Raw genomic sequence first — 288358 nt, forward strand, 5'->3', positions numbered from 1 at the left:
TGAGGAGGTTTGCAAGAATGATACCAGGAATGAAAGAGTTATATGAGCAGCGATTGAAGGCTCAAGCTCCAATTTAGAACGATAGGAGTCTAAGTGAAATTACAGAATGTTGAAAGGCCTAGATAGAGGGGATGTGAAAAGGATGTTTTCTTTGGTGGGGGGTCTCAGATCAAAGGACACAACTTGTAAATAGAAGGACATCCATTTAGAACAGTGCTGAGGAGGGTGGTGAATCTTGTGGAGTTCATTCCCACAGGCGTCTGTGGACAACAGGTCACTGGGTGCATTTAAGGCAGAGGTTGAGAGGGAAATGGATCAGCCAGATTGAAATACAGGAGCAGAGTTGATGGGATGAAATGGTTTAATTCTGATGTGATGTCTTATGGTCAAGCAGTTGGCTTACACAAGATGTGAACAGCAAATTCATTAAAATGGATTTGGACACTGGCTTAACTGTTTCAGTCATTCCACAAAATAAGTTGCATTTCAAAGATACTAGACTGAAGCCTGCAGTTATCCAACTATGAATGTATACTGAAGAAAAGGTAACTCCTGTGGGCATGACATTTGTAACAGAGTGAAATACAACAACTAACAAGCCACATTGGGCTTGTATGTGGTGAAAACAGGAGGGCCGGAATTGTGGGGGCATGATTGGCTGAGACAACCACAACTTGATTTGAGATCCATCCACTATTTGCATGCCACATCCCCTGTAATAGAGTCAACTGAAGGTGAATTAAGAAAGGTACTGGATGATGCTAAAGCTATCCCCATGCTGTACACCATGAGCCATGGCCCAACAGAGGACAAGCAGGTGCTGGTGCCAGTGTCTGCTGCCTCTGGTTGGAAAGCATATTGGACCGTGCTGCTCGGAGGAATCATGAAAGTGCTGAAAGTAGTGATCCAACTATAACAGCTCTGAGAAAACCTCTGACATGTTAATCAGGCAGTTGCTTCGGAGTTCATATTCCTTTTATTATTAAAGTACAAGCAACATTGAGAAATCGTGAAATGTGGATTGGTTTTGAACTGGAAAAGAGTACAAGGAGCTCCAGGAAAGTCGCAAGCATTCAGCTTTTGTGAGTATTCGTTCATTATGTGCTATGTTATATGACGTGGGCGATCAGGATCTTTCCATGACCATGATTGCTCGTGGCAAATTTTTCTACATTAGAGGTTTGTCATTGCCTTCTTCTGGCTTGTGAGTATAAAGAACCAAAATTTATTCTGCGTGCATAAGGTTATTGCATGAACTTCATGTGGGAAGCAAAGAGCTGCTTCTGAAAGTAGGTACAAGGACTAAAGCCCAGCTGGATGAAGGGAAGGCTAAAAAGAAAAGAGTCAATGACAATGTGAAAATAGAAGATTCATCAGATGTTGTTGTGGAAACCAAGAGGATGATATGTTGCCTCCCAGGTGCCAGGGTCTCAGACATCTCAGATCGAGCCCTCAGCATTCTTAAGTGGGAGGATGAACAAACTCGTGGTCCATGTAGACACCAACGCCAGGCACGAAGTGTGATGAGGTTCTGCAAAGTAAGTTCAGGGAGTTAGGTGCTAAGTTAAAGGGCAGGACCTCCAAAAATGTGATCTCAGGATTGCTACCTGGGCCTTGTGCTAGTGAGGGCAGAAATAAGAAGATTATACAGTTCAACACATGGCTAAGGAGTTGGTGTAGGAAGGAGGGCATAAGATTTTTGGATCATTGGACTCTCTTCTAGGGAAGGTACAGAAGAGGTGGCTTACACCTGAACTGGAGGGAGACTCCTAGCGGGAAGGTTTGTTAATGCTACACGGTGGAGTTTAAACTAGAGTTGCAGGGGGATGGGAACGAGAGTGCCAGAACAGTTAGTGGAGAGGTTGTAGAGACAGGTGTTGGTAAGACCTCAGACAAAGTCCAGGAAGCAAAAGGTTGAGCGTGTTACCACTAATATCCTGAACCATGTTGATTTCAATGCAAGAAGTATCGTGGGGAAGGTGGATGAGCTCCGACCATGGATTAACACCTGGAATTATGATATTGTAGCCATTGGTTGCAGGAGGGGCAGGACTGGCAGACTAATACTCTGAGGTTCCACTGTTTCAGATGTGACAGAGTGGCAGGGATTAGAGGAGGACGGGTGGCTTTAATAGTCAGGGAAATGTCACACCAGTGCTCAGTCAGGACAGACTGGAGAACTCATCTATGGGTGGACTTGAGAAATAAGAAAGGTATGAGCATATTAATGGGGCGATATTAAAGGCCACCGAACAATCCGCAGGACTTAGAGGAACACATTTGTAGAGAGATTGCAGACTGTTGAAAGAAACATATGGTTGTTATAGTAGGTGAATTTAACTTTCCACATATTGACTGGGTCTCCCAAACTGTAAAAGGACTAGATGGGAAAGAGCTTGTCAGATATGTCAGGAAAGTTTCCTTAATCAGTGCGTAGAAGTCCCAACGAGAGAGTGTGTGATACTTGATCTCCTATTAGGGAATGAGACAAGGCAGGTGAGAGAAGTTTGTGTAGGGGAACGTTTTGCATCTAGTGATCACAATGACATTAGTTTCAAAGTAAATATGGAAAAAGATAGGTCTGGTCTGTGGGTTGAGATTCTAAATTGGTGAAAGGCCAATTTTAATGTTATCAGAAAGGATCTGGCAAGTGTGGATTGGGACAGGTTGTTTTCTATCAAAGGTGCCCGTGCTAAGTGGGAGGCCTTCAAAAGTGAAACTTTGGGAATGCAAAGCTTGTATGTGCCAGTCAGAATAAAAGGTAACAATAACAAGTATAGGGACCTTTGGTTTTCAAGAGATAGTGAGGCCCTGGTTAAGAAAAAAAGGAGGTGCATAGCAGGTATATGTAGGTAGGAACAAATGAGGTGATTATAGAGTATTAAGAATTGCAAGAGAAAACTTAAGAAAGAAATCAGGAGGGCTAAAAGAAGGCATGAGGTTGCCCTAGCAGAGAAGGTGAAGGAGAATCCTAAGGGATTCTACAGATGTTTAGAGCAAAAGGATTGCAAGGTACAGAATTGGTCCTCCAGACGATCAGAATGGTAATCCATGTGGGAGCCAAAAGACAGGAAGAAGATCTTACATTTTCTTTTGCATCTGTATTTACTCGAGATGGACACAGAGTCTGTAGAAGTGAGGCACAACAGCATCGGTAAAGATGTGAGTTGAGTTAAGAATCTAAGATATTGAATCCTTGTGAGTTGAGTTAAGAAACTGCAAGGGTAAAAGGACCCTGCTGGCAGTTATATACGGGGCTCCCAGCAGTAGCTGGGATGTGGACAATGGGAAATAGAAAAGGTGTATCAAAAGGGCAATCTTATGATAGTCATGGGAGATCTCAACATGCAGGTCAGTTGTGAAAATCAGGTTGGTAATGGATCTCAAGAGAGTGAGTTCATTTGATGCCTACTAGGTGGCTTTTTAGAGTAGTTTGTCATTGAGCCTCCTAGGGCATGGGCCCCCAAATCCTCAAGATCTTCTACAGGTGTACCATTAAGAGCATACTGACTGGGTGTATCACTGCCTGGTACGGGAACTGTACCAGTCTTGATCACTGGGCACTGCAGAGTGGTACAGACAGCCCAGCACACCTGTGGATGTGAACTTCCCTCTATTGAGGATATTTATAGCAGCAGGTGCAGAAAGAAAGCCTGAAAGATCATCAGCGACACAAGTCACCCCGACCATAAACTGTTTTAGCTGTTTCCACCTGGCAAACGGTACCACAGCATTAAAGCCACGACCAACAGGGTACGGGACAGTTTCTTTCTATGAGCCGTTAGATTTTTAAATTAACATGTTTGTATGTTGCAATGAAGTCATAACACAAAGATTTTTACTCCCTCACATTGTGGGATGGATGTAACATTTAAATAAATTCTAAATTCTGGGGGATCAGCTATACTGGATTGGGTATTATGTAATGAACCAGAGGTGATTAGGGCATTTAAGGTAAAAGAAGCCTTAGGAGGCAGTGATCACAATATGATTGAGTTCAACTTGAAACTTGAAATTCTACTATGTCTAATGGACTTCATTAGACCCTGTGCCAATTTCACAGGAGGAGGTGTTTGCTCTCCTGAGGCAAATTAGGGTGGACAAATCCCCATGGCCTGACAAGGTGTTCCCTTGGACCCTGTGGAAGACAACTGCAGAAATTACAGGGACCCTATCAGATATTTAAATTAACCTTAGTAGCAGTCGAGGTACCAGAGAACTGGAGAATAGCCAATGTTGTTCCGCTATTTAAGAAAGGCTCTAAACATAAACCAGGAAGTTATGGACCAGTGAGTCTGACATCAGAAGGGGAAAGTTATTGGATGGTATTCTAAGGGACCAGATACATAAGTATTGGATAGGCATGGACTATTAAGGATAGTCAACATGGCTCTGTGTGTGGTAGGTCATGTCTAACCAATCCTGTAGTGTTTTTTGAGGAAGTTACCAGGAAAGTGGATGAAGGCAAGGTAGTGGATGTTGTCTACATGGACTTTGGTAAGTTATTTGACAAAGTCCTGCATGGGATGTTGGTTAAGAAAATTCACTCGCTTGGCGTTCAGAATGAAGTAGTAAATTGGATTAGACATTGGCTTTGTGGGAGAAGCCAGGGAGTGGTAGTAGATGGTTGCCTCACTGACTGGAGACCTGTGACTAGTGGAGTGCCACAGGGATCGGTGCTGGGTCCATTGTGTTTGTCATCTATATCAACAATCTGGATGATAATGTGATTAACTAGATCAGAAAATTTGCAGAAGACACCAAGGTTGGGTGTGTAGTGGACAGCGAGGAAGGCTATCGTGGCAGTTAATTCTTAAACAGCAAAGACAAGTTTTTCTTTCATTTAAACAACTTTACTTTCACCGTCACTGATCAATGCATGAGGGCTGCCATATTAATACACACAATCCCCCTTCCACTCCTCGTGCACATGCCCATAACAGGGAAAGTGTGCATGCCAACTAAATGCTTACAGAGCCGAAATGGACAGAATTCAACAATCTCCCATACTTTTTATGTATATGTGAAAATTTTTTAAAAAAAACGTCTATTAGGATATGGGAATTAGTTCTAACCCCTTGATGTTGATACAGTTCTTAAGGTACCAGATGCTTTGACTAAGTGCTTTTAGCAGCACACAAGCTGGCATTCCCTTCTTTGTGTGACATTCAGCTAGTTGGCCTTTGTAGTTGACCATAGCTTGTTAAGAATTTTCTGTGCTTAGGAGAGTTCCTTAATGCTGCTTCTCTCTAGGCAAAGCCTCTTCTCTGTAACTGACTTGGTGGATTTGATGGTATCAACCAGAGAGTAGTTGTCTGTGACAAAAGCTAGTTGTAGTCTGTTCCTCTTTGGGTCACCATGGACTAGCTCAGAATAGAGTGTGGTCAGATAAACAGTGTTGTCAATACCTTCAGACACAGCAGGGGTTTCTCCTTCCAGTATATTGTTTACAACTCTTGGGGTCCTTTTTGATTGCCAGTAGACAGGTGAACATCCTCCCTGTTCTCCCATCAGTGCAATAAAATGTCCTCCCTTTGTCCCTCCATCAGGAAGATTTCAAATAAGGTGTCACTGAGCCTTTGTGAGCCAACCTGAAAGGCTGACTTTAGCTGAGGGATGATTGTTGTGGCAAAATGTTGTGAGCCTCCCATACAAAGTCATCTACATGACTGGCAAGTACTCCAATCACATGACATTCTGAATCCTGCCAGTAAAAACAGCTGGATCCACTTGTGACACCTTTCCGTCTGTTTTCAACATTATTTCCTTGACCTTTTTATACCAGTGATGCATATGCTAGACCATACACACACTTTTTGAGTTTCCACAGTGTTCCCAGGCCAGGGAAAGCCCCCAGACTTCAGGGGGCTAAATGTAAATGTCACATGACAGCTCCATCGCCTGCAGGAATGCAGCTTTTTATGTCTATGGAATGGAATTGCCAATATTTTCACATATCACCGACAGACGTAAACGGAGAGACTCTGATGCACACGTTGGTGAGTCCTTTTGGAGTTCCCCTATGTTCAGTTCCTCAAAACCTCTAGCCACCAGGCGTGCTTTTGGTATAATTCCCGTTGGGGATTCTTTCAGGGTGCACACCCATCTTGTAGACACTGTCTTTTGGCTAATATCTCTGACCTCCTCAAACACTCCAGCTACAGATCTCATCCTGTTTTGCAGATTCAAGTGACACCTCTTTAGTTACTAGGACATCTTCATCTTGACATTTCTCAGATGGTTCTGCCAGATCTACACTTGGTTCAATATGCAGTCTATCTGCATGTGACATGTCAACTAACCCTGCAGTGCCAGCGACCGTGACTGGTTCTAGGTAATCCAAGTTGTACAAACATTTGTTTCTCCCACTAGATTTACCTGCTCCTCCTAAGACTTCAGCCTTGTAAGAGATACCAATGTCTTGGTCTACAAATCTTACAGTTTGTCCTGTCTTTGCACGTGTGATGTTTTCTGTTCAAGCAGGTTTGTTGAGTCCCCAGTCCTACTGTTGAGCAACTCTGTGTGGTCCTCAGCTACCCTCTCCTCAGCACTGTCTGTGCTATGTGACACCTAATCAGATAAGTGCTTTTCATTCTTTGTCTCATTCTCCATGGAGTTCTGGTTGTCTTCTGTTTGTGCTTTACATAGTCTGGAATAATGCACTCTCACATATGTACCTCAAATACTACAACTCCATCCCGACCAAAGACAACACCAGGACCTTTCCATTCTGTGCAGTCTGCTCTTCTGTAATACACATTGTTCCCGCTCTCATATTTCTCATCTGTAGGGCGGAGTTGTGCCCCCAGTGCTCTTCGAACTTTCTCTGAACACTCGGCTTCGGTGAAAGCCTTCCTTGATGCACGCAGTGCCGAAATATGTTTCCCAACCCAGTACTCCTTGTGGTGCCCTCAAGTGCAGGTGGCTTATCAATCAGTACAGTACGGATTCTGGCCGAACACAAGTCGATGCGGGCTATAGCATGGTATTCTTCCCCATAAAGGCCCAGTCCAGGGCTATGCTCCAGTCACGGCCATTGCTTTTCTTTACCTTCAGCATGATTTCAGTAAGCAGTTGTTTGTAGTGCTCTGGAAGAGTTTACTCCTGCTTCTGTTTGTCACTGTTTCTGTGTGAAAAGGTATGAGTGTGAGCAGGTATAAGTGTAAGCAGGAATGAGTGTGAGCAGGTATTAGTGTGAACAGGAATGAGTGTGAGCAGGTATTAGTGTGAGCAGGTATGAGTGAGCAGGAATGAGTGTGAGCAGGAATGAGTGTGAGCAGGTATTAGTGTAAGCAGGTATGAGTGTGAACAGGTACGAGTGTGAGCAGGGTATGAGTGTCAGCAGCATTGCAAATGGGAGGTGGGCTTAAGGAAGAGGAGTGGGTCGTTCTGAGGGGCGATGTTTTTGGAGAACCTGAGTGGCCAGAAGTAGCTAAAACGTCTTCAAAATAAAAGCCTTCTCCCCGCCTGGAGGGTTCTCACAGTCGAGTGCGTGACAAGAGGCTACTCACAGATCCGTGAATGAGATTTGAAAAGGAGCATTCACAGGCTTTCGACATCTTTCCATTAGCCCATGCGAATCGGGGACAGGAGAGGAGGCAGCTTACAGATCCGTGAGTACGTTCACGGGTTTTCGGCATTTTCTGCTGGCCCAATCACATTGCGTTTCATTAGCAAGGGCAAATAAAAGTAAGGCAGAGACAAGCAGAGCAGCCATTACGTGAGTGGGGTGGCTTCGGTCCACTGGGCCGGTGAGAACAGGCTCAGGCAAGGTATGTATCTGGGAAGATCCCTCTGCATTCTTCCTCTTTAGTGCACAGTCAGAGCAGTGAGGATGGCACCAGGGGCTGTATTGTGCTTTTGTGTGAGATGTGGGAATTCTGGGAGACCTCCAGCCTCCCAGATGACCATATCTGCACCAGCTACACCGTGCATCTCTTCAGAAAACTTCTGAAGGCACTGGAGCTGCAGCTCGATGACCTTCGGTTCATAGGGGCAGCTGAGGAAGTGATAGATACAGGGAGTTGGTCATACCTAAGCTGCAGGAGACAGATGCCTGGGTGACTGTCAGGAGAAGGAAGGGGGATAGACAGCAGGAGCAGAGTACCCCTGAGCCTGTTCCCTTCGATAATAAGTACACCAGGTTGGATACTCCTGTGGCGGATGACCTAATGGGGAAAGCCTCAGTGTTGAGGTCACTGGTGCTCAGAAGGGTGGGGGGGGAGTTGAAGAGGACTACAGTCGTGATAGGGGATACACCAGTTAGAGGAGTAGAACATGAGATTGTTTAGATGCACCCTGATGGCATGTTGCCTCCCAGGTGCCAGGGTCAGGAAGGTCTTCGATCAGATCCACAACGTTCTAAAGGGGGAGGGTGAGCAGCCAGAAGACTTGGTACATATTGGCACCAATGATGTAGGTGGAAAAAAGGGATAAGGCTCTGAGGACAGAATTTAGTGAGCTAGGTAGAAAGCTGAACTGCAGGACCTCCAGGATAGTAATTACCAGTGAGGGTCAGAGTAGGATGATTTGGCAGATCACTGATGTAGAGGGCAGGATTTAGATTTTTGGATCATTGGGATCTCTTCTGAGGATCTGTACAAAAGGTACGGGTTACACCTGAACTCGAGGGAGACCAATATCTTTGTGGGCAGGTTTGTTAGAACTATTAGGCAGGGTTTAAACTAATTTGGCAGGGGGATACAAAACTGGATGATAGGACTGAGGATGGGGCAGTTGGTATACAAGCTGGGGCAGTGTTTAATGAGACTGTCATGAAGGACAGGCAAATGATAGAGCAAGATTGCAGTCAGTGGAATGAGTTGCAATGTAACAGGAGGATAAAATCGAACAGAGTAACAAATACAGGACTGATGGTGTTATATTTGAATGCTTGCAGTGTATGGAATAAGGTAGATACATTTGTAACACAGTTAGAGATTAGCAGGTATGATGTTGTGCACATCACTGAGTCGTGGCTGAAAGAAGATTATAGTTGGGAGCAAACATCCAAGGATACGCATTGTGTCGATAGGACTGGCAGGTAGGCAGAGGGTGTGACATGGCTCTGTTGGTAAAAAGAATGAAATCAACTCCTTAGAAAGAGGTAACATAGGGCTGGAAGATATAGAGTCCTTGAGAGTAGAGTTAAGGAATTACAAGGATCAAAGACTCTGATGAGTGTTGTATAGAGGCCTTTGAACAGTAGCCAGGATGTGGGCTACAAATTACAATGGGAGATAAAAAATGCATGTCAAAAGAGCAATGTTATGATAGTCATGGGTGATTTCAATATATGTGCACATTGGAACCACATTGTGCACCACAGGTTGGTGCTAGATCCCAAGAGAGAATTTGTAGATTGCCTATGAACTGGCTTTTTAGAGTAGCTTGTGGTTGAGCCCACTAAGGGATCTGCTATTCTGGATTGGGTGTTGTGCAATGAACCAGATTTGATTAGGGAGCTTAAGGTAAAGAAACCCTTAGACAATGATCATAATATGATTGAGTTCACCCTGCAAAATCTTGCCTGACAAATCTGTTTGAATTCTTTGAAGAAGTAACAAGCAGGAGAGACAAAGGAGAATCAGTAGAGGTGTGTGCTTGGATTTGCAAAAGGCCTTTGACAAGGTTACTCGTATGAGGCTGCTTAGCAAGGTAAGAGCCCATGGAATTATAGTGAAGATACTAGCATGAATAGAGCTTTGGCTGATTGGCAGGAGGCAAAGTGTGAATAAAGGGAGCCCTTTCTGATTGGCTGCTGGTGATGAATGGTGTTCCATAGAGGTTGCTATTGGGACCACTTCTCTTTATGTCGTATGCCAATGAATTGGGTGATGAAATTGATGGCTATGTCAAGTTTGCAGACATTACGAAGATAGGTGGAAAGATAAGTAGTTCTGAGGAAGCAAGGAGGCTGCAGAAGGACTTAGATAGTTTAGGGGAATGGACAAAAGTGTGGCAGATGGAATTCAGTGTCAGGAAGTGTATGGTCATGCAATTTGGCAGAAGGAATAAAAGTTTTGCCTATTTTCTAAACAGGGATAAAATTTAAAAATCTGAGGTGCAAAGGGACTTGGGTCCTTGTGCAGGATTCCCTAAAGGTTAGTTTGCAGGTGGTGAGAAAGGCAAATGCAATGTTAGCATTCATTTTGAGAACACAAAAATATAAAAACAAGGAAGTAACGTTGAGGCTTTATAAGGCAGAAGTGAGGCCTCACTTGGAGTATGGTGAGCAGTTTTGGGCCCCTTATCTAAGTAAGGATGCACTGAAATTGGACAGGGTTCAAAGGATTTTCAGTTCTGATCACCGAATTATAGGAAAGATGTCAACAAAATAGGAGAGTACAGAGGAGATTTACTAGAATGTTACCTGGGTTTCAGCACCTAAGTTACAGAGAAAGGCTGAACAAGTTAGGTCTTTATTCTTTGGAATGTAGAAGGTTGAGGGGGGACTTGATAGAGGTATTTAAAATTATGACAGGGGATAGATAGAGTTGACGTTGATAGGCTTTTTCCATTGAGAGTAGGGGAGATTCAAACAAGAGGACATGAGTTGAGAGTTAGGGGGCAAAAGTTTAAGGGTAACACAAGGGGGAATTTCTTTACTCAGAGAGTGGTAGCTGTGTGGAATGAGCTTTCAGTAGAAGTGGTAGAGGCAGGTTCAATATTGTCATTTAAAGTAAAATTGGATAGGTGTATGGACAGGAAAGGAATGGAGGGTTATGGGCTGAGTGCAGATTGGTGGGACTAGGTGAGAGTAAGCATTTGGCATGGACTAGAAGGGCCGAGATGGCCTGTTTCCATGCTGTAATTGTTATATGGTTATATGGATATTCATGATTTTCGGTTTGAAAGGCTTATCATCTGAGGAGCATTTGATGGCTCTAGGCGTTTACTCACTGGAATTTAGAAGAATGAGGGGGATCTCATTGAAACCTATTGAATGTTGAAAGGCCTAGATAGAGTGGATATGGAAAGGATGTTTTGTATAATGGGGAGTCTAGGACCACAGGGCACAATGTCAGAATAGAGGGCATTCATTTAGAAAGGAAATGAAGAGGAATTTCTTTAGCCAGAAGTTGGTGTATCTGTGGAATTCATTGCCACAGCCAGTAAGTCATTCTGTGTACTTAAGAATCAGAATCAGGTTTATTATTGCTGGTATGTGTTGTGCAATTTGTTAACCTAGCAGCAGCAGTACAATTCAATAAATGATAATATAGAAAGAAAAAGATAAGTAAATCGATTACTGTAAGTATATGTATGTATATTAAATAATTGGATTAAAAATAGTGCAAAATAGAAATGATATTAATAAAGTGAGGTAGTGTTCACAGGTTCAATATCCATTAACGAATTGTATGGCAGAGGGGAAGAAGCTGTTCCTGAATCTCTGAGTGTGTGCCTTCAGGCTTCTGTATCTCCTACCTGATGGTAACAGTGAGGAAAGGGCATGTCCTTGGTGATGGGGGATCTTAATAATGAACACCGCCTTTCTGAGGCACCACTCCTTGAAGATGTCTTGGATACTATGGAGGCTAGTACCCAAGATGGAGCTGACTAATTTTACAACTTTCTGTAGCTTCTTTCAGTCCTGTGCAGTAGCCTCCTCCCTGCCCGTACAAACAGTAATATAGCCTGTCAGAATGCTCTTCACAGTACATCTGTAGTAGTTTTCAAGTGCTTTAGGTGACAAACCAAATCTTTTCAAACTCCTAATGAAATGTAGCCACCGCCTTACCTTCTTTATAGCTGTATCGATATGTTGGGACTAGGTTAGGTCCTCAGAGATATTGACATCAAGAATTCGAAGCTGTTCACTCTCTCCACTTCTGATTCTTGTATGAGGATTGGTTTGTGTTCACTCATCATGCCCTTCCTGAAGTCCACAATCAGCTCTTTGGTCTTACTGACATTGAGTGCCAGGTTGTTGCTGCGGCATCACTCCACTAGTTGGCATATCTCCCTCCTGTACGCCCTCTAATCTCCATCTGAGATTCTACCAACAATGGTTGTATCATCAGCAAATTTATAGATGGTACTTGAGCTATGCCTAGCCACACAGTCATGTGTATACAGAGAGTAGAGCAGTGGGCTAAGTACACACCCCTGAAATGCACTAGTGTTGATCGTCAGCGAGGAGGAGATATTATCACCAATCCGCACAGCTATGAAGTCAAGGATCCAATTGCAAAGGGAGGTACAGGGCCCAGGCTCTATAACTTCTCAATCAGGACTGTGGGAATGATGGTGTTAAATTCTAAGCTATAGTCAACAAACAGCATCCTGACATAGATGTTTGTGTTGTCCAGATGATCTAAAGCCGTGTGAAGTACCATTGAGATTGCATTTACCATAGACCTATTGCGGCAGTGGGTCCAGTTCCTTGCTGAGACAGGAGTTGATTCTAGCCATGAACAACCTCTCAAAGCATTTCATCACCATAGATGTGTGTGCTACTGGACAATAGTCATTTAGGCAGCACATGCTATTCTTCTTGGGCACTGTTGCCTTTTTGAAGCAGGTGGGAACTTCCGACCGTTGTAGTGAGAGTTTGAAAATGTCCTTGAATATCCCCGCCTGTTGGCTGGCACAAGTTTTCAGAGCCTGCCAGGGCCTGCTGCCTTGCGAGGTTCACGCTCCTGAAAGACAGTCTGACATCAACCTGTAATACAGAGATCACAGGGTCACCAGTTGCAGCAGGGATCTTCACAGCTGTAGTAATATTCTTTCTTTCAAAGCAGGCTTAGAAGGTGTTGAGCTCATCTGGTAGTGGAGTCTTGCTGCCATTCATGATGTTGGGCTTCATTTTGTAGGAAGTAATATCCTGCAAACCCTGCCAGAGTTGACATGCATCTGGTGTCGCGTCCAATCTCACTCAGAATTGTTTCTTCACGCTTAAAATAACCCTCCTAAGTCATATCTGGTATTCTTGTACAGACCTGGATCACCAGATTTAAAGGCAGAGATTGATATATTCTTGATTAGTCAGGGCATGAAAGGTTACGGGGAGAAGACAGGAGATTGGGGTTGAGAGGGAATTGCGTCGGCCTTGATCAACTTGGAGGGCACACTCAATGGGCCAAATGGCCTAATTCTGCTCCAACGTCTGATAGCTATATGGTCAAATGTTGTGAGGGTGCCCAACATTTCTTAAATGCTACAATGTCAGAAGAATCAATTTCAAACAAATGGGGCACAACTGCAGTTCCCTACAGCTACATTCAGAAGCTAGAGCCTAATTTAAACAATGATAGCATTGTAATTCATCTGTTGCAGTTGTGATATATTGGTTTGTTGGTTTTTTATGGGTGGGGTGAGTCCTGCCTATTGTATGACAATGATTCTGGGAGTCAGATAAATTCCAGTGCTTGGTTTCCTTGGGATGGGCACCCTCTCACCTCCAGACAAGGAGTGGAATCAGAATCGGCTAGTTTGCAACTGAAATGTGTCGTTCAAGAAAAATCACAGAGGATGACTTGAGCCCATGGGACAAATCTACAACAAAACTGAGTCCATTCACCAGAGCAGAGAACTGTCAATTGAAAATGTTTACACTATTATTATTTGATCATATATAATTGGAGCTGTTCAGACCAGCTGAACTGTATTTGACCTTGGGCTGCTCCACTACTGGGCAAGCTATTCTTTTAGTCGATTTAAACCAACCTGAAGTGACCAAAATGGAAAATGAGTCATAATTGCATTTTAATGCTGTGGAATGAAGTCTTGCATGTTTTTCTGTCTGGAATATGATCAATTAAACACAACCACCTGGACTGGAGCTCTGGAAATCCCTGAACAGAAAGCAAAATTGTAGATGGACACATGAGTCTATCGCAGCCAGTCCGAGTGGCATTACACACAGTGTTACCGTGTCCTCCCTCCTTTCAGCAGCATTCCAAGTGTCACATAATGTTCAGCACTTGCGACTGACATTAGGGAATACCACAGAGATTAATGTTGGACCCTAGCTATTCATTATTATTAATTTTAAAAAAACAGAATGTAGTGTACTCAAATTTTATGGCGATGCAAAGTGATCTGAAATTGAACTGTAAGGAAGTTGTAGAGAGTCTCCAAAACATTATGTACAGATTATGTGGGTGGGAAATAAGGTTACAGGTGGATGATAATGGGGGGAAATATGAGGTTTCATAACTTGATAAATGCTTAAAAAACTATTTATTGTACTGGTGGGGAGATGTGATTGGTGTACAAAGGATCTTGTTGTGTTGGTTCATGACACAGAACATAAACATTCAGATACAGCAAGGAATTAAGCAGGCCTTAATTTTTGGCCTTTATTTTAAGCAGAAAAGGAAGGAAATCTTGCTGAGATTATGAAGGCTTTGGTGAGACTTCATGAGAGACAGTCTGTGACTTTGGCTCTGCACTTAAAAGAGGATATCCTCTTTGGCATGGGACGGATTGAATAGGTTGATCCCTGGGATGGAGGTGTGAAGAGGGTGACGTTTGAGGCTTACCAGTGCTCTCAGGAATGTAGAAGAATATGAGATAATCGCATTCATGCATACAAAATTCTGTGAGGTATTGAGAGGCCAGACAACAAGGGTCTTCTCAAGTAGAAGAATGCAAACACAAGGGCTCAGTCTTCTTATGAGATACATATAGGAATGAGATAGAAAAGGTTTTTCTTTTATGGAGTCTATTCCTTTTGATTTCTCTACCTAGTTATCAGTACACTCAAGACTGAACTTGATAGATTTCACAATCAGAACCAGAATCAAGTTTATTATCACTGACATATATAGTGAAATTTGTTGTTTTGCAGCAGTAGTACAGTGCAAGGGATAAAAATTACTATGTTACAAACACAAACAAATAGTGCAAATAACGAATAACGAAGGGGTGTTCATGGCAAAGAGTGGGAATTAAGGTTGACTGCCGGTGACCAGTGGGGTTTTGCAGAGGTTGCTGTTGGATCGCTTCATTAACATTATATCTTAATGATTTGGATGACGGAATTGATGGCCTTGTGGTCAAGTTTGCAGATGATGCAAAGATTGGTGGAGGGGCAGGTAGTGTTGAGAAAGCAGAGAGTCTGCAGAAGGACTTAGACAGATTAGGAGAATGGGCAAAGAAGTGGCAGATGGAACATGGTGTTGGGAAGTGTATGGTCATGCACTTTTGTAGAAAGAAATCAATGCGTAAACTATTTTCTAAATACCTGAGATGCAAAGGGAGCCCTCATGCAGGAAACCCTAAAGGTTAACTCGCAGTTTGAGTTGGTTGTGAAGAAGGCAAATGCAAAGTTAATATTGGTTTCAAGAGGACTAGATTATAAAAGCAAGAAAGTAATGCTGAGGCTTTATAAGGCACTGGTAAGGCCTCACTTGGATTATTGTGAGCAGTTTTGGATCCCTTATCTACAAAAGGATGTGCTGACATTGGAGAGGGTTCAGACAAGGTTCATGAGAATAATTCAGGGAATGAAAGGGCTACCATATGAGAACCAATTGATGGCTCTGGGCCTGTATTCACTGAAATTCAGAAGAATGAGGGGGCATCTCATTGAAACAGATGACAAGCAGCAACAGTTGGAGTTACTGGGAGCAATTCAAAAGGCACAGGAAAGATACTTCCCAAAAAATTATTCTAAAGGCAGGATGATGCAACTGTGGCTGAGAAGAGAAGTCAAGCCAAAATAAAAGCAAAAGAGAGAGCAAAAATTAGTAAGAAGTTAGAGGATTGGGATTTTATTTAAAAAGCAACAGAAGGCAACTAAAAAAACCATAAAGGGGGAAAGATGAAATATAAAGGTAAGGTAGCTGATAATATCAAGAATGATATCAAAAGATTTTTTCAGATATATAAAGAGTAAAAGAGAAGTGAGTGTAGATATTGGAACAAAGAAACTGATGCTGTAGAGGTAGTAATGGGGGACAAAGAATTAGTGGATGAGCTGAATAAGTATTTTGCATCCTCTTTCACTGTGGAAATTGCCGGAAGTTCAAGACTGTCAAGGGGCAGAAGTGAGTGCAGTTGCTTTAACTAGGGAGATGATGCTTGGGAAACTGAAAAGGCTGAAGGTAGATAAGTCACCTGGACCTGATGGGCTACACCCCAGGATCCTAAAAGAGGTAGCTGAAGAGATTGTGGAGGCATTCGTAATGATTTTTCAAGAATCACTAGCGCCTGGAATGGTTCCAGAAGACTGGAAAATTGTCAATATCAATCCACTCTTCAAGAAGAGAGGGAGGGAGAGGAAAAGAAATTATAGACCAGTTAGCCTGATTTCAATGGTTGGGAAGATGTTGGAGTTGATTGTTAAAAATATGGTCTCAGGGTACTTGGAGGCAATGATAAAATAGGCTGTAATCAGCATGGTTTCCTCAAAGGAAAATCTTGTCTGACAAATCTGCTGTAATTCTTTGAAGAAATAACAAGCAGAATAGACAATTGGTTGATGTTGTGTACTTGGATTTTCAGAAGGCCTTTGACAAGGTGCCACACATGAGGCGGCTTACGAGCCCATGGTATTACAGCAAAGGTACTAGCGTGGATAAAGCAGTGGCTGATTGGTAGGAGGCAAAGAATGGGAATAAAGAGACCTTTTCCTGGTTGGAGTGTTAATTATCAATCAAAAACTGCCATCCTGTCCATGCAGTAGATCATGAAGTCCCAGGGTGGAGTGCTGTGCCCAAAGAGCTGGAGTTGAGCCATGTCTCAGTGAAGCAGAGCACAACAGTCCCTGATATCTCTCTGGTACTGTAGTACTGTTCTGTGGTCTTCAATTTTATTTCCCAGAAACAGTATTGCAGCCAGGAAGGTAGTAGTGTGGAGACCATAGGCCATGGTGTTTCAGTTTTACTTGCATATTTCACCAGCAGCCAGATTCCTTGAAACCATAGAGAGGGCCCCTGAGCTTCCAGCTGCTGTGTGGTTTGCAGCCCCAAAGCTACAGGTTTTGAAGATGGCTAATTCTTTTAAATGGCTTAAAACAATGTTAGTTAATGCAGAGTCTGGACCTGCAAATTATATGGGAAGGTGGACACTGTGAAAACAGAATTACTCACTCAGAAGGGTAGGAAACTGGAAAGGATGGCAGCAGTAATAGGGGACTCTATAGTTAGGGGGACAGATAGGAACGTGCATGGTGGTTTACCTCCCAAGTGCCAGGGTCCACGATGTTTCTGAACGCATCCGCAATATCCTGAAAAGGGAGGGTGAGCAGCCAGAAGTCGTGGTACCTATTGGTACCAATGACATTGGTAGAAAAAGGGAGGAGGTCCTGAAAACAAAATACAGGGAGTTAGGAAGGAAACTGAGAAGCAGGACCGCAAAGGTAGTAATCTCAGGACTGCTGCCTGTGCCACGTGACAGTGAGGATAGGAATACAATGAGGTGGCAGATAAATGTGTGGCTGAAGAACTGGTGCGGGGGCAGGGATTCAGATTTCTGGATAATTAGAACCTCTTCTGGGGCAGGTTTGACCTGTACAAAAGGGACAGGTTGCACTTGAATCCAAAGAGGACCAATATTCTTGCAGGTAGGTTTACTAGAGCCATTGGGGGTGGCAGGGGGATGGGAATCAGGATGATAGAGCTGAGGATGAGCCAGCAGGTTTACAAGTAGATAATGTAAGATGTAACATGAATGTAAGGAAGGACAAGCCAATGATTAGGTACAAATGCAGACAGAGCAAAGAGTTAAATTGTACCACAGAGGCAAAGTTCAAAAGGGCGAGGAATGCAGGACTGAAGGTGCTGTATTTAAATGCGCATAGCATTCGGAATAAGGTGGGCAAACACGTGGCGCAGTTAGAATTTTTGCATTCTGCAGTTTGAGGGAGTGAAGCACAGATCACACATATCAATTTCACAATGGAACAAGGGGGATTACAGAGGCACGAGAGAGGAGCTTGCCCAGGTAGTTTGGAGGACTTAGGAGTTCTCATTTAAGACTCCCAAGAGGTTAATTTACAGGTTGAGTCTGTGGTAGAGAAGGCAAATGCAATGTTGGCATTTATTTCAAGGAGAATAGAATATAAACTCAAGGAGATAATGTTAAGACTTTATAATACTCTGGTCAGGCCGCACTTGGAGTATTATTAACAGTTTTGGGCCCCATATCTCAGAAAAGATGTGTTGTCATTGGAGAGAGTCCAGAGGAGGTTCACGAGGATGAAGGGGTTGACATATGAGGAACATTTGGCAAATTTGGGCCTGTACTCACTGGAATTTAGAAGAATGCGTGTGTGTGTGTGGGGGGGGGGGGGGGTAATCTCATTGAAACCAACAGAATGTTGACAGGACTAGATAGGATGGATGTGGAGGTGATGGTTCCTATAGTGGGGGCATTCAGAACCAGAGGGCACAGCCTCAAAACTGAGGGGCGACCTTTTAGAACTGAGGAAAGGAGGGTTTTTTTTTAGCCAGAGTAGTGAATCTGTGGAATGCTTTGTCACAGACTGCGCTGGAGGCCAAGTCCATGGGTATACATCGTTTCCTGATCGGTTAGAACATCAAAGGATATGGCGAGAAGGCGGGTGTATGGAATTGAGTGGATCTGAGTTCAGCTATGATGGAATGGCAGAGCAGACTCGATGGGCTGAATGGCCCAATTCTGCTCCTATGCCTTATGATCTTGTGATATTGAATGGTGAACCTGGCTTGAGGGTTGTATGGCCGTCTGCCACCTTTCCTTTACATATTTAAAGAGGATGGATATTGCTTGTTGTTCTAGCTTGTCTCCAGAATTCAAAGAACGACATTACATATTTTGGATTACCATCTTCCTGGAGTAACACCTCAACAACTAACTTGACATAAAACTTGCCACATACTGTAGGACTATTATTAGTAGTTATATTTATTTGGCACCTGACTGGATACCATGAACTCAGTAAAACTGTCTACACTTCAGTTGCTTCCTCAAGCTCCTCTATTTTTCTGCCTCTGCTGTGGTCTCACATTGACCTTTTCACCATTTTTTGCATGAGTAACATTTCAAGGATGATTTAATCCAGTGATGATTAAAACAGCAGAAATTACATAACCATTGGATCATTACTAGCTTTTTTAAAGTGTTTTTAAAAATTTCCATCCACTTTTTCTAGTCAGACTCCTGAAAATTTCCACTTCAAATACAAATACTTTTTAGAGGATACTATCAGTCTGTTTTCTTACTGATTATTGGAGGGTACATTCTGAATCCTTACCACTTACGTAAAACAAAAGGAATCTTCATGTTTTCTGTGGTTCTTTTGTAAAGCATCTTGAACATGGACTTGCTGGCGATAATTTGGTTAGGAACATGGAGTCTTTATTTACACTAACAAAATACTCTATTGCTTAAAAGACTCTTAGCCTTCCTCCTCTTCAGGGATTGAATCTAACTTCTCCAGTTTGTCCTTTCCATTTGGCATTTGCCCATCCCAAGACCATTCTAGTGAATCTCTTTCATATTTTTTCCAATCTCTTCATTATAGCCAAAAATATGGTGCCCAATATCCCAGCTAAGGAAATCTGTGTCGTATACAATCTGAAGTACAACTCTGTAACTTTTGTACACTATTTGGACAATATGCAGATCTAATGGACCTGGGGGTTATTCTTCAAAATGAGGAGATTAGCACAAAGGAACATCTGACGGAGTAATCCATTGTAAGCAAATCAGAGTGCAGTACTGAGAGATTTTTGAGGTCTACTCTCCAGCTAACACCCTATTTTAATCTTACACATCTGAATACATATTCAGTACAGTAAATACTTTTGTTAATCCAGCATGCACAAATCTTGCCAAACTGGTAGATTATCCAGACTATAGAATGTTGTTCATATTAATACTCCTGCAAGTAATTTAAAATATAACTTTAAAAAAAAAATTCACAGATGCAACTTGACATGCTGACATTCCATTAATTTTATTGACTGGAGTATTAGCACTTATATTTCATGTTTCAAATGTTACACAGTAATACATTTCTGATTTGTTGAATGGGGCTGTATGAGTTGGGAACCAAATATGTTAAGTAAGGATTTTCCAAATAACAGGATAGCCGATTATTGGAGTTTTGTGTACAAGGAAGCATTGCTGACCAATGGAATTTAAAGTAGGTGGCATTTTGTGGTTGTGATTTGAATACAATGTGTTTGGAACTGTTTATCTAAAATGTTGCAGAAGTGTAAAGGGAATAATATTAGTGTTGCTACAAGATTTTTCTTCATTACAAAACTTCTGCACAATCTGGTTGTTCCAGCTACAACTACCTAATAGGACTTCCCTTTTGGAATATGCATTTCTGAAAAAATAAGCAGAGACACTTATTTATTTGAAGACTCCACCCAGTACCAGGCCTTTCTGGCAAAGCAAACAAGAACACTCAACAGAAAGTTGCACTACAAGTTCCTTAGCGAGGAATAAAGACTGCACTTCAATTTAGACATCCTCGTTGAAAATGTGTCACCCACGCTATCCACATTTCCCACCCGAGACGGGGCAAGGGCCCATATTTCTCCTTGATGGGTATTTTTGCCATTTCGCTCACACTCAACCAATCTACTGTGATCAAGAACAGCTTCTCTTTACCCAGCCTTCCTTACTTCTCTCACTGTCGCCCTCTGTCCATGCATCAGTCATGTTTACTTTTAATCCAACTGTCCATTCCAGCAGATTTTCTCTTTTTCTCTCTACTCAATTTTAACTAGCTCAGTATTTGTTTAAAATATGTTGTTCATATTAATACTCCTGCAAGTAACTTAAAATATAACTTTATAAAAAAAATTTCACAGATGCAACGATTTTATGAAAAACACGAAATGCTGGCAGAACTGAACAGGCCAGACAGCATCTATGGGAGGAGGTAATAACGACGTTTCGGCCCGAAACCCTTCTGTTATTACCTCCTCCCATAGATGCTGTCTGGCCTGCTCAGTTCTGCCAGCATTTCGTGTTTTTTGTTTATTTCCAGCATCTGCAGATTCACTCGTGTTGCCTTTGGTTTTGTGATTTCTTTTCTTGATGCATGTTCATCTTGAAATACTAGATTTTGTTTCCAGATACAACCTGGCATATTGATTCTCCATTAAAATTTATAGTATATTTTAAATTTCACACATGTTTGCTTTAGCTCTGCCTGTTGTTTAATGAAGAGAACGTTTACATTATTGGTCTACAGAACCTTGAAAAATATTTTGAAAGCAGAGATTGGGGTGGGGGGGGGAGTTTACTGAAGATATCAGGAAATTTGTCAGAGAAGCTATGAAGAATATCTTCCTTAGTATTTACAGCCACTGTTGAGGGCTCAACAAGTAGATCAACTGAAGCCCTTCACTTTTGAAGATGGGTTCAGTGAAGCAGAATTGTATCAATAAAATTTGTTCTATGAATTAAGCGCTATTGAAAAGAATATTGATTAAAATAATCCAGAATAATGGAAGATGCCATTTTTGCGAGATCTGGAACTCAATGTCTATAATATAATTTAGAAACTGTCATGTGACATCACCTACGGCTGACTTTTGTCCTGTAGTTGCACTACTCTATATTCAGTGTTGAGTTGAAATAACTATTTATAGGTGCCTTTAGATCGCACACAAAATAAACACCCAGAATTGCACTTTCTTTTCTGTATTACTAAATATTTCTTCAAAGTGTACTTCCTTAATCCATCATACAAGTTAAAAACATTAAATCTTATTTTATGGAGTTGTACTGCTAGCATAAAACTACTCAGTAAAAGGATGAGTATATTGTGCAAACACGAGGAAATCTGCAGATGCTGGAAATTCAAACAACACACACAAAATGCTTCAAAGGGTCTTGGCCTGAAACGTCAACAGTGCTTCTCCCTATAGATGCTGCCTGGTCTGCTGTGTTCTACCAGCATTTTGTGTGTGTTGTTTGAGTATATTGTGCTTAGTTTTAGAGACAAACATGTAACTGGAGAATTAAAAGTCAGAGGAAGTTTATCCTCAGTTTCCTAAATGCCTTTCTATTTTCACAAAGTCAGCCCCAACATAACAATTAAATATGTTTAGAGATTACAAGGTGGAACTGTTGTCAATTAACCACTGGGTTACTTCTCATTCAGAGCAGTAATGATGTGGTTCCCTCACTGATACAGTTCATACACTTGTGAACTGTTTGTAAACTGTGAGGAGTTTAATTTATTTCAGAATCAGGTTTATTATCACTGAACATGTGTCGTGAAATTTGTATTTGATCTACAGGCATCCTTGAATCAGCAGTCTAAGCTGACATAGATTCCCAAAGAGTGGTGATGATTGATTTATTTTAAGGCAAATCTTCTGGATTCAAATCATCAAAGCTTGATTTGATGTATGTTGTTTTCGATCAGAACAAATATCAGTTATCTGCAGCTACCACACAGCCCAAGTAACTTTTTAGATATTTGTAGATTAGCAAACTGCATGACAATACAGCCTTGCCACAATCTTTGAAGACCAAATTATATTTGAACTGCATTCTTGAGGCAAGGGCAGGAAAAAAACACAATATAATTGTCCCTAAAGATATTCTTGTTGACAATTCTTTACAGCTACAAGTTTATCAGTGTTTCATCAATGGGAAATTGAATAAACTGATCCATCAAGTTTATTGTTTGGGGGTCAATACGCCTGATGGGTTAAACAGCCTCTATCTACACCGTAATGGTTCTATAATTCTACTTCCATCCAAAGTCCCAACCCTTTTGTCTCCTTTATATTTCAATATTCTGAGCAACACATTAACTCACCAAACATTGCTTGCTATTCTGTCTATCCGTAATACAGTCTACATTAATGCTTTGATAATTTTACTGCTTGTTAGCCCTGATGATCCACCCACTTAATTCCTGAGCGTCATTTCCTGTTTTTAAGGAATCCATTATATGCTTATCACAGAGGAGAATGTACGCCTCAGATGATGCATCATCTTCACCAGCTGGCTCACACTTGCAGGGCGGGAGAAACCACAACTGCTTAACATAAAGAGAGGGGCAATGTTCTCATGTATAATAAATAATTAGTCATCAAGAATTTATGCAATGGTCTGGAGAGTTCAATATTTCGGAGCACTGGACAGATTGTACAACATGCAATCATGTTAATGAGTTTTGACACCAGAGGCAGAGCATAGCCATGTTGCCATCAACCTTCAAAGTGAGAGGGGCTTCACTGTGACAATGACGGCTTCACATTGCTTCTGCTTCTCTTGTCAACTGGAAAAGAGTTCAAGTTGCTGCTTAAGTAGTGGAATCACTATTTCACCAAGTCATCATAAACCACAGTCAAATTTTAGTTCATGTCGGTAAGGGAAAAAGGGAATAATTAATTTCAAACATCTACACATTTAATTGAGATCTAGAAATATGAAAGAAATATGATATTGGAATTGGAGAAAGGTCACTGTGCTTACTGCTCATTTGGTTGAACAAGATCTGCAATATTTGAAAACTGGCTGAAAAGGCTTGTGCCCATGTTTGTTAATGTATGGGGGTTAATTGAAATCCAAGCAGAATCAGGTTTAATATCTCTGGTGTATATCGTGAAATTTGCTAATTTAGTGGCAGCAGTACAATGCGATACATGCTAAATATAGAAAATAAATCAAAGTATATATGTATATTAAATAGTTAGATTAAAAATAATGCAAAAACAGAAAATAAGTGAGTAGTGTTCATTGGTTCAATGTCCATTCAGAAATCAGATGGCAGAGGGGAAGAAGCTGTTCCTGAATTGCTGAATGTGCGCCTTCAGACTCCTGTACCTCCTTTCTGTTGGTAACAATGAGAAGAGGGCATGTCCTGGGTGATGAGGGTCCTTAATGATAGATGCCATGACAGAGCAGGCTAATTTTACAACTCTCTGCACCAGTCCTCCCCCGGCCCCCACACCAGACGGTGATGCAGCCTGTCAGATTGCTCTCCACGGTACATCTGTAGAGGTTTTGAGTGTTTTAGGTGACAAATCAAATCTCCTCAAACTCCTAATGAAATATAGCCACTGTCCAATAGATTTTGCCAAGATGAACGACAAATGACTGTCATCTCAGTTAAATGACTTTAAGTCTTTAAGTGCAATAAATTAATTGAATAACTTGTGTAAAGTAATTTAGAGATAAGGTTACTTTGTATTTAACATCTATTCTAGATCAATGGTTCTCAGCCTTTTTCAGCTCATGGCCCACTTGTGATTTTCATTTCCCACAGTGCTCCACACCCTCCATAGTCTCTGTTAAAGTTATTTTTGTTCAACTGTAGTGAATATTCTAATATGCTACTACTACTACTATGTCGACTCAGGCCTAGTGGGCCAGCATCGGGCGCAATGATGGAGTCTCCACTCCTCTCTCTCCCTCATCAGTGTGTTCAGTTCAGTGAATATTGTAAAATGCAGTTAATATTTATGTCTTATATACATGGGATGTATGAAGCATCCAGGGAGGTGTAGCTCTTCTGCTGAAGGGGCTTGTCATGTTCCACTCACCTTGGGTTCCCACCAGACACTCAGCCCTCACCTGTAGCTGTTAGCATGTGACAGTGGTCACACCCTGGTACATCCACTTCAACAGGCGGGCTAAACCAGGTGAGTGTAGCCGGTGGCCTTATAACACCATGAGATAGCGACAAGCTTCTCCAAGCTTGCAAAGTCAGCTCCGGTGCACTGGGTGGATGAGGTCTACAGTGAGATCCAGCGGCTAGGGAGGCAGAGCTGCAACGCTCTGTGGAGAGCGAAGGACATGACAAGGCACAGAAGATGTCATGGTCATCCGTCACAACCAAGGAAGACATATATGGACCAGCCAGTGGTGTCATGGCAGCGCAGGACTTTGAGGTGGAAGATCTCAAGTTTGAATCTGGCCAGGTCCCAACCTGGGTAGCTGCAGTATGTATGCAGAAGGAAGGCTAGGATAAAGGAGGATGGGGACTTGGAAGTGTCCTGGAAGAAGTGTGAAACATCCAGCAGGCAGGAGATATGGAAGTGGGTGAAGCAGAGCCAGAGGACCAGAGGCCATGGCTGGACAAGCCACTGCACAGGATGTCCCATCGCCAGATATCAGAGGTGGCTGACATAAGGAAGCCCTGCCAATGGCTGGAAATGGCAGGGCTGAGGGACAGCACAGAGGCACTGCTCATGGCTGCACACAAACAGGCACTTGAGCACAACAGCAATAGAAGCAGGCAGGAGGTCTATCACACCAGACAAGACCCAACCTGCAGACTGCACAAGGAATCGGCTGAAACCATCCATCAAGTGGCAGGGAGCATGATGCAGGCAGGCACAGCACTGAACACTGCAGCCAAGTTGCAGGAATTGTGTACAGGAACATCTGTGCTGAGTATGGATTGGACACTCCCAAATCTAAATGGGAAACACTCGAAAAGGTAGTGGAGACTGACAGAGCCAAGATCCTGTGGGACTTCCAAATACAGACTGAAAAGCAGATACTGTACTGGCCAACCAACCAGACACAGTAATATTGGACAAGGAACAGAAGAAAGCAATAGTGATAGATGTGGCAATCCTGAATGACAGTAACATCAGGAAGAAAAAATATGAGAAGTTGGAGAAATACCAGAACATGAAAGAGCAGATAAGAAGGATGTGGAAGGTTGAAGCCAGAGTAATTCAGTGGTGATAGGAACACTTGGAGCTGTGACACCTGGACTGGGAGAATAGCTCTAACAAATTCTGGGAACAACATCTGAGATCTCGGTCCAGAAGGCACACTGCTAGGAACAGCAAGGATACTGTGCTGAACCCTCAAGCTCCCAGGCCCCAAGATTGATGGGAAAATGCACATACACACCACCCATAAGGCTTTCTCCCAGAGCTGTGGAAACTTATTTTGATCATCACCAATTATTCAGAAATTTTGCTTGAGCTGTTACATCTCTCTGCAGCTCAATAAGGCATGCCTGTGATGTGGTGTCACCATTTACATTCGCCGCAAAGGATCCACCACCCAGTCTGGAATGTGCAAACCCAGCAGGTCAATGAACTGAAATTCCGTATCCGTGTGCAGTGGCTTCAAGTGATCAAGACACACAATCAGATCATCATCTTGCAATTCTATTTTAAGAGGGGCCAGTGAAGGAAATTGCATAAACTCTCGAGGTCCAATATTGCTGCTGGAAAGTTTGAGTTCTCCAAGGAAAACAGTAATAACCTCTTTACATGTTATGAGATTGTAGCTTTTCTTCCCCTTTTGTATTATTAGTTTAATAAATTAAATGTTCGAATATATCCAGGTAAAATATGAAAGACAAGAACAACAATTTGTTCTTCAAGCTGCTTATCACTGAGAAATGCCACAATGTTATCCCCAACTGCAACAAAGTGACCAAGCCACCCTGTTGATAACCACTAGATGCATTAGTAGCCATTGAAAATCTTCTCGATTTTCCTCACGAAATTGTCCAAAACGACGATCTTGAAGTGCCTTTAATTTGATGAAGCTGACAACCATTATTGGAGCAGCAAGGGTGTCATACAAACGTCCTCCAATTATGCTGACAGTGCATAATACATTGTATGCAAAAACAAACTCAGCGCAGCATTTTTTAAATGAGCAATAAATCCTCCGTACCTACCATCGGGCGAAAAGCATTTCCTCACGGGCCTGAACATCATTCAAAAACTTAACATATGTCATCATTTTTTAAATTGCTATTTTGTATGCAAATTCTATGTGACAATAAAGAGTATGTACTCTTAAAGAAAAGCGAATTGGACTTCATTTCAGACAATGATAAGGATAATGGAATGGTAGATGGTGGTGCAGTGCTCGGTACACTTCACGCGTTCTCGTTTCTCTCAGATGACCGCCGCAGCCTTCAAGCCTCGTTGAGCACATGTACCGGGCATCTGAACGCAGACAGAACCAGCCTCCTCGCTGACTGGCCTTGCTGCAGACAGCCCCGCCCAGTCTTCAGTTTGTTCGTGATATTCATAACCGTTTTAATTAGATTACTACAACACGGGCCATGCCAGGCTTTCTATAGTAATCCCCTTTTATAAGGGCTTTGAAATGGAAAACCTGGCCACCTCTGACAATCTTTCAGTTGGAATTAGATGCGAATGTTTCCCTATTAAGGTGTAATTATCTATAACAAAGTAATCACAATCGCTAGCCGGCGGAGCACGTTGTAGGCTGCCTGCTCACTGCACGCTCAGTGATTTGGGGGTGGATGGAAGGCGGCGCTCAGCGGGACCGCCCTGCAGGGTGAGAGCGGTCACTCGTGCGTGGTGAAGCGAGAGCCGAGAAAATGATTGATACACACACACACACAAATAAACACACACACACACAAATAAACACACACAAACAAACACACACAAATAAACACACACACAAACAAACACACACACACACACACAAATAAACACACACACAAACGCGCGCTAAGCTGATCTGCTGCCTCATTTGCATCGTCTAGCATATTTTCCCATTTATTTCATTCAGGGCTCCAATTAAATTAGATATATTCATTTTTTATTTATATGTTTTAGTAATATTTCATTAAAACAGTAAACTTATCGTGGCCCATTCAGAAACTCCTGAGGGGTGGTAAGTGTTACAGAGTGGATAGTTGATATCTGGAACATATTATTAGAAAAGGTTATCAAGCCAGATACAGTCACTGTAATTAAGACCATAATATATAGGAGCAGAATGAGGCCATTTGGCCCATCGAGTTGGCTCTACCATTTCAACATGGCTGATCCATTTTCCCTCTCAGCTCCAGTTTCCTGCCTTCACCTGTATCTCTTCATGCCCTGACCAATCAAGAATATATCAACTTCTGCCTTACATATACATAAAGACTTGGCCACCACAGCTGCCTGTGGCAAAGAATTCCACAGATTCAGCACTCCCTGACTAAAGAAATATTTCCTCATCTCCATTTTAAAAGGATGCTCCTCTATTCTGAGGCTGTGTCCTCTGGTCTTAGACACTACCACCATAGGAAACGTCCTCTCCACATCAAGGCCTTTCATCTTTCAATGGGTTTCAATAAGATCACCCCTCATTCTTCCGAATTCTGGTGAATACAGGCCCAGAGCTATCAAATGACAGGCCATTTAATCCTGGAATCATTTTTGTGAACCTACTTTGAGAGAACCACTCCAGTTTCAGCACATCCTTTCTAAGATAAAGGGCCCCAATCTGCTCACAATACACCAAGTGAGGCCTCACCAGTGCTTTATAAAGTCTCAACATTACATCTTTGGTTTTATATTCTAGTCGTATTGTAATAAATGCTAACATCACATTTGCCTACCTCATCAAAGACTCAACCAGCAAATTAATGCTTTAGGGCATCCTGAGCTAGGACTCCCAAGTCACTTTGTGCCTCAGATTTTTGTATTTTCTCTCCATTTAGAAAATAGTCAACCCTTTCATTTCTTCTATCAAAGTGCATGACCATACACTTCCCAACACTGCTGTCCGTCTGCCACTTCTTTGACTATTGTCCTAATCAGTCTAAGTCCTTCTGTAGCCTCCCTATTTCCTCAAAACTACCTGCCCCTCCACCTATCTTTGTATCATCTGCAAACTTTGCAATAAAGCCATCAACTCCTTCATCCAAATCATTGGCATACAATGTGAAAAGAATCAGTCCTAACACAGACCCCTGAGGAACACAACTAGTCACTAGCAGCCCGACAGAAAAGGCTCCTTTTATTCCCAATCTTTGCCTCCTGCTAATCAGCCACTGCTTTATCCATGCTAGAATCTTTCCTGTAATACCATGGGCTCACAGCTTGTTAAGCAGCCTCATGTGTGGCACCTTGTCAAAAGACACTTAAATAGGCAAGGCATAAAGGGATATGTACGGTAGGTGTAATGCTGGAAACTAATTACTGTAGGATGGGTAACAAGGTCAGAATAGACATGGTGGCCATAACAGCTTGTTCTGTACTGGGCAACTCTGTCATTCCATGACTACATGGACATCGTGGCCTGAAACGTTGTTCCGGTTCCACCCTGGACAACTTTGTAACTCCATGACCATATGGACATTGTGACCGGAAAGGCCTGTTTCCGTACTGAACAATCACCATATGGGGTCTGTGACCCAAAGGGGCCTGTTTTCATACCAACAACTGTATCATTCCATCACTATATGGACATTGTGACCGGAAAGACCTGTGTCAGTACCGGACAACTCTCAAACTCCATCACTATATGGACATTGTGAACCAAAGGGCCTGTCTGAGTAATGGACAGCTCTATCATTCCAAGGCCATATGGGTATGCTGACTGGACAGGCATGTTTCAGTGCTGGACAACTCTGTAACTCCATCACTATACACATTTTGTATCTGTCACTTCTTTATGGCAACGATTATGAAATGAGCAACACCTTGAGAAGGTGGAGAGAGAGAAGTCAAATGATCATTGTTGTCACGTGAACTAGAGAAAGGATATTGAAATGTCAGAAACACTTGTATGGGCCAGAGCTAACTTTGGATGGGGTATGAAACTGCTTGCTCACTGACCATAAAAGGTGAGAAACTGAACTGAAATATCAAACAGACTAAGGTTTTGAGGTGTAGGTTCAACTGAGAGCTAATCACAACCGGTGAGGTATTTGTGGTTTCTTCCGGGTACTCTGACTTCTACGTCACGCTGGGTGCTCAGACATCTATCTTTCCCCAAGGATGTACTGATTGGTAACTTAGTTGTATATTCTCCCTGAAGTAAATGGGTGGTAGGAAAGTCAATTGGTAGAGGAGAGAAGGGGCAATAGTGAAATGAATGTTCGAAATGCATTTTTCATCAAGTATGTATACCATTTTCAGCCTTGAGATTCGTCCCCTTACAGGAAGGCACAATACAAAGAAACCCAATAGAACCCATAAAAAAACGTCAAATACCCAATGTGAGAGAGAAAAAAAAATTGTGTAAACGATAAAAGTAGGTAAAAGCATTCAGAACTGAAGTTCATGAAAGTGAGTCCACACCCATAAAGTCAGTCATCACTACAGCCAATCCAGGAGGCTGTTATTGGCAGGCCACAACCTCAGTTCAGTGCAGAGACGAGTAAACCTCACAGAGCAGCGAGCTGAACCGGCCAACCCTTGCCTCTGGCCTCGACACCCTTGACCTTCTCAGTCTGGCCTGGTGCTTGTATCAGCCAGACCTTGCTCTCGAACCCAGGCTCTGTCGCTTCAATAAGCTCTCCACACCAAGGCCCGTACCCAACCTTTCCAATTTGGACCGGTGTTTAAATCGATCAAACCTCTTCCCTCAGTCCCAGGCACGGGATCCACCTCGTCTCCACCTCACCTCAGTTTCAGAAGTGTGAGTTAGAGTGAAAAACTTTGTTTTGCCTGCCGTCCATACAGAACATTTCATCAGATCAGCACCTTGAGGTAGCACAAGGGTAAATGGTAACAGAATGCAGAATGAGGTGTTACAACTTGTCAAAATTAGAATTATTGAGCAATACAGCACGAGCTGGCCCTTCAGCCCAAATGCTGTATACTGAGAACAGCATCCTCCCTGCAAGTCCCAATCGCTTACCTTGGCCCAGACACTTCCAAGCCCCTCCCCTCAATGTAGCTATACAAATTCCTCTTAAATTTAATTGAACCTGTCTGGATTGCTTCCTCTGCCAACCCATTCCAGGTCTTCACTACCCTTTGTGCAATGAAGATACATTTCAGGGCTCTTTTAAATCTCTCCCCTGTAATGTTATATCTGTGCCCTCTAATTTTGGACTCCCCAACCCTTTGGAAAAGTCTACAACCATTCAGCTTATCCATCCCCATCATGAACTTCTATGAGGACACCCCTCATTCTCCTGTTCTCCAGGGAATAAAGATCCAGTGTGGTTGACCTCTCCCTATAATTCAGGCCCTCAAGTCCAGGCAGTGTCCTTGTAAATCTATTCTGCCTCCTCTCCCATCATGGCTAATCTCTGTGCTTCAGGACTGTTTCAAATGGACTAGCTGGCAGAGTTTCAAAGGAGACTGCTGCATACGGGGAAGACACAGACCTGGAGGAATATGCAAATGTTGCTGGCTCCATCTGTAAGTGTGTAGGTGATGTTGGTACTTCAAGGCCAGTCATCTCACTGCCCAACCAGAAGCTCTGGCTGAACATGGAGCTGCACCCCCTAATAAAATCCAGGGCACTGCCTTTCACTCTGGAGACAGAACAGCTCTCAGGGCAGCTAGGGCAACATTTTATCTTAGGCATCAAAATGGCAAAGATCATCTATACACACAAATTTCAAGAACACCGCCGTTTTGGATACTGTTAGTGGGGATGACCTACCTGGGACAAGTTGCAGTGGTCGTGTCTCTGGCACCGAGACTGGACCCTCAGCTCAGAAGGGAAGGAGGGAAAAGAGGAGAGCAGTAGTGATAGGGGATTTGATAGTTAGGGGGACAGATAGGAGGTTCTGTGGAAGAGATCAAGAATCCCGGATGGTCTGTTGCCTCCCTGGTGCCAGGGTCTGCGATATCTCAGATTGAGTTCTCAGTATTCTCAAGAGGGAGGGTGAGCAGCCGGATGTCGTGGTCCATGTAGGGACCAATGACGTGGGTAGGAAGAGTGAGGAGGTCCTGAAAGGTGAGTTTAGGGAGCTAGGTGCCAAGTTAAAGGGCAGAACCTCCAGGATAGCAATCTCAGGATTGCTACCAGTGCCACGAGCAGGTGGGTTTAGAAATAGTAAGATAGTGCAGATCAACACGTGGCTGAAGACATGGTGCAGGAGGGAGGGCTTCAGATTTATAAATAATTGGGCAGTTTTCCAAGGAAGGTGGGACCTGTTCCAGTGGGACAGTTTACATCTGAAATGGAGGGTGACAAATATTCTTACAGGTAGGTTTGCTAGAGAGGCTCCAGTGGATTTAAACTAGATACGAGGGGGGAGGGGAATAGGAATGTAGGAACAGATGTATGGGAGAAAGAAGAAAAAGAAGACAGTAAAGTTCTTTGTACTGTTAGAGATAAACAGAGAGGAAGAGATGGAGAATTTCTTAAATGCATTTATTTTAATGCTAGGAGCATTGTAAGAAAGGTGGATGAGTTTAGAGCATGGATTGATACCTGGAAATATGATGTTGTAGCTATTAGTGAAACATGGTTGCAGGAGGGGTGTGATTGGCAACTAAATATTTCTGGATTTTGTTGCTTCAGGTGTGATAGAATCGGAGGGGCAAGAGGGGGAGGTGTTGCATTGCTTGTCAGAGAAATTATTACAGCGGTGCTCTAGCAGGATAGATTAGAGGGTTTTGTCTAGGGAGGCTATTTGGGTGGAATTGAGGAATGGGAAAGGTGTAGTAACACTTATAGGGGTGTATTATAGACCACCTAATGGGGAGTAAGAATTGGAGGAGCAAACTTGCAAGGAGATAGCAGATATTTGTAGTAATCACAGGGTTGTGATTGTGGGAGATTTTAATTTTCCACACATAGACTGGGAAGCCCATACTGTAAAAGTGATGGATGGTTTGGAGTTTGTGAAATGTGTGCAGGATAGTTTTTTGCAGCAATACATAGAGGTACCAACTAGAGAAGGGGCAGTGTTGGATCTCATGTTAGGGAATGAAATAGGTCAGGTGGCAGAGGTATGTGTTGGGGAGCACTTTGGGTCCAGTGATCACAATGCCATTAGTTTCAATATAATTATGGAGAAAGATATTATGGAGAACTGGACCCAGGGTTGAGATTTTTGATTGGAGAAAGGTTAACTTTGAGGAGATGCAAAAGAATTTAGAAGGAGTGGATTGGGACAATTTGTTTTATGGGAAGGATGTAATAGAGAAATGGAGGTCATTTAAAGGTGAAATTTTGAGGGTACAGAATCTTTATGTTCCTGTTAGATTGAAAGGAAAGGTTAAAAGTTATAGAGAGCCATGGCTTTCAAGAGATATTGAAAACTTGGTTAGGAAAAAGAGAGATAACTACAATAAATATAGGCAGCATGGAGTAAATGAGGTGCTCAAGAAATATAAAGAATGTAAGAAGAATCTTAAGAAAGAAATTAGAAAAGCTAAAAGAAGATACGAGGTTGCTTTGGCAAGTAAGGTGAAAATAAATCTGAAGGGTTTCTACAGTTATATTAATAGCAAAAGGATAGTGAGGGATAAAATTGGTCCCTTAGAGAATCAGAGTGGACAGCTATGTGTGGTGCTGAAAGAGATTGGGGAGATTTTGAGCAATTTCTTTTCTTCGGTATTCACTAAGGAGAAGGATATTGAATTGTGAAAGGTAAGGGAAACAAGTAGGGAAGTTATGGAAACTATGATGATTAAAGAGGAGGAAGTACTGGTGCTTTTAAGGAATATAAAAGTGGATAAATCTCCGGATCCTGACGGGATATTCCTTAGTACCTTGAGGGAAGTAAGTGTGGAAATAGCAGGGGCTCTGACAGAAATATTTCAAATGTCATTAGAAACGGGGATGGTGCTGGAGGATTGGCATATTGCTCATGTGGTTCCATTGTTTAAAAAGGGTTCTAAGAGTAAACCTAGCAATTATAGGCCTGTCAGTTTGACGTCAGTGGTGGGTAAGTTAATGGAAAGTATTCTTAGAGATGGTATATATAATTATCTGGATAGACAGGGTCTGATTAGAAACAGTCAACATGGATTTGTGCATGGAAGGTCATGTTTGACAAATCTTATTGAATTTTTTGAAGAGATTACTAGGAAAGTTGACGAGAGTAAAGCAGTGGATGTTGCCTATATGGACTTCAGTAAGGCCTTTGACAAGGTTCCGAACAGAAGGTTAGTTAGGAAGGTACAATCGTTAGGTATTAATATTGAAGTAGTAAAATGGATTCAACAGTGGCTGGATGGGAGATGCTAGAGTTATGGTGGATAACTGTTTGTCAGATTGGAGGCCGGTGACTAGTGGTGTGCCTCAGGGATCTGTACTGGGTCCCATGTTGTTTGTCATATACATTAATGATCTAGATGATGAGGTGGTAAATTGGATTAATAAGTATGCAGATGATACTAAGGTAGGTGGCGTTGTAGATAATGAAGTAGATTTTCAAAGCTTGCAGAGAGATTTAGGCCAGTTAGAAGAGTGGGCTGAAAGATGGCAGATGGAGATTAATGCTGATAAGTGTGAGGTGCTACATTTTGGTAGGAATAATCCAAATAGGACGTACATGGTAAATGGTAGGGCATTGAAGAATGCAGTAGAACAGAGTGATCTAGGAATAATGGTGCATAGTTCCCTGATGGTGGAATCTCATGTGGATAGGGTGGTGAAGAAAGCTTTTTGTATGTTGGCCTTTATAAATCGAAGCATTGAGTATAGGAGTTGGGATGTAATGTTAAAATTGTACAAGGCATTGGTAAGGCCGAATTTGGAGTATTGTATACAGTTTTGGTCACCGAATTACAGGAAAGATGTCAACAAAATAGAGAGAGTACAGAGAAGATTTACTAGAATGTTACCTGGGTTTCAGCACCTAAGTTACAGGGAAAGGTTGAACAAGTTAGTTCTTTATTCTTTGGAGCGTAGAAGGTTGAGGGGGGACTTGATAGAGGTATTTAAAATTATGAGGGGGATATATAGAGTTGACGTGGATAGGCTTTTTCCATTGAGAGTAGGGGAGATTCAAACAAGAGGACATGAGTTGAGAGTTAGGGGGCAAAAGTTTAGGGGTAACATGAGGGGGAATTTCTTTACTCAGAGAGTGGTAGCTGTGTGGAACAAGCTTCCAGTAGAAGTGGTAGAGGCAGGTTCGGTATTGTCATTTAAAGTAAAATTGGATAGGTATATGGACAGGAAAGGAATGGAGGGTTCTGGGCTGAGTGTGGGCCAGTGGGACTAGGTGAGTAAGTATTCGGCATGGACTAGAAGGGCCGAGATGGCCTGTTTCCATGCTGTAATTGTTATATGGTTATATATGGTTATAACTATCCCCAGCATGTGTGGCTGGAGTCTCACACAAGGAAAAACAGCAGTGCCCTTTCTCATTGACTTTCTAAACAGTTGTAATACTACTTTGAGGCATGGAAAACAGGCTAGCCACGAAAGCTACTCCTGCACCCCCCCCCCCCCCTCCCCGGGTGAGTAGCCACTGTCTGTAACAGCAGCAGCTGTGAGTAGGACTCTGCAGAGTCAACTAGGTCAGACAACATCCCAGACTGAGTACTCAGGGAGTGTGCAGGTCAGCTCACGGACATCATCAGCACATCACTGATCCAGGCTGCTGTCCCCACATGCAGCCGCCATCATTTGTGCCAAAGAACTTTACATTACTGTGTATCTGGGTATTGGACTTCCTCGCCAACAGACATCAGATTGTCAGGATTTACAAAACCACTCCTCCCTCGGATATCCCCCGGGGCCGTGTGCTAAACTCATTACTGCACACTTTGTTCACATTTGTCTGCATTACCAAACCCCCCCAAGCAATCACATCGTCACATTTTCTGACAATGCGGGGCTCATCGCCAACAACAATGAGACAGCCTACAGAGAGGGGCCGGGTGCCAGGCAAATAACCTCTTCCTTAATATCAACAAGACAAAGGTTATTATCAACTTCAGGAGAGCTCGCACCACTCTTTGCATTGGCAGCACAGCAGTGCAACAGCGTTCAATACTGACAACCTCTACAGCAGAGTGTATTTTAGCCCACTGCAATACTGCATGGTACAAAAACCGCACTGCAGCAGACAGGAAGGATCTACAATAGGTATGCAAAACTGCCCAACGCACCACTGGCACCAGCCTACCCGCCATATATACAGAAAGGTGTTGGTGAAAGGCCAGCAATATCATCAACCTAGCCTGCCTGTGGACTGTTTGTCTCACTCCCATCAGGGAGGAGGCTACGTAGCATCCACGCCAGTTTCAAAAACAGTTACAGTACTTTCCACAAGCAATAAGGCTGATTAACACCTCCACCCACTAACCCACCCCATCACAACCCCCACCACCACTACTTTATCATTTCCTATCAGAGTCACCTTATATATAAACACTCCTGTGCCAGGTATTACTTATGACCATACAATCAATTTACGCATATTAGCTTTCTTGCGTATTTATATGTATTCTGCTTTTTATTATTACACTATTTATCTTATTGTGGTTTTTCATGCTGTATCAGATCAGGAGTAACAATTATTTCATTCTCCTTTACACTTGTGTACTCAAAATGACGTTAAATAATCTAGCATCTTGAACCCAGCTTGACAATATCTTTCCTATAAAAGGGTGGCTAAAACTCTACACAACACTCCAAGTGTAGCCTTGCCAACAATTTACATGCTTGTAGCATAAGGTTCGTATTACTGAATTTGATGCCCTGACTGCTGCCAAGTGGCCTTTTCATCGTCCTTTCTACTTGGGTGGTCATTTTCAACAAATTGTGCACTTCTCCCAGGTTCCTCTGTTCCACAACACTTGTGAATGCCTTGCCATTCACTGTAATAATGCTACCCTGGATTAACTGTGGAAAATACATTGCCTAAGTACTTAAGTTGAATTCCATTTGCCATTTCTAAGCACATCTCCCTAAATGATCATGACCTCTTTGCAGTTCATTGTAACCTGCTTCACTGTCAACAAGACCCCAGCAACTTTCTTAATCATGCCATATACATTCAAATCTAAACCATTTCATAAATAATGAACAACAGAGGTCCCAACACTGATCCCTGGGGCACCCCACTAATCACAGGCCTCCAGACGGCGAAATATTACGCACTGCTTCCTTTCATCAGCCAATTCTGAATCTCTCCCTGATTTCCATGCGATGGAAACTTCCAGATCAGCATGCCACAAGGAATGAGGGACCTTGTCAATGATCCTATTAAAGTCCATTTAGATAACATCTACTGCCCTATCTTCAGCTATCCCCTTAATTACAACTTTAAAAAAACTCCCAAAGCTTCACTGGATATGGCATCCCACATACAAAACTATGCTGCCCATAACTGATCAGGCCTTAACTATTCAAGTGCAATGGTAGATCTTGTCCCTCAGAAATCTGGTAACTTTCCTCAACTGAAGTCAGACTCACAGGCTTGTAATTCTCTTAACCTATACTTGCTACCCTTCTTGAACAATGGAATAATATTAACTACTTTTTAGTTTTATGGAATTTTGTCACTGACTAATGATGTAGGAAATATCTCTACAAGGGCCTCCACAATTTATTTCCTGGCATCCCATAAGGTTCTGGGTGCTCTTCATCGGGCCCTAGATATTTGCTCGCCTTATTGTGCTTTAAGGCTGCAAATACTGTTTGTCTTTCCTTGTACGATTCAAGTCTTTACCACCCTAATTTCTTTGGCATCCATGAGATTCTCCTTGGTGAACTCCCAGGAGAAATAGACCTTACATCTCTCAGTCATGGTCTGTGGTTTCACAGGTAGGAGGCCCTGATGGCCTTTGAGAGGGCATAGTCACACTTCTGCTGTTAATATAACTGAATAACCTCATGGGATTATCTTTTATTTTGCCTGCTATATTCATCTCATACCCTCTTTTTTGCACACCTGATTTCCCTCTTAAGGTTAGTCCTATACTTTTTATACTCATCAAGGGGTTCATTCATACTGAGCTCTCTAAACACAATGTATCCTTCCTTCTTTGTCCTTACCTTGATATTCTCATCAGCCACGATACCCTGAATTTGGTATGTCTACCCTTCACACTGCCTCTCTCCTCTTACATTGACCCTTTTAAAAGACACCCACTTCCCAGTTGTCCCTTTGCCCTTAAATAGACCCTTGCTAGATCCTACCTAATGCCTTCAAAGTTGGCCTTGCTCCAGTTCAGAACTTTAACCCATGGGCCCATTTTGTCTTTTTTCATACCTATTTTAAAACTAATAGAATTGTGATCACTGGACCAAAAGTGCTCCCCAACTTTTGGTTACTTGCTCCATCTTGTTCCTTAAGAGGAGGTCCAGTATTGCTCCTTCCTGAGTAGGTTCTAGAGCATGCATGAGAAAACTGTCCAGGATGCACTGCACAAATTCTGCTCCATCAAGGCCTTGTGCACTCTAGTTGGGCCAGTCAATACTAGGACATTGAAATCTCCCACTAACATTACCCTATTAAAATCACAACAATGTCTAATCTGCTCCAAGTTCCTGCTGATTATTGGGTGTCGATAATATAGTGCTACCAAAGCGTCTATTCCTTTCTTATTTGTAAGTTCTGTCCAAAATGGCCTTGTTAGATGATCTCTCAGAACTGTGCCCTCTAAACTCTGTTTCCCTTATTAATCACTGAACTTTAATGACCTTTCCTAATCTATAAAACAGAATGCTTCAATATTTTCAACATCACCAATTTATCACACATCCCTTTCTTTCAAATGATTTTTAAACCAATGTAGGCGAGATTCAAATTACCTAGCATTGAGGGCAGACTTACTTACATGAAAGAAATGGAACTATGATATACCACACATCATATACTCAAAGGGTGGAAGAGGAAAGCTATGTGGCAACTTTGAGTATAGGGGAGCAGAGTCTGAGATGAGACTTGATTGTGTGTTCTGTGCTCATTCCAAGTAGGACCACACACTAAGAGCTCTATGCAACTTATATAGTAACATTGTGATGTAGATCCTTGCTGGCATATGATTGGTTCTGCCTCTTTGTGATATCACCTGGATACTAAATTAAACTAGTTACCCACAAATGTAAATCATACAATCACGTGGTGTTTCCTGCAGAACCGTTCTATTGTCTACCAATTACTGATCTAGTGTTAGCATTATTCACAGATTTATTAAAATACTGAAGTGACCATTATTTATAGAGTCATTATCACATAGGCTGTGTGTGGAGAATGAGAACCTGATTCCCTTACCAGGGAATTCCTTGCTTCAGAGTTCTCTTGTCTGGGGAATTCCAAAGATTCCCTATACGAGGAATTAAGAGAATTTATTTCTTGCTGAAACCTTTGGTTTCAAATGCTTCATTCTGGCATCCTTTCAGGGGTTTAAGCATATAATATCTACACTGTTATCTACTCAGTAGTTATCTTAAAGTTTGAACAGACCTATAAAACATGTTATTTTCCTCTCATAAACCATGTTTTCTGATTGCTCTGCAAAGACTTCATTGACAGTAGATCACAACATTTTCCCCATCACTTAAGTCTAACCGGTCTGTAATTGCTGTATTCCCTCTCCTTCATTTCTTAAAAATGACAGTGTTTTATTTGCCACTTTCTAATATGTGGAAATAGTTCAAGAATCTGTGGAATTTTGGGAGTCAACAATCGCTGCATCCAAGACTCCATCATCAAAGCCTCAGAATGCAGTCATCTGATCTTTAGAGATTTGTTGGCTTTCAGCTGATTAAATTCTGCATTATATTATTTGCACAGATGCTAATTCTTTTAGTTGATTATTTACTGTTGTTCTTAACCAATAATTGGATATTTTTCAGTGCCGTCTTCTATAAAGACCAAAAAAAAGCATTTGTTTAAATTATAAACAAGAGAAAATCTGCAGATGCTGGAAATCCAAGCAACACACACACAATGCTGGAGGAACTCAGCAGGCCAGGCAGCATCTATGGAAAAAAAGTACAGTTGATGTTTCGGGCTGAGACCCTTCTGCGGGACTAGAGAAAAAAAAGATGAGGAGTAGATTTAAAAGTGGGGGGGGGGGCAGAGAGAAACACAAGGTGATAGGTGAGATTGGGAAGGGGAGGGATGAAGTAAAGAGCTCGGAAGTTGGTGAAAAAGATACGTGGCTGGAGAAGGGGGAATCTAATAGGAGAAGACAGAAGGCCATGGAAAAAAGAAAGTGGGGGAGGAGCACCGGGGGGGGGGGGGGCAATAGGCTGGGAAGGAGATAAGGTGAGAGAGGGGAAAAAAGGATGGGGAATGGTGAAAGGGGCGTGGCATAACCGGAAATTCGAGGACATTCAATGTTCATGCCATCACGTTGGAGGCTCCCCCGAGGGAATATAAGGTGTTGTTCCTCCAACCTGAGTGTGGCCTCATCACAACAGTAGAGGAGGCCTTGGATAGACATATCTAAATGGGAATGGGAAGTGGAATTAAAATGGGTGGTCACTGGGAGATCTTGCTCCCTCAGAGCAAATGGTGCAGCCAAGGGCACTCAAATGAGTCCCAACTATGCCTGCCCCTTTGTCGGCAACATGGAACAGTCTGTGTTCCAAGCCTGCACTGGTGGCCGGCCCCCACTTTTACTATGCTACATCAACAACTGTATTGGTGCTGCTTCCTGCTTCTTTCCCCTTTCTTGGTCTTTCTTTGTCTCTGTCTAGAGACAGGTTACCTTCTGATGTCTATTATAAACCCATGAGCTACCTGGACTATACCTCTTCCCACCCTGTTACTTGTAAAAATGCCCTCCTCTCAATTCCTCCGTCTATGCTGCATCTGCTCTCAGAATGAGGCTTTTCATTCCAGAACAAAAGAAATGTCCCACTTTTTCAAAGCTTCTCTTCCTCCACCATCAACACTGCCCTCAACTGCATCTCTTCCACTTCACGTGCATCTGCTCTCACCCCAACCTCCTGCCACACAACCAGGGATGAGGTTCCTCTCGCCCTCACATACCACCCCACCAGCCACCGTGTCCAGCACATAATTCTCCTCAACTTCCGCCACCTCCAACAGGATCCCACCATCCTGTCCACCCCCCCCCCCCCCGATTTCTGCTTTCTGCATGGATTGCTCCCTATGCAACTATCATGTCTATTCGTCCCTCCCCACTGATCTCCCTAGTGGCACTTATCCTTGCAGGCAGAACAAGTGCTACACCTGCCCCTACACCTCTGCTCTCACCACCATTCACGGCCCCAAACAGTCCTTCCAGGTGAGGCAACACTTCACCTGTGAGTCTGCTGGGGTCATTTACTGTGTCCGGTGCTCCTGGTGTAGCCTCCTGTATATCAGTGAGACCCGACGTAAATTGGGAAACCGCTTCGACGAGCACCTATGCTCTGTCTGCCAGAAAAAGCAGGATCTCCCAGTGGCCTCCCATTTCAATTCCACTTCCCATTCTCACATGACTATCCATGATCATGTCCACAGTCATGATGAGGCCACACTCAGGTTGGAGGAACAACACCTTATATTCTGTCTGGGTAGCCTCCAATCCGACGGCATGAACATCAGTTTCTCTAACTTTCGGTAATGCCCCACCCTTTTCACCATTCCGCATCCCCTTTTCCCACTTTCACCTTATCTCCTTGCCTGCCCATTGCCTCCCTCTGGTGCTCCTCCCCCAATTTCTTTCTTCCATGGCCTTCTGTCCTCTCCTATTGGACTCCCCCTTCTCCAGCCCTGTATCTCATTCACCAATCTACTTCCCAGCTCTTCATCTCTCCCCCTTCCTGGTTTCACCTATCACTTTGTTTTTTTTTTCTCCCCTCCCCCACCTTTAAAATCTACACCTTGTCTTTTCTTCTTCAGTCCTGCTGAAAGGTCTCGGCCTAAAATATCCTGGGCTCCCGGGCTCCCATTTTTCCCCCCCTTCAGTTAGCTTTATGTTTTAGAGTTACAACTATAACACATACCAGGGAAGGTGATGAAGGAAAGGCAGTGGAAATTGTCTGTGTGGACTTTAGCAAGGCCTTTGACAAAGTCTCACATGGGAGGCTGGTCCAGAAGGTTCAGTCACTTGACATTCATGATGAAGTAGTAAATTGGATTGAACATTGGCTTAGTGGGAGAAGCCAGAGAGTGGTAGAAGATAGTTGCCTCTCTAAGTGGAGGCTTGAGATTAGTACTGTGCCAGAGGGATTGGTGTTGGGTCTGTTGTTCTTTGTCATCTGTATCAATGATCTGAATGATATTGTGGAAAACTGAATCAGCAGATTTGCAGATGACACCAAGATTGGTGACACAGTGGACAGCGACAAAGGTGATCAAAGTTTGCAGTGGGATATAAAACAGCAGGAAATATGGGCTCTAAAATGACAGATGGATTTTAATGCAGACAAGTGTGAGTTGTTGCATTTTGGGAGGACAAACTGGGGTAGGACTTACACAGTGAATGGTAGGCCACTGTGAAGTGTGGCAGAGCGAGGGGATCTGGAAATACAGATCCATAATTCCTTGGAGGTGGCGTCACAGGTAGACAGGGTCGTAAAGAGAGCTTTTATATCTTCTCATCCTTTTTTCTCCAGTCTTGCTGAAGGGTTTCAGCCCGAAACATCGACTGTACTCCTTTCCATAGATGCTGCCTGCTGAGTTCCTCCAGCATTTTGTGTGTGTTGCTTTGTTTAATTTACGTGTAGTTTTTTAAATTTCCAATATATTTGTTCCTTTTTTGAACTGTAAGGGACCCATATTAACTTCTGCTCATCAGTTCATTTTCATTTCCGATTTACCCATATCTACAGAACCGTTTTACTCTTCTACTTTCCCCTAATGATTTTCTTTTGCGGAATTCTTTAAGGTTATAACCTTTTTCATTTAACAAAGTCTTTAATTTCACTCATTAGCCACTGTCGGCCCAATCACCCTGTTGGGGTTTTGTGGCTTGAAGGGATATGTTTGTTGTAAACTACGGATTAATCCATTAAATGTTGGCCTGTTTACTGTCATACTCTTTAATGCACTGTCCTAATATACTCTAGCAAACCCATAGGATGAGAATATCACAGAAATAAAACAGCATTTATTGATAATCCCAGTCAGGTAAAAGCCAGTAACATTAATGGATCTGGAGCGCAATGAAGCCAGACAAACGCATTGGGCTTCCTTATCTGAAAGGTATTAGCGAACCAAATAGGTTTTTGTAGTCTTGCATGAAAGTATTTATGGAGGCTAATTTTTCTTTTAAAAAAAAGATTTGCTGAATTAATTGAACTCAAATTCTCAAAGTTGTGTTATTGAATCGATGTTCCAGAAACCTAGCTGTACGCTTTAGTAAACCTCATTTGAAAATGGAAGGCTAGACTTGATCTTGTTGCAGATGGGGGTGTTTGTGTGGGTGCTGCACATTTCTCACATATGGAGTTTTGTAGGCACTGCTGTTTTGGGGGGGGGGGTAGTCATTTTCTCCTGCCTCCTTTTGAATTACTATTTTATCTTTTATCTCATGGACTCCTGAAATTTGTTTGGAGTAGCAACTTGGCTGATGGGAGAGGAAAGTAATGAATAAGAAACTGTAATCCGGAAAGGAGTGATTAAAGGAGCAGAGGGAGTTGATCCTAAACAAGATGTGTGTGTTGCGGGGTGGGGGGAGGATTCTGAAATAGGTAGAGTAACCAAACTGGAAAATAAAAGAGGTGAAGCAACTGTAAGTAGATGAAGGTGAGCACAATTACAGAAATGCCAAAATGAACGATGAGTGGTGGAAGATTTGTGACAGGAAACAGACAGGACAAGAAAAGCCGGAAGTTAAAAACTTCGAGAAATGGGAATGTACTGGTGAGGAAAAGGTGACTTGGACATGAGAAGATTGACAAATTTTTATAACAACCAGAAAGTTCAAATAAAGTGATCAGTATTATGCAAGATATGAACTGTGAATGAGAGAAAAAATAAAAATGGAGGAAGCTGAGAAATTGTTTAATAAAATCATACCAAAGCTGTTTGTACAGTGATATAAAATACTGAAGATAAATTAGTCCTCTTAGCTAATGGAACATAATTTTTTTGAATGGAAATACAGTTGGGAGACATGTTCACTATGAGTGCTGTTTTCAGTAGAGGTAATGTCATGTGATTCAATAGTATTTCATGGCTTATTAGCATAAAGGAGTTGTGAACTCAATATTGCCCTCATGCTCAGATCTTCCCCTCGAGATGAAGAAGCTTCATTGATGACAGAAAACAAGAGCCATTCCATAGGTTGTGGGACCATTTCAATGATGCGGCAAGTAAAGTTGAGTAAACTTATTCCCTTTGGTTCAAGAGCCTGATGGTTGAGGGGTAGCAACTGTTTTCAAACCCGGTGCTGTGAGACCCTGATGATAAATGCTGCTTTCCTATGACAATGCTTCGTGTAGATGTGCTCAGTGATGGGGAAGGCTTTACCCGTTTTAGGACTGGCCATATCCACTACTATTTGTAGGATTCAACAGGAGATCAACAGGAAGATTAAAATAGTAACATGTACAAGCTAGAGGAACTCAGCAGGTTGGGCAGCATCTGTGGAAACGAGCAGTCAACGTTTTGGGCCGAGACCCTTCGCCCTCCAGCTTGTTTTATGTGTTGCTTTGACCACAGCATCTGCAGTGTACTTTGAGATTAAAATAGTGCCTTTTGAAAAGATGTGTCCAGTCCAGGAACTCAAAATTTGTAAACAAATTACTGTAGATGCTGGAAATACTGAATAAGAACAGAAATAGTTAATGTTTCATGTTGATAAAGGATTTCTGTTTTCACAAATGCCGAGCATTTCCAGCCTTTTTTAAAATTAAAGGTAAGCAAACATTACCAAGTAGTTAATATTGACAAAGTTTGCTTATCTTTAAGTAAACATGAACTCATGATAAATTTTTATCATGACTCATAATAAATTTTAAACACTGTACAGGTTATAAGTACCTGAATTATATACAGCGTATATATATATATCTGAGTGAGAGGTTGGGAGACCAGCGAGATGGATTTGCTGGCTGCTACAGGTTTGCAGGCATCTTCTGATTTGAAAGAACTCAGTTGACAGCCACATTTCTGACTTGAGAATTGTTCGTGTTACGAACATTTCACAGGAACAGTATCTGCCATAACCATACCTGGGGAGAACTTGTACTGAGCAATAAATATACATACTAGCACAATATTTTAGAAGGTTTAAGAATATTTTACTGATTTTTTTTTTGCTGTTCTGTTTTCACTGAACACTACTTCATTTCATTTACAATTGGAAGTTGGGCATTCTGAATAACTGAGTCAGCAATGGCCTTGGCGAAGTCCACAACTGTATCTGGTGCTTGACTGCGACACATTACAATTATCACCTGATGGCTTTTTATTTATCCTTTTTGACTAATTGTTTAGCTGTCCTTATCTTGCAGGATTTTTGAGAGCCCTGTACAGAAAATTATCTCTTAAATGTGAAATAACTTTCACATTGCAAGGCAACTATCAAGCCTGTATATATAAGGGACACTACTGTATTATCACAATACAAGTGGTAAAGGACTTTGATTAGTTATTTCAATGACATTCAGAAAACATCAGGAATTACATCAAGCTGAGAGGGGGAAGGTAAAGGTTGAATGTAAATTTTGAGGTCTACACATTAAAATATATACTTAGTGCTATTTCATGGACACATCTCAGGGGGAAAATTATTTTAAAATTGATTTTCCAATTTTTTTCCCCACAAAGCTTTTTGGTACTAGGGAAAATATGGAAGTTGAACACAAGAGATTTTTGCAAATGCTGTAAATCCAGAGCAACACACACAAGAATCTGGAGGAACTCAGCAGGCCAAGCCACATCTAAGGAGAGGAATAAACAATGTTTTGGGCCGAGACCCTTTATTAGGACTGGGGAAATGGAATGACTTAGTTACTCACCTAGTAAAGCTTGGCAGCGAGGCCACTTGAAGGGTTTCCTATCTAAATTTTAACTTTTTCAAATCCATTTGTCCAAATACCAATGAATTGAAATTACATTCTTTCAATAATACCCATTATGTTAATATTGGATTTGCAATGAAGGTGGTGTGATATGACAGTTAAGGCAGGACCATTGGTTTATGAACAGCACCATAAAGCTCCAATGTGTAACACGACAGTAAATACCAGAACGTAGATTTTAACAGTGTCATTAGTATAGCAACAAGTGCGGAACAGAAAGTAACACCATCAGCATGATGGATGGGGAAGCAATTGCTAACAGTCAATGAGACTACAGATCGTGGTTTAACAGTAGACGGAAAGTCAGTAACCGTATCAGTGAAAAGTACATAGGAGCATAATAGGATATGTAGGATATAGAATATGTAGAATTAGCTTGTAGTTTTGCAGTCTCCTGAACATTAAATGTATCAAAGATCTTTAAGTTGCTACTCCACATATTAGTTGCACTTCAAGTCAATTAATCTTCAATTGCTAATGGACTAATGACTAACATTAAGTTCTTCAGTGCAAACTGGATTAAGTGCTTCAGAGAAGATTTTGCAGATTGCAGTGTTTAATTGGAAAATAACCTCGGTTTTATGAACAGAGGTGAGATGACCCATATCAGGCACCATCTTGGGGACTAAGCTTCCATTTGCTTTATGAGCATATTCTGTAGAAACATTCTGATAAGGTGCAAAAGATTGGCAGGGTAAAGAAATGTAGATGCTATTATGGCAGTAGAGGAAGGAAGCAGGATTAAATAAACCATAAAATGGAACTGCTGAAAGCAATTTGACTGCTTTCCAAAACAATTAATAATCAATCAAACTACTGAAAACCCTTTACAATTTAAATAATTGATAAAACATTTAAAATGTCAATAAACATTTATTTTACCCCCTTGTAGCTGTTCTCTAGTGGATTCAATGGAGAATTCCCTATGCCAGGTATACCAAGATGCAGGCTCTCCAAGCAGGTCCTTGGTGAGGTATTGGCTGTGACTTTGCACTCTTCTACTAAGAAATGTATGTGAACAATGAGAAGTCTGGAACTTCAGTCTTTGTGCAGTTAGGTGCAACAAACCTGGACTTTCTGGCACTTGCAGAGAGAAATATAGGGAATGGGGAATCAGCTTACTACTTCACTGTCCTTGCAACTCCCTGTCACTCATCCTCTCATTTCTGTTTCATGCTGCCTCTTACTGACATATTTTTTTAGGTTTCACATGTACTCTAAACAGCACTACCCTTGACTATTTTAGAGTACATTATCACAGGCCTTTGTGCTCCCTTTGGAGGTGCTGCCTCTCAAGACAATGTTTTAAACTAAAGTCCTATTTTACCAAGTAGAATGACTGGACATTGTCACATTTTATCAGTGCACAAGGTGCCATTTCCTTTGTTACATTCGGGATCACACTCCCAAAAGCACATAATTGAGTTAAAATTAATGGAACATTTCAAGTCTTTTTTATTTCTAATTCCCTTTGGAATGATCAAAAATGTTCTGCTTCAAAGTGCAGTGAAGGTCAGTTACTGTCTTCAGTGCCTGCTACATTATTTTTTATTCTCTGACTCATTCCATTCCAAATGTCCCCATAAGGCTGGTACAGATCATTCCTAATTAATGCTGTTGAGCTTCCTATCCAATATACTATCATCAAGACTGCCTAGTTCTTGATTGATTCAACAGTGGCTGGATGGGAGATGCCAGAGAGTAGTGGTGGATAACTGTTTGTCAGGTTGGGGGCCGGTGACTAGTGGTGTGCCTCAGGGATCTGTACTGGGTCCAATGTTGTTTGTCATATATATTAATGATCTGGATGATGGGGTGGTAAATTGGATTAGTAAGTATGCAGATGATACTAAGGTAGGTGGCGTTGTGGATAATGAAGTAGGTTTTCAAAGTTTGCAGAGAGATTTAGGCCAGTTAGAAGAGTGGGCTGAACGATGGCAGATGGAGTTTAATGCTGATAAGTGTGAGGTGCTACATTTTGGTAGGAATAATCCAAATAGGACATACATGGTAAATGGTAGGGCATTGAAGAATGCAGTATAACAGAGTGATCTAGGAATAATGGTGCATAGTTCCCTAAGGTGGGATCTCATGTGGATAGGGTGGTGAAGAAAGCTTTTGGTATGCTGGCCTTTATAAATCAGAGTATTGAGTATAGGAGTTGGGATGTAATGTTAAAATTGTACAAGGCATTGGTGAGGCCGAATTTGGAGTATTGTGTACAGTTCTGGTCACCAAATTATAAGACCATAAGACAGAGGAGCAGACGTCGGCCATTCAGCCCATCAAGTCTGTTCCGCCATTTCATCATGAGCTGATCCAATCTCCCCTTTAGTCCCATTACCCCGCCTTCTCACCATAACCTTTGATGCCCTGAATACTCAGATACCTATTAATCTCTGCCTTAAATACACCCAATGACCCGGCCTCCACTGCCACCCGTGGCAACAAATTCCATAGATTCACCACCCTCTGGCTAAAAATTTTTTTTCACATCTCTGTTCTGAATGGGCACCCTGCAATCCGCAAGTCATGTCCTCTCGTACTAGACTCCCCCACCATGGGAAACAACTTTGCCACGTCCACTCTGTCCATGCCTTACAACATTCGAAATGTTTCTATGAGGTCCCCCCTCATTCTTCTAAACTCCAAGGAGTACAGTCCATGAGCAGTCAAATGTTCCTCATATGGTAACCCTCTCATTCCCTGAATCATTCTAGTGAATCTTCTCTGAACCCTCTCCAACATCAGCACATCCTTTCTTAAATAAGGAGCACAAAACTGCACACAGTATTCCAAGTGAGGTCTTACCAGTGCCTTATAGAGCCTCAATATCACATCCCTGCTCCTATACTCTATTCCTCTAAAAATGAATGCCAACATTGCATTCGCCCTCTTCACCACCGACTCAACCTGGAGGTTAACCTTAAGGGTATCCTGCACGAGGACTCCCAAGACCCATTGCGTCTCAGAACTTTGAATTCTCTCCCCATTTAAATAATAGTCTTCTCATTTATTTTTTCTACCAAAGTGCATGACCGTACACTTTCCAACATTGTAATTCATTTGCCGCGTCTTTGCCCATTCCCCCAATCTATCCAAGTCTCTCTGCAGACTCTCTGTTTCCTCAGCACTACCGACCCCTCCACCTATCTTTGTATCATCAGCAAACCTAGCCACAAAGCCATCGATTCCATAATCCAAATCATTGATATACAACGTAAAAAGAAGCGTTGACATGGACCCCTGTGGAACACCACTAGTAACCGACAGCCAACCAGAATGGGATTCCTTTATTCCCACTGTTTCCTGCCAATCAACCAATGCTCTATCCATGTATGTAACTTTCCCATAATTCCATGGGCTCGTATCTTGTTTAGCAGCCTCATGTGCGGCACCTTGTCAAAGGCCTTTTGAAAATCCAAATACACAACATCCACTGCATCTCCCTTGTCTAGCCTACTTGTAATTTCCTCAAAAAATTGCACTAGGTTTGTCAGGCAGGATTTTCCTTTAAGGAAACCATGCTGAATTCTGCCTATCTTGTCATATGCCTCCAGGTACTCTGTAACCTCATCCTTGACAATCGACTCCAACAACTTCCCAACCACAGATGTCAAGCTAACAGGTCTATAATTTCCCTTTTGCTTCCTTGCCCCCTTCTTAAATAGTGGAGTGACATTTACAATCTTCCAGACCTCCGGAACAAAACCAGAATCCATCGACTTTTGAAAGATCATTGCTAATGCCTCCACAATCTCCACTGCTACTTCCTTCAGAACATGAGAGTGCATTCCAACTGGTCCAGGAGATTTATCTACCCTTAGACTATTCAGCTTCCTGAGTACTTTCTCTGTCGTAATTGTGACTGCACATATTTCTCTTCCGACACCCTTGACTATCCAGTATATTGCTGAGGTCTTCCTCAGTGAAGACTGATGCAAAATACTCGTTCAGTTCCTCTGCCATCTCCTTATCTCCCATTACAATTTCTCCAGCATCATTTTCTATCGGTCCTATATCTACTCTCACCTGTCTTTTACTCTTTATATACTTGAAAAAGCTTTTAGTATCCTCTTTGATATTATTTGCTAGCTTCCTTTCATAATTCATCTTTTCCCTCTTAATGACCTTCTTAGTTTACTTTTGTATGTTTTTAAAAACTTCCCAATCCTTCCCACTAATTTTTGCTTCCTTGTATGCCCTCTGCTTTGCTTTTACTTTGGCTTTGACTTCTCATCAGCCACAGTTGCATCCTTTTTCCATTCAAAAATGTCTTCTTCTTTGGAATAGGAAAGATGTCAACAAAATAGAGAGAAGATTTACTAGAATGTTACCTGGGATTCAGCACCTAAGTTACAGGGAAAGGTTGAACAAGTTAGGTCTTTATTCTTTGGAGCATAGAAGGCTGAGGGGGGACTTGATAAGAGGTATTTTAAATTATGAGAGGGATGGAGTTGACATGGATAGGCTTTTTTCATTGAGAGTAGGGGATTCAAACAAGAGGACATGAGTTGAGAGTTAGGGGGCAGAAGTTTAAGGGTAACACGAGGGGGAATTTCTTTACTCAGAGAGTGGTAGCTGTGTGGAATGAACTTCCAGTAGAAGTGGTAGAGGCAGGTTCGGTATTGTCATTTAAAGTAAAATTGGATAGGTATATGGACAGGAAAGGAATGGAGGGGTTATGGGCTGAGTGCAGGTCAGTGGGACTAGGTGAGAGTAAGCGTTCGGCACAGACTAGAAAGGCCAAAATGGCCTGTTTCTGTGCTGTAATTGTTATATGATTATATGGTTTATACGGTTATAGTTCCACGTGTCTTCACTCTTGCCTCAGTTACTCTGGGTTTTTCCTATACTTAGGAAGAAGCCTTTCTGACCACACACTCTCAACCAAAACATTGTTGTCTTACCTTCACTGACATCATGTTCCATTTATATATCACCCCTGGTTCCTGGTCCAGGAATGCCTGATTATAAATTTCAACTTGCTCTGTGATGTCTCTTGGTTTTTTCAGGATCCCCCTTCACTAATATCTCCAAATTGGACCTTTTGCTTTCAGCATTTGGAGGCCCATGCCATCTGCTGCTTCCAAGCTCTGAAATCATCTCGACTTTATCCTCCTCTTACTTCTCTTTTAAAACTTACCTTCATGACCAAATTCCTATTTGCCTATTTTAATTTGTCCTTAGTCAAACTTTGTCTGATAACGTTCTGGTGAAACACTTTGAAGTTTGTGAAGAGGTGCATAAAAACAAACATGCAAGAGATTCTGCAGATGCTGGAAATCTAGAGCAACACACACAAAATGCTCGAGGAGCTCAGCAGGTCAGGCAACATCTGATAAAAACAAGCAGTTGATTTGCATTTCTCTGCAAATAATAAAATAGCTTGTGGCTCCTGAGAAGCAAATGTGGTTTGTTTTACTTTGAAAAGATTTGAAATTTCATTGAGAACCACATATCATACAATGCTAGTATACAGCTGGTGTGAACATGCACAATATATTCCTGAATTTTGTTGTTAAAGCTGCTAAAGCTTCACTAAGATAGTTCATGGCATTACTTGCCTGTTGCAGGGTGGGAGCTTCAGATTCACAATTTACATTTGATTTTTAAAATATTTTCCTTCTATTACTTCTTTCTCTGTGTTTTACAGGGAACACAATAAATAACAAGATGCCTTCAAAATGCAAAAATGATGCTTATTGATACATCTGTCAGATCTTGAAAGTAATTAAGTTTTTTGATGACTTTTGAATAGACCTGCAATGTGTAGGATGACAATGACAATGGAGGTAAATGTTCCTCTGATCACTGGGTTTAGCATTGCATGAATCCCTTCATGGCTTCTGGAAAAAATGGAGCAAAAGAGAGGAAATAAATGCAGCAAAAGTTTTTCAGATTAGAAAATAAATTCTGATGTAAATTGATAATCACAATGATCTTTAAACATTTATTTTGCTTTGCCTTAAGTGTACATCAGAAGTTGTAACAGAAAGAATTTATCTATACAAGCGCAACAAAGCAAATAATAGATCAAGGCGGATAAAATACCACACACATTAACGTCTTATATTAAGAACAATTCCAAAAATGATAATGAAAATGCAAAAGATAAAAAAATGTAAGAGTGGAGTGAAGAAAAGTCAAGTGCAAGAGTAAAAGATTACAAGATTTTAAAAGCACAATGATTGTAAGGACACTTTATTTGAATGCCTGTAGTATTCGAAACAAGTCAGTGAACTTGTGGAAAAAAATCAGTACAAAGGGGTATGATTTAGTGGCCATTACGGAGTCGTGGTTGTAGGGTGGAGACGATTGGGAATTAAATATCTAAGGATATCAGGTAAATCGGAAGGATAGGCAGGAAGATAAGGGAGGTGGGGTAGCGCTCTTAATTAAAGATGAGTTCAGGGCAATAGTGAGAGATGATATAAGATCTAAGGAGCAGAATGCTGAATCCATCTGGGTAGAGATTAGGAATATTAAAGGGAAAAAAATCACTGGTAGGAATTGTCTATTGGCCACCGAATAATAACATTACACTGATACAGGCAATAAACAGAGAAATATCTGAAGCACGTAAGAATGGAACAGCAGTTATGGGGGACTTTAACTTGCACATACATAGGGTGAATCAAGTTGGTCGAGGCAGTCTTGAAGAGGACTTCATAGAATGCATTTGTGATGGCCTACAAGGGAATGTGTATCTTAGATCTGGTCCTGTGCAATGAGACAGGAAAAATTAGTGATCTTGTGTAGTTAGGGATCCTCTCGGAAAGAGTAATCACAGTAGGATTGAATTTCTCATACAAATGGAGGATGTAATAATTCGATCTAAAATCAGTGTATTATGCCTAAAAATGGAGACTACAATGGGATGAGGCAGGATTTGGTTTGTGTAGACTGGGAACACAGGGTATATGGTGGGACGGTTGAGGAACTGTGGGAAACTTTCAAAGAGATTTATTATGGTGCTCAACAAAAGTATATCCCAGTTAAAAGTAAGGACAATAAGGGTGGGGAGAGCCAGCCGTGGATAACTAAGGAAATAAAAGAAGGCATCAAGCCAAAAGCTCATGCATACAAAGTCACCAAGAGTAGTGGGAAAATGGAAGATTGGGAAACTTTAAAAAGCAACAAAGAACCACTAAGCCAGCAATACAGAAAGGGAAGCTAGATATTGAAAATAAACTAGCACAAAATATAAAAATGGATAGTAAAAGTTTTTGTAATTATATTAAGTGGAAAACGGTGCCTAAAGTGAACATGGGTCCCTTGAAAGATGAGAAGGGAGAATTGATAATGGGTAATGAGAAAATGACAGAGGCTTTGAATGACTATTTTGTGTTGGATATGTCTAATATGCAAAAGTGAGATGTTATGGATGTGATGGAAGGAGAGGACTTCGATGCAATAGCTATTGCTAAAGAGGTAGTGCTAAGTAAACTTGTGGGCCTGAAGATAGATAAGTCTTCTGGACCTGATGGAATGCATTTCAGGGTACTGAAAGAAATGGCAGAAGTTATATAGTAGAGGATTTAGTGATAATTTAACAAAATTATCTGGACTTTTTATTACAAAATTATCTGGACTTTGGGCAGGTCCCAGTGGACTGGAAGACGATGACTATCATGCCACTGTTCAAAACAGGATGTAGACAAAAGGCAGGTAATTATAGGCCAATTAGTTAAAATCTGTAGTTGGGAAAATGCTTAAAGCTACCATTAAGGAAAAAATAGCGAGGCACCTGGAAAGAAATGGATCCATTAGGCAGATGCAACATGGATTCAGCGAAGGTAGATCCTGTTTGACAAACTTACTAGAGTTCTTTTGAGGATATAACGAGGGCAGTGGATAGAGGGGAACAGATGGATGTTATTTAGTTGGATTTCTAGAAGGCGTTCAATAAGGTGCCGCATAAAAGACTTATCTATAAGGTTGCATAGAGTTGGGATTAATGGGTGTTACTCTGGTTGGCAATCAGTGATGAGTGGTGCGCCGCAGAGGCTGGTTCTGGGCCTGCAACTGTTCATGATATACATTAACGATCTGGAAGAGGGGACCGAGTCTACTGCATCTGAGTTTGCTGATGATAATAAATTGAGTGGAAAAGCAAATTGTGCAGAAGATGTGGAGAGTCTCCAGAGAGATATAGAAAGGTTAAATGAGTGGGCAAGGGCCTGGCAGATGGAGTACAATGTTGGTAAATGCGAGGTCATCCACTTTGGAAGGAAAAAGTAAAGAGCAGATTATTATTTAAATGGTAAATAATTGCAGCATGATACTGTGCAGAGGGACTTGGGAGTGCTTATGTATGAATCACAAAAGGTTGGTTTGCAGGTGCAGCAGGCTATCAAGAAGGCAAATGGAATGTTGGCCTTCATCACTAGAGGGATTGAATTTAAGAGCAGGTAGGTTATGCTGCAACTATACAGGGTACTGGTGAGGCCGCAGCTGGAGAACTGTGTGCAGTTCTTGTCTCCTTATTTGAGGAAGGATATACTGGCTTTGGAGGCGGTGCAGTGGAGGTTCACCAGGTTGATTCCAGAGATGGGGGTTAGACTATGAGGAGAAATTAAGTCGCCTGGGACTGTACTAGCTGGAATTCAGAAGAATGAGAGGAGATCTTATAGAAACATATAAAATTATAAAAGGGATAGTTAAGATAGAGGCAGGAAAGCTGTTTCCACTGGTAGCTGACACTAGAACTAAGGGACATAGCCTCAACATTTGGGGGAGTAGATTTAGGACAGAGATGAGGAAGAACTGCTTTTCCCAGAGAGTGGTGAATCTGTGGAATTCTCTGCCTAATGAAGCAGTGGAGGCTGTGTCAGTAAATATATTTAAGACAAGGTTGGATAGATTTTTGCATAGTGTGGGACTTAAGGGTTTTGGGGAAAAGGCAGGTAGGTGGAGATGAGTCCATGGTCAGACCAGCCATGATCTTATTGAATGGTGGAGCAGGCTTGACAGGTCAAATGGCCGACTCCTGCTCCTACTCTAATTTCTGGTCCCTACCTATAAAACCAATGGCATTACGTTGGAAAGAGTGTAGGAAATATTGTCAAGAATTTTGCTCGGACTAGTGGGATTGAGTCATGAAGGGACTAGATAGGTAGAGACAGTAAACACAATAGATTCTGAAGATGCTGGAAATCCAGAGTAACACATACAAAATGCTGGATGAGCTCAGCAGGCCAGGCACAATCTGTGGAAAGGCATGGTACATCGGCTGCTTATTCCTTTCTACAGATGCTGCCTGACCTACTGAGTTCTTGATTCTATATCCTTCTTAAATATATATAAATGTAGTTTTTCTCTTTGATTATTACTGCTGGACTTGCTTCCACCACCTTCTCAGGTAACAGTCTAGATCCTCTCAGCTCGCTGAGTTAAAATCCTCATCTCCATTTCAAATTAACACCAAAATTATGCTCGACAATACTAAAGGAAACTTGAGATTTGAAGGTAAAAATTCTATGTTTCTTGGTGTCGCTGAACACAGCCTATGGATTCACTTTCAAGGACTCAACAACTCATGTTTTCAGTATTTATTGATTGACTGATTGATTAATTGCAGTTGCACAGTTTGTTTTCTTTTGCACAGTGGTTGCTTGCCAGTCACGTTTGAGTGGATTTTCATTGATTATATCGCATTTCTTTCTTCTTCTGTGAATGCCTGCAAGAAAATGAACCTCAAAGTAGTATTTGGTGAAATATACATACTTTGATAAAATTTACTTTATATTTTCATGAGAGATTGTGACCAGGGAATTGAAAGTTATCAAAGATATATATTGATGACATTGTACGTATTCCTTAGCTGTAATTTAAAACAAAAAAATACATCATTAAATGTGTTTAGTAATTACTAAACAAAAACTAGAAGCAACTTATGATAGCTGTTGGAAGTTAACAAAATCTGGAGACATAACAAACTAGCATTTTGTGTGTAGATCCTCACACAAGCTTTACTTTAGCTGGTTGCATTTTACATTACTGCCGCTCTCTGCCACATCACATTAATTATTTCACAATTTACTTTTTTAGCTTAATATTGTGATATCCTTCCTCTAGGGGATCTGTTTCTTTTCTATTTATTGCACTTGTATTTCACGTGTTTCCAGCTTTCAAAGACCAGCATACAGATTCACTTGCAAATTTACTTCACAACAATTTCCTCCAAATATCTGACATCCCATGAGGTCTAGTGCTCACTCTCACTGGCACTTGTGTCTGCAGATATCCGTGGTGCACCAATGCCCTGGGAGATGGGCAAACATTGAAAGACTGCATCATGCTAGAGACAAATAGCCCAGTCCAGGGTGCAGATGATCAGCAATCATGTTAGCAGGCTGTTAATTATCCAATCTCAGATTTATGTTGGATCCAGTTTGGTGTTTAGCCTTTTTTTGCAGTCCAGTTCTAATACTTTTTATTCAGGATGTTGCTTTTACAATCAATTGATATAGGACAAATGGACTGTTACTAAGCAGATTCCACCAATAGTAGGTGAAATTGATCCATAACAGTGGAAAACAATGGGAGTAAGTGACTGATACCATTTCAACAGGTTAGAAAATTGATGGTCTCTTTCTTATCATCCTCAACTTAATGTAAAGCAGTCAACTTTTCTAACCTGCTGACTGATAACAAAACTCTGTGGTGTGGGTCAGGAAACGATAAGTTGGAACATGTTTTATAACACAACAAAAGGACAAACAGATAAGGGGAAGTGATTTTAGAACTTTTTTTAAATTCAGAGTTTCTGTTTAATAATGCAGTCCCTAAAGGAGGTCACAACAGCAGTAACTCCTAAAATCCAGATCAAGTCATTAATGTGAACAGTTTGTAGTGTGAATTTGAAAGGACTGATGGTTTACTTATTATTGTAATTTAGAATGGGCTGAGAAAGAAACTGCTGTCACACTCAACTAACTTGCATTTCATGTACAATAACCAAATCAGTTATCAAGAGCATATCTGAAAATTACTGGTAAAATAGGCTTTGGCAGTAATTGACAAATAGAAAATTTGGCCTTGCCATTAAGATGGTGTCACAAAACCACCTGCTGTCATTTAGTATTGTTGTGCAATATATCTGTGTACCCTTACCTTGGTGAGCAATACCCAATGCGGACTAAAGGGTCTTATCATACTCTCACCATTACCAATCTATATTGAAGTATTGTATCCAAAAGGTATTGGACAAAGTTTGACGTTAAAGCAAATTAGCTACACTCAAAACTTTTTTTAAATCTTCAATTCTCAGTGTTTTGCTGGAAAAATTCTGTTTGCTCCCAGGTCAGCCCCAACTAGGAAACACAGTGCCTTGAAAGTATCCAGTCACCCACCACAATTTTCACATTTTACTGTTTCATTTTCTAAATTTAAAATATATTGAAGTAGGATTTTTAAAATCTTATCTACAATACACATCATGTCAAATCAAAGAAAAATTCTAAAGCCTGTCAACAATTTACTAAGAATTAAAAACCAAAATTGTGAGGCTGAAAAGGTATTCATCCCCTTTGCAATTACTACACTGTCTTTCCTCAGATGCAATACTGTATATTACCGTAGCAACTCCCCCAATTTGTTGATGTAGAAAATTGGAAGATCACCAAATTTCAATGAATTCATAAGAGAAATTAAACGCCTCTCTGCAAGGTCCAAAAGTATGGTAGATATTCATAATGAAGACAAAAGAGCATTCAAGACAAGTCAGAGAAATGATAATGAAGAAGCACAAATCTGGGTAAGGGTACCAGACCATCTCAAAGGCACTTAACATACCTTGGAGCTCAGTGCAGTCCATCGTGAAAAAGTGGAAAAAATATGAAACTACTGCTACACTGCTTAGGTCATGTAGACTTGTAAACTTAGCTGGAGAAGAGTGGCACTTGTAAGAGAAGTTACTGTGACATCAATAGTCACTCTGAGTGAGCTGCAGATGTCAGTGGCTTTGAGTGGAGATGAAGTTCATGGCTCCACAATCTTGGAGGCCTTGCACAAAAAGGGTATTAATGGAATAGTGACAAGGAAGAACCCCTGACTGACAAAAAGGCATATCCTTGCTCATAAAGATTTTGCAAAGTGTCACTTAGAAGATGGTGTAAAGATGCAGAGGGTTTCATGGTCAGATGAGACTTAAGTGGAACTCTTTGGGCTCAACACCGAGCGGTACATGCGGTGTAAATCTAATACTGCACATCAGCCAGGTAACACCATCCCCACTGTACAATATGATGGAAGTAGCATCATGCTAAGGGAGTGCTTTTCAACAGGACAGATAGGAAATTTGGTCAGGATTGATGGGAAGATGAATGCTGCTAAGAAGAGAGATCTTGGATAAAAACTGATAGCCTCTGCCAAAAAGCTTAAACTGTGAGGAAGCTTGTCTTTCAGCAGGACAACAACGCAAAGCACACTGCCAGAGCAACCACGGAATGGCTTCAAATTAAGAAAATTGATGTCCTTGAGTGGCCCAGCTGAGTCTTGACCTTAAACTGATTGAACATCTCTGGCAAGACCTCAAGACTGCTGTTCATTGCCACTTCCAAATTTGCCAGAAAGAATGGGTAAATCTTGTTCCATCACATTGTGTTTAGCTAACAGAGACTTGTCCAAAAAGACTACTAGCTGTAACAGCTGTGAGAGGTAGTTCAATTAAGTTCTGTACGAAGGCAAATGGAGACTTTTGAACAGCTGACATATCAGTTTTTGAAGTTTTAGTTATTCAGGCTTTACAATTTTCCTTGTTTTTTTTGGCACAACTGTGAAAAAAGGAGCATATGGTTCACAAGTAAAAATTCTCAGTAAAATTTATGAAAATCCCTGACTCTAATAATTTATGAGAACAAAGATTTGGGGGCTAAGTAGTCTTTTGAGACACTGTAATTAGAGTACATATGAAACTGCACCATGTTGACTCCACTCTGACTCTTTTTCCCCTCAAAAAGGTTATTAACTTCATCAATCCTCGTTAAAAATTGATTCTACTTCATGCATATTTGCTAACCTTCTGTCCAATTGCAGTGACAATATTGCAACAGTTACAATCCATCTATTAACAGCTGAACTCTAGTCCTGATGTCCAGATATTTTATTAATGTAACATCAAGCAGGAAGATTGGAGTGAAATATATCATCAGGGTTACCAACTATTCTTGACTTTCTTCGGTCACCGGAGTTTCAATACTTTGGCAGCATAACTGAAGCTTCTTGAGCAGCCTAGAAATCAAAGATGATGCTCATGAAAACACATTCTTTGAACTGAATGATAGCACAATTGTCTAATGTCGTAACTGCAATCAGAGGGAACATTGAACTTTACTGGGAACAGATATGTACATTATTGCATCTTCCTACATAATTGATTAGGATGTGTATCATGTGGTTAATCCTACCCTGTTAAATTTCTGTGTTGGTGGTAACTGAAAATTACACTAGTCCTTTGTATCCTGGAAAAGACCACAGTGTTATCACGAAACTTGCCAATGGTTTTTGGACCACTGTCAGGTGAGAGTAAAATTATATTGATAAAATTAAAGCTGTATTATGGAAGATCAGTCACGAGTTAGTGAAAACTGAAAGGGCTATTTTCCTCATTCTGCCTCTATTTATTATGTCCTTCTATTCTAACAGATCAAAAGCAGATTCTGGGTCACTTTAACATTATAAATCAGGGCAGATGAGTGAATATAATTGCTTAGGTTCTGAGGCTGAGAAGAGCATGCAGTTCTGTATTTTAAATTGCTCATTTTAACAAGCAACACCAAGAACTCCTCAAAGTTGATGGGCTGATTGCAGAAACCCAACTGCAGTTTTTATGAGAAGGTCTAGCAGGAAATAGCAGTGAGCAGTCAGAGGTCAGAAGTTCAAGTAAGTTTTTAAAATAAGATGATGAAAAACTATTCCTTCATGCACAGCTGATTATTAAAAAAGTTCAGTTCCTTTTTTATGTAGGCAAAATAGTAGAAGATATTATAGACAAATACTATAAAATCTGGTCAATGGAGAAAGATGTATCAGCCATTTATCTTTTTTTAAATTTATAGTGCTGGTAGCTAGTCTTGTCACATTGTGTCACAGTATCATTAGTATTAGACAACAAAGATTTTGTTTAAAAAGTTTCTGATGGATAATACCTTTGACAATGGAGCATTTGTTCATTTCTGCGCTAGGGTGTCCTCCTTGCAATAGGGAATGTCAAATGAAAACTATTGGAGGTGTTCAATATGGTGAGAAGGTAAGATAGTATGGACATAAAATAATTCCCTCTGGTGAGGGGGTTTACATTTGATATCACTGGAAAGTATCTTGGAGGGACAAGGGGAAACTGAAGAAAATTATTTTCACTGCACCACTGCAATTTGAAATACTCAACTGAAAAAAGCTGGTGGAACCGGAATCTCTATACAGTTTTAAGAGGGAGTCAGATGGTACATGAGAATGAGGAACTTTACAGATTTACAGACAAAAAGATATGGAAGTGTCTTCCTTCTCTTTTAAAGCAGAGAGATGAAGGACCTGACATTTTCCAAGTGTGCTGTGAGTTTCCATGGCTCAATTCTGTAGTATCATGATCCTTTGGCACTTCATGGCTCCTCTCATCTGAGAGTCTTGATGGATGCATGTGGAGATGAATTAAATAATGCAGAGGCTATCATTATTTGTGTAGATAAGTGATAACAAAAAGATTCAAATGAGAATTGGTCTGAAAATCTGTTCAGTTTTTTTCATCAATATTTTACTTGGGATAGAAACCTGTCCTTTAGACTGTTTGCTCGAAATACATGGTGATGATAAATTAGAAAAAAAATATTATTGCATTTGTGAGACTTGGAAAATATTTTGGAAACAATGTATAATGATACTAAGATAGGTGGTGTTGTGGATAATGAAGTAGGTTTTCAAAGCTTGCAGAGAGATTTAGGCCAGTTAGAAGAGTGGGCTGAAAGATGGCAGATGGGGTTTAATGCTGATAAGTGTGAGGTGCTACATTTTGGTAGGACTAATCAAAATAGGACATACATGGTAAATAGTAGGGCATTGAGGAATGCAGTAGAACAGAGTGATCTAGGAATAATGGTGCATAGTTCCCTGAAGGTGGAATCTCATGTGGATAGAGTGGTGAAGAAAGCTTTCGGTATGCTGGCCTTTATAAATCAGAGCATTGAGTATAGGAGTTGGGATGTAATGTTAAAATTGTAAAGGCATTGATGAGGCCAAATTTGGAGTATTGTGTACAGTTCTGGACACCGAATTATAGGAAAGATGTCAACAAGATAGAGAGAGTACAGAGGAGATTTACTAGAATGTTACCTGGGCTTCAGCACCTAAGTTACAGAGAAAGGTTGAACAAGTTAGGTCTTTATTCTATGGAGCATAGAAGGTTGAGGGGGGACGATAGAGGTATTTAAAATTATGGGGGGATCGATAGAGTTGACGTGGATAGGCTTTTTCCACTGAGAATAGGGGAGATTCAAACAAGAGGATATGAGTTGAGAGTTAAGGGGCAAAAGTTTAGGGGTAACACGAGGGGGAACCTCTTTACTCAGAGAGTGGTAGCTTTGTGGAACGAGCTTCCAGTAGATGTGGTAGATCCAGGTTCGATATTGTCATTTAAAAAAAAATTGGATAGGTATAAGGACAGGAAAGGAATGGAGGGATTATGGGCTGATTGCAGGTGGGTGGGACTAGGTGAGAGTAAGCATTTGGCACGGACTAGAAGGGCCGAGATGGCCTGTTTCCGTGCTGTAATTGTTATATGGTTATATAACAGTAATTACTTAAGTAGTGGATGGGTATATTGAGCTGTGGTCCAGTTAGGACATTTTAATAGATATGATGTAACATTAATCGTACATGAAGTCTTTGGAGAAGAGGTCTATTGTGATAATCTGTACTGTGAATAAATACTGTAGAATTCAAAACACTATAAAGTTTATATTATGGAGTAGTAGTTGACTGAAATATCAATAGATTCATTTGGCTAAATTTCTAGTTAATATCTAAGTCTTTATAAAATAACTAACTATAATTTTACATGTTTGCTGAATATACTGGTGGGAAAGTTGAGTAGTATATGAGTGTGCATATATATCTTTAAAAAACTGATTACCCAATGTGGTATGACTCTTCCATATGCTAGCTTCTGCTATTGGTTGGGTGTTAACTATCTTAAATAGAGATTATAATAAAAACCCTTTATTTTGGCATTTGCCTCACCAAAAAGCATTACACAACACTCTACACAGGAATTGCAGTTTTTCAATCTTTTAAAATCAACAACGGACAATTAACCAATTGCCACCCACTGAAGAAAACCCAGTTACATTGACATTTTATATGCTCTGTGTGCAGTGTAGGTAGGCGCTTACTAATGGACTTCCCCTAACTTAAATGTTTGTGTCAATAAATGGCTCTGTTCTAAAGATTTCCTGCTACTTTCAAACAGGGAAATTCCAAATTTTGCAAAGACTTCTCAACCGGGACAGCCTTAAGCTTTGCTCTGGTTTTGGTCTAAAGATGTGAATAAAGAAGATTAGAAAATAAAAGGCTGATTAAAAATGCACAGGAAAAAAAATCAGCTTTGAATGTTTGATAAGGAGCCTCACCAAACCAGTTTACTGAGGGTGGAGGATTTTGGGGGTTGCGAATTTTGTTTCTTTTTCATGCCGGGTGGGGGGGGGGGGGTAGTTGATGTCTTTTCTTCCAACAACTCCCACGGTCTTTCTGTATTTTATGACTATCTAGAGAAGACAAATATCAGAGTTGTATTGGACATGTATACTTTGACAATAAAATTAACCTGTGAACCTCTGAATTAAATGGCTCATGATTTTTAATACAATGGTTAAATAATTGTGGCTGGTGTGCTGAATTTCATTTGAATCACAAAACTTAAAAATACTCTTTTCTGACATAGAACAAAGAGGTTACCAGTTGAGAAATATCGATAGAGTTAATGCCACCTCCTGGAAGCTTTACTCATTCTTCTGTAGAAATTGTATTGATTTCTCTCTCCATTCAAACTAGATTTCAGAGGTGGCGTACAATCAGCAGCCATTATTATATACAGTACTGCGCAAAAGGCTTAAAAAATTACAATAAAGAGCAATGAACAGTAAAAAACTAAATCAAATTAATATTTGCTTTAAAACTGCATTAATTCTCTTAGGTACATTGTTGTGCAGTTTTATATAAGAAAATCAGCTGGTAGGTTGTTTCCAGCATCTTGAAGAACTTGCCACAGTTCTGCAAAAGTTGCTGTCTCGCTTGCTCCTGTCTCTCCAGGTAATCCCAGACAGGCTCAATAATGTTGAGATCAGGGCTCTGTGGATGCTATACCATCTGAAACCATATAAAAATCTATGGTGCTTAGACTTTTGCACAGTATTGTATGTACAGTTGCAAGTAAAAGCTTGTGAACTCTCTGCAATTACTTGGTTTTCTGCATTAATTACTCATAAAATGTGGTCTGATCTTCATCTAAGTCACAATAATAGGCAAACACAATCTGCCTAAACTAATAATACACAAACAATTGCACTTTTCATGCATGTCTTTATTGAAAACATTGTTTAATCATTCACAGGCCAGGCTGGAATTAGTATGTTAACCCTTGTATTTAATAAATAGTAGAGCCTCCTTTAGCAGCAATAACCTCCACCAAACGATTCCTGTAACTACTGATAAGACTTACACAATAGCGAGGAGGAATATTAGACCATCCCTCCATACAAAACTGTTTCAGTTCATCAATATTTCGGGGATACCTTGCATGAACAGGCCTCTTCAGGTTATGCCTCAGATGTAGACAATTTCTCTGTGGACTGACAGATAATCAGGACTTTAGAAATGCTTCTGTAGCCTTTTCCAGCTTCATGCATCTCTACAATTCTTCTCCTAGGTTCCTCTGAAAGTTGTTTTGATCGAGGCACAGTCAAATATACAGATCTTTCTGGAGAAGATCAGGTTCTGTCAGTAACCTGACTTTGTCTTTTTTATAGGCCAGGGCACCTCTACAACCCACACCTCCAATCTCATCCCTTTGATTGGATCACCTGACTCCAAATAGCTTTTAGAAGGCATTACCCTAGAGGTTCACATACTTTCTTGAACCTAGACTGTGATTGTTTAAAACGTGTACTCAGTATTGACGAGAAGTACAAATGTTTGTGTTTTATTAGTTTAGGTAGATTGTGTTTGTCTATTATTGTGACTTAGATGAAGATCAGACCATACTTTATGAGTAATTAATGCAGAAAACCAGGTAACTGCAAAGGGTTCACAAACTTTTTCTTGCAACTGTATATACTTTTAATGCAAACAATGAAGGACGAATTTCTACCATGCTTCAGACAATGTCAGGTGAAGGCACTTGGTTAACAATTGAGAATTTGTATTAGCACACAGCACAATACATCAAACCAAAGGTGTTTTGGTTGAGGTTCTTCCAAAATGCTGTTATGTTTTATTTTCAAACTTACTTTCAAATTCTTGATGCTTTCACACCAATCCATGGATGCAATTTGTTGAACTGCAGCAAGAATTATTGTCAATGCTTTGTTTGCATTCTCCTTCATTGTTTTGAGAACCTTTTCAACAGATACCTGGAAAGTTAAAGAAAACACTTTATTAATATATTCATCCTTTGTGTAAACAGAACAGTGACAACACTGAAAACCTGTACTTGATAAAATGCACTTTAAGACTTTACATAAAATTGTTCTCACTTTCACAGTCCTTCTTTCCCTCATATTCAAACATGTCCTACAGTAAAACACAAATTGCTCAAAGACTGAGATATAGATATTTCTGTCAACAAACAACATCATGACGTGTAACACTGTGAAAAATGAAAGATCCATGAGATTACACGATGATCATATGATGTCAATGTCAAACATTTACAATAGACTTTAGGGATTAGTTTGGTTTAATTAAAATTCCTTCGGCTATAAGTCAGAAATGCTTATTCAAGCTACATTTAAGGACTTGAGCACACAGTCAGATACATTGGTGTCATGCCTACAAAGTGTACATTGCTTGGCATATTATTTCTTTCAAATTAGATGCCAATGCAAGGACCAATCTTCTCCTGTAGTTCAGGACGAATCAGGCAACCCCATACACTTGAAGGCAGGAGGATGATCCAAATTACATAATTTGTCTCCATGCCACTTCACCAATTACCTCTTTAAATTACCGATCCTCCCTTCAAAACCTCCCAAAGGCCAAACAACACTAACTCTGGCAGGATTCATACCTTTTCCTACTATACCACTGTACCATGAACCACAGTCTTGCAACCTCCAGTGGATGTGGTACTTAATTTTCACAATCCTCAAATCCTTCCTTAGCTCTTATTCCACTAAATTCTTTATCTGGCTAATTACCTGTCTCATAATTGTTGGCTGTAATAAGCATATCTTCTGTTTCCATAGGCAGAAAAGGCTCAACTTTCCTTTGATACTCCTTCAAATAAAAAATGTGAAATAACTCGAGGGATTGTATTGACATATTTAGTCAAGAAAAAAGTTGAATTCATTTTTAACAGGATCCAGGTAACAGTTAAGAAAAAAACCCACCCCAGATTGGCATGTAAGTACTGTTGCAGTTCTATGTAAAACATTTTGATTACTATGAAATAAAATACACTCAGTGGCTACTTTATCAGGCACTTGTACACCAGCTCATTAATGCAAATATCTATTCAGCCAATCATGTGGCAGGAACTCAATGCATAAGAGCCTGCAGACGTGGTCAGGAGGTTCAGTTGTTGTTCAGAACAAACATTAGAATGGGGAAGAAATAATAGTTGTTGGTGCCAATTGGGTAGTTTGAATATCTCAGAACCTTGATATCCTGAGATATTCACGCACATCAGTCTCTAGAGTTTAAGGAGAAGGGTGCAATAAACAAAAAAAAAATCCAGTGATCTGCAGTTCTGTGGGAGAAAATACCTTGTTAATGAGAGAGGTTAGAGAAGGCTGGCCAGACTGATTCAAGTTGACAGGAAGTAGACAGTAACTCAAATAGTCAAAAGCTCCAAAGTTCCCTTCCCTAACCTTTCTACTTTACTTTCCTCTTTTAGGATGCTGTTTTGAACAAGGACTTCAGCAATTGCTTCATTAGTTGTTTGTCCGAAGTGCTTTTCATGCTGTAAAAACACGAGTATGCAGGCAGAATGAACCCTTTGACAGCGGTGATCATGGAGAGACCTGTCCAATACGATGCAGAGTAAACTAGTTAAAGAGAACTATTAATGTGGAGGTATCTGCATCAGATCAGATACAATGGAGTGGGTGAAACTGGGAGAATGTTATAGCATCCTTACAGAGGTATGATGGGAGGACATATACTTAAGGTAGCTACTGGTGTCTATGGGATTGTAGTGGATTTGGGTCGCTAACAGATTCCCTGAGATGGAAACAGAGGTCAGAGAATGGAAGAGCCAGACATAGACAATATGAAAATGAGCATTGTGGAAACTGGCAGCAATGGTGATGAAACTTCCATGTTGTGAATGACATCAGAAAGTAATGCCAATGTGATAGACAAAGAGAAGGGGACAGGGCTCTCAGTAAAACTAAAACAAGAATAATATCCCATATCTTACAGAAAGGCGGGTACAACGTGGATCCATGCAAGGATCTGGAGTGAGTGGGGTTAAATGGAAATTAGTTCAAGGTGAATGCACATCAACCAAGCGAAGGTTTTGGTGGGTGATTGGTTGCTCCTCTGTTAAAAGGAGTGAGGGGTTATCTGGCATTCTGTAGTGGGACAGAGAAACCAGATACGCATGATGAAAATGAGTTGTTTGGGATCAAGAATATAGAAACAGTTTGAGTGGGAGACAGCATCATGGATCTAAATGGAAGAGACTGGACAGGGGAACAAGAATAGCACAGGATAGTAAAATGTCATTACTATGGGTAAAGAAGAGGCTTAAACAATAAGTCTAACACAACAAACATGAGGAAATCTGCAGATGCTGGAAATCCAAGCAACATGCATAAAATGCTGGAGTAACTGAGCAGGCCAGGCAGCATCTATGAAGGCTCTTGGTCCAAAACGTCGACTGTTTACTTTTTTCCATAGATGCTGCCTGGCATACTGAGTTCTTCCAGCATTTTGAGTCTAACATGAATTTTCATTTGTGTTCTTAAATGCCATCTTTGCAATGGAAGGGACGGTTCCATAAACAATTTGATTTTTTTTCCACATTTTCCTTTGAATAAGGTATAGTGGCAATCCAAAAATAGCAGACAGTACTGGTGGTCTCCAGCGAACATACAAAATGCATGAGAAAGTCAGCAGGTCAGGCAGCATCTATGGAGGGAAATGAATAATTAAGCATTCAGGCCAAGACCCCTCATCTTCTAGAAAGGTATGGGCCAGCAGCTGGAATAAAAAGACGGGATGGAGAGGAGCTCAATTTAGCAGACAATGGGTGAGTCCAGGTGAAAGGGAAGTTAGGTGGGTAGTGAAAAGGGGGATGAAAGGGAATGATGTGAGAAGCTAGTAGATGACAGGTTGAAGAGCGAAGGGATGAATCTGATAGAAGAGGACAGTAGACCATGGGACAGAGGGAAGGAGGTGGGGAACCAGAAGGAGGTAATGAATAAGGGTGAAGGAGGGGAAGAGAAGTGATGAGAGGGCCACTAGAACGAGGGGTGGGGGAAGAGGATAAAGAGAGTGGAGTGGTTACTAGAAGTTAAAGAATTGATATTCAAGCTGTCATGTTGGAGACTAAGAAGATGAAATATGAGATGTTGCTTTTCCATCCTGTGCTTGGCCTCATCGTGACCGTAGAGAAGGCTGTGGACATGCATGTTGGTGTGGGAATGAGAAATTGAACTAATATGGGAGGCCACCGGAGATCCTGGCTATTGCAGTATACTGAGGGGAAGTACACAACAAAGTAGTTCAATCTGTATCAGATCTTACCAATGTAGGGACTGTACCGGGAGCACCAGGTACAACAAATTCTACCTACAAACTTGCAGGTGAAGTGCCACCTCACCTGGATGGACTGATCAGGGCTAAACTGATGGTCTTCAAATCTAATTGCCACAGGACTTTATCAAACCAGGGGCATCTCTGATTGCAGAGACTAGCTGGAGTTAAAGGTGAATGGAGTGAATAGACACAAACACACAGGCACAACACAGCACATCAAGTACTGTGCACACACTCAGCAAGGCACATATATCTCACACACACACACTCTGATAATATACATTGTACATGCTCAACACAGCACACACAGTCAGTATATACTCTCAGCACAGTGCTTGACCACATATGCACTTGCATACTCAGTAGAAAAGGGGAGTTTGAGCAGTCTTTTTTTCAGATGTCTCTTTCAGCAGTTTCTTGCTCTAAGCAGCCTTCCCCATGTCCATGACACTGCTCCGATCCTTGCCACAGAGAATGGAATGGCACATCCCTGCAGGTTTTTACAATGGAATATACAAAAAGGCAGGTGTGATTTTATTGCACAAGGCAGGGGTGAATTCAGGTGATTGAGTTGCTATTAAACTATCCCCAAATATATAATTCTGCAACTTGATGCTGCTTACATTTCTGTAATGGACAGTGAAAGGATGGGTATCAGTAAAGCATATAAGAGGTAGAGGGAAGTTTTGGTGGCACTTGGAGCCAAAACCAAAAGTTATATCTCCATAAAGAGCCTCAAAAAGCAGGATGAACAACCATTTCTCTGTAATCAAGAAACTTAAATACTATTTAATGGATATTTAAATTGTCTGATTTTCACTTGAAGTACAGAACTACAGATATCTGTTCTGCACTTCACAGGAATGATTCACAAAATAAAATTGGGAAATAATTGCTCAGCTGTGCCACAACACTCTGCAGTTTTTTTGCGGCCATGAACAGCACAGCTGGATAAACAAGCTATGACATCTGCATGCTCAGTAAACTTTGGACCCCTGAAGCGAGAAATTCAAATGACACTGGGCTTATTGAAAATGTTAGTGATGAACAATCCAAGACTTTCTGCTGTTGCAGAAATGCAGTTTAGGAACAAGTACTGTCAGATAAGAAACACCACAGGTGTTAAAGGCAAATGTACTTCTAATTGGGCCTATCAGTGCTGCAGCCAGTTTAGAAAGTCCTTGTTACTCCAACTGCTTTCATAGTTTCATGAAGTTGTGCCCAATTGTCTTTGTGTTGTGTAGTTACAATTAATAACTGAAGTTCCCAAGACACAAATTCTGACTGAGTGATTCTGCTACAAGTCCCTCAGGTAACTCTTGTGCAAACATAATGTGCTCATACTATGGACTGCACATCCAAATATTGATTGAATAATTTTTCTGTAGTACCAAGAAGACGATGGGAGCAAAAACTGTTCACGATAAAAACATCATTTCATTTTAATGTGTTTATGTTTTTCTTATGTCTAACTATGGCCGATGTTCCAGTCTGCTGGGATCAGAGCACCAGACTATGATCACTTGGCTATGTCTCCTGGCCTCATTTTGGCCAACAGGAACCACAAAAACTAGCTTCATGTATAGAACAAAGGTGCTAAAACACACTCATCATTTCCCTTCTCCTATACCCCTGTAAGGTTTCTTGGTCCTTGATAAATAATCAAAAAAGTTCAAGTTTCTTAGAATATTTGCCTGTGGAAAATGCCACAATTAGAAAAAATGTGACCTTCCTTTAAAAAAAAGGAACTGGACTTTTCAGTGGAAAGTCAACTTCCAATTAAGCTGACAGCTGAACAGACTCCACAACCTTTTGATTCACTTTCAGGACTCTACAACTCTATTAACTATTTACTTTTTAAAAGATATTTGCATGAGTTGTTTTCTTTTGCATATTGGTTGTTTGTCAGTCTTTGTTATCACAGTTTTTCATTAATTCTAGTGTATTTCTTTATTCCTGTATATGCTTGCAAGAAGTCAAATCTCAAGGTAGCATATGGTGACATACAAGTACATTTACTGTAGTGTAGACAGAGTCTGAGGGGGGTACACCAGTTTCTGTGGGGTGCTGAGCTGTGCCACAATTCAATGTAGTTTCTTGCAGTCATTACCAGACAGGGCAGCTGGATAAAAAATCTAAAACATCTGCATTCAGTAAGTTTTGCACTCTTGAAGTGAGAAATTCAAGTGACATTGGACTATTAAAATTGTTAGTGATGAACAATCCCAGACTTCTCGCTATTGCAGGTAATGAAGTTTAGGATTAGGTACTATCAGATAAGAAACACCACAGGTGTTAAAGGCAAATGAACTTTTATTTGTGAAATTTATTTGATAATAAATTTACTTTGGACTTTGAATTATTATTAATCTGGCTGGTCTTGCTTCATCAAGGGTACAGATGCACACTTTTATGTGTTGCAATCAAGTTTAGTCTATTGGTCAAAAGCTGGCTTGTGAAGCGTTTGCTTAAACCCCTTACTGGGGGTGAATTTCACTGATGCGTGCCTGCTCTGACATTAGGCTGTTACCTTGCCTTGGGCCACCCAATTTGTAGATCATGGGTCTATCACTAGGAAATTGAACAGAAACATGCTCGTGCACTTCTGAACAGAACTTGCAAAAGGCGAGGTCTTTCATCTGCACTCCCTGGTAAACACAAAGGAACTGAGTTATAATTGCGACTAGATCCAGGGTCACTAGGACAGGCTGGTGAGGAAACAAGGTCAGGGTATAGCCATGAAAAAACAAGGCCAGATTTTCGAGAGGTTGCCAGGGACTAACAGAAAGGGGAAGGAATTCAAATAGAGGACTTCAGTGGGTGAATGGACAAGGAGTTCTGTCAGGGTAGTATGATCCTCTTTTGGGTGGAAGTTCAGGTTTTGGATGGATGAATTCTGGCCAGAATAAGGTTCACACCTTGGTTTGGTGTGAGAAGTGGGTAAGCAAATTTATCAAGGGGATTTTTTGGAGTAGGGTTCCAATGCCAGCCTGCATCTACACAAGAAGACCCCCCCCCCCCCCCTTTAAGTTCTTTTTAAGATTTACTCATATTTTGGGATTTGGACATCACAAGCAATGACATGTGAAACCTAACCAGCCTTAAAATAGGTGAGAGAGTGCTATCATCTTAAAACACTCTTTTCCTTCGAATGAAGCTTGGTGCATAATGCTGTTAGGTACGCAGCTTCAGGATTTACTCAGCAGTAATGAAAGAATAGTGACAAATGTCCAAGATGAGAAGGTGCTTGACTGAGAGACCTGAAGATGGTAGTGTCCATTTGCATTCACATATTTCCTAACTGGAGGGGTCACTGCTATGGGCAGGTGCTGTCAGTGAGACCAGGTGAACACTGTCCTGCATTTTGTAGGTGCTACACATTGCATTGACGATAAAGGAAAAAGATGAATCAGTGTCAGAGTAAATAGGCTGGGAACAGACCCATTGGCTCAACTCATCCAATGCTGACCATCTAAGCTGGTTCCGTTTGCCCACATCTCTCCAAACTTTTCCCATCATGTGTCATATAAATGTTGGTATGGTACCTTCCTCAATTACTGGGTGCCAAATATGCAAGCTGTTTCTTCCTCCTTGAGCTTCCTGCTTTGTTGGAGTTGCACTGAGCCAGGTGGGAAGGCAGTATCCCATCACACTCCCGAATTGTGCCTTGTAGATGGTGGAAAGACTTTGAAGTGTCAGGAGGTGAGTCACTTGTCACAGCAGCAAGTCACATAGCAACTGGCTTCAGAGTGCAGAAAACCTACGTCTGCTGGAGTGGCCCGTATTCCACATACAGCAATAAGATCATAGTCGTAGCATTCTGATCCACTATGCGTTTTGCATTAGATGCACAGAAGATCCGAGAACAAACAAAAGCTTTGTAATCCACCTGATAAATAAATACTTGATGAAGGAAAAACTACTTTTTACAAAAATTGAGAGTGTGTGGTGTACAAAAATGAAGCACCTTGCAATGCAGTTCCCAGAAGTATGCATTGCGATCTTTAATGCAGGAATGTGAGAAGTAACAATGGGGCCAAATCCTCCACTGCACGTGCTGATTTGCCAGTGTATTCATGCACAAACCACACTTTGGACTTTGCTCCTCAAAGCGTTTATTTTCAAATAGCAGACGGACACTTCCAGTTTGTGGGGAGGGGAGGGAAAAAGAAATCAGAGGGTTGTGTGGAGAAATTTTCAGGTTGGGTGGAATGATTGCAGTGTCTGACTGGGGACGAGGTCACTGGGGATTATCAGGATGGGTCAGGGAGATTTAGGATGAGAAGATTGTGACATGGACTACAACTTGCTATAGGCATGCTCAGCACCCAGGAAGATAAACTGAAGTTACCAAGGCAATTACCTTAGCCACAGAATATTGCTGCAGGAATTCGGTATACTGTATACATTCATCTTATTTCAGCTGCTTCACCAATGAAGGTCTGAGGCGGAACAGTTTGCTGCCAAATGCTGTACTGTGTTCAGTTTCACAAACAAATCCTCAGACAATGAATCAGTCCTTTGCTAAATGCATCAAAAACCTCAACCTGTTCAGAACCACTAATTTAGAATCTTTTGACTTGTTCAGGCTAGCTGTTTTTTTAAAATCTTGGGCAATAAACATTTATTTACATCTAGGCTCTAGTTCTCTGGGGCACTGTGAATACCCCAAAAAAAACTGGGTAGGTTCTTTGCAAGAATTTGATCCAGCATGTGTGACTTTCCTTGTAGTTTAACTTGTCAAGTAAGAATTGTTTCAAGGTTAAAACACTGGAACTTGAGGGCAGATCCTCAGTTTACATTTAGATTCGAGCCACTCTTCATAAAATAGTTAATCATTGAAATGATCTGGCCCTTCCACACAAACCTAATGTTTAGTATCACTGATGCAATATCTTTTGCTTTGCACAGCCAAGTTTGATATTTCAAGCTGGAGAAGTCACGTATACTGGATCACCTGAGAACAGGGAATGCCTGTATACTAGGCAGCTTCTATAACTTTCCTGGGTGATTCATGATTATGCTACGATCATGTCATTTTTCAAATAAAATACGACACTCCACCTTTATTCTGGTCCTCATACCAAGCTCAAGTGGTAGAACACAGAACAAATATTGCAATTTTTTGCTAGGTGCAGTAGTGTTTCTTCAACCAATCAGCTGTAGCACCCTGTTCAGCACGTAAGCTGATAGAATTTCTGGTTACCTTTGCCGAGCAGAATAATCATTTCATTGTGAATGCAGTGCACTGGTGGAAGGCGAAAAAGTAAAGAAATGGGCAACCCTGTCTTGGCTGACATTGTGTTTATCCAAGCAAATGAAGAGGCCTTGACAAGAATTTGAGTTAAAAAAAGAGTCACCTGCCACAAAAATCTCCAACTTTAACATTCTCCTGATGCCACTGCTGGATGTGGTCGGTCATTTGGAGCTCCAAAATCCTGATGTTGGGAGTACAGTGGATTCCGGTTATTGTGGCCACAGTACATTTTGCCCCAGTAGTTCTGTATTTTAGATCCTAATAGTAATAGACACAGGAATTCATCCAGTGTATGCTGCCATGTTCTTTTGATTGATTGTAAATGAACAAAACAGCACAGTGCTGATAATGGACTGCCTTCAGACAATGCTTTTAACAACTGCATTCTTCAAATATTCATTTTCAGTGTAGCATTCATGGTGATTGTTGATACCCTCAAATCCATTGCAGTTCCTAATTCGTTGAAGGAGTGAAATTGTTTCATTTTCACTCCCGGCCATTTCTGGCAACACCAAGCCTGAATGCTTGAAACCACAGTGAGCAAAACAGATCTGAATTGTCTTACTGCTTATTTCTTGCAAACTATCAAGGACAAAAATCACTGTGACGCTATTTAAAAACTGCTCTGGGCATGTTGTAGTGTCTAATGCTACCCAAGTGCACGCGACTGACACAAGTTAGAAACTGTTCCAATTAAGTGGCACAGTGTCCCAAATAAACAAGGGGAATCATGGCTATTTTCTCTCTAAGTTTTTGTTCTTTAAGAGTTGTCCCAAATAAACACTGCCCCAATAAACCTATGGCTATTTAACCTGAATCCCCTGTATTTACAATGATAAGGCAACTGAATGTTGAGGGAATGTTATTAATCACCTGTTGATGTTAACCTGATGCTTATGAACATAACAGAAAGCCTGTTTATCTCATGCTGCATCTCATTAAGAACCAATTCATTGTCTGGGGAATTGGAAACAAAACTGAACACAGCAACCAACAGCAAACAGCCTTCCGCAGATCTCTTTGGAGAAGACACTGAAGAAGGCTGGACATAGCACAACACAACAAACTCATGCTGTTACGTTCTACAGCTGAAAAGATTTGCCTTCAACAGCCACAATTAATCTTAGGCATTAGGAGCTAGCAAAGAAATCTTCCCCTTGTCATTATCAATATTATGAGAGTCAAAAAGAAAAAAAACCTACAGATGCTGAAAATCTAAAAAGAAAATATTGGAAGCACTCAGCAGGTCTGGCTGTAATTGTGATAACATTGCTGGAGCAATATCATTGACATCAGAATGTTACTGGCAATCCCTATGTTATTTGAGGGTTGTTTGTTTAAGGCAGACATAATTCATGGACTTTAATTTTTTAACTTTTTTTCTCTATTTTTCTTTATATGCACATTTATCAAATTGTTGCATATACTATAACTGAGGTAATCTCTTCCTGTTATAATGTGTATTTACTTCTAGCCTTCTCACTGAAATCACTTCTTCCACTTGAAGGCACTGGAACAAATGATACAAGCATTGACAGGTCCATGACAATTTGCAATTTTTCACCAAACAGAATGATTCCCACTGTCTGGCTCTGTACACTCTCTGCACACTACTATCAACACTTTGGAATTTGAGTTATGTAGAACAGTGGAATAATTGACATAAACTGTTGAATTGCTGACTCCATCACAGAAAAAAATTTAATGTAAGTCCTTCCCAGGTTAGGGCAGGGTTCTGTTCCAGAAACTGTATGTTAACAATTCAGAAGTTGGAAAGGCTGCCGCCTGGGAACATACTTAAATAAAAACAAAGGCCAACCAAGGGTAGTGTAGAGTTTATCCATAACATTTAACTCAACCATTTAGATTTCTCTGCAAGATGCAATGATATTGCTGCAGACCAGGTTCCCACACAGCAGAATGCCTGCAGCCCCATGGCAGCCGGCAAAACCATCCTGCTGGTCTCCCAAGCACTTGTTCATATGTATGAACGTGTGCAACTGAGGAAGACCAGTGGCAGTACGTCAATCCTCCGAAGATTAACTGCAACAGCTTTTTTTTAAAATTTTTTTTTATTAGTTTTTCAAAACATTTTACAAAATTAAAAACCCCAAATCCCAATGAGGAGCATTAATACAGAGCAAGGTTAAGCATACAATAACAATATGCTACAAAGGAAGAGAATTTAACAAAAAAGAACCTAAATTAAAGACAAGTGAGCTTAGTGTCCTCCCCAAACCCCACAACACAAGAAAAAAACAACAATTCCAGACCAACCACCACACAATATAGAGAGTATAAGTCCGGACAGTCAAACTCCCAGACTGTGAATACACTTAGCAACAGAGGATAATAATGCCTACTACCAGAAAAAAAAAAGAGCTGAAAGCAAGGGACCGAAAAGAAAAAAAAACCCTAATCAAGAGGAAGGTTATGAAAGTACTTGATAAAAGGCCCCCAGACCTTATGGAACTTTAAATCCGAATTGAGAACTGAATAATGAATTTTTTCGAGGTCCAAGCAGGCCATAATGTCGTTAAGCCATTGCGCATGAGTGGGCGGGACAACATCTCTCCATCTAAGGAGGATCAAGCGTCTCGCCAGGAGAGAGGCAAAGGATAGTATTCGGCATTTGGTCGGACCCAGACATAAATCTGTCTCGCCCCAAAAACCGAACAGAGCAATTAAGGGGTTAGGTTCTAGGTGCTGATTCAGAATACCCGATAGTGTAGTGAAGACATCTTTCCAGAATTTCTCCAAGCTAGGACAGAACCAGTACATATGGATGAGAGAGGCCACGCCCCTCTTGCATTTATCACAGAGCGGACTAATGCCAGGGTAGAATCGAGATAGTTTAGATTTAGACATATGGGCTCTATGAACAATCTTAAACTGTAAGAGACAATGGCGAGCACAAAGAGAGGTTGAGTTAACCGATTTGAGAACTGAGTCCCTGCTCTCCTCAGATAAGGAGATATTTAAATCCTGCTCCCAAGCCATTTTAATTTTAACCACAGGGGCCCGTCGTAAGGCTGCTAGTTTGTCTTGGATAATTGAAATTAAACCTTTACCTAGTGGATTAATGGAGAGAAATAGGTCCATAGCATTTTTCGCAGGCATTTCAGTAAAGTTAGGAATTAAAGGAGCGGTAAAGTGTCGGATTTGGAGATATCTGAAAAAGTGAGCGTTAGGCAGGTTGAACTTAACAGAGAGCTGTTGAAAAGAAGCGAAGCGATTATCAATGAAGAGATCTTCAAAATGTCTAATGCCCTTCCTGTACCAAACATGGAATGCTGAATCGAATGTGGTAGGTAAAAAAAGGTGATTATGTGCGACAGGGCTAGAAATGGAAAACCCCTGGAAACCATAGCATTTCCTGAACTGAGCCCATATACGCAAAGTGTGTCTAACCAGAGGATTAGCTATTGATCTGGGCAGACTGCTAGGGAGTGCAGAGCCAAGAAGTGCAGATATAGATAATTCTTTAGTGGAGCTCAACTCCATTGCCACCCAGTTAGGGCACTCAGGTTGACCGTGGAAGAAAGACCAGAAGGCAGCACAATGTATATTAGCTGCCCAGTAATATAAGCGAAAGTTAGGTAAAGCCATGCCACCCTCTTTTTTAGATTTTTGGAGGTGGATTTTATTAATTCTAGAGCGCTTATTCTGCCACAGATATGACAAAATAATAGAGTCTAAGGAATCAAAAAAAGATTTAGGAATAAAAATTGGGATAGATTGAAATAAGTATAAAAATTTGGGGAGAACATACATTTTGACAACATTGATACGACCTACCAAGGACATAGATAGAGGTGACCATTGTACCAGACTCTGTTTTGTAGCATATGAAAGATTGACAAAGTTTTCACGAAAGAGATCTTTAAACTTCCTCGTGACTGTAATTCCAAGATAAGTAAATTGATTATGGACTACTTTAAAAGGGAGATCACAAAATATTAGTTCTTGTGCTTCTTTATTAATTGGGAAAAGTTCACTCTTATATAAGTTGAGTTTATAGCCAGAGATCTGGCTAAACTGGTCAAGAAGTGAAAACATTAGAGGTAAGGATGTAGACGGATATGAGAGAAAGAGTAATAAGTCATCAGCATAGAGAGAGACTTTATGCTCAACACCCCCTCTCCAAATCCCGGTCAGTTCAGGACATTTTCGAAATGCTATCACCAGAGGTTCTATAGCCAAATCAAAGAGAAAGGGACTTAAGGGGCATCCCTGACGGGTGCCACGTTTGAGATTGAATACTTGGGATTTCTGAAAGTTAGTTAGAACAGAAGCAGTAGGACACAGGTACAGCAATTGGATCCAAGAGATGAAACTTTGGCCGAGGTCAAATTTTTCTAAGACTGCAAAAAGGTAGTTCCACTCTATACGATCAAATGCTTTCTCCGCATCAAGGGAGATAACACATTCAGGAGTCCCAGTTGGAACTGAGTATAAAATATTAAATAGACGCCGAATGTTAAAAAAAGGGAGACGGTTTTTAATAAAGCCTGTTTGGTCATCAGAGATAATGGAGGGAATAACAGTTTCTAATCTATGAGCCAACACTTTAGCTAAGATCTTTACATCAACATTGAGCAGAGAGATCGGCCTGTATGAGGAACACTCTGTTGGGTCTTTGCCCTTTTTTAAAAGAATAATAGATGCCTCATTGAAAGAGGGTGGCAATTTGCCGTAGTTAAACGAGTCAGATAATACTGAAAGTAACTGAGGAGAAAGAAGTGAGGAGAATGATTTATAAAATTCCACAGGGAACCCATCAGGTCCAGGAGATTTCCCTGAGGACAGTGCAGAAATTGCAAAAGATATTTCTTCTAGTGATATAGGCGCATTGAGTTTGGCTTTGAAATCAGATGAAAGTGAGGGGATATTCAGGTTCTGTAAAAATTGATCCACAGAGACACTGTCATTCAGGGATTCAGAGGAATAAAGCTGAGAATAAAATTTTTTAAATGCGTCATTAATTTCTAAATGATCCGATGTAAAGTCTCCGTTCTCCTTCCGGATCTTTGTAATATGTTGTTTGGCTTTGGAACGCCTCAGCTGATTGGCTAGGAATTTACCAGACTTATCCCCATGAATGTAAAAGCGGCTCTTGCTTTCGAGAAGTTGGCGTTCGACAGGTTGAGTGGACAGAAGGTTAAATTTAGTTTGGAGTTCAACGCACTTCTTGTATAATTCAGGGTTCTTAGTTTGGGCATATAATTGATCCACATCTTTAATCTGGTTAATGAGGTCTGCTCGATCTGCACGGGATCTTCTATTGAGATTTGCTGTGTAAGAGATTATTTGACCCCTCAAATATGCTTTCATGGCATCCCAGACAATCTGGGATGGCACTTCAGGTGATGTATTAGTGTTAAAATAGAAGGTTATCTGGTCTTTAATAAATTTTACGAAATCATCATCCGATAGTAAAGTTGAATCAAACCGCCAGTGTTTGTTCCTCTGAGGGAGACTGGGAAAGTTCAGAGAGAGGGTAATTGGGGCATGGTCAGAAATCAGTATACTCTGATAGTCACAAGTGTGGGCAAATGGGATAAGTTGGTTATCGAGTAGGAAATAGTCAATTCTAGTGAAGGTATGGTGAACATGTGAGAAAAAGGAATAATCTCTCTCCGTAGGATGGAGGAAACGCCATATATCAGAGATACCAAAATTAGAGAGAAACGACTGAATAGCTAAGGCAGATTTGGTAGGTGATCTGGTAACAGAGGACGATCGGTCCAGTTTAGGATCCAACCAACAGTTAAAGTCACCACCCAATATAAGAGAGTATGAGTTTAAGTCTGGTAGTGAGGAAAAAAACCGTTCAAAAAAGTTAACATCATCAAAGTTGGGGGCATACAGGTTTGCTAGTGCAACTTTAGTGTTATATAGTTTCTTGGAGGAAAGCAATGTCAGCTTTGAGTTGTTTAATATGTGAGAATACCTTCCTCCTTTTAACAGGGTGGTTCAGTCCCTTTACATTCCAGCTCACAAATTTAAGTGCACTAGCCATTATCAATTACTAATGCATAAAAGGCAGCAGGCATATAAAAAAATCAAGCGGTACAATAGCAGTCTGGGAGCAGAGATGTAAACATAGATTCGTAAGGTCAAAATATAAACATGTCCTAAACAATAAAGAAATTTTGGAACTGGAAAACCCACCCCACCCACACAACCCAAGACTAGACGGCTACCAAAACAAGTAGCTAGCTCTACCAATAAAATTAACCCAAATACAACTTCCAGATCTGTGTCATTGACAGCAGTTCCGTATAAATGCTATAATAAACAGTAACTAGTTTATGCACTAGAAAACATAACTACAGATTAGAACACCTTCTGCCGAAACATACAACTTAATACAGAGAAAATTGGAAGAAAACCAAAACTAACCTACCCGCGAAATATTATAGAAGAATAAAGTAAGAGAAAGGGAAAAAAAAGCGTAAGAAGGAAAAAGAAAAAAAAGAGGAAGGGGAAAATTATAAATTCAAGACGAGTATTTATCAACCGTTTACCGAGAAGGGAGAAAAAAAAATTCAGAGAATGGAAAAAAAAGGGGGTGAAGAAAAGAAAAAGATAAAATAAATAAATATTTAAAACAGAGGAAAAATAAATCAGCAGTTGAACTGTGAACCGACAAACAGGGAGGCCTTCACTAAAGACTTCAAACCTCCAAAACAAGTTAGAATTAGTTGTAGAACTCTGTAGGTTAAGTTATACAGAGGTAAAAATAGATTACACACACACCAAATCTCGGGAGAGATTGTCAACAGCCTTTAGAGTTTCAGTGAATAATGTCTGAGTGATTCAAGTGAATTCCGAGTCCAGAGAAAGTAATTTTACTACGAGGAGTACTTATCCACCATTTTAGGAGGTCCGATCAGATTCCGAAGATGACTGGATAGCCAGAAGACTTGCCACAAACGCTTCAGCTTCCCTCGCTGATTTGAACCACTTGAATTCCCCGGTATTAAACTTGATTCTTAGGTCAGCAAGGTTACGAAAGGAAGGTTTGAAACCACGATCAAAAAGCACTTTCATTACGCCTTTATACTCAGCGCGCATTTTTAAGGTCTGGGGTGCAAAATCTTCCACAAAGCGAATGGTTGTATCCTGGAAAGAAAAAGAGCCTCTGCGACGTGCCTCCACAATCAGACTGTGTTTTACCTGGTATTGATGGAAACACAAGATTACTGGTCGCGGGCGGGAGCCCAGAATTCCAGGGGGAACGTAAACTCTGTGTGCCCGTTCGAGCTCGGGCGGCTTCGGAAGCAAATCTTTCCCGAATAACTCACAGAGAAACTCGGCGAAAAACTTCACGGTTGACCCCTTCTCAGTTGCCTCTGGTAATCCCAGAATTCTGATTTTGCAGCGTCTGCTGCGATTTTCGAGATCCACCATTTTGGAAAGAAGTTTGTTAGATTTTTCCTCTAAGCTGGAACAGAGAGTCTCCAAGTATCGAACCCGACTTTCTAAAGCTTCAGAAGTCGAATCGATGCGAGATAAGTGTTCAGCATGTTTGTCCACTTTATCGTTGATCTGATCCAGTTTCTCTTCTAACTGTTTGAAAGCGGTTTTAATTTCCTTTAAGATTTCGTCTTGGAGATTTTCAAGCGCCTCCATCGTCACGTCCGACGAGGTCGTAGTTTCTTTTCTCCCGGATTTAGAACTCTTGCTAGACATTGTAGGTTAGATATATTCACAGGCAAGTAAGAGATACCGAAATAATTCCTAACTAAGCTTTATAAAATGGAGACATTTAGTGCAAAGGTAGCGACAGTAACGGAACAAAAGTTCGGAGCAGCTAAGCAATCGCCATCTTACCGGAAGTCCACTGCAACAGCTTTGTCGCTGAGAAGAATTGATTTGAGACAGATTATGGAATCTGATAAGCAAAGTGATCATTGAAACCAGATAAGGATAGGATCTAGATAGATCTTTGATCAAATTCCATATTCTGCGAAGCTTAGTTGTCTCCAATCATCTCCCACTTCTGTTGCTGATCCACTCCTCCCTCCCCCACCTGGATCAACCTGTCCCTCAACCTGTTCTTATCTGGACTCCCCCAATCGCTTGCCAGCTCCTGCCTCAACACTCCCCTTATCTCCTTATACTGGCTATTTCCCTTCTACACCCTCAGTTCTGCTGCAGAGTCCTGTTGTCTCTGCAGACCCTGCCTGACATGCTAAGTTCCTCCAGCAGTTTCGTGTTTTATTTTTGCTCTAGATTCCAGCATCTGCAGTCTCTCGTGTCACCAAGGTGCAACTGCGGAACAGGATAACCTGTGACAGAGCATGAGAAAAGCAAGCAGGACTTCATCCAGCAGAAAGTGAAAGTCAGAAATAAACACAATATTTAAAGTAAAAGGCCAAGGGCTTTCATTTGTGTGCCCAAAACCCGTCTGCTTTGTCTTCTTTGATCAGATGTTCCAGAGCTGAGTAAAGAGCCAATGAAATGGCATCAGTTATTGACTTGTTGTGACAATAGGCAAATTGGAGCAGATCAAGAACATTGTTCAGCCAGGAGTTGATATGCTTCATGATCAACCTCTCAAAGCACTATTGGATTATAGCAATTGAAAAAGGTTAACACGTTCCTTTTGGGCACTGGTATGATTGAAGCCTGCTTGAAGCAAGTTGGTACCTTAGACTGTCAAAGCGAGAGGTAGAAGATGTCCATAAACACTCCAGGCAACTGATTAACACAGATCTTCAATTCTTTTTTAGCTCTGTTGTATGGGCCAGGTATTTTCTACTGACTCACCCTCCTGAAGGCCTCCGGGAGAAGCATTCAAACTTGCAACTTACCAGTAAGAAGCATTTGAACTGAGCAAAATTTCAGAGAAATATAAAATTTTCATTAGTTCTTCAGAGAGTGTAACATGCTGAAAGGTTTCACTGATAATGTAATGGTTTCTCTGTAGCAGCAATATTTGGGTTATGACTAGAGATAACGGGGTCTGGAATGCTGTGGTTCTTTCTCGTGAGTCTGGAAGAGAGATTTTTGCAGTTTTTTGCCGGGGAGGGATGAGGAGAGAAGACGTGAATGGAAAGAGTTGGCAGACCACCAGACGGTGAGGACTTGGAGCGAGGGTCTGAAGGGCAACGAGGAGGAGGTCAATGATGGATGATTGGCTTATCAGTGAGCTCCAAAATTGTGCAACACACTGTTTCATAAGATTGGGCCTTTTTTCTTTTTTTTCCCCATTTTCTTTACTAACCATATAGTCAAAGTAAGAATTATAAAGCTTAATTGTTTAATCGCATATTGTATGCTGTTTGTTATTTTGGGGTACTGATTTGTAACGGGACACCATGCACAGCATCCACCCAAACGAGATTTCTTAAGTTTGGCCAGGCTGGGGGCTATCACCCCCTATATTAAGCTGCTAGCCGAAGCGAGAGTTCTTTAGATAGTTATCTGAAAATTCTTTTGGAGATAGGATTGGTTTTTAAGTAGTTTCCGTATTTATCCATGTAGCTGGTGTTAATCAGAAGTGATCAAGTTGATCTCAGTGGGAAATACAGTTCAATTTTCTATGATTTAGAAAAGGTGAGAAATAAAAAAAATGACCAGATTTCTGTCTCCCTGAGTGGGATTTCCTTCAGAGTTCAGTAAATGCTGAGCAGCTATTCCATTGTATTAGGCCAGTAGGTTTTGTTTGAAGCTCTGAGTAAGTTTGTGGGCTACAGTCAAGTCAAGTGATTTATTGCCATTTAACTACATACATGTATATAATGTATATAGAAACAAGAAAAAGTTTCTTTGATCCAGGGTGTAAAGCACATAAAACATGTTAACTTAAGAAGGTAAGGATAAAATCTACAGATGAATCACACATAAATAACGAACTAAAGAGCATTAATATTTAATATTGTAAGATACGGAACAGATTAACCAGTGACACTTCAAATAGGATGCGTCAGGGAGTTCAAAAGATTAACGGCCTGGGGGAGCAAACTTTATCATCTTGACCGTTCTTGTTTACATTGTAGTCTCCTGCCAGATGGTAGAAACTCAAAGAGGACACTGGATGGATGGGATCATTAATAATACTAAGGGTCCTGCATATGCAGCGCTCCTGATGAACATCCCCTATGAATGGTAGGGAGACCCCCACAATCCTCTCAGCTGCTTTTACAGTCCTTTGTGGGGACTTCAGGTCCAATGCTAGGCTGCTCTCGTAGCAGATGGAGATGCAACTTGTCAGGATGCTCTCAAAGATGCTCCTATAAAATGCAGTTAAAATGGTTGGGGGGGGGGGTGGGGGAACCTTGCTTGCCTCAATCTTCTTAGGAAGTGGAGGCGCTGCTGTGCCTTTGTGTTCAGCGAGGTGATAATCTCTGAACCTGAAAGTCTCTGACATCAGGTGAAAGGGGTAGGAGTTGATTATCATACTGGCAGTGGCTTGGCCTGATATGAGATCTCTGATATGCAGTATGGCTTCTCTCTGCATTTCAATATTGAAGAGAAACTTAACTTTTGGTTCTCCTTAGCCAGACAACTATGCAATCTTTGATTAGAGAGTGCACAACCCAGACTACACCCAGTTCAGTCCAAAAATGGTAATCAAGTCATACTTTTCATTTTAAATAGGCCAATTATGGTTAGTGATGCTGCAGACCCATTGATGGCAGTAACAAAGAACAAGTTATTCTTATTCATTTTTGAGACAACTAAAATGTAGCCCTTAGTTACCACTATGGTTTCCTGCTAAATACTGAATGAGAGCTGGAAGAACATAAAGGTGTTCCATTGGTTTGACTAAGAAATGAAAACAAAAACTTCATAATTTTACTACCTAGGCTCACAAATGGATGAGGTGGCACACCATTCAGGTAAAAGGGTGGAACTTTGAACTTGCAAAACTGGTGAAACATTAAAAAAATAAGCTAAGCCTCCTCACATCAGCCTTTAAATGACAATTAAGGTCTAGTAAGAACAGAAGTGTTTTTCTTTCTATCTTAACAGTAAATTCCCCCCTGCAATCTCACTAATCCCACAGCACTCCTACAAGTTCCCATGGTGTCCTCCTACTAGATGCTTCTTTCACTAATTTCTTGATGACAACAATGTAATCCAACAAAGAACCTTAGAAAAATATGTGATACAGCAACTTATTGAACCGCAGCAATCCTCCTCAAGTCTGATACAAGATTCCCTATTTTGTTGTATCTTACTTCTATGCATCTTGTATTTTAAGATCCGTAAAATTGGCAGTTCCTGGTTACGGCCGCCAAGGTAGCTTAGTGATTAGCACGACGCTATTACAGCTCAGGGCGTTGGAGCTCAATTCTGACCTCAAATGTAAGGAGTGAATGGGTGGGTTTTCTCTAGGTGCTCCAGTTTCCTCCCACACATTGGTCACTGTAAATTGTCCCATGATCAGGCTAGCGTTAAATCAGTGGGTTGCTGGCAGCTGGGCTCGAAGGGCCAGAAGTGTCTATTCTACATTGTGTACCTAAATAAATAACTTTCAGGCATGGGAAGATTTTTCTTTACCCTGAACTCCTTAATCATTTAGGAGTCTTTCTTAGATGTCTCCCATTTCATTGATACAGCTATATTTTGTTCCTACTTGTGCTAGTTCACTTCTCAACCTAGTAAAATTGGTTTTCTTCTAATTCAGAATTATTACTCCCTTTTTAATTTTGTCTTTGTAAACAACTGCACTAAACATAATAGAGTCAAAATCTCAAACCAAATGTCTTCTGCCCCATGTTCCTTCCACCTGCCAGCCTCATTCTATTGAAGTAAATCAGGTTACTCCCCATGCAATTTAGGAGTTCTGTGCCTCTATACCTATTGCTGATTGTATGCCAGATTTTCATCAGGATAATTAAAACAGCTTAGTGCTTTTGTATTTGTCAGCTATTTTCCACCAAATCTGTACTTCTATCTCCTTCAGATTGTTTGAAGATATCCCAATACAATGACCAAGCTATTTCTGTTTTCAGTTTAACCCACATCCTCCTCTTTTGATCTTTCTAACATATTGCCCTATTCAGCAGCAGTGATAATTTCCTGAAATATGTCCTTCTACTGAGACCTATCTGCCCTGTCAATCAAGCCAGGTGTTGAGTGAGACACCATTGAAAAAAAAAGTGCACCCTCCAGTTTTTAATAACTCCTTGTGTCCAAATCCAATGTACCTTGCAATTATAAGGGCAGGAAAGGGTGCTATGAAAGGGTTTTTTTGGGAGATTAATGTAACTAGCATAAAAATAACTTTGACGATGCTTGTAGATAGAGTGTGCGGGTGAAAGTCTGGCAAATGGGATTAAATGTTGGAATATATACAGTCACGTGTTTGATGGGAGGAATCTAAAGACAGATTACCTAAATAGAAAGAGACTGCAAATGAGTGAAGTACAGAAGTATTCTTGTACGGTGACACTAGAGACAGGACCTGCAAGTAGTTAACAAGGTAGATAGCATGTTGGCCTTTATTGTAAAGGAATTCAAGTTTAAAGAGAGGAAAGTTGTGCAGGGTATACCATTAGAAATTTATTTATTTGTTTATTTATGGAGATACACTGTGGAGTAGGCCCTTCCAGCCAGTTTGCCCAGCAACTCCTGATTTAACCCTAGCCTAATCATGAAACAATTTACAATGACCAATTAACCTTCCAACCAGTACATCTTTGGAATGTTGGAGGAAACCAGAGCACCAGATGAGACCCATGCAGTCAAGGGGAGAACATACAAACTCCTTCAGTGGGAATATTTGAAGGGAGATGAATCGATTTTTGAAAGACTGGGAGATTAAGGTTTATGAGCATAAAACAAGGAGAAGAGGTGTAGATCAGCCATGATCATATTAAAGACAGGCCAGGAACCCTACTCCTGTTCCAGCTTTCTTGTACTTACGATGCCCATGGTCCCATAATGTGTGAAATAATCCCAAAGAACCTAACTAACCTGTATAAAAGAGATTTACAGATGACTATCCAATGTTAGTATGTCAGACTTAGTTAGGAAGGAAATGGAACTTCTCACGTTGCCCAGCACTGTGACCAGCTAGAACTGCTCCCTTACACTTCCTCCTTCAAAAAGAGATTCAGACTGAACAGAACATGATATTGATGTCCTCCAGTTTCTCTCAAGATATTGAACCTTCTGTCAGTTTAAGTCTGCAGTCAATTGCCAAAAGAACTTTCAGTATTTAATGTTCTGTACAACAAAATAAAATCATTTACACAGCACTTGCATTGTTGGATGCATCCTAACACTCTTTACAGGAGGGTGAAGATGTAAACCAATATGAAGTCATAGAATATATTTTAGTATGGAGGTCGACTAAGTGATGTAGATTAAGGAGACACTTAACAGCAGTGTAAAGATATAGTAAGGGAATTTTAGAACTTCGGGCCAAAATGGAAGAGAGGACTATCACATACTTTTGTGATAACGTGGATATATTGTTGAGGTGTTATGGGGACATGTGGACTCTTAAAATTATTTCACATTTGATCAATTTAGATTCAGGCAGCGATTAAGACATTTTACCTTTCACATACATGCAGGGTTCTGTACTCAACGTTCAGTAGTAACGTCAAACTACAAAAGAATTATCATCTTGTAAAGCAATACCAATCATTTCTAATCCACGTTCTAATCTGTATTACTTAACATATGAAAAAGAAAACAATTATTTTGTCCAGTTTCTTATGCACATACCCAAGCAGATATTTTCTCCCATAATGCACCTCTTCTGTGAGCTGCACAATTCTTACCTAACCCCATTACTAAATATACTGTTTGGAGTTGGGTCTGAAATTGCTTTACCCCACATGTATTGGAAGATCATTAACACATGTAAGATCCAAGAACAGCATGGGCCACTCACACAGAAATGGGGCTTGACTGCGTAGTTGAGGCTACTTTACAATAAGTTAGAGAGTAGCCTTAACTGCTCTTGCAGTCCATGAGTCAGTGACTTTGACCTTCTCTAAGGTAGTCCATCTTTAAGAATTTGGTTTAGTGCTTTCTCCCACCATCCCATTACTGCGACTTTTATTCAGACTTCCTATTTAAATCAAAGGGTCCTTCCCAAATTAGATTTGTGCCTAATCATGTTCCAACAGTCCACTGTCGGAAGCAGACCAGATTCTACCTCTGACCCTTGATACCCTGATCCATAAGAGATATTGAGAGGCTCCCACCCACTGATCCCACCCCTCTGGACTTCTCAACTGTGGAGGAGATGAGGGGTTTTTGTTACAGCTTGCACAGTGGGTTTTGTCTATTGTTCATGATACCCTGGTCTTAAGCACGACAGAAGGTGGCTGCTGGGTGGGGCCTCGTATGGACTCTCGCACATGATCAGTTTTACAGTCTTTGAGGCACGAGTTAAACATTCATATAGAGAACCACTTCCTTGGTTGGTATTCCCAGTGTTCTGCTGCACAAAAGATTAAAAATGAATAGATGTGCCAAACCACTAGTGTGATTCAACAATTATTGCCTCTTCCAGCAGTAACTATTTCCTGCACCCTGCAAGGAGAACAATGTTAAACACCGATGATGTTAAATTACTCTATAACATTTACAGCAGAAATTCACGTCCTGATTTCTTTTCAGCCATCTTTACATCCAATTCATCCTGTATCTTTCCTGACAAGCGAGTTCAAGCGGTCACTCTCAATCTAAACTATCAACAATACTTGATGGCTCAAGAGTTCTGCTGATATCCGGAAAGCGGAACACTGCCACTATAATTCCGGGGATGACTAAGCCTTTTCTGGCAAGCAACTCACCAGCAGCTGGCTTAGCAAATACTCAGGTACAGGAAGTGAAAAGGATGTGGTATCGTTAGTGATAAAAAAACTCAGTGCCTGGGGACTGATCTCCGGGGTCAGTCACAGGAACTGCAGAAACTATCCTTCCCTAACAAACAAAGTTTCGGTATATACCATTCATGTTTCACTCATAGTGGACACAAACACATTTTAATTCATTAGACACATAACCACATTGAATCACCACTGGAATAACCATGCAGATTTCTTACAGGATGAAACCTTATGTGAGAAACAGCTTTCTGTTATTTGTTTTCCTCTGTTTCAGCTGGAAATGCTGTTGCCTCCATATCAAATGGAGGTAGTGTTTTGACATGCCAGTGTCCTCAGCACAGATTCTGAGGGAGTGCTGCTCAATTGAAGTTATCAAGTTGAGGTCCCATCTGCTCTTTCGTATGGGCATAACATCCCAATTGCGCTGGTGTTGGTCAATAATATTCCCTCAAGTAATGTTACTAAATATCTTAGCTTATTGCTTATCACTTTATAATTGTGGAAATCTGTTCAATGGAAAATCATTGCTTGGTTTTTCCACATTCTAACAACGACCATACTTCAAGCGTATTTCAGTTATGGCAAAACATACAGTTCGGCAATTAACACTGGAAAGTTTACCACAAAAATGTATGCCTTCTTCTGAAACCTCTTGATAAATGAACATTTCATGTAGTGTTTTTCCTATTCATGCAGATATTGCTAGCTGTAATTATATTCTGTCCCAACTTGCCCCTGAATTAACAAGGAAGTTAAGAGTTAACCACATTAGCAGGTCACAAATAGGCTGGATGAAGTAAGGATGTCAGATTACATTCTTATAGGAATTTGGCAAACCACAGTGGTTTATACAACACTCCATAACCTTACAGATCAACTTTAAGATAAATCATTCCAACTTTTATTATTTGAATTTAAATTTCCAACCACCACAATGGGCTTGGAAATCACATTTCAGAATCTATAATCCAGATCTCCGGGTGCAAGTCCAGTAGTTTAAATGCAACACAGCCATATTACAAATAAAACGTTCCAGTGATTAATGTATTATCCTCATTCCACTCTTCAGCTGAAGTGATGTTAACCCTAACTATAAGCTTTGGTTTAAAGTGCTTGTTCCCAGCCCAGATGGCAATTGTAATGCAAATACTGATGGTTATCCCAAACCATCAGCAGGTCAAACAGCGTCTGTGGGTGCAACTTGGGCCAAGATCCTACAGCAGGACGTGACCATAGACGCTTCTTGACCAGTTGAGTTCTACCAGCAATTTGTTTTTTGCTCTAGGTTTGAGCACCAGCAGTCTCTGTCTCCACTCAGATCTACCCAATGGCAGTCTCCTTGGTTTGAAGAAAGAAGGCAAGGGCAAATTTTTTGCTTTGCCTCTCTATCCGATTCCTACTGAAAAGTAAGTGAATGGGCATCAGTCCCAGGATCAGGTGTGATGCTAGTTGTGATGGCCTGTTTCATACTTATCTGCTGATTTCATGTGAGCAGTTGACATTTAGCTGAGATACCAGAAGGCTGGTACCCTTCCATAAAATTATTCCCATTGGAGAGAAAAGATTAAAAAAAAATATTTTGCAGCATTTTCCAGTACTGTTTCATTCTGAGCATTCCAGCTGATTACTATAATCTATGGAAGTGGTTGATTCCATTTAAACTCTACGAAGTTACCAGATTAAAGCTAATACTCACTGATTGCAGACTGATTAAGGCCTTATGTGTAGAAGATGGTGATGGTGACAGGAGTGGGAAGGTGTGGGGAATTATCATTGTTCTTGCTCTCCCATTCTGTTTTCTTGCAGGAGATGCTATTACAAGAACTGGAGATAATGGGCCTTCCCAATTACCAGACTACACCCAGCCATTCTGCCAATAAAATCTTGCTATAAATAATTCTGCACCACCTCAATTAGTTATTACAGATTTCCTGATTGGCCAGGTTATCATCACTCTTAGAAGATCTATGGTACATGTATGAAATTGAGTTATGTCTCCAAGATCTTCCCTCTTTAATTTTCTTGCAAAGACATTGGAGTGGGAAGTTGTCACATACATTGGAGGTACACAATTCAATAGTGTGTTGCACCATGGGGTACAACATTTCTTATTTTAATGCTTGTGAGCATTATCCATATCAGAAGACACCAGGATGAAATAAACTTTTCTTTTCAAAAATTTGTCTTGATTTAAAAAAAAATATAATTAATTTTCAAGAAAGGAATCAAATCAGAATCAGGTTTAATATCATCAGCATATGTAATGAATATTCTTTTACATTTAAACATAATTACACCTAAAACAATTATGTCTAAAACTTGTACAAATAATTACAATACAATTAATAAATCAGTGGACATATGTAATTTGAACTGTGCAGGTTACATTTATATATGACCATAAAACATAGGAACAGAATTAGGCCATTTGGCCCAACAAGTCTGCTCCACTATTCCATCATGGCTGATATACTATCCCTCACAACCCTAATATTCTGCCTTCTTCTGTAACCTTTGACACCCTTACTCGTCAAAAACCTATCAACCACCACCTTAAATATAGTGCAGCCTTGTTAATTGGACCGTACATTTTTGTCCAATTAAGCAGCTGGCCCAATTAGCTGAAATTTCATGGAAATAGTTAAAAACATATAAAAAAGACAGACTACCATTTAACTGAATAACAAATGATGTATTCAAGTGAAATACAGAACAAATTAGAGCACCATTAATGCTACTACAGTACTACGAAACTGTATTTGTTCCTAATTGTTATCGTCCGAGTGATTTATCCAGAGTAAGCGCCACATACTTTTGATTGACAGTATATGAACACCTAATGCCTTAATGCTGTCATAAAATGCCATCGACAAATGCATCCTCCAAATCTTCATTTTCATTGTAATATTGAAGGTGATTGCTGTTACCTTCAAATTCTTCATAGTACCTAACTTGTTGAAGTAGTGAAATAGTTTCATTTTCATTCTCGGCTAATTCTGGCATCTCGAAACCTGATGCTTAAAACCACAGTGAGCAAAACAGTTCTGTATTGTCTAACCGTTCATTTCTTGTCAACTATCAGTGACAAAAATCCATGCATTTTGAACACAAGTACACACAACTGGCACCACTTAAAAACTGCTCACTCTAAGCATAGTGTAGTGTCTAAAAACCAGACAAGTGCACACATCTGACACTAGTTAGAAACTCTACGCAACAGTCTCCTGTCCCAATAGAGTCCTAAATAAATGAACGGAATTCCAACTATTTTCTCAATTAGTTTATGTACTTTAACACTTGTCCAAAATAAATGGCTGCTCCAATTAACAGTAATACTCAATGAAAAAGAACTCGGCCTTTTCACCTTGGAGTGAAGGAGGATGAGAGGTGACCTGATAGAGGTGTACAAGATGACGAGAGGCGTTGATTGTGTGGATAGTCAGAGGTTTTTCCCCAGGGCTGAAATGGTTGCCACAAAAGGACATAGGTTTAAGGTGCTGGGGAGCAGGTACAGAGGAGATGTTAGGGGTAAGTTTTTTACTCAGAGAGCGGTGAGCGTGTGGAATGGTTGCCAGCAACAGTGGTGGAGGCGGATACGATAGGGCCTTTTAAGAGACTTTTAGATAGGTACATGGAGCTTAGTAAAATAGAGGGCTATAGGTAAGCCTAGTAATTTCTAAGGTAGGGACATGTTTGGCACAACTTTGTGGGCCAAAGGGCCAGTATTGTACCGTAGGCTTTCTATGTTTCTATATGTCATTAAAGGTGTTGTTTTTGCAGCAGCAGTACATTGCAATACATAAGAATAAAAATTGAATTATGGTGAAAAATATATATATAATACTTAAATAGACTAAAAAAAGTAGTGAGCTAGTGTTCATGGGTTCAATATCTATTCAGAAATCTGATGACAGAAGAGAAGAAGTTGTTCCTGAATCGTTGAGCATGTGCCTTCAGGCTTTCAGCCTCCTGTACCTCCTTCCTGATGGTAGCAAAGAGAAGAGTGAACTGGCTCTTAATGATGGATACAGTCTTTTTGAGGCATCACTCCTTAAAAATGTCCTGGATGCTACAGAGGTGCGTGCCTATGATGGAGCTGACTGAATTCACAACTTTCTGCAACTTCTTTCAATCCTGTGCAGTGCCCCCTCCCCATACCAGATGGTGGTGCACCCAGTTAGAATTTTCTTCACAGGACATAAGTCAAAATTTGCAAGTGACTTTGGTGACATTCCAAATCCCCTCAAACATCAATATTTTGGGCCCAGGATAGATCCTTAGAGATAATAACACCCAGGAACTTGAAATTGCTCACTCCTTCCACTTTTGAGCCCTCTATGAAGACTGGTGAGCTCCCTTGTCTTTCCCTTTCTGAAGTCCACAATCAGTTCTTTGATCTTACTGACGTTGAGTACAAGGTTGTTGCTGCGATACCACTCAAGTAACTGATGTGCCTCGCTCCTGAACACTTCTTTGGGTGTAAAGAGAGTAGTGTAGTGGGCTAAGCACACTTCCTTGTGGTGAGCCAGTGTTAATTGTCAGTGAAGTGGAGATGTTATTTCCAATCCACAGAGACTGTAGCCTTCTAGTAAAGAAGTCGGAGATCCAGTTGCAGAGGAAGGTACACAGGCCCAGATTTTGGAGCTTTTGATCAGAACTGTTGGAATGATTGTGTTAAACACTGAGCTGTAGTCAATAAACAACATCCTGATACAAGTATTAGTATTGTCCAGTTGATCCAAGGCTGCATGAAGAGCCACTGAGATCGCATTGCTATAGACCTAATGTGGCAATAGGCACAATAGGCCTACAGTGGATCAAATGCAGTAACTAGAAGATGATTTTCTCCTGTTATTTGCCACAGATAAAGTCATTGCCAGGGTCCTAAGTCACCTTTTCCCAATAACCAAATTGCAGTGCAGATTTTGTCCAACAAGAGGTACAATGGATATGATCTTCAATTTGTGATAAATCCAAGAACACAAACAGTGGCATAAATCACTCTACACTCAGGGACTATTTCAGCTTTACAAATATAGAGAATACTTTTCAAACTCAGAAGCTAGATATTTGTATCCATTCTATGTCACATGATAGCATGCAAACCATATTTTAATTATAGAGCCTCCATACATCTTTGATGAACAAATCTAATGCAACGATTTGAAAAATTATGAAACCAATGTGACCTAAGGCCATCAGCTTTCTATTTATTTGACTTTCCAAAGTCACCCTTATAGCATCAGAATCAGAATCACTTTATGGCCAGTCTGTGAAGCATACCAGAATTGATTGTGGTTTGGTGCCAAGCATAAAACACAAGATAGCAACCATCATTTTGTGAGACAATAGTGCAAACATCAATAATCAATATAAGAACAGATTCAATAATTATCAACAAAACAAGGAGAGCAGGAAAGACCATTTAACGGACATTGTGCAGGGACAGTTAGGGTATTACATCTGAGTGAGTTTTGTTGAGAAGCAGAATAGCTACAGGAAAGAAGCTTCAGAGATGACGTGTAGACTTGATGGCACTGAACTTGCAGTGTTAGTTGAGTTGGCTGTAGTTTTCTCAGCTCTTTCTTTGCTTTCGCAATGAACAGGTCTTTTAACGTCAGTAGCTGACAGCCATATTTATCATGCACTGCGCTGCAATGCTGCCGCAAAGTTAACAAATTTCACGACATATTCTGGTGATATTGACCCTGATTCTGATTCTGATCTTCTCTGGTGAATAGACCACTTGCTGCAACCTGGACCTGGAGCGGGAGGTGGCTGCGGGAAACTAAACCGCGATGGAGGTGGTCACAGCACTCTGAATGATGGTTGAATAAAAATTCATCAGGATACACAATGAGATGCAAGCGTAGGAAACGCTTGGCTTTCCTAGTGACGAGCATGATGTGCTTGTCTCACTTCACTGTATTGTTAATGGTAGTCCCCAGGAATTTGAATAATTTGACCAGAGAGACAGCCTGACCATCAATTTCCAAGCGGGGAAGGTAGGGGGTTGTTTACAGAAGTCAATCCTCATTTCCACAGTCTAGATAGCATTAGGCTCCAAGTTGCTATAAGCACACCATGTTGCAAGATGCGCTACTGCTCTTTGATAGCAGGTGACATTATTATTTGAGACAAGACCAACTACAGTTGTATCATCTGTGAACTAAGATGTTAAAGATTTGTCTATGGAGGTACAGTCATTTGTATAAAGTGAGAACAGGAGGGGTGAAAGAACACCATCTGGAGAGGGCCTGTGCTTAAAGACATTGGGATTAGACAAGTACGAGCCCAGCCCTACATACTGCTTCCTTCTGACAGATACTGTAGGGGACAGCTAGCTGGGTTAGTTCTGTGGAGCAACTTTGAACAACAGAGGTGGAGCTAAAATCCACAGACAAGATCCTCACATATGTGTTGGGGGAGTCCAAATGTGAATAATGTAAAGAAGGCACAAGTTAATTGCATCCACGACTGAGCGATTTGCTCTATAAGCAAACTGTGGTGGGTTAAGAAGAGGATCAGTGATGGGTTAAACAGGGTCAACTACAGCATTTATTTAATATTTCGCTCATCCCTTTATTTTTGAAAATATTTTGAGCTTAACAACTTTTGTTTCTTTTATATAGGAAATGCCACAAAAAAGAGATATGAAGTTCCAATGGCTTTTGGGAAGTACTTTTTAAAACACAGACCATAGAAAACACTACAGGACACTATCAGCACTTGGCCCCATGATCTTTTAACCTTTTAACTTTCCCTCCTGTGTAGCCCTTGATTTTTCTATCATCCATGATTTACAGAGAAAATTATGCTCAAGGTAGAACAGCGGATAGGAAGTCACTGGCAAAAGTTAAACAAAGGTTTTCAACAAGGAACAACAGCTCATTTCCCACTCTGGACATGCTACAACCTTCAGGATTTAACATCAAATTCAATAATTTTAGATAGCCTGTTATCCTGTTTACAACATCACTGGCTGATTTTAATATAAAATTATCCCTCTGTAACATTACTCTCACTATAGAAACTGTTCTGCTTTGCTGGACATTTCCAGCATTATTATCCTTTGGTTTCAGTTTTCAACAATTAGTCTGATATGAATATCAGTTCTAACACCTATCTTTGTTTTTCTGCTCTCATTAGTCAATTAAGCAGAGGACTCTGTAAACATTGGTGTCATGTGAGCAACTCTGGCCTCACCCTAACAACATTTCCTTCATTTCATCCAACCCTCCCAAGTTCTAACTCTGACATAAAGCCAACTTACTTTCTCACTTCCCAATTCTGTGCTGAAATTTAACTCTATTTCTCTTTCCACAGGTGCTGCTGAGTATTTCCAGCATTTTCTGTTGTTATTTTTGAATAGCTACTGTTCAGATAGGAAGATGATTGAAGGTCATGTGCCTGAGGTAACTGTGAGACCTTTTCTTACTGAAACCAAAAATTTGGACTTTAGCACTGGTGTGAAATATCAAGAGATAAAGCATGATAGACATGGACTGTAAAGGAGTTAGGGAAGAAAAGAAGTTGCTCAAGGAATGGACAGAAAAGTGGCAGATACATTTCACAGAAACAAAGAAAAGATATTGCACTTCTGATTAAAAAAAGGAAATGTATATTCAATGGAAAGATACTGAAGGATGAGGATGTTCAGAAGAACCTAGGAATTCAAATGTTTAATACTTTCAAAAGGTGAATGCAGATCAGTCAACAGAATTTTTAGTTCATAATTAATGGCTGAAATATGGAGGAATCATTTTAAAATGCTCAAGTACAGTTAGTTGGCAACAGGCAATTTTGATTTTAAAAAAGCAAGAATAATCCTTTCCAGTTGGAGAATCAGAAATTAAGGTTATCGTCATACTGACGGCAAAGTTTGGGACAAATTCTTCATGAAGGGATTTGTTCAGAAGTTAAAATACATATGTCACTACAATTAACTACGGTACATTGTATTCTGCTAGGATAAAAATTCTGAAGATTTCTGAACAACTGGATATGATAATGACAGAATTTAAAGATAAAAAGGAAGTTATTTGATCAACCGTGTCTGAGCAGTCACTTTTACCAGAGCAATTGCTCGTAAAAGTGTGAAAATGTTTTTTTTTGTTTTAATTTACAAAGTAGAATACTTCCTAAATCAGGTCACAGAACAGCTCCTAGAATACTTCTAAATGTATGAGCTGTAAATGGAACCACGATGAGATATCTAATATGTGAAATACTGAAGTAATATGTGAAGTACTGAATGAGTGTAGTTAATTCCCTACTAGTGGCAAAGATGAGCAAAATCAGTACAATTTCAAAATGACACCATTTCTGTAGAAATGCAAAAGATCACTTTCAGTGTCATAGAACATAGAAATCTGTAGCACATTACAGGCCCTTCGGCCCACAATGTTGTGCCGACCATGTAACCTACTGTAGAAACTGCCTAGAATTTCCCTACCGCATAATTCTCTATTTTTCTAAGCTCCATGTAAGAGTCTCATAAAAGACCCTATTGTATCCACCTCCACCATCATCGCTGGCAGTGCATTCCATGCATTCACCACTCTCTGTGTGAAAAACCTACCCCGACAGCCCCTCTGTACCTACTTCCAAGCACCAAGGAGCTGGTGGTGGACCTGAGAAGAGCTAAGGCACCGGTGACCCCTGTTTCCATCCAAGGGGTCAGTGTGGACATAGTGGAGGATTACAAATACCTGGGGATACGAATGGATAATAAACTGGACTGGTCAAAGAACACTGAGGCTGTCTGCAAGAAGGGTCAGAGCCATCTCTATTTCCTGAGGAGACTGAGGTCCTTTAACATCTGCTGGACGATACTGAGGATGTTCTACGAGGCTGTGGTGGCCAGTGCTATCATGCTTGCTGTTGTGTGCTGGGGCAGCAGGCTGAGGGTAGCAGACACCAACAGAATCAACAAACTCATTCGTAAGGCCAGTGATGTTGTGGGGGTGGAACTGGACTCTCTGACGGTGGTGTCTGAAAAGAGGATGCTGTCCAAGTTGCACGCCATCTTGGACAATGTCTCCCATCCACTCCATAATGTACTGGTTAGGCACAGGAGTACATTCAGCCAGAGACTCACTCCACCGAGATGCAACACTGAGTGTCATAGGAAGTCATTCCTGCCTGTGGCCATCAAACTTTACAACTCCTCCCTCGGAGTGTCAGACACCCTGAGCCAATAGGCTGGTCCTGGACTTATTTCCACTTGGTATGATTAACTTATTATTATTTAATTATTTATGGTTTTATATTGCTATATTTTTTCACTATTCTTGGTTGGTGCGGCTGTAACAAAACCCAATTTCCCTTGGGATCAATAAAGTATGTCTGTCTGTCTGTCTGTAAAACTATGCACTCTCGTGTTAGCCATTTCAGCCCTGGGAAAAAGCCTCTGACTATCCACACAATCAATGTCTCAACTGACAAAAATAGCGCCTCCCCCCCCCCCCCCCCCAGGTGATCAGTACTAGACCAGTGGGAATGCAGCCTGTGAAGCCACAGCAAATTCACGATGAAGCTTTAGTTACTGGTATATTATAGTCAAATGTATCAAAATACAGTGGAAAGCTTGCTTGCACATTATTTATAAGGATCAAATCATTACACGGTGCATTGAGCTAGAATATCTGCTGCCTGATGGGAGGGGTGGGAGAGGGAATGTCTGGGGAGGGTGGGGTCATTGATTATGCTGGCTGTTTTACTGAGGCAGTGGGAAGTATTGACAGAGAACATATAGGGGAGGGTTTTCGTGATGTGCTGTGCAGTGTCCACAACTTTATGGCTTTTTGTGGTCACCTCCAGAGCAGCTGCTATACCAGGGTGTCAAGCAACAGGGAGAATACTTTCTATTGTGCATTGAAAGATATGGCAAGAGCCATCAAAGACATGCCGAATTTCTTCAGCCTCCTGAGGAACCAGTGGTATCGGTGAGTTTTCTGAGCTGTGATATTAACGCGGTTGGACTAGGAAAGGTTATTGATGTTCACACTTGGAAAAATGAAGCTCTCTACCCTCTCATCCTCAACACCATTGATGTAGACAGGAGCACATTCATCACCCCACCCCATTTCTGAAGTCAACAACCAGTTATTTTGTTTTGTTGGCATTGAGGTAGTTGTCATGATACCTTGTCACTAAGCTCTCGATCTCCTTCCTGTTTGAGATGAAGCCCACTAAAGTGGTATCACTTGCAAACTTGTAGATGGAGGTAGAGCAGAATCTGGCCACACAGTCAAAAGGGTACAGGGAGTTAAGTAGGGGGCTGAGGATGTAACTTTGTGCAGTGTCAGTGTTTAGATTAATCGTGGTAGAGGTGCTGCTGCCTTTCCTTAATGATTGTGGTCCGTTGTCACAAAGTCAAGGATCTAGTTCCAGAGGGAGGCATTAACTCCCAGGGTCTGGTGTTTGGTGATCAGTTTGCTGGGAATAAAAATATTGAAGGCAGATCTGTAGTCAGATTTCATGTAGGTTGGAGGATGGTGAATCATGTACATGTACCAATGCTTGCTAAATAGTGTTAAGTGTCTGGTCATTTGTAAAAAGAAACCACTGTTCAGTTCAGACTGAATTTTGACTATCAATCTATATTCAATACACATTTAAAGAACATAAAATGATGGTACAGAAGCAGCAAATAGAAAACTTGTTCTGTATTATGAAATCTGGGCTTGGTTATTGAATCAACACTTGATATCAGAAGGAAAAATAAACTGCAGATGTCAGAAATCTGAGATAGGAAGTAGAAAATGCTGGAAATACTCAGCAAGTCAGATAACAACTTACAAAAGTGTGCTAACGTTTTAGGCTGATGACCTTTCATCAATATTACAAATCAAGGATGTTTTAAATTTCAGAATGAGGGGTGTGGAGAACAAATGGAATGTCTCTGACAAGGTAGAGACTGAGTTGATGCTGACTGAGTGAGGGAGGTGAAAACTTGTTAACTGCAACTGATCAGTCTAAAGAATTTGAAACTAAAAGTAAATGAGTACATAGCATAGCAAACAAAGAATAGTGCTGGAACTGTGAGATAGTGATCACTGCAGAAATGGCCCCTGCACACGAAGCACACAGAACCACTGGTGTGCAGACACACCCTGGTGCTCATGAACCAGGTCCCCAGCTATGGGTAAGTAGCCCCACTGCTTTGTGGGCAGCCTCGGAAGAGCTGAAGGCTACGGGAGTAAACCCAGACAGCAAATCTGGATTGGAGCCCCTAAGGCAGTTGGACATCATCGAACATCCTTCTGGCAGTACCTGCGGCTAAGCCAGTGCCAAATGTTAGCTTTTCTTTGGACTACACCAGTGAAGCCAAGAGGGGGATCTCAAGATCTCCACGCCTTCCGCCCAGGCTTGTGATGACGATGATCATCAATCCATTGTCCTTCGAGAAAGACGGATGCCAACCAACCAACATTGTACAAAAGAGGCCTCAGCTTCATCCTCATTTGACTCAATCTCAATTTGATCTTCCTCTGAGCTTTCCCCCTCCCTAGATCTATTCATCACTAACAGCCAATGTCACATTAACTGTCTCAGTTTTTCCACTGGTCTTCTTTTCTCCCAACCAACCCTCCTGAATTTGCAGGACTAAGCTTACAAGCGGCTAACCCCAACTTGCAAAGATTTATGGACAACCAGGGTCTTTTGTGGATAAACAAGTTCATATTCTCATCAGTGTTCATGCTGTGATTTGTTTTTGAGCTGCAAAGGATGTGATGTTCTGAATTGAATGTAATTTTGTATAGAATGAGAATTTTGTAAAAATGGCTTTAATATCTGTGTCACTGGAAATGACAGCAGGATCCTCCTAATCACTAAAGGAATTAGATTTCAGCCGATGGCATAGATTCAGACTTAATTACATCAGTTTTTTATTGCAGTATTTCTCTTACTGTAGGCTTTATTTTTGTTTCATTTCATAGGACACTGTATATGACATTGGCCCTTGTATATTTTTAGCACATCTGTACATGAAGTAAATTCCTCCCTGGTAGTTAATATTTCAAAACAACCTATTTGACTGAGTCAGTGAAAAACAAAACAATGAAAACAATTTCCTGAACTGCTTCTGTATAACTCGCAGTGATATGATCCAATATAACTCAAAGACGGCTAAGTTACTATTTTCAAAATCAAAGGAGAGACATATACTACAGGGGAAGTAGTTGTTTAAGGTTCTGGTTATCTATTCCCCACTCCCCCATCCCCGTTGTGAAAAAAGTGATAGTAATCATGCAGCAGCCATCAAAACTACGTAGTTAATTTAACATTAGGCAATGATATAAAATAAGAAATATTGAATTGGTTTCTCATCATACACCTGGCCTACTCTTCCTTTCCTTGAAGCATTGAGAAGAGTTAAAAGAAGATTGTGATCCAATATTCCATCCCACACTGACATCAAGCATAGTTTTCCATTGGGAACAGAAGGTTGGCAAACAATCCTTTATCTATCCAAACTGATAAAGGTTTTATTAGATTAAATGAAACTACTATGGTGGTATTACTATACATAGAAGATCCATCTATGACATAGATAGTATCCAGGACATCTTCCAGGAGCGATGCCTCAAAATGGCATTAAGAATCCCATCACCCAGGACATGCCCTCTTCTTAATGCTATCATCAGGAAGGAAGTCTGAGGGCACACACTTATATACTCTAATTCACAGTTTCCCCCCTCTACAGTATCATGTATTGCATTGTTCAGCTGCTGCAAACCTAACAACTTCACAACATTTGCCAGTGATATTAAATCTGATTCTGATAGATGGGAAGAATGTTCTACTCCTTCATATTCTCACTGGAAATGACAATAAGTTAGAAGGGTGAAAAAATCCATCTCAGATTTGGAATAATGTTATATACAAAAATATTGATACACAATTCTTAAATACATGTTAACTCTAGAATAGCCTCATTGTTTTTATGCTGCAATACTTCATTGGTTAGTTGCCAAATGGAGTGGAAACAATTGTGCAGAAATGGATGTGGTTCTCCCATGAAGGCCAAACACGTGAATTTAATATGATACTGCATAATACTACACACAAAAGTGTGCATTATTTTTAGAATGCTAATTAATAGATGTTTTAAATTTCAGTAATCACAATTGAGCACAATTATTAAAATGATTAAATATGTTGATATGATAAAATAGTTAAATGGAAACTTAAATAGCATGTCAACTAATCTTCTAAAAGCTGTCCTGAAGCCAAAAAATCCCTTCTTTATGCCAGATTGACTTATATTGGTTTATCAGCTCTGAAGTTGAAGTGTATATCCTACTGAAGTGAATCAAAAGAAAATTGAACTGAATATAAATTAGGCAACAGGTTCAATACCACAAAAGATCCCAGAGACTCTGGAAATCCAGAGCAATACACACAAAATGCTGGAGGAACTCAGCAGGCCAGGCAATATCTATGGAAGTTAATAAACAGCTGACGTTTCAGGCTGAGACCATTTATCAGGACTATAAAGTAAAGGGAAAAAAGCCAAAATAAGAAGGTGGGGGGAGGAGGTTGAAGTCAAACTAGAAGGTGGCAGGTGGAACCAGGTGGGTGGGGGATAAGGGAGAAAGTAAGGAGCTGGAAGATGATTTGGAAAAGGCAAAGGGCTGGAGAAGGAGGAATCTGATAGGAGAGGAGAGTGGATCATGGGAGATAGGGAAGGAGGAGGGGCACCAGGAGGAGATGATCAGCAGGTGAGGAGAAGTAAGAGGCAAAGTGTGAAAATGAAGAACGGGGAATGGGCAGGGGCAAAAATGACCAGAATTTGGAGAAATTGATGCTCATGCTATCAGGTTGGAGGCTACCTAGACAGATATGAGGTGTTGCTCCTCCAGCCTGAGAGTGGCCTCATCATGGCAGAACAGAAGGGTACAGGCTGACACATCAGAACAGTAACGGTGAAAGGTATTGAAATGGTCGCCCATAGGGAAATTTCACTTGTTGCACAGAGCTCAGGTGCTTGACAAAGCGGTCCCACAATCTACGTTGGGTCTCACCAATGTAAAGGAGGTCGCACAGGGAGGATCGGATACAGCAGACGACCCCAGTCGATTCGCAGGTACAGTGCTGCCTCACTGGGAAGGACTGTTTGGGGCTCAGAATGGAGGTGAGGGTGGAGGTGTGGCACTTCCACCGCTTGCATAGATAAGTGCCAGGAGGGAGATCAATAGGGAAGGATGAATGGACAAGGGAAGCACAGAGGGAATAATCCCTGTAGAAGGTGGAAAGTGGATGGGGGGGGGGGGGTGGAATGCCTGACCTGCTCAATTCTGCCAGCATTTTATGTGTGTTGCACAGATTCAATACCAAATGTTTTGTACTCCAGATGTAACAAAGGATTGAACACTGTATACTGTTGCTACCATTTCAGTAGACCAAGGAATGCTCAATCAACTTGCCAACTTTACTCTTAATAATTCCCCACAACCTCTCCCCACAAAACTGCAAATGTAGAAATATTGCAATAACAGTACCTCTTAAATTCTCCACCAAAACACATTTTTGTTCGGATATTCCATCTATTATCACTGTTGCAGCACCATCTCTCTGTGGATTACAGTGGTTTGAGGAATAGCCCACAGCTATCTTTTCTGGGCAAGCAGAAATGAGCAACAGATGGAGCCTTCCCAAGTTCCCTCACAACCAATGAAAAACTCTGGAACACAATGCTTCCTTTAGCAAAATACCTAGCAAATGGTTCGCAAAATATTTGCTGACATGCTTGATGTGATAGACTAGAAACAAGATTATACTTAGTTAATGCGGTCCTCCCTGTATTTTGGACAGTTGTAAGTAGTAATAGATAGAAAGCAAGGTACGTTTTTATTAACCAAATTAAGGAAGTGAATTTATTCTGGGGCTTGAAAATAATTCCAAGAAACTTCAATCTGCACTGGCTCATCATTCAGTTCTGCTACAAAGCAATATACTGACCATTCATCCCAGTTAAAGACATCAAATATATCTACTGATTCCCATATAAAGAAATCATTTATTGCTGTACTATACTTACTGACCAAAAGGCTTCCACTTCCCCCTTCTGGGCCACTGACAAGACATTTCCTATTTTTCCCCATAACCTTTGCTGATTCTTATAATTCAACACTATGCTGTCTTGGAATAGGTCACAAGGAATACTGGCAATGCTTTTCTTCCCAGCTGGTAGTGGTCCCTGGTCAGACAGAAACTATTTTCAGCTCTCCCTCCATTAGTTTTCGTACAACACTCCCCCTTCTGGTCTTAAACTTGTTGAATGTTACTGACTTACTGCTTTGTAGTTCAAAGTTCAAAGTACATTTGTTATCAAAGCCTGTATACTATACATAACCTTGAGATTTGTCTCCTTAGAGGCAGCCACACAACAAAGAGACGAATAAAACCCATTAAAAAAAGACAATCAAACACCCAATGTGAATAATTTAGGAGATCTAGGCCTCATATGGAGCCAGTGGTCATTAATGGAGAATGTGTGGAGCAGGTTAAGACCTACAAGTATCTGGGAGTGCAGTTAGACGAGAAGCTAGACTGGACTGCCAACACAGATGCCTTGTGCAGGAAGGCACAGAGTCGACTGTACTTCCTTAGAAGGTTGGCGTCATTCAATGTTTGTAGTGAGATGCTGAAGATGTTCTATAGGTCAGTTGTGGAGAGTGCCCTCTTCTTTGTGGTGGCATGTTGGGGAGGCAGCATTAAGAAGAGGGACGCCTCACGTCTTAATAAGCTGGTAAGGAAGGCGGGCTCTGTCGTGGGCAAAGTACTGGAGAGTATAACATCGGTAGCAGAGCGAAGGGCGCTGAGTAGGCTACGGTCAATTATGGAAAACCCTGAACATCCTCTACATAGCACCATCCAGAGACAGAGAAGCAGTTTCAGCGACAGGCTGCTATCGATGCAATGCTCCTCAGACAGGATGAAGAGATCAATACTCCCCAATGCCATTCGGCTTTACAATTCAACCGCCAGGAGTAAGATATGTTAAAGTGCCGGGGTTAGGACTCAATGTATTTAAGTAAACTACTTAAGAACTTTTTAAAAGCTATTATTAATGCTTTTTGAGAGGGTGATTTTAGATGCATATCATATTTTTACTGAGTTAAGTATTGTATGTAATTAATTTTGCTACAAAAAGTGTATGGGACATTGGAAAAAATGTTGAATTTCCTCATGGGGATGAATAAAGTATCTATCTATCTATCTAAAACAAATTGTGCAAACAATGCAAGTAAGCAAATAACATTCAGAACTTAAGTTCACAAAAGGGAGTCCACAGCCACAAGGCCAGTCATCACTGCAGCCGATCAAAGAACCCATTGGTTGCAGGCCACAGCCTCAGTTCAGTGCAGAGACAAGTAAACCTTGCAGAGTAGCAGCCTGTCTCATTCCTCCGGCACCAACACCCTAACCTCTTCAATCTGGGCCTGGCGTTTAAATCAGCAAAACCTCAGCTTGTTCCTCGCTATCAGGCCCGGGCACTCCCGCTTCACCTCTGCATTGCCTCCACTCAACTCACCTCGGTTCTGCGAAATCAAATTGTCTCTGATTGCACTCCGGCAATGGCCAAACACTGGTTCATATCACGTGTTAGAAAACAAAAAAAAAGTTAACCTTGTGGTAATTGCAAATATGCATTGTTTAAAAATACTCAGCAGTTAATATAATTTTACATAGTGTGGACCGGCAGGGGACAAGTGGTACCCATTATTGAAAGTTAAAAGTATACCAACCAGAGAAATTCATTATCAACATTTCAGCCTTAACTGAAACATCAGTGAGTTGCATACTTACAATGGCAGGACAGTGAAAGGCAACTTCAAGAAATGCAAAACATTAAACAGAGCAACCACTATAACTAAAGACCGTTCTGGAATAAGCTGATGACTATCACAAGTTCTGAATAACAATTCAAAACAGCAAAACTCCAATAATTTAGCATCCTTAAGACTTTGCTGGACTAATTATCGCTCCAGACTATTGGATTGTACTTCATTTACAACACTAATGAACTTCTAATATACCTTCTCTCAAACATTACACAGTAGCATAATAAATTTTCTATGGAAGCAGGTAAGTTTAATAGTGGGAAATAGGGCCTGAGTTTGAAAGGAATGCAGTAAATGGGGCCTCGTTGAGTTTATAGGGAGTGCAGGAAACAAAGCCCCCATAAGTTTAAAAGAAACGCAGAAACTGGGCCATAGGGAGCACGGAAAATAGAACCAGGCTTAACCAGATGCCAAACCAATGGTATTTCTGAAAAATCATACAATATCAGAGATTTCCAGTAATATAAAATATTAGCATTGTACAGCAGCAATAAAGAAAATATCTTGATTAATAATAATTAATAAAACATCATCATTATTATGTGCTGTGTTGTATGACGTGGGTAATTATGGTCTCATGACCATGATTGTTCTTGACAAATTTCTCTACAGAAGTGTTTTGCCATTGCCTTCTTCTGGGCAGTGCCTTTACAAAATGCGCGACTCCAGCCACTATCAATACTCTTCTGAGACTGTCTGCCTGGCATCAGTGGTTGCATAACCAGGACTTGTGATATGTACCAGCTACTTGTATGACCATCCGCCACCTGCTCCCATGGCTTCATATGGTCCTGATCAGGGGTCTACGCAGGTGCTACATCTTGCTCAAGGGTGACCTGCAGGCTAGTGGAGGGAAGGAGTGCCTTAAACTTCCTTTGATAGAGATGCACCTCCACCACAACACTCAAATTAATAAATAATAAGTATTCCTGCAATAACATTTTAAAATTGGTAGTTCATTATAGTATTTCTGCTGACACCACACAATTAGTATGATAATTCTTACATATTCTGTCTGGAAGCTTCTGGTAAAGGCAAGTGTTCTCAGTGTTAATTTCTTGTTAGTAGAAACATCCTTGAAAGCCTCAATTGTTATAAATAAGCCCAGGGGATCATTTTTTAAAAAAGTAAATGTATATCCAGTTGTGCACCAATCATAAATATACTGTTGACTCTTACAGGTTAGTATAATAGTAGAATGGGTAGTCATCAAATGGCTTAAACATCCCTCCAATTAATTTCTGGTTAGTTACGTAACTTCATCAAGGTGGTGTACACCAGGCAGTTCTTGATGAAAACTAATTTCTTTACTGCAGTAAAATGCTCATCCTACTTTTAAACATTTTTTAAGTTAGAAATTTCCTTAACCACACACACTGTGGCTACTTCTAGCTGATGGAATCAATTGAACAATATAATCCACCAACGAAGTATTCAACAAGAAGTATTTACTGATTAATACATGATTCAGTTGCCAGACAGTTAAGCAATCTATATTCCCCATCTCGCAAGTATGTTAGACGACACTTTAAGATAATTTGTTATTGTCTAAACAAGATACCTTACAAATAAAATACTGAAAAGTAACCACATATTCCATGATTTACAACTATACCCACAGATCCAAAGTCTTCAGCCAGATTTTGCAACTGTTCAATTAACTGATCTCCAATAAGGACACCACAGGTGCATTTTTGAGAGCCTATACAAAAAGGGAAGAATGAAGCAATCTGCAGTCCTGCTCTTCACCATTATTGTAAAATGCCCTTGTATGTAATGCAGGTAAGAACCAAAACAAGATTTGCTGTAATGACCTCTGTTGAAAAAAGGGACAAAGTAACACACACAAAATGCTGGAGGTCAAAATTTGCTGACAATATGTAGAATATTTTGAAACACAGAAAAGGGGTGGAACTTAGGAGGAATGATGGCGCCTAACAGTGACTCCTTTGCTTGCATCTTCAGAAACAGCTTTATTTCCACCTTTAATAGTTTGATTTTTCCCTTTCAGGGTTCTTTTGAAGACCCTGATCTGCAGTTACACTCAGGCTTCGGATCTTTGCGGGAATGGGACCCATTCTCGGGGTTCCATGGCTGGCCGCTATTCGACATGCCAAGGGTTTGGCCTGAGAATCTGGATCGTGTTTGAAAGCCAAAGATCTCGGGGCTCTGGAGACGGATGGATCGAGGGTTGGTGTCACGGCAGGAGACATGTGTGACATCTGGGAGGCCGGAAAATCTTCCGCTGTGGACCCAAAGACCCAAGGTCTTTGTGATCTTTGGACACAGAGCTCAAAAAAAGCAACAAAACAGACTTGTAACATCATAAACCAGTGGGTTTTTGTTATGTCTCCCACTCACTGTGAAAATGGGGGATACCTCCCTCTCCCTTGCCAGGGAGAAAGAGAGAGAACCTGTGGGTTGTCGAATTTCGAATGAAATGCAAAGCCGTTGGGGTTAACTTTGGTCGGTGTCTTTGCTATTGCTTAGCACACACTTGGGCTCCGTGATAGTACCGATGTGCGGTTTTTTTTTGCTGGTGGGGGGAGGGGGGAGCTAGGGGGGGACTTTGGGGCTTTCACGTTTAACTGTTGTTCATTCTTTGGGGCACTTCTCTGTTTTCGTGGATGTTTGCAAAGAAAAAGCATTTCAGGATGTATATTACACAGTCAGCCCTCCTTATCTGCGAGGGATTGGTTCCGGGACTCCTCGCGGATACCAAAAAACACGGATGCTCAAGTCCCTTATTCAACCTGTCTCAATGCGGTGGACCTTAGGACCCAGCGGAACCCCAGAATTTATTTAACCTGTCCCAGTGCAGTGGACATTAAGACCCGGCGGCACAGCTCTGAATCTGCAGTGTTTCTGTTCACAAAAATAATCACGATCACGATTGAAAATAAAGTGGTAATAGTAAAGCGATCAGAAAGAGGTGAAACACCAGCGGTCATCAGAGAAGCGTTAGGCTATAGTCCATCAACGATCGGAACAATTTTAAAGGATAAAGTGAGAAAAGCCCTGCCCCAATGAAAGCAGTGGTTTAATTATTAGGTTTTGAGGTTTAGGTTTTTGATCCTCCCGGCGCTGAAACATACGTTCTTAAGTGTTTTATATGCATAGAAAGGTAAAATATATACTATATACTAAGACAAACGTTTGACTAACTGACGCTAAATAATACCGGATGTACCTGTTCTGACTTACTTAGTAAGAGAACTTCAGATTTTTTTCAACCCCGATCCACGATAACCCATGCACATCCTCCCGTACACTTTAAATCATCTCTAGATTACTTATAATACAATGTAAATGCTATGTAAAATAGTTATTATACTGCATTGTTTAGGGAATAGTGACAAGAAAAAAAAGTCTGCACATGCTCAAACAACAAGAGCACTTCTGGGTTTTCTCGATTTGCTGTTGGTTGAATTCGCGCATGTGGAATTCGCGGATAAGGAGGGCCGACTGTATACATTTCTCTGACATTAAATTTGACCTTTGAACACTATTAGACCTGTGGTGTAAACATTAACACCTTCAATAAAGGAAGGACAAAAATAAATCAAAAATGAATTTAATTCTACATTCTAAATCATCTACAAATGTCACAACAAAATTGATACGGGCAGCATGGTAGCATAGTAGCTAGTATAATGTTTTACAATGCCAGTGACCAAGGTTCAGTTCTGCCACTATCTGTAAGGAATCAGTACATTCTCCCTGTGACCAGATGGGTTTCTTCCCAAATTCCAAAGACATAAGTAATTTCCAAAGGACAAGTAAGGGCTAGTAAATTGTGAGCATACTAGGGAAGCATGGCAACTCAAGGGCTACCCCCAGCACATACTTAGACCATGTTGGTTGTTGACACAAACAATGCATTTCACTGTATGTATCAATGTACACATGACAAATAAAGCTTATCTTTAAGATCTTTTATCTTTAACACTCCAGATTGCTATGGACTTGCATTCTACTGCAAATTGCAATGTACTTTAAAACAGCGTATTTAACAGGTATTTATAAACTTCTAGCTGTGTTTAGAAAGAACAATGCATATGGGCCTCCATTTAGCATTCATCATCAAACAGGAGCAGCACTCATTTAGAAGATAACCCTTGACTTAAGACTGAAGAATGCAGAAGTCCTGCATTAGGACAGAATACTGAAACTTTAACAACAGCTTCAAGAGACATCACATCTGCATAAAGTTCAGAAATGTAAAACGGTGAACTATTTCCAGAAATCATTTTATAACTGATATACATATTTTCTCTCCCACCTGTAAATCTTTTTGCAGTAAGGTTATTTTGTGCCACAACAGCATTGACTAATGTGCTTATTAATTGAAAATTTCAAGGAAACAGAACACAGTACTAACCGCCTCTTCATTTTCCTTCCAGCAGTCATAGTCAGTGGCCATGGCAATGCTAACATAACTAATGGCCGCTTCGTTAGCCAGCACAACTTCAGGAACTGTGGTCATGTTGATCACATCACCATGCCACTGACGGAACATTTGGCTCTCAGCTCGAGAGGAGAAACGTGGTCCTTCAATGGTAACCACTGTTCCCTTTGCATGGTGCTTAATACCCAGTTTCTTTACAACGTCTATCAATACCTTTAAATGGAAATAATAAAGAAATTAGAAATTCTAATAAAAACATAACATTTTTTAAAAGTTCAAAACATTTCCCAGAATATTATCAGCAATAGATACAAATGAATTTTACATGAGCACAGACAGGACTCTATTTTCAAATTTCCATTGTTTATTAAGGGTGCAAGCTTGAGAACAAGGTAGATAGAAGTTGTTACACTGGGAAGATTCTTTTGGGAATTTAACTGTTTCTCTGATAAATCCAATGGACCTGGAGTTTGTCATAGGAATGTTGTGCAAAGGAGACAAGCTCAATCACTACAATGGCATCAGAAGATCTTCCTAGTCCCAGTATTCGAACTATCCTTTTGTGGAGTCTTCTGCAGATTAACAGCTGTGGCTTGGTCAATGTATGGCCAGATTGTTAGTTCATAGCTGGAACTATGTTTACACATGTTCCAGAGTTTTGTCATTAAGGGAAATAAGATGAAAAAGATCCCATAGCATTTAGTCAAAGAACAGTTGGCCAATATAAATTTTACTTCGATCAGCACTATATTGCAGTTTGCACTAATCCACAAAATCCACATTGTAAATGCACAGTGTTGTTTTATTTAGATCATATGATGAATATTGGAAGTACCTATTTATTCCTACCTTCAAAACTGAGCCTTTAAGCTTTTGCAGGAATGTCCTTGAATGAGTAAGATTTCAAAATTGCTGGAGGGCATCAGTAAAATTTTTCACTGCACCATTCAGCTTGAAATATTTTTGCGTTGTAAACTATTGAAACTGCCAGTTGATGGGACACAATGGAAGCCTGGTGGACATTTGGGCAAATAACTTGTCACATCTACTAATGACATTTAAAATTGAGACAAAAATGAGATGAGGAAAAGTGAATTAAAATCAAATTATGTATAGAAACAGATAACACAGAAAGAAGCAAAAAGATTTCAACAATTTATTATTGCACCAATCTGACTATGAGTTTAAATATTTCCTTTTTCATTATAGAGACCAAAAAGCATCAAAAGAACATGAATCCTATCATTAAAAGGTTAAGTACCTATCTTTTATCTCACAAATCCAGCATTTATTTGAAATTCAGAAGGAAGTTGTTAGCAATCTGCCATTGTGGCAAAACTAGCGGAAGAGTGGTACAAATTTATGATTTGCAATTTGCAGGTCTCTCTTTCTGAGGGCTGTATATCAATAAGTAAGTAAAATACAAACTGCTGATTGCTTCAAGATTGCCATTTAGTTCCTACCTACTTTTCTTAACATGGTACGCACATGCATGTATGTGATTCAGTTCAAGCATGAGAGCGCTCTGTCTAATGAGGAAAAGGGAAATGCCTCACTAAGTATCATCAGCAAAACCAGATTGTGGTACTGTGGGTATAATGTTTAAATGCTGAAGAGGATAAGCAAGAAAAATGCTATTAAAGTAAAGATTTTTTAAATGGGAAAAGCCAATGAGCTATCCAATACTTTTTTTTCTGGATTATATTCTTTTATTGCAACAATTTTTCATCTGGTCACATTTTTGTTCATTATACTATATATTTAAAACCAAAAATAAGTGAATCTTTCCAAGACACTTTTGTGAAGCCAGTCCATGTCAAGAAAGTGATAACACCCCATAATTTTTTTATAAACACTTGTTAAAGTAAAACACACAAGTTATGTTTATTGAACTGAGATATTTTTGACCAAGTAACAAATAATACACACAAAATGCTGGTGGAACGCAGCAGGCCAGGCAGCATCTATAGGAAGAAGTACAGTCGACATTTCGGGCTGAGACCCTTTGTCTATACAAGGCCTATATACGTACAGGTTTGCTTAGATGACACCTTGAAGACTAGGTTCTGTTATGGGCACCACAATCTGATTTGGAAATTACCCTTGGAGAAAGAGTACAGTGCATATTCATCAAGATTAAAATGCTTAAGTTATGAGGAGGGTTTGCATAGACAAGGTTTCAGTTCTCACTTCATGGAAAAATTGAAGAGGCCTCAAATGAAGGTGCTTGTGAGCAAAGTAGTTTTTTTTAAAGGGAACAGCACATGGAGAGAAACTATTTCATCTGGTGTGGGAGTCCAGACTGGGGGGTACAACATTATGATTAGATCTATGTTGCTTAGAGTTGCTATTAGGAATCATTTCGTCTCACTTGAATATAGCTGGAATAGTCTTCCCCAAAAATATGTCAAGGGTGGGTTAATAGAAAATGCCACAACTGGGATGCTAAGTTTTTGTTCATAGGGGCATTAAGGAGCACAAAACCAAAGTGAGTGGTTGAGCTTATGGCTTTATAGTACAGCTCTGGTGCACTTGGACAGTGAAATGATTTAATCCTGTTCCCATGTACCTCTATGTTTCTAAAACCAGTAAGTTAAATCTACCATTTTGTTTAAGAAACACCTAGGAAAATTATTACTTTGCATCAAATGCTCCTTTCCTTTTAACTATACATATCATTTTAAATGAGCCTGCAAATTTATTGTTTGTGACATCCAAGTGGCTAGCCTGAAGGAAGATTAGAATGGCCATATTGGTGTCTGACTGGAGTAACATAAGGCCCAAAGTAGTTAAGAACAGCAAATTTCCTTCTTTTCCAGGATTCATTGTCACTTTGACTAAAACCAACTATTTGTCCTTATTTTTAAAATATTAATACAAATTTTCAAAGCGGCATGATGAAATTTCAACCCAGATTCTTTGAATTGTTACACCGTGTTATTGTATCTAGATTGAATGTTTAAACAGGTTCTGCAAGGTCAGAGTTCCATTGAAGGAGCTACCAATAAAAATCTTGAGCCACCTTTCTATGACTGGAAATTGTGTGGAATAAAGATGATGTCGTGGGTAAATTGTAACTATTTGCGATTCATATTAATGACTGTCTTATTGCATGACACTTACCTCTCTACTTCTCTTACAGAATGGGTCTGCCATTGAAATGTGACAAATTCCAGTGGGACTAGTTGGATTCCCATCATAAAATGTCTGATGCCTTTTTGTTGTTCTGCAATTGAATAAAAACACGTTTTATTAATTTATGCAGAAGGCATGCTATATTGATTAACATTTAATTGAACAAAATTATAATTGCTAGTTTTCAAGAAAAAGCTGTGAGAATACTCTGGGCAAAAAAAAAATTGTTGCCTAGAAACTGATCAATGTTATTAAAAGAATGTTAGCTGGACAATTTGTAGAATAACATTTCCAAAGGCCCACAAGTAATAAATTCAGTAGCAGACAAGACTGGTCCTGAGGTGCTACTGAATCATTCTTGGATGATACACAGCATTTCCTTCATCGCTTCTGTCAGTACTGAGAATGCAAAAGTCATACCTGTCCCAAAGAAGGGACACATGGCAGGGTAGAAAGGGTTAGAGTCTGGAATCAGGTCCAAACCAATATGGTTGATGGGTGATCAGAAGGAAGGGGGCCAGAAATCCTGAGAATAGTTGAGTTTGGATTAGCTGAATGATGAGAGGGTTGGGGGTGGTTGGGGGCATATTGAGCAAGGTTTGTCATCTTAATGGGAAAGGATAGAAGGAGAGGAAAATGTGTGGGACCCCATGGAAAGTAAGGTAAGTACTAATCTCACAAGGGAATCTACACAGTGTGAGCTCCAGTGAAATCACATGGAAAGCTTCACATGTGCAGTTAAAGCCACCTCTGCATTAAATTACAGAATTGCACAGGATGCACAGAAAATCCAAAACAACAAAGATAGACTTTGCACTACCTGTATGGAAAGCCTCAATTCACTTTAACATTTGCTTTAACAGTGGATTGTTCAGTACACAAAATCGTGACACGACACAGTTCAGTCTTTAGATACTTGTGGCTGTAAATAATTCTGCTTCCTCTTGTACTGAATTCCCAGCAGTGGATATTAAGTAATCATTTTCCAGAATGTTACATCAGTTCATGGCCTCCAACTTTGGTTTCCCAACTATAATTTGACTCTTTACCCTCCTTGCTGAACTTGCCAGTATCTTGACCAACTTCTGTTTCAACGTTAGTCATAATCTCCAGATAAAGTGTGATGATAATGGAACCTAACCATGCCTTATTTTTGCTGGATACATTCAAATATGTTTATTCCAGTCCTGTTTCGACTTTCTTCCTCAACCTCCTTTCCTATTAAAATTTGGAGCTGTTTCCTTCCTCACCCTGATCTAAGAAATTATTTGAACCTAGTTTCAAATTCCCACCCATCCTTTAATTTGATATGTGCTCCACCTCTTCCCTTTTCTTTCCCTCCCTAGACTTCGCCTACCATCTGTAAGAAGACTAATTCACTGTTGTTTATTTTAAAATTATCCACAACTACTAAGGCAATTCTTCCTGCCTTGCAATCCTTTCATCTGGAACGTCCATCTCCAGCACAACTGCTCTAATAATACCATTTTCTGCACAACAGCTTTCAGAAAGCCCTTTTCCCATAGACAAGATGCTTAATATCATCTTACACAAGACCACTGTTCAGTACAATCAAATGCAGCTCTCACTCTTTCTCTATTCCATAATGTGATGAGGTCCTTCTGATCTCACCCATCACCACCACATTCTCTATGTCTCAGATTATTTAAAATCTACGGCTTCCAGTACAATTATCATCCACTCCTTTCCCTGATCCACCCTTTAAAACTATCAGGATACTAAAAGACTGCTCAAAAGTGGGGCTATTTCAGAACTTATAAGAAGAATTCAAGTAATTTGCTGGAAATGCTATCCGAATGTTAATAAAAAGGACGAATTTAAGGAAAATGACATTAGTAAAAAAATATACTGGAGGTACTAAAAGGAACTTGAGCATGGCAAATGTAAGGGAGAAAGGGAGATGGAGAGGGGGATGGGGGAGAGGGAAAGGCCAAGGGAGAACAAAGAAAGTCCATACGGATTTATGAAAGGAAAACTATTTTTAACAAGCTTATTTAAGTTTTTTTTAGGACAAACTGATAGAATAGGTAAGTGAAAACTAGTGAATTTTCAGGAGTCCCCTAATAAACTTGGATACCTAGCATATCTCAGTGATGAAATGATAGAGAAGCTTGATAATGGTAATACACTTTTCCTTATCAATTTCATTTGGGCATTGATAAGATACTTGTTACCAAACTGATCTAGAGATCTACTGGACTACTTGAGATGGCCAATGAGAGTCCATCACATTGCTATGCATCAGGGGGTCTAATAAGGACCCACAGAGATGTCAGATTTCCTTTCTGATGGATGTTAGTGAACAAGGATTTTTACAATAATCGAGAGATTTTGTGATCAACATCAATACTAGCTTTACAATTTGGATAAATTTAATTTCCCAGTTGTGCTATAAATTTACGTATCTCTAGGTCTTAGGTTTACTATTCTAGTTAAACAGACTTAGAGGCCGCAGCTATTTTGGAAAGATGTAGGTGGGAGCAGATTACCTAAACAGGCAGAAGTAAAGCCATGGAAGTATTTGAAAACAAAGATATGAAATTTAAAATTGGGCACTGCTGCAAGTTAGGATATGGATGAACCTAATTTAGGGAAAACAAAACGTGAGACAAGAGTTCTTGTGAACAAAATAGAAAAGATACCGATGAGGGTCTCAGCTGAGGCAAAGGTGAGTTATTTGGTCACACAATAGTTAGAAAAATGCTAGCAAACACTACATATATATGTCCGCATATATGCACAAACAGTGTCTACGGTCTATCAGAAGGCAGCGTACCCAAGATGGGACTAGGAGGAAGCAAGGTGTCCATAACTGAGATTGATGAAGGCTTGAGTTAATTTGGAAAATGAGATACCTAAAGCTGTAGCAGTGCTTTTTAAACCATTGTGGTGGCTCTGTGTGAATGAGTTGGTTGCTACTGGATGGTCTGGCCTCGTTCCCTTGGCTCTTCTGACCATACGATGTTAAATGCCCATTTCAGACCCCTGCTGTTTTATTATTGCTGTTGTTTCTGCACTGTTTCCACAGCGCCCGTGTTTTCTGAGGACCAGCTCTGTTCCAAGTTCAATGGTTGTATGTTACTAGTACCAGTTACCAGTGCTGCCTCTTGACAAGCCAGTACCCAAGCACATCCTAAGCCGCTGAAGGGCCAATTAGCTTCAGCTCAAGCTCGTCTCTCTTTGGCTCTGCCAACCCGACACTTGTCACCAATAAGAGGAGACCGTCCTCAACTTGCACCCAGCACCATGTTTCTCCACCAGAGATCTGGATGAATTGATGCAGTATATCTTGTAATGGTAAACACCATTAAGATGGGCCAGTGATGGAGATTGTTCTGGGTAGAGTTAAGATTGCTTCATGCTGTTGGAATTACATTTTTCCAAGTCTGTTGGGGTAAATAATCAGTTATCCTTTTTGTATTTGTCTTGTAGAAGATAATAAGACTTGGACAATTCAGGATCAACTCATCACTGAATATCCAACATCTGGGCATCCTTTATAGCCACAACTTTGTGACCAATTCAGTTCAATTTCTGGTCAGGATATTGATGATGGAATTCTTAGTATTAATTACCTTGCTTTCCTTTCAAGGCCATTTCCCTTGTTGAGAATAACTTTTCCCTGATACTTGATACTTAACAGCTCACACCTGAATTTCCCCCAAGTCCTGCAGTAAAAGAATGATATCAGAAGCTAGAACCCTTTTGTTCAATATTTTTCCATCTCTTTTAGTACGACACGTGGCCCACTGCAGTTCCAGTAATACTGTCCCATTTCAGAAAGGCGAACTCAGTACAATATGGCATTTTGCCATTGTAGCACTCTGCATATTTTGGACAAAAACAGGTGTTTACTCTGGCTCGTATCTGGTTAATCATTTGTAACTGGCGTTGGGTTGTTGCTTGTATTATGTAGTAGTGACTGCAATAACAAATGTATTCAAAGTGTAAATTACACCGTATTACGTCCAACATGTTGTTAATCCAGAATAAATGGTGTGTTAAAGCAGAATGTAGGCCCGAATATTCCAGTGTACCCAAAAGATGGCCTACTGCAGAGAGACACCAATGAGTCTGATTGCCTGTTCTGAGACTGCTTTTCAATACAAGAAATTATGGTTTACTAGAATATTTTATCATGCTTTGGAAGGTAGGAATGGTGTCAGTGCAAGGTTGCAACATATGGAGCCATTTTGTTGTGCTGGATTATAATAGGAGAGAGAACAAGTGTCTGTTTTGTGATGGTAGAATCAGTTCAGTCATTTAGGAAAGTTAGGCTCCAACCACTACTCACTCAGCTAATTTCTAAATATCCATTTAGAACTTTCCGCACTGAACTGCATTCTTTGCTCTGCCACCAGAAAGTTCTATCAGCTGATTTTGTTTCTTTGCTGCCCACCTGCTAAGCATAGTTGACACAATGCCTCTACCATTCTACTCTTCTATTTGTCCAGGGTCCCAAATAGCATGTGGGATTTACAACTGCGAGACTAAGCAAGGTTTAGAAGGTGTTACTTTGTGGGCTTGTTGTGCACCTTAAGCCTCTCATGATGACCTCCGTCTTTGCCTTTCTGCAGTTTCACTGACACACAGTGGTAGGGAAATAAAAGTCCTTTTCCTTTGTACAGGGTCCTCCACTGTTTTGGTCTCAGTATAGGTTTATCTTGTTCTTGGGCATTACGCATGTCAGACCAGCAGATGGTGAAAATGTTAATTTGGTGTGTTGGATATTTCCCTGAGAGCACAGAGAAGAGATACAGATTTTCATTCTGGTTAGGGCTTTAGGCAGGGGAATCTGTAACCACTTTACAGCCTGTTTTGTAGCTCTTTTCACACTGCTACACTTTCTTCATTTTTGCTAGCTTTAAATTTTTTCATTACAGGCCTGTCTTATCCTACATTTCTTTAGTCACTTGTGCACACATATTCCTAACAGTCCTCAGCCAAGACCTTCAAGCACAGTCATCCTTTCACTTTCTTTCTGAGTCTTTTCTCTCCTCTGCATTTGCCCTAGTCTTTTCAAGACCCTATCCCTCTCCTCAACGAAGCTGTAGAATTTCCAGTTTTGCCTGGTTCTGGTAAGATTCCCAGAATTTGCAGGCTTTCAAATTTTATCAACACTGGGATACATAACACCTTACAAGTTGTAGTTTCAGATTAATTCAACAGGCCGATGTGAAAAGAGTGGCTTAGAAGTGTCAAAAACACCCAAGGTGGAATTGTTATCCTAAACACAAGATACCTTCAAACTATAATAAAGAAAATAATTTGTCAACGGCAATATTCTATCTGATAAGCAAGGCCAGACATTCAATTCCAATTCCCATTAGAACATGTCAGTCCATGGCTTCCTCTTGATGAGGCCATCTCAGGGTGGAGCAGCAGTACCTTATATTCCGTCTAGGTAGCCTCCAGCCTGATGACATGAATACTGATTTCTTCTTCCAGTAAAAAAATTTCCTTCTCCTCCCCTCTCTGGTCTCTTACCTCTTCTCACCTGCCTATCACTTCCCTGAGTCCCTTCCTCATTCCCTTTCTCCTACTGTCTACATTCCACTCCTATCAGATTCCTTCTTGTCCAACCCTTTACCTTTTCTACCTATCTGGCTTTACCTGTCACCTTCTAGGCATCCTCCTTCCTCTCCTTCCACTTCTTTATTCTGGTGTCTTCCCCCTTCCTTTTCAGTCCCGAAGACAGTCTTGGCCTGAAATGTTGGCTGCTTATTTATTTCCATAGATGCTGCCTGACCATCTGAGTTCCTCAAGCATTTTGTGTGTGTTGCTTTAGATTTCCAGCATCTGCAGAATTTCTTGTCAATAGGTGGATAGCTAGTAAGGGGATTGTTAATGTTTGGATCTTCCAAAGGGCTTTCATGAATAATGACCCAAATCTGGTCCATCTTGCAGTTCATTTGAGACTTCACAAGTAAATAATGTGTATTTTCCTAGGCATTACCTGAGTGGACCTGTATACACTTGCGTTAGGAGCTGCTTTTCATCGCACGGTTCATATTATTTTCTCATTGCAACTGTGCAAAACAATGTAGCAGTGATACAGACAGATAAACGCATGATGATTCATATCTCCAGTACAGGACTTTCAGTGTACTTCATTTAAAATCACATAGCATGGATACAGGCCAACCAAATCTACGCCAGCCATCAATCACCCATTTGTTTGAATTCTATCATTTGTTTGCACATAGGAACAATAATATATGCTTTGTGTACTAAAGTGCCTATAGGACATTATTGTTTCTGGTACTTTAATAAATACCTTTCTCCAACAATCAACTATACACAACTCTTTTAGCCATTGTTGTCATACACAGAATTAATTTCTATACTATGCAAGGCACAGTCTGTTTAAAAACATATGTACAGTGCAATTAATCTTTGATGTTAAGATTACTATGAAACTGCAATAGTTCATAGCTGAAGTAACTAATAATATAAAATAATATTCATTGATATTTTTCCAATATACTTGGAGCTTAGAAATCAGCTTAGCCCAGACTTGTTTCCATCTGTAATCCAATTAGATATGTTTCAAAATGAAAAGCTTGCCTCTGTTTCTTAGTTTTTATTTGAATACCAAAGGAAAGTGACAAGTTACAACACAGCCCCAGTCCCACTTTTCACCATTATCATCCTGTCTTCCCCCCAGCTCAGTACAACATTTCTCTCCAAGTTTTATCATACTATTTCTTTTCAGCACTGTCTCAACAATCCAGTTCAACCTCCATCTGAAATTCAGTCTGCAGCCCGGGGTTGTACCCGGGGTTTTCAGATTATACCTGCTTTTACACTTTGCTTGGACTGATTATGATAGGATAGTATAATTGTTTGTTTTTTTATTATTCCATCCTATCCCCAACCGAATGAAGTCATTATCCACAGCACTCGATGAGATATCATTCCTGAACCGCATAACCTAAAAGTGAGCTGCAATATGCACTGGGGAAGACTACTGAGTAGTAAACATATTCCCTCTTAAATTGGAAAATAAGTTGACTTCTGTTGGTGTTGAACCAAGCCAGGACCAATAGCAGTAATGAAAGACTTTAATTTTGCAATTATTTTGCAGAAGTCTTTAATTTCTTTGAAATAAGACTGTATCAATTGTGAATGTTTCATCCTTTTCACTGGTGAACACATCAATCTGATATTTTTAACAAATGCAAACCAATTGGGAAACTTGTTTAATATTGCAACAAGAACTTCATTAGAGGTTAATATGACCAACTCATTAAAAAAATTCTTTAAAAATAGTTAAAAGTACTAAGAAGATAAAGTGCTTGTATCACACCATTTACATTCCTTTTCAGACTTTCCAAAATGTTTTACAATCAACAAAATGAAATATTTCTTCAGCATATTCAACAAAGCAACTAGCTCTCACATATCGCAAATAGTATGGACCAACTGCTTTGAAGAGATATAGATATTTTATTGATCCCAAGAATTACAGTGTCACAGTAGCACTAGCATACAAGCACACAGGATATACAAATATTAGAAGAGAAGTAAGAAAGAATAAAAGTAAGTTACTTTAAAAATCAGCTGTACAAGATATGCAAGTCAAAGATGACAGGATCACTTCCTCAGCTCATTATAAAGCCTGATGGCCAAGGGTAAGAATGAGGAGCAGTACAGTTGTCTTAGTCTATTACTGAAAGTAGTGTTTTGAGAAGTAAGCATCGGTCCGAACATCAAGAACAACTCCTCCCTGGAATGTCAGTCACCCTGAGCCAATAGGCTGGTCCTGGACTAATTTCCACTTGGCATAATTTACTTATTATTATTTAATTATTTATGTTTTTTATATTGCTATATTTCTACACTATTCTTGGTTGGTGCAACTGTAACAAATGTCCTCCCTGGAATCGTCCTCCCTAAAAAACTGGTGCAACTGTAACAAAACCCAATTTTCCTTGGGATCAATAAAGTATGTCTGTCTGTCTATCTGTAATAACACCTTTCTATTGTTTGAAAATGTGCCACAAACTTTCATTATATCCAGAGGAGAGATGGGGATTCAAGTTAACATTTCAGTTGAAAGACTGCTGTTGTAACAGAACAGCACATTCCTAGTACTTGTGTATTATGCGTAATTTTCTTTGGAGGTTCTAACTGCAAAGATTTTCCTTTTAGCTTTCATTAAGCAAGAGTAATTTTGGGAGTTGATTCAGCTACAAACTAACTTATGCAAATTGCCATTTTGCTTACACTGATCCAACCACCTCTAGAAGTTATTGTCCACTGGGGAACATTGATAATACCATGGGTACCAATCTAGACCTGTATGCCATGATACATGAGGTGCTAGATGTCAGGAACCTAACATAAATTATCAGTGGGAAGAAATACACGAAAAAACTGCTGATGCTAGATACATTAAACAGGTCACACAACAGAAATTATGAAGTCTTCAACCTTAATTTTGTTTTGCTTTCCACAGATATTGCACTGAATGTTTCTAGTAGTTTCTATTTTTAGATTGGGTAGAAATTATTAGGATGAATGATTCTGGGAATGACGTCCCAGCATTTGGCAGGAATCATTCAATGACCTTTTGTGCATTCGAGGTGTGCAAAGGTTGTAGTGTTTCATAAACTGGCACAATACTAACATCACAATCAATGCACCCAGCCATTCAGCCACAGCAGTCACTTCACACACGTGTATGCAAACACTTCCACTAACCCTCCTCCCTCGTAAGAAAGTGCTTACAACCGTCAACTGAAGCAATGGACCAAATAAAGCCATGACTCTGCCCAGTCTGCTTAATGGCTTCCATTGGCACAATGTCTTTGGTCATGGAGTTTTCAGAATATTGAGGATGACAGTATGCTCACATTTAATCTGGACGTCCCATCTCTTTCTCAATTGCCCCTATTCCAGCAATCACTTCTCCTTGAGAGCATTTAGACCACGGGACAATAATACATAGGAGAACTAGGCCATTCGGTCCATCATGTCTGCTCTGCCATTCTATCATATCTGATTTATTTTCCCACCCAAACCACATTATCCTGCCTTTGCCCTGTAACCTTTGAGCCCCTACTAATGAAGAACCAATCAAGCTCCACTTTATCTCCACAGATTCACCACCCTCGGGCTAAAGAAATTCCTTCTCATCTCTGTTCTATTCTGAGATTCTACCCTCTGGTCCTACCCTCCCCCCTTTACAGGAAACATCCTCTCCACATCAACTTTATCTAGGCTTTTCAATATTCGATAGGTTTGAATGATATACCCCTCATTCTTCTAAATTCCAGCAAGTACAGGCCCAGAGCCATCAAGTGCTTCTCACACATTAACCCTTTCAATCTGGCATCATTCTTACCCTCTCCAGTCTCAACTTCCTTACCCTCTCCAATGGCAAAACATCCTTTCTTAGATCAGGGACTCAATACTGTTCACAATTCTCTATGTTCAGTCTGACTAGTGCCTTATAAACTCCCAGTATTACAGTCTTGGTTTTGCATATCAGTCCTCTTGAAATGAATGCTAACATTGCATTTGCCTTCCTTACCACCAACTCAAACTGCAAATTAATCTTCAGGATGTCCTGCACAAGGAGTCCCAAGTCCCTTTGCACCTCTGTTTTTTAAATTTTCTCCTGTATAGAAAATAGTCTACGATTTATTCCTTCTACCAAAATGCATGACCATACACTTCCCTGCACTGTTATTCCATCTCACTCTTTGTTGCCCATTCTCCTAATCTGTCAAAGTCCTTCTGCAGACTTCCTGCTTCCTCAACATTAACTGCTCCTCCACCTATCTTTGTATCATTTGCAAACTTGCTCACAAAGCCATTAATTCTGTCATCTAAATCATTGACATATAACGTGAAAAGAAGTGGTCCCAATACTGCCGCCTGTGAAGCACCAATAGTTACCAGAAGCCAACCAGAAAAGGACCCTTTATTACCACTCTTTCCCTCCTGCCAGTCAGCCAGTCTTCTATCATTGATAGTATATTTCCTCTTATCTTGTATACTAGCCTCATGTGTGACACCTTGTCAAAAAGCTTTCTGAAAATCCAAGCAAACAACATGTACTGACTCTCCTTTGTCTATCCCACCTGTTATTTCCCCAAAGAATTTGAACAGATTTGTCAGGCAACACTTCCCCTTAAGAAAACCATGCTAACTTCAGCCTAAATATATCATGTGCCTCCAAGTACTCCAAAACCTCATCCCTAACAATGGATTCCAACATCTTCCCAATCACTAAAGTCAGACTAACTGGTCTATAATTTGCCTTCCTCCCTCCTTGAAGAATGGAGTGACACTTGCAATCTTCCAGTCCTCCAGAACAATAGCAGAATCTGGTGATTTTTGAACAATCACTACTAATGCCTCTACAAGCTCTTCAGCTAGCTCTTTTAGATCACCTTCTCCTTAGTAATAGCAACTACATTCACTTCTGCCTGCTGACACTCTTGAATTTCTGGCATACTGCTGATTATCTTCCACATAAAAGACTGATGCCAAATACCTATTGAGTTCGTCTGCCATCTCTTTGTCCCCCATTAATATCTATCCAGTGGTCTGATATCCACTCTCACATCTCTTTTACTCTTTTTACTTTATATCTGAAAAAAACTTCTGTATCCTCTTTATAATATTGAGTAGCTTACCTTCATATTTCATCTTTTCTTGCCTTATGTTTTTTTTTGTTGCCTTCTGTTGGTTTTAAAAGCTTCCCAATCCTCTACCTTCTCACTAATATTTGCTATAAGTCCTCCCTTTTGCTTTGATGTTGTATTTGTTCCCTTGTCAGCCACAGTTGCCCCATTCTCCATTTACAAATACTTCTTTGGGATGTATCTATCCTGCACTTTCCAAATTGCTCCTAGAAACTCGAGACATTGCAGTTCGGCCACCATCCCTATGGTGTCCCTTTCCAATCAACTTTGGCCAGCTCCTCTCCAATGCCTCTGTAGTTTCCTTTGCTCCAATGTAAATCTGATATATCTGATTTTAGCTTCTCCCTCTCAAATGGCAAGGCAAATTCTACTATACTATGATCACTGCCTCCTCTGAGTTTGTTTTACCCTAAGCTCCCAAATCAAACCTGGTTCATTAAACAACACCCAATCCAAAATTGCCTTTCCTTAGTAGGCTCAACCACAAGCTGCTCCAAAAAGCCATCTTGTAGGCACTCTACAAACTCCTTCTCTTGGGATCCAGCACCAACCTGATTTTCCCAATCTATCTGCATATGGACTATCATAACATTGTCCATTCTATTTCTCATTGTAATTTGTACCCCACATCCTATCTACTGTTCAGAGGCCTCTATATAAACTGCCATCAGTGTCTTTTTACCCTTACAGTTTCTTAACTCTACCCACAAGGATTCTACATCTTCCAATCCTATGCCACCTCTTTCTAAGGATTTGATTCTTTTTTTTTATCAACAAAGCCATCCTGCCCCCCAGCCTACCTGCCTGTCCTTTCAATAGAATGTGTATCCTTGGATGTTACGCTCTGAATCATACTTTTCTTTCAAATATATTAACAGTGATGCCCACATGATACCTGCCAATTTCTAACGGTACTTATGTACAAAATCATCTACCTTATTCTATAAGCCATGTGCATTCAAATGTAACACCTTCAGTCCCTTTTTAATTTTGCCCCCATGTTACTGTAAATTAAATTCTTATCCCTTTCTGGACTTTTTTGTCTTTTTTTATTTCTTCTGGAGACTTTCCTAACCTCTCCTGCACTCTCCTTCCCTTTTACTTTATCCTCACTTTTCAAAACTGTTGAACTTTACAACTTAGCTTAAAGACACATCTCAACCCATCCCACACTGCAACTTTGCCTCTATCATCTGCCTATCCTCAAACACTCTACACACTGCATACCAGCTGCCATATCTCCAGTTCCCATCCCACTACAAAATTAGTTTAAACCCTTTCCAACAACTCTAGCAAACCTGTCTGCGAGGATATTTGTCAAGCTCAGGTGTAATCTGCCCTTCTTATACAGGTCATGCCTTCCTCAGAAGATATCCCAATGATCTAGGAATCTGAAATGCTGCCCCTTGCACCAATTCCTCAGCCATGCATTCATCTGTAAAATCATCTATGGGACAGGCTGCAATCCAGATTACTACCACTGAGATCCTGCTTTTCAGTTTCTACCTATATCCCTATATTTTCTTCAGGATCTCATCCCGTTCCCTACCTATGTCATCCCCTATCACTACTGAATTCCTCTTATTCCTCTCTTCCCTTCTGAGCCACATAGCCAGAATTAGTACCAGAGACCTGGTCGCTACAACTTTCCACTGGTAGCTCATGACCCCCATCCCCCAAACAGTATCAAAAGTGGTATACTTATTGTTGAAGGAAATGGCCACAGGGGTAGTCTGCATTGGCTGCCTATTCCCTTTCTCTCTCTTGACAGTCACCCAGCTACCTGCCTCCTGCAATTTGGGTTACTAATCTCTCCGCAGCTGTTATATATCACCTCCTCATTTTCCAGTATAATCAGAAGGTCATCCAGCTGCAGCTCCAGTTCCCAAACACAGGTTGTAAGGAGCTGCAGCTGTGTGCACCTTGTGCAAATGTAGTTATCAAGGAGACTGGAGGCATCTCTGTGTTCCCATATCTCACATGAAGAACACACCACTGACCCTGGATCCATTCTCACTGTGTTAGCTATGTACTAGTAGGCAAAGAAAGAAACTTACCAGGAACTTACCTCAGCCTTCGTCTCTTCTTGTTTATGCCTTTAGAGCCAAAGCCTGAAACGAAGCATTCTAACATTGTTCCACTCCAACAATGACTACTCTGCTAAATACTAACTTCTTTTTATTGGCCTTTGCAAGACTCAAGTTTCTAATAGATTGTAATGATTGAAGCCCGCCGAAAAGCCCCAAAATGCCCCGAGGTCTTTTAAAATCTCAGATCGCCTCACCAACAAAGACTGTTCATGATTGAAGCTCACCAAGAAGACCCAAAAGGCCCCAAGCTCTTTTTAAATCTCACCAACAAGCAAATGATCATGATGATTAACGCCCACCGAAAAGTCCCAAAAGGTCCCTGGCTCATTTTAAATCTCATGCCACCTCACCAACAAGTGATAGTTCACAATGATTGAAGCCTGCCCAATCATTTGGTTCAAACATGTATTCCTCTTACCAAACGCTCCTTGCCAGATAACATCTTTATACCAATCTCATTCCAGGTACACAGCAATGACCACCTGGCCAGATTCCAGCCGATTACCTTGAGTTTGAGAGGAGGAGGAAGAAAACATATCATCACAGCATCTACCATTTCAATTGTGTACAACAGAGTGAAACCTACAGATGGAGTTGCCACAGGGTGAATCAGCAGGCCAGAGAACACGGGGAGAATGGATTCCTGAACACTGCAGTGCAATGTCACACATCAGTTCTGAGTGGGAGGATTCATTTGAAGATTTCAATGGAGTAAGCCAACAAAAATGGCCATCATTCCCTCGAGGCATTATTCAAACTGTCCAAAGCCGATGTAAGAAGAATCAGAGCATGAGGAAGTCCACACCCACCATTATGCAATTTATATGGAACTGATCCTCACAGAATCAGAATCAGGTTTATCATCACTGAGGTAGTGTTCATAGTTTTATGAACTGTTCAGAAATCTGATGGCAATAGGATATGGAAGTGACACCCACCCCTACATCAATAATTGTGAGACTAGTAATGGTCAGCAATCTTCTTTCAATACATTGTGAACAGAAACCACTTGATGTCTGAATAGTGGAGACTGTGATGCAAGCTGAGACTGCCATTTCATGGTTCTGGGTTATATAGTTAAGAGCTTCAAAGCAGTGACAAGAAGCACACCCAGCAATCTGTTCTCCAACAAGTTGCTGGGTCAGCTGATATCCCGTCCATGGGGAAATTTACAAGGATGTTGCCAGAGGTTTAATTGAGGCAAGTAAAATAATAAGGGACCTACATAAGACAACTCTATTCCAAAAACCAGGGGACAGAGATATAATTGGTAGAGGGATTAGAGAAAAAATGAGCAGTAAGTTTTTATACACGGAGTAAGTGTTGGCCAGCAACTGGCACCTGAAAGGATGATAGAAGCGGAATTGCTGATTACATTAAACAGTACTTGGGTTTTTGTACTTGAAGACCTATATAGTGAGCTGCAGATCAAGTGCTTGAAGTTGGTATTAGGTTGAATCATTCTTTTTTGACTGGCATGAACATGATATCCTAATTGGCCTCCATCTGCATCATAACTTTTTTAGTGATGCTACTATACAAGTACTTCTTTGTGGTTAGGCCTGTGCTTAAACAGGCTGGGCTAAACCACAGATCCACTTGACACACAGATGATTAAGTCTGATCCTCAAGTGAATCTCAGATGATATCCAGAGAAGACCTCTCTTTGTTGTCTTCTGTGAGGTAATGATTGCCAGATGATGCAGTCTAGCAAAGATGGTTAAGTGCAAGACTCCCTTCCAAAGAATATTCCAGAGAGAATACTCAAGCTTCTTCAGATACATAAAGTGTAAAAGAGAGGTGAGAGTGGATATTGGACCTCTGGAAAATGATGCTGGAGAGGTAGTAATGGAGACAAGGAAATGGCGGACCAACTCAATAAGTATTTTGCAGTCTTCACTGTGGAAGAGACTAGCAGGATTGTGGAAGTTCCAGATGACAGAGGTCATAAGTGTGTGAAGTTATCGTTTCTAGAGAGAAGGTTCTTGGGAAGCTTAAAAGATCTGAAGGTAGATAAGTCACCTGGACCAGATGCTGTACATGCCAGGGTTCTGAAAGAGGTGGCTGAAGAGATTGTGGAGGCACTTGTAATGATCTTCCAGGAATCACTAGATTCTGGAATGGTTCCAGAAGACTGGAAAATTACAAATGTCACTCCACTCTTGAAAAAGGGAGAGAGGCAGAAGAAAGGAAACTACAGGCCAGTTACTCCGACTTCAGTGGTTGGAAGATGTTGGAGCCGATTATTAAGGATGACTACTTGGAGGCACATGATAAAATAGGGCTCAGTCAGCATGGTTTCCTCAAGGGAAAATCTTGTCTGGCAGATCTGTTAGAATTCTTTGAAGGAGTAACAAGCAGGTTAGACAAAGGAGAATTGGTTGATGTTGTGTTCTTGGATGTTCAGAAGGCCCTTGGCAAGGTGCCACACATGAAGCTGCTTAACAAGCTACGAGCCCAAGGTATTACAGGAAAGATTCCAGCATGGATAAAGCTGTGGTTGATTGGCAGGAGGCAATGAGTGGGAATAAAGGGAGTCTTTTCTGGCTGGCTACCAGTGACTAGTGCTGTTCCACAGGGGTCTGTGCTGGAACCGATTCTTTTTACCTTATATGCCAATGACTTAGATGAAGGAATTGATGGTTTTGTTGCAAACGATATAAAGACAGGTGGAGGAGCAGGTAATTTACAGAAAGTAGTGTGGCTACAGAAGGACTTAGACAGATAGATTTAGCAGATGGGCAAAGAAGTGGCAGATGGAATACAGTATCGGGAGGTGCATGGTCATGCACTTTGGTAGAAGAAATGAAAGGGTAAACTATTTTCTAAATAGAGAGAAAATACAAAAAACGAAGGCACAAAGGGACTTGAGAGTCCTTGTGCAGGATTCCCTCAAGGTTAGTTTGCAGCTCAAGTCTGTGGTGAGGAAGGCAAATGCAATGCTAGCATTTATTTCATGAGGGCTAGAATATAAAAACAAGGATGTAATATTGAAACTTTATAAAGCACCTGTGAGCAGTTTTGGGCCCCTTATCTTAGAAAGGCTGAGCTCAAACTGGAGAGGGTTCAAAGGAGGTTCACAAAAATAATTCCGGGATTGAATCACTAATCATATGAAAAGCGTTTCATGTTTCTGGGCCTGTATTCAGTAGTAGAATTCAGAAGAATGAGGGGTGACCTCATTGTAAACTATCGAATGGTGAAAGGCCTTGATTGAATGGATGTGGAGAGGACGTTTCCTATGGTGGGAGTATCTAAGACAAAGGATACAGCCTCAGTATAGAGGGGCATCCTTTTAGAATGGAGATGAGGAGGAATTTCTTTAGCCATAGAGTGATGAATCTGGAATTTTTTGCCACAGGCAGCTGTGGAGGCCAAGTCTTTATGTATATTTAAGGCAGAGGTTGACAGATGTTTGATTGGTATGAAGGGATACAGGGAAAAGGCAAGAAATTGAGGCCAAGAGGAAAATTGGATCAGCTACAATTAAATAGTGGAGCATTCTCGATGGGCCAAATGGCCTAATTCTGCTCCTATATTTTATGGTCTAAAATGCCTTAAAAAGTTCAGACTAAAGAATGTAATTTCAAGACTCCAGTAGCACTCTCCAATATGCTCCTTATGGCTATAATTGTAATTGTGCTCACCATTGCAACCAGGACTAGAGGGATGAGCCACAGTTAACAGGAATAACAATAGACCCAAACAACCATCCACTCACATTGCATCATGAGCAAAATATCACTGGCAACGCTGAATGTTTCAGGATTAAATGTCATGTACTGCCTGAATATGTGGCATTGTTCATTAGGTATTTTGATGGTGGCCATACACTAGTTCTATGTTCACTGAACGATGGTACTTGTGAGTTTTAGGTTCATAAACTGAGCTTGCAGTCTTACAGATATGTGGTTTATTGCACCTTGAGCCTTCCAAAGCTTTTAATTTTGAGACACTAATGTGCCTGCTGCTCTCTATTGAAGTAGATGAATTCCTCTCCCCTTGAGCAGAGATCTGCAGTATTTCCACAGCATGTGGGCTGGAAACTATTAATTGTGGCAGGGAGGGTGGGGCCATTGAAACAGTGACCTGATAACCTTGGTTGCAACTATTGCCATGGTTTTCCTGGGTTTATCTGGTCAGAAAATATACACCTCTGCAACCCAGTCTGCAGCTTAACAGGCTTCTTTTGTCCCCTTCCCAGTTGTATTGGAGTGTCTTTGACCTGAAATGCTAACTCTGTTTCTTTCCTCACAGATGAGGAGTACTTCCAGCATTTCCTGCTTCTAGAATAAACTAAGATGTGCTCCAAGGTACTAGCAAGGAAACAAAAGTGCAGGCAGTGGATACATCTCCATGTTCTTACTTGCTTTCTTTTATGTGGTTCCAACTAAGTGCTAATTACATTTCAAATTTTGACTGGGCACTTGATGCTTTCTTGTGGGTGCTGTACATGAGTTTCCATGCTGTTGGTTTTTCTTACTAACAGAAGCTGCTCTTTGAAATCACCATGTAGGTCTGTGAGTGCAATTAATTGACAATTGTGTTTCACTTGATGCTGTCTAAGACATCTCATAACACTTAAAAATCATGCTCTATCTGACCAAATTTCCAGGTCACTGTCTTCAATATTTAGCAGCAAAAGGCCTACAGAGAAATGGGTGGTCCACTTGTTTCTGCTTTTTACAATGAATCAGGTCATAAAAGCCACACCACTTGCTAAATACAGATCTTCAACCTCACATACTGTTTCCAAGGGTGTCAGCTATGTGAAATCACCACTATCTACTTTACTTTCTATATTAGGAATAATGCACATTCAAAAGTGTTTGGGGAGTTATTAGAGCAAAATGGTCTGATTCTCAACTGCTCAATTTAGACAGAGAATACAAGTTACAGGCTAGAAAAGGTGATTCAGCTCCTCAAGTGAGCACAACCATTTAAGGACATCAGGGTTGATCCAACTGTAACCTTATTGCTGCACTGCCTTCTAGCCGCAGTAACATTTCATTCCCTTGCTTATAGGACATACGACATAGGAACAGAATTAGGCGTTTTGGCCCATCGAGACAGCATCTATCTCTGTTACAAATCTATTTTAAGATCCAACTTCCATTGTACTGTGAGGAAAAAAAGTTCCAGGGTCTCATAACTGTCAAAGAAATAAATAATCACCCACAGTATGGTCAAATTTTAAAACAATTATCCTCTAATTCTGGATTCTTCTAGAGGAAGCAGCCTGAGTAAGATCCCTTGAGATCCTACATGCTTGATTTACCTTTTCTGAATTCCAGCAAGTCTATACAACCATTTCTTATAAGAACCAGTTTAGAATTGCATCTGACATCCTTCCTTAAATAAGGAGGCTAAAATTACACACACATGTACTTCGAATGCAGTCTCATTTATGGCATATACAACTGATGCATATGCTTTTAGTTGATGTTTTTCTTTTATATTTCCCTCAAAAATGGACAATTTCACTTTTCCCCACACATCATATAAAGTTTGCTACAGCCTTGCCTACTGAAATGACCTATCTGTATGACTTCAAATTCAACTAATCCCTTCTTCACAACTTTCCTACTTATCTTCAGCCACTTCAGCAAACATGCCTTCAGTACTTTCATCCAGTATATAATGTTGAGACCGTGGAACCAATCCAGGTGGTGTACCACTTTTCACACCTTATCAACCAGGGAAAAGAATACTTATGCCTACTCCCTAATAACCTTTTATTGATGGTAATACATTGGCTCTAAGTAATGAGTTTTTACTTTCTTCATTGACGTTTGATCATGCCCTCTTGCAACCAACAACTTTCCCTTTATCCATAGCACATTTCTTCCAAGAACCCTAATAAACTGGTCAAACAGAATTTTGCTGACTTTGCTTCAGTAGCCTCAAGTTTCTGCTATAATTAAATAAAACCATGAGGCTGAAAAAGTATACAACTCCTTTGTAGTTACTACACGAACTACACAAACTCTCCTCAGGAGGAGAAAATGGCGGCGCGACACAGAGCGCACGGCCTCCCTGGAGATGGATATCTGTTACTTGTTAAGTAGGGATCCGTGCACAATCCTGATTTGATGGAGACAGACGTGAGAGCGTGGAGGAACATCTGGAGAAACTTCTGAAATGCCCGCTTCGCTGCCGCTGCTACTGTGCGGTCCGGAATCTCTGGAGGAGAAAGCCTCCGAGACCTCGGCTTTGCTTGTTTCAGCGGCTGGGACGAGGTCGAAGGCGCTCGGCAGAGGATGGCGCCCGGGAGGCTGTATCAGAGGGGCTGGTCGGAGGCTCGAAGTTTTCGGACGGACTCAGAGTCTGCTGTCGTCGGGTGCTTCCAAGGGCTTTGGTTGTCAGTGCCTGGAAGTTTATGCCAGGGAGAGTTTCTCCCTTTTGCTGCCTGATCTTGGGACTATTGGAGGCGATTGGGACTTGAGACTTTTTTTTAAACCGTGCCCATGGTCTGCTTTTATCAAATTATGGTATTGCTTTGCACTGCTGTAACTATATGCTATAATTATGTGGTTTTGTCAGTGTGAGTCTTTGGTTTGTCCTTTTTTTATTTTGTGATATCACTCTGGAGGAACATTGTATCATTGCTTAATACATGCATGCATTTCTAAATGACAATAAACGAGGACTAAGTGTCCTCATAATCTATTCTAAACTAATCTAATATTTTACCTTGTTAACTCACCAAATTTGTTGATGTAGAAAATTGGAGGATTACCAGTTTTCAATGAATTCATAAGAATAGATAGATAGATACTTTATTAATCCTAAAGGAAACTACAGTGTCACAGTAGCATTACAAATGCAGATATACAAGGGGTGATTGATAAGTTCGTGGCCTAAGGTAGACGGAGATGAGTTCGTTATTTCCCTGAGTCTATGCTGGATTATGGCCTTAGCTTTGGAGTGGGCTTCTCTTTTTGCCTTGCAGTTGATGTCTTTCTGCCAGGCAAAGAAAGCTTTCCTTGTGTTGTAGATTATCTCTTCTATTTCATTGTCACTTTCATCAAACCAATCTTTGTTTTTCCTGGTTTTGTATCCAATAATATTTTTACAAGTTTCAAGGATTGTGGTCTTCAGTGTGGTTCAGTTTGCTTCAATGTCCTCCAGATATTGCTTTGAGAGTCTTTCAGAAAGAACATTGTGTCTTTTAGGATCTCGATGTTGAACCTGGGACAGCTCAGCTTCTTTTGCACTCTACTATTCCGCATGATTTTGGTGGTCATTTGAGAGTGAATAAGCTGACGGTCTGTCCAGGCATCATCAGCACTGGTCATGGTTCTTGAAGTCTTTACATCTCTGTGATCCTGCTTCTGACAATGACATAATCTATAAGATGCCAAGTCTTTGAATGGGTTTGCATCCACGAAGTTTCCACCTTATTTTTTGGGCGGTACAAGGTGTTGATGATAGTCAGGTCATGCTCAGCACACTTAGAGAATAAGAGTACTCCATTGGAGTTGATGTTGTCAACACCTTCCTTCGCAATTGTGCCTTTCCAGGAGTCACTGTTCCTGCCAACTCTAGCATTGAAGTTTTTAGTCCCTTTTTAGTCCCTTCCCCATGTGGGGTGAGCAGAGTGGGTCCTGAATTGGGCTGGTCAGTCATAGGTGCAACTGCTGAAAAGCTCCGTCTGTCTCAGCCCAAAAGTAAGATGGTTGTATCTACCACCCATCGCCTATGTGCCAGGTTGTGGCTGGGAGCTCCCAGATTTCACTATCCCGCTCCTGACACCATTTCCTGATCACCACAGGGCTTTGTCCAAGTTGGTCAATAGGATTACCAAACCAGGAGAAATGCTTGTGTATGAGGTCTTTAACATGGGGATCCTGATGCGCAAGCAACCACCACGTGGTCCTTGACAGAGAAAGGGCCAGAATCCAAAGGCATGGAGACCAAAATGATTGGGGACCCTCTTCTGCTGCACCTTTCCCTCCATCTTTGCAGCTACTGTGGTGGTCCTCATAGTTTTGAGATTCCAGAGACTCTAATTTACCATCATCTTCCGCCCGCTCAGCCATTGTTGAACCATGCTTCGTCTGGATTCTCCCCCTTGACCTTACCGCTATGGGTGGCCCTACCAGGAGCTAAGCTCCAGGTAGCATCGCTCTCAAGCTCTCAGGATCACACAAGCCTCTCCACCACGACAAGCAGAGAATTAAAAACAAATTGCCTTAAACAGTCTAACAGGAGGGTGTCATCACTTCCCCAATGATAGGTTGACTCATTTTAGAGCCTAATGGCTGAGGGCAAGAATTACCTCATAGAGCAATCTTTAGAGCAGCACAGTTGTCTTAGTCTATTACTAAAAGTGCTCCACTGTTCAGTCGAGGTGGGATGCAGAGGGTGAGAAATATTGCCCAGAATTGCCAGAATTTTCCGTAGGGTCCTTTGTTCTATGATAGCCTCCAGTGTGTCCAGTTTGACTCCTATAACAGGGCCAGCCTTTCTAATCAGTTTACCGAGCCTGTTGGCACCATCCATGTTGATGCCGTTGCTCCAGCAATACTCCCCTTTCTCTGTAAGGTCCAACAGTATGGTAGATGTTCAACAGACCAAACCAAAGTGAAGACAAAAAAACATTCGAGACAAGTCAGGGAAGTCAGACAATAGAGAAGCACAAGTCTGGGGAAGGGTACAAGATAATCTCAAAGGCACTGAACACACCTCTCGACTCAGTGCAGTCCATCATGAAAAAGTGGAAAAAATATGAAACCCCAACCACACTGCCTAAGTCAGGCCACCCCTCTAAGCTTAGTCACCAGAGAGAGGCTCTTGTAAGAGAGGCTACTATGATGCTAATACTTACTCTGAGTAAGCTGCTGAAGTCAGTGGCTGCAAGTAGAGATGAAGTTCTTGGCTCCACAATTTCTAAGGCCTAGCACAAAAAAGGTATATATGGAAGAGTGGGAAAGAAGAAGCCCTGACTGATTAAAAAGCACACTTTTGCCCATAAAGACTTAGAAGATACTGTAAATATGTGTTAACACGAGGAAATCTGCAGATGCTGGAAATTCAAACAACAACACACACAAAATGCTGGTGGAACACAGCAGGCCAGGCAGCATCTATAGGGAGAAGCGCTGTCGACGTTTCGGGCCGAGACCCTTCGTCAGGACTAACCGAAAGGAAAGATAGTAAGAGATTTGAAAGTAGTGGGGGGAGCGGGAAATGCGAAATGATAGGAGAAGACCGGAGGGGGTGGGATGAAGCTAAGAGCTGGAAAGGTGATTGACGAAAGTGATACAGAGCTGGAGAAGGGAAAGGATCATGGGACGGGAGGCCTCAGGAGAAAGAAAGGAGGTGGGGGGGGGGGGAGCACCAGAGGGAGGTGGAGAACAGGCAAACAACTAAGTATGTCAGGGATGGGGTAAGAAGGGGAGCAGGGGCATTAACGGAAGTTAGAGAAGTCAATGTTCATGCCATCAGGTTGGAGGCTACCCAGCCGATATATAAGGTGTTGTTCCTCCAACCTGAGATGGCCTCCTCTATTGTCAAAATAAATCCAAACTTAGGTTGGAGGAACAACACCTTATATACCGGCTGGGTAGCCTCCAACCTGATGGCATGAACATTGACTTCTCTAACTTCCGTTAATGCCCCTCCTCCCCTTCTTACCCCATCCCTGACATATTTAGTTGTTTGCCTGTTCTCCACCTCCCTCTGGTGCTCCCCCCCCCCTTTCTTTCTCCTGAGGCCTCCCGTCCCATGATCCTTTCCCTTCTCCAGCTCTGTATCACTTTCGCCAATCACCTTTCCAGCTCTTAGCTTCATCCCACCCCCTCCGGTCTTCTCCTATCATTTTGCATTTCCCTCTCCCCCCATTACTTTCAAATCTCTTACTATCTTTCCTTTTGGTTAGTCCTGATGAAGGGTCTCGGCCCAAAACGTCGACAGCGCTTCTCCCTATACATGCTGCCTGGCCTGCTGTGTTCCACCAGCATTTTGTGTAAATATGTGTTAGAAGGTCTTGTGGACAGAGGGACTACAGTGGAACTTTTTGGCCTCAACACTAAGTGGTACGTGTGGTATAAATCTAATACTGCACCATCTGCCAGGTAACACCATTCCTACTGTAAAGTATGGTGGAGGTAGCATCATGCTATAGGGGTGCTTCTCAGCAGCAGGGACTGGAAATGTGGTCAGGACTGATCAGAAGATGAATGCTGCTAAATACAGAGAGATCCTGGATAAAAACACTAGCCTCTGTGAGAAAGCTTAAACTGGGGAGGAAGCTCCATCTTTCAGCAGGACAATGGCCCACTGCCAGAGCAACCATGGAGTAGCTTCAAATGAAGAAAACTGATGTCCTTATAGTGGCCCTGTCAGAATCCTGATCTTAACCAGATCGAACATCTCTGGCAAGACCTCAAGATTGCTGTCCACCACTGCTCCCCAGCTAACCTGGTACAGCTTGAGCAATTTTGCAAGGAGGAATGGACAAATCTTGTTCCATCAAGTTCTGCAAAGCTAATTGAGATTTACCCAAAAGACTACCTGCTATAATAGCCGCAAAAGGAGGTTCAACTAAGTACTGAGCAAAGTAGGATGAATACTTGTGAACTGCTGTCATTTGAGTTTTAGAATTCTTAGTTTTTCATGCTTTACAATTTTCCCTGGATTTTAGGCTCTACATTGAAAAAAGGAGAATGTGATTCACGAATAAAAATTCTCAGTTAAACTGATCAAAATCCCTGGTTTTAATACAAAGGGTGGGAGGGGGGTGTATACATTTACAAGGCATTTTAAATGCCATGGCTACAAGAGCAAGCCAGAGGCTGGTTATCCTTCAGTGAACACCTCAAGGCACAAGTCATGAATATGACAGAATACTCTGTCTTTGTGCAAGCAAATACAGCACTAGCAATCTCAAAAAGCTTAACACTATCCAAAACAAAGTAGCCCATCATCTTCCAAGTGCCCTAGCATTTCACAAACTTATGTTCTTTACAGTCAAGAATGGTTACAGGCCTATGGCAATGCCTCAGCCTATGTTTTTAGTTAAGACGTTGAAATACACCCAGTGAACACTTTATTAGGTACCACCTGTACGTTTGTCATCTTCTGCTGCTGTAGGCCAACCATTTCAAGATTTGATGTGCGGTCAGAGATGCTTTTCTGTGTACCACTGTTGTAACACATGGTTTTTCGAGTTATTGTCACCTTCCTGTTAGCTTGAACAAGTCTGGCCATTCTCCTCTGACCTCTCTCATTAACAAGGCCTCCTTGCCCACAGAACTACCATGTACTGGATATTTTTCCTTTATCACACCAATCTCTGTAAACTGTAGAGACTATTGTGTATGAAAATCCCAGGAGTTCAGCAGTTTCTGATATATTCAATCCACTCCCTCCTGACACCAACAATCCTTCTAGGGTCAAAGTCACTTAGATCACATTTCTTCCCCATTCTGATGTCTGGTCTGAACGACTAAACCTCTTGACCATGTCTGCATGCTTCTATGCTGCTACACGACTGGCTGATTAGATATTTGCATTTACGAGCAGGTGTAGAGATGTCCCTAATAAATTGGCCACCGAGTATATATTGCTGTTTATCAACTATAGGTGGAAGAAGCGCAAGTTCATGAGCTAGTTCTCATCAGGGGATTGGCGGTGGTGTGGGTCAGTTGCTTTAGATACCTTGCGTTATCATATCAGAGGGTCTGTCTTGGGAAGAGCAAGTGTCACATTAAGACAGCACAACAGCAAATCTACTTCTCAGAAGTTTACATAGATTTGTCATGTCACCAAAAACTGTGACAGATTTCTATAGATGCCCAGTGGAGAGAATCCTAACTGGTTAAATCATGGTCTGGTATGGAAACATCAATGCCCAGGAATTGAAATACTTTACAGAAAATGGTGCGTACAACCCAGCCCAACACAGGCAAAGCCCTCCCCGCCACTGAGCACATTTCCATAGAGAGCTGCCACAAGAAAGCAACATTCACCTTCATGGAGTCCCATCATCCAGGTCATCCTCACTTCTCGCTTCTTACATCGGGCAGGAGGCATAAAAGACTTAGGTCTGACACCAACAGGTCCAGGAAGTTATTACCCAACAACCATCAGGCTCCTGAACCGATGTGGATCACTTCACTCATTGCAACTCAATACAACTTCATCTATAAACTCACGCTCAGAATTTTTGCAAGTCATGCTCTCAGTATTTTTTTATATTTGCACTATTTGTCTTCTGTTACATGTTGGTTGGCAGTCAGTCTTTGTTTATGTATAGTTTTTCGTAAATTCTATTGTACTTCTCCATTTTCCTGTACATACCTGCAAGACAATGAACCTCCAGGTTGTATATGGTAACATATATGTACTTTGTTAATACATTTTACATTGACTTTACTTCTCCAAGGGTCACTGCGTATAAATCCAGAATTCTCTACTCTGGAGCACTGGGAAAGCACATTCACCAGAGGGCTGCAGAGGGTGAAGAAAGATGTTGCCCATCAACAACCTGAGTGTAATAAATGCAAGCCATACAAGTGACATCCAGATCCAAAGATTCTATTTCCTTTTTATAAATCTGTTAAACAAACACCAATCACTCTAATGGATTCCAGAGGTTAAAAAAAGATTGGATTTAGTCCTCTAATAAAGCTGTACTGCTGTATCTAGAGAAAAATTTGAAAATTTAATGAAGACTTTATTTTTAAAAAGCTAAAATGCAGTCTTTAGAGAGTAGTTCAGTTGAAATTAGATTCAGTGTGACCTTCATCCTTAGCTTCTTGCTATTGTAACCTCAGGGCTAATGATGTCATTTCTAACATGCCTGGGCATGTTTTATTGTATTAATAATTTATGTCTGGGCTTGTTGAGTTTTGCTGGCCTTTACAGTTTGCTGTCCTCAGAGGTTTAAAACGGAAGTGTCTGATGTGCTTCAAAACAAACATTCAAGCAGCTGCCTATGGTGGATTTGGATGAGCAGTTTTTGCATGTTGGGATGGCAACTGAGCCACTATTAATGACGTTGGAGTTGGTGTATATAAAATTTGATAATTGTATTTTTTTTCTGGAACGTGTTTCAACATGTGAAGGACTTCAGATTTGCAGACTTTTAGCTTGACTTGTACATACAAACTTGCTATTGAGTGAATGTTAGTACTAATGGGGTGGGTGGGAGAGAAGAGAGGCTGTAGCTCTCAACGTAACCATTTCCACAACTATCCTATCCCCTCCACATCTTCTTGACCTCATTTCAGCTGGATCCTGGAATGACCTTAATATTGCAGGCTGATATTTCATTATAGTACTTGGAAAATCTGTCTGTTAGAGTCATAGAAGCAATACAGAACAGATCCAGGCCCTTCAGCCCAACAAGCCCATGCTGACCACGGTTCCCATCGAGCTAGTCCCAATTAACTGCATTTCTCCTAAATCCTTCCAAGTAGGTTCTACAAAGATTGGTAGAAGAGCAGATAGTGTTGAGGAAGCAGGTAGGCTGCAGAAGGACTTAGATTAGGAGAATGGGCAAGAAAGTGGCAAATGAAATGCAATGTTGGAAAATGCATGGTCAATCACTTTGGTAGTAGAAATAAATGTGCAGACTATTTTCTAAACGGGGAGAAAATCCAATAATCTGAAATGCAAAGGAACTTGGGAGTCCTTGTGCAGAACATCCTAAAGGTTAACTTGCAGGTAGAGTCGGTGGTAAGGAAGGCAAATGCAATGTTAGCATTCATTTCAAGAGGTCTAGAATACAAGAGCAGGGATGTGATGCTGAAGCTTTACCAATGATTATACAACTGCAAAATATTGTCCCCCCAACTCCTATACTCAATTTCTGATGAAGGCCAGCAAACTAACAGCATTTGCCTATGATGCCGCTTTCAATGAACTCTGTATTTGTACTCCTACATGCATTGGTTCCACAACACTGCCAGGGTCTGACCATTCATCTTACATGTCCCACCCTGCTTTGACTTTTCAGAATGCATTATCTCATTCTTATCTATACTGAAATCCGTTTGCCACTCCTCAGCCATTTCCCTAAGTGATGAAGAACCCCCTATATTTTACGATACTCATACTCTCTAATCCAGTCAACATCCTGGTAAACGTCTTTTGCACACTCTCCATGTCTCCATATCCTTCCTATAGTAGGGGAACCAGAACCACACACAATACTTCAAGTGCAGTCTGACTAAAGGTTTTATGTAGCATGATTTCCTTACCCTTACATGCAACATCCCTAACAATCACATTATCCACTTTCAGTGATTGATGGACCAGGACTCAAAGATCCAAATGTACTCAGTACCATTAAGGGATCTACCATTAACTGTATACTTGTTCCTTTCATTTGACCTCCCAAAGTGCAACACCTCACACCTCCTTGGATAAAACACCATTTGCCACTACTTTGCCCATATGTACCACTGATCTACTGTACTCTTTGATAGCCCTTTACACTGACCACAACTTCAGCAAACTTGATGTCCACCTGAAAATTTACTAATCTACCCATCTACGTTTTCATTCAAGTCATTGATCTAGATTACAAACAGTAGAGGTCGCAGCACCGATATTTACAAAACACCACTGGTAACAGATCTCCAACAAGAATAACAACCTTCCTCCCCATTCTCTGTCTTCTATGGGCAAGTAGGTTTCAAATCCAAACTTGCAATTCATACTCAATCTCAGACATCTTTCTCTTTTGAATCAACCACTGATCTGAGGCTCTCTGGCCTGTAATTGCCTGGATTATCCCCATTTCCCTTCCTGAACAAAGGTAGATTATTTGCTGTTCTCCAGTCCTCTGAGACCTCATGTTGCTAGTGAAGACCATAAGGTTCTTCTCAAGCCCCAGCAATCTCCTCACTTGCTACTTTCAATATTCTGGGACATATACCAGCAGGCCCTGGGGACTTATCCACATGGAAACAACTCAGAAAATATGTAACTTGGATTGTTTATGGTTGGATTGAGTTGTTGTCTGGTCTTGGCAATTTACTTGCTAACGTTTCATCACCATACTAGGAGACATCATCAGCGCGATGTTAACTGTGCTGTGTCATCTGAATGCTTGGCCTTTCGCAGTTTTATTATGTATTGCAATGTGGATGAGCCCTCCATTGTGAATCAGAATCAGGTTATTATCACTGACATATGTCATCAAGTTTGTAGTATTGTGGTAGCAGTAGAGTGCTAGATATAAAAGTTGCTATAAGTTACAAAATAACTAGTGTAAAAGACAAACAATAAGGTAGTGTTCATGGTTTCATGGATCATTCAGAAATCTGATGGTGGAGGGGAAGAAGCTGTACTTAAAACATTGAGTAAGGACTCTTGTAACCTCCTCCCCAGTGATAGCAACTCAAAGAGGGGATATCTGTCTAATGGTAAAGGTCTAATGATTAGGTATCAGGTTCTTGAGCTTCCACCTTTTGAAAACGTCCTCGATGGAAGGGAGGGCTCAGCCTCGAGTCTACAACACTGCAGGCTCCTGCAAATCTGTGCACTGGAGCCTCCATACCAAGTGATGCATCAAGTCAGAAAGTTCTCCAATGAATAACTGTGGAAATTTGCAAGTCTTTGGTGACATACCAAATCTCCTCAAATTCCTGATGAAATAAGAGCCTTCCTTGTGATTACACTAACCTCAATTAACATTGGTGTCCATTCTTTCATATTCCCCTTTCTGAAACCCTCAATCAATTCCTTGATCTTGCTGACATTGAGTGCAAATTTGTTGTCCTGACGCCACTCAACCAGCTGATCTAACTTACCCCTGGTACACTTCATCCCTGTACCCCTGTACACACCATCTCAGATTCTGCCAACAATATCGGTGTCCTCAACAAGTTTACAGATAACATTTGAACTGCACCTAGCCACACGGTCATGAATGTAGAGACAGCAGAGCAGTGGGCTAAGCGTGCATCTTTGACGTGTGCTTGAGTTGACTGTCAGTGAACAGGAGATGTTTTACTGATCTGCACTGACTAGTTCCTGATAAGGAAATAACTGATGCAGTTGCAGAGGGAGGTTAAAGAGGCCCATGTTTTGAAGCTTGTTGATTAGTAGTGAGGGCAAGATAGCATTGAACTCTAAACTGTAATTGATAAACAGCAGTCTAACATATGTTTTTCTGTTGTCTAGGTTCTTCAAAGGCGAGTTCTCCACCTCAAGACTACATCTGCTGTAAACTTGTAATAGTAGGCAAACTGCAGCTGGTCCAGTTATTTGCTCAAGCACAGTATCAAACTAAGCTGTAGAAAGTGGTGAACTCAATCAGCTCCATCATGTGCATGAGCCTCACCAGCATCCAGGACTTTTTTAAGAAGCAATGCCTCAAAAGAAGCGGCATCGATTATTAAGGATGCTGATAACCCATGTAGCCAGCTGATGGCGTAGTGGCATCAGCACCAGACTTCGGAGCGAAGGCTCCCGAGTTCGAATCCAGCCGGCTCTCTTGCACGCTTTCCATCCGTGCTGGGTTGAGCTTCAAGCTAACAACTCAGCCTCATAAAAATAAGAAAGCCTGCTAAAAAAAAATGCCATCACGACGGCGTCCTGATGACTCCACTCAGAGTTAAGGGCTTTCTTCTTCATCACCCATGTCATGCCCTCTTCTCAGGGATCAGGAATACTTCAGGAATAGCTTGTTTCCCTCTGCCAGCAGAATTCAGAATGCACATTGAACCCATGAATGCTACCTCACTACTTTTTCTTTTTGCACAACTTATTTAACTTTTTAGCATGTTTACACCTCTTACTGTAATTTGTAGGTTTATTATTATGAATTGCAATGTACTGCTGCCACATAACTACAAATTTCATGACATTTGCCAGTGATATCGAACCCGATTCTGATTCTGAGGAGTTAATTCGAGCCATGAACCAACTCCCAAAGCACTTCATCATAGTAGATGTGAGCTCCACAATGATCAATCATTGGGCACTGGTACAATCAATGCCCTCTGAAGCAGGTGGGAACCTCCGACTGTAGCAGTGAGAGGTTAAGGTCCATGAATGGTGAAGAGGAGACACAGGAAGGAACCTAGTACCCAAGTGCCTCACCCCAGCTGTTCCCATGTCCCTGCTGCCCCAGAGTCTGCAGATGCAGAACTGGCCTCTACCGTCACCAACAATACATGAATAAGGGCAGCTTAATGGCATTGATGATTTTGCTGATGATTCAGAATAGAATGATTTGGCAGTAAACAGCCAAATTGTAGCCATCCTGCTTTTTTATGAGCACCCAGACACTTTTATACATTGTCAAATAGTTGCAACTGCTTGAATACAGTTCTGGCAGGCAGAAATTCAATCTACAGCTTTGCACATTTTATGATCCCATAGCCTTTACTACATCCAGTTCTCTTTGCCAATTAATATTATGTGGAATGAACTGAATTGGCTGGAGAATGATCTCAATGTCAATGATAATAGCTTTAAGGATGTTCCATGAACCCCTTGTTCCTCCAGAGTGTTCGGTATCCTCTAATTTATCATGTAATTCTTAGACTTGTTGCTCCTTCCTAATGCACTCTCATCCACTGGATTAAGTTTCTTTTTCTTTCTTTTTAAATCTTTTTATTAATTTTTAAGCAAACATAAATGAAACATGAATACAAAGTGTTTGAGAGTACATAGTTGATAGTTTAAGTAGACATTCAAATATATAATAATCAATATATATAGCCTCCCAAACTCATAGTATATATGAACAAAAGAAATATAAAGAAAAAAAAAACCCAAAAAAAGAGAAGAAAAAAAACACTAACCAACATGGGCCATTGCATAATGTTAGATATATACAGTAGTGCCAATAACTCCGAACCTCCATCCAAATAATTAAGGATAATAAAAGTGAGGTTTAGGAAAAGACAATTTAACTCATATGAAAATGTTGAATAAATGGTCTCCAAGTTTCTTCAAATTTAACTGAAGGATCAAAAACAACACTTCTAATTTTTTCTAAGCTCAAACAAGAGATAGTTTGAGAAAACCACTGAAATATAGTTGGAGGATTAATTTCTTTCCAATTCAATAAAATAGATCTTCTAGCCATTAATGCAACAAATGCAATCATTCATCGAAATGAAGAGGATAAATGACTATTATCCACCATTGGTAAACCAAAAATTGCAGTAATAGGATGCGGTTGGAAATTGATATTTAGAACTCTTGAAATAATACTGAAAATATCTTTCCAGTAATTTTGCAAACAAGGGCAAGACCAAAACATATGGGTCAATGAAGCAACATTAGAATGACATCTGTCACAGGTTGGATTAACATGAGAATATTGTTTTAGGGCATGTTTAGCACAAATAGAGGACGAATTGACTAATAGTAAAATTTTCTCCCACTGCTCAGTGGATATAAGACAATGAAGTTCTTCTTCCCATTCCTTCTTAATTTTTTCTGATACTTCTGGCTGTACTTTCATGATCATATTATAAATGACAGCTACTAAACCCTTTTGACAAGGATTCAGAGCTAAAATTCTTTCCGTAATGTCCAATGGACATAGTTTCGGAAAAGACTGTAACTCATTATACAAAAAATTTCTAACTTGCAAATATCTAAAAAAATGGGTTTTAGGTAAATTATATTTATTAGATAGCTGTTCAAAGGACATAAAGCTATCATCCAAAAACAAATCACGAAAACATGCTATACCTTTTGTTTTCCATAAAAGAAAAGCTTGATCCATAAAAGAGGGCCGAAAAAAAGTTAGATATTATAGGGCATGATAAAATAAACTTATTCAAACCAAAAAATTTACAAAATTGAAACCAAATTCGCAATGTATATTTGACTATAGGATTAGTTATTTGTTTATTTAGATAAAGAAAAAGGAAGTGAAAATCCTAAAATTGAAAACAATGAAAAGTCTTGTACAGATTTACATTCCAAATTTACCCATTGTGGGCAAGCAGCTAAAGTCGATTCTTGTGTCCAAAATATTAAATATCGTATATTAACTGCCCAATAGTAAAATCTCAAGTTTGGCAAAGCCAAACCGCCCTCCTTCTTAGGCTTCTGTAAATATTTTTTGCCTAGTCTAGGATTTTTATTCTGCCAGATAAGAAGATATTTTGGAGTCAATAATATCAAAAAAAGATTTAGGAATAAAAATTGGTAATGCTTGAAATAAATATAAGAATTTGGGTAATACCATCATCTTAATAGCATTAATTCGACCAACCAATGACAAAGATAGTGGAGACCACCTGGTAGCAAGTTGATTAATTTGGTCAATTAAGGGTAAAAAATTAGCTTTAAATAAATCTTTATGTTTTTTAGTAATTTTAATACCTAAATAAGTAAAATAATCTGTAACAACTTTAAATGGTAAATGTTTATAAATTGGAACTTGCATATTTAATGGAAATAATTCGCTCTTATTAAAATTCAATTTATAACCAGAAAAGTTACTAAACTGAGCAAGCAAGGACGAAATAGCAGGAATAGATCTCTCAGGGTCAGATATGTATAGTAACAAATCATCAGCATATAATGATAACTTATACGTCCCCTCCCCACGAGTAATACCCAAAATATTAGGTGATTCACGAATGGCTATAGCCAAAGGTTCCAAAGCAATGTCAAATAGTAAAAGACTTAAAGGACAACCTTGCCTTGTACCACGGAATAGCTGAAAAAAAGGAGATCTTTGATTATTGGTAAAAACCGAAGCCAAGGGTTTATAGTATATTAATTTAATCCATGATATAAATTTTGAACTAAAATTAAAATGCTGCAACATATTAAATAAATATGGCCATTCAACTCTATCAAATGCTTTTTCAGCATCTAAAGAAATGACACATTCTGGTATTTTGGGTGAAGGAGTATTAATAATATTAATTAATTTTCTAATGTTAAAAGATGAATAGCGATTTTTAATAAATCCAGTCTGATCTTCAGAAATGATTCGAGGTAATATATTTTCTAATCTAGTAGCCAAAATTTTACTAAAAATCTTAAAATCTGTATTCAGCAAGGATATAGGCCGATAGGATGCACATTCAATAGGGTCTTTATCTTTTTTAAGAATTAAAGAAATAGAAGCTTCATAAAAAGATTGTGGCAATTTGCCTATAATTAATGCATCTTTAAAAATTTTACAAAGCCAAGGAGAAAGTATAGAGGAAAAGGATTTTAAAAATTCTGCAGTATAACCATCTGGACCAGAAGCTTTACCGGAATTCATTGAAAAAATAGCCTTTTTTATTTCAGTTTCTGTAATAGGTGTATCTAAGAATACACTATCCTCTACTGTTAATTTTGGAATATTCAATTTTCTTAAAAATTCATCTATTATAGAAGAATCCTCAGCAAATTCTGATTGATATAAGGAATTATAAAAATCTTGAAAGGCTTTATTTATCTCTTTATGGTCGATCGTCAGAGTGCCATCTTGTTTACGAATCCTAGTAATCTGTCGTTTAACCAAAGCAGTTTTCAATTGATTAGCCAATAATTTGCCAGACTTATCTCCATATACATAAAACTGGGTTCTAGATTTAATTAACTGATTTTCAATCGAAGAGGATAATAACAAACTATGCTCCATTTGAAGTTCTACTCTTTCTTTATAAAGTTCTTTGCTGGGGGTCACTGAATAAATCTTATCAATTGCTTTGATTTTATCAACCAATGTTAATATTTTAGAATTAGTTCATTTCCTAACTCCAGCAGAGTATGAAATAATCTGTCCACGAATAAATGCTTTAAAAGTGTCCCATAAAATTCCACTAGAGATCTCTGCTGTAGAATTTGTTGAGAAAAACAAATCAATTTGTTGTTTGATAAAATTAACAAAATCTAAGTCCTGCAATAAAATAGAGTTGAACCTCCAAGATTTAGCATTAATAGATGAATCCATTATCTTAATAGATAGCTTCAAAGGTGCATGATCAGAAATGGTAATAGTGTCATATTTACAATCGATAACATCTGTAAGTAAACGGTGATCAATGAAAAAGTAATCAATTCTTGAATAATTATGATAAACATGAGAAAAGTATGAAAACTCTTTGTCATTGGGGTGTAAAAAACGCCAAATTTCGAAAATTGCTGAATCAGTCATAAAGGAATTAATAAGAGAGGCCGATTTATTCGGAAGAGCTTGGGTGGGCTTGGATCTATCCATCGAAGGGTTTAAACAACAGTTAAAATCCCCACCCATTATCAGCCTATACTGATTCAAATTGGGAAAGGATGTAAATAGACACTTAAAAAATTCAGGACAATCAGTGTTTGGAGCATAAACATTAACTAAAACAACTTTTTGATTAAAAAGTAGACCAGTAATAAGCAAAAATCTACCTTGAGGGTCTGAAATTGTTTCATGGTGTATAAAGGAGGTTGAAGAATCTATAAAAATGGAAACGCCTCTTACTTTGGCTTGAGAATTCAAGTGATATTGTTGGCCTTTCCAAAACCTAAAAAAGCGTTGACTATCCACCTTCCTTACATGAGTCTCCTGTACAAAGATAACATTAGCATTCATTCTATGGAATACTTTGAATAGTTTTTTCCGTTTGATCGGATGATTTAAACCATTAGTATTCCAAGAAACAAAATTAATAACCCTATCCATATTGACAATATTTATTACAATTAACACATAAGGTTAAAAAAAAAGATGAACTCATGAATCCGGAAGAGGGAAGTAAGTTTAAGGAGGAACCGGAAGTCACGGCACTGCAACCATTTTTGTAGTTTCATATGAGCCCATGAAGTAAAACTAAGCATAAAGCAAGCAAAAAGAAAAGAAAGAAGAAAAATCCCCCTCCCTCCACCCTCAAAACCCCAGGAAAAAAGCCAAAAAGAGGCAAGCAAGCAATCTAACACTAAAATTACCCCCATGTCTCAAGACGGCAACTCAAGGATTAAGTTTCATTTCAATTGGCCAATCAATCAGACCATTTATATTATCTGCAGTCTCAATGTAAGCTACACGGCTACTTTTTTCATCAATTGATTATCACATCTGTGATATTTAAGTTGAAATTATTAGTAAATGCTGCAATGAGGGGCCAAGGATTGGTTCTTTTGGCCTCTGACTGGTAGCAGTTTTCCAGTCACATAAATACCCATCAACACCAATTCCATATCCCCTGCCACTAAGGGGATATGCCATCTTCCTTCAGTCCTACAGGATCTTAACTTTTGTCCAGGTTTCCATGAGTGACACTAAAATCCATACAGAGTACATCAATGTATTATTTTCTTTCATCAGCCCCCTGTGGGGTCTCCTCTAAAGTGTTAAGGTCAGAGTTTATTGTCATATGTGAAAATAAACCTAAAACTCACTTGCAGCAGCATCACAAGAACATGGTGTGTCATATAAGTAGCATTCATAAGAGAAACATAAATTATACAATTTTTTTTACAAAACAACAGATCAAACAAAAAGATATGCGATTGAGAAATAAAACTGCCCCTAAGAACTGATTCCAATTACTCACTCCCAACAGACTTCAGCTAATTCATCTGTAGTTACTCCCTTCCTCCCTTTGTAAGCAAAGGTACAGCATTAGTAATTCTCCAATACTTTGGGACTACTCCTAACATAATGAATAAACAAGATCAATGTTTTTCTCTTCATTGACAATAATCAGCCAATCCCCCACTATTCTTAAAAGATATATTCATATAAACAATGAACTAAATCGCTTTCCACAGCTGTAGATTGATCACAAATATTTTTGTGAGTAACACACACAGGAATAAAGAGTCGTCGTTTCAGACCAAAACCCTTCAACCAGTTCTAATGAAGGGGTTTTGCCTGAAACATTCCTCTCCGTGGATGCTGCCTGACCTGCTGAGCTTCTCCACATTCTGCATGTTAGCCTAGATTTATAGTATCGCTTTCAACAATATCTGCATGGAAACAACAGCAAGATAATATTTAGATAAGAAATCAGCTCATCACTATGCTTGCTGCAGAACACTGAGAGTGAACAGGTACTACTGTGCACATTACTGCTGGAGTCACAGAGTTATATGTCACAAATGCTGGTACTTTAACCTACTGTGCCTGTATCAGCAACTAGCTATCTATATTAATCCTACAGCAATTAGCCCTTGTGGTATAGCATTTCAAGTGCTCGATTAGGTTTTCTTTAGTATTATGAGTATGGGTCTCCAGACAAGGTACCCCAGACTTGAACATCCCTCTTCTATAAATATGTTCTAATTCTCTTATGCCTCATCTCCAACCTTAGTTCTCTAGTTATAGACGTCTTTGTTAAGAGGAAACATTTCTCACTATCTACCCTATCTATATCTCACTTAATTTATGTAGCTCAGTCAGGCCACCTCTCAGCCTTCTTCAGATGAGAAAAAGCAACACATTCAATCTCATCGAACTTCGCTGTTGAACACTCCATCTCTACTTTAACAGCAATATCCTGTTGAATTTCCTCTGCATCCTACCCAGTGCAATTACATCCTTCCTACAGTACAGAGTAGTCCAAGTTGTGGTCTTAATAATATTCCATGTAGTTTTATTACAGCTTCCGTGCTCTTACAATCATATCTCCCAGCTAATAAAGGCAAGTATCCTGTATGCCTCCTGAACCACCTTTTCCACCTGTGCTGCTGTCTTCCTTGAGCATCCGTCAAAGGTCCCTCCAATCCTCAGTACTTTTTTTGGATCCCATAAATTTATTAGTCTTCAAAAATTAACCACCACACAGCTTTTCAGGATTGAATTTCATCTGCCATTTCCCTGCTCATCTTATCAACTGATCAATAATATTCTTAACTGAAAGTAACTATCCTCACTATAAATATGACCACAAACCTCCCTGCCATGTGCAGACTTACTAATCATATATCCTATACCAATATTAGTACTATAAACAACAAACCCAACTAATCCATGTAGAACACAGCTGATCACAGGCTTCTAACCATAACCACCACCCAAACCAAAGGCATAGCCGTGGGCATTCACATGGGGTCCATTTACCCCTGACTTTTCATTGGCTAAATGGAACAGCCTATGTTTCAAAACTACTCTGCTAACAGTACACTGATGACTGCTTTGGTGCTGACACTTGCACCAGTGCAGAGCTTGTCAATTTCATTAACGTCACTATCAACTTCAACTTTGCCCACAAATTCACCTCAAAGATTTCTCTTCCCTTTCTTAATCGGCCTCCATCTTGGGAAATGGATTATCCAATGACTCCCTGTCTCTGAACTCCACCCCCCCATACCCATTCATTTACAGTTATGACACCTCTTCCCACTTTATTACTTGCAAAGATGCAATTCCTTTCTATCAGTTCCTCCACCTCCATCACATATGCTCTCATAAGGGTTTCTACTCACGACATCCAAAATTGCTTCTTTTTCCCCAGAAAAAGTGAATCCCCATGCTGCTATCAATAAAGCCCTCACCTACATCTCTTCTATTTTTCCATGTTTGCCCTCAACTTCCCAAAAACATAATAGCTCCCCATGTCCTCAACTAGTACTCCACAAGCCCATGCATCCAACATATGCCATTTGCAACAAGGCCGCACCACCAGGTTGCCAATCCTGCTGAAAGGTTTCAGCCCGAAATGTCAACTGTACTTTTTCCATAGGTGCTGCCTGGCCCGCTGAGTTTCTCCAATACTTTGCGTGTGTGGCTCGGATTTCCAGCAACTGCAGATTTCTTCTTGTTTGCACCGCCAGGTACATCTTACACTCTCCTATCCACTTTCTGCAGCTATCAGTCTCTCTATGACTTCCTTGTCCACTTGACTCCACTATTCTTCCTCCTGGCTTTTACCTCTACAATTGCATTGTGTTATATCTACCGCTACATCCACTTCCTCATCACCATTCAGTGACCGCAACAGTCCTTCCTGGTGAGGCAGTCCTTTGTGTGTGAACCTATCAGTGTCACTTATAGTATCCAGTGCTCTCAGAGCAGCCTCCGCTACATCAATGTGACCCAACATACGTTGGGTGATCACTTTGGCAAGCACCTTTGTTCCATCTGCTATAACAGCTAGGATTTCCTGGAGGATGATCATTTTACTTCCACTTCACATTCACATACCAACATGGCTGTCCACAGATTCCTCTACGGTCAACGTAAAGCCAGATGCAAATTAGAGGAAGAGCACTTCGTATTCTGCCTTGGTAGTCTTCATCCTAACTGGATGAATATTGATTCCTCAGTTTCTGGTAACCATGACCCTTTGTCCCCTTTCTTTTTCCCCTTATTCTGCAGGGCCTATCATCCTTTTTCTTTCCCCTTCCCATCCTCTGAAACTGCCCATAACCCACACATTGCTCCCATTAATTCCCCACCTCACTTCCTTCCCTTTATTCCATGGTCCACTGTCTTCTCCTAACAAATTCCATCTTCTTCAGCTCTTTGCCAATTCTACCTATCAACCCCAAGCTTCTTACAACATTCCCACTATCCTCCTCCCTCACCTGCCTATCACCCACCTTCACCTAGACCTACCTATCACACGCCAGCCCTTGCTCTATCTCTTCCCCCACCTTTTTATGTTGGATATCTCCCCTCTTTCTTTCCAGTCCTGCTGAAGTTTCTCAATCTGAAATGTTGACTGTCCATTTCCCTCTACAGATGCTGAGTTGTTCCAGCATTTTGTGTGTTGCCCTTGATCATAACACTCTGCCATCTATCATTATGCCAATTTTGAACCCAAGTTGCTTTGGATCCCATGGATCCCTTTCAGATCGATGTACCAAGGTGGACTTTGTCAAAGGCCTTGCGCTATCTCTGTTGACATACTGTATCTAGCTATCTCCTCAAACAATTTAGTCAAATTGGTCAAACAGAATGTCCCTTTAACAAACCCATACTGATTATCCTTGATTAATCTGTGCATTTCTAATTGCAGATAAAACCTAAACCTTGGAATTTTGACTATCACTGATATTAGAATCAATGACATAACTATCTGGCTTATCCCTGCTGCCGGACTTGAATAAAGGTGCATTAGCCATCTCCACTTGTGGCCACTGAAGATGTGAAAATTCTGTCAGAGACTCTGTAATCTTTTCCTTTATTTCCATAGCCACATCTCATTAAGCCTAGAGAATTTATCACCTTTAAGTTTGCCATGACATGTAATACCTCCCTCATTTTGATACTAATTCCTTCTGGAATTCCAGTGACTCCTTCCTGAATTATCCAACAATAATGACCTTCTACACAGTGACTACACGAGATATACTGTCCCAACAGCTCCATACACAGATTTCCCCTTTTGCCCCTAATGAGCCCTTGTTACTCTCTGCCCTTATAACATTTGGCACACTTGTATTTTGTGCCCTTTCTTTAAATATCCCTCTTCCATGCTCCTCTATGGCTTCTCCTGTCTTCAGTTCTCTGGACCTGCCATTGTCTACAGAGATCTAGGAGCGAAGAAATGTTTAGTCCTTGGATTCCTAATGCCACATTAACAGCAGAGCTACCGCAGAAGAATGAAAGGTGTATGACTGGTTTGGGTGGGGGTGATTGGTGTGGGTGCAATAAAAAGCTTGGAATTGATAAAGAGCCAACCCATAAATTCCTAAAGTGCAATTTCTGAAAGAATTGAGTTACCGAGATACAAAACATCTCAAATATTATTCCTTGTTGAGGTTCAGATAAGAAGAAAATCTCTCTGAGTTGTTTTGTTTCAGGCTCTACATGCCCACAAGTGTGTGAGTGCTAATCAGTCAGTGTTTTTGAAATAAGTCATCACTGCACCCAGATGCACACTATGGTATCCTAACTGTGAAAAGGAACAACCCTGCTATCGAAGACTTAAGTGATTAAAAGTATATTTGAAAAGTTTATCAAAATACTGAGATACTATTTCAAAAATAACCCTATAGACTAGTTAATTACTTTAATTTAACTTTAAGCTGGTCAAAAATAAATAAGAAATTGTGTATTGGATTTAATATAATTTTTTTTTAAACCAAACATTCAGGGTAACTCCTAACCATTAGTGCATACTTTTCCCTTATCTAAAGGGAAAATTTAAAAAGAGTCCGAGTAAGTAAGTAACAGCCTTCTGTAAAAACTGGATCAATTCATATGAGTCACTGAATTGTTGAGGTAATCCACCAAGGTGAGAGGTATGCAACTTTCACCTCGGCAGTCTGTAGGCTGATCATTCCACTGTTGGGTGTATGCTGCAAATGATTGTGAGAGTGGTCAACCACCACATTATTTTCCAGCGGAAGAGGATACATTTGAAACATGATACAACTCTATCCATAGACTTTAGAACACATTTCCTCCTGCTGCCTCAGACTAAATTTTTGAAAAATAAGCATGTAAATGATACATATTGTTAAATGTTGAGCAGCCCATGCAACACAGTACTACTAGTAAGTGGATTATGCCAGGGACAGGCAGGATCCAAGGGAAGTCTGGTCCTTCCACACTGCCAGACCCTGTTCAATTGTCTGACTACAGCTGATCATGGAACAGAAAATAACAAAAACACATTCTCTTTTACTAGCCAGCATTAGTAGTCAGTCATGGGCTGAAATTTTACAGCAATGAACATCTAGGTTTAAACAGCAATACGCAGGGGGCCAGCATCAGTTTTGGAAAAGCCCATGGAGCAAAAATATTCGATTAAGCAGAAGGCCCAAGGTTGTGTGTACAATTCAGCATGTATGATACTTAAATGTGCACAAAAGCAATTCCCCTGAAAGCTGGAGGAGAAAATTAGCTGGGCTGGGGAATTGTGAGGAATGGTTAGTAGGAAAAGTGGAGGGGCTCAGGAAAAGAATGGGGAAGAGGATAAGGGTGAGAAGCCATTGGTCAGGATACAGCTTCAGCTGATGTTCAGTTGTGGGAGGAGAGTATGGTGGAAACCCTACTGGACAGCTGGAGAGGTAGTTTGAGTTGGCAGAAAGGAGATGGTCAGGGTGGCATCAGTAATTGATGTATAGAAGGTAAGACTTGGGAAAGGAGTAGTTGGATAGCTCAGAGCGGTAATAAACCCCTGTCTCTTTCAACAAATGTCAATGGTGCTTGGTTGGTTTATTTCAGTGAGGAAGGTCCCAGAATTGTTTTAGGAAAGTGATGTCAATCTACACGCTGCCCGACATTTGAGATCAACTTGCGCTCAGCATGCAAGTGATGAACAGAGTTTTTTGATACCAGAGACATGAGGCGCATGTGTCAGGGAATTCAGAGGATCACAGACTACAAGTCCACCCTGTGAGTCAGTGACCAGGATGCTTCACTCCCTGAGAGGCTGAATGATGTGCAGAAGGAAGTGCTGGCAAGGAGGGCACCTCTCCTCCCCCCCCCAGGGGAGCAGACACTCAGTCTGGCTGAAGCTAAGGTGAGGAAAACCCTGGCCAGAGTCACCCCATGCAAAGCTGTGGGGCCCAACAATATACCAGGTCAGGTTCTAAAAGACTGCACAGCCCAGCCCAGCTGTTGGAGAAGCTGACAGATATTTATTCAACATCTCTCTGGAACAATCCATTGTCCCTTTGGTTTTCAAGGTGGCAACCATCATTGCAATGCCAAAGAAGGTGGCAGGAACTTGCCTAAAAGACGATCAACTGTGGTACTAACATCAACCATTATGAAATGCTTTGAGCATCTGGTCATGGGTCACATTAAAGCCCTTCTCCCGGCTACATTTGATCCTTTCCTGTTTGCTTACCACTCAAATCGATCCACTGATGATGCAATAACTGCTGCCCTCCACTGTGCCCTGTTCCACCTGGAAAATAAGGTGTCATATGCCAGACTGCTGTTTATAGACTTCAGTTCGGCATTCAACACCATCATACCCAGAAACTGGTGGGGAGGCTGTCCTCACTGCGTCTCAACACCCCCCTCTGCAACTGGATACTAGACTTGATAGCAGCAAGGCCACAGTCAGCCCATGTGGGCAGCAATGTCTCTCATCCCATTATGTTGAGCACTGGCGCCTCCCCCAAGGCTGTGTGCTCAGCCCTCTGCTGTTCAACTGTTGACGCATGACTGTGTCACAAGATCCAGCTCAAACCGTGTCATCAAGTTTGCAGATGACACAACAGAGGTGCCTTACCAAAAATGATGATGAGGTGATGTATAGAGAGGAAGTGAAGCGGCTGGTGGATTTGTTGAGAACCACCACCTAAACCTGAACATGGTGAAGACAAAGGAAATCATTGTGGACTTCAGGAAGGTGCAGCCAAACCATTCCCCTCTGCGAACACATGGCTCCACTGTAGAGAGAGTGAACTGCACCAAGTTCCTAGGAGTTTTCATCACGGATGACCTCACCTCCTACTGAACAAGAAGGCACAACAGCGCCTCCACTTCCTAAGAAAATTGAGAAAAGTAAGGCTCCCCACCACCCCCCATCTTAACAATCTTTCACAGGAGCACCATTGAGAGCATCCAGGCATGCTGCATCTCCATCTGGTATGGGAGCAGTCGAGCATCGGACCTAAAGCCCCTTCAAAGGACTGTGAGAACAGCTGAGAGGATCATAGGTGTGTCTCTACCATCCATCAGTGACATTTATCAGGAGTGCTGTGTATGCAGGGCCATTAGCATTATTAATGTTCCCACCCACCCATCCAGCATCCTCTTTGACTTTCTACCATCAGACAGGAGACTACGATGCATAAAAGAAAGAATGGTCAGGATGAGAAACCAGTTTTTTCCCCCAGGCTGTTAGGCTCCGGAACTTCCTGCTGCATCGTATTTGAAGTGTCATTGGTTAATCTGTTCTGTAACTTACATTTTTTAATATTAATGCACTTCAGTTTGTTATTTATTTGTGATTCATCTGTAGAATTTATCCTTGCCTTCATAAACTATCATGTGTTATATGTACTACTGTGCTCTACACCCTGGTTCGGAGAAATGTTGTCTTGTTTCTATATACATTATATGGTTATATACATTATATAGTTAAATGATAATAAACTTGACTTGTACATGGAGGATCCAAAGCAAAAATCCATTAAACACATAAAACACCACTGGCACATTAAGTACTTAATTGGGGTTGGCAACTGAATTTTGATAAAACTTGTCATGTTGTGCACGGAAATATTAGTCTTCAGAATAAAATATTCAGGCTCATAACTTTTGCAGAAGCCATTTTGACACCAACAATAAAATGAAAAGCAGCTTTATCGCTTCTGCTCTAATTTCCTGCTTCAAAAAATTACCACAGTAAAGAAAAAAATTAACTTCTGAAGTAAAAGAAAATATTCATGAAAAGGGCACACTTTCAACGTCTTCCTTCCTCTCTTATGTTGACTGGCCAGCTGTTTGTAACAGCACTTTCCATTCTTAAAATTAAGTCGGTAAAACCCTCTGTAAGCTCTCAGTACAATCACAATGCTGTTTCACTCCCAGCTACTCTGGAATTTAGTGAAAATTCTGATCTGTCTATGCTCATTCTCCCAACATTAGATGCTGTTACAGAATTAAATCAGTTTTCTTCCAAATCTTTCCTGGTCCATTTCTCTTTCAAACACATTTATGCAAAGACTGTCTGTGTGACATTCTTCTGTCATACAGTTAATAGTCTTGGACACATCACAGCAAAGGACCACAAAACCGGGAATCATTTCAGTTTAGGCAGGCTGAAGGAGTTTGCGTGGAGGGAAACTATCACGGGGCATAGTATCTTGAGGAACCCACACCATAGAGCTTCCTTATTTTTGAAGTCAGATGCAGAAGTATATCCCAGGATTGGCTTTTGGAATTAAACACAATCAAGGACAAGTTTCAGAACTGCCTCGATGTGCAGTTGAAGAGTCATGGCCGTCAGGGTTATGGATCTAGTGCTGAAAGATGGGCTCTGCTAGGTCAGTTGTTTTAGCTGAATGGCTTCCTTCCCTGTCATGGTATCTTGTTGTGGTTTTTATTGCACTACATTCGATCAGGAGTAACAGCAATTACATTCTCCTTTACACTTGTGTACTGGAAATGGCATTAAACAATCTTAAATTTTGCAAATATTCTGTTTTCAACCATATTCAAAGTTATAACTGCCATAATGCTTGTTGCCTATGTTACTGCCTCCTTACTGCTCCACTCATTGACCCCACCATGTCCCAGACACCACATTGCTGGTGCTCACTATACTCCAACAATAGTCGTCACTAAATGGAAAATGCTGGAAGTACTCAAGAGGTCAGACAGCATTTGTGGATAGCTGATGTTTCTGATTAAGAACTTGAAACATTGGCTCTGTATTTCTCCTCAAAGTCTGTTTGACTGTAGAGGATTGTCAATGTTATCTATCCTACTTTAAATCTCCAGCATCAGCAGTTTTGATTTTTAACAACTTCCAATACATTTTAAAAGCATCTGAGTCTCTCTCTGATGGCCGAGTAGTGGTTCTGTCTCAGTCCTGCTCACCTGATGTGGAACATATAGTGGTCAAGTGTTGTCCAATTTACCTGAAGGGGGGTTTCTGCCATCATCCTGATAGCAGTGTACATTCCACCCCTGACCAACATCAGGCACTGGAGGAACTGAGCACTGTGATCAGCAGTCACAAAACAGCACACCCTGATGCCTTCCCTGTAATTGTGGGGGGATTTCAACCAGGCCAGCTTGAAGTCTCTGATCAACTACCACCAACATGTCACTTGGAGAACCAGAGGAGCCAACCCACTTGACCATTGTCACACCACCATCAAGAATGCTTACAATGCCATCCCATGCAACACTTTGAAAAGTCCAGTCACCTAGCCATACTTCTACTTCTGGCATACAGGTGTACGGTGTATTGGCCTTCATCAATCGTGGAATTGAATTCAGGAGCCAAGAGGTAATGTTGCAGCTATATAGGATCCTGGTCAGGCCCCACTTGGAGTACTGTGCTCAGTTCTGGTTGCCTCACTACAGGAAGGATGTGGAAGCCATAGAAAGGGTGCTGAGGAGATTTACACAGATGTTGCCTGGATTGGGAAGCATGCCTTATGAGAATAGGTTGAGTGAACTCAGCCTTTTCTCCTTGGAGCGACGGAGGATGAGAGGTGACCTGATAGAGGTGTATAAGATGATGAGAGGCACTGATCATATGGATAGTCAGAGGCTTTTTTCCCGGGGCTGAAATGGTTGCCACAAGAGGACACAGGCTTAAGGTGCTGGGGAGTAGGTACAGAGGAGATGTCAGGGTAAGTTTTTTTTTAAAAATAATGCAGAGAGTGATGAGTGTGTGGAATGGGCTGCCGGCAACGGTGGTGGAGGCAGATACGATAGGGTCTTTTAAAAGACTTTTAGATAGGTACATGGAGCTTAGTAAAATAAGAGGGCTATGGGTAATCTAGTAATTTCTAAGGTAGGGACCTGTTCAGCACAACTTTGTGGGCCAAAGGGCCTGTATTGTGCTGTAGGTTTTCTATGTTCTATTAAAGACTGCAGCACCAGTTACAAAGGTAAAATCAAGGGAGACGGAGAAATGCTTACAAAACTGCTTTGAATTGGTGGACTGGCCAATATTCAGGGACCTGTGTGGATGAGTGTATGCCTTCAAGAACATACCGGACACACAGTACCAAAACCAAAAGCCATGGATAAACCAGGAGATTTGCAGTCTGCTGAAGGCGAGATCTGTGGCATTCAAGACCACTGATCCAGAAAGATACAGGAAGTCTAAGTATGACCTACTTTGAGAGCAAAAACCAATTCTGATTGAAGGCAGAGACGGAATTAGATGAACGACTGCTCTGGCAGGGTTTGCAGGGCGTTATTTCCTACAAGGTGAAATCTAACAATATGAATAGAATGATGCTTCACTTGCAGATGAGCTCAATGCCATTTATGCATGCCTGGAAATAGAGAATAAAACTGCACCAGTGTGAATCCCTGCAGCATCTGGCGATCCTGTGATCTCTGTTTCGAAGGCTGATGTCAGGACACCTTGTAAGGTATCAGGCCTCAATGGTGTACTTAGTAGGGCACTGACTGTGGTCTCATCAGGAGACCATAGTTGGTGCCGATCAGAAATAACATCTCCTCGTTGCTGACAATCAACACCAGCGCACTTCAAGGATGCATGCTTAGCCCACTGTTCTACTTTCTCTACCCTCATGACTGTGTGGCTATGCACAGCTCAAGCACCATCTATAAATTTGCCGGTGACACTACTGTTAGCAGAATTGCAGGTGGGTACAGGAGGCCCAAAGGAGGAAGATAGATCATCTAGCTGAGTGGTGTTGCAACAACCTTGCACTTATTGTTAGTAAGACCAAGGAACTGATTGTGGACTTCAGGAAGGGGAAGTCGAGGGAACACACACCAGTCCTCATTGAGGGATCAGCAGTGGAAAGGGTGAGCAGTTTCAAGTTCCTGGTTGTCAACAGTCTGAAGAGCTATCCTGAGTCATTTGGAGATTTGGTAGGTCAACAATGACTGTAACAAATTTCTACAAATATACTGTGGAGAGCATTCTAATGGGTTGCATCACCATCTGGCATGGAGGGGCCACTGCACAGGATTGCAGAAAGTTGTAAACGCAGCCAGTTCCATCATGGGTACTAGCCTTCCCAGCGTTAAGATAGGATCTCTTCAAAAGGCGATGCCTCATAAAGGCAGCATCCATCATTCAGGAACCCTATCACTCGAGACAAACCCGCTTCTCCAGGCTACCATCAAGGAGGTGGTATAGGAGCATGAGGACACACCCAGCGTTTTATGAACAGCTTCTTCCCCTCCACCATTAGATTCCTGCATGAGCAAATAAACCCAATTACACTAGTTCACTATTACTTTTCCCTGTCATTTTGCACTGCTTCATTAATATTGTGTGTATATATATATATATATATATATACACACACACACACATATAATATATATATATCACTCCTTATTGTAATTTAGTGTTTTTTTAACTATGTGTTGCACTGTACTGCTGCCACAAATAAACACATTTTGTGACATACACTAGTGATATTAAACCTGGTTCTGAGGCTAACAACCAAGCAATTCAGCATGATTTAAAATGCACTTTTTTAAAAAAAAGCTAGCTTTTCACACCCTCCTCATGGGGAAACAAACACTTTACTCTGCCTTGTCATGTTATTTTCCTATCCACTCTGATAAATGCAACTTAACAGCATCAATTTTTGTGGGAATTTCCTCAGGATAATGCCAAAGTGCCTGTATCCAACTAGAGATGGAAGATACGGCATGAATGACAATTAAAGAAGCTTACAAAGCATTGTGTATGTACCAGTTCATTGAAAACACTCTCTAAAACTTACACAGAGACAGTTGTCAACTCAGGAGATACAGGGATGTACAATATTCCCATCAATACTTTACCCACATATGAAACTGTGACACACCTGTACCCACCAGTGTTCCTGGTCAGAACAACTCTGTAACCCAGAGCTATACAAAAGGTCCTGTGCCCACCAGGACTGCATCCCAGTGATATACAAACCATCCTATCTTAACACAGGGAATTCCGTGTAAGAATTTCATTTCTTGACAAACAGCATACTGTACCTCACTTACATAAAGTGCATTTTCATATAGCTGCCATATTTAATGAGATGAGCACCTTCTCTCTGAGCCTTAATACTTCCTCAGCTCCATTAACAGATTGAAACTGAAACCACTCTGACCTCACAATCTACCTCATTATGGCTTTCTGAACTGAACTGCTCTCTTTAACTGTAACACTTTATTCACATTTTTAAATTACTTTCCCTTATGCTACCTTACTGCACTGTTGTAATGAAATGATCTGTACAAATAAAGTTTTTCTCTGTACCTTGGTACATGTGACAATAAGCCAATTTACTCATGCTCCTATTTAACTGTGTTCTGTTTTCAGGACGAAGTCGGTTTGCCCCTGCTGTCATTTTTGCAGTTTTACTATACTCATATGAAACAAAACCACTGAAAGTAGTATATGAAAGCATTGATTAGGAAATGAGTCACTCAGCTGATTGCAGTTAATGAAGTCAAATCTGAGTCCAATGTTTATAGCAACTAACCGTAAACAGCTCTACCATAGTGACTGAGCTGAACTTCAGTGCACCACTTTCAACATTGTGCACACGATTCAGGGTGCACAAAGTCTCAAGTCTCTTTTGAAAACAAAATACAGAGCTGATCAAACACAATTTTGCTTCAGATTCATGCTAGAATCAATGCATTATGTCCTACAAACTAACTCTCAAAGTGTATATTAAATCAAGGATTAAAATGCATGATTCATCTGTGAAGTATATACTTCACCAACATGTCATATTTATTATTCATCTCAAAAGCCTTGGAGAAAGTTGTGGCGAGCTGCAATCTTGAACCACTGCAGTCATTTTCATAAAGGTATTCCCAAATTGACTAGGAAACAAAATAAAACTGCACATGCTGGAAATTAAAATATGGCACAGGTTAAAATTAAATCTGAATGGATTTAGCCAGTCAAGGCAACGTCTGTGGAGACAGACAACACGTGAGACTGCCATTGCTGGAATCTAGAGAAACAAACAGTCTACAGGGTCCTGATAAAAGAGTTCAATCCAAAACAGCAACAGTTCCTTTCCTCCCACAGATGCTGTTCAACATGTTAAATTCCTCCAGCAAATTGTCTGTGAAGGAAGAGTGCTCTAAAAATGAACTACAAACTCTAGCAACCTTCATTCTTGCTGGGCTGTAGGTTCTGTGCCAAGGCCTGCAAGTGTGATTTTATTGGGTTATGCTTGGAATGGGGAGGGAATGCTTACTCCATTCTCCATGTGCAAATCATTAGAGAGCCGTGTTGAAGCCCAGGTGAGGTGCAAGCAGGAGGAGGTATGAGGATATAAGACATAAAGTCATCATCATTTTTGATAACTTCACTTCTGGCCATTACCTAAGCATTAGCTGCAAGAATAATGGCCAGCATATCTTTTTGAAGATGATTGGAGCATACCTTTCCCCTTTCCGTGTATGCTACCTTTTTGTGCCATGAACAGTAATCAAAGAGTCATCAGGCTCTCTTGGAGAACTGTTGGAAATGTGAGATAGCTGCAAGATATGTGCCTGACAATTTGTAGCAATATGCTTGAAATGATGTAGTAGAGAATATTATTGATGAAGAACATTGATAGGTAAGTTATGAAGGTATGCAAAATCAATAGTCGGAAAGATCTTCAACCTGAAACATTTATTCTTGTTTCTCTTTCCACATACAGTATGCTGTCTGATCTACTGAGTTTTCAGCATTTTCTATTTTTATTTCAGAATTCCAGCATCTGCAATGTTCTCATTAACATTTTTCTTTCATTATTGGGAATAATACAAGAATTTCTGTGCAATAGCATAATAGGAATAATTTTACCACATTCATCAAAGCACTCCACTAACAAAAGAACTGGAATGTATTTCTGTAAATCTAACAAAGTGCTTCACAATGACTGAAATAATGAAACATTGACCTTGTTAATCTAGAAAATACAACAGGTAATTTGCACACACACAAATTTTCTCTTGTTTGTGACTGGATTTCCAGCATCTGCAGATTTTCTCTTGTTTGTGACTGGATTTCCAGCATCTGCAGATTTTCTCTTGTTTGTGATTGGATTTCCAGCATCTGCAGATTTTCACTCACTTCTGATTGGATTTCCAGCATCACCAGATTTTCACTCACTTCTGATTGGATTTCCAGCATCACCAGATTTTCACTCACTTCTGATTGGATTTCCAGCATCTGCAGATTTTCACTCACTTCTGATTGGATTTCCAGCATCTGCAGATTTTCTCTCATTTGTGATTGGATTTCCAGCATCTGCAGATTTTCACTCACTTCTGATTGGATTTCCAGCATCAGCAGATTTTCTCTTGCTTGTGATTGGATTTCCAGCATCTGCAGATTTTCTCTTGGTTGTGATTGGATTTCCAACATCTGTAGATTTCCTCTTGTTTGTAATTTGCACACAATTAGCTCCCAAAAGCTAGCTTGAAAAATCATCTTGAAAAAGGTAATTACTGTACAGGGTTATTCTTCAAAGGAGTGTCATAGACGTTTATATTCACCTACTAGGCAGACAGGGCTCCGGTATAATATCCAAAACAGCACCTCTGACAGTGTTTCACTGGATTATCAGCGTCAACTGTTTAGTGACACAAAGCCTTCGTTTTCTCAAAGACAACTGGAGATGACTGCAAGTGTTGCTTTTGCCGTGTCCCTCTTACCAACAGTGAATTAAACAAAAAAATTATATTTGTGAGGTTTTATCTGTATAATAGTCATTTTCTTCACAAACTATAGAAACCGCAGTTCCCTACTGACTCTCTTGACGCATATGGCCAGTTTCTTAAATAAATTGACATCACTCTATCACATGTAAATTTAAATAGTAAATTTAAGAACAAAAGTGATAAACCACATCAATGTTCTCTCTAACTGTTTTACAGCTGCGCTGACCAACCATTGCTTGGAGCAGGAAATTTTTATACGACTTCAAATGATGCAGCACTTAATTTCTTTTGTAATATGAATTCTATGAATATTGAGAATGAAAATGGAAAATTCACATACTTTTGATGTTATTTATTAATTGAAGGGTATAATGAAATACAGTGCAATGAAGGCAATCTTTCACGTTTCATAAACATTTTCATATTTGTCTTTATTCTAGCTGCGTGGCAACAAAGGCTATGTGCACAGGAGCTTTTAAGTTATTGTGTGGCTGCGCACCCGTGCAGATTAGAGGCAACAGTGAACCACACCCTGAATCAGCCAGCATTCGGAACACAATCACAAGTCAATGCTGTGCCACTGCAAAGGCACTAAATCTGCAGTCAGCCTGAAATACATTTGGATTAACTCTATTGAACACATTCTATGCACAAAAAGATGATGAAACTTATTTTTGCATGTTATGTGCTGAATGCCAACATTACCTGTAAAATAAATGAAGGGCAGCAATTGAGTTCCACACACCTTGTTACCTTGCAATATAGACAAATGAAATTACAATCAAAATCTATACCCATCAGTGGTTTCCATGTCATTTTGCTCCTTTGACATCCTAGCCAAAGCTTTAGGTATTTTTCCCAATTAAAATGAGGTTTGCATGCCCACTGTCTCAATCCCATTCCCAGCACCAAAGAATAACCAATTTAGACACCATAAGACTATAAAAGAGCAGAATTAGACCATTTAGCCAACAAGTCTGCCACACCATAAAATCATAGCTTTTTTCTCCCTTCAACATCATTCTTCCAACTTCTTCCTGTAACCCTTAATTCCCTTATCAATCAAGAACCTATCAATTTTTGCCTTAATGGCTTGGCCCCCACAGCCCTGTGTGGCAATAAATTCCACAGATCCACTACTCTCTCACTGAAAATCTTCCTCCTCATCTCAGTCCTAAAGTGGCATCAATTTATTCTGAATCTGTGCCATCAAATCCTGAACTTTCCTATTAATGGAAACATTCTCTCCACATCCACTCCATCTCAGCTTTTCAGTATTCGATAAGTTTCAATGGAATCTATCCACCGACCTGCACCCACCCCCCCAACAAAATTCCATCAGGTATGGGCCCAGAGGCCATTAAATGTTCCTCATGTTCAACATTTCATTGTCTGGATCACTCTGGACAGGGTCAGCATATCTTTCCTTAGAAATGGGGCCCAAAATTACTCACAATATTCCAAATGCAGTCTGACCAATGCCTTATAAACCTCAGCCATACATCCTCTCAATATGAATGCTAACATTGTATTTGGCTTCCTTACTACCAACTCAACTTATTAATTAACCCTTAAGGGGATCCTGAACCAAGATTCACAAGTCCCTTTGAACTTCCCATTTTTGAATTCTCTCCCCATTTAGAAAACAGTCTATTATTTGGCCAATTCTTTGCCTACTCTCCCAACCAGTCCAATTCTTTCTCCAGACTCCCTAACTCTGCAACACTGCTATCCCTCCATCTATCTTGGAATCCTCTGCAAACTTGGCCACTATTTTATCAGTTCTTCTGTCCAGATCATGAATATATAAAGTGAAAAGCAGTGGTCCCAACACAGATTCCTGTGGAACTCCACTAGTCACCGCAGTCAGTCTGATAAGGCCCCTGCCTTCTGCTAATATTCTATTCATACTAGTACCTTGCTCTAACAATGTGTACTCTTGTTTAGAAGCCTCATGTGTAGCAGCTTGTCAAAGGTGTTCTGAAAATACAAGTATGTAATATCGCTGACTTGCCTTTAATTAACCTGCTTGTTAATCCTGCTTGTTAAACCTGCTCAAATAATTCTAACAGATCTGTTGGGTGTGATCTCTCCATAGCGAAACTGTGATGACTTTGCCTCATTTCATCATATACTTCCAAGCACAACAAAATTTCATCCTTAATAATGGATTCTTACTAACCACTAAGCTCAGGCTGAACAACCTATAATTTCCTGCATTTTGCCTCCCTCCCTTCTTAAACAGGGATATTATATTCCCAATTTTTCAGTTCCCTGAGATCCTCCGGCACTATAGCAATTCTTAAAAGATCACCACTAATGCCTCCACAACCTCTTCAGCCATCTCTTTCATAATTTGGGCTGTAGTCCATCTGGTCCAGGTGATTTATTCATCTTCAGGTCTCTCAGTTTTCCCAACACTTTCTCCTTACAAATGGCCTCTACATTCACCTTTGCCCCTGACTCTTGAACTTCTGGCATTTTGGTAAAAAAATGAAATAAAATTATTGAGACAATACACTTATAACACTTGTAATGCCCTGGTTAAGATTTTTACGGCTAATGCTGTAGGGTATTTCATTTAGTAGCTTTCTGTAGAAGCAGTATATCCTGATAGCATGTTTGAGTTTCCAGTAAAGGGGCTTTGATGTTCAATTAGGAAAGTTGACTCAGCCAATCAGGATGGTGGAATTGGGAGAAGGTTCAAGAGAAGGCTGGGCAGAGAGAGATTTGTGACAAACACTGGTGGGGTTCGTGGTCTTTTTGGCAGGAATTGGAGAGAGAAGGAGATCGGGAGAGACAGCCATAGGATTCCACCCGACAGGAAAATGCAAGATGGGAAGATCTACTGGTGACTGGTAATGAGAATTCAGCGCTGTGAGTAACGGTCATATCCAGCTTTTGGACAATACAAGCTCCAACAATGTACAGATTTAGACTGGCTTAATGGACCCTTTGATTTATTTTTCCTTTTTTCTTTTCCTCTTAATAACCATTTGATAAACTTTCTTTACAATTGTATGCGGTGTACAATCTGTTGTTTCTTGCCGATGGATAATTATGTTTGGGCAGTATTTACACAGCCTTCACTCATACTGGGGTTCCATTAATCAAAACATCTGGACTTTCGTGTTTGGTTGGACCCAAATCATACCAACCCTAGATGTATATCGATTATGAAAGGTGGCCTTCTCACCACTGAGTCCAGTGGCTCTTAGCAGAGTTAGTTAATAAGTCAATTTCCATACGAGCCCAGTGAGGGGGTACACTTAAAAAAGATTGATGAGAGGAAGGGCATCCTTCTCAGGTGGGAGATTTTGTTTATAGGATCTAAAATCTCCAAAGCTTTATAAAAATGGTTTGCATTTCAAAATGATACAGTTCTCGGTGTGTTGTCTATGTCTTATCACAGATCAATCATATAGACATTCATCTGAAGCACCCAACCACCAAAACCACTGAACAACTGAGAATTTTATAATAGCTGAAATCCTTAAAGGAAAGAATAAATATGGTTTGTAAGCTACAAGTTCACTCAAGCTCTTTGGTCACAAATACAGGATCCTCTCACCTTGATTTGCTCTAAAGTGAACAAATGGATGCAGTAAAGAGTGGGGGATAGAATGGATATGAGAAACCATGTAAAACACAATCAAAGGTTGGGGGTGGGAGTGGGCGATACTTTTCAATTTATGACTACAAAGAAAGAAGAAAACAACTGTGCAGAGATAAATCGTAATGATTGGGATGGGGAAACATTGCAGAAATCATGTTTACAACTTTGTCACAGTCTCTCAAGTATAGAATACACCAATTGTTATAACTTAATTTGTAATCTCAACTGTTGGTTTCATATTCCAAGTTTTCAAATTTACTTTAAAACATAATGGAATTAAAATTACCTATCAATAAACTGATTGAGAATGACAATATCACCAGGCTGTATTTCTTCTTGCAATGAACCACAAGCTGTTGTGGCAATAATATGGGTACATCCTTCATTCTTTAATGCCCAGATGTTTGCTCGGTAGTTGACATTTGACGGCATAATGGAATGTCTCCTCCCATGTCTATTTCATAAAAGAAAGTTAATTATAGGACATACTAATAACTCTTTCTAATCAAAAGAGCAGAAAAAATTGCTGTATAAATCTTAGGACAAAACAGCTAAATTAAATGGCATATTACAATAACCCACCACTGCCTCCCCCACAGCTGGAATGTATATCAGCTGCAGGATGATTATTAGTAATTTTACAAGTTTTATTTGAAACAACACCCCATATCTAGAAAGACAATAGCAGGAGTCACATCAGGGTTCTGTCAACTCCAAATTATGCACCATCTCAACCTGGAGCGATGCTACATATTTTTCATTATCACTGGGTCAAAAGTTTCTATTCATCTATACCTGGAATAGTGATCTACTTCAGTATAAAAGTAAAAATGGCTCCAGCCGGCAATTAAACAAGTGACTCTGAGACACGAGAGCCTTGTCCACAAAACAACCGAGGCAATGCAGCTCGCTCACCATCAGTCTCACCAATGAACCAGTGAACCAGACTCACCTCTTCCTGTCGATCCCAGGGACCTCTCAAGTCCGATTCACCCCTCCTCTGATTGGTCTGCCCTTTTACCAACATTTCTTCCATGGCTTGGCTCAATACACCTGCTCTAAGAATAAACTTTCATCCTGACTCCTTACTCCTCTGTGTAGTGACAGAATACTGAATTCCACTCTATAGATTACTGAGACAACCCAGCATGATCTGACCTCAGGAACTGGTAATTATTTTTGACACACAGACTTGGGCTCCGGGTATCACACTGGGTAGTCAGGTTCTGCTGTGGAGTATCTTTGCCATCAGATGACATTGGTTTGAACAAAGTCGTTCACTACTGCACCCTCAAGAGAAATTGTGGATGGGGAATAATTGCTGGCCTTCCCAGAAACACAAGAAATGTGAAAAATTACTGGTCTCTTAGCAAGGGAATATCTTACATTTCATTTCTTCTGTTTCATTTCTGGTCATAACATTTTAAGGGATTTAATTAATCTAAAATTATAGAACAACACTATACGGAAGGGATCATTTAGCCCACTGCACTTCCGTCAGCTCTTCTATCGAATTAACCCCTCTCTCTTGCAAAGTTTGAAATTATCACTGCATTCCATTAGAAAGAAAGGAAAAAAGAAGAAAATAAAGCAGAATTCCAGATGATATTGTTACACAAAAAATATCCTTGGGCAAGTGATTGCCAAATGTAATTTATTCTTTACTTCTTCAGATTATTCATTACAATATTTTGATACGATACACATATTGACAGACAGAAAGATAAATCACAATACTTTCAGCAAAAAAAAGTTAACTGTTGATTAAAGGAGACTGTAATAACCTGTTACACTTACCTTGCAAGGACAACACAATCAACCTTTTTGATCTTTCCCACTACCAGAACATCTGAAGGCTGTGTAAAAAGGAAACACAAAGCATTAGACAAGTAACCTACTAGCCAACCCTCAGCTATTAAGCGTTCATTTATACCAGTCAGGAATGTATATCTGAGATAAAATTAATGTCCAATATTAGAAATTTAGGAAGGTGGAGGAAAGATATGGTAAAATAAAGAATACAGAACCAATAATGCAATACATAATTATATCATCTTTGAATAGACTTTCTGCGTAAAGAAATTCAAATAAAAACTAATTATTTAAAATACAAGCCAAGTGGACATTCACAGAGCTTAGAAAAGTATTCTATGAGAGTAGCCACAATTTATTCCCAACCAACATTGCAAAATTATCAAGTCTTGTGTCACAACTACATATTATACATGAAGTGCTTTGGGATGAGGTTGTTGGAAGTGATATTTCATGCTCATATTTCCTTTCAGAGAATGAAGGGCCTAAAGCAAGAAAACAAACTGCTGGAGGAACTCAATGGATTGAGTAGCACCTGCAGACTCTTTTCTCTCTGATAGGTCTAAGACTTTATTTAGTGATTTTATAATTGAGAATAAATGTTCAATCTTAAATGTTTTCCTAGATTCTTTTTACAGAAATGAGATCAAGTTTTACCAGTACCTAAGTCTCACATATATCTTTGTTTAGGTTGCCAATGAGAGGTTGGATTATACAATAGGCCTTTGAAGTTTAGTGCTGCTATTAGGAGTGTGCAAGGTTTTGTGTGCAAATGACTGTGTGTTGCATATTTTCATAAGGGAAACTGCGTTGCCCAAGGTTTTAATGAAGTCATTAACAACTGTGCCATACTCATCCAGATTCCAAGATGAATCCCTGAATACAGTCCAGTCCACCAATACAAAGCAGTCCTGTAAGTGCTCCTGTGCTTCCCTTGTCCATACCTCTTGGTCCTCACTGCTGGTGCTGCAGTCTTCAGTCTCTGCCTATACTTGGGAGCAGAAGTATAACCAGGTTGTTCAGACTTCCCAAAGCTTGGGCATGGAATAGCATGGTAGGTATTCTTGTAACAGTGGTCCAGTGAGTTGTTTCCTTTGGCACTACAGGCGATTTGTTGATGGTAATTATTTAGTGACTTTTTCAAGCTGGCCTGGTTAAAATCCCCCCAAAATGATGGTGAGGGCATCAGGGTGTGCTGTTCCGTGTATGCTGATTACATTGCTCAGATCATCTAGAGCCTGCTTGGTGGAATGCATATTGCTACCAAAATGATTGCTGTAATCTCCCAGGTAAAATGGACGGCGCTTAATTGCAAGATATTCCAGGTCTGATGAGCAGAATTGGGACATTACTGATACAATTGTGCACCAAGAGGAGTTGATCATGAGGCATACATCTCCACCCCAGGTTTTGAGAGACTCAACGGTCCTATCCTGACAGCGTACAGTGAACCGGTCAATCTGAATTGCTGTGTCTAGTAAGGAAGGGGTTATCAGGATTCTGTGAAACAAAGGACACAAGCTGTCCTAATGTCCCTCTGATACTAGAGACTGTAGGTTTGCCAGCAGGATAATTGGGAGAGGAAGACAAAACCCCGTTTTCTTAAACACATCCGTATCAGTGAGTGACAGCCACATTTCCTTTCAGGAGTCCAATGAGAAGTACGGCCACAATCGGCATTTTTTGGGTCGGTTTTAAGTAGCTATTGTTTGCTTAATCACATTAAAACATCTTTGTTAACTGTACAAACCTTGGAAGCAGTTGTGATTCTCAGCTGTTTCCGGTTGAAATGGGAATATTTAATCGTATCCATCAAGTTGTGCTGCAACAAGATGCCTTCAAGGCGCCTCGGAAGTAGATTTTAGAATCCTAGCCACTGTAGTCAAACCTAAGAAGAGTACTGCCAGTCCAGTTAACCATGGACGTTTGCTTCATGATCATTTGAGAATGTGTCAAAATTATTATGTCAGTGCAACAGAATATTTATGTTGCAATCTTTCAGCCAATGCTTTGAATTTCTCCATCTCTGTATCCACGTGCATCTTATCTATCTGCAGGGCATATCCCCCACAGGTCGTATACAGTGGTCAATCAAGAGGGAGTAAACCTGACAGTCGTCATTGTTGACCTTGTACCCTATGAGGTTAAATGGTGCTGTCATAAATGAGCAAGGACATTGACAATTCTTTACACTAGTCTATTATAAAAATGCATAAAATGATTTAAGTACACAGGTCAGGTAGCATCGATGAAAAGAGAAAAAGAGTTAAAGTTTCAGGTCAAATCATTAATTCAGTCTCTCCACAGACAGGCTAGCTTTACCTGTCAAATGTTGCCACATTTTCTGAATTTATTTCAGATGTCAGCAGCATTTTGCTTTTCAATAATTGTTAACAAAAAGCATGCCTGGTTTTATGAGTGCAAGAACAGAATTCAAAAGCAAAGAATCTATGTTTACATTTACTAAATAGTTACCAGCACCTATCTGGTAAGCCTTGGCAAATTCTGGCTACCATACCCTGGAAAAAGGGCCAAGAACTTTAAGAGGATAAACAAATACCTGGAATGAGACCTCATTTATATGAAAAGTCAGTCTGATTGCTTTATAAAGAAAAAAGTTAGCCAGAGCTTAACTAGAGGTGAAGAAAACTATTAACAGTTCTGGTAGAGTAAATTGAAAGAGACTACTTTTAATAGATGGATGATAAATAACTGGAAGACAAGATAATTATCAAATTAATTGATAGCAGTGTACAAAATTAATATTATCAAGCTTCTCTACTTATTCCTTCACTCTCAAAGATACAAGTGCATATACCCTTTGACCTCTCTGCTCCTGCATCCCATTACAATTATTCTACTTAGATCATTGTCTCTCCTCATTCACGAGACTGTATAAGGAATTATACTATTCCTATACAAGGCAGACTATTCAGCCCCTTGTGACTGCTCCTCTAGTCAGTAAGATAATCACTGATCTTTTATCTCAGTGCCCCTTTCCTGTATTAAATTCACTTTGGAACTACAAAAACAGTAATTTAATTGAAGCATACAAATTTATATGGGTCTTGCCCTCTGGTTCTAGACACGTCAGCCAGGGCAAATGTCAACCCTGTCAAACCCAATAAGAATTTTGTATGCTTCAATGAGATCACTACAATTTTTATCAAAATGTATCATTTCATAACTGTCTATGTTAAAAGTTAAAGCTGTTAATAGGAAAATGAGCACATAATTGGAAAAAGAATTCCAGAATAATGAGACATTATATTTTGGCATTATATAATTATTATTTGAAAACAAGGAGCTAAAGAGGAAAGAGGATCTAACAGCTGGGTGCACAAATACACAAGTCAGGAAATGGGAGAGAAAGTGTGTCTCTTTCTGAAAGGAGAGATTCCAGAGATTATCAGGTTGACATTTTTCCAAATGATTAACTATTTGACTAAAGTCTACATTGATTGCTTCAATACAGGAAAAAGCCAAAACTGAAACATGTCAGTATGAACACAAGATGCTGGAGGAACTCAGCAGGCCAGGTAGTACCTATAGAAAAGAGTAAACAGCCGACATTTTGGCCAAGGCTCTTCATCAGGACTGGGAAAAAGATGAGAAGTCAGAGTAAGAAGGTAGGGACGGGGGTGGAGGGGAAGAGGAAGTAAAAGATGGTAGGTAATAATAGGTGAATAGGTGAAACTGGGAGGGGGAGGAGTGAAGTAAAGAGCTGGCAAATTGGTGAAAGAGAAATGGCTGGAGGAAAGGGAATCTGATAGGAGAGGATAGAATACCATGGAAAGGGAAGGAAGAAGAACACCAGATAGGGAGGTAAGGAGATAAGGTGAGAGAGGGAAACAGGAATGGGGAATAGTGAAGGGACAATTACTGAAAATTCGAGAAATCGATGTTCATGCCATCAGGTTGGAGGTTACCTAGACGAAATACAAGGTGTTACTCCTCTAACCTGACTGTGACCTTATCGCAGCAGTACAGGAGGCCATGGACTGACATGTCAGAATGGGAAGTAGAGCTGAAATGAGTGTCTGCTGGGAGATCCCACATTATCTGGTGGACACAGTATAGGTTCTCAGAAAAGCAGTCTCCCAATCTATGTCGGGTCTCACTGATATAATGTCAATATGAAAAGCAAACACGAGGAGATCTGCAGATTCAAGCAACACACACAAAATGCTGGTGGAACGCAGCAGGCCAGGTAGCATCTATAGGGAGAAGCAGTGTCGACGTTTCGGGCCGAGTCCTGACAAAGGGTCTCAGCCCGAAACGTCGACATGCTTCTCCCTATAGATGCTGCCTGGCCTGTTGCGTTCCACCAGCGTTTTGTGTAATGTCAATATGAGACAGTCAGCAAGAAATCATGCAAAGAATCAGAAAAAATATTCAGTCTGCTGGAGGAACTCATGAGTCAAGCAGCATCTGTGGGAGGAAAAGAGCTGTTGATGTTTCAGGGTGAAACCCTGCATCAGGACCAAGAGTGGAGGCTCAAAATGGCCAGTTTAAAACTGGTCAGCTCACTTCTCCAATCTGAGCCCTGACACAGGGTTTCATCTCAAAACATTGATAATTCCTTTCCTTCCAGATACTGCTTGACCTGCCAAGTTCTTCCAGCAGATTGTTAGTTGCTCCAGATTCCAGTATCTGCAGTCTCTTGTGTCTCCAGAGAATTCAGAAGAACCATAAGTGACTGGGTGTGGAACTTCATACTGCAAAGTGTGCTTGAAACAAACAGCACAATTACAATTAAAAATAAGGGGAGGGAAATACAGGGTTATACTGATAGCATTAATTTAAGAAATAAGTTCAAGTGGGCATTGATGCCACATAGACTGACTGGGAAGAATGGCCTTTCTTGTGCCACAAGGTATGTATTCCTCTGAGCTGTTATGATCTGAAATGCACTACCTAAAAGCATGGCAAAAAGAGTTTCAATAATAATGTTCAAAAGGGAAAAACATCAAGGCTGTGAAGAAAAATTCAATGGACAGCCCGCCCACAAAGAGGTACAAAATTGCCACTTCCTGTGTTGTATCATTATAAAGTGACTCTACAATGAGTCAAAATCCATAACACCACAACAAGAACTGTAAACTCTGGATAGCAATTTGCATTTGGATACTACCTATAGTAATATTGCATATTGAACACAGAAACCTGGCAGAAGCATTAATATCAACTTACATGGATTCTAAAATATTACATTTACATAAGTAAATGTCAGTACATGCATAGGAAGGGAAATAAACTCTGCTAACAATCTGCTGAATGGGACAGTAAGCATGGACTAGATGGGCTGAAAGGACTGCTTCTGTACTGTATTTCTCTATGACTCTATGAGAAGGAACAGAAGAAGAAATAAAAATGGGAAGAAAAAACAAAAGCATGGTTTGCCACTCAGATTTCAAAATATTATGAACTTTTAGCATAAGAAAATATCAGAAACTAGAAACTGAGAGACATAGACAAATTTAATACTTGGAAGATATTTGAATCATGAAATAATTTAAGAAAATACTTACACTTGAAAAACACATCATTATTAAGAAATTATGCCTTGGGACTAGTAGATAATTTTACAACAAATATAAGAATTAAAATTACTGAAGAGAAAACCTGAAGTGTAATTGGAGCAGAAAATGCATCCATAATCAACTAATGCTACAATAATATTCACACACACAAAGTGTCAGAGGAACAGCTGGCCAGGCAGCATCTATGGAAAGGAGTATTCAGTCGACATTTTGGGTCGAGTACTTCTTCATGACAACCCATCCTGAAGAAGAGCCTTGGCCTGAAATGTCAACTGTTTACTGTTTTCCACAGATGCTGCCTGACCTGCTGAGTTGCTCCAGCATTTTGCGTGTGTTGCTCTGGATTGCCAACTTCTGCAGACTTTCTATGTTTGTGATAATACTCACATCCTTCTTTCCATAGATCATCAAGTTGATTCAGAAGAACAAAATCAGACAATTATTCTGGTGACCATATTCTGGATATGTGATGATTATTTCTAATTAGTATTATTATTAGACCAAGCAGCCCAGCATAAGCCCCAAGAGCTGATTATGGACCCATCTTGAAAAACGGGGCAGCTTGAATAGGACATTTAATAGACATCACAGCCAGGTTCTGAGTTCAACAGCTTATGGTCTGGAACCTCATACATTAGAAACAGGAGTAGGCTACTTGGCCTTTGGTGCCTAACCAGACATTAAGTTAAATTATGGCTGACCTTTTATCTCAGCATAATACTCCTACACTAAGCCCATTTGCTCAACTCCCTTAATATCTACAAGTATATCACTCATTTATCTTGAACGTATTCAGCAACTGGGATTCCACTGGCATTTTGGGTAGTGAATTCTAAGGATTCACCACATACTGACTGAAGAGATTTTGTTTTTCTCACCTTAGTCTTGCATGGTTGACCTTTGATTCTGAATAATCTAGACAGGCAAAAACCCATCTTTAACCCTGCCAAGTCCTGTAAAAACTATGTATGTTTCAATAAAATTATCCCTCATTCTGCTAAACTCCAGAGAACATAGAGGCATTCTACCTAATCTTTTCTCTTGGAATATTCCTCCTGCCGCAAAGATCAGTCCAGTCAGCTTTTGCTGCACTCCCTGTATCGTAAATATATCTATTTTTCACAGAGATTTGAGAGACCAGACATGTGCCCAACATTCCATGTACAATCATGACAGGGCAATCAAAAAGATTGTTTTTGTACTCCATTCTTCCTGCAATACTGTCCATCGTACAGTTGTTTCCTGAGACAAGTTACATCACAGGAAACCATGACATCATACTGGTTTTCCAAGACAGCCTCTATCTAATTTCAGCCATCAGTTCTCTCTCCATGACCTTGCAAATTTTTCTTAAGTGCACTTTTATTCAATTCCTACTTGATCACCACAAAGGAATCAGTCTCCACCACATCGAAGGACAGTGCATTCCACATTCCAATTACACACTGCACTAAAAAAATCTTCTGTTCATGTCAATCTTAATTCCTCGCCCTTTATTTGATACTTGTAACCTTCAGTCATCAACCCCACACTATACGGAATAAGTTCTGTCTGCATCACTCATTGTTTTGCATAACTCTATCAAATCACTCCTCAGTTTTCCACAAAGAAAACAGTTCTAGTCTCTCTAACCTGTCCTTTTAACTTTAGTTCCTCTTCCAGGAAACACTCTTGCAAACTTTTATTGGAAATTTCACATCCTTTCAATGATGTGCCAACCAGAATTGCACACAATATTCCCGCTGCGACCAGACCAGTATTATATAAATGTTCAGCATGACTTCCCCTCTTATATTCTGCGTCTCTATTGTCAACACTCAAAGTTATCTATGTCTTATCAACCACTTTCTCCACTTGCCTTGCCTTTTGTTCAATGACTTCTGCAGATATATCCTGAGGTACCTCTGCTCCTGCACCCTTTATTCTATATAGTCTCTCCTCAATTCATCCCACCTTTCATTTCTCTACATCTGCCTATTCCACCAACCTGCAATCTATCAGTCCCTCATAGTACACTATGCCAAGTTTTGTGTCATTTGCAAATTTAGAAATTGTGGCTTGCACCTTTTAGTTGGCCATTAGTAAAGAAGCAAAAATATTAATGGCCTATTCCCGACCCTAACTCAAAGCAAAACTATTCATCATAACTCTCTTTTTGTCTGTTACTTATCCAACTTCATATCTATGCCATCAAAGTCCCTTTTATGCCACATGCCCAGCTTTCTTTATAAGGCAGTTATTTGGCACAAATCAAAAGCCATTTGGAAGTGGAGGGGGTAATCTTAATCAACTCTATTCATTACCCCATCAAAACATTCTATCAAATTGTTCAAATCTGTTCTTCACTCAACAAATCTATGTAGCTTACTTCAATGAATCTATTTTCCTCCAAGTTTATTCGACTGACCCTGTAGTTGCCAAGCTTATCCTTATTCTTTTTTTCAGTACAAAGAAATAATATTTGCCATTCTTAAATCTCTGGCATCACCTCTGCATTCATACAGCACTGAGAGATTATCATCCGCGTTCCTGTATTTCCCTCAGAATTTTAAGATACATTCCATCCACTCCAGAGAACTGACGGACTTTAAATTCTGCCATCTTTTCTTCCAAATCACAGAGACATACAACAGCAAGGAAAAAGGCCCTTCAGAGGAGTCGAAAACTAACCTTCCTCCATCTTTTTCCTCAACCAGAAAGCTCTGAATTTATGCTCTCTTTGAATCTCAAGGATATATGCCTCAACTGCACTTGACCATCTCTTCCCTAAAGACAATCCAATTCTCTACTACAATTTGCCTGTCAACTTGCTCACATAAGCACCCAATTTCTTTTCACAGCAAACTAGCTAACATTGCACCATGGTCACCTCATCCCAATGGTTTAAACAGATTGTTAACAGCTGGAGCACCAGCACACAGCACTAATCACAGAATCCCAAATCATTTAACCAATCCTCAATCTTAGAACATTATCCCAATTCAATGTGGTCTAATTTTGTTTGATAAGATTCCACATGAAGATATTAAAGACCTGAATACAATAGTATGAATGGCAGTGATGCTTCACTACCACATGAACTCTATGCCTTCTATGCATGCTTTGAAAGGGAGAACACAATTACAGCTGTGAAGATCCCTGCTACAACTGATGACCCCATGAAAATTGTCTCAAAGGCTGATGTTAGACTGTCTTTAAAGAGAGTGAACCCTCGCAAGGCAGAAGGTCCTGATGGAGTACCTGGTATGGCTCTGAAAACCTGTGCCAACCAACTGGCGGGAGTATTCAAGGACATTTTTAACCTCTCACTGCTACGGGCAGAAGTTCCCACTTGCTTCAAAAAGGTAACAATTATACCAATGCAAAAGGAGAATAAAGTGGGCTGCCTTAATGACTATTGCCCGGTAGCACTCACATCGACAGTGATGAAATGCTTTGAGGTTGGTTATGACTAAACTGAACTCCTGCCTCAGCAAGGACCTGGACCCATTGCAATTTGCCTATTGACACAATAGGTCAATGGGAGATACAATCTCCATGGCTCTTCATACAGCTTTAGATCACCTAGACAACATAAACACCTACGTCAGGATGCTGTTCATTGACTATAGCTCAGCATTTAATACCAACATTCTCACAATCCTGATGCAGAACCTGGGCTTCTATACTTCCTTCTGTAATTGGATCCTTGACTTTCTAACCGGAAGACCAGTCTGTGCGGACTGGTGGTAACATAGCCTCTTTGCTGACGATCCAACACTGCCGCACCTCAGGGGTGTGTGCTTAGCCCACTGATCTACTCTCTGTATATACGTGACTGTGTGGCTACGCATAGCTCAAATACCATCTAAAAATTTGCTGACGATACAACCATTGTTGGTAGAATCTCAGGTGGTGACAAGAGGGCATACAAAAGTGTGATATGCCAACTAATGGAATGGTGCCGCAGCAACAACCTGGCACTCAACATCAGTAAGACAAAAGAGCTGACTGTGGACTTCAGGCAGGGTAAGACAAATGAACACACACCAATCCTCATAGGGAGATCAGAAATGGAGAGAGTGAGCAGATTCAAGTTCCTGGGTGTGAAGATCTCTGAGGATCTAATCTGGTCCCAACATATTGATGTAGTCATAAAGAAGGCAAGACAGCGGCTATACTTTATTAGGAGTTTGAAAAGATTTGGCATGTCAACAAATACACTCAAAACCTTCTATAGTTGTACCGTGGAGAGCATTCTGACAGGCTGCATCACTGTGTGGTATGGAGGGGCTACTGCACAAAACCAAAAGAAGCTGCAGAAGGTTGTAAATCTAGTCAGGTCCATCTTGGGCACTAGCCTAGAAAGTACACAGGACATCTTTAGGGAGCGGTGACTCAGAAAGGCAGCATCCATTATTAATTACCTCCAGCACCCAGGGCATGCCCTTTTCTCACTGTTACCATCAGGTAGGAGATACAGAAGTTTGAAGACACACACTCAGTGATTCAGGAACAGCTTCTTCCCCTCTGCCATCCGATTCCTAAAAGGACTTTGAAGCTTTGGACACTACCTCACTTTTTTAAAATATACAGCACTTCAGTTTTTGCACATTTTTTAATAAATCTATTCAATATACATAATTTATTTATATATTATTATGTTTTATTTTATTTATTATTATTATTTTTTGTCCTCTCTCTGCTACATTATGTATTGCATTGAACTGCTGCTGCTAACAATAAATTTCACACCACATGCCAGTGATAATAAACCTGATTCCGATTCTGATTCTGATCTATCCATTGGATCCACTTCAATTATTCTACAAGATAAAAGCTCCAAAAGACAACAATAGGTAATTTGAAATACCACCCCTGCCACATCCTGTCTCTCTGATCTCACTTTTGTTGCAGATGGACACATGGGCATGAATCTCAGGGATTCCCCAGAAAAGCAATGCTGTGAAGGTCAGTGCTTATTGAGGGTGGAAAGAAAGGCATTGTGCCAGCTTCCTGACTTTGGTGACTGGGATATGTCTGAACCTGGACAGGAAGGTATGAATGATTGGATTAAAAAAAATACATTTGTTTTTATGTGTTCATTGCAGTAGCTTGCCGAAATCCTCTTTTAGTTCACCCAAACACTGGTGAACTTTCATTAGATAATGGAAAAATAAATAAAATGGAAGCAAATTCAGAAATCAGACGTACAAGTGGACTCGGGAGTCCTCATGCATGACTACCTAAAGGTTAACTTACAGGTTGAGTATGAAGGAAGGAAGCCCAATATAATGTCAGCATTCATTTCAAGAGGACCAGAACATAAAAGCAAAGATTTAATGCTGAAGCTTTATTATGCTTTGGTCAGAAGGCTTTGGAGTACTATGAGCAGTTCTGGTCCCCTTATCTAAGAAGGATGTGCTAGCATTGGAGACAGTCCAGAAGAGGTTCACAATAATGTTCCCAGAATGAAAGCATTAACTTATGAGGAGTGTTTGATAGCATTGTGTATTCAATATTTCCATAACATTTGAGTAATCCTGTGTGTGTGTGTGTGTGTGTGTGTGTGTGTGTGTGTGTGTGTGTGTGTGTGTGTGTGTGTGTGTGTGTGTGTGTGTGTGTGTGTGTGTGTGTGTGTGTGTGTGTGTGTAAGTATGTGATATATTGATTATTCTTTTTGTTTAAATAATTAAAAAATATATTAATTACATACATCATCATACAACCACATGATACATGCACGGCTCGTATAGATGAAGTAGACCCATATCCCCGGACTCCTGGTCTCCCTTTGAATTAATTTAATGTTTTGAAATTACAAAACTTAACATCAGCAATGAGGTACTTTTAAAACGCATCCGACATGGCTACTGATCTGTTAAACTGCAGCAAGGGTCAAATTAAAAACAACACAGGGAACATTGAGTTAAAACAAAAGCTAGCACGAGGAGAAGGTTGAGTTTTTAAAATAGTATCCTTCTTCAGAAGAGAAGACACATCAAGTTTTTTTTAAAAAGGAAACCCAGAAGACATAGCTGGTGATAACAATCAGAAATGATTGGTTAAACAGTATCTTGAAGCAAATAAAATAGCCAATGAGAAGTGGATGCTAATTTTGCTGAATGCATTGGGTTCAAAGGCATTCAGTTTGTTTTGTAGTTTAACTGCTCCAACTAAACCATCAGAACTCAGCTTTCCTGATACTGTCAAAGTAATGCAGGAACCTTTAGAACCACAACCAGTGTTGATTGCAGAACGCTTTAGGTTTCATAAGCAGAATCAAAAGGAAGGGGAATCCATTTCAGCATATGTGGCTGAATTGAAGACATTATCTGAGCATTGTCAGCTCAGAAATGATACACTCAGTTATCGTTTAGTTTGTGGAATCGTAAAAGAAAGCATTCAAAAATGGCTCCTAACTGAAGCAAGGTTTACATTCAAACAAACTAAGTAAATCGCTGTTTCAATGGAAACCACAGTCAGAGACACAATTGAGTTGCAGTCAGGAATGAAAGTGAGTGTGAATAAAATTGCATCGCTTGAACAGAAACAGGCCTGGTTGAACAAATTGTGTTACCATTGTAGCAGGGGCTGATATACACTAAACAAATGTATATTTAAATGCGAAACTTGCAGAAAGTATAACAAAGTAGGACATAAACGTACAAAGAGCACATTGAGCAAATAGAAATAAATGGACTGCGTAGAGAAGAGAAAATATAGTTCAAGTTGCAGTTTCAAAAAGAGCACTAATCTGTGCACTGTTGATGAAAAATCTGGTAATGATGAGTGACACAGAACTGTATAGCCTTGAGATTTACAAGTTGAAAACTAATCGGAGACTAGCAATATGGCTTACACCCGAAGCGAACAGCAGATTAATTAAAATGGAATTAGACACACAGGTTCGGCTGTTTCAGTCATTCCACAAAATGTGCTTGAGTGGCATTTCAAAGATACTAAACTGAAGTCTGCAAATAGCCAACTATTTATACTGGAGAAAAGATAACTCCTGTGGGAAGAACATTCATGACAGTGAAATACAACAACCAACACATCACATTGAGCTTGTATGTGGTAAAAATATAAGGACCAGCATTGTGGGGGCAGGACTGGCTGAGACAACTTCAACTTGATTGGTGATCCATCCACCATTTGCATGTCGCATCCTCTACAATAAAGTCAACCAAAAGCAAAGCCAGCAAGGTACTGGACGATGCCACAACTGTCTCATGGACCGTTGCACAACAAAGGACAAATAAGTGTTGATGCCAACCTGTGTGCCTCTGGTTGGAAAGCTGATCTGACCAAGGAAGGACCATGCTGCTCAGAGGAAGCATGAAAGTGACAAAAGCAGTTGTCTGATTACAACAGTTTTTGTAGGCAATATACCTGAGAAAACTTCTGACATGCTAATCAGGCAATTGCAAATAACTTGATTTTAAGCAGGTTGAGAGTTTAAGGAGCTTGAGGAAAGTTGCAAGCTTTCAGCTTTTGTGAGTATAAAGACTAAGAGTCTACTCTGTGCCATTAAGGTTACTGGATGAACTTCAAGTGGGAGATAAAAACTTGCTTGTAAAAGTAAATGAAAAGATCAAAGCCCAGATGGATGAATGGAAGGCCAAAAAGAAAGGAGTCAATGAGATAAAAAAAGAGGATTCATCAGATGATGTTGTGAATGAGGAATCCAAGAGCAGGATCAGATTGTAAAGGGAGCAATAGATGGATTAGTAAGAGAATACTCCAGTGAACTAAATGGACCACCCTAAGATCAAGATGCACAAATTAGAAGAAGAAAAAGGAGGGAAGAGATGGAGAGAAATAACATGAACGAGAAAGAGAAAGGCAAAGACTGAAGGAACACGAGAAAGAAAAAAGTGATCAAAGCAGATCCAGAGAGAAAAGGAGAAGAAAGGTGTCCAGAGCTGTCAAAACCACTTCGTACTGTCTCAGATGCAACTTCTATAGTCACTATGGAGAATGCCCCAGAAACCGAGATTGTTCTCACAGCCACAAAGCTCATCAGCCAAGCAGAGTAATCCTTTGTCAGGAAAGATATTGTCCTTAAACAGTAAGAAATACTGCACAGAGATTAAATCTTCAGACCTGAATGGGATCATTTAAAATTTACTGTGCTGTGGATGTCTGTACATAGTACTTGCATTATTTACATTTGTAGTATACTGTATGTATGGTATATGTATACAAGCTGAGATGCTTTCTATATTGCTGGAGTTTAGAGCTAAGCAGGAAGGGGTGCTGTGTAATTAATATTTCAATAGCATTTAAGTAATCTTATACATACAGTATATGTTGGTTGATTAAGTATTCCTGGTCATTTAAATAATTAATTACGGGTTATATGTAAAAACACATTAATTGCATACGTGTGTGCCTCGCTTTAAGAAAAGACAAAGTTACACCCGTATTCTTAGACTCCCTGTTTTTCTTTGAATTAATTTAATGTTTTGAAATTACAAAACATATGACTCTGGGCTGTTACATACCCATGGGTATCTTGTGCTTGTCACATGACCATGATGTAGTTGAGGTTATGCTGGACATAAGGTAATGGCCTTGTCATGGTGAAGTGACGTCATTTTCCCACCAGTGAGAGGTCATGTGATAGTTTTTTTCCCCAACAGGGTATAAACGGAGAACCCCTCCCTGTGTTGGTGGGGCAGTTCGTGGCTGAATTTGCCAGTGACTCCATGTTGCCGTGTATTCCATGTTATGACGCAGTTTTATTTTAAAGTGGAGTTTTACTTTCTGCCTTAAGTTTCAAAGGTTATTGCCGGTAGTTTTGCTACAATACTGCCAGTTAAAATCCAGTCGGAGAGTGAAGATTCATCGAAGTTCGGGAAGCTGAAAGATCAAGGACAGCTAATGTCAACGGTGAAACAGATTTGACCTTTATTTAATCTTCGTACGAGGAATTAGTAACTTGTGTCCACGATAACTCCTGCTTTGCCAAAAAAGAGCAGAAAGAGTTGGATGCAGAGTTTCACCAAGGAAAGGTCAGTGCCTTTAAGCCGTTTTATTTCCTTCAATCGTAAATCCCTTGGCAAAGCATACTTCAGCTGGGATCAGCAGTAATGTCGTGAAAGAGGATTTAATTCAAGGAAAGTCTCTCCTTTAACTGACTGAAAATAGTATTGCAAAAAGAAGTCCAAAATGATTTAAAAGAACTGAGTTCACACTTCTCGCTTCAAGAACTGTTCAAGCTGCCGTATCACAGCTGACTTCCGGTTAAGTTAGTCGTTTGTTTACTTTTGGGTTTTTTTAGCAGTGTTTAATAAATGTTTTATTTGTTATAAAAAACCTGGCTCAATCATATATTCATTGTTGCTGGATCGTAACAGGGCCTGTACTCATTGGAGTTTAGAATGATGAGTGGGGATCTCATTGAAATCTATTGAATACTGACAAGCCTAGATAGAGTTGATGTGGAGAGGAAGTTCCCTGTAGTGGGAGAGTCTAAGATCAGACAGCACAGCCTCAGAATCTAAGGATCTTCCTTTAGAACAGAGATGAGGAGAATATTCTAAGCCAGAGGGTGACAAAGTTGTGGAGTGTCTTTAGTCATGTCTTGTTGTTCCATGGAGCAAATCAAATTGGGTGGAAACTGACTCTGTGATGGCAAGATTGCAGGAAGAGGCTAAAAGGGATCACTTCTCACTGAGTCTGTTTACTTATGCTTCAGCTTTACTTGGAATTCACGTACTGGGTACTGCTTTCACTGAGGATGGGGATAATCTTCCTTGAATTAGCTTAATTGCTTATCACTATTCATGTGGCTTCGGCTGAACTGCTTTGATCTGAGTTGTGCACCTCACAGCTCTATATACTGTATAAAAACACAAAATGCTGGCAGAACTCAGCAGGCCAGACAGCATCTATGGGGGGAGGTAGTGACGACATTTCGGGCCGAAACCCTCTATATACTGTATGATGTTTTTGGGTTCAGCAGGTACATGCTCCCCCTCCCCCCACCCATGCAGCAAGATGGCCCTATTTTTGAAGTAGGCTTGATGATAGCCATGAACAAAGAGACATAGCTACAACATAAGCAGCTAGTAATTTAAAACAGAGGTGCAGAGAAATATCTTTTCTCAGTACGTAATGAATCGCTGGAATTCTCTAACCCTGAAGGTGGTGGAGGCTAGATTATTTAAAGTAGGGTAGATAAATATTTGAAAGTTTGAGAAATTGAGGGTTATGAGGAACTGGTACAGAAGAAGAGCTGGGGCCAGAAAGGTAAGCTATAATTGTACTGAATGGAAGAGAAGGCTTCAAGTGGCCTCTCCTAACTCCCTGTTGTGATCTTGAATTCTTACTGCTAGAATGCCCTTTCACAGTCCACAAAAAAAACTAGGGTTAACACCCTGACTTGCAGGTATTGAAATTATTTCAAGCCTAGAGGTCACAGATTACGAAGCAACATAATTCTACTGCTTTGATCGATTGTCCGCTCCTACATTTGCTCTGTATTGAGTTTTAACCATGATAGTGCTGCCAGACAATGATCCTGGCCTGACAGTGGAACAAGATGCACCATGGATCATTGAAGGAGAAATCTGGCACAATGGTTAAAATATTCAGTTCTGTGAGTTGAGCTATGCCAGGGTGATGCTTGACCAGGCTGCAAGGTAACTTCCCATTCCACAGATACTTTATTGAGGTTTCGAAAGGTTGGGAGTAACATCGGACTGTTTAGAATAATCAAAGTACAGACAGCAGCATAGAAACTCACTGCAGTAAAAATCCCTTTATCCAAATTGTTCTCTTTGAGTGAAATAATATCTCAAATTTCCTCACTAAGTGACCTTTAATTTGGCCTCACCTTCTCCCTGCGTAGCAGCTTTGAGTGTCCTATGGACCCCAAGATCCCTCTGATCCTCCACACTACCAAGAGTCTTACCATAAATGCTATACTCTGCCATCATATTTGACCTACCAAAATGAACTACCCCACACTTATCTGGGTTGAACTCCATCTGCCACTTATTAGCCCAGTTTTGCATCTTATCAATGTCTCGCTGTAACCTCTGACAGCCCTCCACACTATACACAACACCCCCAACCTTTGTGTCATCAGCAAATTTACTAACCCATCCCTTCATTTCCTCATAAAAATCACAAAGAGTAGGGGTCCCAGAACAGATCCCTGAGGCACACCACTGGTTACTAACCTCCATGCAGAATATGACCCATCTACAATCACTCTTTGCCTTCTGTGGGCAAGCCAGTTCTGGATCCACAATGTCCCCTTGGATCCCATGCCTCCTTACTTTCTCAATAAGCCTTGCATGGGGTACCTTATCAAATGCCTTGCTGAAATCCAGATACACTATATCTATGGCTCTACCTTCATCAATGTGTTTAGTTACATCCTCAAAAAATTCAGCCAGGCTTGTAAGACACGACCTGCCCTTGACAAAGCCATGCTGACTATTCCTAATCATATTATGCTTCTCCAAATGTTCATAAATCCTGTCTCTCAGGATCTTCTCCATCAACTTACCAACCACTGAAGTAAGACTCACTGGTCTATAATTTCCTGAGCTATCTTTACTCCCTTTCTTGTATAGGGGAACAACATCCGCAACCCTCCAATCCTACGGAACCTCTCCCGTCCTCATTGATGATGCAAAGATCATTGCCAGAGGCTCAGCAATCTCCTCCCTCACTTCCCACAGTAGCCTGGGATACATCCCCTCTGGTCCCAGTGACTTAACAAACTTGATGCTTTCCAAAAGCTCCAGCACATCCTCTTTCTTAATATCTACAATGTCAAGCTTTTCAGTCCACTGCAAGTCATCCCTACAATGGCCAAAATCCTTTTCCGTAGTGAATACTGAAGCAGGACACTCAAAGCTGCTGTGCAGATTGACTGTGGTTAAGAAGGCATATGGAGCATTGGCCTTCATCAATTGTGGGATTGAGTTTAAGAGCCGAGGGTTAATGTTGCAGTTACTGTATATAGGACCCTGGTCAGACCCCACTTGGAGTACTGTGCTCAGTTTTGGTCACCTCACTACAGGAAAGATATGGAAGCCATAGAAAGGGTGCAGAGGAGATTTACAAGGATGCTGCCTGGGGGGGACTTCTGGTAAGATGGCGATTGTTTAGCTGCTCCGAACTTTTGTTCCGTTACTGTCGCTATCTTTGCACTAAATGTCTTCATTTTTTAAACCTTAGTTAGGAATTATTTCGGTATCTCTTACTTGCCTGTGAATATATCTAACTTACAATGTCTAGCAAGAGTTCTAAATCCGGGAGAAAAGAAACTATGACCCCGTCGGACGAGACGCTGGTTGCGCTTGGAAAGCTCCAAGACGAAATCTTAAAGGAATTTAAAACCGCTTTCAAACAGTTAGAAGACAAACTGGATCGGATCAACGATAAAGTGGACAAACATGCTGAACATTTATCTCGCATCGATTCGACTTCTGAAGGTTTAGAGAGTCGTGTTCGATACTTGGAGACTCTCTGTTCCAGCTTAGAGGAAAAATCTAATAAACTTCTTTCCAAAATGGTGGATCTCGAAAATCGTAGCAGACGCTGCAATATCAGAATTCTGGGATTACCAGAGGCGACTGAAAAGGGATCAACCGTGAAGTTTTTCGCCGAGTTTCTCTGTGAGTTATTCGGGAAAGATTTGCTTCCGAAGCCGCCCGAGCTCGAACGGGCACACAGAGTTTAGGTTCCCCCCGGAATTCTGGGCTCCCGCCCGCGACCAGTAATCTTGTGTTTCCATCAATACCAGGTAAAACACAGTCTGATTGTAGAGGCGCGTCGCAGGGGGTCGCTTCCTTTCAAGGATACAACCATTTGCTTTGTGGAAGATTTTGCACCCCAGACCTTAAAGATGCGCGCTGAGTTTAAAGGCGTAATGAAAGTGCTTTTTGATCGTGGTTTCAAATCTTCCCTTCGTAACCTTGCTGATCTACGAATCAAGCTTAATACCGGGAAATTCAAGTGGTTCAAATCAGCGAAGGAAGCTGAAGCGTTTGTGGCAAGTCTTCCGGCTATCCAGTCATCTTCGGAATCTGATCGGACCTCCTAAAATGGTAGATAAGTACTCCTCGTAGTAAAATTACTTTCTTTGGACTCGGAATTCACTTGAATCACTCAGACATTATTCATTGAAACTTTAAGGGCTGTTGACAATCTCTCCCGGGATTTGGTGTGTGTGTAATCTATTTTTATTCTTGTATAACTTTACCTACAGAGTTCTACAACTAACTCTAACTTGTTTTGGAGTTTCGAAGTCTTTAGTGAAGGCCTCCCTGTTTGTCGGTACACAGTTCAACTGCCGATTTATTTTTCCTTTGTTTTAAATATTTATTTATTTTATCTTTTTCTTTTCTTCACCCCTTTTTTTTCTAATCTCTGAATTTTTTTCTCCCTTCTCTGTAAATGGTTGATAAATACTCGTCTTGAATTTATAATTTTCCCCTTCCTCTTCTTTTTTCTTTTTCCTCCTTACCTTTTTTTTTCCCTTTCTCTTACTTTATTCTTCTATAATTTTTCGCGGGTAGGTTAGTTTTGGTTTTCTTCCGATTTTCTCTGTATTAAGTTTTATTTTTTTGCAGAAGGTGTTCTAATCTGTAGTTATGTTTTCTAGGGCATAAACTAGTTATTATTTGCTATAGTATTTATACGGAACTGTTGTTAATGACACAGATCTGGAAGTTGTATTTGGGTTAATTTTTTTGGTAGAGCTAGCTACTTGTTTTGGTAGCCGTCTAGTTTTGGGTTGTGCGGGTGGGGTGGATTTTCCAGTTCCAACATCTCTTTATTGCTTAGGACATGTTTATATTTTGACCTTACGAATCTATGTTTACATCTCTGCTCCCAGACTGCTATTGTACTGCTTGATTTTTTATATGCCTGCTGCCTTTTATGCATTAGTAATTGATAATGGCTAGTGCACTTAAATTCGTGAGCTGGAATGTAAAGGGATTGAACCACCCTGTTAAAAGGAGGAAGGTATTCTCACATATTAAACAACTCAAAGCTGACATTGCTTTCCTCCAAGAAACTCATATTCGTTGTTCTGATAACTCCCGGCTTCTGTCAAAGTGGGCGGGTCAGCATTTTCATTCATCCTTTGCCGCTAAAGCTAAGGGAGTTTCCATTCTTATTAACTCAAATATTCCTTTTGAACTCCATAATAAAATATCTGATACAAATGGCCGTTTTATTATTGTTTCTGGTAAAGGATGTTGCCTGGATTGGAGAGCATGCCTTAAGAGAATAGGTTGAGTGAACTCGGCCTTTTCTCCTTGGGGCGATGGAGGATGAGAAGTGACCTGATAGAGGTGTACAAGATGACGAGAAGCATTGATCGTGTGGATAGTCAGAGGCTTTTTCCCCAGGGCTGAAATGGCTAGCACAAGAGGGCATAGTTTTAAGTTGCTTGGAAGTAGATACAGAGGAGATATCAGGGGTAAATTTTTGTTTTACGCAGGGAATGTGAGTGCGTGGAATGGACCGCTGGCGGCAGTGGTGGAGGCAGAAATGATAGGGTCTTTTAAGAGACTCCTGGATGGATACATGGAGCTTAGAAAAATAGGGGGGTATGGGTAAAGCCTAGGTAGTTCTAAGGTAAGGACATGTTCAACACAGCTTTGTGGGCCAAAGGACCTGAATTGAGCTGTAGGTTTTCTATGTTCTATGTTTCTATGTTCTATTAAGTACCTCTGCTATCCCCTCTGGTTCCATACACACTTTTCCACTGTCACACTTGATTGGTCCTATTCTCTCATGTCTTATCCTCTTGCTCTTCACGTATTTGTAGAATGCCTTAGGGTTTTCCTTAATCCTGTCCACCAAGGCTTTCTCATGACTCCTTCTGACTTTGACACTCCTAATTTAATTCTTAAGCTCCTTCCTGATCTCTAACATTACCTAGTTAATGAGTTGCTCTGAAATCTGATGGGAAGAAGCTGTTCTTAAAACATTGAGATTTTGTCTTCAGGTTCCTGTAACTTCTCCCTGATGGTAGTAATGAGAAGACAGTATATCCTGGATGGTGAAGGTCCATAATGATATAAGCTGCCTTCGTGAAGAATTGCCTTTGAAGATGTCCTCGATAGTGAAGAGGGGTATGCCTTTGATGGAGTTGGATGAGTCTTGCGATCCTGTGCATTGGAGGCTCCTTACCAGATTATGATGCAACCAGTTGAAATGCTCTTCAATGTATATCTGTAGAAATTGACTAGAATCTTTGGTGGCATAAAAATCTCTTCAAACTCCTAATGAAGTAGAGCTGCTGCATGCTTTCATGATTGCCTCCAGGATAGTTCCCCTGAGATGCTAACATCCAAGAACATGAAATTGCACGCCATCTCCACTAATCTATCAATGAGGATTGGCGTATGTTCTCCCAACTTGCCCTTCCATAAGTCTACAATCAATTCATTGGTCTTGCTGATGTTGCTGTCTAAAGGTGAATCCTTGAATATGGTCTAGTTAACCAATTTAAAGCAGTCCTCTAAGCATTACTCCAGGTTCCTTGACCATACTTTCATCGTCCTCAGTCTCTGCCAAAATGACAGAAGTACAGCCAGGTGATCTAACTTGCCAAAGTGCAGGTGTGAGACAGCAAAGGAAGCATTCTTGATGGTGGTGTAACAGTGACTGAGTGTGTTGGCTCCCCTAGTTCTTTAGGTGACATGTTGGTGGGAGTTTGTTAGAGACTTCTTCAAGCTAGCCTGGTTGAAGTCCCCCATGTCCATTGGGAAGGTATCAGTGTGCACTATCTCATGACTGCTGATCACAGTACTCAGCTCATCCAATGCCAGCTTGATGTCTGCCACAGATGGAAAATATACTGCTACCAGGCTGATGGCAGAGAACACCCTTGGCAGGTAGAACCAACAACACTTGACCACCATATCTGCCAGGTCAAGGGAACAGGACTGAGACAGAACCGGTGCATCTGCAAACCACAAAGTGTTAATCATGATGCAAAACTATCTGGTCCATACAGTGCACAATGAGTGCTGGGGTGAGCCATGGCTCAGTAAAGCAGTGTACAGAGTGGGGCAGTGGAGTAGATTTGGGATGGATGACTGGATAGACAGTTGGAGCTGAGGAACAAGTGAATTGAGGGTGGATAGTGGTGGAGACTATCAGTGAGACCAGAGGATATCAATAGCAAACAGCAACAGGAAATCAGGAAGCATGGTTACCTAGAAAGAAAACTTAAAGAGGAAACCACATTGAAAAAAGTGGATGCCTTAGGAGCAGCTACAGTCAGAATAATCCCAGGGAAGGAATAAGCCCTCCAGTTTTGGCTGGCTTTATTGTACAAGGTGTGCTGTTCACAGGCTCTGTCTAACTAGAACCAACTGTAAAAGTCAAGAGTGAAGGAGAAAGAGAGAAAAGACCTCTCTCATTTAAAAGTAGTAGACTATTAATGAAACGATCTTTACAGAGTTGGGGATTATATAATTTTGGGGAGTAGAGAACAAGGTGGAATAGAAAGTACTGTATCTTCGAGACACATTAATGTTCACGCGTAGATAAATGATTTAGTCCACAAAACACAACTAAGTGCAAGTAACAAACCTTTCCAAATGGTGTATCCACATTTTTCTCACATTTTTCCTCCAAAATATCCAGGTCACACAGTCCTGAGCCACCAATAATTCCAATCTGTAATTCAAGAAAAAACAAAAATCGAAATTAATTATATAGACACTAACCATCACTAAGATCTATTATCAATAATACATCCCTCTCCACCATCAGAAATATCTACAGACATTGCCTCAGGAAGGTAACACCTATCATTAAAGATTCCCACCATCCAAGCCATGCCATTTTCTCTCAGCTGCCACTGGGCATGAGGTATAGAGCCCTGAATTCCCACACCACCGCAGTCAAGAACAGCTACATCCTTCAACCATTCGGTTCTTGATGTCTCTATGGGGGTTCAGACTAAGTAATGAGGAGAGATTTGCCACAAGCAGTTGGCGGGAGAGTAACCAGAAATTTTAATAGTTGAACTACCAGGAATTCAGCAAAATGAAGAGCTTAGTCAGGGCGGTGTTCCGGAGTGGGCTATGGGTTACCCTAGGTAATTTCTAAGGTAAGGACATGTTCGACACAGCTTCGTGGGCCAAAGGGCCTGTATTGTGCTGTAGGTTTTCTATGTTTCATTATGTTCAGGTACATTCAGCCAAATCTATACAAGTACTTGTGGGAGTAAACAAGCTGGCAAGTAGTTAATTCTTGCAGAAATTAGCAGTTCCTTTACACAGAGTACCAAAAAAAAGTCATTAACAGATCGTGCTTTCTCAGGAAGAAATATATTTAAACATTTCATCATCTACCTCTTAAATCTCCATTAAAAGACATCTTATAGTTAAGAATATGTAAAAGTTGTACTGGTGTTGGCTTTACTTAACTGATTCCTCATCTGTTAAAAGGAATTGACAGATCATTCATTACACTATTTGTAAATTGAGTACTGCAGATGTCCATTTACAAATAAAACACTTTGGGGTATCATTAAATTATAAAAAGCATTATATACATCCAGGATTATCTTATGATAGGTTGTTCCTTATAACACCATATTTGCACTGCTGATAAATTCTAAATTTTCAATGCAAAAGCTCAAAGTTAGTGCCATTTCATTAGAGTTCCTAACAGGGACACTTCTTTTACTCTTATTAGGGAGAGAGAGCCTGTGGTGTGTTGAATTACAGGGTGAGCGAGTAGTCTTTGGGGTACTACAAGTCTGTGTCTTTATTGATGCTTTGCAGCACTCTTGAGTGCTAGGTGGGGGGATGTCAATTCTTTTATGGCTGGTGGCGGTGGGAGGGGGAACTGGGGGGGAGCTTTGGGATTCTAACATTTAACTGTCATTCATTCTTTGGGGTATTCCCCTGTTTTTCTTGGATGTTTGTGAAGAGAAAGAATTTCAGGATGTATATTGTATACATTTCTTTGACATTAAATGTACCTATTGAAACCTACTGAACATAGCTGATTTGCATTATTCCAGCATTCCTGAGGATTAAGTACTTTGATAGAATAGCAATATATAACAACACAGCAATGTCAGGTGGTTCTGAAGTAAGCATTTTTATTCAAATTCTCCTGATCAGGGAATACTAAGAGGATGACATCGAACAGATGATCCAGAGATGGAATGATAGAAGGGTAGATGACCCTGTAAGAGTCAACTGAGATTGGCAGGAGTATGGGGTAGGGGGAGAGAAGAAGATCCTATTAGGAGGCAGCTGAAGGAGAGATAATCAGCTCCAATGTACTGTGTCAGAGTAAAGCAGGCATCAATCAACAGACCTCATACGTGCAGCAAAATTTTACAAATGACTGCCAAGGAAGTCTTATTTAAATCCTACCCAACAGGTCATAAAGTGTAAACGAGAAAATACAAATTAAAATATCCAATTTGCTGTAAAAATGTGTACCGAAAGTAAAAGAGAGAAAAGTGACAAGAAAAGTGTTAGTAAGACAAAGTAATGCACACAAAAAGCTGTAGGAACTCAGCAGAACAGTCAGCATCTATGGAAAGGAATAAAGAGTCGATAGTTAAAAGAATATTTTATTTAAATCTCCATTTTTTTTAATTTTGGAAGAATTGCATGCACAGTTTCATAGTTTTCTTTCAGAGCCTGTCAATTCCATTAGACCGGCCTTTCTCAACCTTTTTGCTCTGGAGAAACGCGTGAAATAATTTTCATGTCTCAGGGAACCCCTGCGTAAAAATTATTTTATCTACAGCTCACAGAACGTTAGTATGATCAGTAACTTTTAGGTGTAATAATCCAAAAATAATTACCAATGCTCTTTTGAGTAGAGAATTAATTTTTTGCCAATCTTACTAAAAAAAGTTGTTAAGCTTAGCTTAACTTTCTTGAAATTAATCTCTTAGATATTTCCCTTTCATAATTTTTTAAAACTCATAAGGCAAACATAATAAATTTATGTTAAATAACTGACCTAAGCCAAAATGAGATTTAATTTTTCTAAAGGTAGGCTCAGTAGATTTACTTTAAATAAAGGTTACAAATTGATTTTAATTAATGATATATATAACATGAAAATTCATTGACAATGTTGAATAGTAAATTTACTAAAAAACATAAGCCAAAGCAACATAAATTAAAAAAAATAACTTAAGACACAACTTTACACAAGACTTTGGAAAAAAAATTCTTACTAAGTGATATGATCAGGCTCAAATATAGGCCTGGCATGTGAGACCTGTGCTTGTTTATTGCTGCAAACATACTCAATTCTGGGTCGAACTTGAGATAAACACACACGGAAACTGAAATGAGACTATTTCTATCCTTGCTCTTGATGCTTGTTAAAGAAAAAGCTTGCTCACACATGTAAGAAGTTGAAAGCTGCAGCAAAATATTCATTGCTTTCCTATGAACGGCAGGATACTCTTTTTTCACAGAAATCCAGAACTCACCCAGGGGCAGGTCAGTAAATCTCATCTTGAGTGCATGATCAGAGTGCAGCTCACAAAGTTATTCCTCTTGTCTCACAATCAAGTTCTCAGGCTGAGCAGAAGATTCAGTGAAAGGATCCCTTCCCCAGTCATACACTTGTGTTGAAAGAGAGGAAAAATACTGTTCAATTTTGTTTTGGACTTCTTCCAAGTGGTTTTCAATAAGACTCAACTTTCTGATATCCTTCCTCACTCTCCAGCCCAAACAACAGTGGAAACATTTAAAGATTTCCTTTTGCAACATGATTTTTCCAAAGATTCAGTTTCCTTTTAAATCCAAGGATCTTATCACTTGAAGTCAAAACGTTTTATCCAGGGCCTTGCAGAGACTTGTTCAACTGGTTCATATCATGAAAAACATCTGCTAAGTAGGCTAGATTCTGCAGCCATTCTTCATCTTCAAAGCTCTCAGCAAAATCTTGCCTGCTATTTTCTTGAAAGTACTCCTGCAATTCACCTTTCAGCTCAAACACCCTATTGAGAACTCTTCCTCTGCTAAGCCACTGGATTTCTCTATGAGGCAGGAGTTTGGTGTGCACTTCCTCCAGGTTTTCACATAGTTTTTTATAAACATGCTTGAATGAACTGGTCTTTATTTAATAAAGTTAATAAGTTTTTGTAGCATCATCAATAACCTTTTTCATTTCATCTCCATGAGTTTTTGACAACAGCACCTCTCTTTGAAGCAAGCAGTGTGTTGTGATGTTAGGATTTTCTTTTTTACAGAAACAAAATCTCTTATGGAGCCAACCACTGGGGCACCATCAGTACAGATGCCAATGCTGTTCCTCCATGACAGACCTTTTGTTTCCAGATATGAAGACAAAACATTAAATATATCATGGCATTTGCTTGTTTCAGGCAGCTCTTTGCAACAAAAAAAAGTTTTCTTGAATTTCACCATAATTCACAAATCTTACACATGCTGCAACATGACATTTATTGGTGAAATATATTGACTCATCAACCTGGATCGAGAAGTGTTGTTTTTCAATTTATCACACAGAACCTCTTTAGCATCATGTGACATGTCATCAATACATTGACTTATCGTACTGTTTGAGAGTGAAAACTTTTCAATTTCTCTTACTGCATCTTGTCCTAGCATTTTACACACTATAATTTTACATGCTAGCATTAAAGGCAGTTCCCGAGTTACGAGCGTCCGACTTACAGACAACTCGTACTTACGAACGGAGGGAGGAGAGCGCCATCCGCCATTTTAAGTCGGATCACAACGCTGTCCGTCATTTTAAGTCGTTGCCGTTAACACTGCTGAGTGTGTAACTTTGTATTTGGCTTAAATATGTCTTAGCAAGATTCACCCTGACCCCCTGTTTTCCAGTCAGCAGCACCCCCACTTGTCCCATTTAACCTGTCTAGTGCGGGTGGATTTTAGGACCCAGGGGAGCAGAGGGCCAGCCACACGTGGCTGCTGCTGTATTTTTTTTTTATTAAGTGCGATCATGAACAATAGCCAGATCAGAAATGCTGATCAAGTCAACTAGTTCCTAAAGAGAACTCTGATAGGCCAATCAGGCGGTTCACTGTTGCTCAGCGATACAACATAAAATCCGCAGTTTTCTGTTCCACTGATGGAAAACGATCACGATTGAAAATAAATTGGAAATAATAAAACGATTAGAAAGAGGTGAAACGCCATCGGTCACCGGAAAAGCTTTAGGCTACAGTCGGTCAACGATCGGAACAACTTTAAAGGATACAGGTAAAGGATAAAGTGAGAATAATGGAGCATGTGAAAGGCCCTGCCCCGATGAAAGCTACAATTATTACTAAGCCATGCAGTGGTTTAATTATTGAAATACAGGTTTCCCCCGCAATCCAAAGGTAGAGCGTTCCTATGAAACCGTTTGTAGACCAAAATGTTGTAAATCGAAGAAGCAATTTCCATTAATTTATATGGGAAAAATTTTTAAGCATTCCCAGACCCAAAAACATAACCTACCAAATAACACATAAAACCTAAAATAACACGAGGGGAGGAAAAGCAGGAATGATATGATAAATATACACCCTATATAAAGTAGAAATACTGTATATATGGCGTAGTTTCACTTATCAAACTCGGGAAGACAGCGAGCCAAAATTGATTTGGAGGGGAAAAAAATCAGCACGTACACGCAGGCACAAAGCTTCACGGTCATTGTAGTCTTTCTCGGGGTAAACACATGTATAAAGCGGGTGTCTTTTTTTCGTAAAAGCGAAAATCCTCTTTGGTTAGCAAAAACAGCTACTAATGTAGGTCTTTTGTAACAGCAAGTTGTCGTAAAGCAACTGTTTGAAAAACGGGGGACACCTGTACATACATTTCTTAAGTGTTTTATATGCATAGAAAGATAAAATATATACTATATACTAAGACAAATGTTTGACTAACTGATGCTAAGTAATACCAGATGTACCTGTTCCGACTTACGTACAAATGCAACTTAAAAACGGACTCAGGAACGGAACTTGTTTGTAACCCGGGGACTGCTTGTATTATGTTCCCACAAACTGTGAAACTTATCCTTTTCTGAGTACTAAGTTCTGCTACAAAGTAACTTGCTTCCCGAGCCTTTTTTACTTGGATAACCATTCAATATGTAACACCCTGGGAAAGGTTTCACTGCTAATATAATGGCTTTTCTGTAGCAGCAGTTTGGGTTATGGTTAGAGATAACAGGTGCTTTGGAATGTGAGCTTTCCATTGAGGGGAGTGTTTTTCACTTGCTGTGTGCCTGAGATCGAGGTGATCTGGGTCTTTTGTTTGGTAGAAAATGGAGAGAGAAGATGCCAAAGGAGAAATCGTAGACACCAGAGTGGACACTGAGTGGGGCCGGGAGGTGACGAAGCCTGGGGAAATTGGTGGAGGACCAGCAGAAGGGAAACCATGAGCTCCAACTTGCACATATTAGACTATTACATTAAAATGGGTCCTTTTGTTTTTGCTTTTCTTTACTAACCCTTTAGTCAAATTAAGAATTATAAAGCTAAATTTTTTAATTGCATATGGTGTACTGTCTGTTATTCCATGGTACTGATTTGTAACAGGGTAACAAATCATGCAGCATCCACACAAACGAGAGGTTTGCACCTCAATTTCACATGTTTGGTGGGGCCAGAGACCGCCTTCCCTAGAAGCTGACCGAACCCGAGGGTTACACTTGTAAGGCCCATTGATAAGTAGCTTTCATTGTAAAGAAGAACATTTTGTGTCCGTTGTTGCACTAGTGCAGTGAAATGACTCAGAATTCTGTAATTCTTCATTAACCTTATCAGAATTGTCCATAGGCCTAGAATCCTCCTCCTCTTCAAAAATCGCCACACTGGACTGTCTTTAGAACGAAAATTTCCCTCCAATTTTCTACTACACCGCTGGAGTCTGTTCTCTCCCACAAGTCAGTCAGCAAGGCGCAAGGGGAATTTGGGGCAGGTTATTCAGGCGGGAGACGCTGGTATCACAGCTCAAGTTGGGCAAGTCCATTCAATGCTCGGACAACGCACTTCACGCTCCTCATCAGTCTACTGTCCTCCCCTCCGTGCAATACAGCACTGACCAATTATCAATGGCCTTCCGTATCTTGTGTTAAAAACTGAGAATGGACTCCACCACAGTCCTACTGCGCATTGCCATACTGGGCTGATGGACCTCTAACGAAATTGCTAACAGGGCTGCTCGGTTACTGCCCACCACTGCAAGCACCAACATCGTGTGTTGCATGATGTTCAAGAAACGATTTTTTTTAACAACACAATCTGTTGCAGAACCCCTATGATCTTTCGTGGAACTGTAGGGTTTTGCGGAGCACTGGTTGAGAAACCCTGCATTAGACCATAAAATAAAGGAGCAGAACAAGGCCATTTGGCCCATTGAGTCTGCTCTGCCATTTCATCATGGCTGATCCGATTTTCCTCTCAGCCCCAGTCTCCTGTCTTTTCCTTGTATCCATTCATGCCCAGACCAATCAAGAATCTATCAACCTCTGCCTTAAATATGCATGACTTGGCTTCTACAGCTGCCTATGGAAAAGAATTCCACAGATTCACCACTTTCTAGCTAAAGGAATTCCTACTCATCTCAGTTCTAAAAGGACACCCCTCTATCCAAGTTATCAGACTCAATACCCGAAGCCTGGACTGACACCTTGCCCTACTGTCCTGTTTATTATTTATTGTAATGCCTGCACTGTTTTTGTGCACTTTATGCAGTCCAGTGTAGGTCTGTAGTCTAGTATAGCTTTCTCTGTGTTTTTTTTTTTATTACGTAGTTCAGTCTAGTTTTTTGTACTGTGTCATGTAACACCATGGTCCTGAAAAACGTTGTCTCATTTTTACTATGCACTGTACCAGCAGTTATGGTCGAAATGACAATAAAAGTTGACTTGACTTGACTCTATTTTGAGACTGTGTACTTTGGCCTTAGACTCTCCCACCAAAGGAAACATCCTCTCCACATCCACTCTATCAAGGCCTTTCACATTCAATAAGTATCAATGAGGCTACCCCTCATTCTTCTAAATTAAAGCGAATACAGGCCCAGCCATCTAACACTCTTCATATGGCAAGCCATTCAATCCTGGAATCATTTTCGTGAACCTCTTTTGAAAACTCTCCAGTTTCAGCACATCCCTTCTAAGGGGCCCAAACCTGCTCACAATACATCAGATGAAGCCTTACCAGTGCTTTATAAAGTTTCAACATTACATCTGTGCTTTTAGATTCTAATCCTCTTGAAATGAATGCTAACATTTCATTTGCCTTCCTCACCATAGACTCAACCTGCAAATTAACCTTTAGGAATCTTGCACAAGGACTCACAAGTCCCTTTGCACCTCAGTTTTTTTTTGTATTTTCTCTCCATTTGGAAAATAATCAATCCTTTCATTTCTTCTACCAAAGTGCTTGACTATGCACTTCCCAAGACTGTATTCCATCTGCCATTTCTTTGCCCATTCACCTAATCTGCATAAGCTCTTTTGTAGCCTTTTTACTTCCTCAACACATCCTGTCCCTCCACCTACATTCAGATCATCTGCAAACTCAGCAACAAAGCCATCAATTCCATCATTGGCAGCTAACTTAAAAAGAATTGGTCCCAACACAAACACCATGGAACAGCACTAGTCACCAGCAGCCAGTCAGAAAAGGCTCCTTTTATTCTCACTCTTTGCCTCCTGCCAATCAGCCATTGCTTTATCCCATGCTGGAATCTTTTCTGTAACACCATGAGCTCATAGCTTGTTAAGCAGCCTTACGAGTGGCACCTTGTCAAAAGCCTTCGGAAAATCCAAGTGCACAACATCAACAGAAACTCCTTTGTATATCTTGCTTGTTATTTCTTCAAAGAATACCAACAGATTTGTCAGGCAAGATTTTCCATTGAGGAAACCATGCAGACTACAGCCTGTTTCATCATGTGCTTCCTAGTACCCTGAGACCTCATCCTTAATAATCCACTCCCAACATCTTCCCAACCACTGAGGTCAAACTAACTGGCTATAGTTTCCTTTCTTCTGCCTCTCTCCTTTCTTCAAGGATGCAGTGACAGTTGTAATTTTCCAATCTTCCAGGACCATTCCAGAATCTAGTGATTCTTGAAAGATCATTACTAACGCCTCCACTATCTCTTTAGCCACTTCTTAGAGAACTCTGTAGTGTACACCATCTGGTCCTGGTGACTTATCTACCTTCAGACCTTTCAGTTTCCCAAGGACCTCCTCTCTGGTAATGGTAACTTCACATACTTCATGACCCCTGACACCTGGAGTTTCCATCATACTGTTAGTGTCTTCCACAGTGAAGACCGATGCAAAATACTTATTCAGTTCATATGCCATTTCGTTGTCCTCCATTACCACCTCTCCAGCATCATTTTCCAGCAGTCTGATATCCACTCTCACCTTTTTTTTAAACAACTTATGTATCTGAAGAAAGGTGATTAGAAATTCATCTACTTCTCTAGATGTAAATTTTAAATTTTCTGTTGTCTTCAGGACTGCATTTGGAAAAAAATGCCTTTGCATTTAAGTTAAATATCATGTACGCTCAGTTGTGATCAAATTATGTACTCAAAGAAATGTATGAGTAACTCAGAACTGAACTTGAAACTCTCACTTTCTCCCTCCCCATCTCCATCTTATACACGTAAACAACTCACTTTCAAGAACTCTACAATCTCATTCTCAATATTATGTTTTTTTTGTTATTTGCACAGTTTGCCTACTTTTGCAAGTTGCTTGTTTATCTGACTTTGTGGTTGTTTTTCATTGATTCTATCATGCTTCTTTGTATCTACTGTGAATGCCTGCAAGAAATGAACCTTGGGGTGACACGTACACATTTTGATAGTAAATTTACTTTGAAGAGTAACTACAGTGATCATCTCCGTTCTGTACATGTTATGACACACACAAAGCACAATCAATTTTATTATCCTTTCGTTTCCGATACCCAAGCCTGAAAATGACACTTTGCAGATCACTTCACAAATACTTCACATTTGCATCAAATACCTTTAATTTGGCAAAGGAAATTTATGTTCTGTGTCAAACTAGCACAAAATGACACTAAGAAATTCACCAACGTCTGTCTACATGTATACTATATGTTCAAATTTCCAAGCTTTACCATGTATCATTTAATTCTGTGAAGGTATAATTCTACTCTGGACCAACATAATAGAAAGCAGAGTTAACCAGATTGCCTGTCCAAATGATAAATGTTGAAATGTCAGTGTAGATCATTGAGTGTTGTCTACTTCACACTCTCTCTGATCCACCTGAACCAGGTTTTGAAACCCAATGGTCAACTCATACTGCAAAAAAAAGAGGACTCAACATGCACACCCCACTTCACACCTTATTAATAATGAGGGCCAATTGCAAACCCAGTAAAATACACACAACCACACTAGTTAAATGGCAACACTAATATAACTGCTTCTAAAGAACTGAAAACATGCTTCATGAATTACTTCATCAACACATCACATGCTGGAGGAGCTCACTTATAGAAATGGACCGTAAACATTTCACACCCTCCAGTATTTTGTGTATTGCTCCAAATTCCAGCATCTGTAGTCTTTCGTGTTTCCTTCATCACTGTTGTTTTTTCTTCTGAACAGATGAAGAATTCTACTCAGTGTTGTCTTTAAATGATGTTGCACTCTTAAAGGCATGCCCTTTTTGATAGGCAACGTTTCTGAAAATATGCAGAAATGATTGTAATGAAGCTGGCAGATTTTATGGTGCCATTATATCACAAATAGCCAATGCTATCCCTCATGAGAACATATAGGACTGAATGTGGAAGGGTGCCAAGGAAAGGAAGGCAAATTAGCCTGCACACAGTATGTCAGAAAAATAGCACAAGTAGGCTAGTCAACATTTCACCAAGTTTGTGAACCCTTTGGAATTACCTGGCTTTCTGCATTAATTACTCATAAGATGTACTCTGATCTTCATCTAAGTCACAGTAACAGAAAACACAATCTACCTAAACTAATAACACACAAATAATTGTATTTTGCATCAATACTGAGTATGCCATTTAAACACCACAGTCCTAGGTTCAAAAGTGTTGGTGAATCTCTGGGTGAACCTTCTACAAAAGCTATTTGGAGTCAAGTGTTCCAATCAATGAGATGAGATTGGAGGTGTGAGCTGTAGAGGTGCCCTGCCCTATAAAAGACACACGATGTCAGGTTAGTGACAGAGCCTGCTCTTCTCAAGAAAGATCTGTTTATGTGCACCTTGTCTCGATCAAAGCAAGTTTCAGATGACTTTAAAAGAAGAATTGTCGTGGAAAAGGCTAAAAAGCATTTCTACAGACCCGAGTGTTCAGCAGTCCACAGTAAGAGAAATTGTCTACAAATGGAGGAAATTCAGTACTGTTGCTTCTCTCCCTAGGAGTGGGAATCCTACAAAGATCACAGCAAGAGTACATCATGCAATGCTGAAGATGAAAGAGAACCCAAGGGTAACAGCAAAAGACCTGCAGTAATCTCCGGAACTTTCTAAAGTCTCAGTTCAGGTGTTCACTCTCAGAAAAACACTGAACAAGAATGGTGCTCATGGAAGGACACCATGGAGGAAACCACTGATTGCCAAAAAAACATTGCTGTACGTCTCAAGTTTCCACAAGGCCACCTAGAAGTTTCACAATGCTTCTGGGACAATGTTCTGTGGACAAATGAAACAAAAGTTGAACATTTTAGCAGAAATGCGCACCACATTTGGAGTTTGGAGGAAAAAGGGCGCTGCACAACAACACCAAAACCTCATCCCAGTTGTGAAGCACGGTGGAAGGAGCATCATGGTTTGCTGCCTCAGGGCCTGGACAACTTGAATTCATTGTTAAGGGAACAATGAACTCAAAATTACATCAAGACATTTTACAGGAGAATTATCAGGGTAATGGTCCATCACCTGAAGCTTAATAGAAGTTGGATGATGCAACAAGATAACGATCCATAACACAAGAATAAATCAACAACAGAATAGTCTAAAAAGAACATTTGTGTTTTAGAATGGCCAAGACAAAGTCCAGACCTTAACCCAATTGTGATGCTGTGACATGACCTGAAGAAGGTTGTTCATGCAAGGTATCCCATAAATATGATGAATAGAAACAGTTTTGCACAGAGGAATGGTCTAAAATTCTTCTTCACCATTGTGCAAATCTGATCGGCAGCTACAAGAAACGCATGCTGCTAATGGGAGTTCTACCAGTTATTAAATACAAGGGTTCACATACTTTTTCCAGCGTGGACTGTGAATGATTAAACAATGTGTTCAATAAAGACATGAAAAGTACAATTGTTTGTGTGTTATTGGTTTAGGCAGATTGTGTTTGTCTATTATTGTGACTTAGATGAAGATTAGACCTCATTTAATGAGTAATTAATGCAGAAAACCAGGTCATTGCAAGGGTTCACAAACTTTTTCTTGCAACTGTGTTTCATTATAACCATGACTGATTCTCTATCTCAATATCATATTCTTCCCCTTTTCACATAATCCTTGATACCTTTTGTGCCCAGAAATCTGCCTTCTTTTTAAATACACTTTGTGACTCAATCTGCACAGTGACTTATGGGTAGAAAAGATCAGAGATTCAGCACCCGCTACCAGAAGAATTTCTCCTTATCTCAGTCCTAAATGTTTCACAGGTCCTGAAATTGTGACCCTTTCTTTGAAATCCTCCTCAGCCACTCAGATGCTCCATGCATCTGTTTGTCAAAACCTGACAGAATGTTTCAATAACATATCCTTTTTCTCCTGCACTCTGATGAATACAGGTTTCCCGCACTATCTGAAAGTAGAGCATTCCTATGAAACCTTTCGTAAGCCAAAATGGCGGAAAATGAAGAAGCAATTACCATTAATTTATATGGGAACAATTTTTGAGCATTCCCAGACCCAAAAAATAACCTACCATATCATACCAAATAGCAGATAAAACCTAAAATAACACTAACAAATAGTAAAAGCAGGAATGATATGATAAATACACAGCCTATATGAAGTAGAAATAATGTATTTACAGAGTAGTTTCACTTAGCAGAATTGGGAAAATTTAGCCAAAACCGATTTGTAGAAAAAAAATTGGCACGTACACGCATGCGCATACACCTGCCCGCGCAATGCTTCATGGTGATGGTAGTCTTTCTCGGGGTAAATACAAGTTTAAAGCGGGCGCCTTTTTTCATAAAAGCAAAAATCCTCTTCGGATTTCTTTTGGTTAACGAAAACAGGCACAGGTAAGTCCTTCGTAAAAGCAAAGTGGCGTAAAGCGAACTTTCATAAAGTGGGGACACGTATATAGACTACGTCAATCCCTTCTCTATGCACAGAGTCACAATATCACAGGATTCATGATGGTAAACCTTTGTTGCACTTCCTCAATGGTAAGTACACCCTATCCCCATTATATGTGTCTTCAGACAATGCGTTTTCACAGTTGTGCGTAGAACCTATTTCTACCAACTTCTCCTTAAATGCGTCCAAAACTCACAGTTATGCGTGCGTGTGTATGGGAGTCTGCGAGGCTGGTGGCCAACCAATATTGTGTGGGACGAAATGCACTGCTTTCCCGCCAAAACAAGCCAAGCGTGCACGCCTCACAGTCTCACATTGGTAGTGGCAGCGTGTGGATGTGCGATCTTGCACTCTTAACCTTTTGTTGTTATTACCTACGGTGCAGTGATTTTGTGCTATATTTAACCATGCCTCCTAAGCACCCTATGTCAAGTCCTGGGCCATCAGCCAAGTGAACAGAATCGCTTTAACACTTGAAAAAAGTGAAGTGAAATTATAAACAGGGCCACATCAGGTGAAGGTAACACAGCTCTGGGACGCTACTTCGGCCTGGGTGACTCCACGATCAGGAACATAAAGAAAAATGCTGAGAAAAAGAAAGTGCAGTGATTGATTCATCTGAAGTGTCTTCAAAGATTGTTACCAAAGTGCATCACCCAATTATGACAAAAATGGAGAAAATGTTGAGTCTGTACAATGTGCATGAAACAAAGAAAAAACAACACTCTGTGCCGATCATCTTCATGTGAAAGCTTTGGAAATTTATGGTCGCCTTTGTTCACAGGCTAGTGAGGAAGTGTCAAGTGATGCAAGTAGGGGATGGTTTTCTAAGCTTGTTAATCGTCAGAGGCTTCACAACTTAGCTGTGCATGGTGAGCAGGCTCGTGCTGACCATGAAGCTGCTGAACGCTACCCTGTGCAGTTGCAGGTTATGATAGCCGAGCTAGGCATCACACCAAAGCAGGTGTTTAATGCAGACGAGACCGGGCTTTTTTGGAAGTGCATGCTGAAATGTACTTATAAGCAAATTTATGCTGTAAAACAAAAAGCTGCCGAGCAAACAACCCTCACCACTTTCTTCAAACTGGTATCATCCACACCAACTCCACACTTGTCGCATCTCCTGCTACAGGCAGTTCTGACAGTTCCACTAACTTGCCAGAGAGTTCTGTGAGTTTTCCTTCACCCCTTGCTATCCTTGATGATCCTGACGACCCACAGCCATTCAGCTCATCCATGTAAAGCTGGCCACACCACTGCACAACCACTCATCTCCCGGAGCCCACACACCTGCCATTGTTAGTGAGTACTGTACACCCTAGTATGTTAACTTTCTATGATTTATTATGCAGAATATCACTTTAAATTGATGAAATATAATGCAAATGTTGCCTTGTAGTACTGCTTTTGTGTCGTATTGGTATGAAAATGTGACTAAATTACAGATAAAACTTATTTAGGAAGCCCTCCAGAACACATCCCTATTTTCTCCCTTTAAATAATTATTCACATTATGCGTTTCCGTAGTATGTGTTGACTGCGAGGAACTTATCCCTCACATATTACGGGGATAGGGTGCATAACCTTTCTTAAATAAGGAGTCCAAATTTTACGCAGTATTTCTGGTGTATTCAGAGCAAGGATCTGATACATTGTCTCTGCCATTTGGAGCTAATCATCAGAACAGAAAGCTGTTCAATCTAAAGCAAGGGTTCCCAATCCATGGTCCACAGACTCCTCGATTAAAGGTATTGGTCCTTAGCATAAAAAAGGCTGGGAACCTCTGACCTGAAGGAACTGTACTCTAGAATCAAGGTCATCTAAACCTCAGTAGCTGAACTGTTATTGCAAGTGATCCTTGGCTTCTGAACATACATGATCACAAGTTCCAAACCATTACTGACTCTTTCACTGAAGCATACAAGAGGATGGGATATCCATTCAATATTCACAGAACAATGTGCCCCTCACCAACCTACCCTACTGAATCACACCGCCCTCCAAAAATGAAGGTTCATGACAAGGGCATTGGTGTTTCCATACCAGGCTCCGATGCAGCCAGTCAATAAAGTCTCCGCCACACATCTATAGAAGTTTGTCAGAGTTTTAGATGTCATGCTGAATCTTCACAAACTCCTAAGGAAGTAGAGGTGCTGCCATGCTTTCTTCATAATTGCACTTATGTACTGGGCCTAAGACAGGTCCTACGAAATAATAACACTGAGGAATTTAAAGTTGCTGACCCTCTCCACCTCTGATGAGGACTGGCTCATGCACCTCTGGTTTCCTCCTCTTGAAGCCAATAATCAGCTCCTTGGTCTGGCTGTGAGAGGTTGTTGTTGTAGCACCACGCAGCCAGATTTTCAATTTCCCTCCTATATATTGATTCTTCACCACCTTAGATTTGACCTACGACAGTGATGTCGTCAGCAAACTTGAACATGGCATTGGAGCTGTGCTTAGCCACACAGTCACAAGAGTAAAATGAGTAGAGCAGGGAACTAAGCACACAGCCCTATGGTACACCTGTGCTGGTGGAGAATATGGAGGAGATGTTGTTGCCAATCTGAACTGACTGGGGTCTGCAAATGAGGAAATCGAGGATCTAATTGCACAAGGAGGTACTGAGGCCAAGGCCAAGGCCTTAAAGTTTATTGATTAGTTTTGAGAGGAACAGATCCAAGTCATTCCTCAGGCAGGGGTTCAAAGGTTAATTTATTATCAAAGTATACAACTCTGAAATTCTTCATTTCTCCCAGTAGCCATGAAACCAAAAGTAAAGCAGCACAGTCATCACCCCCAAATCCCTCCTCCCACACAAATAAAACCAACAGAACAGATTAGGCACATCGACCCCCAAAACCCCCTCCCCACACAAAAACAGCACAAGAAGATCAGGTAAAAAAAACAGAATATAAAAACTACAAGTCTGAAAAAAAAGTCTTTAGTCCAAATCCAAAATGCAGAAAAAACCTGGACAACACTCTCAAGGTGCAGTGGCAGGCTCTCCCCTCTCCATTACAGACAGACGGACAGACAGACATACTTTATTGATCCCAAGGGAAATTGGGATCAATCAAAAGGCAAACAGCCGGCACCCACCCTCTGCACTCTCTCCACTTTAATCAGCGAAATGGAGGTAAACATTGGTTTGTGGCAAACAATGGAAGCTATGATCAGTGAAATGGGGTCAAACACTGGCTGATGCACCATCCTGCAGTCTTCTCACCATGAAGTTCGCTCACACTGCCTCTGCCTGCCAGAATCCTCTCGGAGACTGAAGCACCCAAACAATCTCCAAACAGCAAAACACAGGTTCCACCAATTCAAGAATCACATTCAAGACAAGAAACAAACGTAAAAGATATAAAAGAAGATGTTGACTAAAGGAGTGTTGTATTCAGGGGCCATCTTGAGTGGAAGAGCTGATGTGTTGCATTACCAACCTTTAAATAAACACTTCATCACTGTGAATGTAAGTGCTACTGGACGACAGTCACTGAGGCAGGTTACTGCAGTCTTCTTAAAGCAGGCTGGTACCTCAGAATGCCAAAGCAAGAAGCTGAAGATCTCAGTGAATATTCCAGCCACTCTATCAGCACAGGTCTTTAGTACTTAGCCAGGTACCCCACCTGGGCCGGATGCTTTCCATGGGTTCACCATCCTGAAGGCTGCTTGCACATCAGCCTCAGAGACTAAAATGACAGAACCAGCTGGGGCTAGCTAAGTTTGTGTTGGCTCCTCCATGCTTTGATGGTCAAAGCAAGCATAGAAGGCATTGTGCTTACCTGAAAGCAAAGCCCAGATGTCGCTTATGTCACTTGATTTTACTTTATAAGAGGTGATAGCATTCAAGCCCTGCCACAACTGTCAAGCATCCTTCACTGGTTCAAATTTAGTCCAGAAATGCCACTTTACCTGTCCTGAAATCATATGTGGACCTTTTATAACTTTCTTGGTCATGGACTTGAATGCCTCTCACCTAGCCCTCAGCAGAATACGGACATCATGGCCAAGTGATCAGATTTACCAAAATGTGGCCTGGGCATGGAACAGTAGGCATTCTTTATCTTTGTATAACAGTGGTTTAGTGTGTTGGGATCTGTGGTGCTACAGGTCATATGCTGTAATTGGGCAGGGTTTTCTTCAAACAAGCCTGGTTGAAGTCTCCAACTATGATCCCAGATATCGGCATCCACTGATCCCTGGCCACCCAGGTCACCTGCATGCTCAACACTAAATTCCTGGAAATGAACACTAAGATTCCATGCTCTGCAGGGGACAAGATTACCAGGCAGAGCAAAAGATTCATAAAACTGCTCAAAGTCATCCTAAAGGAGTGCATCTTCCCCAGATTCTTTGGAATCTCTGGCTTACAACCTGTCAAGTGTAAAGGAGCATTGGGTATGCTATTAAGAATGTTGAGACCATTCATTGGGAACACAGGAGTGCTCTCTACAAGTGACAAATTGAAAGCACAAAGCAACTAACCACCACTGACCCCTATCTGTGGAAGGGTCAGTTGTCACACAGCCTCACAAGCCACTGCAAAACCTACAAAAGTAACCATCCTCAATCCTAAAAGGAAGTCAAGAACAGTATAATTGTATAAAACATCATTGCTTCGGTCATGAGAAACACTTACTTTGAAATCTAATACAATACTTCAAGATTCAAGATTATTTTTCATTCTTCAGTACACAAGTGTATAGGAAAATGAAATAATTGTTATACCAGATCCAATGCAGCATAAAATGCATAAAAAACAATAAACAAAAAATAAACAATAAATATAATTTAAAAAGCAAACCTATGAAACACAATGTTCAAATAACTCAGTGTGACCATACATACACAAGATTAGATCGTATACATTGATTGTTTGTACGTAAAGTGACGTTAGGTGCAGGAGTATCTGAACATAAGGTGACAGACAGGAAATGATAAAGTGACAAGTGACTCTTGGCAAGACGAACTCTTCTAGGTAGCAGCAAGGCTATAAAAACACAACGGGACAGTGACTGTGTCAGCGTAGGTACAAGGTTTTGATTTCTTGACTGCATGCTACACTGTATGTTTGCTTTCATTAACTCATGTTCAATGACAAATTCTTTCATTCGTGAACATTTCCTCATCTATCATCATTTAAATAATATTCTGCTTTTCTGGAATTCTGGCAGTTAAATGCACATTTATTCATGAAATTCCGCTTCAGCCGTGTACTTACTCAGCTTGTCTAAATTATCTTGAAGCCTCTGGTTTCTTCTCACAATACTATGTTTTGTGCCATCAGCAAGCTTTAAAACACTCTAGCTGGTTCATTCATACAAATCAATGTTAAATACTGTGAATATCTGTGGCCCAACCACTTTTCCCTGAGGTACTGCCCAAGTCACCAAATGCCAACCTGAGAAAGACCCCTATTCCTATTTGTTTTCTTTTCTGTCAACCTTGTTTTAATCCATGCCTATATAATTACCTTGACCACCATGTCGTTTAATTTTTGGGATTTTATTTAAGGCTGCCTGAAAATCAAATAACTCACTGGCTCTCCCTCATCTACCTTACCAGCTACATCATCTATATACTACACTAGCATTGTCAACCATGATTTCATTTCAGAAATCCATGTTGACGTTTTATTTTCTAAGCATTCTAATATTACATCCCACACCACAGATGAGCAATTTATTTACTACAGATAGTATGCAAACAAGTCTTTTTTTTATATACAGTATTGTTACATTTCCCTACCTCTCTCCTGCAGGAACCAATCCAGTCTATAGAAATTTGGAAAATAACTGAATAACTTGAGTATTTATGGCTAACAGACAGTGTTGCTTTTGGTTAACTGAGAAACAAATAACATTCTTAAGTAATAAACACAAGAGATTCTGCAGAACACACATTCAGCTAAACAAGTTTATTTCCCTCCATAGATGCTGCCTGAATTGCTGAGTTTCAACAGCATTTTGTGTATTGTTTGTGTTCTTAAGTAATTGAATATCTATCGCCCCCAGGTGGTCAGAAAGAAGTTTGTACTCCAGGCTGACAGCATATCGATAAAATGGCCGCCACTGAAACAGACAGAAAATGGAGCCAGTTTTGACAAAATCTGATTGCTGTACGAGTGATAGGCTCCACTAAATATGCTAACTGAACTACAGCCATTCATTGACTTCATGGGGATGCAGACTTTGTGCGACTGCAGAACAAGATGAATTACAAATGAACTCATCATCTTTCATTTTATGATAAGCAATAATCTGAGTAAAGAATGTATTCAAGATTTGAATGCAAACTGGGGCCACTGCTTATCAAGGCAGTAAGATGCTGCCTTCCCAGGACACAATTTCAGAAATGCGACCTTGAGGAAGATGTAAATTACAAGCCAGAGGATCCCCATATTAGTGAGACAACATATTTTAGGCATTTTTGTTCTCCCCTTAGTGGACTGTTCAAGAATAGCAAAACATTTACTAAGGAGCTGATTGGCTGCATTTTGAATCCAAGTTGCAGAAGCAATCATTTGCTCAGATGAAAGAAGTCTATTGGTAATCAAATAATATCCAACTTAATTAACAGTAGTACCAAGAGCAGAGGGGCTGCATATTTGAGGCAAGTTTTGAAAAACATATCTCCGTTCTTATTCTTTTTCCCCACTCTTCCCCCTGCAACACACACATTATGAAACATGGATGGAATTACATTAACTAAATCAATGTATGTTTAATACAATTGAAATGCATAAGAAATCTAAGGGACACAGTTCCTGAGCCTGTGCTAATACCAAACAGCATGGGGATGATCTTAGCCTGAACTCAATTGTTCTACTTGATTTCCAGAACCCTTGCTTCCACCAGATCAGCAATCTGACTTTGAATGAGCTAGCCTCCAAAGCTATCTGGGGTAGAAAACTGTGATGCTCTGAAAGAGGACACTGAACTTCATATCCAACTTAAACTGAAAAACCCTTATTCAGAATTCTCCTAATTTTAAATTTCCTCTAAAAGAGGAATGACTTCTCAGCATATATCTTGTCAAACCCCCTCAGTATCTTTACAGTTTCATTAATATTGCTTTTCAATTTTCTAAATTTAGACCAGGAGACCATAAGACAGGAGCAGAAATAGGCCATTCAACCCATCAGATCTGCTCCGCCATTCTATTATGGCTGATTTATTATCCCTCTGAGCCCCATTCTCCTGCCTTCTTCCTGTAACTTTTGATGCCATTATTAATCAACAGCCAATCAACCTCTGCTTTAAATATACCCATGACTTGGCCTCCACAGCTGTCTCTGGCATGAATTTCATAGATTTACCACCCTCTGGCTAAAGAAATTCCTCTTCATTTCTGTTCTAAAGGGATGTCCTTCTATTCTAAGTCTGTGCCCTCTAATCATGGATTTCCCCGCTGTAAGAAACATACTCTTCCTGTACACTCTATCTAGGCTTTTCAATATTCAATCGAATTCAATGCGATCCCTACCATTCTTCTCAACTCCAGTGAGTACAGGCCCAGAAACATCAAACGCTCCTCATACATCAGCCCTTTCATTCCTGGGATCATTCTCATGAACCTCCTCTGGAACCTCTGCAATGCTAGAACATCCTTTCTTGGATAAGGGGCCTAAAACTGCTCACAATACTCCAAGTGCAGATGGGCAATGCCTTATAAAACCTCAGTATTACATCCTTGCTTTAATATTCTAGTCCTCCTAAAATAAATGCTAACATGCACTTGCCTTCCTTACCACTCATTCAACGTGCAAGTTATCGTTTAAGGAATCCTGCGTGAGGACTCTCAAGTCCCTTTGAACCTCTCATTTCTGAATGTGCTCCCCATTTAGAAAATAGTCTATGCCTTTATTCCTTCTACTAAACTGCATGACCATAATACACTTTCCTACACGATATTGCATCTACCAATTCTTTGCCCAGTTTCCTAATCTGTCGAAATCCTTCTGTATATTCCCTGCTTCCTCTACACTACATGCCCCTCCACCTATCTTTGCTTTGTCTGCAAAATTGGCCATAAAGCCATTAATTCCGTCATCCAAGTCATTAAAAGTTTTGGTCCACAGCTACAGATGCCAATTTGAAAATGATCCAACCTCGTGTAGCAATCTTTTACGTAATACCTAATTGGATACTTTCCACAAGTCTAAATTTCAACCGGTATAGCACTGAACTGTATGACCTTTCCTCTTAATAATCTCTTTATCCTAGGGAACATTTTCTTAACTACTGCCAATGCAAGCACATCTGTCAAAGAACACTGAAGCACAGTACTTCACATACATTCCACAAACATTTTCTACAGTTAATGTAAATATATTGTGATGAAGTATAACATGTGATATGTTGCACTTCACTCCTTTTGCAATCAGGCCAAGGCGCACTTGGCTTCCGATTGAATTACTTTTGCAGCATATATATGGAAAAAAAGACTGTCCTCTACCATAGTGTTGCTGGTCTCCTTCCAGTGAAAACATGCTGCGTTTCTGCTCACCCTTTTGTGTAGAAAACCTATTTCCTCACATCACACTCCATCTGCCATTTATTTGCCCAATTATTAGCCAATCTCTCACCCTTTGCTGATATTTGGTGTCCATCAATATTTGAATCATAAGCCAAGTTTGGCTAAAACTTTTAAGTCATTATTAGAGACCGTGAACTGTTGAGAGCCCACAGCTACAGATGTCATTTGAAATTGATCCAAACTTGTGTGGTAATCTTTTATGTAGTACCCAATTGGAAACCTTCCACGAATCCAAATACTCCACATCCACTGATTCCCTTCAGACCATCGAGCTCATTATCTCAATGAACACTAAAAGAATAAGGATGGCAAAGCAGCTGATTGGTTCCTCTGTATGAAGCAGGAGTAGACCTAGTGGCCTCAATGAACTTATTCAGGTCTGTAACAATTCTGTGATTCAATAATTTTATTAAATAAGTCCCAGGAAGTTTCAAATTCCAGACTACTTCCTCATGGCACCTACAAAACTGGATGGTAGCACCACTAAAGTCTATACAGCTCTTTGGAGGGTCCAGCACCTGTGTGCTCTCATCCCTAATCATTCATTCACTTCTCAAAATAAAGACAAAAATATAACAAAATGAAAATGAATGGCACTGCCTTCTTTCAAAATTTTATTCAGGATTTGATAAATAATTGATGCTTACAGACAATCCAAAGGTTTACAAAACATGTGAAAAATGGGACACCACTTTCTTTAGATTCACGGAATCTGTGAATCTAAGAAAACCTGTAAATCAAAGAAAGACACATGTTCAAATCTTTGATTTAGTGCTGCTTGAGTCATATTCACCAGCACTTCCCTCACAGAACAATCCACCCCAGACTTACTCTGCAAAATAGAAGCTGAGTGCACAGAATGAGCCCACTGATCTCTCATTTTCCTGCTGGCTCTTTTCAAAGGGCTGTTTATGTTCATTACTCATTCCCAATATACTTACATCATTTAAGCGTTCATCCAGATCTCAGCTAAATTAAAACTACTATGGAATTTCAAACACTGGATTCTAGATCATAACAATTCATTAACCTCCCATCGCATGTTATCTTATTACTATGTCCGCTGTTCTTGGTGGAAACTCTTTCCTGAGTAGCATCTGTTCTTTTTCAGATTTTATTTTGCAGGACTTTCTAAAAAAAAACATGGCAATGCTCCATCACACACAGAATAAGGAGAGCCATTGATGTTGGCTGATTTGATCAGTTTCCCTTAAATTTTCTTTATAAACTCTACTAAGAAATAACTTGGAACATCGAACAGTACAGCACAAGGAAGAAGCCTTTATGCCCACCATGTCTGTAGAATAAAGTAAAGCTCTTCTGTCTGTATATGTATCATATTCCTCCATTGCCTGCATATTCATGCGCCTTTCTGAAGACTCTTAAATGGCACTGTGATCTCTGCTTCCACCACTATTGCTGGTAGCGCATTACAGATACCCACCGGTCTGTGTAAACAAAACCTTGCTAGCAGATCTCCCTTAAACTTCCCTCCCCACTCCCTTTCATCTTAAATGCACCTTCTCTTGAATCTAGCATTCCTACCTCTGGAAAAAGATTCCAGCTGTCTAACCTACCTACACCTTTCATAATTTTGGACACTTCTATCAGGTGTTCGCTCAGCTTTTGATGCTCCAGAGAAACACCATATTTGTCCAACCCCTCGTCTTAGTTCATGCCCTCTAACTGAGGTAACATCCTGGTAAACTTCTGCACCCCTTCCAAATTTTCCACAGCCTTCCTGTAAAAGATCATCAGAACTGCACACAAATCTTAAAATCTGCTGCCCTCTTTTCTCTTAATCCTGCTCCAAGTATCCTTCAGAAACTAACAAAGAGAAACACAAGTTTCAATGTCCTAGTTACAGGGATACTTTTATTTCTTAAAAGAAACAGCCATCTTCCACTATTAAAGTCATGTTTAGATTTCTTGGCAAATGACTCATGTGCAAAGCTTTACAAATGTTTCTTTCATCTTCTGAAATTGAGTAATACCATAAGTAGCCTTTTCAGGGTGTCTTATGAAACTATTCCTGCAATATTGATAGTTTCAGTAGACAGCACAATATTACAAATAAGACATACAGGGCATTACTGATCTGACAGGAACAGAATAAAACCATACTCCAGGTATGTAACATTGTATTGATGGATTTTCTGTAGTTTGCTTCTTAGGATTAGAATTCAAGGCTTCACTGCCTTCCGACTCAAAGAGATCATGCCATATGTTTGGTCTCGAGGCTCAAATTAGGGTGCTGTATATTGACCCCCCCCCCCCCCCCAAAGAATCTTCTATGCCCTCGATGGCTTCTATTAACCTAATGCCCCCCTTAGAGCACGTAACTGCCCCGGTTGGGAATCACTGCTCTAACTCAAGTTCTGCAGCTCTTGATTTCCTAAAGTGAAGCTGGGAGATGCGAGTGAAACTAGTGTCAAACCGTGTGCAGGGAGAAGAGGAAAATAAGAGAATGAAAGAATTTCCTTAAAATTTGGGATGTTAAATATATTCAGCAATACACAACCTGAAAAGAGTCTTCCTTTTTAACTGTTTGCTTTCAGGGCAAGGGAAATTCTTTGGAATTGTTTAATAATTATCATATTGTTAGATTATCACAAGCATTTGTCATATATTTACATATGTATGCAACAAGTGGTAGAGGAATGCCAGAGGTAGAAGGTGGCGGGTGCAGACACACACAAGCCTGAGACACCAGGCAAGGTCACTTGATTCCAAGTTATTGGTTTATAGATGATTACAGAATGTCTCTCTGGTGCTACCTGTTCCTTCTCTTCGCCCATCCTCTTTTCTCAACCATGATTCCCCTTTCCACTCTCAGTCCACAATAGAAACCCATTTTAGGATCAGGTTTATCATCACATGTCATGATTTTTTTTGCAGCAACAGTATAGTGCAATACATGAAATTACTACAGTACTGTGCAACAGTCTTGGGCACATATACAGAGCCTATAAAAAGTATTCACCCTCCTTTGAAGTTAGCCCTAATGCATTGGTCTTAAAAGATGTTTAGGAAACACTGGGTTAGAACCTCTTTCAGCTTGCTGAATATGCAGCATATAGCACAAATGCCTCTTTGGAGTTGTACAAAGTCTCATGAAATTGGGCAAAAGTCTTTGCACTGTACTGCTGGCACAAAACAACAAATTTTACATCATCTAGGAGAGTGATAATAAACCTGAGTCTAATTCAGAAAAGTCCATTAAAAGCACTGTGATATTTCACAGAAAGAATTGTGCACTGAATGTGCCAGACAACTTGTCTGGATCAGGGCTTTCCCTGTGACTGTACTGTTCCAGGGCACCTTCACTTGAGTCTGAGAAATGCAATGATGTTAGTGCCCTAATCCTCTACAAGATACAGGCTGAAGGAGGGATCTGTGTTTACTGAATGCAGTTTTGAAATGGTCACAATCAGAGAAATGAACCCACGTGAATCATTTTCTTGAACGCTGACCAGTTAGCATTGAGGCTGAGACTTGCTGTATTGCAGGCTGTGTCATGTGACAGTTCTCACACAACATTCTTACTTACAATCCCGATGCAAAGTGCTCTTCATTTTACTGTGTGAATGACAAAGTCATCTGTCATTTCCAAAGGCTTCATTTTTCTCCTAGCAGGTGAGGAAAGGTGGACTGCATGATTTGTGTAACAGACAACCAGGCAAATGTCATCAGAACTAAGGTAAATTGTAGGCCAGTTTTCCCAAGGGAGCAATTTCACCCAGAGAACAAATGGCTACAGTTTTTTTGGCTACTATTTTCCAACTGTTTATCATGATTCCTATTGACTTTGCTTCCAAGAGGCTTCTTTACATGTATGTTTCCTGAATTCAAGATTCAAGATTGTTTAATGTTATTTCCTGTACACAAGCGTAGAGGAGGTAACTGTTACTCCAGATCTGGTGCAGCGCCAAAAAGAAAATGAATAATTTAAAAATCACAATAAATATAAATACATAAAACATTTTGCTCATCACAGTTCCTGAGGAGACATTGGCTTGCATAGAAGAGAGTTTAAAAGAAGTGAGTAGGTGCATTTGGTACATTTTAAATGCCAGAATTCCTGAGAGACATTGGATTATGTATAATTATGCACTTGGCAAGATCTAATAAAAATAAGTTAATTTTAAGCAAAGTGGATATTATGAGTGGGCCGGTATCAAGAGTGGGGATTCGAGGCAATGACTCATTGAAGCTTTGCTGACGAGAGGCATAGGCCATTGGTCATTTTTTAAGTTAATTCTTTATTCTTTCTTATTACACATTTAGACATTTGAATTCCAGCGAGTACAGACTCAGAGCCATCAGATGTTCCTCATATGATAACCCTTTCATTTCCAGAATCATCCTTGTGAACCTCTTTTGAACCCTCTCCCATGCCAGCACATCTATTCTTAGATGAGCCCAAACCTGTTCACAATACTCAAGGTGAGGCCTCATCAGTGCCTTATACAGCCTCAGCATCACATCCCTGATCTTGTTTCTAGACCTCTTGAAATTAATGCTAACATTGCATTTGCCTTCCTCACCATCGACTCAACCTGTAAGTTAACCTTAAGGGTGTTCTTCACAAAAACTCCCAAGTCCCTTTGCATCTCAGATTTTTGGATTTTCTCCCTGTTTAGAAAATAGTCCGCACATTTATTTTTACTACCAAAGTATGCATGCATTTTCCAATATTGTATTTAATTTGCCACTTTCTTGCCCATTCCTCAAGTCTAAGTCCTTCTGCAGCCTACCTGTTTCCTCAACACTGTCTGTCCCTCTACCAATTTTTGTATCATTTGCAAGCTTGGCAACAAAGCCAAGACATCTATTCCATCATCTAAATCAATGATACACAGCATAAAAAGAAGCAGTCCCAACACTGACCCCTGTGGAACACCACTAGTCACCGGCAGCCAACCAGAAAAGAATCATTTTATCCCCATTCACTGCCTCCTACCAATTAGCCAATGCTCTGACTATGCCAGTAACTTTCAATAATACCATGGGCTCTTAACTTAGTAAGCAGCCTCTCGTGTAGCATCTTGTCAAAGGCCTTCTGAAAGTCAAAATATACAACATCTACTGCATCCCCTTTATCTATCCTACTGGTAATCTCCTCAAAGAATTCTAACAGGATGGTCAGGCAAGATTTCCCCTAAAAGGAAACCATGCTGATTTTGTCCAATCTTGTCCTGTGTCACCAATACTCCATCGCCTCATCCTTAACAATTGACTCCAACATCTTCCCATCCCAAGGTCAGGCTAACTGGTCTATAAATTCCTTTCTACTGCCTCCCTCCTTTCTTAAAGAGGAGTGACATTTGCAATTTTCCAGTCCTCTGGCACCATGCCTGAGTGCAGTGACTTTTGAAAGATCTTTACTTGTACTTCCACAATCTCTACCGCTACCTCTTTCAGAACCCCAGGGTGCAGTTCATTTCATCCATGTACCCTTTGGTCTTTCAGCTTTTTGAACACCTTCTCCCTTGTAATAGTAACTGCACTCACTTCTCTTTCCTCACACTCTTCCCTCACTGCTAGTGTCTTCCACAATGAAGACTGATGCAAAATACTCATTTAGTTAATCTGCTGTCTCCTTGTCCTGTTATTATTTCTCCGGTCATTTTCCAGCGGTCTTTTATTCACTCTCATTTCTCTTTTATTTTTTTCATATACTTGAGAAAGCTTTTTCTATCCACTTTGATTATTTGCTAGATTGCTTTCATATTTCATCTTTACCATCCTAATAATTCTTTTAGTTGCTCTCTACAAGTTTTTAAAAGCTTTCCAATCCTCTACCTTCCTGCTAATTTTTACTTTTCTTGTATGCCCTCCCTTTTGCTTTTACGTTAGTTTTGATTGCTTTTATCAGCCATGGGTGTACAGGTGTCTCCCACTTTATGAAAGTTCGCTTTACACCACTTCGCTTTTACGAAAGACTTACATTAGTACCTGTTTTCGCCAACTGAAAGAAATTCAAAGAGGATTTTTGCTTTTATGAAAAATGGTGCCTACTTTAAACTTGTGTTTACCCTGAGAAAGACTGCCATGACCGTGAAGCCTTGCGTGGGCAGGTGTGTGCGTATGCACATACATGCACATGTGTATACATGCCGATTTTTTTTTCTACAAATCAGTTTTGGCTAAATCTTCCCGATTCTGAAAATTGAAACTACACTGTACTTACATTATTTCTACTTTATATAGGCTGTGTATTTATCATATCATTCCTGCTTTTACTATATGTTAGTGTTATTTTAGGTTTTATGTGTTATTTGGTATGATTTGGTAAGTTATTTTTTGGGTCTGGGAATGCTCAAAAATTTTTCCCATATAAATTAACGGTAATTGCTTCTTCACTTTACGCCATTTCGGCTTACAAACGGTTTCATAAGAACGCTCTACTTTCTGATGGCGGGGAAAACCTGTACTATTTTGTCATTTGAGTATTTCTTCATTTTTGAAATGCATCTATTCTGCACCTTCCTCATTTTCCCCAGAAGCTCACGCTACTGCTGCTCTGCTGTCATTCCTGCCAGCATTGCCCTCTAATTTACTTTGGTCAACTCCTCTCTGATACCACTGTAATTTCCTTTACTTCACTGAAATAGTTAACTTCTGACTTTACTTTCTCCCTATCACATTTCAAGTTGACCTCAATCATATTGTGATCTCTCCTCCTAAGGCTTCTTTTACCTTAAGCTCTCTAATCACTTTCGGTTCATTACATAACACCCAATCCAGTATAGCTGATCTCCTACTAAGCCCAACAAAAAACTACTCTAAAAAGCCATCTTGTAGGCATTCAACAATCTCACTCTCTTGAGATCCATTTCCAACCTGATTTCCCAATCTACCTGCATGTTAAAATCTCCCATGACTATCATAATATTACCCTTTTGATGTGCCTTTTCTTTTTCCTGTTGCAATCTGCAGTCCACATTCCAGCTACTGTTTGGAATATACTGTTTGTATATACCTGCCATCAAGGTCCTTTTACCCTTGTAGTTTCTTAACTCAACCCACAATGGTTCCACATCTTCCAATCCCATGTCACATCTTTCTGCTGATTTGATGCCATTGTTTACCAGCAGAGCCATGCCACCCCCTCTGCCTACCTCAAAATCGCTCTAATACAAGGTGTAACCTTGGACATCCAGCTCCCAACTACAACCATCCTTCAGCCATGATTCAATGATGGCCACAACATCAAATCTGACAACATACACAAAATGCTGGAGAAACTCAGCAGGCCAGGCAACATCTATAGAAAAGAGTACAGATGATGTTTCGGGGCAAGACCCTTTAGCAGGACTGGAGAAAAAAGATGAGTAGATTTAAAAGGTTGGGTGAGGGTAGGGAGAAACACAAGGTAGTAGGTGAAACCGGGAGGGCGAGGTGTGAAGTAAAGAGCTGGGAAGTTGATTGGTGAAAGAGTCAGAGCTGGAGAAGGGGGAAGCTAATAGGAGAAGACAGAAGGCCATGGAAGAAGGAAAAGAGAGGAGAGCACCAGAGGGTGGCAATGGGCAGGCAAGGAGATAAGATGAGAGAGGGAAAAGGGGATGGGGAATAGTGAAGAGGGTGGGGGAACCATTACTGGAAGTTCGAGAAATAGATGCCATCAGGTTGGAGACCACCCAGACGGAATACACGGTGTTGTTCCTCCAACCTGATTGTTGCCTTATTGCGACAGTAGAGGAGGCCATGGATTGACATATCAGAATGGGAATGGGAAGTGGCATTAAAATGGCTGATCAATCTGAGGTCCCGATTCTTCTAGTGGACAGAGCACAGATGCTCAGTGAAATTATTTCCCAATCTACGTCAGGTCTCACCGATATACAGGAGGCCACACCGGGAGCACTGGACATAGTATATGACCCCAACAGACTCATGGGCAAAGTGTCACCTTACCTGGAAGGACTTTTTGGGGCCTTGAATGGTTGTGAAGGAAAAGGTATAGGGGCAGATGTAGCACTTATTCCGTTTGCAAGGAAAAGTGCTCGGAAGGAGGTCAGTGGGGAGGGTGTCACGTAGGAAGCAATCCCTGAGGAAAGTAGAAAGTTTGGGATGGGGGGGGTGGAAGATGTTCTTGGTGGTGGTATCCCGTTGCAGATGCAGATTTTCTCTTGTTTGTGATTGGATCTTACCTAACAAACAGTAATAGCGCAACAAGATCTACCTTATTTCTTATACTCTGTACATTTAGATACAACACTTTGAATACTGAATTTGCTACCCTTTTTGATCCTGCATCCCTAATGCACTGATAGTCACCCTGTTGGTTGCAATTACATCCTATCATCTGCCTGCTCTTTCTGACAGTCTGACTGCACACTATCTTTGCTTTTTTACCATCTGTCCTATCCTAAGTCCCTTCACTCTGGTTCCCACCCCCCTGCCAAACAAACCCTCCCCACTGCTCTAATAAACCTGCCCACAAGAATATTGGTTCCCCTCAGGTTCGGGTGCAACCCATCACTTTTGTACAGGTCATACCTCCTAAGAAGAGATCCCAATGATCCAAGAACCTAAAGCCCTGTTCCCTGCACCAGCTTCTGAGCCACGCATATATCTGCCAAATCATCCAGCTTCTACCCCTACTGGTGTGTGGCACAGGCAGTGATCCAGAAATTACTCTCCTGGAGGTCCTCTCAACTTCCTACCTAGCTCTCTAAAATCTCTTTTCAGGACCTCTTTCCTTTCCCTCCTATGTCATTGGTACCAAGACATCTGGCTGCTCTCCCTTCTTCTCCAAAATGCTATGGACACGATCTGAGACATCCCTGACCCTGGCACCTGAGAAGCAACATACTATCCAGATGTCCTGTTCATGTCCACAGAATCGCCTGTCTGTTCCCCTGACTATTGAGACCCCTATCACTACAACTCCCCTCTTCTCCCTCTTTCCCTTCTACATCACAGACCTTTGCTCAATGCCAGTAACCTGGCACTCCACTGGGAGGTCAATCCCCACATCAGTATCCAAAATGTTATACTTATCACTGAGGGGAATGGCCATAGGGGTGCTTTACCTAACTGCCTGTTCACATTTCCATTTCTCCTGACAGTCACCCAGCTACTAGCCTCCTGCAACTTCAGTTACTTCCCTGTAACTCTGATCGATTATCTCCTCAGTCTCCCATACAAGCTGAAGGTCATCCAGCTGCTGCTCCAGATCTGTAACCCGGTCTTCAAAGAGCTGCATCCGGATGTACTTCACGTAGATGTAGTTCCCTGGGAGAGTCTGGGTCTCCCAGGACTCTAACATCCGGAATGAAGAACACACAACAGCTATTTACTACACTAGGTACAGGAAGAGGAAAAAAGGGAACCTTTTTTAACAGAAACTTAGCCAGCACCGAAGCCTCGTTTGAGCTGAAGCATGACACTTCTACTCTCACCACTGGCTTACTCCCTTCTGACGAGCTTGTCCCTTCTGTACTTTTATTTAATTTGCTGTGGTCTACTCCTGCTGTTGATCGGGCTTCCGGAATGAGCCCAAGCGCCCACAAAGCTCTCCTTTTAAACAAGGTCGCTGACCTGTGAGAAACATCGTCGCTGTGCTCTGCTCCTGCTGCTGATTGGGCTGCCGGAATTCTGGGAACTCCTAGGTAATTTCTAAAGTAAGTACATGTTCGGCACAGCATTGGAAGCCGAAGGGCCTATATTGTGCTGTGGGTTTTCTATACTTCTATCTACTTTGAGTCATCCACACCTAATACACCCTTCTTAATCTTCTCTTTCACAGGCAAAAACATGCAAACACACTTAAGACTATTATTTGATTAGACTCCTGTCACTGATTTAAAAGCCACAAGGTTATACACTTTAGCCAGTACTTACTGCCTTGCTTTTTGTTATATAGCTACATCCAACCCTACTTTTTTAATAGGTTGTGATTTCCTAAAATCCCAGAATAGAAATAAGAGAAATATCCTTATTTTAAAATATAAAGAAGCAAAGAAAACACACAACCGTGAAGGAATTTGAAAAATAAATGTGCAACTAAACAAGGCAATTACACAGAATTATACTGGCCTGCAAGCTTTTCTTGGCACATATAGATACGCTTTAAGCTATTACCACAGAGGATTAATGACTCTTTTGGTCATTAGCCAGCTTCAATTGAAAATGGATAGTGCCTGCAAGCCAAGCTGCCATGCCCTACTGAGATGGTCTTATGAGAAGTAAAACATCTCTTTCACATCTCACATCAGTTGAAGGACATCACTTGGCACAAAATGTTGGAGTCCAGTTTCTTCAGCAGGGCATTTCACTTACTGGCACTCACAATCCATATCTAACACATTTGTATATTATTTCTTCATGCACTCTACACTTTCCCTAAATGCATCTATAAAAATAGACATTTCACACCCACTTACAATACATTAAAGCAATAATGCTGCCACCTAGTGAACAAATTTAAAAATAATTAGTATGAATAATTATCCCTTTTCCTCAGTAACAACTGCTTCGATTAGAAGGGTGACCTTCGACTCCCAGTCATCATCTCCAGACAATTATATTAACACGCCTGAACTCTCAGTTGCTGTTGTAGACATAGGATCAATTTTCCAGAGAGTGAACCTACAGATAGGTTTGGATGCTGACCTGCCCACGTCCTTAGATCCTGTACAGATCTCTCCGATTCAATCTGAGGTCCCTACCTGCTTTAAGACCACCACTATCATTCCAGTATCTAAGAAAAGTAAGGTAACATTCCTTAATGACCATCACCCCATGGCTCTGACATCCACCATCACAAAGTGCTTCAAGAGGCTACCAGTGGCACACCTTATCTCCTGCCTCCTGCAATGATCCACTGCAATTTGCTTATCACTGAAATAGGTCTATAGCAGGCACCATCTCTTTAGCCCTACACTCATCTTTGGAAAGTAAAGACACTAATGTTGGACCACTGTTTATTGATTACAGCTCCACCTTCAATTCTATAATTCCAAGCAAACCAACATAAGGTAAATTACCACCACCTATATATTTGGAATGTAGAGCAAAGAGACAGTGAGTATAGCTACTGAATTCCACCCCCCAAAAAAAATCAAATATCAAAAAGTGTAATGCTTTTCAGAAAGTCAAATATGCATTTATATACATTACGATGGCAGCAATATCCTAACAAACTTTCCATGTTAAATTGTCTGTCGCAAAGATATCAATTCAGCAATTAGATGTTTCCTTTGCACTCAAACAATCCACGCTGCACCGTTTCTTAACAAGTACACTCCCTACAAATGCCCATATCATGCTTATTAATCCTGAACAAGGAAATACTCAACCTAATGTGTCCAATACATACAGTGTCTATAAGTATTCACCTCCCCACCCCCCCCCCCGACATTTTCATGTTTTATTGCTTTACAACACTGAATCATAATGGATTTAATTTGGCTTTTTAGCACTCATCAGTAGAAAAAGACACTTTACTGTCAAAGTGAAAGCAGATCTCCATGAAGTAATCTAAATTAACTACAAATATAAATTGCAGAAGTATTACCCCTCCTTCATCTTTTATAAGACCAAATCATCACTGGTGCAGCCAATTGGTTTTAAAGTCACAATTAGTCAAGTGGAGATCACCTGTGTGCTGTCAAGGTGTTTCTGTTGATTGTAGTAAACTCCACCTGTATCTGGAAGGTCCAACTGCTGGTGAGTCAGTATCCTAGCGAAAACTACACCATGAACACAAATGAACACTCCAAGCAACTCTGCGAAAATGTTACTGAGAAGTACAAGTCAGGAGATGGATACAAGATAATTTCCAAGTCACTGAATATCCCTTGTACAGTTAAGTCAATCATCAAGAAGTGGAAAGAATAAGGCTATAAATCTGCCTAGAGCAGGCTGTCCTCAAAAAATGAGTGACCGAGCAAGAAGGGGACGAGTGAGGGAATTGTGACAGTTCTGGAAGAGTTACAAGCTTCAGTGGCTGGAATGGGAGAGACTGCACATACAACTGTTTCCCAGGTGCTTCACCAGATGCAACTTTATGGGAGAGTGGCAAAGAAAGCCACTGTTGAAAAAAAAACTCATGGAATCTCAGCTAGAGTTTACCAGAAGGCATAATGCATGGTAGGTCATGTTTAACAAATCTATTAGAGTTTTTTGAGGAGATTACCAGGAAAGTGGGTGAAGGGAAGGCAGTGCGTGTTGTCTACATGGACTTCAGTAAGGCCTTTGACAAGGTCCTGCATGGGAGGTTAGTTAGGAAGATTCAATCGCTAGGTATACATGGTGAGGTAGCAAATTCTATTAGACATTGGCTCAATGGGAGAAGCCAGAGAGTGGTAGTGGAGGATTGCTTCTCTGAATGGAGGCCTGTGACTAGTGATGTGCCACAGGGATCAGTGCTGGGTCCATTGTTATTTGTCATCTATATCAATGATCTGGATGATAATGTGGTAAATTGGATCAGCAAATTTGCTGATGATACAAAGATTGGAGGTGTAGTGGACAGTGAGGAAGGTTTTCAAAGGTCTCGGCCCAAAATGTTGACTGCTCGTTTCAACGGATGCTGCCCGACCTGCTGAGTTCCTCCAACTTGTTTGTACGTGTTGATTTGACCCCAGCATCTGCAGTGTACTTTGTGCTTTCAAAGCTTGCACATGGAATTGGACCGGCTGGAAAAATGGGCTGAAAAATGGTAGATGGAGTTTAATACAGATAAGTGTGAGGTATTGCACTTTGGAAGGAAAAACCAAGGTAGAACGTGCGAGGTAAATGGTAGGGCACTGAGGAGTGCAGTAGAACAGAGGCATCTAGAAATACAGATACAAAATTCCCTAAAAATGGCGTCACAGGTAGATAGGGTAGTAAAGAGAGCTTTTGGTACATTGGCCTATATAAATCAAAGTATTGATTATAAGAGTCAGAATGTTATGGTGAAGTTGTATAAGGCATTGGTGAGGCCAAATTTGGAGTATTGTGTGGTCACTGAATTACAGGAAGGATATTAATAAGGTTGAAAGAGTGCAGAGATGATTTACAAGGATCTTGCTGGGTCTTGAGAAACTGAGTTACAGAGAAAGGTTGAATAGGTAAGAACTTTTCAACACGTACAACACGCTGGAGGAACTCAGCAGGTCAGAGCGCATCCGTGGAAATGAGCAGTCAACGTTTCAGGCCGAGACCATTCATCAGGACACAGGTTAGGACTTTATTCCCTGGAGCGTAGAAGAATGACGGGAGACTTGATAGAGTTATATACAATTATGATGGGTATAGAGTAAATACAAGCAGGCTTTTTCCACTGAGGCTAGAGGAGAAAAAAACCAGAGGACATGGGTTAAGGGTGAAGAGGGAAAAGCTTAAAGGGAACATTGGGGGAGGGCTTCTTCACACAGAGAGTGGTGGGAGTGTGGAATGAGCTGCCATATGAAGTGGTAAATGTGGGCTCACTTTTAACATTTAAGAAAAACTTGGACAGGTACATGGATGAGAGGTGTATGGAGGGATATGGGCCAGGTGCAGGTCAGTGGGACTAGGCAGAAAAATGGTTCAGCACAGCCAAGAAGGGCCAAAAGGCCTGTTTCTGTGCTGAAATGTTCTACGGTTCTAATAAAATGATAAAATACATAAAAATAGCAGAATAGCATTAGTGCAAGTATAGAGAAATAGTGTCCAAGGGAGAATCAGGGTCTTGTGTTAGGGAAGTACATGTGCTTTTCTTTTCAGGCAGCATTTGATGTTATGACTCATATTCAAAGGATGAATACTAGGATTATTTAAATAATCTTCCGAAGTTTTCATTTGTCCATTGCAAACGCCCACGTTCATAATGGGTTTCAGATCCAAATGGATTCCATATGCTCAAGTGTCCAAGTTAAACAATAAATTACTCCTGAAAGAAACTATATTAGCCTCTGATTTTCCTTGCTAGCCCAACAAAACTCATTTTCATTGCTCTTTCACTGGCGGTTATACCATCAGCAGCCAAGGTCCAACATCCTAATGCTTTCCAAAACAACCTGTTCCTTCTACAAGAGGTCTCTTCATACCTTGATCTTTGACTATTTCCCATGTCCTTAATAAAATGAAAAATTCTAAAGAAAATCAGCATCAACGAAGGAAAAGACTTACCTGTTTCTCCACAGATGCTTTTATTTCCTTGTCATTTATGCTACTTCATGTCAAAGCTCTTTTTTTGCTATTTACACATCAGCTGTGCCTCAAAGAAAAGTTGATTATTTAATGTTGATTTCCAATTGCTCTCAACAGGAAGTGGCAAGCAGGTAAAACAGAAGCAGAGTGCAGCACAAGGACAGAACCTTTGGTTCACCGAGCCTGTTCTGACTACGAAGTTAAATTAAACTAAAGCCATCTGTCTACTTGTGATCTATATCCCTCCATTCATGAGGGCCTATTCATGTGCCCGTTTAAAAGCCTCTTAAATGTTACTATCATATCTGCTTCCACCACCACCCTCTTCCACTCCGCACTTCGTACAACACATTCCTGGGACCTACCACTTTCTGTCTAAAATACTGCCTCAAAACTAACCATAAACTTCTCCCTTTCTCACTTTCAAGCTATGCCCACAGGTTTTTGACATTTCCACTCCAAGAAAAAGACTACGCTACCCACACCTTTCATAATTGTGCAGGCATCAATCAGATCTCCCCTCAGCCTCCAACACTTCAGAGAAAACAATCCAAGTTTGTCCAACCTCTCCTCAAAGCTCTTTAGTTCAGGCAGCATTCTGGTAGGAGGCAGTGAGTGGGAATAAAAGGATCCTTTTCTGGTTAGCTGCCAGTGAGTAGTTGTGTTTTGCAGGGGCCGGTACTTTTTATGCTCTATATCAATGATTTAGATTGATGGACACTTGGCTTTGTTCCCAAGTTTGCAGATGATATGAAGATTGGTGGAAGAGCAGGTAGTGTTGAGGAAACAGGTAGGCTGCAGAAGGACTTAGACAGTCCTGGGGAATGGGCAAGTGTTACGAACCCCGTAACTGGGTATCTTACCAGCAAAGATAGGAGTATCCGTTGAAGTCTGATGATACTATTTTTAACAGTATTTATTAGTAAAAATACACAAAAATATCACTGCAAATATACAGATAATATACATCATCAATACTAAACCTAAAAGTGCGGGTATAATAATAATCAATAAGAAATAAGCTCTATCGTTGTCTAGGGGATAATGAATTGTCCGATGGAAATATAAAGTTCAGTTCAGTTCATGCAGGCTGCGGTAGTTGCTGATCACTGTGTTGCAATTGTTGGACAGAGAGTGGGAGAGAGAGAGAGAGAGAGTAACAGCTATTAACTTGCCGACTTTCCTTTTACGATCTTGATCCGTCGATGCGTTACTGTTGTGGCCATTCATGTATGACCCTTCCGTCTTTGAGCTAGACCGTTCTGTGGAGGACTCGTCACCCAGGCAAGGGTGGACACACACACAAGCCCCCACCGGTCTCGTAGCGTCTCTCCTGGTGCGTCTGAGGGGTGTTCCCCAGACCCTACTTTTATCCCCACTCACGGGGTCTCAGGTGTCAATCAGCTTGGGATGATGCAATCCCTCAACCAGACCACTCTGGTTGCCCCGAGGGGTTTCAATGAATAGAACAGTACTCAATACACAATTCCTTCTTCAAGAGACAATAGCAGTAATCTCTCTCTTTGTCAATAGGAGACATTCCACCTTTGTGTATCCCTGCATTGTCTCTCTCTCATTACTGACATGAGCTGTTTCTCTCTCTCATTTCCTGGGTATCAGACCCGAAATAATAGCGACTTTGCGATTCTCAAAAGGGGGGGGGGGGCGACTTTACACCCTTCTGCCCATCAGAGTTGCTCCTCATTTGTAACACCCCCATCCTTCTAAGCATTTTCACCCAAAAAGGGGAAAATTAACTAATAGAGTCTTACAGAATTTTAGAATCTAACACAATACAAGAGTTTTTCACTAGAGTAATAGTTATATATTCAATTTAGCATCTAAACAGTTTGCGATTATTGTCACTTCCTTTAATATCTTAATATCTTGTACCTTAATAAATTCCTGTAGCATCAGACTCCAATTTAATAACCACCTATTTTTATTCCTTCAGCAAAACAAAACTAAAGGGTTGTGATCTTAAGTATATAATACAAACTGTGAACCAATACACGTGTGATTATTCTGTAGTACATTACAAAAGTTTATGCAAATACTAATCTTTATTTTACTTTTAAACTCAACAGTCAATCTTCCATGGTGTTGTCTTTATTATTTACATGCTTTGTCAAAATCCCTTAAAACCAGATTCTGTTATTTAAAGTGGCATTTTTTCAACCTTCGCCCCTTTTCCACTTAACTCTCACGTGGTTAGCTTGCTCACCAGTGTGAAATAGGCTTTCGCATACTCCTTTCATAGGAGTTATTTTATCAACAATGTTTTTCAAACTTAGCCCATCTTCTGAACTTCCACACAATTCTTTATTTTTAAGCAAGTCATTAGTTTTATCTTCAGGACCCTTCATTCTATTAGTTTTCAGGTTAACATCTGCAAGTGATCCCTCTTTGTCCAAACAACATTTCAAATTCTGTCTCTTCACAGCACACCCTTGAATAACAATAGCGAGTGGGGTACCTTTACATTCCAAATCAAACTGTAATTGATTCGCAGGCACCTTGTTAACAAGCCATTGTTCCTTCAGCCTGGTTACTGCTTCTGACACCAATTCAGACTTTAAATTTTCTTTAGTCACTTTAGGAACTACACTTTTCCCTTCTCCTTCAATAATAATATCCACATCACCATCTTTTATCTCCTCACTAACTTTGAACACACCTTCGAACACAAACAACTGGGAATTCTCACTTCCCACTAGTACCAAGGTTAACCCTTTCTTCATTGAACCAAGTCCATCTGACCCGAAAGGACTGCATTCCTTTTCAACTAAATCAGATACCTCAGACTTTTCCTGAGTTTCATTACTAGGTTCAGTACCATGTGCATCCACATCTTGAACACACTCAAATGGGACATCTGCCTCTTCCAGGCTTTCAATACCCGTCCCCTTTTCAAATTCTAAGTTCCCCTGATCCTCCCAGTTACTCTCTGGGCAACTCCCTTCCGGAGCAAACTCAACCCTGCGGGTTAAAACAACCTCATCTGCTGACCCAGCAGACTCCTTCAAGGTAATGGCATCCTTTTCATCTAGGACTGCCCTCATTTCATTATTGGGAACACATTTAAAATTTTCAACTTCTTCAAACAGTTCTGTCAAGCCAGACAGATCATCCATGTCCAACCCTGGACCTTCTAACAGCCGTATCTGTTTCTCATTTTTACTCCGTGCCTCTATAAATTCCCTCTTGGCTAAGGGTAGGTCTACCTCCTCTCCTTTACTCTCTTTCACCTCCCTATTCTCCGTTTTACCACCCTCTAACCCCTCTTGGTACAGGGTCGGTAAAAACATCTCAGCCAAATCAACACTGGACTGATTTAAACTGGTCTCTTTCTCAGCTGCCTTTCTCGACATGCTGCGAGTGATTGCGCATGCGGGATAGATCTTGGAACCTAGCAGCGGGTCCTCAACACTTACAGGCTGGCTCGTCAGCTTCCTTGCTGAACACACGTCACCACCTGCTAAATCATTACCAAGAAGGACGTCCACGCCTTCTCTCGGGAATTCTGATCGCACCCCTATTTCAACTGGTCCAGATACCAGATCACAATTGATAATGATCCTATGCAAAGGCACAGCTTCTGTCCCTTTTCCTATGCCTCTCAAAACTACCTCTCCCATCTCAGGACCAAAATCTAATACCTTACCGAGAATCAATGACTGCTCAGCTCCAGTATCTTTCCAGATCCGCATTGGAACTGGTGTTTCTCCCTCTTTCACAGACACGGTCCCTTCTGAAATAAATTTCTCACGTCCCTCTCGTATTTTATCTACCTGGAGCTTTCTCGTTAATTTGCTGATCGACACAATACACCCTGTAGGGACTGCTGCGTTCCCTTTTCCTGTCTCCTTCCTCGGAGCAAAGCACTTAGATGCAATATGACCCACCTTTCCACAATTAAAACAGGTCAAGCCAGGAACCCTCCTGCCAGCTTGCCATTCTTCCTCCTTATTTTGACCACTAGCTCCCGGCTTAGTTTCTTCATTAGCCGGCAGGCTTTCTCTACCGTCCCTACGGTCTTTCTGGTAACTCTTAGTCGAGGAAAACTTTGTCTTGTGGGTTAGGGCATAGTCATCTGCGAACCTGGCAAATTCGGATATGGACTTATTCGGCTTCTCGTTCAAATACATCCGGATATGCTCCGAAACACAACCTTTAAATTCCTCAATCAGAATTAACTCCCTGAAACGCTGAAAATCCTCTTCCACCCTTTCTGCCGCACACCAGCGATCCAAGAGCACACCTTTCTCATAGGCAAACTCTGCATACGTCTGATTCCACACTTTCTTTAAATCTCTGAACTTTTGTCTATAGGCCTCAGGTACCAATTCGTAGGCCCAAAGAATGGCCTGTTTTACTTCCTCGTAATTCTCATACTCCTCCTCCTCCATGGACAACGCCGCATATGCCCGTTGTGCCTTCCCTTTAACACACTTTGTAACAACGCCACCCACTGATCTCTGAGCCACTTCTGATTCACTGCCACCTTTTCAAAATGTAAGAAATAACTATCAACATCCGTCTCCTCGAACGGAGGTACTAACCTAAACTCCCTACTAACATTAAACCTCTCCTCTCGGTCTGCCCCTTGAGCTCTTCGCTCTTGCCTTAACTTCTCCATGTCCAGCTCATGCTGCCTCTGTTTCTCCTTCTCCCTTTCAGCTCTTTCCTGCTCCCTCTGCTTTTCAGCTCTTTCCTTCTCCTTTTCAGCTGCTTCCAGCTCTTTTATCCTAATTTCATGCTCCCTCTTCGCCTCTAACTCCTTTAGCTGGAGCTCATACTCCCTTTTCTTCTGTTCCAACCTTAATTTTTCCAACTCTAACTGAACCGTCCCACTAGCTGGTACCTTTTCAGGGGTAGGTTCCACTACCTCAGCCGAAAACACCACATTAACATAATACTGAGCTATGGCCCTCTGTATCTCCCACTTTTTCATTGACGACTTCACCTCTGTGAGTTTTAATCTTTTCGCAATATTTACCAAGTCCGACTTTGTGGCATCCTCTAGCGCCTCCGGAGTCGGGTTTTTTGTAAATTCGACTATGTCCATCTTTGCTGGTTTCCCGTCTGGTTACCCACGCAACCAGATCCAAGTCTGGACTTAAAAGCTCGACGCACTGGCCCTCCAATTTGGTATCAAATCCCGGACGAGCCCCCAAGTTGTTACGAACCCCATAACTGGGTATCTTACCAGCAAAGATAGGAGTATCCGTTGAAGTCTGATGATACTATTTTTAACAGTATTTATTAGTAAAAATACACAAAAATAATATCAATGCAAATATACAGATAATATACGTCATCAATACTAAACCTAAAAGTGCGGGTATAATAATAATCAATAAGAAATAAGCTCTATCGTTGTCTAGGGGATAATGAATTGTCCGATGGAAATATAAAGTTCAGTTCAGTTCATGCAAGCTGCAGTAGTTGTTGATCACTGTGTTGCAATTGTTGGAGAGAGAGAGTAACAGCTATTAACTTGCCGACTTTCCTTTTACGATCTTGATCCGTCGATGCATTACTGTTGTGGCCATTCACGTATGACCCCTCCGTCTTTGAGCTAGACCGTTCCGTGGAGGACTCGTCACCCAGGCAAGGGTGGACACACACACAAGCCCCCACCGGTCTCGTAGCGTCTCTCCTGGTGTGTCTGAGGGGTGTTCCCCAGACCCTACTTTTATCCCCACTCACGGGGTCTCAGGTGTCAATCAGGTTGGGATGATGCAATCCCTCAACCAGACCACTCTGGTAGCCCCCTGAGGGGTTTCAATGAATAGAACAGTACTCAATACACAATTCCTTCTTCAAGAGACAATAGCAGTAATTTCTCTCTTTGTCAATAGGAGAGATTCCACCTTTGTGTATCCCTGCATTGTCTCTCTCTCTCATTACTGACATGAGCTGTTTCTCTCTCTCATTTCCTGGGTATCAGACCCGAAATAATAGCGATTTTGCGATTCTCAAAAAGGGGGGGGGGGTGACTTTGCACCCTTCTGCCCATCAGAGTTGCTCCTCATTCGTAACACAAGAAAGTGGCAAATTAAATACAATGTTGGAAAATGCATGGTCATGCACTTTGGTAGTAGAAATTAATATGCAGACTATTTTCTAAATGGGGAGAAAATCCACAAATCTGAACTACAAAGGGACTTGGGAGTACTTGTAAAGAACAACCTGAAGGTTAACTTGCAGGTAGTTGGTGGTGAAGAAGGCAAATGCAATGCAATGAATGCAAATGCATTCATTTTAAGAGGGCCTGAATACAAGGTCAGGAATGTGATGCTGAGGCTTTATAAGGCATACGTGAGGCCTCACCTTATGTATTGTGAACAGTTTTGGGCTCCTCACCTAAGAAAAGATATGCTTGCATTGGAGAAGGTTCAGAGAAGGATCACAAGGATGGTTCCGGGAATATAAAGGTTAACATATGAGGTACGCATGATAGCTCAGTGTCTGCACTCACTGGAATCGAGAAGGATGAGGGGGGAAGTCTCATTGAAACCTTTCGAATGTTGAAAGGCCTAGACAGAATAGATGTGGAAAGGATGTTTCCCATGGTGGGGGAGTCTAGGACAAAAAGGTATAGCCTCAGGATAGAGGGGTTCCATTTAAAACAGAGAAGCGGAGTAATTTCTTTACCAGAGAGTGATGAATTTGTGGAATTTATTACCACAAGCAGCTGTGGAGGCCAGGTTGTTGTGTATTTAAGGCAGAGCGTGATAGGTTCTTGATTGGACATGGCATCAAAGGTTACAGGGAGAAGGCCAGGGAATGGGGCTGAGGAGAGGGAAAAAAAGGATCAACCACGACTGACTGGCGGAGCACACTCGACAGGTCAAATGGCCTAATTCTGCTCTTATGTCTTGTGATCCAACCTCTTCTGCACCTTCTCCAAAGCCTCCTTATCCTTCCTGTAATGCAGTGATGCACTGCTCTAGATATGACCCAACAGAAGTTTTAACACAGCTGCAGCACAAGTTCGCAATTTTTATATTCAATGCCCTGACCAATGAAAGCACATCTTCTTTGTCATCCTGTCTATTTGTGTTACCACTTTCAGGGACCAATAGACTTTACCCCAAGATTCCTCTGGATACCAATACTCCTTAGGGTTCTGCCATTTACTACTTTCCCCTTACATTTGACCTCCTAATGTGAAACACTCAAACTTATCTGAATTAAAACCCATCTGCCACTTCTCTACCAATACCTCCAACTAATTTATATTGAGCTGTGACCTTTGACAACCACCTTCACCAACTACAACCCCACCGATATTTGCGTCATTTGCAAGCTTACTGATCAGTCTATCCAGATTTTCATTGAAGAAATTTCATCCAGAAACAAGAGCGGTTCCAGCACTGATCCCTGTGCAACATCTCTGCTCACAAACCTCTAGTCAGAGGAAAACCCCTCCTCTAATACCCTGTTTTCCATGGCTAAAGCAATTTTGAATACAATCTACCAAGTCAGCATGGATCCTACCTTGATCAACCTACCTTGAGTGACACTGTCAAATAGCATACTGATGTCCCTGAGGAAAACATTCACTAGCTTACCCTCATCAATCATCTTTGCTGCCTTCTCAGAAATCTTTATCAAGCTTATAGACCATGACCTCTCCAGCACAAATCGATCCAAGTAACCCTAGTAAGCCCATGTTTTTCCAAATGCAAGTAAATCGTATCCTGTGTGCTAAATCCGACTCAGCCATAATGACAGAATAGAAGTACTTTCAAGTTATGATAGTATGTGATTTAGAAGGACATTTATAACTGGTGGGATCACCTATATCTACTCTTGTTCTACCAGGCTTTGAAGGTGCTAAACATAAAAACCATAAGAAACAAAAGTATGGTTCTCATAGATCTTGGCTGATCAAACCTTGGCCTTAAAACTGTCTTACAGAAGTTATTTTGTACTGGTAATATGTCCATTTTTCTTTCCTGTCCTGATAAAGGTCTTGACCTGAACTATCACTGTCCATTTCCCTCCAGAGATGCTCCATTCCTCCAGTATTTTGTTTGCTGCTTCCATAATCAATGGCTGGAAAAATAAAGCATAACTCATGGTGAACTACAATTTGACTGAAAAGTTACTAAAATATTTATTTCCAAATGCTGTACAGCTAAAGCTAAATCTTTCAAACAGTTTGTAAATTGGAAAATAAACCCTTAAGTATGTGCTTATTTAAAAGACAAACATACTCTGGAATTGTGGTAATGCCACAATTTCATGAAAATCACATAAATAACAAGATGACTCCAGTACATCCAGTTCTGTGCTCAATGAGCATTTAAAGGTGGAATGTTAGATAAAACATAAACATAATTGGGGAGCAAATTCAGAAATCAGAGGTTCAAAGGGTCTTGGGAGTCCTCATGCAGGATTCACTAAAGATTAATTTTCAGGTTAAGCCGGGGTGAGGAAGGCAAATGCAGTGTTTGCATTCATTCTGTGAGGACTAGAATATAAAAGCAAATATATAATGCTGTGGCTTTATAAGGCACTGGCAAGGCCTCACTTGGGAGTATGTGAGCAGTTTTGGGCTGCTTATCTAAAAAAGAATGTGCTGCCATTGGAGAGGGCCCAAAGGAGGTTCACAGGAATGAATGAGGAGAATTTGATGGCTCTGGGACTGTTCCCGTTGCAGATTAGAAGAATGAGGGGGATCTCACTGAAACCTATTGAATATTGAAAGGCCTAGATAAAATGAATGTGGAGAGAATGCTTCCTCTATTGAGGGGAATCTAGGACCAGAGGCACAGCCTCAGAATATAAGAACGTCCCTCTAGAAAAGAGATTTAGCCAGAGCGTGGTGAATCTGTAAAAGTCTTTGCCACAGGAGGCTGTGGAAGCGAAGTCTTTGGGTATACTTAAAGCAGCGGTTAATAGGTTCTTGATTAGTCAAGGTGTCAAATGTTACAGGGAGAAGGCAGAAGAATAGGGTTGAGAGGGATAATTAATCTGCCATGATAGAAGAGGACGCAAGCGCCCAGCACAAATACAATTGCAGCAGAATAGGGGAAAGAGGTGATAGTAATGAGAGAGCCTATGAATATCACACAGAGACAACAGAATTCCCTTTAAAAAATGTGGAAGGAGATTTGGAGGTAGCAGAATTAGGTCTGTTAGAAAACTGGATGGATTATGGATAATGACAATTGAGCACTATCAGATTAACATCCTGAAATATATCCCAACCGTTACTGATGTGGTTGATTTAATTAGCAACAGGCCAAACTTTACAGCTGTCTACAAAGTACTGGATATTCTCCAGTGGGTCTTCATCTATTCCAATAATTTGGGGTTCTAACGTTTTAACTGTTACTCATTCTTTGGGGCACTCTTCAATTTTCATGGATGTCTACAAAGAACAAGAATTTCAGGATGTATATTGCATATATTTCTCTGATATTAATGTAACTATTGAACTATGTAGTTCTAACTATTGAACCATGGTGTGCATTTCTATTCCATGTGCCATGAAATTGAAGAAGTTTCTGGCAGGAAGAAACTGATTCAGTGCCCAAGTGACTACTTAAAGACACAGCTGAGGAGTACAGTGTGTTGCTCTAAGAATTGCTAGAGCCCCCTTGCAATATTAGGTTTAAATTCAAAACGGATTCAAACAGGGCACAGAAGTATAATTTATGGGCTCACATTTAAGACCAGGAGAGGGAAGAGCGCCTTGACCAGTACTATTCATCAACTACTGTCACCATCTCATCCATTGACATCTTAACAGCACGTCTCTATAACAGATAACGGATGACATCCAGTTTTCTATTTTACCCTTAATCCTTTACACAGAGCACTACACAAACACAGTGCACTTTCTAAACGGTAAACACTGCGCCGATTCGGGGAAGAAGATGACCAGGCTGCCAGAAAGAGTACCAAACAATCTGGCTTCTTAAACCCTGCTAAAAGATGCTCCCCACCAGCTAGGCCCCACTTGATCCGATTCGTGGCTGAGCACCCTGTAAAATCTGCCCCCCTCCGTCAGGGAGGGCGGGATTCTTACACAGACACGGCTTCCCAGCTCAATGCCGCTTTTGATCAACAGACACAGCAGACCGGAGTCCCTCGACGAGGCGGGCTGTCCCGCCGGCATAAAGGGCCCCTGCCTGCCACAGAACAGAGTGGCACGCCGGGAGCTGTGCAACGCGGGCGCCAAGAACAAAACGGTGCGAGATCATCGGTCCCGACCGGAATACAAACAATACACTGACGCACACATTGACCACTACGGATCGTGTTACGGACGGGCAGGCGTCCAAACACAACACACGTAAGGAGCACAGCGCACGCAGGCCTTACCTTCACTGGCGCCACGTTCATCGCAACGGTGCAAGTCTTCGCCCCCACTTGAAGTGCCGGGAAGGCGCTGCGCATGCGTGGGGCGAGGGCTTGCTCCGTTCCGCTGTAGCTTCAGGCGCCCGAGTTTCGCCTCATGTTTAAGGCTGATTTTCCTTCATGAGTTTACGATTAACTGCAGCGAGTGGCGGGGGGCGACAGTGTGGTCTGGACACGGTAGTCGCTGCCAGCAGAAGTCACGGAGGCTGGCGGTTTGGACAGCTATGTGCGGAGCCAAAAGAGATGGGGGAGATTTTGAACAATTTCTTTTCTGCGGTATTCACTAAGGAGAAGGATATTGAATTGTGTAAGGTAAGGGAAACAAGTAGGGAAGTTATGGAGACAATGATGATGATTAAAGAAGAGGAAGTACTGGCGCTTTTAAGGAATATAAAAGTGGATAAATCTTCGGGTCCGGACAGGATATTCCCTAGGACCTTGAGGGAAGTTAGTGTAGAAATAGCAGGGGCTCTGACAGAAATATTTCAAATGTCATTAGAAATGGGGATGGTGCCAGAGGATTGGCGTATTGCTCATTTTGTTCCATTGTTTTAAAAGGGTTCTAAGAGTAAACCTAGCAATTATTGGCCTGAGATGGTATATATAATCATCTGGATAGACAGGGTCTGATTAGGAATAGTCAACATGAATAGTCAGCGTGGAAAGTCATGTTTGACAAATCTTATTGAATTTTTTGAAGAGGTTACTAGTGTAGCCCCCTGGCTAGCCTCAGGCTCGCTCAGCTCGCTTCCGTCTAGGCGGAGCAGCCTTCAGCCCCGCCAAACTGGATAATCAGCTTGTGTGGATGCAGTGTGATGTCCCCAACCCCGCCAATTAACAGACAGTACACAATATGCGATTAAATGATTACACTTTATAGAGATTACTAAACTAAGTGATTAATAAGGATACAGTATGTATGAAGGAAAAGAAAATAAAGAAAATGTGCCAAAACTTATCAAAGTCCAAACCACTTCGTGCAAAATCGTTGGAGCTCAATTAATGAAGTCTTCTGGCCACCTCTCGATCCCCTCAGACCTCCTCGACTGGCAGCTCAGGACCACCCAAAGTGATCAACTAAGCACCCCTGGCACGTCTGTCTTCATCTCCTCTCCTCGCCGAACCTCCTGGCCTTGGACCCCCACTCGGGGTCTGTTCCATCGCCCAGCTTACAGCAACGCGTCCTCTCTCTCTCACACCCTCACGCCAACTCCCCAAAAGCCCGCCAACAATAGCTTACAGACTCAGAAGAGAGAGAATAACATTAATCCCAATTGGTTAACAAATGAATACAATTCTTGTTATCAGTAATTTTAACCTAAACAAGCTTCCAGCACTCTCATAACAAAGAAGCATTTTGATTAACATACGTAGTAACAAAGAAAAAGAAGAAACCCCCTTTACACTAGAAAAGTTGATGAGGGTAAAGCAGTGGATGCTATCAATGATTTTAAGTTCCCTGGCCCTCATCGCCTTATTTTCACTACGGATGTCCAGTCCCTATATACCTCCATCCCCCACCAGGAAGGACTCAAAGCTCTCCACTTCCTTTTGGATTCCAGACCTAACCAGTTCTCCTCTACCACCACTCTCCTCCATCTAGCGGATTAGTCCTCACTCTTAATAATTTTTCCTTCAGCTCCTCCCACTTCCTCCAAACCAAAAGTGTAGCAATGGGCACCCGTATGGGTCCCAGCTATGCCTGCCTTTTTGTTGGCTTTGTGGAACAGTCCATGTTCCAAGCCTATACTGGTATCCATCCCCCACTTTTCCTTCGCTACATCAACGACTGCATTGGCGCTGCTTCCTGCACGCATGCTGAGCTCGTTGACTTCATTAACTTTGCTTCCAACTTTCACCCTGCCCTCAAATTTACCTGGTCCACCATCTCTGGAGATGGCTTATCTACTGATATCTACTATAAGCCTATGGGCTCTCACAGCTATCTGGACTATTCCTCTTCTCACCCTGTCTCTAGCCAAAATGCTATCCCCTTCTCTCAATTCCTCCATCTCAGCCGCATCTGCTCTCAGGATGAGGCTTTTCATTCCAGGACGAAGGAGATGACTTCCTTTTTTAAAGAAAGGGGCTTCCCTTCCTCCACCATCAACTCTGCTCTCAAACACATCTCTCCCATTTCACGCACATCTGCTCTCACCCCATACTCCCGCCACCCCAATCGGGATAGGGTTCCCCTTGTCCTCACCTACCACCCCACCAGCCTCTGGGTCCTCTCCGTAACTTCCGCCACCTCCAACAGGATCCCACCACCAAGCACCAAGGATAAACTGGGGAAAATTTTCCATCAAGTATGAGAAATCATTTGATTAAATGTCTCTAGGTGGTACCATAGAAGAAGACATCGGAGTGTAATTTGTTTGGGGCAGCCTGTCAAGCCATTCCTTTGGTGTCTAGGAGAGATAGTAATAAATATGTTCCCTGGTGGGCACAGGAATGTACAGAGGCTATCAGAGACCAGAGACAGGCTTTCCACGTTTTGAGACGTGGATTAACTCAAGAAGCCTTGCTGAACTTTTAGAAGAAAAGATTGATAGCAAGAAGAGTTAATAGGAATGCTAAAAGGATGGTTTGGAGGGCATTTGGGAGGGAAACTGGTCTGACAGTGGTGGGAAGAATGCTGAAGAAAATGAATGGTGTCAGAGGTTGTAACCAGATGTTTGCGGAGAAATTTGGCTGCAACAACAAAGAAAAGGCGGAACGTCTGGGAAATACGTTTGCAAAGATACACAGACTAGACAGTTTAGGGGATGAGTATATTAAAGGATGGCAGTGTATTTTGATAAACAATGGGAAGATTTGTGAGAAATGAGATGTTTCAGAGTGCCACAGATGATGACTTTACATTGGCTGAACTGAAATTTGCTGTCAATTGTGCGAGTACTACAGCCCCAGGACAGGATATAGTTCAGTATCATGTGCTCGAGCATCTGCCTGGGACAGTCCTAAAGAAGTTGCTTGAGTTTAATAATGTCTGGAAGCAAGGAATGCTCCTAGGAGAATGGGAAAGGACTGTGGTGTTGCCTATTATTAAACTTGGGAAGGATCAACGCTGCCAAGTAGCTACAGGTCACCTCTTCACTTTGTAAAATAATGGAGAGAATGATAGTAATAAGGCTGAGGTTTGTTTTGGAGAACAGAGAATTACTTAGCTTCTACCAATGTGAGTTTCGTAAAGGGAGATCTACATATAATATCCTTGTACTACTGGGAAATATTTTTTTTACAGTAAAAGGATCAGTAGTTTCAGTGTTTCAAGACATTGAAAAAGCTTTTGATATGCTAAGAAGGGAAGGGTTTTTGATTTAACTAAGTAAACCTGGTATAGGCTTTACAACTGGGTTTTGGATTTTTTTGTTTGGACAGTTGTTTAGAGTGAGGGTGGGTAAAGAAGTTTAATTAGAGTTTTCAGTGGATAATGGGACACCCCTCCCAGGGGTATTGTTATTCATCCAATATTTAATCTGATGATTAATGATATTTTTGATGGTGGTGGGTCTGGGTTTGATTTGGCTTCATATACTGATGTTGGGGCTCTGGAAAAAAGATCGTAATACTGCCTACGTGGTAAGGTCAGTGCAAACAGCGTTATCAGCAATTGTCTTTGAACTGGGTTTTAAATTTTCTTTTTCTAAGTCAAAATATATGGTTTTTACTTGGAAACATAGTTTGGATAATATTCATCTTACTCTGTATGGGTGTTCCCTGTCTAGAGTCCCCCATGTTTAAATACAGTATTTGGGGTTGTGGCTGGATGCGAGACTGACTGGGAGAATACATATAAAGTTTTTGGAGGTTAGATGTAAACAGGACATTAACTTCATGTGTCTAGGATGATTGGGGACCTTCTAGTGGTGTGCTATTGACAATTTATCAAGCTTTAATGTGCTCTTGTCTGGATTATGGTTGTATGATTTATGGGGAGGCAGTTTGTTCAATTTTGTACAGATTGTATATCCTACAAAATCAGAATCAGGCTCATTATCACCAGCAAGTGTAGTGAAATTTGTTAACTTAGCAGCAGTTCAATGCAGTATATAATATAGAAAGAAATAAAGAAGTAAATCAATTACAGTAAGTATATATATTGAATATATCAAAAATAGTGCAAAAACAGAAATATATATTAAAAGAAAAAATTGAGGTACTGTCAATAGGTTCAATGTCTGTTTAGGAATTGTACAGCAGAGGCGAAAAGCTGTTCCTGAATCCCTAAGTGTGTGCCTTCAGACTTCTGTACTTCCTTCCTTCCTAATGGTTTCAATGACGAGAGGGCATGCCCTGGGTGATGGGGGTCTGTAATCATATCGCCTATCAGAGGCACTATTCCTTGAAGATGTCTTGGGTACTATGGAGGCCAGTACACAAGTTTGGAGCTGACTAATTTTACAATTTTCTGTAGCTTCTTTCAGTCCAGTGCAGTAGCCAGTTAGAATACTCTTTATAGTACATCTATAGAAGTTTTTGAGTGCGTTAGTTGACAAACCCAACCTCTTCAAGCTTCTAATTAAACGTAGTTACTGTCTTGCCTTCTTTATAGCTGCATTGATATGTTGGGACCAGGTTAGATCCTCAGAGATCATGACACCCAGGAACTTGAAATTACTCATTCTCTCCACTTCAGATCCCTCTGTGAGGATTGGTTCGTGTTCCCTCGTCTTGCCCTTCCTGAAGTCCAGTACACTTAGAATCTGTAGTGGACCATTCTGGACCACACCAAGAGTTGCACTGGGGGTTGCATCTTGACCTGCAGAGAAAAAATTTGAGCTTGGTATACTGGACTTCCATAGTAGGGTGGGGGAACATCCCATTTGACATAATCAGTTTTAATGGACTGTTGGGAATATACTAATAGAGTTGGTAAATGTTTTGGTTGGATAATTAGGGAATATGTGTGGAAGTATGGTCTTGGGGATTTGTGGATTAGCCCAACAGTGGCCTGGCCAGAGTTCCACTTTGGAAATTTCCAGATGTGGGAATAGATTCGAAGTTATTGGGGGATAGACAGGATCTTGTGGGTGGTGAGAGGGCGTCAGCAGTAGTTTTTCCTTTTTGCCTATGGTTCTAAAGACCCAGTTAATAACTGGGTGGCTCTGAAATATTTATCCCCGGTTTAATGTTGAGATGGGGAAAAGGCTGCCATATGGGTTGTCCATTTATACAGCAGAATTTATGACCAATATCATTAGTCTGCAATGGGTCGAACAAGTTAAGCCAAGTAGAGTTATGATCTGCTCAGATTCTGCTTCGGGACTGCAGAGTTTGGAATCAAAACATTCAAGGAGACATGATCTCCTTGTATAAAATTCTAAAGGGATTGGACAGGCTAGATGCAGGAAGATTGTTTCCAATGTTGGGGAAGTCCAGAACGAGGGGTCACAGTTTAAGGATAAAGGGGAAGCCTTTTAGGACGGAGATGAGGAAAAACTTCTTCACACAGAGAGTGGTGAATCTGTGGAATTCTCTGCCACAGGAAACAGTTGAGGCCGGTTCATTGGCTGTATTTAAGAGGAAGTTAGATATGGCCCTTGTGGCTAAAGGGATCGGGGGTATGGAGAGAAAGCAGGTACAGGGTTCTGAGTTGGATGATCAGCCATGATCATACTGAATGGCGGTGCAGGCTTGAAGGGCTGAATGGCCTACTCCTGCACCTATTTTCTATGTTTCTATGATCTGCTGATGTAAGTGTGTTGTAATTTATATGTTATGAAGAGTGTGGGAATAGTCGTACAATTTTGTTGGGTAGCTGCACATGCGGATGTATTGAGTAACGAAAGGGCAGATGTTATAGCAAAACAGGCACATACTAAATCAGAGGTAGATATAGTCAACATGGGTAAGTATGAAGCCACATCTTGTATTAGATTGGTAGGAATTAGAAAATGGCAGAAATTGTGGGATAGGAGTGGGACAGGGCATTACAATTTGGTTCCATCAGTTCAGTTGAGGCACTTTTAGGAATGGAATGGGGGCAAGATGTGTGGTTGGCAAGATTGTGACTTAGACATATGGGTTTGCACTCCACTTTGGCACTTGTTGGCAAGGATGGGCATGAAGATGCCAAAAGTTTCTCCAGATACATAAAGTGTAAAAAAGAGATGAGAGTGGATATCAGACAGCTGGAAAAACGGACTAGAGAGGTAGTAATGGGGGACAATGAAATGGCAAACAAACTAAATAATTATTTTGCATCAGTCTTCACTGTGGAAGACACTTAACAGTATGGTGGAAGTTCCAGGTGTCAGGCATATGAAGTGTGTCAAGTTACCATTATTAGACAGAAGATTCTTTGAAACTGAAAGATCTTAAGGTAGATAAGTTACCTAGACAAGATGGACTACACCCCAAAGTTCTGAAAGATTCTTATATTCTGCACAGGTGGCTGAAGAGATTATGGCGGCATTAGTAATGATCTTTCAAGAATCACTAGATTCTGGAATGGTTCCAGAAGACTGGAAAATTGCAAATGTCACTTCACTTTCAAAGAAGGGAGAGAGGCAGAAGAAAGGAAACTGTAGGCCAGTTAGTCTGACCTCAGTGGTTGGGAAGATGTTGGAGTTGATTATTAAGGATGTGGATTCTGCATACTTGGAGGCTCATGATAAAATAGGCCATATTCAGCATGGTTTCCTCAGGAGAAAATCTTATCTGGCAAATCTGTTGGAATTCTTTGAAGAAGTAACAAACAGGAGAGAAAAAGGAGATTTGGTTGATGTTGTGTACTTGGATTTTCAGAAGACTTTTGACAAGATGCCACACATGAGGTTGCTTAAGAAGCTATGAGCCTGTGGTATTACAGGGAAGAGTCTAGCCTGGATAAAGCAGTGGCTGATTGGCAGGAGGCAATGAGTAGAAATAAATGGAACCTTTTCTAGCTGGTGGTGTTCCATGGGGGTCTGTGTTGGGACTGATACTTTTTATGTTATATATCAATGATTTGGATGATGGAATTGATGGCTTTGTTGCAAAGTTTGCAGACAATATGAAGATAGGTGGAGAGGTAGATTGTTTTGAGGAAGTAGAGAGGCTAAAGTAGGACTTAGACAGATTAGGAGAATGGGCAAAAAATGGCAGATGCAATACAGTGTCAGAAAGTGTATGGTCATGAACTTTGGTAGAAGAAATGAAAGGGTTGAAAATACAAAAGTGGAGAGAAAATACAAAAATCTGAGGCACCAAAGGACTTGTTGATTTTGTGGTGAGGAAGGCAAATGAAATGTTAGCATTCATTTCAAGAGGACTAGAATCTAAAAGCAAGGATGTATTGTTGAAACTTTATAAAGCACTGGTAAGGCTTCATTTGGAGTGTTGTGAGCATGTTTGGACCCCTTATCTTAGAAAGGATGTGCTGAAACTGGGGAGGGTTCAAATGAGGTTCACAAAAAATGATTCCAGGATTGAATGGCTTGTTGTGTGAAGAGCATTTTATGGCTCTGGGCCTGTGTTCACTAGAATTCAGAAGAATGAGGGGTCGCCTCATTGAAACCTAACGAATGGTGAAAGGCCTTGATTGAGTAGATATGGAGGATATGTTTTCTATGGTGGGAGTCTAAGACCAGAGGACACAGCCTCAGAGTAGAGGAATGTCCTTTGAGAATGGAGATGAGGAAGAGTTTCATTAGCTAGAGAGTAGTGAATCTGTGGAATTCTTTGCCACAGGCAACTCTGGAGGCCAAGTCTTTATGTGCATTTAAGGCAGAGGCTGATAGATTCTTGATTGGTTAGGGTACGAAAGGACATGGGAAGAAGGAAGGAGATGGTAGCTGAGAGGAAAATTAGATCATCCATGATAAAATGGAGGAGCAGTCTCGATGGACCAACTGGCCTGATTCTGCTCCTGTATCTTATGGTCTTCTGGATGGTGTGACTTTTGTAGGGTACCAGAGATAGTGGACCATGTGATCACTGTATGCCACAGATATTCGTTCAAATCTAGGAAGCTGTTAGGCAATTATTGGGTAGATCTGAGGTGTCTAGGCTGTAGGATATTCTGGCACATGAGACAGGGATGGTTAAGTCTTGTACGGCCCTGATGAACGTAATTAGAACAGGTTGGGAGGCAGGATCTGATCCCCATATTGATTCCTATCAGCCTCCATTACAGTAGGAGGCAGTATTGCATCTTCCATATAGGTGCAAGCCACCATGCGCTCAGAAGAAGAAAAAGACACTTTATTCCCTTAGAGCTGCAGCATTATTGGTAGAGAGATTCCAACAGGCGAAGTGTGGGGTATGATTCAAAAGATAGGAGCTGTGAGACAGAGCAGAGTCTTTCCAGTCTTATGTTCTGGGGAGAAAAGAGCTGTTACAGATTTGGAAAATAGACTGCATCAATTCAGTGGTTGATGTGGAGTTTTCATTATCTGAACTCAAACAAGTACTTTCTAGGATTAAACATACACCACCAGGAAAAGACTGGCTTTGTCATTGTATGTTTTTCCCATATGTCAGATAGCAAGCTTCAACTGGTTGTGGATTTGTTCAATCAAAGTTTGGACAGCTGGACGCCTTCTGTTAAGGTGGAAGTTAGCAGTGGTAATTCCAATCCTGAAACCAGGCAATGAACAGTCAGATCCTGCTAGTTACAGGCCAATTTATTTTACCTCGAATATGTGAAAACTTTTGGAGAGGGTGGTGACTGATAGGTGAAAAGTTTATTTGTAAAGTAAAAGATTACTGTCACTTTATCAATGTGGGTTTCATAAAGGTAAGATGACTCTAGACTCCATGTTTTCTCTGGAATCTGATGTTTGAAAGGCACAGGTTAATAAAGAGGTTGTAGTGACAGTCTTCTATGATATTGAGAAGGCTTCTGATATGCTCTGGAAGGAGGGACTGTTGATCAAACTGGAAAGTCTTGGGATTGGTGGGCAGATGTATAATTGGGTTAAAAAAAAATTTGTTTCAGAGGACTATTCAGGTCAGGGTGGGTAAGGAGCACTCTAAGGTTTATCGTATTGATAATGGTACTCCACAGGGAGTGTTTGTTGTCCTGTCTTGTTTAATATTATGGTTTCTAAACCCTGACATTTCTAACTCCTTGTATGCTCATGATGGAATTGTATGGAAAAAGAGCAGAATCTAAATTTTTTTAATTAATAAGTTCCACACTGCTGTACAGGAAGTGCAGAAATGGTGTGAGCAGTGGGGATTTAAGTTTTCAATAGCAAAAATACTCGGGTTATTGGTTTTAGTAAACGGATCGATAGGCCTAGGACTGAATGGATAGATGTTGGAACAGGTATCAGTGATTAGGTTCCTCAGTATGTGGATGGGTGTGAAGCTTACATGGAAGCACGATGCCAGTAAAATATTTGGGAGATGTAAGGCTGTCCTTAATGTGCTTCGGTGTTTGGTGGGATACTGTGTGTGTAACACGCCTTAAGGATTCATTGCTAATATAATGGCTTCTTTGTAATGTTTCACTGCTACGGTAATGGTTTCTCTGTGGCAGCAATGTTTGGGTTATGGCTGGAGATAACAGGACTGTGGTATGCATGTTAGCCAATAAGAGATTGTTGTTCTGTCTTGTAAATCTGGAAGGAGATTTTTCGCAGTCTTGGTCAAGGAAAGATGAAGAGGGAAGACACGTGTGGAGAGAGCTGGTAGACTACCGGTCGGAGTGGACTGGGATCTGAGGGCCCGAAGGTAGGCGATGCTTGGAGGAGATCAATGGTGGAAGAATGACGACTGATTGAGCTCCAACGTGCACTTTAGACTTTTCCTTGAATTGGGACATTTTTTATTTTCATTACTAACCCTATATTCAGATTAAGATTCATAAAGTTCAATCATTTAATTGCATATGGTGTAAGGTCTGATATTTTGCATTGTGGGTTTGTATTTTGGGTTTGTGGGTGGTACATTACACAGCATCCACACAAACGTGATTTCTCAGTTTGGCAGGGCCAGAGGCTGTGCCTAGACGAACCCGAGTTGGCCAAGCCTGAGGGTTACGTATGATTGGGGGGCTAAAAGGGTAACTGTGATTACTTTGTATGATGCATTGATTAGAGCAGTCTTAGATTATGGCTTTGTTGCATAGGGGTCTGTTGCCCCCTCACTTTTGAAATGGCTGGATGTTACTCAAGCCCAGGCTTGAGTTTTGTTTTGTTTTGTTTTGTGGTGCTGTTAGGTCTTCTCCTGTTTCTACTCTGCAGGTGGAAATGGGTCAGATGCCATTGTTTTTGCAAAGATGGCTGAGAATTATTGGGTACACCTCAGTGGTCATGAGGATGATCTCCATCTAAGAATATATTGAAAGATGGTTGGGAATATCCAGATCACAAGATTTGCAGTTTTGGAAATGATCAGGCAGAGAACATGGCTCAGACGAGTATGACCTATGCTCCTAGTGTGGCATTATCCATGATTCCTCCCTGGCTTTTTCCTTTACCTAGGGTAGATTTGACTCTTAAAGAGAGGCTGGCAGATGTGTCCAGTGTGTATCTGAAGAGGTAGCAATGACTCTATATATGCATCATCAATATTACAGAATGGTTCCAGTGTTTACTGATGGCTCTAAAGACCCAGTGTGTCATAACACTATACAGCAGTCTATGTCCTAGAATTTCAGATGTCATTTAGGAAATAGTTATCCAATAAATTTTCAGTTTATACTATTGAAATGGTGGTAATCCTTCTTGCATTGCAATGGACAGAAGATGTACAGCCTAACTGTGTTGTCTATTCTGATTCTTTTTCTGTATTGTGTAGTCTTAAGGTGGATGTGTCCAATAGTTGTCCAGACTCTTTCTTGGAAGTTAGACAAACATTATTACTGCTGCAGTATTTAGGAGTGTATCTCTGCATTTTGTGGATCTCAGCTCGTGTAGGAGTGGAAGGAAATGATGTAGTTGATATGCTAGCTAAACAATCTATGATTAATGTTTTGGAGTTACAAAATATAAGTGACAACAAATAAGTTTTAAAATAAACCTGAGGTGACAACCTGCCTGTTGAAGTGTGGTGACGTATTTGAGTTTTTTATAAAGTGCAGCAAGACGTTTGAGTTTTTTTTAAGAAGTGCAGCATGTGCTTCTTCTGGAGGGAGGAGACGATGGAGTTTAAAAAAAGGCAGGAAACAGACGAATTCTTAGGTTCATAAACAGCGAGTACCAGGTGATATTAATCATTTAGAAAAGCAGAAATGGCTGGCTGTATCATAAAAATAGACACGTTCAATTGCAGAAGAGATAACTGGATATTATATACTGAGTGAATTGAGCAGTATTTTGAAGCAAATGAAATGGCCAATGTAATGTGAGTGTCAGTTTTGCTGAGTGCATTGAGTTTAAAGGCGTACAGTTGGCTTTGAAGTTTTACTGCTCCATCTAAAATTAGCTTTGCTGGTATCATGAAAGTAATGCAGGAACATTAAGACTACAACCATTGTTGACTGAAGTATGTTTTAGGTTTCAGAAGCAGATTCAAAAGGAAGGAGAACCTGAATTGAAGCGATTGTCTGAACATTGTCTCTTCAGTAATGGGTTTAACAATGTATTGAGAAATCACTTAGTATGTGAAATCTTACAAGAAAGCATTCAAAAACATCTCCAAACTGAAGCACAACTTACATTTAAAAGTGCATTTGAAATAGGTGTATCAATGGAAACAGAAGACAGAAATGCAGTTGAGTTACATTCAGGAATGAAAGTGAGCGTGAACAAAATTGCAACGTCTAAACAGAAACCGGCCTAGCCAAACAAATTGTGTTACCATTGTGGCAGGGGTTCACATTCACTAGACCACACCTTGATGATCAGCATTTAGCTCCTCCAACACATACCTCTCAGCTTGGTACAACAACTCTCAATCCCCACATAAGGCAACTTCTATCAAGGGCAAGTTCATGCACTGTTCATGATGCCAACACATCCAGAAGATGGCAAGAACAGAGAAGAAAGGTGTCCAGAGCTGTCAGAACTACTTCCTGCAGTTCCAGAGTCAACTGCTACAACCACCACGGAGGAGGCCCCAGAGGCCTCACGACAAGTCTCACCTGCCAAGCAGAACGATTCCCCTTGTCAGGAAAGATGTTATCCCACGAGAGTAAGAAAGTCTCCATGGTGATTAACTCTTTAGTCCTGAAGGAGAGGGAAACTAGGGGTCCATGAGCAAGTCCTCATCAGAGAATCAGCAGGGGAGAAGGTTAGCAACCTTAAATTCCTGGTGTTACTATTTCAGAAGACCTGACCTGGACCCAGCACGTAAGTGCAATTGCAAAGATTGTACAGCAGCATCTTTACTTCCTGAAGAGTCTGCAGAGATTTGGCATGACATCTAAAACTTTGACAAAGTTCTATAGATAAGGACTGGAAAGTATATTGACTGGCTGGATCATGGTCTGCTATGGAAACACATGCCTTTGAATGAAAAATCCTACAAATGGTAGTGGACTCGGCCCAGTACATTACAGTTAAAGCCTTACCAATTACTGAGCACCTTTACATGAAATGCTGTCATAGGAAAGCAGCATCCATCGTCAAAGATTCTCACCGCCCAGGTCATGCTCTCTTCTCACTGCTGCTATCAGGTAGAAAGTACAAGAGCCTCAGGACTTGCACCAGGTTCAAGAACAGTTACTACCTTTCAACCATTAGGCTCTTGAAACTACACTCACTTGTCCATCCATTGAGGTGTTCCCACAACCAATGATAGACAATAGACAATAGGTGCAGAAGTAGACCATTCGGCCCTTCAAGCCTGCACCGCCATTCTGAGAGCATGGCTGATCATCTACTATCAATACCCAGTTCCTGCCTTGTCCCCATATCCCTTGATTCCCCTATCCATAAGATACCTATCTAGCTCCTTCTTGAAAGCATCCAGAGAATTGGCCTGCACTACCTTCTGAGGCAGTGCATTCCACACCCCCACAACTCTCTGGGAGAAGAAGTTTTTCCTTAACTCTGTCCTAAATGACCTACCCCTTATTCTTAAACCATGTCCTCTGGTACTGGACTCTCCCAGCATCTGGAACATATTTCCTGCCTCTATCTTGTCCAATCCCTTAATAATCGTATATGTTACAATCAGATCCCCTCTCAATCTCCTTAATTCCAGCGTGTACAAGCCCAGTCTTTCTAACCTCTGCGTAAGAGAGTCCGGACATCCCAGGAATTAACCTTGTGAATCTACGCTGCACTTCCTCTACAGCCAGGATGTCCTTTCTTAACCCTGGAGACCAAAACTGTACACAATACTCTAGGTTTGGTCTCACCAGGGCCCTGTACAAATGCAAAAGGATTTCCTTGCTCTTGTACTCAATTCCCTTTGTAATAAAGGCCAACATTCCATTAGTCTTCTTCACTGCCTGCTGCACTTGCTCATTCACCTTCAGTGACTGATGAACGAGGACTCCTAGATCTCTTTGTATTTCTCCCTTACCTGACTCTACACCATTCAGATAATAATCTGCTTTCCTGTTCTTACTCCCAAAGTGGATAACCTCACACTTATTCACATTAAACGTCATCTGCCAAGTATCTGCCCACTCACCCAGCCTATCCAAGTCACCCTGAATTCTCCTAACATCCTCATCACATGTCACACTGCCACCCAGCTTAGTAACATCAGCAAACTTGCTGATGTTATTCTCAATGCCTTCATCTAAATCGTTGATGTAAATCGTAAACAGCTGTGGTCCCAATACCGAGCCCTGTGGCACCGGACTAGTCACCACCTGCCATTCCGAGAAATACCAATTAACCGCTACCCTTTGCTTTCCATCTGCCAACCAGTTTTCTATCCATGTCAATATCTTCCCCCCAATGCTGTGAGCTCTGATTTTACCCACCAATCTCCTATGTGGGACCTTATCAAATGCCTTCTGAAAATCGAGGTACACTACATCCACTGGATCTCCCTTGTCTAACTTCCTGGTTACATCCTCGAAAAACTCCAATAGACTAGTCAAGCATGATTTACCCTTGGTAAATCCATGCTGGCTCGGCCCAATCCTATCACTGCTATCTAGATATGCCACTATTTCATATTTAATAATGGACTCTAGCATCTTCCCCACTACTGATGTTAGGCTGACAGTTCTCTGTTTTTTCCTTCCCTCCTTTCTTAAAAAGTGGGATAACATTAGCCATTCTCCAATCCTCAGGAACTGATCCTGAATCTAAGGAACATTGGAAAATGATTACCACTGCATCCGCAATTTCCAGAGCCACCTCCTTTAGTACCCTAGGATGCAGACCATCTGGACCTAATGATCTCACATTAAGGACTCTATCTCATTATCTTGTGTTCTAATTATTTATTGCTATTTATTTATATTTGCATTTGCACAGTTTGTTGTCTTATGCACTCTGGTTGATCTTTTATTGATTTTGTTATAGTTACTATTGTTACATATCCCGTAACTGGATTACTTACCAGCAAAGATAGAGAGGTCCGCTGAAGTCTGATGGTACCATTTTAAAATGTTTTATTTTATAAAGGGGCACAAAAGTAAGGTTAATACAAACATTCAGATAACATACATCATCAATACTCAATCTAAAGCGCAGGTATAGTAATAATCAATAAGAAATAAACTCTATCGTTGTCTAGGGGTAATGTATATATTGTCCGCTGTATATCTGAAAGTCTCTTGCGGTCACTGCAGTTCCACCTGCTTGCCATCTTTTGTGGTGTCGCGTTGGTGCACTTTGTTAGAGAGAGAGAGATAGAGATTGAATGAAACAGTTACCCGGCGGGTTACTTCCAACCTTTAGGAGTTCGATTCGTTGGAGTCTCGTTGGGGAATGGACGCTCACTTGTGGCCTCTCCTGTAGCTAAGCCGTTCTTTCGTGGTGAGGTCGCCAATCCCAGGCAAGGAAAAGACGCACACGAACCCCGCCATCGGCTGTCGCTATTAAACGCTGTCGCATGATTTCTAGCGTGTCTTCTGGTGCGTCTGGGGGGACCGTCTTTACAACCCCTCTTTTATCTGTGCTCACGGGGTCTCAGATGTCAATCAGGTTGGGATGATGCAATCTCTCTCCATCTCTCCACCCACATTGCCCCGAGGGTATACACATAGTACAGTTCCCAATTCACAAAGGTGTCTCCACGAGACAATGACCACAGTCGCCAGCTTTTGCCTTGCCGTGAAACGAGGGACACCGCACGTATCTCTCTCTTCTCTTGGGTCATTGACCCCACTTCACTAGGGTTCTTGCGATTCTCACAAAGGAGGGGGCTGGGATCATAACACTATTCTATAGATTTGCTGAGTATGTCCAGAAGTAAATGAATCTCAGGGTTGAATATGGTGACAAATATGTACTTTGATAATAAAATTTACTTTGAACTTTAAATGTATTCTGTCCTGAATGTCAATATAGTAGTTGTATTTACATAGCATACTGAATATATAGTATATGTACTGTATGTAAGTTGAGATGCATTCTATTTTGATTTGGAGTTTATAGCTAATTAGAAAGGATTGTTGTGTATTAAATATTTCAGTAATATTTGAGTACTATTGTAAATATATTGTTTGATTAAGCATTCATTGTTTAAATAATTAATTACATGTTATATGTAAAGTACATACGTGAATGGCATACATCATCACGCCACCATGTCATACGTGCACACCTCGCTTAAAGTAAAAATGAAGTTAGACACATTATTCCTGGCTCCATGATTTTATTTCAATTAGATTTATGTTTTGGAGTTACAAAACATTTTTTTTCTTTTTTTTTAAACTTTATTTTTATTGAACAGAAACAAAAACAGAAACACTAAACATATGCTAACAAAGCCAGGGAATCATACATAAGCAGCAACAAATATATAACTATTAACTTTAAACATACAAATAAACAAGAAAATCCACTCTAAATACTGTTAGACAGAAGAAACTATATCTAAAAGGAGTCACAAAACAGAAACATTTACAGAGATAACCCGAAACATTGACAGATTTGTACAGTCTTTACGGCTTTCTGGTTATGGGAAGTTTTCAGAGTATTGACGTATAGTTTGAAGTCTAATGTAAAAAATATAAATGAAGGTTTCTTATTGCTGTATTTGCATTTATGGCTATAAAATTTGCTGTAAATTAACAAAAGATTTATGATAAAGAAATGATCCCTATAAGATTTGCTATTATTAGTAAACCCAAATAAGACATTTTCAAAACAAAAAGTAAAACCACATTAATATATTGATCTATAAATTGACAAATATCAACCCAAAATGTTTTAACATAGTCACAATCCCAAAACAGATGAAATAAATCTTCTGGATATAAACCACAAAAAGACCAGTTAGTTTCAATATCAGAATTAAACCTTGTCAAATACACATTGGTTGGATAATATCTATGTATAATTTTAAATTAAATTTCTTTAATTTTATTCCTCAATAAAAATTTATTAAATAAGCCCCAAATATCTCTCCACCTCAGATTCCTCAAGCGACTATTCCAAAAACTAACAGGAACTAATATGTGAATTGTTTCCAGATAACCTTTCAGAGGAAGATAAGGAGGAGATGGCTTCGTTACAGGATAAGTTAAGCCATTTTTATCTTATAAAAGCAGAAGGTGCATATGTGAGATCTAGAAAGCAATGGTTGGAAGAGAATAAACAGAGTACAGCTTATTTCTTTCATTTAGATAAGCAGAGTGCCCAATTCAATTCCATTCATCAGCTTAATATTGATGGTGTGATTACAGAGCACTCCAAAAAAATAATGGTTGGCAAACCAACATAAGGTAAATTACCACCACCTATATATTTGGAATGTAGAGCAAAGAGACAGTGAGTATAGCTACTGAATTCCACCCCCCCAAAAAAAATCAAATAATATCAAAAAGTGTAATGCTTTTCAGAAAGTCAAATATGCATTTATATACATTACGATGGCAGCAATATCCTAACAAACTTTCCATGTTAAATTGTTTGTCGCAAAGATATCAATTCAGCAATTAGATGTTTCCTTTGCACTCAAACAATCCACGCTGCACTGTTTCTTAACAAGTACACTCCCTACAAATGCCCATATCATGCTTATTAATCCTGAACAAGGAAATACTCAACCTAATGTGTCCAATACATACAGTGTCTATAAGTATTCACCTCCCCACCCCCCCCCCGACATTTTCATGTTTTATTGCTTTACAACACTGAATCATAATGGATTTAATTTGGCTTTTTAGCATTCATCAGTAGAAAAAGACACTTTACTGTCAAAGTGAAAGCAGATCTCCATGAAGTAATCTAAATTAACTACAAATATAAATTGCAGAAGTATTACCCCTCCTTCATCTTTTATAAGACCAAATCATCACTGGTGCAGCCAATTGGTTTTAAAGTCACAATTAGTCAAGTGGAGATCACCTGTGTGCTGTCAAGGTGTTTCTGTTGATTGTAGTAAACTCCACCTGTATCTGGAAGGTCCAACTGCTGGTGAGTCAGTATCCTAGCGAAATCTACACCATGAACACAAATGAACACTCCAAGCAACTCTGCGAAAATGTTACTGAGAAGTACAAGTCAGGAGATGGATACAAGATAATTTCCAAGTCACTGAATATCCCTTGTACAGTTAAGTCAATCATCAAGAAGTGGAAAGAATAAGGCTATAAATCTGCCTAGAGCAGGCTGTCCTCAAAAAATGAGTGACCGAGCAAGAAGGGGACGAGTGAGGGAATTGTGACAGTTCTGGAAGAGTTACAAGCTTCAGTGGCTGGAATGGGAGAGACTGCACATACAACTGTTTCCCAGGTGCTTCACCAGATGCAACTTTATGGGAGAGTGGCAAAGAAAGCCACTGTTGAAAAAAAAACTCATGGAATCTCAGCTAGAGTTTACCAGAAGGCATAATGCATGGTAGGTCATGTTTAACAAATCTATTAGAGTTTTTTGAGGAGATTACCAGGAAAGTGGGTGAAGGGAAGGCAGTGCGTGTTGTCTACATGGACTTCAGTAAGGCCTTTGACAAGGTCCTGCATGGGAGGTTAGTTAGGAAGATTCAATCGCTAGGTATACATGGTGAGGTAGTAAATTGGATTAGACATTGGCTCAATGGGAGAAGTCAGAGAGTGGTAGTGGAGGATTGCTTCTCTGAGAGGAGGCCTGTGACTAGTGGTGCGCCACAGGGATCAGTGCTGGGTCCATTGTTTTTTGTCATCTATATCAATGATCTGGATGATAATGTGATAAATTGGATCAGCAAATTTGCTGATGATACAAAGATTGGAGGTGTAGTGGACAGTGAGGAAGGTTTTCAAAGCTTGCAGAGGGATTTGGACCAGCTGGAAAAATGAGCTGAAAAATGGCAGATGGAATTTAATACAGACAAGTGTGAGGTATTGCACTTTGGAAGGAAAAACCAAGGTAGAACATGCAAGGTAAATGGTAGGGCACTGAGGAGTGCAGTAGAACAGAGGGATCTGGGAATACAGATACAAAGTTCCCTAAAATTGGTGTCACAGGTGGATAGGGTTGTAAAGAGAGCTTTTGGTACATTGGCCTTTATAAATCAAAGTACTGAGTATAAGAGTTGGAATGTTATGGTGAGGTTGTATAAGGCATGGGTAAGGCCAAATTTGGAGTATTGTGTGCAGTTTTGGTCACCAAATTACAGGAAGGATATTAATAAGGTTGAAAGAGTGCAGAGAAGGTTTACAAGGATATTGCCGGGACTTGAGAGACTGAGTTACAGAGAAAGGTTGAATAGGTTAGGACTTTATTCCCTGGAGTGTAGAAGAATGAGGGGAGATTTGATAGAGGTATATAAAATCATGATGGGTGAATGCAAGCAGGTTTTTTCCACTGAGGTTAGGGGAGAAAAAAAACCAGAGGACATGGGTTAAGGCTAAAAGGGTAAAAGTTTAAAGGGAACATGGGGGGGGGGCTTCACACAGAGAGTGGTGGGAGTGTGGAATGAGCTGCCCGATGAAATAGTAAATGCGGGCTCATTCTTAACACTTAAGAAAAACTTGGACAGGAACATGGATGAGAGGTGTATGCAGGGATATGGTCCAGGTGCAGGTCAGTGGGACTAGGTAGAAAAATGGTTTGGCACAACCAAGAAAGGCCAAAAGGCCTGTTTCTGTGCTGTAATGTTCTATATGGGAGACTCTGAAATCAGCTGGAAGAGAGTCCTATGGTCTGATGAAAGCAAAATTGAGCTCTTTGGCCATCAGACTAAACGTTAGGTTTGGCATAAGCCAAACACTGCACATCATCAAAAACACACCATCCCTACCATGAAGCATGGTGGTGGCTACATCACGCTATGGAGATGTTTCACTGCAGCAGGCCCTGGAAGGCTTGTGAAGGTAGAGGGTAAAATAAATGCAGCAAAGTACAGGGAAATCCTAGAGGAAAACCTGATGCAGTCTGCAAGAGAGTTGCGACTTTTTAGAAGCTTTTTATATGACGCATGGATCCGGGGTTGTGCCCTCAATGGGTTCTTTTTTTCTCTCACTTTTTTTGCTTAGTAGGTTTTTTTATTCACAAAATTTTCAATCTTTAAGATAATTTTTTTGAGGCATTGTAAATGTTGTTACTTCGATGTACCTGTGTATTTTTGAATAATAATAATAATAATAATAATAATAATAATAAAAAGATTTGAAAAGAGAGTTGCGACTTGGGAGAAGATTTATTTTCCAGCAAGACATGACCTCTAGCACTAAGCCAAAGCTACACAGGAATGGCTTTCAAACAAACTTAATGTCCTGGAGTGGATAAGTCAGAGGACAGACCTCAATCCAATTGAGAATTTGTGGCTGGACTTGAAAAGGGCTGTTCACTCACAATCTCGATGCCATCTGACAGAACTTGAGCAGTTTTGTAAAGAAGAATGGAGAAAAATTGCAGTGCCCAGATGTGCAAAACTGGAAGAGACCTGTCCACACAGACTCAAGGCTGTAATTGCTGCCAAAGGCGCATCTACATAATACTGACTTGAATACTATCCCGGAATCTTGCTGTCATCCACAGAACCTCCTTTCTTTCCCCTGACCAACAAATCACCCTATCACCACATCTCGCCTCTTCTTCCCCCTTCCCTCCTGAGTACAGGGCCAGACTCAATGTCATGTACCTCACCACTGTGACTTTCCTCTGCTAGGTCATCTTCCCCCACCCCCTCACAACAGCATCCAAAGTGTTGTTGAGGGGGGATGGCCACAGTGGTAATCTGCACAGGCTGTTTCCCCTTTCCCCTTCCTGACTGTCACCCAGTTTTGTGCATCTTGCAACTTGGATGTAACTACTTTCCTATCTGTCCTATCTATCTCCCCATCAGCCTCCCAGATGATCTGGAGTTCATCCAGTTCCAGCTCCTCTCATTGTGGAGTGTTAGATGCTGCAGCTGGATGCACATCTTGCAGATGTGGTCGTCAGTGACACTGGAGGTCTCCCTGCCTTCCCACATCCTGCAAGAGGACTATACAACTATTCTGTCTGGCATCCCTGCCATTCTAACTGAGCAAATACAAAGAAGAAAAAACAATAAATAAACAATGGAGAGAAAAAATTTACCTACAGCTTTCCACTTCCTCTCACTCTCTCACTCAAGCCTCTCGTTGCTGAAGCCTTGAAGAGCTAAAGCCTCAAAGAATTCCACTCTAACTCTGCCCTCTCCAATGATGGCTACTCTGTTTGTCCCTGGCTTATTTTAATTTGTTCTTGCCAATCGATTTCAATCGTTTATTTGCCGCTGCTCAGAACACCAATCTGCCATGAGTCGCTTTCTCATCTGTTCATCCTGTAATATATCATTTTCAGTCAGATTATCATGCATTAGCAAGGTCTTGACATTCTCTCTGTCAATTCTAATGTCTCACCATGTTACTCTCCATCCTGTTCTCTCCACTCTTTTCTCTGCAACTGGAAGTCAAGACAAAGCCCCAGTGCGTCGAGTTTCATCTGACCTCCAATAAAGTGTATGTGGAGTTTGCACATCTGCCAGTGATCATATGGGTTTCCCCTAATTTCTTTGGTTTCCTCCCACATCCCATAGATGTGCACTGGCCACTGTAAATCAACTCCAGTGTGCAGGTGAGTGGTATGATTTAAGAGCAGTTAATAGCAATGCGGGGAGAATAGAAATGGAATCAGTGTAGGTGGGTGCTTGGTCAGCATACACTTTCTGGGCCAAAGGGTCTGTTTCTAGGTGGAATCACTGTGATTCTAACTTAAAGCATGTCTGTTTCCTAAAATTTCCTATTTCTGAAACAAGGGTCATCAAGCAGAGAAGTTATCTCTAGTTCTCTCCCAACAAAGTTGCCTGACAAGGTGAGTATCTCCAGTATTTTGTTTCTGTACTGACCTTTATGACTTTTCATTTGCTGGCCATTTTTGTTTTTGTGTTCAGGATGGCTGAATACAGCTGTGACTACATTTTTTGCGCTTTCTGTTTTATACTTAATGTATTTCAAATGGTTCCTTAATATATTGACAACCACTTCTGCTTACTTACATTCACTCAGTTTGATATTATTATGCAATTGTTCTTTGTCTCTTCTTGCTTCTGCCTGTGTTCAGTGCATTGCAGATGCTGTGATATAAATCTATCCCTTCCCTTCCAAACATGAGAAACAATATGCAGGATGGAGATGAAAAGAAGTAAAGAGGGGAAGGGTGAGTTTCCTTATTCTGTGTCACCTTTTAATAGCTAAATCAGCTGGAATTTTCCTATCTACCTAATCAGTATGATTCTAACCAACAAGCTGATGGACGGACAGGGTGGAGATAGCTAAAGCCCCGAGATTGGAATAATCACTACAAATGCCAAAGAAACTGATGATTGTGGGCACATTACACTGTACCCAGATGTTAAGGAGTTTCTGGAAAAGCCTATAAATGAGTGTTGGAGAAATAGGAACGCAATATGAATCTGGGGAAAGCCCATCAACTCCAAAACCACTAACTAACCAAATACCGTAGGAAATAGATGAGGATCAAGATCCAAAAGTGTTGTTCTAGTGAGGGGAAGCCAGCAAAGCTTTGTGGAATACCTGAAGAATCGTGTACGTTTTGGAGGAATGAACAAGCCTGATGGACATGGACAACACTGCAGGACCTCACCCAACTGATCCACCCATCAACCTCTCTCAAATTTCTGTAGCCCTGGGGGAGAGATTTCTGTTTCTAAAGTAAATGCAGAATGAAAAGGGAGGAAGTGAACTCTTATTTCTTGCTGGTCCCTCAAGTCATCAAAAGTATTCCAGATGAGATTGCTTGGACAAAATGTTACAAATAAAGAAAATCACTTTTCTAAATAAAACAATTTCTGCTGCCAGGAGATGCTTTAGTTAACTTTTGAAGGAGTACAGAGAGTGGGCAGTCTCTATAAGAGCAAACAATTCATTCCAGAGACCCTCACTTCTCTCTAAGGGATAAAGCAATGCCTAACATCAGTATATTTCTAGCCTGAAATGGTTTAACCCATTGCTAATTATCAGCTGGCTGTTGATCTAGAAAGCCATAATAGTGTATCAGTAGACAAGCAATGTAGTGCTTTGAACCATTCCACTGGCTTTTCTTAAAACCACCATATTTTGACATAAAAATTGTATCCTATCAATAGAATGGCTGGCTGAAGTTCCAGTCATGAATATCCAGTTTGTAGTTATTCCTGCTGGTGCCTCCACGTCTTGTCCCAAATGCTTGTCTTTTTCAGACTGATAGCCTGGGAGAAGCTTAGGTCAAAAGGCAGGCAGAATTCAGGGAGTTAGGAAGGAAGCTGCAAAGCAGGACCTCAAGGGTAGTAATCTTGGGATTGCTGCCTGTGCCGTGTGACAGTGACGATAGGAATAGAATGAGGTGGCATTCTGTTTTCAAGGGGAATAGAATATAAAAGCAAGGAGATCATGCTGAGTCTTTATAAGACTGCACTTATTAGGCTGCACTTGGAGTATTGACAACAGTTTTGGGCCCCGTATCTTAGAGAGGATGTGTTGTCATTGGAGAGAGTTCGGAGGAGATTCATAAGGATGATTCTGAGAATGAAGGGGTTAACATATGAGGAGCATTTGGCAGCTTTAGGCCTGTACTCACTGGAATTTAGAAAAATGCAGGGGGATCTCATTGAAACCTACCAAATATTGAAAGGGTGAGATAGGGTGGATATGGAGAGGATGCTTCCATTGGTGGGGGTATCTAGAACTAGAGCGCACAGTCTCAAGGTTGAGGGGTGATCCTTTAGAACAGAGGTAAGGAGGAATTTTTTTAGCTAAAGAGTTGTAAATCTGTGGAATGCTTTGCCACAGACTGTGGAGGCCAAGTCCATGTGTATATTTAAGGCAGAAGTTGATCATTTCCTGACCATTCAGGGCATCAAATGATAAGGCGAGAAGGCAGGTGTGTGGGGTTGAGTGGGATCCAAGATCAGCCTTGATGGAATGGCAGAGCTCACCCAATGGGCTGAATGGCCTAATTCTGCTCCTATGTCTTATAGTCTTATGGACCTCTTCCCTTTTTCTACCTATGTCATTGGTACCAATATGGATCAAGACTTCTAACTGCTTACCCTCTCTTTTCAGGATATTGTGGATGGGTTCAGAAACATCACAGACCCTGGCACCTGGGACGCAAGCTACCATCCGTGTTTCTTTATTGCATCCACAGAATCGTCTAAATGTCCCCCTAACTATAGAGTCCCCTATTACTGCTGCCATCCTCTTCTGTTCCCTAACCTCCTGAGCCACAGGGCTAAACTCAGTGCCAGAGGCACAGCCACTGCTGCTTCCCCCAGGTAGGCTCCCCACACCCCCAACAGTACTCACAATGGAGTACTTATTGCTAAGGGGGGCTGGGGGCAGCCACAGGGGTGCTCTCCACTATCTGACATTCTTCCATCCCTCTCCTGATAGTCACACATTTATCTCTCTCCTGTTGCCTTGGGGTGACTACCTCCCTGTAGTTCCTGGCCATCACCTCTTCACTTTCCCTAACAAGCCGATGGTCATCGAGCTGCAGCTCCAGTTCCTTAACATGATCTCTAAGGAGCTGCATCTTGATGCACCTGTTGCCATTGGGGAGGCTGGTTGTCTCCTGGAAATCCCACAGTTGACACCCAGAACAGAACACTGGCACTGTATTCTCTCAAGAGTTAAATAAGAAAAAAGAAGAAATGAACTTACCTACACTCCTTGCCTCCGCCTGTTCTCGCTGAAGCCCTGTTAAGCTGAAGCCTTACCACTCTGACTCAGACCACGATGACCGCTCCACTAGACGATACCCCTCTGTTATGGAGACTGGGTTTTTAAAGCTTTTTGCCGGACTCGCACAGGAACGCTTCTACTGCGTCTGCACAGTACTCCAATAATAAACTCCCACTGGAAAAACTTCTGCTTTTGAAAACTCTTTGCCAGACCTGCGCAGGAATATTTCAACTGCGTCTGCACAGCACTCCAATCTTCCATTGTCTGCTGGCTCTCAATGGTATCCAGGGCCGAGGTGGTGAGAGTGTACACTCTAGAAAAGAGGTAAGAGTAATGTTCTACCCTTCTCTCCATCTGTTTTCCCCTGCCTGTGATTACTTCCCCATTGATGGATCAGAGGGGAGTCATCTTGCTCTGAGAGGGGCCGAGGGCTTTCTTGATGCCATCATACACACCCCTGACATTGCCTGTCAGTCCTGTGGTCTAGATGTCTTCACTGAGCTGCATCCTGTACACATTAGCACAACAGCTGGCAGTCTGCTGAACTTTCCTTCCAGCAGCTCTGAGGATCCGTAGGTTCCTCTCAGTTGGCGAACACTTGCACTCAGCTAGAGTAGCACACTTGGCTTCATCTTGTTGCAACACCCCAGCGAGTAGTCTATGTTGCAGTCTACACTCTGGTAGGAAGATGCAAAAAGCATACTGCCAAGGAAAGAGCGCCTGACTGGGATCAAGTCCAACTGGTGCCAGTGTCTGGAAAGAGGGGGGCTCCAGGAAGCCTTGTGTTGAAACCTGGTCTGGAAGTACGAGTTGCTGATACATAGATTATGATGGGCACAGAAATCCAACAATATGAGGACCATTATGCATGATCTGCACCCACTCTGGCATCGAAGTCATCCAGAAGGACACAAGTTTCCTTGCTGGGATATTCCTGATGGTGACTGCAAGGTTCTCATAAAAATCATCCTTTGCCTCAGACTTGGAGCACAGTGTGGGACCATACACACTGATAAGAGAGACTGGACCTTTGGTGGTGTTGAGACAAAGAATAAGAAGTCACTCAGATCGTTTGCTGCCCGGTTCCACCATCTTCAGCAATGTGTTACTCGCTGCAAAGACTACTCCATGCTCTCTGGGTTCATCAGGGCTCTTCTGTGGTAGGTTTATAAAAGATATCGGTAGACAGCTTGTCTCCAGAGATGGAGACACAGAGAATGAGAAAGGGGAGAGAGGAGTAAGAAATGGACCAGAAATGCATCGTTACCTCCCCCTCCTCTCCACTTTCCACAGGATTCGCTCTCTCTGTGATTCCCTTGTCTATTCATCCCTCCATAAATCTCCCTCTCAATACTTAACCCTGCAAGTAGAAGTACTACACCTGCCTACTCACCTCCATTCAGAGACCCAAACAGTCCTTCCAGTTGAGGTAACAATTCACTTGTGAATCTGTAGGGGATGTCTATTGTATTCAGTGCTCCCGATGTGGCCTCCTCTACATTGGTGAGACACATTGTAGATTGAGAGAGCATCTTCACTCCATCTGCAAAAAGTAGCGTTCCTTAGTGGTCAACCATTTCAATTCCAATCCACATTCCCATTCCAACATGTCAGTCTATGGCCTCCCATACTGCCACAATGAGGCCACTTGCAGGCTGGAGGAGCAACACCTAATATTTCATCTGGGTAGCCTCCAACCTAATGAACATTGATTTCTCCTTCCAGTAATTTTCCCCCTCCCCCTTCTCTCTTCTTCAATTCTCCACTCTGGCCCACCTCTTTCCTCTTCTCACCCACCTATCACCTCCTGCTGATGGCCCCCCTTCTTCCCTTTCACCATGGTCCATTCTCCTATCAGATTCTTTCATTTCCAGCTCTTCGCCTTTTCCACCTATCACTTCCCTGCTTCTTACATCACCCCCTTCCCCAGCCCACCTAGCTTCACCTTTTACTTCTAGCTTGTACCCCTTCCACTGTCTTATTCTGACTTCTTCCCCCTTCCATTCCAGTCACAATGAAGGGCTCAGACCGAAACGTCAACTATTTATTTGATTCGGTAGATGTGGTTTGACCTACTGAGTTCCTCCAGCATTTTGTGTGTGTTACTGTGGATTTCCAGCACCTGCGGTGTATCTTGTGTTTTTGATGTCCCTGTTACTTCTTTTAACTTGCTCATGCATGCATCCCAGTATCTTCTCAGAACCACCAAGTAAACACCTGGTAAAACAAGAGTGGGTACAGATTGTTACACTGCTTTATTACATTACCCAGCAATTCAAATGAAATACAGCAATACTTGGTCATGTTTAATTTGATCAGCAACAACTTCTGTTTATGTAATAATGCAAAATAATACTACATAATACATTTCTGAATATCCATGGTATTATTTTGATCAAACATTGTAACTTCCAGATAGGGATTTGACCAACGGCCAATCCGGACATCAGAAGTTTGGAGAGGAGGGGGCTTCAATCAGGTCCACCACGCAAGGGTAAAAGGCAGGAATAGTTCGCAGCAGCGTAATCAAGCTTTGACTGGTGGCCAATCGGTGTTAGAGATTAAATAGTAAGAGTAAGTTAAAGGAAGGTGGGGCAAGCACAGTGGCCATCTTCTCAGCGGCCTTCATCTGAGTGGACATAGAGTGGTGATCTTAAGGCTTTAGCTCTTCAAGGCTTCAGCAAAGAGGCGTCACTCAAAGAAAGCAAAGCTCAAGTTTTTGCCCTTCTCTTCTTTACATATGCTTAGCTAGGTAGAGATGCCAGGTAGGACAGTGCAATGTTCCTCTTTCAGGATGTGGGAAGGCCTCCAGTATCCCTGACCACTACAACGGCGAGAAGTGCATCCGGCTGCAGCTTCTAACAATCTGTATTAAGGAGTTGGAGCTGGAACTGGATGATCTCCGGATCATTTGGAAGGCTGATGGGGAGATAGGTAGGTCATATAGAGAGTTAGTACACCCAAGGTGCAGGATACATGAAAATCGGTAGCAGTATGGGGTTAAGGAGCCAGTGAATAGTACCTCTGTGGCCATACCCCTCAGCAACAAGTATATCACTTTGGATACTATTGGGAGGAGATGACCTAGCAGAGGAAAGTCACAGTAGTCGAATCTCTGGTATTGCGTCTGCCTCTGATTCAGACAGGAAGGGGAGAGAAGAGGAATGTTGTAGTGATAGGGGATTCATTAGTCAGGGGAACAAACAGGAGGTTCTGTGGGCAAGAACGAGTTTCTGGGATGTTATGTTGCCTCCAGGTTCCAGAGTCCAGAACATCTCAGGTCAAGTCTTCAGCATTCTTAAATGGGAGTAGGAACAGCTGGAAGTTGTGGTCCATGTAGGTACCAATGACATGGGTAGGATGAGTGATGAGGTTCTACATAGGGAGTTCAAGGAGTTACGTTAAAGGGCAGGACCTCCAGGGTTGTGATCTAAGGATTGCGACCTGTGTCTTGTGATAGTGAGGGTAAAATTAGGAAGGTTATACAGTTTGATATGTGGCTAAGGAGTTAGTGTAGGAGCAAGGGCATAAGATTTTTGGATCATTGGGCTCTCTTCCAGGTGAGGTGGGACCTGTACAGAAAGGACGGTTTTCACCTAAACTGGAGGGGGACTAATGTCCTAGCTGAAAGGGTTGTTAATGCTGCACGGTGGGGTTTAAACTAGAGATGCAGGGGGATGGGAACCAGAGTGCCAGAACAGTTAGTGGAGAGGTTGCGGAGACAGATGTTGGTAAAACCTCAGACAAAGTTAGGAGTCAAAAGGTTGAGCGTGATGCAACAAAATCAAAAAGGGTGAATACAAGACTGAAGTTGTTCTTTCTGAATGCATGCAGTATATGGAATAAGATAGATAAACTTGCAGCACAGTACAGATTGGCAAGTATGATGTAAGCATTACAGAATCATGGCTGAAAGATTATAGCTGGGAGCTTAATGTCAAAGGATACACTTTGTATTGAATGGACAGGCAGGAAGGCAGAGGGGGTGGCATTGCTCTGTTGGTAAAAATTTAAATCAAATAATTAGAAAGACGTGATATCGGGTCAGAAAGTGTTGAAATCGTTGTGGATAGCGCTAAGGAAATGCAGGGATAAAAAAGCCTTGATGAGAGTTGTATACAGACCCCCAAATAGTAGTAAGGATATTGCCTACAAATTACAATGGGAATCAGGTTGGTGCTGGATTACAGGAGGGGGAATTTCTAGAGTGCCTGCAAGATGGCTTTTAAGAGGAGCTTGTGGTTGAGCTCACTAGAGGATCAGCTATTCTGGATTGGGTGTTGATTTGAGAGTGTAAGTAAAAGGATCCTTGGGGAAAGTGATTATAATATGATCAAATTCACTCTGAAATTTGAGGCTAAACTAAAGTTAGATTTATCAGTATTACAGTGTAGTAAAGGGAATTACAGAGGCACAAGAGAGGAGTTGGCCAGAATTGATCGGAAAAGAACATTGACAAGTATTCTGGCAGAGCAGCAATGACTAGAATTTCGGGAAGCAATTCGGAATGCACCGGATATATACATCTCAAAGAGGAAGTCGTACTCTAAAGACAAGATGACACAACCATGGCTAACAAGAGAGTCAAAGCCAATATAAAAGCCAAAGAGAGGATATATAATAGAACAAAGATTAGAGGGAAATTAGAGGATTGGGAAGCTTTAAAAAACCCGACACAAGGCAACTATATAAGTCTTAAAGAAGGTAAAGATGGAATATGAAAGTAAGCTAGCCAATAATATTAAAGAGGATACCAAAAGCTTCTTCAGATACATAAAGTGTAAAAGAGAGGCGAGAGTGAATAAAGGACCGCTGACTTGTGTTTGCTTATTTCTATGGTTTATTTTCTTGGAGGGTAACCCTACTGCAGCGGTTTCTAGAAAGCAAACCAAAACCATTAAGAGACTAAGCCAGGGTAAACAACACTTCCACATTCTCTTCCACATATCAAAGATCCAAATCGAAATTGCCACAATCGAACCTTTATTATGAAACCTGCAAAGACGAACGACCTTGTAGCGATAAAAAAAAATGACGAAACTAAGTTACCGATACAGCGATTTTAGCGTTCAAATCAGCATAACTAAGCGCCCTATTTTGCAATGTAATTAGCGGTCGAAATAAATTAGTGTTCCAATTAGCGAAGTTAGTGTATTTAAGCGTTCTAATAACGTTCCAATTAACAGTCAACAAATAAAATCATCCCCGCGGCTCAGTCACTCTCCACTAGACTAAACAAGTAACTAAATTGAGAATACATAACTTTACTCATTTGCTTCTACCACGCCCCAACCCACATGACAGATTGTGATAATAAACTCACCACAAACTACAATACAGACAGAAATAGATACGATTCCTTCGCTTACCTTTCAACAGTTCATCTTTTGATAGCACAAAATAGGCAATAGCGGATTAGTAGCTTTTTCTCTGACACATTAAATAAGCTTCCCAAACACCATCGATTGCATTATCACACTATCTAAATTTCATTCACCAACTCTTTAGTGATCTGTTGCATAAATTGTTACTGACTCCATTCCTTCAGCTGACAACAACACCCAGAGCTTGCAATTCTTGAAGGCCCTTTCAACGCAACATCTCTAAAACAGATCTTTGGGGAATGCAAGCCTTGTCTCTCTTCAATAAATGTTTGAAATATTGTTCATGAGAAACATTAAACTCCATCTGCAGTAGTTTTTAAATTAATGTGAAAGCATAAGCATGAAGAAGAATAAAGATCAGAAAATAAAGGGTTTATTCAAAATTCCCAACAAAACACTAAGCTGCTATCCAAGCCAGTCCAGCAATAAATCATGAAGTCTGTCCCCAAGCCTATAATTAAAAACAAAATGTTCTCGGCATTGTTTAATTAATTATGCAATTGTATTCATATTCATGCCGGTAAGATAATGATCAAAAGCCTCATAGGGTATGAAACACCAGGTTATGACTTAGTAAAACTTAACATAGCCACAAATGACAGAAACCTGGAGGCTCATCGTCTACATACACGCACCTTATGAACACCAAATTTAGGAATGTGTATGGGAGGGGCCACATTAAATGATTATACTATGTTAAAATCGTTTTTTCTTCATACTAATATATAAATTCAGTTTCCACATCTTTGCCTACTTACCTAATAAAATAGAAAACATTGCTACAAATATCGAACCTATGGTGTCTCCGAGTTTATCCTGTAGCTCTTGGTACTACAAAGACCAGATGGTTCTAGATTTAACTTAGTTGTTCTGAAACTAGAATGTTGTGTCTAGCTTTAAGTGTCCAGATGAAGGATGGCTTAATTCCAATCCAGTAACTCCTCTTGGAATTGCACATTTCCAGATAAAATGGAAGAATTGTGCTTTTGCCACCATATCCTGTACTCAACACTCATTCTGGCTTGCAATAAAATTTACCTTTGAACAGCAGAGGGCATTTGGTGCTTGTGAACTAACCCCAGTTTTCAAGAATCAAGGGAGAATATCAAAATAGTTTTATGAGGTGAACACGCATAGAGGCTAAAAGCAATTTTAAAATAGCAATATTTTTTCTTAACAAAATTCAAGAAAGAATGAATATTGTTCATTTGCATTCTCAGAGATTCCTGGGTAATTTGCTACATGAAGATACCAGTAGGCAGTCACAAGTTCCTACTTCTGAACTTCTAAAAATGAAGGAGAATTGAATGGTTCCTAGACTGACTTGAAATTGATCTGGGACAGTTTCTTCTTCACTCTACTTTGACAATCATCATTCTTCAAACATGAGATGTGGGATAAAGGCAGAGCTATAAAGTCAGCTCTACATTGGTATGAATTTCCTCCTGAAGTTGCTTTGACACAAGGGCACTTGATTATGTTCTGCATATATAAGCATCTGTAAGTGTACTGCCCAAGGCCAGGAACGAGGCTATGTCGGATGTGGAGATGGGGCTGCTCTAGGCAATGGCCCATGGTCAGGAATGTGGCCAAAGATTTGGTCTGGAAGTGGCATTAGGTAAAATGAGAGGGATAGACAGAGAATACATGAAACCTTTTAGGAAGGATGTTCAAATTGGTGGAAGGCTTGAATTGCCTCTGGGCTGATTAGTAACTCAGGAGATTAGAGGGTAAAAGACTCGGTTGTGTCAGTAGTGTCCAGCAATAGTAACTCCAGGAATAATGTGGACTAATCTGCTTGGCAACATTATAAAATAAAGTATATTCACTAATAATAAAACAAAATAAGGTAACTAAATTAACTGGGGCAGGGTTAGCTCCTGTTCTTGCAGCAATGTGACACCAGGACAACATCCCATGCACCATCAATCTACAGGTCATGCCACTCAGAGACTTGGGCTATATTACTTTTTTGTGACTATATATTGTTCTGCTATCATTGTAACTATATGTGCTATGTGTAACTTTTGGTACTGTGTCTTGCACCTTGGTCCTGGAGAAACATGAATGATTGAATAACAATTAAACATTGATAAAGCCAAAAATGGACCAAATGACCATTTTGCAGAACATCCCCATTCAAATCCCAATGGCAACTCTGAGCTTTGAATTCTGTCACTTTAAATATCTGTCCCATACCCATTCGGACCTCTCCACCTTCATCGTTTTTAGTTGCTCCAACAATCCCTGATGTAAGCTTGAGGAATGGCTCCTCACATTCATTCAGATGGTGCCTCTTGAAACCCTGGAATTTAATGCTGACTTTAACCTTTTCAGATAATCTCCATTTTCCCCCTCACTCAGTTGAGACAATATTGGTAGGTTTCAAAAGTTTCAGTTTAGTTTTTCTGAGCCCATCTGCCAGTTTTTAGAGTTATGGTTACCTTGCCAACTTTGGGCATCCCAATAGAGGCATTCACAGATAGGATGTGCATGATCCATCTTGTAGGCATTCCAGAAATTCCCCATCTTGGCATCCAGATTTTCCCAAGTTACCTGCGTATTGAAATCCCCCATGGCTATTATAACACTGTCCCTTTGGCATGCATTTTCTATCTCCCATTGTGATTTGTAGACTACATCCTTACTACTGTTCAGATCTCTGTATACAACTCCAATCAGGGTCAGTTCCTTAGCTCTACCCATGATGATTCAACATCCTTTTACATTATATGTCAATGATTTGGATGATGGAATTGATGGCTTCGCTGCAAAGTTAGCAGACGATACAAAGATAGGTGGAGGGGCAGGTAGTTTAAAGAAAGTAGAGAGGCTGCAGAAGGATTTAGATTAGGAGAATGGGCAAACAAGTGACAGATGGAATACAGTGTCAGGAAGTGCATGGTCAAGCATTTTGGTGGAATAAATAAAAGTGTTGACTATTTTCTAAATGGACAGAAAATACAAAAATCTGAGGCACTAAAGGACTTGGGAGTCCTTGTGCAGGATTCCCTCAAGGTTAATTTGCAGATTGAGTCTGTGGTGAGGAAGGCAAATGCGACGTTAGCCTTCATTTCAAAAGAACTAGAATATAAAAGCAAGGATGTAATGTTGTGGCTTTATAAAGCATTGGTGAGGCCTCATGTGGAGTATTGTGAGCAGTTTTGTGCCTCTCATCTTAGAAAGGATGTGCTGAAATTGGAGAGCATTCAAAGAAGGTTCACAAAAATAATTCCAGGTTTGAACTGCTTGTCATATGAAGAGAAGAGTGTTAGATGGCTCTGGGCTTGTATTCACTAGAATTCTGAAAAATGAGGGGTGACCTAATTGAAACCTATTGAATGTGAAAGGCCTTGATAGAGTGGATGTGGAGAGGATGTTTCCTATGGTGAGGGAGTCTAAGACCAGAGGACACAGCCTCAGAATAGAGGGCTATCCTTTGAGAAGGAATTTCTTTAGCCAGAGAGTGGTGAATCTGTGGAATTCTTTGCCACAGGCAGCGGTGGAGGCCAAGTCTTTATATAAATTTAAGGCAGAGGTTGATAGATTCTTGATTGGTCTGGGCATGAAGGGATACGGGGAGAAGGCAGGAGATTGGGGCTGAGGGGATAGTTGGATCAGCCATGATGAAATGGTGGTGCAGACTCGATGGGCCAAATGGCCTAATTCTGCTCCAAATGGTCTTTTAGTCTTATGGTCCATTGGCAATTATGGGGCAGATTGAAAAAGCATATAAAATTATGGGGTTTTTTAACAGAGATAGAGTAATAGGTCATGATGGACATTTAACATACACATACAACACGTTGGAGGAACTCAGCAGGTCGGGCAGCATCCGTGGAAACGAACAGTCAATGTTTCGGGCCAAGACCCTTCGTCAGGACTGAAGAGGGAGGGGGCAGGGGCCCTATAAAGAAGGTGGGGGGAGGGTGGAAAGGAGAAGGCTGGTAGGTGCCAGGTGAAATACCAGCAAGGGGAAAGATCAAGGGGTGGGGGAGGGGATAGGCAGGAAAGGTAAAGAAGGAATGTAAGGGGAAAGCACTATGGGTAGTAGAAGGAGATGGAACCATGACGGAAGTGATAGGCAGCTGGAGGAAGAGGCAGAGTGAAACTGGGATGGGGGAAGGGAGAGGGAGGGAATTACTGGAAATTGGAGAATTCAATGTACATGCCAAGGGGCTGGAGACTACCCAGACGGTATACGAGGTGTTGCTCCTCCAACCTGAGTTTGGCCTCATCATGGCAGTAGAGGAGGCCATGTATGGACATACCCGAATGGGAATGTGAAGCAGAGTTGAAGTGGGAGGCAACTGGGAGATCCTGTCTGTTGTGGCAGATGAAGCGGAGGTGCTCGACAAAGCGGTCCCCTAATCTGCGTCGGGTCTCACCAATGTAGAGGAGGCCACACCGGGAGCACCGGATGCAACAACTCTGCTTCACATTCCCATTCGGATATGTCCATACATGGTCTCCTCTACTGCCATGATGAGGCCAAACTCAGGCTGGAGGAGCAACACCTCATATACCGTCTGGGTAGTCTCCAGCCCCTTGGCATGAATACTGAATTCTCCAACTTCTGGTAATTCCCTCCCCCTCCCTTCCGCCATCCCAGTTTCACTCTGCCTCCTCCTCCAGCTGCCTATCACCTCCCTCATGGTTCCACCTCCTTCTACTACCCATAGTGCTTTCCCCTTACATTCCTTCTTCACCTTTCCTGCCTATCCCCTCCCTGCTTTCCCTCCCCCACCCTTGATCTTTCCCTTTACTGGTTTTTCACCTGGCACCTACCAGCCTTCTCCTTCCCACCCTCCCCCCACCTTTTTTATAGGGCCCCTGCCCCCTCCCTCTTCAGTCCTGATGAAGCGTCTAGTCCCGAAACGTTGACTGTTTGTTTCCACGGATGCTGCCCGACCTGCTGAGTTCCTCCAGCATGTTTTGTGTGATACTTTGACCCCAGCATCTGCAGAGTATTTTGCATTTAACATACACTGCTGTGCACATATACTGTGGACACCATACTCTAGAAAAGAATATGAAGGCTCTGGAAAGGGTGCAGAAGAGATTCTAGAGATGAAGGTCTGTGGTTATGTGTTGAAGGTGTATGATGAAGAAGCTGGCACTGTTCCCCTTGGAATAGAGGAGATTGCAAAAATATTTTAATTTCTGAAGGTTAGAGATGAGAAGATAGTGATAAACTGCTTCCAACAGTAGTGGAATGAAGAATTAGGAGGCTTAAAATTAACAAAAGAACAAAATGCGATGTAAGGAAACAGCTTAACACAGTAAGTAATTAGGGTCTGTAATGCACTGCCAACAAAAGTATTGGTGGATTTAATTCAAAAGGGAGCTGAATAAAGGAAAGACTTTGCAGAGAAATGGAGAGATGTGGGGGGATACAATTACCTGTAGCTAGGCGCCAATCTGCAGCCAACAGTCCTCTGCTGTAACCAGTCTTTGACAGCTGAGAACCACATGCATGATCAATAATGGCTAGTTGGAAGAAATACCAGTGGATTCCAGGTTCAAGCAGTTATATAACATGTTTTTATAATTCACATTGGTTACAATGTGACTGATGAATTAGTGAATATATTTGCAGCAGTGGGCTGTAATAGTATGATTGCAACAGCAAAAACCAGTTTACATTTGTGCTTTGAAGGCAACAACAGCCTGTTCTGCTTCAACACAACTTTCCTAATGTAAGATTCCTTAGGACCATGACTATCTCATTATAGCCGAACTATCTGTATTCCATAAAAAGAGTCAATCAGGACATTTTCCAACTTACATTCTATTCAATACTACCGGGTATGTGTTGAAATCAATGCAATGTAACATTTAGTGGTGAATAAAATTGAGAATATTTGCAGCCATGTTAATTTCCCACGTGACAGGTTGTTAAAATTACCCCTAGCCTTCAGGACATTGGCAGAGAGGAGAAAATTGACAAAAAGAATGTTGGCAAGGAGTTAAAAGGAATGCAAATTTCATTAAATCTGTCTACAAGCTCTTAATGGTTCCTTGAACAATTATATAAGTCAAGTTCAATTTTGCTGAAAATGCTTAGTGAGAAGAAAATTTGATTCAACAAAACAATAAAAACTGTCTTGAGTGACTTGTTCCAACAACACCAGCTGAATAGGTTTCTTCAGGATTGAAAGATTCATTATTGAATAATTTTAAGTTGAGATTTTTTTTTCAAATCATACAACTGTGCATAATCTCCTTACAGTAAATTTCACATTGATTGCATTTGGAAAATAGTTTAATTTGATGAAAGAAATGCAAGGAAGATGTCTCTTATGGTTTTGCATACAGACTTCTAGTTGAGCCCATTGGGGAATCAGCTATTCTGGAATGGGTATTATGCAATGAACCGGAATTGATTAGAGAGTTTAAGGTAAAGGAATCCTCAGGAGGAAGAGATCATAATATGATAGAATTCACCCTGCAATTTGAGAAGGAGAAGCGAGAATCAGATGCATCAGCATTACGATGGAATTACAGAAGCATGAGAGAGGACCTAGCCAAAGTTGATTAGAAGGAGACACTAGCAGGGATGATGGCCCAGCAGCAATAGCTGGAGTTTCTGGGAGCAAGTTGGAAGGCACAGGATATATACATCCCAAAAAGGAAGTATTCTAAAGGCACAATGACACAACGGAAGCTGACAAGGGAAGTCAAAGCCAACATAAAAACCAAAGAGAGGGCATATAATAGAGGAAAAATTAGTGAAAAGTTAGAGGATTGAGAAATTTTTAAAAACCAACAGAAGGCATCCAAAAAAGTCATAAAGAAGGAAAAGATGGAATACAAAGATAAACTAGCTAATAATATTAAAGAGGATATGAAAATTTTCTTCAGATATATGAAGACTAAAAGAAAGGTGAGAGTAGATATTGGACTGCTGGAAAATGATGCTAGAGAGGAAGTAATGGGGAACAAGGAAATGGTGGACAAACTGAATAAGTATTTTGCATCAGTCTTCACTTTGGAAAGCACTAGCAATATGTCAAAAGTTTGAGAGTGTCGGGAGCAGAAGTGAGTAAAGTTGCCTTGACTCGGGGAAGGTGCTTGGGAAACTGAAAGGTCTAAAGGTAGATAAGTCTCCTGGACCAGATGAACTGCACGCCAGAGTTCTGAAAGAGGTGGCTGGAAAGATTGTGGGAGCATTAGTAATGATCCTTCAAGGATCAATGGATTCTGGTCTAGTTACAGAGAATTGGAAAACTGCCAATGTCACTCCACTCTTCAATAAGGGGAGAGGCAGAAGGAAGGAAACTATAGGCCAGTTAGTCTGAACCCAGTGGTTGGGAAGATGTTGGAGTTGATTGTTAAGGATGTGGTTTCTGGGTATTTGGAGGCACATGATGAAATAGGTCAAAGTTAGCATGATTTCCTTAAGGGAAAATCTTGCCCGAAAAATCTGTTGGAATTTTTTGATAAAATAACAAGCAGGATAGACAAAGAAGAATCGGTGCTGTTGTGTACTTGCATTTTCAGAAGGTCTCTGACAAGGTTTCACACATGAGACTGCTTAACAAGTTAAGAGCCCATGGTATTACAGGAAAGGTGCTAGCATGGATGGAGCATTGGCTGATTGGCAGGAGCCAACATGTGGGAATAAAGGGAGCCTTTTCTGGTTGGCTGTCATTGACTAGTAGTTTTTCACAGGGGTCGTGTTGGGACTGCTTCTTTTTACATTATATGTTAATTGGATGATGTAATTGATGGATTTGTTGCAAAGTGCAGATGATACAAAGATAGGTGGAGGGGCAGGTAGTATTGAAGAAGTAGAAAAGCTACAGAAGGACAGACAGATTAGGAGAATGGGTAAAGAAGTGGCCGATGGAATACAGTGTCAGGAAAAGTATGGTCATCCACTTTGGTAGAAGAAATAAAACTGTAGATTTTCTAAATGGAGAGAAAGATCAAAAATCTGAAGTGCAAAGGGACTTGGGTGCCCTCATGCAGATTTCCCTGAAGGTTAATTTGCAGTTTGAGCAGGTGGTGAGGAAGGCAAATATAATGCTAGCATTCATTTCAAGAAAACTAAAATGTAATGTTGAGACTTTATAAAGCACTGGTGAGGCCTCACTTGGAGTATTGTGAGCAGTTTTGGCCCCTTATCTTAATGCTGACATTGGACAGGGGTCAGAGGAGATTCACAAAAATGATTCCAGGATTAAAAGGCTTATCATATGAGGAGCGTTTCATGGCTCTGGGCCTGTTCATACTGGAATTCAGATGAATGAGGGGGGATCTCATTGAAACCTATCAAATACTGAAAGATTTGAGTAGATGTGGAGAGGATGTTTCCTATGGTGTAAGTGTCTAAGACCAGAGGACACAGCCTTAGTATAGAAGGACATCCATTTAGAGCAGAGAGGAGGAGTAATTTCTTCAGCCAGAGAATGGTGAAGCTGTGGAATCTGTTGCCACAGGCAGCAGTAGAGGCCAAGTCATTGGATAAACTTAAGTCAGAGGTTGATAGATTCTTGACTACTCATGGCATGATGGGATACGGGGTGAAAACAGGAAGTTGGGGCTGAGAGCAAAATGGATCAGCCATGATGAAATGGCAGAACAGACTCGACAGGCCAAATAGCTTAATTCTGCTCCTATATCTCATGGTCTTATCTATATTTGCCAATGACTTTCTTTTGAACTATTTTGTTATTTAAGAATTTGAGCATTATCTAAAAAATTAATTTGTGACATCAAAGAATTTATGATAGATTATATTTATTTGATTTAATTAGATTATAAATTTAGATTCACACTTTAAAAATATCTACACTAAAATAAAACTAATAATCTCATTTCCAGTAAATAGAAATAAAACATTATATATCTTAATGTACAAGGGTATACGTGCTATCGTAGGAACAGAAATGTGGGCTGAGGGGGTGGGGTGGCCCTGTTGGTGAGGAATGAGATTCAGTCCTTTGCAAGGGGGGACATAGGGTCAGGAGAAGTAGAGTCTGTGTGGATAGAACTGAGGAACAGTAAGGGCAAAAGGACCCAAATGGGTGTTGTCTACAGGCCACCAAACAGTAGCATGGATATTGGGTGCAAGTTGAATAGGGAGTTAACATTGGCATGTGGCAAAGGTAATCTCGCAGTAGTTATAGGGGATTTCAACATGCAGGTGAACTGGGAGAATCAGGTTGGTGCTGGACCACAGGATAGGGAGTTTGTAGAGTGCCTACGGGATGCATTCTTGGAACAGCTTGTACGAGAGCCTACCAGGGACAAGACTATTCTGGATTTAGTGTTATGTAATAAACAGGAGTTGATAAGCGATCTCGCAGTAAAGGAGCCATTAGGAGGTAGTGATCACAATATGATAAGCTTTTATCTGCAATTTGAGAAGGATAAGGGCAGCTCGGAGGTGTCAGTGTTGCAAATGAACAGGGGAATCTATGGAGCCATGAGGGAGGAGCTGGCCAAAGTTGACTGGACGGATTGCCTAGCAGAAAAGACAGTGGAACAGCAATGGCAGGTATTCTTGGGAATAATGCACAAGGTGCAAAATCAGTTCATCCCCCAGAGAAGGAAGGATTCAAAGGGGGGAAAGGGGCCACAGTGGTTGACAAAGGAAGTCAGAGATTGCATAGCATTAAAAAAAAGGAAATATGACAGAGCTAAGGTGAGTGGGAGGACAGATGATTGGGAAGTTTTTAAGGAACAACAGAACTTAACTAAAAAGACAATACGGGGAGAAAAAATGAGGTACGAACGCAAGCTAGCCAGGAATATAAAGGAAGATAGCAGAAGCTTTTTTAGGTATGTGAAGAGAAAGAAGATAGTTAAGAACAATGTTGGACCCTTGAAGAATGAATTGGGTGAAATTGTTATGGGAAACAGAGAAATGGCAGAAGAATTTAATGAGTACTTTAGATCTGTTTTCACTAAGGAAGACACAAGCAATCTCCCAGATGTATGGATGGGCCAAGGACATAGGGTAACAGAGGAAATGAAACAGATTGACATTCGGAAGGAAACGGTGATGAGAAGACTGATGGGACTGAAGGCTGACAAATCCCCAGGTCCTGATGGTCTGCACCCTAGGGTACTAAAGGAGGTGGCCCTGGAAATTGCGGATGCATTGGTAATCATTTTCCAATGTTCCTTAGATTCAGGATCAGTTCCTGAGGATTGCAGAATGGCTAATGTTATCCCACTTTTTAAGAAAGGAGGGAGGGAGAAAACAGAGAACTATCGACCTGTCAGCCTGACATCAGTGGTGGGAAAGATGCTAGAGTCCATTATTAAGGATGAAATAGTGGCATATCTAGATAGCAGTGATAGGATTGGGCCGAGCCAGCATGGATTTACCAAGGGTAAATCATGCTTGACTAATCTGTTGGAGTTTTTCGAGGATGTAACCAGGAAGTTAGACGGGGGAGATCCAGTGGATGTAGTGTACCTCAATTTTCAGAAGGCATTTGATAAGGTCCCACATAGAAGATTGGTGGGTAAAATCAAAGCTCAGGGCATCGGGGGGAAGGCATTGACATGGATAGAAAACTGGTTGGCAGATAGAAAGCAAGGGGTAGTGGTGAATGGGGTGTTTCTCGGAATGGCAGGTGGTGACTAGTGGGGTGCCACAGGGCTTGGTATTGGGACCACAGCTGTTTACCATTTACGTTAACGATTTGGATGAAGGCATAGAAAATAACATCAGCAAATTTGCTGATGATACTAAGCTGGGTGGCAGTGTGACATGTGATGAGGATGTTAGGAGAATTCAGAGTTACTTGGATAGGTTGGGTGAGTGGGCAGATACTTGGCAGATGGCGTTTAATGTGAATAAGTGTGAGGTTATCCACTTTGGGAGTAAGAACAGGAAGGCAGATTATTATCTGAACGGTGTAGAGTTGGGTAAGGGAGAAATACAAAGAGATCTCGGAGTCCTTGTTCATCAGTCACTGAAGGTGAATGAGCAAGTGCAGCAGGCAGTGAAGAAGGCTAATGGAATGTTGGCCTTTATTACAAAGGGAATTGAGTACAAGAGCAAGGAAATCCTCTTGCATTTGTACAGAGCCCTGGTGAGACCACACCTGGAGTATTGTGTACAGTTTTAGTCTCCAGGGTTAAGGAAGGACATCCTGGCTATAGAGGAAGTGCAGCGTAGATTCACGAGGTTAATTCCTGGGATGTCCGGACTGTCTTACGCAGAGAGGTTAGAGAGACTGGGCTTGTACACGTTGGAATTAAGGAGATTGAGAGGGGATCTGATTGAAACATATAAGATTATTAAGGGATTGGACAAGATAGAGGCAGGAAATATGTTCCAGATGCTGGGAGAGTCCAGTACCAGAGGGCATGGTTTGAGAATAAGGGGTAGGTCATTTAGGATGGAGTTAAGGAAAAACTTCTTCTCCCAGAGAGTGTGGGGGTCTGGAATGCACTGCCTCGGAAGGTAGTGGAGGCCAATTCTCTGGATGCTTTCAAGAAGGAGCTAGATAGGTATCTTATGGATAGGGGAATCAAGGGATATGGGGACAAGGCAGGAACCGGGTATTGTTAGAAATTGATCAGCCATGATCTCAAAATGGCGGTGCAGGCTCGAAGGGCCGAATGGTCTACTTCTGCACCTATTGTCTATTGTCTATTATTTATTCAATTTCTTATATGTTTAGTTTAACTAATACTTTGGTTCAAAAAAGGAATGAGATGAAAATTCATTAACATACAGTCAAAGATATTTTAATAATTGCACAAATTGTGAAAAATATGTGGCTTCAATTTAGGAAAAAAATTTACAATGTCGCAAATGAGTAATCTAGGAATACAGTATCTGAATGAGTGAACAAAAACATGATTATTCAGGTGAATTTTACTGAGGATCATAAAATAGGAGCAAGGAGGGACATATGGGGTTATTAAGCAGAGGGAATTTCACATCTAGAGGTAAAAGTGAGTAAAGACTTGGCCAGTGGGAGACAAAATGGAAGTAGTATGGCAAAATGGCCAAAGTCAGAGGAGCAGAAAGTTTGAGAACAATTTGGAATGTTTTAGAGACAGGGTTAGGCAAAACCACAGCAGAATTTATATACATAAATGTGGAACATTGAGTAATCAGAATAATGATAAAATATTACTGCACTATAAATTACTTAGTGGCCTTGGGGAATATGCAAAAGCAACTGCAGCTAAGCCCTTGATCTACTACCAGTTTTTGTTCTGTTTATATTGTATTTTAATGATAGTGCTAACTTGAAAGGTTATATTGCCTTTCTGCATTCTCCTCTCAAATGCTGCTCTTTATTCACACTTCTCTGCATGACATCTCTTCACCTCAGCTCTGTGTTTGCATCTTCCGCCAGTCAATGTCCTCTTGAAGTTGTTGCTATCCTCATTCTTTACTACTTTTCCAAGTACTTTGGGGAGAAACTAAACTTTAGTTCATAGTACTGTACTCAATAATATGCCTCAGTAACAGGACCCAGCATGTAAGCATAATTGCACAAAAAGCATGGCAGCACCTCTTCATCATTAGGAGTCGGCACGACATCTAAAACTTTGACAACCTTCTTTTGATGTGTATTGGAGAGTCTATTGACCAACTGCATCACAGCCTGGCATAGAAACTAAAGCCCTTGAAAGGAAAATCCTACAAAGTGCAGTAGATTGAGCCCAGTACATTACAGGTAAAGCCCTCCCAAGCACTGAGCACATCTACTTGAAATGCTGTCATAGCAGGATCCATCACCTAGACCATTCTCTCTTCTCACTGCTGCCATCAGGCAGAAGGTACAAGTGCCTCAGGACCCACACAACCAGATTCAAGGGTAGTTACTACCCTTCCATCATCAGGCTCTTGAATAAAAGGGGATAACTACAGTTAAAATTAAACTCCATCATTGAGAAGTTTCCCACAACCAATGATCTCACTTTAAGGACTCTTTGTCTCATTATCTCATGTTTTCATTATTTATTGCTATTTATTTATATTTGCATTTACACAGTTTGTTGTCTTCTGCACTCTGGTTGATCTTTCATTGATCCTGTTATAGTTACTATTATATAGATTTGCTGAGTATGCCCACATGAAAATGAATCTCAGGGTTGTACATGGTGACATATATGTACTTTAATAATGAATTTACTTTGAACTATGAACTGTTATAATTTGCCCTGTATGATATCAGGTATCAGATGAGCTTACCCGTAAAGTACAATTCTGGCCGATATTTTTGCACGTTTAGTACAGATCGTATCCCTTGTTGATGAGCTCTGGGTCAATGGTTAGCAATTCTGCTTCTGAGTCAGAAAGACGGTGATCTAAATTTGCTATTTGGCAGATGGAAACCAGCACTCTGGCTAATAAATTCTGATCTCATACTCAAGGGATCTGGCCTGGCCACCCCCTCACTCCTGGCCATAGATCACTTCTGTTGCACTCTTTCAGCCTCTAAATCCTTACTCAATTTCACACCAATTCCTGATTGAAGAGTACAAAGCTACATAGCCCACAGAGATCTACCCAACCTCTGCGGGGTGCTTATAAAATAGCATGGATTTTTAAAATTATGAATTTAAAAAACTGAAGTACGCTATAAAAATAATTTTCAGGTCTGTGCAACTGCATTTCATTTAGCCCAACTGCTTACTTCCTCATCTGGGTCTCTCATCCTTGGAATGCTAGGAAATGTGTACAGATGCATAGACAACAGTGATCTACTCAACTAATAGCTCTGAGATGGAGTAGGGGCAGAATTGGTAGTGTATGTTTGGCTTTCGCATTGGACAAATGAGGCCCAATCTAAAAGCACTTTGGAGTCCCTGATGCTGGGTTTCTACAAACATGTCCATTTCATCAAGGTTACATACACAGACTGTCCTAAATTTAAAGATGTCTGACACCTGCTACATATGACCAACTTCCCATAAGGTTATTAAATACAAATGTCTGATATGTGTATGCATGTATGTTCATTCCTATGAACAGCATAACTTGTTTCCTCTCTCTGGCTCCATTTTTAACCATTGTTATTTTGTAATAGTCTTATTTGCTTTTGATGCCATTCATTGCAATACAGTGGAGGTATGGTTACCACAGAGAATCACTTTTGTTTATTTTCATACTCATGGACAAAATTGACTTTTTGGTGTTGATAAAAACAGAACCCACTTATTACCCAGTAATGGCCCATACTTTGGATGGAATTCAATGCCCCTTGCATTCTTGACTTGCCAAAATGCTGCTTTAAAGAAAACAATTCAGAAGCTCATCAACAGTCTGAAGGGCCCTATTAGGAGTTATCCACAGGTATCTACATAAAACCGGAAATGTGATAGGTCGGAACATGGGAGAGTTTTATTGGTTCACACAAAACCCATGTAATCACAATGGGATTATCATGATGAAGACACATTCTGCCTCCAGGCACCTTATTGAGCATTGATTTGAAACATAGAATCACGTTTGCCAGGAATTAATGGACTCCTCTGCAGCTACTCATTCAAAATGTGGAGTGCAACAACCAACCTAATTTATGGCAATTAAAGTGCAAAATGATATTGCATGATGTAATGGTGTAGTGAATAGGATATTTGAAGGAAGTAGCAAGAACCTCGATTGAAGATGTAAAGGAGAGACGTTAGCACAAGGGCCACCATTTCAGTTTGGCGTGCATTGGTTTGCCTGAAATTATTCTTTCCCACCCCAGGGCATTGCTCAATTTTCAAGTGATTACGAAGCAAGGTCTATGAGTCATAATGTGTAAAACATGATCTTTCAACACCACCTTTCTGGTTACCATTCTGTAGAATTATGGTGAGCAATAGAAGACAAGAAGCTATCATCTTTGGAAAACATGTTTTAATTTAAATGGGCAGCTTTCTTCCTAGAAATACAAACACGGTAGAAGAATAAGCTAAATTCTTACAAATTAAATTCTTACAAATTAAATAAATGTCATAAGGTATAACTTTTAAAGTGGCATGACTTTTTATTGCCTTGGTGTCTGTTTCGCACAGAATTTGCAAAGAAATATGTCATCTGAAGCAATGGTAAGGTGTTATCTTTGGTTTGTGATGAAAAGTTTCAGCAGGATATTGGTTCCTATTTGCCAGCATTGATGTAAAACAGCTGTCCTGGTTTCTACTTGGGGTGGGAACAGGTATTGATATTACTGGGGAGTGAGATCCATATGTAGGGTAACGTAATTGGGAGAAATGTACATAATTCACAATTTGGGGTTTTGTTTCAAGAGGCTCTTCTGACGTGATGACATTATTATGTAAAGGGGGTTTTTGTTGTATAGGTTTTGAAGTTCAATAAAACACATTACTAGTTTTGTTAAACATAAAATGCCTCACTTAGTTTTATTTGCGGAAATCTATATTGGTGACCCCAATGCTTGAGGACGATTCCAGAGTTATTGAACACATCGGCCAATGCAGTCACTTTGAAACTGCCAGAGTCTTGGGAGCAAAGTGCCGTTGCTTGGTTTGTACAAGCTGAGAAGCAGTTTGCTCTGCGAGAAATCTCCTCTGATAACACCAAATATTTCTGTGCGGTAGCGTCACTCAGCAACTCCACAGTGGTGAGAGTAGCGAGTCTGCTTGAACACAATAAATACCAATTGCTGAAAACGTACCTTTTACAGACTTTTGGACTATCGGAGTCTGAGTGTCACAAACAGTTGCTCTCCTTCCCTGGTCTTGGCGATGCCACACTTTCAGAGCTAATGGATTACATGCTGTCTCTCCTGGGAAATCACCATCTTTGTTTTACTTTTAAAGAACTCTTTATGCAACAAATGCCTGATCCAGTTCATATGGCCCTCGCTAGTACGCGCATGGGAGCTTGCTAAAATGGCTGATAGTCTACACTCAGCTAGGCAGCGATGCATCATTCCTCCTCCTTTCTCTACCTCAATAAACCCGGTCAGCAAGGCCCCCAACATAAGGATGCCTGTAGCTGCAAAACAGAGGACACTGGGTCTGTGCTTTTACCAAACTAGCTTCGGTAAGCACGCTAGGAAGTACCTAAAGCTTTACAGCTTCAACACTGTCAGTACATTGGGACATCTGAGGTCTGTAAACACCATGGATTTCAGCTGCCAGGGTCGTCAACTGTTCATCACAGACACCCTTTCAGGACAACGCTTCCTTAGTGACATGGGTGCTCAAGTGAGTGTGCTGCCAGCATCACCTATTGATGACAAGACAAAGAGCAACGTAACCTCGGTGGAGGCCACCAGCGACAGCAAGATCCAGACATACGGGACACAACGGATGATACTCTGCTTCAGTGGGCAGTATTACACATGGGGCTTTGTCCTAGCTAAAGCGTCTAGACCTCTGCTTGGTGCAGATATCCTGTGCCCAGGGACTATTAATTGATCTTAAGAAGTGCTGGCTTGAGGATGTCAGGGGCTTTCTGTTGTTACCCTGCTCCCTCAGTAAGTTCCCCACAACGACTCTGTGAAGCACACGCACTAGCACGTGAGTTTACTCGACTGCTGGGCAAATTCCCAAACCTCAGCGAGCCTACATTCTCCACTACAGTCACAAAACATGGGGTGAGCACCATATTCCCACAACTGGCCCACCAGTCCGTGCCCGCGCACGTAGCCTGGAGCGAGAAAAGCTGGCAACCGTGCAGGCTGAGTTTGCCAAGATGGAAAGACTTGGAATTGTACTCCGGTCGAATAGCCCCTGGGCTTCACCCCTCCATATGATCCCTAAGTGCAATGGTGGTTGCCGCCCCTGTGGTGTTTACCAACAGCTAAATGAGGCCACCACCCCCAGGCGTTACCTGGTCCCTCACATTCAAGACTTTACTGCATGTTTAGCTGGGAAGTTAATTTTTCCAAAGTTGATCCGGTTAGGGGCTGCCACCTGGTGTCTGTGTTCTCGGAGGACATTCCCAAAACAGCTGTGATAACCCCGTTTGGCCAGTCTGAGTTTCTACAGATGCCTTTTGGACCAAAAAATGCAACACAGACTTTCCAACGACTGATGGACTATGTATCAAAAGACTTAGATTTTTGTTTTGCTTCTCTGACTGATGAGTGTAGGCACGATCGTCTCCCATGGGTTCTTCTGGGGCTCAGAACAGATCCAAAAGAAGACCTGCAGTCATTTGCAGTGGAGTTGGTATACAAGTAGCCATTAGGACTGCCTGGTCAACCTCTCAACAGCGTTCCACCCTCCTCGGTAAATTCAATTCCTTTTCACCAATTCCTACAGCACTCTTGGGTACCTGTTAACCTACATTCTGCCTCGTTTGTTTTTGTCCACCATGATGCACACCAACATCCCTTTTGGCTCCCTTACGATGACTTGTTCCATGTTTTGGTACGGGGAGAAAAGACTTTCGGTAGTCACCTTAAACTGGCCAAAAGGTTTCCAAGATTTGGAAAATTCCGCTTCCATACCCCTGCCATCAGGGCATGACTTACACACCTCTGGATGAGCCAGAGACACCTGCGGTTCCTCCTCCCATAGAACACTGGACCCGAGCCGGGCGGCTCGTCCGAGCTCCAGACAGGCTCACAAACCCAGTTGTAGTGAATACTGGCGCAGGTGTTGGGGGGGGGGGGGTCTGTGTAGGGCAATGTAATTTGGAGTAATGTACATAATTCACAATCACTGACATTGAGTTGGGGCATTGCTTTAAGAAGCTGTTCTGACGTGATGACATTATTACGTAAAGGTTTTTTTAGCGCATTTTTGTTGCGTAGGTTTTGGAGTTCAATAAAATGTGTTACGGGTTTCATTAAACATAAAACACCTCACTTCATTTAATTTGTGGAGACCTACAGTTTCCAAATCGTGAGCTATAACTACACAAACGGAGAACAAAGAACATCAGCTGATGCATAGAGTTGATGGGGAGCACTCAACAGATTACCTTTAGGATAGGTTAACCATGTCATCAATTGATCAATTCCGGAACACAGAGCGCTCTATCTACAATAGACTAAGAAGGAAGAGATAGGGTAACAATTGGCTGCTATCCGTCTGCCGTACCTAGCGAGCTCCACAACCTTGTTATTTTCTATCTTTCCAGCAAGAGCTTTAACTACGTTTTCACATCTGTAAGTTCCTAGCTGCTGTTAATTGGGCCGACACTTTATAAATGTCCTGTGTGGTGACCTTTTCTGCACTTGTTGCTTTAGTTCTGGCTCTAATCATTAGTTCCTGCAAAATTATCTACAAATGGAAAGCAGACTTACTTGTTTTGATGTGCAGATAGATTGACTCAAGGGTTATACCTCTATAAAAGTAATACTTAGTTTACCAAGAACTGTTATTGGTATTTAGCAAATGAGGTAAGATAAAGTGCAATATTAATTTCTACTTCACTATGTAGACACTATGATTACAATTCAACATTGACTTTTCTAGAAGGAAATCAACAATTAGTCTTCACTTGGTATCCTTTTCCAAAACTTTACTCACTTGTAATTTTACTCTTTAATCCTAATTTACAATCTTGCAATGGAAGTGTTTTTTAACTGTTACATAATGAACATTTTTAGCAGAATAACATTACATTTTCTATTCAAAATCTTCAAAAGCATCAGCAGATTAAGAGAGAAAAAGATCAATTAGACAAGCACAGCCAAGAGAGTGATGATTGACACCACCTAAGTATGGATCCCACCTATAGACTTGTAAATGTACACACAAATCAAGAAATATTCTCAATGACATTTTTTAAACAATAGTACCAATTATTTGTTGAAATTCAACTCTGACTGAACTCTAGATAAGCTTTCACTGTTTCAGGAACTAATATTTTGCTACTGGGCAAAGATCAGAAGCTGGTAAAGGTTTCTAAGGTGTGACCATGTAACATTTTGTGACAGTGGTGGCTGTCAGGAGAGGGAGAATTCAAAAGGCAGAAAGGAAATGAACATTGATTATGTGGATGCCACAAAGGCATGCCTGATTACCTCTTATCTTGAACTTGAACTTAGAAACTGCAATTTATCTGTTACCTACGAAGTCCACAGTTCATCTCCCTTCAAAAGAATTGCTAATGAATATCAGGATAATGAGTCTAATCATTCAAACAAGTGATAGTATTCATCTTCCTGGACTTTAATCATGGTTACTGCAGAAGAAAACATTTCAGGCAAAATAAGGTGCTATGATAGGGAGATAATGCAAACTTGTCTTTCCTCAGCATTCACTGTCTTTATACACTCTGTGGCCACGTTATTAGGTACAAGTGTACACCTGTGGTTAATGCAAATATCTCATCAGCCAATCATGTGGCAGCAACTCAATGCATAAAAGCATACAGGCATAGTCGAGAGGTTCAGGTCCAAACATCAGAATGGGGAAGAATTGTGATCTAAGTGACCTTGACCAATCTAAGTGATTGCTGGTGCCAGATGAGGTGGTTTGAGTATCTGAGAAACTGCTGATCTCCTGGGATTTTCATGCAAAATAGTCTCTTATACTTAACAGAGAATGGTGCAAGAAACAAAAAGCATCCAGTAAGCAGCAGTTCTGATGGTGAAAACACCTTGTTAATGAGAGAGGTCAAAGGAGAATGGCCAGGTTGGATCAAGCTAACAGGAAGGCAACAGTAACTCAAATAACCTCGTGTTGCAACAGTGGTGTGCAGAAGCTTATCTCTGAATGCACAACATGTCGAACCTTGAAGTGGAGGGGCTACAGTAGCAGAAGACCTTGAAAATAAACTTATCCCAACCCTCAAGAGCGAGAGCTGTTTGAACAGTACAATAAATTTTGATTATTTGGCTGGCAGCCTAAAATGTTAAGTTTATGTATTTAGGGTTGAATGACACATTCAGCAATGGTAGAAATATCAATTGACTCTTCACTATAACCAATAAAAGCTGTGTTGGAGGCCTCTACCTGTTTTACTCCCAGCATTAAATGTAGCAATCAGCTCTTTTTCCTGTCCAAGTACCCTTTCCTGAGTCATTGATCCCCCCACTCATTGCGGGCCCGCTGACCAGCAATTATGCAATTTCAGATTGTGCATGAAATGGTGCAATGCAACTTAGCACAACTGAAGGAAAAATGCAATTCCATTGCACCGCTGATGGCTTTCTTGCAATATCTGTAGATGGACTTGGTGATCAGGAGAGGATAGAACGTGGATTAAAGAAACAAGTCAGTTAAGGTCCTGTTCCAGAGAGGCGCATGTCAGATCAGGTACAAGGTAGCATCCCCAATCCAGGCACCAGCACAAGATTATGCCATCATCTGAACAAACACCTACAATGATATATGCATCACCTCTGCTATGGCAGATTACCATTGCACTGACCTTGGTCTAATGCACTTTGTACCTCCACAGTAAATAACAGCAAATGCTTCCTTGGTTTGAAATCTGCATTGTGCTTCAAAAGAGAAGTAACAGCTCTACAGGGCAGCTGAAAGTGGAGATCCAACAGAAAAATGTGTGGCCTCAAGACCAACTGATGGGTGGAAAGCGAACAGGAGACCCAATCACTCATTGATAACCATGACATGTGGTGATCATTCGGTGTAGTCAAATCCACTTAACAATCTAAAAACCCAAGCATCACCTCCATTGGGAGATGGAGGAAATGATTCACAGATGTTTTCAGAGTCCCCTTCAAAGATTATCCTTATTAACCTGTGTGAATTTCAGGCCCAAAGCTATTTGAATTAAAGGGACAGCTGGAACAGCTTTGAATACTCTGGATCCCAAACTTGCTTCATCAGCCATCTCAAAAGTCATAGAAGCAGAACTATCAGAATCAGGTTTATTATCACTGACATACGTATAAAATTTGTTGCTTTGTGGTAGCATACAGTGCAAGATATAAAAATTACTGTAAAATGTCATCCTCAAATGCCTGAAGGAAAGGAGAATGAAAGCAGGACAGAATCTTAGAAGCACATTGAAAAGTGAATGAATATTTCTCAAAGTAAAACATAAAGAAATTAAAAAACTTCTGCCAAGCCAAAGTGAATTAGTTTGTTGTTTCCAGAGTTTGGCTGAAGTTATCAGTTGCTATTTCATTGCTCTGTAAAATGTCTTCATTTATCCTGTTGTTCCAGCTTGATTCAAATGATAGTGATTCACCTCTGTATTCCGGAAGGCCAATGAGTTCAGTGCCAAGGAGGTGCTGCACCATGAAAAGTACCACACTTTGCTGACAGAGTAAGACAAGACCTCAGGGTTTAGGTGTATTCCTTGGTGGGCACATAGGAAGCCAAATAGTAACCAAACTCAAAATTAACATCAGGTGACTTGCCAATTTTTAATGTTCTGAGCAAAATGCAGCAAAGCTTTTGAGAATCAACCATGGAGCCTGTAAAGTTGAGTATCTGGAGCTCACATAGCAGACACAGTGTGCCAGGTAAGCTAGGCTGCAGTAATATTGCCAGAAACTTTGCAGCAGTTAGAGTTTAAGCACATGACTGAACATTGGAGCATTCTCAAGTTCAGGGAAGTTGTGCCCAAGCTCTTACAGGATCCAAAGGCCCAATGTGATCCAGGATGTTCAATGAAGAGTGGAAAGCATTTAAAAATGTATCTTAATGAGAGAGAACGTCCCTAGGTTCTAGGTTCTCACCATTGAGGCTAGAGGTGAGTGGAAGTAACCATTTCCTTAGTACCTACAGTAGGAGCTAAAACAACATTATAACTTCTGTTTACTATAATATAACTCAATAACACATGAGTAATATTGTAAATATATTGTTTGATCATGTATTCTTTGTTTAAACAATTCATTACAGGTTATATGTAATATTATGTGAATGGCATATACCACCACACTTCCATATCATATGCACTTGCCTCACTTTAAGTAAAAAAAAAATGAGTGTACGTCAGTTATCTCCAGGCTCCATGTTTTGCTTTTAATAAATTTTTATATTTTGGAACTAAAAAAACATAAGTGGTGACAAGGAAGTTTAAAAGGTGTTTAGGTGCAGATTTACAGAGGGCTTCAAGTCTGGTTTGGGGTGTTTCAACCAGGACTTGTATGAGAAAGGGTTAACCATTGTTACTGATCATCAACCACTAGTGTCCAACAACAGAGGGTGTTCCACACAGCAGCAGCATGAATGCAGAGATGGGCTCTGTCTCCAGGAGGACACAATTACAAGATAAAATTCAAGAGGATGACTCTTCATGGAAATGCTGATTGTTTGTCCTGTTTATCCTTGGAAAAAGGAATACCTGAAAAACTTACATAAGGGGACAACCGTTTTAATGTATTTTCACTAATCAAATCGGAATTCTGCCCTATTATGGCAGAGTTGATCCAAAGGGAAACCAGAAAAGACCCTACACTGTCTCAGATCTACATGGTAACCCAATGTGGCTGGAATGTGCAGCAGAAATCCCAGATACCCCTTTTTTACCAGCGCCAAGATGAACTTGTCATTATTGGAGGTTGCCTTACGTGGGGGTTGAGAGTTGGTGTACCATCTAAGCTGAGAGCTAAAGTGTTGCAGGAGTTACAGGCTGGTCATCTAGGCATGGTTAACATGAAAATGTTGGTTTGAATATTTGTCTGGTGGCCCGGGATAGATCAGCAGATTGAGCAGTTTGTCATGCATTGTACGAGATGCCAACACATCCAGAAGATGCCAACAGCAGTGCCTCTCCATCCCTGGGATTGGCCTGCATTGCCCTGGCAAAGGATTCCTGTGGGTTTTGCCAGATCATTCATAGGCACAAGTTTCTTGGTAGTAGTGGATGCAGCTACACAGTGGCTGGAAGTGTTCTCAATTGCCTCCACTACAGCCTCACATACTGTTCATGTGTTGAGAAGCTTCTTCTCAGGGACTGGTGTTCCAGAACACTTAGTCAGTGACAATGGGCCACCATTTGTCACAGAACAATGTTGGTTATTTCTGAATATGAATGAAATAAAATGTATTACATCTGCACTGTACCACTCTGCTGTTCCACTCAGTGGAAAGGTTTGTCAAGAGTCTAAAGAACGCACTGTGAGCGACGTCAGCAGAACACACTACACTGACACTGAACCAGAAGCTCACCAATTTCCTCCTTGCAAATTGCAATGTAGCACACTCCACAACAAACTACTCACCAGCTATGCTGTTCCTGTGTCATCCCTTGTGCTCGTGCTTGGATCTCCTCAAACCCAATCTCAGTAAGAATATGCAGTACAAACAGCTGAGACAAATCCAGAGGCCCTCAAACAAGGAGGTTCGATTATTCACACCCGGACAAGCAGTCCTGGTAAGGGACTGCAGAGGTGATCGAAAGCGAGCACTTGGAAAGATTAAGGACAGAACTGGACCACTCTCCTATACAGTGGAGATTGTGTCTGATGTCATCTGGAATCACCACATCAATCAGCTGAGAACAGTGAACTGTTAGAGAAGTGGTCAGAGCTGTCAGAGACTAGGATGGCTCAGGGACAGGATTGGTTACTTCAAGCACCGGGCTTTAGATGTTTCAGAAAGGACAGGGAGGGAGGCAAAAGAGGTGGGAGTGTGGCACTGTTGATCAGAGATAGTATCACAGCTGCAGAAAAGGAGGAAGTCATGGAGGGATTGTCTACTGAGTCTCTGTGGGTGGAAGTTAGGAACAGGAAGAGGTCAATAACTCTACAGGGTGTTTTTTTTTTAAGACCACCAAATAGTAACAAGTACATTGAGGAGCAGATAGG

General features: G+C 40.8%; 1 protein-coding gene across 1 annotated transcript; it reads right to left on the reverse strand.

The window, feature by feature from the left end:
- Window positions 1-51437: 51437 nt before the first annotated feature.
- Window positions 51438-235308, reverse strand: mtap (methylthioadenosine phosphorylase). Its single transcript, XM_073072646.1, has 9 exons — window positions 235167-235308; window positions 189402-189488; window positions 167281-167339; window positions 165770-165937; window positions 111934-112036; window positions 108784-109023; window positions 64005-64127; window positions 58668-58740; window positions 51438-55186 (listed from the first exon to the last, which is right to left on the reverse strand). Exons 1-8 carry the CDS (start codon window positions 235239-235241, stop codon window positions 58702-58704), a joined length of 894 nt encoding a protein of 297 aa, XP_072928747.1. The 5' UTR covers window positions 235242-235308; the 3' UTR covers window positions 51438-55186; window positions 58668-58701.
- Window positions 235309-288358: the final 53050 nt, after the last annotated feature.

The sequence above is a fragment of the Hemitrygon akajei genome, chromosome 2 (assembly GCF_048418815.1).
Source record: "Hemitrygon akajei chromosome 2, sHemAka1.3, whole genome shotgun sequence".
NCBI classification, from domain to species: domain Eukaryota; kingdom Metazoa; phylum Chordata; class Chondrichthyes; order Myliobatiformes; family Dasyatidae; genus Hemitrygon; species Hemitrygon akajei.

Excerpts from the sequence above, each read along its gene's own strand:
- mtap (XM_073072646.1), bottom strand. The coding sequence starts at position 235,241 with ATGCGCAGCGCCTTCCCGGCACTTCAAGTGGGGGCGAAGACTTGCACC. Across the intron at positions 112,037-165,769 it reads CTCAATCAGTTTATTGATAG|AACAACAAAAAGGCATCAGA; the intron begins GTAATTTTAATT and ends ATTCAATTGCAG. Across the intron at positions 64,128-108,783 it reads GGAAGGAAAATGAAGAGGCG|GTATCTGTTGAAAAGGTTCT; the intron begins GTTAGTACTGTG and ends TTAACTTTCCAG.